General features: G+C 47.6%; 20 protein-coding genes, 1 non-coding gene and 1 pseudogene across 58 annotated transcripts; 14 read left to right on the plus strand and 8 right to left on the minus strand.

Annotated features, from left to right (window-relative positions):
- The first annotated feature begins 7869 nt into the window (after positions 1-7869).
- On the plus strand, positions 7870-11078 carry Fndc10 (fibronectin type III domain containing 10). Its single transcript, XM_036178983.1, has one exon. It carries the CDS (start codon positions 8004-8006, stop codon positions 8670-8672), a length of 669 nt encoding a protein of 222 aa, XP_036034876.1. The 5' UTR covers positions 7870-8003; the 3' UTR covers positions 8673-11078.
- A 10920-nt stretch (positions 11079-21998) lies between these two features.
- Positions 21999-55032, plus strand: Ssu72 (SSU72 homolog, RNA polymerase II CTD phosphatase). Its single transcript, XM_036179289.1, has 5 exons — positions 21999-22352; positions 38162-38305; positions 52738-52877; positions 53376-53494; positions 54724-55032. Exons 1-5 carry the CDS (start codon positions 22273-22275, stop codon positions 54823-54825), a joined length of 585 nt encoding a protein of 194 aa, XP_036035182.1. The 5' UTR covers positions 21999-22272; the 3' UTR covers positions 54826-55032.
- On the plus strand, positions 37954-38060 carry LOC118578945. Its single transcript, XR_004944333.1, has one exon. It is a non-coding gene; the product is annotated as a U6 spliceosomal RNA (small nuclear RNA).
- Positions 55033-56050: 1018 nt separating the features above from the next.
- Tmem240 (transmembrane protein 240) lies at positions 56051-61860 on the plus strand. Its single transcript, XM_036177461.1, has 4 exons — positions 56051-56398; positions 56670-56776; positions 60849-61057; positions 61131-61860. The coding sequence occupies exons 1-4, from the start codon at positions 56342-56344 to the stop codon at positions 61277-61279; spliced, it is 522 nt and encodes a 173-aa protein (XP_036033354.1). The 5' UTR covers positions 56051-56341; the 3' UTR covers positions 61280-61860.
- An 89-nt stretch (positions 61861-61949) lies between these two features.
- On the minus strand, positions 61950-82355 carry Atad3a (ATPase family AAA domain containing 3A). Of its 2 annotated transcripts, XM_036177459.1 has the most exons (16): positions 82073-82355; positions 77883-77959; positions 76622-76723; positions 76218-76277; positions 75315-75384; positions 74078-74243; positions 73767-73836; positions 73147-73302; positions 72547-72603; positions 72155-72280; positions 71805-71929; positions 71008-71059; positions 70574-70644; positions 68837-69004; positions 67568-67676; positions 61950-62646 (listed from the first exon to the last, which is right to left on the minus strand). In XM_036177459.1, exons 1-16 carry the CDS (start codon positions 82275-82277, stop codon positions 62497-62499), a joined length of 1764 nt encoding a protein of 587 aa, XP_036033352.1. In that variant the 5' UTR covers positions 82278-82355; the 3' UTR covers positions 61950-62496. The 2 variants fall into 2 exon arrangements, with proteins under 2 accessions (XP_036033352.1, XP_036033353.1); XM_036177460.1 differs by lacking the exon at positions 61950-62646 and having other exon boundaries at positions 67578-67676; positions 68890-69004.
- Positions 82356-87649: 5294 nt separating this feature from the next.
- Positions 87650-92966, minus strand: Vwa1 (von Willebrand factor A domain containing 1). The gene is made up of 4 exons (XM_036179974.1): positions 92813-92966; positions 91085-91642; positions 89109-89387; positions 87650-89017 (listed from the first exon to the last, which is right to left on the minus strand). Exons 1-4 carry the CDS (start codon positions 92883-92885, stop codon positions 88680-88682), a joined length of 1248 nt encoding a protein of 415 aa, XP_036035867.1. The 5' UTR covers positions 92886-92966; the 3' UTR covers positions 87650-88679.
- An 11352-nt stretch (positions 92967-104318) lies between these two features.
- On the minus strand, positions 104319-106517 carry Tmem88b (transmembrane protein 88B). Of its 2 annotated transcripts, XM_036178505.1 has the most exons (3): positions 106439-106517; positions 105939-106232; positions 104319-105027 (listed from the first exon to the last, which is right to left on the minus strand). In XM_036178505.1, the coding sequence occupies exons 2-3, from the start codon at positions 106215-106217 to the stop codon at positions 104788-104790; spliced, it is 519 nt and encodes a 172-aa protein (XP_036034398.1). In that variant the 5' UTR covers positions 106218-106232; positions 106439-106517; the 3' UTR covers positions 104319-104787. The 2 variants fall into 2 exon arrangements, with proteins under 2 accessions (XP_036034398.1, XP_036034397.1); XM_036178504.1 differs by having other exon boundaries at positions 105939-106517.
- Positions 106518-110824: 4307 nt separating this feature from the next.
- Ankrd65 (ankyrin repeat domain 65) lies at positions 110825-112838 on the plus strand. The gene is made up of 4 exons (XM_036177064.1): positions 110825-110836; positions 110950-111134; positions 111212-111746; positions 112412-112838. Exons 2-4 carry the CDS (start codon positions 110950-110952, stop codon positions 112784-112786), a joined length of 1095 nt encoding a protein of 364 aa, XP_036032957.1. The 5' UTR covers positions 110825-110836; the 3' UTR covers positions 112787-112838.
- A 6849-nt stretch (positions 112839-119687) lies between these two features.
- Positions 119688-127086, plus strand: Mrpl20 (mitochondrial ribosomal protein L20). 2 transcript variants are annotated; one of them, XR_004944189.1, is made up of 5 exons: positions 119688-119850; positions 119932-120042; positions 122438-122515; positions 125372-125607; positions 126933-127086. XR_004944189.1 is itself a non-coding variant. In XM_036177456.1 (4 exons), exons 1-4 carry the CDS (start codon positions 119764-119766, stop codon positions 125543-125545), a joined length of 450 nt encoding a protein of 149 aa, XP_036033349.1. In that variant the 5' UTR covers positions 119688-119763; the 3' UTR covers positions 125546-125715. The 2 variants fall into 2 exon arrangements, 1 of the variants encoding a protein (XP_036033349.1); XM_036177456.1 differs by lacking the exon at positions 126933-127086 and having other exon boundaries at positions 125372-125715.
- On the plus strand, positions 125569-143277 carry Ccnl2 (cyclin L2). 7 transcript variants are annotated; one of them, XM_036177451.1, is made up of 13 exons: positions 125570-125607; positions 130237-130726; positions 131130-131204; positions 131418-131527; positions 135029-135149; positions 137078-137142; positions 137662-137787; positions 139484-139583; positions 139891-139995; positions 140081-140222; positions 141256-141367; positions 141448-141540; positions 142049-143277. In XM_036177451.1, exons 8-13 carry the CDS (start codon positions 139491-139493, stop codon positions 142401-142403), a joined length of 900 nt encoding a protein of 299 aa, XP_036033344.1. In that variant the 5' UTR covers positions 125570-125607; positions 130237-130726; positions 131130-131204; positions 131418-131527; positions 135029-135149; positions 137078-137142; positions 137662-137787; positions 139484-139490; the 3' UTR covers positions 142404-143277. The 7 variants fall into 7 exon arrangements, with proteins under 7 accessions (XP_036033343.1, XP_036033348.1, XP_036033344.1 ...); XM_036177450.1 differs by lacking the exon at positions 137662-137787 and having other exon boundaries at positions 125569-125607; positions 141259-141367; XM_036177449.1 differs by lacking the exon at positions 137662-137787.
- LOC118577393 lies at positions 132123-133788 on the minus strand (annotated as a pseudogene).
- A 4982-nt stretch (positions 143278-148259) lies between the features above and the next one.
- Positions 148260-150020, plus strand: Aurkaip1 (aurora kinase A interacting protein 1). Of its 3 annotated transcripts, none has more exons than XM_036178699.1 (4): positions 148260-148446; positions 148951-149036; positions 149310-149752; positions 149846-150020. In XM_036178699.1, exons 2-4 carry the CDS (start codon positions 148985-148987, stop codon positions 149945-149947), a joined length of 597 nt encoding a protein of 198 aa, XP_036034592.1. In that variant the 5' UTR covers positions 148260-148446; positions 148951-148984; the 3' UTR covers positions 149948-150020. The 3 variants fall into 3 exon arrangements, with proteins under 3 accessions (XP_036034592.1, XP_036034593.1, XP_036034591.1); XM_036178700.1 differs by lacking the exon at positions 148260-148446 and adding an exon at positions 148503-148575; XM_036178698.1 differs by lacking the exon at positions 148260-148446 and adding an exon at positions 148592-148688.
- Positions 150021-150084: 64 nt separating this feature from the next.
- Mxra8 (matrix remodeling associated 8) lies at positions 150085-165112 on the plus strand. Of its 3 annotated transcripts, none has more exons than XM_036178697.1 (10): positions 150085-150241; positions 161827-161850; positions 161965-162264; positions 162457-162558; positions 162671-163141; positions 163543-163710; positions 163790-163829; positions 163902-163978; positions 164051-164131; positions 164326-165112. In XM_036178697.1, exons 1-10 carry the CDS (start codon positions 150130-150132, stop codon positions 164349-164351), a joined length of 1401 nt encoding a protein of 466 aa, XP_036034590.1. In that variant the 5' UTR covers positions 150085-150129; the 3' UTR covers positions 164352-165112. The 3 variants fall into 3 exon arrangements, with proteins under 3 accessions (XP_036034590.1, XP_036034588.1, XP_036034589.1); XM_036178695.1 differs by lacking the exon at positions 150085-150241 and adding an exon at positions 160659-160927; XM_036178696.1 differs by lacking the exon at positions 150085-150241 and adding an exon at positions 160660-160921.
- A 2679-nt stretch (positions 165113-167791) lies between these two features.
- On the plus strand, positions 167792-180305 carry Dvl1 (dishevelled segment polarity protein 1). 6 transcript variants are annotated; one of them, XM_036178194.1, is made up of 16 exons: positions 167792-168979; positions 174296-174365; positions 174507-174628; positions 174851-175011; positions 175200-175338; positions 175471-175564; positions 175635-175704; positions 175791-175930; positions 176009-176085; positions 176175-176242; positions 176376-176528; positions 177098-177229; positions 177328-177495; positions 177578-177784; positions 178508-178546; positions 179000-179062. In XM_036178194.1, exons 1-15 carry the CDS (start codon positions 168810-168812, stop codon positions 178516-178518), a joined length of 1782 nt encoding a protein of 593 aa, XP_036034087.1. In that variant the 5' UTR covers positions 167792-168809; the 3' UTR covers positions 178519-178546; positions 179000-179062. The 6 variants fall into 6 exon arrangements, with proteins under 6 accessions (XP_036034087.1, XP_036034085.1, XP_036034083.1 ...); XM_036178195.1 differs by having other exon boundaries at positions 167796-168979; positions 174851-174954; positions 179000-180305; XM_036178192.1 differs by lacking the exon at positions 178508-178546 and having other exon boundaries at positions 176376-176453; positions 179000-180305.
- Tas1r3 (taste 1 receptor member 3) lies at positions 179778-185240 on the minus strand. Of its 2 annotated transcripts, XM_036178188.1 has the most exons (6): positions 184160-185240; positions 183744-184044; positions 182858-183661; positions 182533-182730; positions 182305-182425; positions 179778-182119 (listed from the first exon to the last, which is right to left on the minus strand). In XM_036178188.1, the coding sequence occupies exons 1-6, from the start codon at positions 184483-184485 to the stop codon at positions 181152-181154; spliced, it is 2718 nt and encodes a 905-aa protein (XP_036034081.1). In that variant the 5' UTR covers positions 184486-185240; the 3' UTR covers positions 179778-181151. The 2 variants fall into 2 exon arrangements, with proteins under 2 accessions (XP_036034081.1, XP_036034082.1); XM_036178189.1 differs by lacking the exon at positions 184160-185240 and having other exon boundaries at positions 182858-183594; positions 183744-183991.
- Positions 185241-186527: 1287 nt separating this feature from the next.
- On the minus strand, positions 186528-190812 carry LOC118578637 (ceramide-1-phosphate transfer protein). 8 transcript variants are annotated; one of them, XM_036179748.1, is made up of 5 exons: positions 190531-190812; positions 189156-189213; positions 188657-188833; positions 188379-188513; positions 186528-188145 (listed from the first exon to the last, which is right to left on the minus strand). In XM_036179748.1, exons 4-5 carry the CDS (start codon positions 188498-188500, stop codon positions 187617-187619), a joined length of 651 nt encoding a protein of 216 aa, XP_036035641.1. In that variant the 5' UTR covers positions 188501-188513; positions 188657-188833; positions 189156-189213; positions 190531-190812; the 3' UTR covers positions 186528-187616. The 8 variants fall into 8 exon arrangements, with proteins under 8 accessions (XP_036035641.1, XP_036035640.1, XP_036035639.1 ...); XM_036179747.1 differs by having other exon boundaries at positions 188657-188829; positions 190134-190812; XM_036179746.1 differs by having other exon boundaries at positions 190134-190812.
- Positions 190813-190926: 114 nt separating this feature from the next.
- Ints11 (integrator complex subunit 11) lies at positions 190927-204399 on the plus strand. The gene is made up of 17 exons (XM_036179636.1): positions 190927-191075; positions 193664-193761; positions 194190-194263; positions 196557-196785; positions 200679-200777; positions 200855-200889; positions 201190-201328; positions 201732-201796; positions 202270-202459; positions 202606-202689; positions 202961-203050; positions 203132-203294; positions 203381-203488; positions 203572-203633; positions 203708-203850; positions 203920-204049; positions 204144-204399. Exons 1-17 carry the CDS (start codon positions 191048-191050, stop codon positions 204207-204209), a joined length of 1803 nt encoding a protein of 600 aa, XP_036035529.1. The 5' UTR covers positions 190927-191047; the 3' UTR covers positions 204210-204399.
- Pusl1 (pseudouridine synthase like 1) lies at positions 204009-208383 on the minus strand. Of its 7 annotated transcripts, XM_036179640.1 has the most exons (8): positions 207439-207598; positions 207251-207308; positions 206924-207111; positions 206589-206774; positions 206341-206511; positions 205215-205269; positions 204981-205143; positions 204011-204728 (listed from the first exon to the last, which is right to left on the minus strand). In XM_036179640.1, exons 1-8 carry the CDS (start codon positions 207531-207533, stop codon positions 204715-204717), a joined length of 930 nt encoding a protein of 309 aa, XP_036035533.1. In that variant the 5' UTR covers positions 207534-207598; the 3' UTR covers positions 204011-204714. The 7 variants fall into 7 exon arrangements, with proteins under 7 accessions (XP_036035530.1, XP_036035538.1, XP_036035532.1 ...); XM_036179637.1 differs by having other exon boundaries at positions 204009-205143; XM_036179645.1 differs by having other exon boundaries at positions 204010-205175; positions 205208-205269; positions 206589-206738; positions 207536-208383.
- Positions 207971-223093, plus strand: Acap3 (ArfGAP with coiled-coil, ankyrin repeat and PH domains 3). 2 transcript variants are annotated; one of them, XM_036179634.1, is made up of 24 exons: positions 207971-208372; positions 212431-212488; positions 213053-213172; positions 213343-213396; positions 214441-214499; positions 214987-215170; positions 215515-215559; positions 215646-215741; positions 215844-215918; positions 216690-216701; positions 217363-217475; positions 217565-217616; positions 217827-217927; positions 218000-218111; positions 218380-218588; positions 218679-218748; positions 218858-218952; positions 219028-219230; positions 219467-219574; positions 220649-220747; positions 220833-221053; positions 221231-221340; positions 221414-221524; positions 221618-223093. In XM_036179634.1, the coding sequence occupies exons 1-24, from the start codon at positions 208326-208328 to the stop codon at positions 221763-221765; spliced, it is 2502 nt and encodes an 833-aa protein (XP_036035527.1). In that variant the 5' UTR covers positions 207971-208325; the 3' UTR covers positions 221766-223093. The 2 variants fall into 2 exon arrangements, with proteins under 2 accessions (XP_036035527.1, XP_036035528.1); XM_036179635.1 differs by lacking the exon at positions 207971-208372 and adding an exon at positions 208414-208608.
- Positions 222729-227471, minus strand: Scnn1d (sodium channel epithelial 1 subunit delta). Its single transcript, XM_036178648.1, is given in 9 exon segments — positions 222729-222808; positions 224528-224637; positions 224791-224874; positions 225236-225355; positions 225744-225889; positions 225961-226141; positions 226298-226453; positions 227249-227375; positions 227378-227471. Coding segments are annotated over 9 exon segments (1098 nt in total).
- Positions 227472-239588: 12117 nt separating this feature from the next.
- Positions 239589-258408, plus strand: Ube2j2 (ubiquitin conjugating enzyme E2 J2). Of its 4 annotated transcripts, none has more exons than XM_036178999.1 (8): positions 239589-239779; positions 241974-242136; positions 245571-245701; positions 246932-246972; positions 253967-254069; positions 254156-254294; positions 255329-255409; positions 256156-258408. In XM_036178999.1, exons 3-8 carry the CDS (start codon positions 245571-245573, stop codon positions 256438-256440), a joined length of 780 nt encoding a protein of 259 aa, XP_036034892.1. In that variant the 5' UTR covers positions 239589-239779; positions 241974-242136; the 3' UTR covers positions 256441-258408. The 4 variants fall into 4 exon arrangements, with proteins under 4 accessions (XP_036034892.1, XP_036034895.1, XP_036034893.1 ...); XM_036179000.1 differs by lacking the exon at positions 239589-239779 and adding an exon at positions 239786-239938; XM_036179002.1 differs by lacking the exon at positions 241974-242136.
- Positions 258409-260225: 1817 nt separating this feature from the next.
- C1qtnf12 (C1q and TNF related 12) lies at positions 260226-266327 on the plus strand. 2 transcript variants are annotated; one of them, XM_036180042.1, is made up of 8 exons: positions 260226-262379; positions 264218-264334; positions 264450-264570; positions 264663-264814; positions 265291-265399; positions 265573-265663; positions 265800-265878; positions 266111-266327. In XM_036180042.1, exons 1-8 carry the CDS (start codon positions 262221-262223, stop codon positions 266207-266209), a joined length of 927 nt encoding a protein of 308 aa, XP_036035935.1. In that variant the 5' UTR covers positions 260226-262220; the 3' UTR covers positions 266210-266327. The 2 variants fall into 2 exon arrangements, with proteins under 2 accessions (XP_036035935.1, XP_036035936.1); XM_036180043.1 differs by having other exon boundaries at positions 264687-264814; positions 266111-266315.
- Positions 266328-274957: the final 8630 nt, after the last annotated feature.

The raw sequence follows: 274957 nt of genomic DNA on the forward strand, positions 1-274957 counted from the left end.
AGCTAGTTGCAGGACAGCCAAGGCTATTACACAGAGAAACCCTGTCTCAAAACAAAACAAACAAACAAAAAAAAACCCTTCTGTTATGTGACAGACTTTTCATGGGAGATGAAACACACACACACACACCCCAATCAGAAATAACCACTTTTGACATTATTATACTAGCTGGCATGTCTGGCCCTGTACTTTCATTGTGAAGTATGCAGGATCCATACTTAGTAGCAACTTCTGGAACTTTAGGAGCTAGCTCACAGGGAGGAGATCCTTCAGGCCCAGACCTAGCTTTATTTCTCCAAGACTTGCAAGCAAAATGTACAATGTCTTCAACAAAAGGGTCTCACTCAGTTCCCTCTCTCTCTCTCTCTCTCTCTCTCTCTCTCTCTCTCTCTCTCTCTCTCTCTCTCTCTCTCTCTCTCTCTTTCTCTCTTTTGGAGCTAAGCATCCAACCCAGGGCCTTGTTCTTGCTAGGTAAGCGCTCTACCACTGAGCTAAATCCCTCACTCAGTTCTTTAATGCAACCAACAACTGTTGCAAAACAAAACAAAACTAAAATCCCTTTATCTTTTGGGGGCCTCCAGGGCTTTCTTGGCCAACAAGCTCTGGAGAGTAACCAACCACTGGTGCTGAGAGTTTCAATAAATAACCTTATGTTTTTTTGCCCTTGTAAGTGAGATACCCTTGTTTACTCTTTGTGAATTAATGCCTCATGCTTGCTCCTTCAGATGCACTCATGTCTCTCCAAATTTGCAAAAACACTCAGAAGTTAGCATTATGTCATCTTCATAACAAAACTTTTTCCATCGGATTGGTAGGACAAGGCAACATCTTGAACCACCATGCCATATCAAATAATTGGGTTACAAAGATAACTCTATTAAATCACTGTGAAAGTCCACTGTCATCTGTTCTGAGCAAGTGTCTGGTCCCAGAAATTCACAATGAAGAAAATAATGAAGTTGAGCATAAGCAAAGTCTGATACAGCATAAAAAATTTGTATCAGTTGTTTCCTCCACAGATCAATGTTAGTACAATTAATAAACGCTCTGTAATCCTCAGTCTTTCCCTCTGAGACATTCCACCTCCACATCTTGGAGTCCTTCCTTATAGTCTGCCTCCCTGTATTTCTCCACCTCTGATGAACTTGGTTGGACTGAATCAACCTGCTCTGCCTAACACCAAAGAGGAACCTGATCCCACATTCCCCTGCTGCATCTGTTGGTCCCCTTGACCCAAGAGGCTTCCTTACAGGCAAATGTTTCATTTTAGAAGGAATGTTGCAATTTGGAGGCACATGCCATATGACACCCATACCACACACAAAAACAAAACAAAACACAGAAATCTTCCATTCTCCACTTGGCTAGAGACCAGGGGGACCTGGGTATGTCTCAGTCCTGGCCTCATGAAAGCTGCTGGCAACAAGGCACCACTCACTGTCCCCTGAGAGACGGTTGGCCACTTGGTTCCAGAACTGAGGCTTCCTAGCTAAGCTTCTAGAGGACAAGCTTGCAGAGTTCCAAGCTACCAAAGATTCAAGAGAGAGTGGAGTAGAAATTCCCATAACAGGAATGACACATGACGCTATGGTATTTTTCTTCCGCACCAGGAATGGAAAAGCTGACATAATCACACACACACACAGCAGAAATGAGAACACTGTGGATGGTTTTTGGCAGTATATTTGAATACGTAAACAAAATGGAAAAATTCCTAGGAAATCTGAGCAGACTGTTAGTGTCCGAGAGAAGCCTCCAAGAAAGACCAACAGTCACGTATGCAATTTAGCAGGAACGTTTATTTCCAGCCTGATGGGGTGGCAAATAACAACCCCAAAGTGGGGTCAAAAGCTCCTTTTAAGCAGAGTTAGGAGAATTCCAGAGAGGAGGGATTAATGTGGTGCTGATTGGTGGAGGAAAGATTAGTGTGGGAGTTGATTGGTGGGAGGCTGTAGTGGTTAGGGCTTGTTGTCGAGAGGGCAGGGAAAGCTATCTTTAGCAGAAGTCTGGGGGGCATCCTCTGAGCCAGCAGAAGGGGCTTGGGGACTTGCTGAGCCAGCAGAAGGGCTTTGGGGACGCCTGCTGAGCCTGCAGGAGGCTGGGCGCACCTGCTGATTGGTTGCCCCTAAGTTGTGGTTTTCCTGAGAATTGCTTGCTCAGCTCCAGCCCATTCAAGTGAACTGAAACTAAGTCCTGGTCCATGCCAGGGCTGCTAGGGGAGCCTGTTAGGGCCCTGGCTTGGCCACCCAGCCCTTTCACAAACTAAATCATTAAAATGGACAGAGATAAAATGGAAAGGGGTCATATTACCCCATTGACTGGAACATTGAAAAAATAGTGACCCTCAGCACTGTTTTTGTGTTTTTGTTTTTGTTTTTTTTTTAATAATGATTTTTATTTTGAAGTGTGTGTGTGTGTGTGTGTGTGTGTGTGTGTGTGTGTGTGTGTAAGGACTGGACATACAGGTAGTGTGAGCTGCCTGACTCGGGTACTGAGAACTGAACTCAGATCCTCTTTAAGAGCAGTATAATCACGTAACCTCTGAGGCATTTTCCAGCCCCTCACTGGTTTTCTTTCTTATTTTCTTATGTTTCATAAAATCTTTATTGACAAATAATTCACATAGTATACAATTTGCCTGTTTGCACAGTTGGATGGACTCCCTGGTTTTCTTGAAGGCAAAAAACAAAGGGCAGTTTACAAATAGTCTAGCATAATCTCACTGCATCAGCAAGTTCTGGGGTGCTAGTCATTGTCACAAGTGAGGCCAGCCTGGCATAGCAGGACCACAGTCCTGGGCTTAGTCAAGACAGTGTCCTCATTGCTCTATCTGATGGCCTTAGAGGGATAGAACTCTTCCTACCCCTTATAGCCTTACACTGGGCCTGAGGTCCATGGGACAGCATCTCCTCAGCTTCACTTGATAACTCAGTAAGCTCACCTGGGTGGACATGGGGGGATTGTGCTGGCTGGTTTTATGTCAACTTGACATAATCTATAGTCATCAGAGAGGAAGAAGCCTCAATTGAGAAAAAGCCTCTATAACATTGGACTGCGGACTGGAGAGATGGCTCAGAGGTTAAGAGCACTGACAGTTCTTCCAGAGGTTCAATTCCCAGCAACCACATGGTGGCTCACAATCACAACCAACTAATGAGATCTGGTGCCCTCTTCTGGTGTGCAGGCACACATGCAGATAGAATACTGTATGTATGTATGTATTTATCTATTTATTTATTAATCATCTATCCATCTACTCATTCATTCATTCATTCATTCATTCATTTATTTATTGGTTTGCCACCACACCCGGATGTTTCAGTTTTAAAAGTTTTCTAGCCCAAGGTTCCAAGATCCTTCCACAGTCATGTTATTTGGCTTACATTTCCACATCACAGTTCATCATCAAAAGAAATCAGGACAAGAAATCAAGCAAGGCAGGCACGTAGAGCTGACAAACAAAGAAGTCGGGCTGAATAAGCTGTGTCATGCACGAGCACACACACAATATATGAAATTAAGAAAACGTAAAAAACAGACAAAACATAAAACTTTAAAAAAACATATAGTCAAAAGTTGAGAACACTTGGGTGGTGGTTGTACTCACCTTTAATGCCAGGCTAGGGAGGCAGAGGCAGGCAGATCTCTGTGAGTTCAAGGCCAGCCTGGTCTACAAAGCTGATGCCAGGACAGCCAGGACTATTACACAGAGAAACCCTGTCTAGAAACACATTACACACACACACACACACACACACACACACACACACACACACACACGGTGAGAATACTTTCTAATTTTTTTAAGTTTATTTTATTTTGTGTACATTGGTGGTTTCCCTGCATGTATGTCTGTGTGAGTGTATTGGATCCTGAGAGTTAGAGTTGTGAGCTGCCATGTGGGTACAGGTCCTCTGGAAGATCAGTAAGTGCTCTTAACTGCTGACCCATCTCTCTAGCCCAAGAAATTTTAATGAAAGTATCAGCATGCTGGCATGTGTGCAGTATTCATCATAAGTAGAGTTCGTGTGTATTCGGAAGTTTTCCTGTGTCCTGCCCAGGTCATATACCCTTCTGGGGTCTTTAATGGAGTTGAAGACAAGATAGTTATAATTACAGTTTTCCTTAGCCATGATAAAAGATAAATTAGATATAAAACTTTAGACTCATAAGAATAGGATCGATGGTAGAATATTTTCTAATTTTGCCAAATACAAATAGACTAGATATTATAATTCTTGCTTGGTAACTGCTTTGTTATATATAATTTTGCTATGCTAAAGTTAAAACCTTCCTTTCTTATATGACAGAAAAGGGGAAGTGTGTGGGATGTCCTTCTACATGCTGTGAATATATGCTGTTCCCATTGGTTAGTAAATAGAGCTGCATTGGCCTATGGCAGGGCAGGATGGAGCCAGGCAGGAAATAATGAGAGGAGAAAGGAGAGCCAGGGAGATGATGAACTGCCATCCAAGGAGCAGCATGTAATGGGACACAGGTAAAGCCATGGAACATGTGTTTATTTTATAAGTTCTACAGGACGGAGGGGCTGGGTGGGATGGAGAAACTGCTCAATTCTTCTGAAAGGATCAACAGGCTGTAGGAGCTAAAGAAAGCTGTCTTCCTTCCAAGACACAATCTCCTCCAGTATCGAATCTTCATTGATAATAGGAGACCTGGGAACAATGAAGAAGCTTCCTCTGCTCCAATGGCAGCCAGTAGATATGGCTTTGTCCTTCTTTATTAGCTACTCATCCCTCACTCATTGCCTCTTACCTAGAATCTTGTACTGGTGTTAAGTCTGCATCCACAGTTCATAACTAGAGGCCCAATGTGAGTTAGGATGGACCAGCTTCTTCTGTAGGGTCTGCAACTGAGAACACCAGGGAAACCCTCAGTCAGAATCCTCATGTTTCAGGGACTGTAAAAAAAAAAAATGACTTTGCTATTTCTCATGACTGTGAAGTCCAGCACATGGGCTTTTTTCATTTGAGGCTAGATCTGGACACTGAGAGGAAGCACAGATGCCAGCCTTCTTGTACTTGCTGTGTTTGATTTCCTTTTTGATCAGCTATTCCCTTGAGATATCTTTAGAGCCACAGAAGCTGACAATAGGGTAATCAACTCCTTTCCATGAGCTTCATCATAAGTTTTAATGGGTAGACCAAGCCTAAGTCACCTGCCAACCCCAGGGCAGGGAAAGGTCCATCCCACCCACGCTGGACTGAGAAAGAGGGTCCCCCAGGGAAATGGAATTACTGCTACAGAAATGGAAATAGCACTAGGGTGTCAGCTTGGACGCCACACCCCACAACAGCTCAGTATCCTGAAGGACCTTTTGTTTTGGCCTCAGCTTGCACACGTTGTGCTAATCCTCCTCTATCTGTCTACCCAACCCATGACGTACTTTCTGGGCACCCTGCCCAGGACAGTTTCCTTTACCTCGAGTTTCCAGCAGCACTACCTAGGAAGTTGGCTGTAGCCCAAGGTGGAACCACCTGTTCCAGCTGCTTCCCCACTGCACCCTCTGCAAGGTGGTGTTTGTGCTGATTAGTAGTCTTGTGAGCAGGGACCTGGAAAGATGTAAGAAGGAAATCTTGTGTAGAGGTATGAATGTAGCTCCTAATAGGGCCCAAGCTCCCAATATTCTTGCAGGTTCCAGTGGGGTAGTTGGGGATACAGTGCTTCAACAGAGCCAAGCCCTAAGACTGTGTTGCCATAGGACCAGGGAATATCCTACTTCAACTGGGGGCAACCTACAGAAATAGCAGTTGGTCAACATGGAATGAGGTGGTGGTGGGGGTTCCTTCTGGTCTCTGGGGACAGCATAGCTCTCCTTTCTTTGCTCTATTGGCTTAGAAATACTGGATGGGAAGTAGGGCCTCCCGTTGTCAGCTTTCTCTGATCCTGCTGTGGCTTGGCAGACATTGCATAGGAATCACCTTGCCCCTGCCTTTGTCCTCTCTTTGTTCCTAGCTGGAAAGATACCATAGATAGAATTATTCAGACGACAGGATATAACAAAATTGTCATCCCCATGGCCAGCCCCTGCCCAGAGGAGAGACAGCAGTTTTCTCTTACACAATTGAAAGCAGATCGAGTGCTGCCCTGACCAGGGAAAGGTCAGTATTGGTGAGTCCCTGGCCCACTGGAAAGACCCTTGTCCTAGGACAAGCTTGAGGCAGTGAAGAAGTCAGACCTAGGCCAGGGCTCTGGGTATTGTTTTTCAACTCTGCTAACTGTGTATTAGAGTGGACAGCTTGTCTTGGTCAGTGTTCCATTGCTGTGAAGAGACACCATGACCACAGCAACTCTTATAAAAGAAAACATTTAATCAGGGCTTGCTTACAGATTCAGAGATTTAGTCCATAATTAGCTTGGTGGGATGCTCTTAATCACCATGCTGTAGGACCCTGGAACTCCCAAGTTGGGTAACTGCAGCCCTGCTTGCTCAACTTAACCAGATGTCCTCCCTATGCTGATTCCCTGCTGGTCTCCACCCTCCTGAATGCTCACCAGAGGTTCTTTGTCTGTGTATCCTGCATTTGGTGTAAACAGCTTAGATGCAAGAATGTAGAACATTTAGTTGCGAACTTCTGCCCTCCAGCGGTTCTTCAATTGTGCTGTAAACCTGTATTTAAGGTTTCCTCCCTTCTTCAATCCTTTGGCACATATGACCTGCTGTCCTTTGTCCGTTTTTTGATCCACAGCCCCTCGCTCGGACTTGGTAAATGGGTGGTGGTAGCGCAACACCACGCCATCTCTCCAGCTCCTAAAATGGCTAATTTTATGTTTGCAAATTTTGTGCCAATTAAAACCAAAGCTGAAAGTATCTCAAAAAGATGCAGGGTTCAACCTAAGGTTTCCCAAGGGCCACACAAAAGCATTTAAGACACAAAGTCAATACTAACCACACGGAACTATAATTCATAAAATAAGTAATGAAATGCCTAGGAGTCTGTAATGACAATGAAAAGAGTCTTTTCTTTCTTTTCTTTTCTTTTTCTTTCTGGTTTTTTGAGACAGGGTTTTTCTGTGTAGCTTTGGATCCTGTCCTGGAACTCACAGAGATCTGCTCTGCCTGTCCCTCCCGAGTGCTGGGATTAAAGGTGTGCACCACCACTGCCTGGCTTGTTTTTGGTTTTTCAAGACAGGATTCTTTGTGTAGCTTTGAAGCCTGACCCTAAGTGTCAAACTGGCCTTGATCTTCCTGATCGATCCTCCCAAGAACCGGGATTACAGATTTATGCCACCATAACCTCTCTGGGGTGCTTGTTTTACTTTTGTATCTTGTTTTCATTGTGAGGTTCTCACTAAATTACTCAGGTTGGCCTTGAACTCATTTGGTAGCCCTCATAGGCTTTCTCTTAAGCAGCATGAATTCTACAGGCTCACATCACCTGACTCAGGGTGGGCTTTTTGTGGGGGCGTTTTCTTTGTCCGATCCTGACCCTCCTTATGAGCCAAAGAAGGGAAGGAAAACTGAAGGGACGGAGAAGGTGGGTCTGGCCTGCAGCTTCTCTTCAGGTGTGCAGTTAATCGAATTTCACCAAGCCAAAGCCTTGCCTCAGACTTCCCTCCCGTGTAGATGCCATCCATTCCAAAGATGGAGGAGCTCAGGGCAATGTTAGATTTCAGTCTTTGTGCCTATCCTCTTAGTCAGAGCTGGCAGGACCCTCTTGCTAGCCACAGGGGTCAGCATCGGATAGAAGGACCATCAGTCTGGGGTCCTCATCATTTGTGGCAGGGGCCTGTCCCAGGGCCTTTGAGCATCACCTGCCCTGTAGGGCGACTCTCGCGTCGTGCGATGCGGCCCAGAGAGGGTTAAGGGGGCGGGGCGTGGGACAGCCCCGCCTCTGCCGCTGGGTCCGAGGGCGCACTGGGCTTGGGCGTGGGGCTGGTTGGAGCGGGTAGCGGATGGGGCCCCTGCGCGGGGCGAGCGCGGCAGCGGCGCAGCCCGCGTGACCCTCCGCCGCGCCCCGTTTCGCCGGGCCAGCTACAGGATGCGCGCTCCGCAGCTGCTGCTGCTGCTGGCCGCCTGCGCGCCGCCCTCCAGCGCCTCTGTGGTCCCGACGCTGCCGGGCTGGGAGCCGGCCTCCGACGCGCCCTGGTGCCCCTACAAGGTGCTGTCCGAGGGCCCCGAGGGCAGTGGGCGCCTATGCTTTCGAAGCCCCGCTCGGGGTTTCCGCTGCCAGGCGCCGGGCTGCGTGACGCTGGTCTCGGCGGGTGGTTCGCTGCGCGCCCACGTCCTGCGCAACCGCAGCGTGCTGCTGCAGTGGCGCCTGGCTCCGGCTGAGGCGCGCCGCGTGCGAGTCTTCGCGCTGAATTGCTCGTGGCGTGGCACCTACACACGCTTCCCGTGCGATCGCGTGCTGTTGGGCGCCTCCTGCCGCGACTACCTGCTGCCGGATGTGCACGATAGCGTGCGTTACCGCTTGTGCCTTCAGCAGCTGCCGCTGCGCGGCGAGCTTGCCGCCGCCCAGCCAGAGCTCGCCGAGTGCGTGGAGTTCACCGCCGAACCGGCAGCTATGCAGGAGATCGTGGTGGCCATGACGGCTGTGGGCGGCTCCATCTGTGTCATGCTGGTGGTCATCTGCCTGCTGGTGGCCTACATCACCGAGAACCTCATGCACCCGACCTTCCGGCGACCCAGTCTGCGCAGGCAATCCTGAAGCGCAAGGCGACCTGCCCACCTGGGTTCCACCTGCCCAAATGTCCTGAGACCGTAGGCCCTTTCCTTGCTTCCCTCTCATTTCTTCTCCCTCTTTACGATGCCCATGGAGAGCCTAATGGAGACAAGCCCATGCAGGGACCTTGTCATCATCCCACGACCTTGCCAGCCCCAGCTGGGTATCTGCCTTTCAGACTCAGGCCTCAGACTGGCCATAGGCGCCAGGCTAGCATGTCAGCCGAATCCAGGGGTCTTCCCCATCTCTAGGGGCCTTTTAGGGCCGGCCAGAATATACAGTCCCTCTGTCAAGAGCCACTGGCATCCAGGATCATCAACCTGAACTTCCGTTCTGTGCCAGGTTGTCAGAGCTTGGCCATGATCATTGCTTGGTCACTTTGTGCTTTGCAGATGGGGAGGAGTGACCTCTGGATCGTGTACCCACCCCCACCTTACCCAGTGGGCTTAGGTTAGCTTTGTGCCTTAGTTTCTCTGGCCCACTGCAGGAGCCACCCATCATCCCTCAGCTGCCCATGGGGATTTGTGGCCCTGTGACTGGCTGGCTTATGCATGCTTCTGGCCAGAGTCCCATTGAGGACACACCATCCTCGAGATTTTCAGGAGCCTGGGGCAGGTGTTCATAGGCCCTGTTTTGTCTTCCTATGTGGGTGTCCAAGAAGCCAAGAGCCATGATGTAGCTCAGCAGGCTGGGCCCAACGTCCAGCTGCTGCATCCTGGGGTGAGTGCCCTCCACCTTAGGAGGCTGGGGATTCACCCTTTCCTTTCGCTGTACTGCCTTGATTAGGACTTTGCCAGTGCCAGTGTGTGTGTGTGTGTGTGTGTGTGTGTGTGTGTGTGTGTGTGTATTGGGGGGTGGGAGGACAGCTGAAGGGATCATGAGGGCTGAAGGAAAGCTGCCAGCCCTGTCCAGCCAGATCCCAAGCTTCAGCCAACTTGAGACCACAGTGGTCACAGAGCCACTTCACCCCCCCCCCCCCCCCCCGTCCTTCTTACACTAGAGGATGGAGAGCCTGAGACCTGACCCCAGGGATGCTGCCCTCCATCTGCATGGGCAGAGGTTGGCTTTCCCCACCTCTTGGCAGACACAGGCACCTGGCTGAGGTCACCCAGCCATCTGGTGATATTGGGTACAGGGAAGAATAAGGCATTGCCCATCTCTGACCCTGGCTCTTTTCCCTCCCACCCTCACCCCAGCAACCATGGTGACCTGAGCCCTGGCTGGCAGCACTTGTGCCCTACCTCTCTGTCTTTGCTCTGCCCGCTCCTTGTGAGGCACCAGTCAGTTGCCAACATCTAAATGTCCATCACTTGGACCAAAACACTGTCTTGTGTGTTTATTTGGGATGTTGGAGGGAAGGTTATGGGTGAGGGAAGGGAAGGTGGATTTAATTTCTCCAAGGGCTTCAAGCATTAGTCCAGTGGCTGGTCTTGAACCTTTTCTCAGTTGGGGTGGAATGGGGATCAGCCCCAGGCAGTGTTCACTGGAATGCTGACTTTAAAGTTCTGGCAGAACAGGCACGGCCTCCAATAGCTTGATTGTCCACCCTCAGAGCCTGGGAAAGCATCTCGAGGCCAGCTGTGTTGGGTGGGGGTGGGGAGTGGCACTGGCAGTGGTTAGAAACAGCTTCAGCATACAAGGTGACCTATTTGAACTGTGACAAGCAACAGTTAGGCAGCTCTAGGCGGGGGTACCCTCTCCAGCATGGGGCTTCCCTCTGCAGTGTTAGAGTTGGGAATAGAATTTGGCAGAAAATGAACCTGGGGCTACTGTGTGAGCCACTCTCCCCACCTGGTATGTCCTTGGGCCTCTTATGCTACCGTGACCCTGAAGAAAGCAAGAGCACAATAGCTCTGATGAGTAACTCATCTAGAGGGGTGGGAGAAAGGTTGGGGGTGTAGTGATGTGCCTAGATTCATCTGAGGGGTGGAGGACAAAGCAGGTTGTCTAGACAGCCAGGGCAGAAATGGGAGGGCTTTGCAGCCCTGCTGCCTCCCACTGCTGGTCTTGGGGGACCTAGGCAGTATATGATATGTGTATTCTGGTGTCTTCAGCCAGCATGGGCAGGAGTTGGCACTCCGGAAGTGCCCTGTCTGAAATACCTTAGTGTCCAACTTCTAGCTCCCTAGGGACAGTCTGATTCTAGAGCTAGGACCCTGTGTCCTCTTCTGGTGCTAAAGTTCTGAGACCTCCTCAGGCCCTCAACAGGATTCAGCTGTAGCTCAGTTGTTAGAATGCTTTCCTAGTATTTAAAAGGTGCTGGGTTCAGTCTCCAGCACCATATGAATCTGGAGCTACCTGTAACTTCAGCACTCAGGACATGGAGAATGGAGGGTAAGTTCAAAGTCTCATGGGCTGTGGTGGCACATGCCTTTGATCCCAGAACTCAGGAGGCAGAGGCATGCAGATCTCTGAGTTTGTGACTAGCCTGGTCTACAAAATGAGTTCCAGGACAGCCAGGGTTGTTACACAGCAAAACCCAGTGGTGGGTGGGCAGGGGGGGAGTTCAAAGTAATTCTCAGCTATATGTTGAATTAAAGACCAAGAAACACACACACCACCAACCACCACCACCAACAACAAAAAAGCCCAACTTTCCAGTCATATGGAAAGAAATAAATTCCATTCAATTAATATCCAAGGTCCCCCACAACTATGCTCCAGACAGAGCTATGTCTCATCCCAGCCCTGTTCAACTGTGTCGCACTTCTTGAAATGTCCAATATGATCCCCCAGCGACATTTTACACTTCTACCCAAAACAAAACCCTCTGCTCCGCCTAAAAATCTAGTCACAGCATATGATTACCTTAGCCTACCAGAATGATCCATAACCATTTTCTTTGCATGAACTGAACCTCCATAAAGGGAGTACCAGGGGGGTGACCACCTTCCTCTAGAACTTCCATGTGCTAAGTTACACAGGAGTTACCAAAAGAGCTCACTCACTGTTACCAGGGCTTAGGACATGTGAGTCCTATTAGTAGTCACTATGGGTCTTGAGCACTTAAATGTGGCTAGTGTGACTGAGGAAAATTCTGCTTTTGAAATAGGGTTTCAGTGTGTATCCTTGACTGCCCTGAAGCTTGCTATGTAGACTAGGCTGGCCTTGAACTCCCAGACATCTACTGCCTGTGCCTCCCTTCTGACTGCTGAGATTAAAGGTATGAGACAGCCTCCTGAGAGCTGGTATTACAGGTATGTACCACCACTCCTGCCTTCCTTTTCAGTCTTCCTCCTCTTCCCTCTTTCCCTCCCTCCCTCCCTGACCTTCCCTTTTTATTTTTTGAGGCAGTCTTTTGTAGAATGAGCTTGAACTTTGACCCTCCCTCCTTGACCTCTCAGGTGCTGAAGTGAATGCCACAGACTCTACAGTGTTGGGTATCAGATCTAATGTTTTGCATGTGCTAGGTAAGCACTCTACCAACTGAGCTTCATGCCCATCCCTATTTTGAAGTTTCTAGTTATACCGTCAGCTTCTCTGACCTCTTCTACAATGTACATTTACCATTAATTCCAGCCAACTCCAGGTGGTGTGTGGCACAAGCCTTTAATTCCTGCACTTGAGAGGCAGAGGAAGGGGATTTCTGTGAGTTTGAGGCTAGCCTGGTCTACAAAGCAAGTTCTAGGACAGCCAAAGCTGTTATGCAGAGAAACCCAGTCTCAAAAACAAAACAAGGGGGCTGGAGAGATGGCTCAGTGGTTAAGAGCACCAACTGCTATTCCAGAGGTCCTGAGTTCAATTCCCAGCAACCACATGGTGGCTCACAACCATCTGTAATGAGATCTGGTGCCCTCTTCTGGCCTGCAGGCACACATGCAGACAGACTACTGTATAGATACTAAACAAAACAAGCTCGAAGGTGGTGCACACTTTCAATCCCACAGTACTCTGGAGGCAGACCAGGTGGATCTCTGTGAATTTGAGGCCAGCCTGGTCTACAGAGTGAGAGCCAGGACATGCACCAAAACTACACAGAGAAACCCTGTGTCCAAAAGAAAACAAACAAACAAAAAAAAACGAAAACAAAACAACAAAAATCATGTTCAGCATCTTTTTTTTCTATTCAACACCATAATGTGTACCATAAAAGATACAAATTGATAAACTTTAAATTTTTTAAGATAGGTATGGTAGTTCAAACCCATAATTCCAGCAACTAGAAGATGGAGGCAGGAGGAATAGAAATCCAAGCCCAGGGTTGGGGATTTAGCTCAGTGGTAGAGTGCTTGCCTAGCAAGCACAAGGCCCTGGGTTCGATCCTCAGCTCAAAAAGAAAAAAAAAAAAAAGAAAGAAAGAAAAGAAATCCAAACCCAAACTTTAAGACTTGAGACTATCTCAAAAATAAAAACACAAGTTGGTGTGATGTCTCACTAGGCAAAGGACCTGTCAAGCCTGATGACCTGAATTTGATTCTTAGAGGACTCACACAGTAGAGGGAGTGTGCCAACTTCTGGAGGTTGTTGTTAGACCTCTATATGTACATGGTCCATGTGCATACATACAAAATAAAGGAATGTAAAAAAACATTATTTTAAATTTCTCCCTATTGCCAAACATGGTGGTATAGTCACATAATTCCATCTCTTAGCCGGCTGAAGCAAGAGGATTGCTTTGACCAGTTGGAATTGTAGAGTAAGACAGAGTTGGCCACGGACTCCTTACTGAAGCTATGCCCCCATCCCTCAGCAGTTCTCTTTCCTTTTTTTTATTTTTTATTTTTTTGAGACAAGGTCTCACTGTGAACTCATAGCTGTGCTAGAACTTGCTATATAGACTAGACTGGCCTAGAACTGACAGAGATTTCCCCTGCTTCTGCTTCCACAATGCTGGGACATTGTGTGCCACAATGCCTGGTCCCTTGATGTTCTCAACTCAACTGTGAAGAATTTGCATCACACACACACACACACACACACACACACACACACACACACACACACACCACACACGCTGGGCATGGTGGTAGCACATGCCTGTAATTCTAGTACTCAGGAGGTTGAGGCAGGAGAATTACAAATTTGAAGCTAGTTTGGGCTGCACAGTGAGACCCTGCCATAAAAATTAAAAAGTCAAGAAGAAAAAAGAAAAACCCCTTTTCTATTCCACCTGTAGGTACTAACTCAGGGGAAATGAAAGTATTTTTACAAATTGTTCACACACATATGAGGTATCTGTAATAGTCTGGAACTAGAAACAGCCCAAATACCCATACATAGGTGATTGAACAAAATATGGTATGTCCAAAAAATGGAAAGCAACATGGCAATAAAACTGGCAATAAGGAAGCTGGGCATCGTAGCACACGCCTTTAATCCCAACACTTGGGAAGCAGAAGCAGTTGGAACACTTGAGTTTGAGACCAGCCTGGTCTACAGAGCAAGTTCAAAGACTTCCAGGGCTACACAGAGAAACCCTGTCTCAAAAAGAAAGAGAGAGAGAGAGAGAGAGAGAGAGAGAGAGAGAGGGAGGGAGGGAGGGAGGGAGGGAGGGAGGGAGGGAGGGTGGGAAGGAAGGAAAAAAAAGGAAAAGGAAAAAAAAAGGATTGGCACTCAGGAGTGGAAGATAATTATCAGGTATATATCGATTTTGATGCTAGCCTGGACTACATAAGACCTTGTAATTCTAAACTATGCAGATTATAGTAACAGGAAGCACTGTTACTGTTGTCTGGCGAGTAGTGGGTTGTCCAGGAAGATGACTGAAGGCAGGAAAGATTACAAAGTGACATGAAGAAAATTTCAAGATTGTAAGTGTTTTTTGTTGATTTCATGGGAATAGAAATATAGGATATAGATATAATAGGACAAAAGGGTAAATTATTAAATCTACTTTTAAAGAGCAACACCTTGTTTAAAATGTTTTACAGGTTGGGGATTTAGCTCAGTGGTAGAGTGCTTGCCTAGCAAGCACAAGGCCCTGGGTTCGATCCTCAGCTCAAAAATAAAATAAAATAAAATGTTTTACATTGCTATAGATTTTAGTTTCTTGATACAAATTTAAAGTTAATTTTTTTATATTGTATGTATATTTCTACTCTTGTTTAGGGTACTATGTTTGTGCAGCTCATTTGAAATTGTAACATAATTAAGGACTACAGAATAATAATTAGTCATCTATGATAATCAAACTTATAGTCATGTTATTTTAGTTTTCTAGGTATACATAGATATATTTCAGATAGATAGGTAATCTTCAAACACTTCAAAGACCTACAGAACATGGCATTTAAAATGTTTTAAAAACAGACTTTCTGGACAGTGAGACACATCTGCCCCTGGCAGCAACGATTTACTTCAAAGAGAAAGATAAGCATTGAAGACACTCCATATGGAGCTTATCTTCTTGGCAGAAATAGCCATTTCGGCAAGAAACTGTTCTTGCCTGGACTGCTTGACAAAATGTTGCATTGACTGGACATGCAGAACCCATAGGAAGGTTACCACTGAACTTTGCAAGGCAAATTGGTTCTTTAAGTTCCTGCTTCACAGAAGAAACTGCCAGACATTCTACAGGACACAGACAGAAGTAACTAAGAGACTCTAGGCCTGTTGGCTGAAGATGGATGCCCTAATGTTACAGAAAAACTTTGGATGACTGCCCAGGCAGCCAGCTATCTCTGTCATTCTAGATTTTTGGAAGTTGCTTACAATGTACTTCCTGTTTACTTAGGTAATATTGTATCCTTCTGAGGTCTTTGATGTAGTTGAAGACTAGATAGTTATAATTTTGCTTAGTTATGATAAAAAATAAATTAGATATGAAACTTTAGACTCACAAATATAGAATATTTTCTTTAATTTTACAAAACACAAATAGACCAAATATTGTAACTGTAATTCTTTCTTGGTAACTGTTTGTTAAATGTAATTTTACTATGTTAAAGTTAAAACCCTTCCTTTTTGATTAGACTGAAAAGGGGAGGTGTTGTGGGATGTTCTGTATGCTGTGAATGTGTTGCTTTGATTGGTTGATAAATAAAACACTGATTGGCCAGTAGCCAGGCAGGAAGTATAGGCAGAATAAGCAGACAAGGAGAATTCTGGGAAGGAAAAACAACTGAGGGGGAGACACCAGACCGCCATCCATGGAGCAGCATGTAATGGCATACAGGTAAAGCCACGGAAAATGTGGTGACATATAGATTAACAGAAACAGTCTGAGTTTATGTGTAACAGATAGTCAGTAGTTAGCCTGAGCTAATGGCCAAGCAGTTTTAATTAATATTAAGCCTCTGTGTGTTCATTTGGGTCTGAGCAGCTGCGAGACTGTGGGGCCTTGGGAGCCAGGTAGGACCAGGAAAACTTCAGCTACAATTCATATATCTAGAAAGATACCAAGTTTTATTACTTAAATACTATATTTATGATTTATTAGGTTAGTTGCGTTATTCTATTAAAAATTGTCCTAGCCAGGCATGGTGGCATTTTAATACCAGCGTTTGGGAGTTTGAGGCCCTCTTAGTCTGCATAGTGAATTCCAGGCCACCCAGAGCCACATAGAGAGACCCTGTTTTAAAAAAATTTGCCCTTGCCGGGTGGTGGTGACACATGCCTTTAATCCCAGCACTCCAGAGGCAGAACCAGGCAGATCTCTGTGAGTTTGAGGCCAGCCTGGTCTACAGAGTGAGATCCAGGATAGGCACCAAAACTACACAGAGAAACTCTTGTCTCAAAAAACAAAACAAAACCAAACAAACAAAAAAAAATGCCCTTAGTGTTGGAGAATTGGCTCAGCATTTAAGAGCACTAGTTGCTGTTCCAGAAGACCTTGGATTTCTAGCACCCACCTGGTGGCTCACAACCCTCTGTAACAATAGTCCCAGGGTATCTGATGCCTTTGTCAGGCCTCCAGGGCACCATGCATACATACATAGACATGCATGCCGGCAAAATACCCATATGCATAAAAAATAAAAGTTTTTCAGCTTAGGTTTCCCACATCATACTTCGAAACAGGTGTCAGTGAGACAGAGTCCAACTCCACAATCTTAGTAGTGAGTACTCTGTGCACCTGGCTGTGTGTCAGTTCAGTCCCTCCCTTTCAGCATGATTGGGAGCACTGGGGTAAAGGCCTGTACAGAGTCAGTAGCTTTTGTTTTAATTTGTTTTAGGGATAGGGATTCATGTAGCCTAGGCTGGCCTCAAGCTCTATGTAGCTGAGATTGATTGTGAAGTAATTCTCTTGTGCCCACAGCCTAAATACTGAGATTATAGTCATGTACCAACCACTCTACCCAGATTGGGACAGCAGGTTTATGCATACTAGAAAGGGGATGCAATGCAGGTAGGTGGTAGAACTATGTTCAGCATGTGTAAGGCCCTAGGTATGTATGTATGTATACATGTCTCTATGAACTATTTTTGGGTTCTGAATTTATAAGCAGGGCATATAGCTCCAGAAAGAACATTCAGAGACATATGGGCAAGTTGAATGTGGTGTAGTGTTGGTAGCAAAGGACAGTGGAGTAAGGAAGCAGGAGGAGAAAGCTTTCTGAAAGAAGGGACATCAGTTTTAGCTCAATTAATGACTAAGTTGACTTAGATATAGCTGAGCAAGCAGGGCAGGTGGAGTGATGTCTACAAAAGAAACAACTGGAGGGAGCAGCATATGCATTAGAGGAAATGGCATGGGATGAGCAGGATGTAGCTGCTCAGCTATTAAATTATTTTTTGTTTTTTTGTTTTTTGAGACAGGGTTTCTCTGTGTACCTTTGTGCCTTTCCTGGAACTCACTTGGTAGCCCAGGCTGGCCTCGAACTCACAGAGATCTGCCTGCCTGGCTCTGCCTCCCAAGTGCTGGGATTAAAGGCATGTGCCACTGCCGGCAACATTAAATTCTTTTTTTTTTTTTTTTTTTTTTTTTTTTTTTTGTATGTGGAGTTGAGGATCGAACCCAGGGCCTTGTGCTTGCTAGGCAAGTGCTCTACCACTGAGCTAAATCCCCAACCCCGACATTAAATTCTTAAGACAGAGTAGAGACAGGAGAGTGTCAAGACAGTGATGCCTTGAAATCCAGGTCTATGTGTTATAAGCACATTGGAGAAAGCGATGGAGGAGTTCATATTCACTATAGAAATAGGTCTGTTTTTCCTTGGGACTGCAAACAGAAAGGGATCTTCATTATTATATAAATAATATTTTAGGTATAAGAGCATCCAGAGCACCTTAATACTTCTAGTCTCAAATGACTGCCCAGTATCATTTTGCCATTTTTAGTTTGGTAAATATTCCTTGGACTTTGGTTACTATTCCTTGGCCCCACATACAGATTTATTTTTTTCACTTTTTTGTTGTTTTTTAGACAGGTTCTCTCTACCAGCCAGGTGTTTTGGCACACACCTTTAATTCCAGCACTTGGGAAGCAGAGACAGGCAGATCTCTTGAATTTGAGGCCAGTCTGATCTACATAGGGAGTTCCAGGGCAGGGCTATATGGTAAGACTCTGTTTCAAAACTATCAAAAACAAAACAACAAATCAACAAGCCAAGCAAAAAATTATGAACTACCACTCCTAACCACAGGATTTTAAAATAACAAGTCCTACAAACACAAACAAATGCATGCTTCTTATTTTTAAAATTATTTTTAGGGTTTCTCTGGCTATTCTGGAACTCATTCTGTAGATCAGGATGGCCTCGAACTCACAGAGATCCTCTTGCCTCTGCTTCCTGAGTGTTGGGGTTAAAGGCGTGCACGATCATCTGGTTCACATGCTTCTTTATACTGTTCCCTTGACCCTGTCAGAGGGACCCTTAAGGAGTGTGTGTGTGTGTGTGTGTGTGTGTAGCTGAGGATCGAACCCCAGACTTTGTGCTTGCTAGGCAAGCGCTCTACCACTGCGCTAAATCCCCAACCCCCCTTAAGGATTTTTAGCACCTGGTTTTTAATAGGCTCCCAGACTTTAGCCCTGACTGATGCCATGTTAGAGACACCATTCTGTCCTTAAAATCCAGCTATAGTCCCCAAAACCTGCCAAAATGGAAACCGATATTGTGCATAGTTCTGGGAAAGTCCCCAAGTAAAAGTCCCTAAGTGGACTAATCTTGCTTTTTGGCTTTTGTAGTTCTGCTTAACTGAGATGTGCCAACCAAGACATGCTTTTTGTACATAAAAGACAAAGAATTGTAAGGCTCAAGGCTACATGATTTGGGAAAGTTCTCTGTGCAGCCACTGGGCAATAATAAAGACTTTCATTTTTGCTCTAAGAGTGTCTGTGTGATGGTCTCTGGTGGGCTTATCTCACAACAGATTCTCAAACTTTTTCTCCTCAGAACACGAGGAACAATGATGGCAGACTTCACTACCAATGAGGATGGTACACGCAACAACTAGGCTTCTGAGTTTCTTAATTTCCTCTCCAACAAAGGGTCTGTTTTTCACCCATGCCTACAGATGTATTGTTACAGATATTCAGACACAGGCAACATCCATGTCCTTGTTTCTATTTCACTCTGGAGACAATTGGTGCATTCTAATTAAATCTACAATTTAGTGATGTGTAGTTCCCTGAAAAAAAAAAGTCACATCTAAGTTGAAGATCCTGCAGACTAATTGGCTGATTAGAACATTGTGATTATAATGGTGGAACACTGAAGATTGAGGATAAAAAATTTCTTATACTATCTTTGCCCCTTCCCCTTTGAATCAGGCTTTTATTCAGTAGTAACCTGGGTTGGATGTGAACTCACTATGTAGCACAAACCATAATCCTATTGCTGTAGTGTCCCAAGTGGTGGGATTACAAGCATAATCCACCACACCTGGGTTTAGCTCCTTTAATAGCCATTAGTTACCAACCTCTGATCTGACCTAACTCCTTCAACTATTAAGTAAAACCTTGGGCATATTACAAACCTAGCAGAAAAATAACTTCCACTAATTCCAAATCTACAAACATAAGATTAATATCTGAAACCCACAGATTTTCCTGCTTTGATGTAACCTGCCTAGCTGATGTTTCTACTAATGTACGGATAAATGCACTAGTTTATGGCTTGTGTAGCACAAATTGTTAGAAGGTCTTATCAATAAAAAACAAACCTGGAGCCAGGTATTGGGGTGAATGCTAGAAGACCAGAGAAGCAGAACAAGCCACAGCTTCCTCACCTTGCCAATTCCTCAGCTGATCCTGTTTCCTCAGACTGGAAGCCTCTGAGTCCTCATCCAGAATGAATCTCAGCTGAACTGCTTCTAAACGCCTAAAAGCTTAACCACCTCTTGTTCCTGGTTTTTATGCCTTATATACCTTTCTTCTTCCTGCCATCACTTCCTGGGATTAAAGGCTTGAGTCACCATGCCTGGCTGTTTCCAGTATGGCTTTTAACTCACAGAGATCCGGATGGATCTCTGCCTTCAGAATGCTCGGATTAAAGGTGTGTGTGCCACCATTTCCTGGCCTCTGTATCTAGTAGCTGTTCTGTTCTCTGACCCCAGATAAGTTTATTAGGGTGCACAATATTTTGGTAAACACAATATCACCACAGGCTTGCTTCCCCCCCCCCCCATATGAGACTTCTCCCATGGTGGAATATGCCTGTTAGGGAACCTGAATCCATGTGCTCAGGCTGTGATTGTAGTTAGAGTTTTCCTGCCTGGCCCAGTCAGGACAAATCTCTCTTACCCACCAGTCCCACAGTCGCTCAGACCCAACCAAGAAAGCACACAGAAACTTACATTGTTTACAAACTGTATGGCTGTGGCAGGCTTCTTGTTATCTACTTTTTCTATCTTAAATTAACCCATTTCTGCTTACCTATACTTTGCCACATGGCTTGTGGCTTACCAGTGTCTTTACATGTTGCTTCTCATGACGGCGGCTGGCAGTGTCTTCCCAGCCTTTTACTTCCCAGAATTCTCTTCTCTCTTCTCCCGCCTATACTTCCTGCCTGGCCACTGGCCAATCAGAACTTTATTTACACAGAGCCATATCCACAGCATGTGATCATTCATATCTGGCTCAGAATAAATTCTTAGTTCCTCTGGAGCAAGAATTACGTTTTGTGTTCACATTTCTCACACCATTCCCCCATCCCCCAGTGGCTGTCAGCCTTCACTGTTCTGATTCTGTGGCGGGCAATTGCCATTCCTAGCTTCTCTTTTGTCCCATTCTGACAGCACAGCAATTCAAAGCCTTCTCCAAGGTGCATTCCTGCAGACCCCTATGAGAAGCAAGGACACTCACTTCACAATAAGAGTTCTGGAGACTCAGAATGGCAAAAGTGAAAATAGTATATTTCACAACCAGTCAAGGTTCAACCTAGAGCAAAAGAAAACTGACTAGCTTGCATATTTGGCACAAAATAGTGCTTTTAAAAATATATATATAAAATATATGCATACATACATATATCCCTAATTTTATTTCTTCACCTCCTTTAGTTCCTTTTGACTGAGTTCTTTAAGGAGTTACAATCTTCCTGGTGTTCAGTGTTGCCTCCTCGGCTTGTTAGTTGAGGACGTAAAGCCTTATCTATCCTGGGGATCCAGATTCTCTTCCCATAACAACTTCTCAATCTTAGGGTAAGCTGAAGACTGCCAGCTAGGGAGAGAAGAGATTGGTGCCTTGTGCTTAGCTGTAATTACTTAATGAGCTTTAAATGCATCTCATACTGAAAATGGACCATAATGATTTTTTTCTTTCTTTTTTATGGATTGTGGGGGCGGTTCGAGACAGGTTTCCTCGTATAGTTGGTGCCTGTCCTGGATCTGGATCTGTAGACCAGGTTGGCCTCGAACTCCCGACTGCTAGGATGAAAGGCGTGCTCCACCGTCACCCGACTATGATATATTTCTTTTAGCTCAAACCTCAAGAGAGTTCTGAGAATCTCCAAATCACCCATCTAAACCATCCCTTCTTGTTCTGACCATTTTTTTTTTTTTTTTTTTTTTTCCGAGATAGAGAAGAAAAGCAAACAGGGCAGGCAGGCTATAAATCTTGTTTACGGAGTTCTGGGATTAAAGGTGTGAGCCACCACACCCAGCCCTATTTCATTATCACTTAAATATTAAAAGGCATTTAAGGGCTCTCCAAGGGAAATCACGTGCTTCTAGAAGTTCTGTGAACCTGAGGAAGAGATACTCCTTATAGAGATGGGGCATAAACAAAGTGCTGGAGTACAAATACATTTCCGAAATTAGCGGAGTGGATTGAGACATCCCACCTAGACCAAAGGAACCCGAGATAAGGTCTCACGAGACTTCCGCCTGGCCGTTTCCAATATTGCGCAAGCTCTGCGCTCAGCGTGTCATCAAAGGCGACGACAATTTAAGACGTCTGGACGCAGGCGCAGCGCACATCACTCTGCCGGCGCAGATGCTGTGACGTCATATGCCGGCATAGGTGGTCCACGAGCACAGACTTTAGCTGCTCTCGCCTCAAACTAACGCAGTGTTGGACAGTCGCTCGATCGCTCTCCCGTGCCAATTGCAGTGCAGCCCCAGGAAAGCAGCGCTGACCTTCCCACGCATTACGTCGCCCTCATTTCCGCGTTCTGATTTCCGGTTACCGCCATCTTCCTTAGGCGGAAGCCGGCTTCTAAGTGGGATCTCCGTAGCAAGTGCAGTGGGTAGTGCGGTCGGTGCCATGCCGTCATCGCCGCTGCGGGTGGCGGTGGTGTGCTCGAGTAACCAGAATCGGAGCATGGAAGCACACAACATCCTCAGGTAGTGCAAGCTCCACCTGCTTTCTGCCCTCCCTCCTTTTCTTCCCACAGATTCTTGTCCAGACCCTTACTCTATATGGACTGGGCCCGGCAGGTCGGGCCACGCCCGGCTTACAGGCTTTTCCACCCCTCAGCGGGATCTGTGCGCGCGACGCCCTCATGTAGGGTAAGCATTACAGCGAAGTCGGTTTCAGAACCGAAACGTTCGTGGTGGTCACAGGAGCGTCAGGCCCAGTAAATCCGAGAGATGGCGTGCTATTCGCGGCCTGTCTGCATGCTTGCCTGTGTCTGACAGCTGGCAGCCTCTGGTACTGGACAGAATCACGGGCGAGGCCAAGGTCTTCCGTGATGCGAATGGTGCCCGACGGTTGTCTTTCTGGTGTATTTCCCGTTTGTGTCGTCGTGCCACATTCACTGGAAAGCTTTCAACACATCATATCAAGATGGATCGAGTCTGGAAGCAACAACAGTGACCTGAGTTGTTAACGTCAGGAATTGAGTTTTTGTCAACGTTTGCAAGTCTCATGCACAAGCCGCCATCCCCCACCCTATAACCCTAGTCAGTAATCTCCGGAACACACAAATTCATTTGGTTCAGTGATACCACCTCATATTTACTTACGAATTCACCTGTGTCAAATAAGGCATTCCTCTTTGATAGAATTTTATCTTCAAAATCTCTTGACAAAATAAGAAACTGATGCGTTGCATTACAGGTAAAATATGGTATAAATGTCAGTTTTGATAGTACAGTGGAAACATTTTTTTCCCTGAGTTAAGTATTTGTAAACTTTTGATATTTTTTTGTAAATTTTATTCTTTGACAATTTCATATCTTCCCCCTCCCCCCAAGACAGGGTCTCTGTGTAGTCCTGGCTGTCCTTGAACTCGATCGATCTGTAGACCAGGCTGGCCTGAATTCAGAGCTTCACTTGCTTGTCTCCCAAGTTCCCAAGTGCTGGTATTAAAGGCATACTGGCTGGCTTAGAGCTCACTCTTCACCCACTTACCTAGTGTTGGGATTACGAATAGGAGTGCACCACCATACCAAACCCTCTTGTTTTCTTAGAGACCCAGAGTTCTAGTTGCCTATCATCTGCAAATTCTAAAATTGCATTCTTCCCAATGTTTAGATCAGCGAGTGGTTCTCAACCTTCCTAATGCCTCGACCCTTTAATACAGTTTCTTATGTTGTGGTGAGCCCCCAACCAAAATTTATATTCATTGCTTCTTCATAACAGTAATTTTGCTACTGTTCTGAATCATAATGTATTTTTGTTTGTTTGTTTGTTTTGTTTTTCAGAACAGGGTTTCTCTGTGTAGCTTTGTGCCTTTCCTGGAACTCACTTGGTAGCCCAGGCTAGCCTCGAACTCACAGAGATCCACCTGGCTCTGCCTGCCGAGCGCTGGGATTAAAGGCGTGCGCCACCACCGCCTGGCTCCTGAATCATAATGTGAATATCTGTGTTTTTCAATGGTCTTAGGTGACCCCTGCAAAAGCAGCATTTGACCTCCAAAGGGGTCAGGAGCCACAAGTTGATAACCACTGACATAGACCATAATATTTACTTGCTAGCTTTGTTTTGCAGATGACAACATGCTTTGAATTTAACCAGCCTGGGTTACAAAGTATAAAGCTAGCCTGGGCTATAAGACCCCATCTTAAAAAAGAAAAAAATGGTATGAGGTATCCTATTTTGTTGTATTCTTCTGGATAGGTTTCTTACCCTTTCTCTTCTTTTGTCTTGGCCAAGGTGGCCTTGAACTAAAATTCATCTTGCCTCAGTGTGCTAAGGTTACAAGGATATGGTACTGCACCTAACCTTCTGAGTTATCATTTGTATACACACGCAAACTTACATAACTCAACAGAGATTTAAAAACCACTCTAGCCAAATGGTAGTGGCACACAGCTTTGGAGGCACAGGCAGGCAGATGTCTTTGAGTTCCAGGCCAGCCTGGTCTACAGCATGAATTTCAGGAAGTAAAACAAAACAGAGAAACCTCACTCTAACCTGCTTTTCTTAAGATACCGTGGACATTAAATATTTTTACACATAAACTTGTGCCTGGAGGTAGAGGCTAGAGGACAGCTTTGGTTGTTTTCATTCTCAGTGACTTGACCAATCTTCTAGTACCTCCCCATTTTTTTTATTCTCTCTTTTTTCCCCCCCATCTCATCTCATACTGTACCCCAGGTTGGACTTGAAGTTTTGGCACTCATGCCTCAGCTTCCTCAAATGCTAGGACTGCAGATGTAACCCCTATGTTCTCTCTCTCTCTCTCTCTCTCTCTTGCATTTTTTCCATACTGAATTTAAAAACATTTATTCATGTTTAATGAACGAGGATGATTACAAAGCTATCAGTAATCAGAGAGATTCTAGGCAGCCATTGATTTTTATTATTCTATTAGTAGACATCAAGTGATTTTAACTTCAGAGATAACTTCTTTGTGCTATGTAAATATCTTTTTTTTTTTTTAAGTCTTTGTGGGTTTGCTCTTTATTTGTTTATTTATTTTTTTTCAGAGCTGAGGACCAAACCCAGGGCCTTGCGATTGCTAGGCAAGTGCTCTACCACTGAGCTAAATCCCCAACCTGTGCTATGTAAATATCTTTGCACAGGTTTTGGTTACTTATTTTAGTATAAATTGCTAGAAATGACATTATTGAGCCAAATGGTTGGCATGTTTCACATTCTTACAGTTTTCAAGGGTGCTTTCCAGAATAGTGCATATTTACGGTTCCCACTGCCTCTAAATCTCAGTATTCTTTCTTAAGACCAAAATAGAAAAACAATTTTTTTTGTTTTTCTTTTTTTTAAAAATATTTATTTATTTATCTATTATGTATACAGCATGTATGACTGCAGGCCAGAAGAGGGCACCAGATCTCATTACAGATGGTTGTGAGCCACCATGTGGTTGCTGGGAATTGAACTCAGGACCTCTGGAAGAGCAGTCAGTGCTCTTAACCTCTGAGCCATCTCTCCAGCCCTTGTTTTGGTTTTTTCAAGAAAGGGTTTCTCTGTGTAACAGCTCTCTTTGTCCTGGAACTTGCTTTGTAGAGCAGGTCATCAGGCTTGGCAGGTCCCTTTACCTAGTGAGCCATTCCACCAGCCTGTGTTTTGTTTTTTAAGATATTCTTGTGTAGCCTTGGTTGTCTTAGAACTAGCTCTGTAGCTCGAGAACTCCCAGAATTGGTGCCTCAGCCTCCTAAATGCTGGAATTAAAGGTGTGAGCCACCACAGCCATGCTTAGCTTTGAACCCCCCAAACACACACATAAACACACACAAGGTTTCTCTGTGTATTTTTGTAGCCTGTTCTGGATCTCGCTCTGTAGACCAGGCTGGCCTCAAACTCACAGATCCACCTGGCTCTGCCTCCCGAGTGCTGGGATTAAAGGTGAGCACCACCACGGCCCAGCTAGTTTGGGATTTCTAATCCTGCCTCCACCTCTAACTGCTGGGATTATGGGTTTGAACCCATAGTTTAAAGTGTATTAATTTGTTTTTTTAGGTTTGTTTGTTTATTTATTTATTTATTTATTTTAGAGACAGGGTTTCTCTGTATAACAACTCTGACTGTCCTGGAACACACTTTGTAGACCAGTCTGGCCTTGAACTCACAGAGATACCCTGCCTCTGCCTCTCGTGTGTGTGTGTGTGTGTGTGTGTGTGTGTGTGTGTGTGTGTGTGTGTGTGTATTAAATACACTTGAAGAGAACAGCAGGCTGGGCCTCGACTTGAGTGCCATCCACTGCCATTTTTCCTTTTTTTCATTTACAGGTTGCTAAGGCAGAAGATCTAACTCTTTAATTTTATTATTAGCCAGGCTCTTGCTTCACATGTAGTCTTAGTCACACTAGGCTACACTCCCAGTCCTGAAATTTATTTATTTATTTTTGCCTGCATGTATGTTTATGTACCATTTGTATGCCTGGTGTCCTCACACTGGAAGAAGGCTTTGGGTCCCCCTGGAACTGGAGTTACAGATGGTTGTGAACCACTGTGTGAGTGATGGGATTAGAACCTGGGTTCCCTGAAAGAGGAACCAGTGTTCTTAACCATTGAGCCATTTCTCCAGCCATTTTCTTCCTTTTTTAGACATGTGTTAGGATCAAAGGTGTGTGTACCATGTGCCTGGCCAATGGAAGCTGCATTTTTAATTATAAAAAACTCAAAATAGGCTGGGAATACAACTGAGAGGTAGAATACTCGATGAGTATGTCCAAGGTAATGTGTTCAATCCTAGCACTTCAAAAACAAAGGAAGAAGAACCTAGGGGACAGCATAGCTCAGTAGCATGCTTATCTATTGTGCACATTGCCCTGTATTTGGTCTTTTAGCATCCCATTAAAAACAACTCAATGTGATGATATATGCCTATAATCTCAGTACTTAGGAGGTATAAATAGTGAAACTAGAAGTTTGTTGTACATATTAACTACATAGAGAGTTGAAAGTTAAAGACCAGCCTGGGCTACATGAGACCTTGTCAAAAAATGAGAGAGACTGAGACAGTCTTGTGATCGCTAGGAGTATGAGGCCTGTCTGAGTATGTTCAAGTCCCAGGGTAGGAGAAACAAGCTTACTTAGGAGAGTTGGTCTGGTGAGTGCCTCTGCCAGGGTACTTTCTCAAAGCCATTTAAATTCATCTTAACAAGTGTGTATGTACATGTAATGTGGGGTCTGTGGAGGTGGATGTCAGATACTTCCATTATTCTCTACCATATATTTTGAGACAGTGAATCTCAGTGATAGCAAATTCCAGGTTACTGCTCTCTCCACCTTTTCCATGCTGCTAAGATTACAACCAACCACCATGACTAGTTTTGTTGATTTGGTTTATTTAAAGATATTTTTCTTTCTCTTTAAGTTTTTTGTGTATCAGGGTTTTGTCTGCATTGTGTGTCTGCATTATGTGCATGTAGTGTCCATGGGAGAAAATAGGAGGCTGAGAAGAATCCAGGGAATTTGAAGAAAAGGAATTAACCATGATCCCATAAGTCCTTGATTTATGGGAGACTCTAGAATGCCAGTGTCGTAGTGAGCATATGTCATGGGCCACCAAAGTTGTGCCATCCAGAAACTGGTAGTAACTGACACATGATTTGAACATAGGCCACTGTGAGGTACCATGAATTTCTCTGTTCTTAGGCCATGTTATCTATCCATAGTCTTTTATGGGGAGGTGGCATAAGCTGTCTCTGCTGTATGTTTTTTGGTTCTTGGTATACTATAAGAAAGTGAAGTAGAAATTGTTTATGTACATGAAGAACATGGAACCAGTATACTTAGAATCCCAGCCCTGCAGGGGCTAAAGCATAAGGATCACAAATTGCAAACCAGCTTGGACTCCTCCATAGTGAGAATTTGTCTTGAGGGCTGGAGAGATGGCTCAGAGGTTAAGAGCATTGGCTGCTCTTCCAGAAGTCATGAGTTCAATTCCCAGCAATCACATGGTGGCTCACAACCATCTGTAATGAGATCTGGTGCCCTCTTCTGGCTTGCAAGAATACATGTAGACGTTGCACTGTATATATAATAAATAAATAAATCTTTAAAAAAAAAAAAGAAAAGAAAGCTGGGTTGTCTCTGGTGTGTTGATGCATACTTACAATTGCCCAGTACTGTAGGTAGGACAAGGTTCTTGAGATTTGAAGCCCATTCAGGCTATATAGAGCCTGTTTCTTTAAGAAAGAAAAAAAGGCTGCAGGTCTTAAAAACATACCTCCATGAGAACATGTGTACCTTCACAGGTTTTAAGGGACTATTGTTAGTTTTCATTTTGTTCCTACAAAACGTAGAATTAAGACCAAGGAATTGCTAAAGAGAATGGCCTTCTCCTTAGCTGTGAAGGTGAGACAAAATTGAGTATATCAAACTTAAAACAGCTTTAACCACTAAAAAGTTGGTTACCTAAGCAGGCCTGGCTGCTCAGGGGGTAAGGTGCTTACAGTCAGCCTGACAACCTGAGTTGAATTTCTAGGACCCACATGGTAGAATGAGGGAACCAACTGCCACATTGTCCTCTGATCTATACATGGGCACATGCTAAATAAATAATAAATGTAATAAGTGATTTAAAAATTTACAGCCAGGTGGTGATGGCATACGCCTTTCATCTCAGCACTCAGGAGGCAGGGTAGAGACAATTGGATCTCTAAGTTTGAGGCCAGCCTGGTCTATGGAATGAATTCCAGGACAGCCAGAAACCCTGTCTCGAAGAAAAAAAAAGAAAGAAAGAAAAGAAAAAGAAGAAAAAAAATATACAAACAAACAAACAAAAATTTACGTGCTTGGCACAGTGGCACACAACTTTAATTCCAACACTCAAGAAGCAGATAGGATCTTTGGGAGTTTGGTCTAGTCCTAGGCCACCCATGGCTACACAGCAAAACAAAACCAAATAAGTTATTGTCCACATTTAGGATTGTCTTCTCAACCTTTTGTAGGTGAGAGAACTGGCAGAGTCCGTACTCTCAAAGTTTTCTAGTGATAACATAATTTTGTCAAGATATGTCCAAAGAGTTTTACTTTCTGTGTTAGTTGATATTTTGTTCCTGTGACAAGTGACTGATTGAAATACCTCAAGGGAGAAAAGATTTGGGCTTAAAATTTCAGTCCATGGTCATTTGGCTCTGCTGTTTTTTGCCCTGTGGTGAAGAAGGGTATTGTGGAGAGGACCTGATGGAATAGAGCTGCTCACCTCTTCACTCATGATGAGGATAAGATACATTATTCATGGTGATTTATTTGGTCCAGCTAGGCTCTGCCTCTTGTTTCTCTCCTCCTCCCCAATAATGTCATCAAATTGTGAATCCCTTATATTAACCCATTGATTAAATTGAAATTTTTGAGCTTTTTTTGTTTTTGTAGACTAGCTGACCTTAAACTCCTGCTAATGCTGAGATCTACCTGCAGATATGGGGATCAAAGGTGTACGCCATCACACTGGGCTGTATGAACCTTTTTGGTGAACACCATAACATCTCATCAGCTTTGAAAACATTGGGAGACTGGTGGCCTTTGAACAATTGATTTGGGTTCTAAAGACATGATGTCATCAGCATTCTACAAATCAGGCTGATAGGCTCTGGCTAATCTGGAGTAAAGATGACAGGATTGTAGTACTTACTGTTTAGAGATGTGCTTGCTTCTAGAAGCAATGGATGCAGGATTTCAGTCCTCCATTAAAATAATAATTTAAAATCTCATTTATCACTGCAGAACATTAAGAGGCAAGAAAAAAAATCAACCTATGCTGACAATTTGGACATTTTCTTTGGTATACATGTTAACATTTTACTTTCAATCTTTGGTACAACACTGAAACAATTTTTTTTTTTCTTAGAGTAACGTTTTCTACAATGAATTCACTGATAGATTTTTTTTTTTCAAGACAGGGTTTCTCTTTGTAGCTTTGCGCATTTCCTGGAACTCACTCTGTAGCCCAGGGTGGCCTCAAACTCAGAGATCCGCCTGGCTCTGCCTCCCAGAGTACTGGGATTAAAGGCATGTGCCACCACCACTCGGCTCACTGATAGATTTTTGATAGGTATGAAAGACATTTATTTTTCTGGAAGATTAGACAGAATAGTTGCCCTTCAGACAAAGCTGTTGGTTGACAGGAGTATTTTTTATAACATTGCCTTTATGTAAGAAGCAGATTGTCACCATACAAGATGGGCTGTTTTGCCAGTTTCAGAATCTTCAGAGAAACAGAGCTTCTGTTGCTAATTAGCCTTTTTGCCACCTGGGAACACCTTTTTTAGGGGAAACAAACTGCATTGCAATTTATTTTTAAAAAGGATGCTTAAAAGTAATAGTTTAGGCTGGAGAGATGGCTCAGAGGTTAAGAGCACTGGCTGTTCTTCCAGAGGTCCTGAGTTCAATTCCCAGCAACCACATGGTGGCTTACAACCATCTGTAATGAGATCTGGCACCCTCTTCTGTATACATAATAAAGAAATAAATCTTTAAAAAGGGGAGGGGGCTGGAGAGTGGCTCAGTGGTTAGAACTGACTGGTCTTCCAGAGGTCCTGAGTTCAATTCCCAGCAACCACTTGTAATGAGATCTGGTGCCCTCTTCTGGCCTGCAGGGACACATGCAGACATAGCACTGTATACATAATAAATAAATAAATCCTATAAAAGAAAAGTAAGTAATAGTTCAGAAAGGGGAGGCACTTCTAATGTGATGACTGACCATGTAGGCAGCTGTTAGACTTGCAGCCACATCAAGACTAGGTCGGTTGTTTTGGAGATGATGTAATTATGGGAATGTAGATAGTTTAAACTGGAGAATGTTTCCTGTGGAAAACCCTGCACCAGCCTTACAACCCTCTGGGGAGTTGTGGTCATGTCTGTCCTGCGCTCTGTCTATGCTCTTGGGGACTTGCTTGGTCTATATAATGATTGTGTTGTGTGCATTTGAAGTACCTCTGACTCCTGCTTTGTTTTGTTTCGTAGGCTGGTCTCAAAATTTTGATTCTCCTGCCTCTCAGCCTTCTGATTACCTGAAACTTCAGCCTTGTGCCAAAGGGCCTTGCTTTTTACCTCACTTTTAGTGCTCCAAAGGAATGACCAAAAAGAAATGAGCCTTATGTGTCCTGCTTTTTGCTTTTTCCATTGTTAAGATGATTCTGGTGATCCCTTTAGAGTGGGTCTTAGGCAGTGGAGGGACCTTTTAGGAAAAGTGGTCTTAGCCCTTTCTTGGTTTGACTCAATTAAGATGACTTCTTGAAGCCCGGTGGTGGTGGTGGTGGTGGTGGTGGTGGTGGTGGTGGTGGTGGTGGTGCATGCCTTTAATCCCAGCACTCGAGAGGCAGAGCCAGATGGATCTCTGAGTTCAAGGCCAGCCTGGTCTATAGAGTGAGATCCAGGACAGGAACCAAAACTACATGGAGAAATCCTGTCTTGGAAAAAAAAAAAAAAAAAAAAGATGACTTCTTGAATACCTGATTTATTCATGTTTGGTCACAAGTAGCTTTGATTGTAAAACAGTGTCTCTGACCTTGTTCGTGCCTATGGAGAACATTCAAGGATTTGGAGAAGAACTGCTCCTGGTCCATATTAAAGAGCCTTATTCAGCTAATGGCATAATAGCTCCTAGTCACTTCAGTCTTATAGATATTATTTACTAGTCTGTAATTCTCAGTGCTGCTACAATGCTTCCAAGGTTTGCCCTTTTCAGAGATGATATTTCCTTCTTGGGTACTGCTACCAGCCATTTCCATAGTATGATCTTCCTTTTACAATTTGTGTATTTTTTATATATACATTTGTTTTTGCTAGTTTTGTTTTTTGAGACAGTGTTTCCCTGTATAGTCTTGGCTACCATGAAACTTGCTATGTAGATCAAGCTGGCTTCAAAATTACAGAGATCTGCCTGCCTCTGCCTCTGCCTCTGGAGTGCTGGGATCAGAGGCATGCACCACCATGCCCTGCTCCTTGCTTGAGTTTGTGTTGCTTTGCTTTTCTTATTTTTTTTTTAAATTTTTTATTTTTTATTTTTTTTTGTTTTTTTTGAGACAGGGTTTCTCTGTGTAGCTAGCTTTGTGCCTTTCCTGGAACTCACTTGGTAGCCCAGGCTGGCCTCGAACTCACAGAGATCCGCCTGGTTCTGCCTCCTGAGTGCTGGGATTAAAGGCATGTGCCAGCACCGCCCTGCCCCTTTCTATTTTAATAAAAAGAAAAAAGGAAAAAAGTTATAACTAATATAAGAAAAACTATATACAAAAGTACAATAATTATATATTATATATACAAGTAATAAATACCTAAACAATGTTGAGTCCATTTGCATTTGACAAATTCAGAGAAAATAATTCCATTATCTATCCTATTTTGGTAAGTCCAAAATGTACCTGATTCACTTTCTATCCTAACTTATATTACTAACAGTACTATCTTATAACGTCTTTCAAATGTATACACTTACTCTTTAGTGAGTTTCTTTTCTAAAATTCTTAAGGAAAACTATAACTATCTAACTTAACAAAAATAAAAACAGGAAGTGCACGCAAGCAGCTGCCAAAAAAAAAAAAAAAAAAAAAAAGGTGAGTTGACGGAAACAGCCAGCTGCCTGGACAGTCACCCAAGGTTTCTCCGCAGTGTTGGGACATCATCTTCAGCCTGTAGACTTCGTGTATCTGACAGATGAGTTAATCCTGTGCTCATGCAGAACATGCCCTGGTGGGTACTGGAGCACCATAATTTGGGTGTGTGAACTATAAAACAAAGGGCTACAGCATCAAAGGATGTGACAGCCAAATATCTAACCTGACAGTGCTTCTCTGGACCCTGGGTGCCTTCCAGGTTTGTGCCACCACACCTCATTTTTATTTAGGGGACCCTCCGCTTTGGCCCTTCTCAGGAAGGCATTATATTCCTGTTTTCCTGCCACCTGCCGTGTCTGGTTGTGTCACCTTTCCGTTCTGACCAACACCTGGCATTTGTTGTTTCCTAGCTCACATTTTGTTGGAACATTGGAATTTTTGTGTTTCCAGTTTTTGGTTTTTCGAGACAGGGTTTCTCTGTGTAGCTTTGGAGCCTTTCCTGGAACTCACTCTGTAGCCCAGGCTGTCCTTGAACTCACAGAGATCCGCCTGTCTCTGCCTCCTGAGTGCTGGGATTAAAGGTGTGGGCCCTATTGCCTAGCCTCCATTTTATTTTAATAGCTCAGGTATATGTGGACTTTGAGTTTTAATAATGATTCTCTGTTTTAGGTTGTGTTCCTATGTGTCATATTCTGGGGACCTGGTTGTATAGCTCAGGACATTCTAGAAACACAGGAACTGACTCAGCTTTTTATCATCCCCAGTGGTTTTAGCTCCCAACTTAAATGTGAACTACTTTTTTCAGAATTTTTATTTATTTATTTGAGTTTTTGAGACAGGATTTCTCTGTGTTGTGGCTGTCCTGGAACTATCTCTGTAGACCAGGCTGGTCTCAAACTCAGGAATCTGCCTGTCTCTGCCTCCAGAGGCCTAGAATTAAAGGCATGCACCACAGCACCCAGCTAGAATTATTTTTTATATGTCTGCCTTTGTGAACTCCTTGTAAATGTAATAGTAAAGGACTGTATTACTTGGCACCAGCTCTCTTTTAGCCAAACCTATCTGATGCTTCTTCAAACAGTTCTTGGACTCTGCACAGACTTACAAGCAAGTGGTTTGTTGGCTTTTGGCTTTGATTACAGGCAGGCAACACTATATGAATTTCTTTTCTGTGACTCTCTGTGTGTGTGTGTGTGTGTGTGTGTGTGTGTGTGTGTGTGTGTGTGTGTCTGTTTCTGGAAGTGAAGTTCTGGGTTGTAGTTATAGGTAGTTTTACTTCGGTGTGGACTCATTACCCACTTTAGATGCTGGCTAAGCAGCCTTGTGTCTAGCTGCAATGAGAAATCTCTTTCCTAATTCATGTTATACTATTTCTGTTTGTTTGAAGTCCACCAGTCATTTATTTACTTTATATTGAAAGACCCCCCGGCACCCCTATAGGAATGTTATGTTTGCAAGGCTTATAAGGGAACAAAAGACAGTTCCAGGAAATAGAATGGCCCCACCGCAGCCCAGATAGCCGATAAGCATTGCCCTGTTGTGCAAACCCCCTAGCTTGTGAGGCACGTAGGGGAACAAAGGAATTCAGCTAGAAGGCAACCAGAGCAGCTGGAATTCTAGATAGGGGTTGAGTCGACACACATATCTGGTTACCAAGGAAACCCACAAACCGCCCTGAGCCTGAATCCACACCCCATTTGATTTATGCTTATATATTCGCGCCTCACTTGAATTGTCCAATCAGAACCATTCGCGCCTTGTTTAAACTATCCAATCAGAACCCTTTGACTATTCGTGCCTCACTTGAATTGTCCAATCAGAGCTTTGTAACCATTCGCGCCTTGTTTAAACTATCCAATCAGAGCCCTTTGACTAATGCTTTCCCTTGCTTCTTGCTATAAAAACCCATCCCACCAACCCAGAGGCGCGCTGGTCTTCCGAGAGGCTTTGTTGCCCCAGGTACCTGTGTTTGAATAAACCTCGTGCTGTTGCATCTGATCGGTGGTCACTGCGTGCTCATTGAGCCGGGGGTCTCTCCTGAAGGGAGACCTCTCCGGGGGTCTTTCAATATCTGCTGCATGCCACCATGTGATACTGTTAGGATATAACAATGTACTAATATGGTTGGTCCTTCCCTGTTTCTGATGCTGTAAGAAGTGACTCAGAGCCAGGTTGTGGTGGTGCACACCTTTAATCCCAGCACTTGGGAGGCAGAGCCAGGAGGATCTCTGTGAGTTCGAGGCCAGCCTGGTCTACAGAGCAAGATCCAGGAAACCAGAAGCTACACAGAGAAACCCTGTCTCAAAAAACCAAAAAAAAAAAAAAAAAAAAGTGGCTCAGAAGCAGATGTGAGCTTTCTGCTTTCTTTCTTTCTTTCTTTCTTTCTTTTTTTTTTAAAGATTTATTTATTTATTATGTTTATAGCATGTATGACTGCAGGTCAGAAGAGGGCACCAGATCTCATTATAGGTAGATGTGAGCCACCATGTGGGTGCTGGGAATTGAACTCAGGACCTCTGGAAGAGCAGCCAGTGCTCTTAACCTCTGAGCCATCTCTCCAGCCCCAAGCTTTCTGCTTTCTTCCTTTCCACCCCTCACCCCTCATCCTCATTCTCTTCATCGTTATCCTCTCTCTCTCTCTTTCTTTCTCTGGTTCTTTGAGACAGGATTTCTCTATAACAGCCCTAGCTGTCCTGGAACTTGCTTCATAGCTCAGGCTGGCCTTTAACTTACAGAGATCCACCTATTTCTGCCTCCTGAGTCCCAGGATTAAAGGTATGTGCCTCCTCATCCAGCCCTGTCATCATTATTATTAATTTTTTTTTAGAGTCTCAATATATATTATAGTCAGGTACAGCCTCAAATTTATGATCTTCCTGCCTTAACTTCAAGCTTTTGTATAATGGGTTTTTATCACTACTTTTGTTTACCAGGAGCTCTTTTATTTGTTTTTTGTTTTGGGGGGTTTTTTTTTGTACCTGAGGACCTTGCGCTTGCTAGGCAAGTGCTCTACCACTGAGCTAAATCCCCAACCCCTTGCAGGAGCTCTTTTAAATCAGATAGTTAGAGGTAGTACCTGTGGCCTGGGGTGGTGGCTCACGCCTTTAATCCCAGCACTCGGGAGACAGAGGCAGGTGGATCTCTGTGAGTTTGAGTCCAGCCTGGTCTACAGAGTGAGTTCTAGGAAAGGCACCAAAGCTACACAGAGAAACCCTGTCTTGAAAAAACTACCCCCCCCCCAAAAAAAAGGAAAACAAGAAAAGAAAGAGAAAGAAGAAAAGTAGTACATGCATGTTTTGTTTTTCTCTTACACATGAAATAGAATATTGTTTGATGTAAGGGTCATTTCTTTCTCAATGATGTTATGTTTATGTTATTGTCCCTTCTGTGGAGTTAATAATCACATTACTTTCATGGTAGCTCTTTTTAGCATTTGGGGCTGGATGAGCAGTTGTCCTCTACATATCAGGATGGTGAGCAGCATCCTTACCCAATTGTGACAGTCACAGATGTTTTAAGTAATTCCAAATGTTCTGAGTTACAATTAAACGAACAACAACAGAAACAGGAACATTGTGTGGTAGGATGACTTCAAGACTAGCCAGATGTACATTCTGAATTACGTGTTGGCTTGGGCTACATAATGAGACCCTGTCTCAAAACAACAGCAAAAAGAAAAGCTTTACATGGTGATGCTTTTTAAAATCACAACTATTGAGCTTGGCATGGTGACACAAGCCTGTAATCCCAGCACTAGGGAATCAGAGGCTGTGGGTTCAAGGCCATCCTGGTCTACAGGAGTTTAAGGCTACATAGTTTTATTCCAGATTAATTTCTGTGCATGTAACGTGTTGTGACAAACTCAAAATTGTTGTTTTCAGTGATGATGGAAAGTCCTCCGATTGCACACATAAAGTTCTATTTTTGAGGTACTTTTCTTCTTGAGGTTCAAATATAGTTTGTGGGGCTGTTCAGGGTTTTTTGAGACAGGGTTTCTCTGTGTAACTTTGTGCCTTTTCTGGAACTCACTTGGTAGCCCAGGCTGGCCTCGAACTCACAGAGATCTGCCAGGCTCTGCCTCCCGAGTGCTGGGATTAAAGGCGTACGCCACTGCCGCCCGGCCAGGTCACATAGTTCTAATTAGATTATCTTGTAGCTCTTCTGCATTTTCTCTGCTTTATCAAAATCTGCAACCTGCTGGGTTCCATGAAAGTCACTACAGCTATTGTGGCTGTTTGTCCCTGCAGGACCCCCTCTGTGTACTTAAGTTTGGATTGCTAGAAAGTTGGTTAGGTTGACTACAGTGTTCTAAATTTCAGGCAATCAGCATTTTTGAGTTCACAGTAGCATCACTAAACAGTTATAGTTCTCACATTTAGCTCTGTAATACTAATTCTCCTCTGAATTTAAAAGTGATTTTAACATTTTGCTAAGAATTTTTTGTTTTTTGGTTTTTTTTGGGTTTTTTTTTTGTTTTTTTTCGAGACAGGGTTTCTCTGTGTAGCTTTGCGCCTTTCCTGGAAGTCACTTGGTAGCCCAGGCTGGCCTTGAACTCACAAGAGATCCGCCTGGCTCTGCCTCCCAAGTGCTGGGATTAAAGGCATGTGCCACCAACACCCGGCTCTTGTTAAGAATTTTTAAATGTAGTTTTAGGTGTGGTGACTCAGGACTCAATCTCAGCACTCTGGAGGCAGAAGCAGGCTTTTGAGTGTAAGGGAAGCCTGATCTACATGGAGAGACCAAGTCTTAAATAATAATGATTAAATAAATAAAAGCAGTCTGTGAAGATGGCTCATTTGTTAAATTGCCTGCTCGGAAACATGAGCAACTGAGTTCAGATTTCCAGCATCCATGTAAACGTCAGATTTGTGTGTATGTTTATGTGTGTGACTCCAGTACTAACTAGGGGCAGGAATGTGGGATGAGAAGGGTGGATCTCTGCAGCTCATTGGCCAGCCAGTCTACAGGAGCTGAACTTCAGGTTCAGTGAGAGACACCCCCCCCCCCAAAAAAAAAGGTGGAGAATAACTAAGGAGAACAGTGTTGTGGCTGTCACATGCACACACCCATGACAACTTATGTCCATGTGCACTAAAAAGCAAAAACCTAAAAGCATATTCTTAAATACTTTAAATTTCACTTTTTATGTTTTAATATTTTAAAATTTTATTTTCTGTGTATGGTAGAATGCATAGCATACATGTGGAGGTCAGAGGAAAACTTGTAAGAGTTGATTCTCTCCTTTTGCCATGTTAATTCCAGGACTGAATTGAAGTCATCAGGCTTATATAGCAAGTGAGTTTTCCCACTGAGCCGTTTGGCTCACCTCAAATAGGGTTGACGAGATGGCACAACTAGGAAGGCACCTGTGCCAAGCGTGGGACTGAGACCAAGTCTCCAGAATCCACGTGGTGGAAGTAGAGAACCAACCCACAAGTTTTTCTCTTGACCCACACACGTATACCATGCTGTGTGGGTGCATGCACACATTCACAAATGAATAATGTAATAACTTTTTTTAAAGAAAAATAGATTGTGTGCTTGCTTTGATAGCCCATAGACTAAACTTGGAATGATACAGAGAAGATTAGCATGGCTGCCGCGCAAGGATGACGAGCAAACTTATGAGGCGTTCCGTGTTTAAACAACAACAAATGGATTGTTAACTTCCGTTTTGTGTCCCTTGGTATGAGAACTTTGTGGTTTAATCCAACTGTGATGTTTTTTCTTCTTTGTGTCTTCCAGCAAGCGGGGTTTCAGTGTCCGGTCCTTTGGAACAGGAACTCATGTGAAGCTCCCAGGACCAGCACCTGACAAGCCCAATGTTTATGACTTCAAAACCACATATGACCAGATGTACAATGATCTCCTCAGGAAAGACAAAGAACTGTATCCCATGGCTGACCCTTAGCGAAGCAGGGTAGTCTTCTGGTGGGTGTGATTTGTGACTGGTAGTCACTCTGACCCCCACCCTGCAGGGTGTGTTTTAGGTGAAACAAGACCAGCAAATGTTTTCTGGTGTATGTGCCTGTGGTGCCTCCATCAATCCTGTTTTATGAGAAGTCAGCTTTGTTTTTCATTCCTTTCCTTTTCTCTTCTCTTCTTTCTTTTTTCTTTTTTTTCCTATAAATTTGAGAGAGGGTCTCACTGTGTAACCCTGTCTAGCCTGGAACTCACTCTGTAGACCAGGCTGACCTTGAATTCACAGAGCATCTCCTACCCCTGCCTCCTGAGTGCTAGGATTAAAGATGTGCAGTGCCAGCCCAGTGAAGAACTCAGTTTCTTTCTTTTTGCCTACTGGAGAGTCTAGAGTCAACTCTTTCACAGGGTTCCCTAAGACAGTCCAAAAACGCAGGTATTTACATTATTATTCGTAACAGTAGCAAAATTGCAGTTATGAAGTAGCAACAAAAGTAAATTTTGGTTGGTGTCACCACAACATAAGGAACTGTATTAAAGGGTCACAGCATCAGGAAGGTTGAGAACCACTGGTCTGGAGGAACACCTGCAGACCCAAATGTAAAACCTACCTTGATGTGATCAACCAGGAGGCTCTGATATGTTATTATGCAGTGGAGCATAGACGAGGAAATAGAAACTACCGAGTTCTGTTGTGTCACACTGTAGGCTGCCCAGCAGCTTCTACCAAGGTGTGTCTGCATGCTAACATGTTGTTGAGGCCATTTGACATTTCTGTGTCTCTTGGAGATACAATAGCTGGGTTAGTGGCTCATGCCTGTGATCTCAGCCTTTGGGAGGCTAAGGCGGGGAGATTGCTGGAAATTTTGAGGCCAACTGGGCTATGTAGTTTGAGGCTATCTTGGGCTGTAGAACAAGACCCTGTTTCAAAATGAAAACACAATAAAAATGCTGTGTTTACCAAACAAAGCATGGAAAAATAAAGTATTCTGAGAGAACTTTACTTCAGGAAGAGCCAAAACAGATTGAATTTTGTACTGTAGAATCATGAGGAAAGAAAAAGGTCTTTTTTTTTTTTAGATTTGTTTGTTTGTTTGTTTTTGTTTCTGCTTTTTTGAGACAGTTCTCTGTCCTGTAACTTGCTCTGTAGACTAGACTGGCCCCAAACTCACAAGGATCTGCCTGCCTTTGCCTCCCAAGTGCTGGGATTAAAGGTGTGTACCACCACTGCCTGGCTAGAAAAAGGTATTTTAAAATAGGTTTTCCATACTATGTTCCATAATGGTAAGCTAATCAGTGCTCCAGGTGTTTGACTGGGCCATTTTATAACCTCCATACTCACTTGAAATTTCCCATGTTCGTATGCTTTAGCATGCACATGAAGCCCTAAGATTGATCCTAAGCACTTCTGAATAAAAATTCTAGATGTTCTTTACTTACAGTAGTGCTCAGAGTGGAATCCAAATGTTCTAAGCAAGTGAATGTGAATGAAATAACTTATTTTTTTTCCTTTGTGGTTTTAGAGATCAAACCTACAGCCTTGTACATTTAGCCTAGGATAGCACTCCTCCACTGAGTAATCCCCAGATCCAAAACTCTTTTTGTTTTTTAATAAGACATGTTTCCACTGTGTATCCCTGGCTTGTAATAATCTGTGTAGACCAGGTTGGCCTCAAACCTAGAGGTCTTCCTGCCTTTGCCTCTCTCTGCCTCTACCGCATGGTCCTGGAATTAAAGATTTTTCCTCCTCATCTTATCTTTTCACTTTTAAAATTTCAGTCAAGGTTTCACTAAATTTCCCAAGCTGGCTTTGAATAAGCTCTAGCCCAGATAGGCATAAATATGTTGCTACTCCTGCCTCAGCTTCCCCAGAGACTGAGATTACAGAGCTGTATCACTCCAGGAAATATTTTTGTCTCCATTTTCTTTTCATATTCATACATTCTTGCAACTTTTTTCATTTTTCAAGACAGGGTTTCTCTGTGTAGTTTTGGTGCCTGTCCTGGATCTCGTTCTGTAGTCCAGGCTGGCCTCGAAATCAGAGATCTGCCTGGCTCTGTCTCCTGAGTGCTGTGATTAAAGGTGTGCACCACTGCCACCTGGCGCATTCTTGCAACTTAATATAAACTAAAATTTAAGCGTCTTAGCTGCTCTGAAAGCTGAAGCAAGAGGATTGCTTGATGGAAGAGTTCAAGGCCAACCTGGGTAATTGGGAGACTTAGCCTCAATAGACAGAAAGAAAGCATGCTCTGGGTGGGTATCACGACACAAGGCTCACTCAGGGATGGTTTAGAGACTTTCTCAAAAGAAAGAATAAAATAAACAAAATAATTTTGTAGGTACAGAGATGAGTTAGGTAGCTTTGAAGGGTCCTAAATGCCTTCTAGGGAAATGTAAATAATTATGGTCCCTACATCTTTGCCACCCCCACTCTGCTTTCCAGTACTCCCTCAGCGACAGTTGAAAGGTGGTCAGTCAGTGGGGACATTGGTTCAGAAATACAGGCATTTGCTGTTAGCCGCACACTTGCTTTGTGAGTACAATTGGTTGTGTTTGGAGCTGTGAAGTGCTTAGGGCCTGGTATACCACAGTGATCCTGAGAGCCTACCCTGTGATCTGAGAGCACATCTGGTACTTCACCCTACTGAGAAATCCAGGAACCTGAATTTGGAGGATGGAGTGTTCTTATCTTTCTGAGTGTAGGGTAGAGCAGACTGTTCTGCTCACATCCTTGTCAAAAAGCTACTAAGTGTGTGTGTAGGGGGGGTCTCAGAAAATCTTCCTGAAGCTGCTCTGGTGAGCGTAGTGTCTCCTTTCCTTCAGAGTCACAGCAAGTATTACATAAAATCAGAGAGGCCCATTGGGAGCTGGGTAGTTTCCTTAGCTCTAGGGAATAGTTGAGGTTTTATTTCTTATTTTAAATGTCTGTGTGCCGTTAAGCTTGTTCTGAAACCTTAGCTGCTTTGAATTTTGTTTGTTTGTTTTTAAGATAGAGTCTGGCCGGGCAGTGTTGGCACATGCCTGTAATCCTAGCACTTGGGAGGCAGAGGCAGGTGGATCTCTGTGAGTTCGAGGCCAGCTTGGTCTACAGAGCTAGTCCAGCTAGTCCAGAGCTACAGAGAAACCCTGTCTCAAAAAACCAAAAAAAAAAAAAAAAAAAAAAAGGGTCTGTATTATGTAGCTGTGCCTATCCTGGAACTTACTAAATAACAGGCTGGCCTCTGTTGGGATTAAAGACATGCACTACCATGTCTAGTTCTTGTCTGCTTTTAAAATTTCTTCATATAGTACTATTTATTTTAGATACTCTTTTTGTTGTTGTTGTTTTTGTTTTTTGAGACAGGGTTTCTCTGTGTAGTTTTGGTGCCTATCCTGGATCTCCCTCAGTAGAACAGGCTGGTCTCAAACTCATAGAGATCCACCTAGCTCTGCCTCCTGAGTGCTGGGATTAAAGGTGTGTGCCAACTCCGCCTGGCTATTTTTGATGCTCTTATATTTTTTAAGAGAAATAAACATGCAGTAATGCACATGTCCATACTCCCTTTATTATAAATTAAATTTTAATATTGATTCCAATTGTCTTTCCTGTTTCTAGATGGGGGATCTCTTAACATGTTTTACAAGAACAAAGTTTAGGCTTCAGCTATTTAGGTAGCTGTGAAAGGAGTGGAGACCAGCATCTAGGAGTGAGGATCTTTATAGAGTGATGGTGTAATGGTCAGTGGCTGCCTCTTAAAAATGTACAAAGTATCCAGAAGGGACTATCTGGATGGGCTCTTAATGTGTTGGGGACGGGTGGCAGGTAGCAGAGCTTGTGGCTACCTTAGTAGTTTGGTGATAAGTCATCAGTATTTGCTTCAAAGTACCCTCTAGGCAGGTTACTTACCTCTTGGTCAGTCCTCAGAAAGCTTGTTAGTTATTTACTGTGTGTGTTAGTAGGAAAAAGATACTTGATTAGAACTGGGGGCCTAGTGGCCTAGAGACCACCTCTGCCATATTTTGTATTTTGTAAATCTCTGACATATTTTAGGCACTTCTCATAATATTAATACTTTTGTGTGTGAGGAAGGAGTGGTCTTATTGTTCATGTAGCTTTGGTGGCTTGGAAGTCATTTTGTAGACCAGGCTGGCCTTGAACTCAGAGTCCACTTGCCTCTACCTCCAGAATGCTGGGATTAAAGACTTTTGCCACCACATCCAACCTTAGACATACTTGTTGATTTAGGTTGGGTTAATAGTTGATGACACCATTGAAAGGATAAGGATGTGGTAAGTCAAAGTGCATTTACCAAGCTGAGTGTTGAACAACTAGAGAAGTACTCTAACTTTTTTTTTTTTTTGTGGTTTTTTCGAGGCAGGGTTTCTCTGGGTAGCTTTGGAGCCTGTCCTGGAACTCACTTTGTAGACCAGGCTGGCCTCGAACTCACAGAGATTCACCTGCCTCTGCCTCTCGAGTGCTGGGATGGCAGGCGTGCACCACCACTGCCCAGCGGTGGCTCACACTTTTAATCCCAGAATTTAAGAGGCAGAGGCAAGCAGATTTCAAGGCCAGTCTGGTCTATAGAGCGAGTTCTAGGACAGCCAAGGCTACACAGAGAAACCTTGTCTCAAAAAGCAAAAGCAAACAAACAAATGCACTGACCTACTCTACTACACTTGGTAACTCCAGCTGTGTCTGTTGTTTCCCATTGTGGCTGTGGAGATGACTGGAAGCTGAGCTGGCCTGGCCCCTGGTGTTGAGAGCATCAAACTGTCTCACCAGCCTAGGAGCAGACCCAAACTTGAAGTACAGTTTCTACTGAATGTATATCACTCTCGTGCCATTGAAAAGCTGATTTGTCCTAAGTCAGAGACTGTATATTTGCTTTCTTAAAGTACTTTGCTATAAATAGTTGCACTTTATTTTTCACAAGCAGAGGTGAGCCTGAAGGATTGAAATTTGCTTCATACTGTTTCTGTGGACCCCACCCGTGGGATTGTTGAGGGCAATGAGGATGAACTGAAACTAAACCATTTTCCCTCACATGTTGATAAAGCTAGTGTAGGTAGCTTCATGGTTTTACCATTTTCCTTTTTGAGAATTACCTATAGTTAAGAAGCACACGTGCACACGCCAAGATCAGTGATAGGAAATCTTCTAAGTTCACCTGATCTCTAGAGAAATAAAAAATATCTTTAAAGTCAGATATGGTGGTTATGTACCACTGTCTAAGCTTCTCTGTAGGCTGAGGCAGGAGGATTATCAGGCGGAGCCTGCCAGTGCAGGGTCTGCCTGGGTAACAGACTTTCTTATCTCAAAAATGAGAGAAAAGCCGGAATTGGTATCACATACCTGTTTTCCCAGTACTTGGGAGACTTTGGTTGAATTTAAGGCTAGCAAAAATAGCAAGACCCTGTTTCAATCTTCATTTAGGAAGGTTTTTTTTTGTTTTGTTTTGTTTTGTTTTCATAAAGATCCCATTAGTTCTGTTTTTATCAGGTGAACCTGTAACACCTTTGGTGGTGACATAAGTTGATTTTGTTTATGAAGAATTGTTGGTTTTACCAATGAACTATCAATAGATTGAGGAAGTTGGTCAAAGCAGAAGATGGATGGTTAACATTCCCTGTTCCTGTCACCCACTGCCTAATGGGCTGCTCCAGAGGCCATGCTGTATTCATAAGAAGGGTGTTTTTTATTTGTTTGGTTTTGTCTTTTTGCTTTTTTGAGACAGGGTTTCTCTGTGTAGCTTTACGCCTTTCCTGGAACTCACTTGGTAGCCCAGGCTGGCCTCGAACTCACAGCGATCCACCTGGCTCTGCCTCCCAAGTGCTGGGATTAAAGGCGTGTGCCACTGCCGCCCTGGCAGAAGGGTGGTTTTTAACTTTTCCTCTTTTTTTTTTTTTTTTTTCTCTCTCTCTCCATTTCTTCATTTGGTTTTTCGAGACAGGGTTTCTTTGTGTAGTCCTGGCTGTCTGTGGACCAGGCTGACCTCAAACCCACAGAGATCCCCTGCCTCTGCCTCCCGAGTGCTGGGATTAAAGGTGTGTGTCACCACTGCCCAGTTTTTTTTTAACTTTCCTGAGTCTTGCATCTATGTTGCAGAGTGAACCAATGAATCTGCTGCTCCTAGCATGCTTCTTGGATTTCTCTTTGAGATCTTGTGATTACCTTTTGAGTTCAGATTATATTTATTGAGTGTTCATCCTTAGTCTTTTATTACTGTCCATATTTCTTTTTATTTTTGGTCTTGGGGTAAAAAGGAAAAATGGTTTCTGAGATAGAAAATTATCAGACTTGGCCATTTGATGATTGATCTTGTCAAATTGATTGGATGAGACACATCTAGCAGATTAGTAAAATATAGTTCTGGGTATGTCTGTGAGAGTGTTTCTTTTTAATTTCTAATTTTATTATTGTGTTTGATGTATAAGCAAGGGTACACATATGCAGTAGAGGACAACTTTGTTTAAACGATTCTCTCTTCACTTCTGTGTGGGTTCCAGGGGTGAACTTGGGGTGCTAAGCCACTGAGCCATCTCAACAGCCAAAAGTGTTAAGACAGATTGTAAGGGCTATGATTGATCCTTTGGTTTCATAGTTATACTGGCAAAATTGAGAGGTGGTGGAGCTATCAGGAGTTAGGTTACAGGGAGCATGTCCTGGGGTTATCCTTTTTTTCTGTGATGTTAATATTTTTTATTTGATGTCCATGAATGTTTGCTGGATTGTATGTCCATGCACCACATATATGCCTGGTGCCTGAGGAGGTTAGAAGAGGGCATGAGATTTCCTGGACCTGGAGTTGATGGGCTGTTGTGAGCCATCACATGGGTGCTACGAGTTAAGTTCAGGTCCTCTAAAAAGTTCTGTTAACTGCTGAGCCATTTCTCCAGCCTGTTGGGATTATATCTTATACTAGTCTCTTCCTGCATGCCCCTTCCCTGCTTTATAATTTGACATCTTATCCTGTTATACCCTGCTCTCCAGGGTTGACTGACATCTCAAACTGAGCCACGTTTCTTTGCCAAGTTGCTTTTTCAGGCACTTTCTCATGATGTAAAAGTGACTATGATTCAATCCCCATGTTGAAGACCATTGATAGATAGAGCATTTGTGAGAGGGTCCTTCCTTTATCTGTAGCCCTGGAAATTTGTTTATTGATGAGGTTTTACTAATCTCAAGTTTCAGGTGAAGCTCATGTTTCTCTTGTTTTTGTTGAGTTTAAAATGGGAATTTCTGCCTCCTGGGAGTGTACCCTGCTCTGCAAACACAGTGGTTCTGGTTTAATCATGCTCTGTCATCACATGTCAAAGCAATGCCTAACAGTGATTTTCACTTGATTGCTGTTTATTTTCATGTGGTTGGTAGCTTTATTTTTTATTTTCATTTAATATTTTAAAGATTTATTTATTATATGAATGCTCTGACTGCATGTACATCTGAATGCCAGTAGAGGGCATCAGATCCCATTAATGGTTTTGAGCCACCATGGGGCTGCTGGGATTGAACTTGGGACCTCTGGAAGAGCAGACAGTATTCTTAACCACTGAGCCATCTCTCTAGCTCCCAATAGATATACTTCTTAAAAAGATTTTTGTTTTGTTTGTTTGAGACTGGGTTTCTCTGTAGCTTTGGAACCTATCTTGGAACTCGCTCTTGTAGACCAGGCCAGCCTCTATATCTATCTATCTATCTATCTATCTATCTATCTATCTATCTAGGGAAAGAGGTTTTAAAAATGGTGTGTATTGTCACAAATGTGTTCCTAAGCCAGGCACCAGTTTTCAATGAAATAACTCATCCAATTTTGCTAAAATGTTAATTACATCTCATGTATGTTCTAGAATAGGTCTGACATGTGGCCCGAAGGATATTTGCCTTACTCATCAGAGGTTTATCAAAGCTGATTGGCCAAGGTAGTTGCCGTGGCCATTCAAATGTCTGGATGTAATAGTACCTGGGTTTTCTCCTTTGGATACAACTCTCACTGTACTAGCAGTGAGATGTTCCTGCTAGCCATTGAGTTCATCACTTTCCTGAGGTCAGCCTTTGAAATAAGAAACTTGCCTGAGTTTCTTAGGGCATATCTTGAAAGCCTAGAAAAGCACCCTTCTCAGGAAGGGCTTAGTTGTGAGTTGAGCAGCCAGTATCCCATTCTGGAAATGCAAGTTGGAGCTGAACACTTGACCCCTAAAAATGAACAGTCTCTCCTGGTACAGTACTGAGGAATGGTGGTATACACAGGATGGCAGAGAGACTCAGCAATCTAGATACGGGTAGCCATACCCTGGACTGACTTTGATACCCTGTCCTGACTTTTTATTATACTCTAGGCTTACCATTACCTAAAGAAAGAAAAATGTTGTCACACAAAAATAAAGTAAATTAAAAAGAAAGAAAAGAAGCTGTGTTTTTGGTGGTCCTGTGGGTTCTAAGGGGCCCCAATAGGTACTTTATGGGCAGGCTTACTGGGGATACAGGTTGCCCCATACTCTGTCCCTTGCAGTGCCTGAATTCAGCCTTGTCCACTGAAATAAATCTCAGTCCAACATTGCTTCTCTAATTGCATTTGTCTCTGCTCTCGTGGTCATCACAGGTCTTCAGTGCCCAATATAGGCAAGCACTCTGAACATCTCAGGCCTCTAGACTTGGTACCTCTTTTCCATTTAATGGCCTAGTTGTGGTTTGGAGACCTTGCAATAAACAGTTCAACAGGCATTGATTATCTTAGGAGTTTAGTTCAGGAGGTAGGCTTTGGAAGACTGCATTTGTGAGAAGTGTTTTGATGTAATAGTGTATAGAATACTTTCAAGCATTTCTGCTTTCTGTTCAATGTGCTGGCTTTGCCATCACTTGGAATTTTGTGATAAGTTGTTAACAACGCCTCTGATTTGGTCTGTGTTCTGCCATCTTTGGTGCCTGTGAGACCTTCAACTCCCAGACCATGTCCTAGGATACCTGACAGCTTCTAAGACTGAGGACCATGTGCTTGGAATGAACATCCTTCCTAAAAGTTGTATTTATCTAAGTGTTTTCCTTTTCTTACTAACCCTTTTATCTAACAGTAATGCTGTTCATATTTCCTTCAGCCATTAGTCCCTGTACCCACTGTTCTCTGAGAGGCATTGTTTATAGAATGCTATGTGTGGGACATTGAACTTGGTATCAGCCTTGCAGTGAGCACACATGAATCTGGGGTCCATTGGGTGCTTTAGTCTTTGTTGGAGGGAGATCTGGGCATTTAACTAGCCTGAAATTGTGTGCATAACAGCAAAATTACAGTTTTTTTTATATTCATTTATTATATATACAGTGTTTTGCCTGCATGTGTGCCTGCACACCAGAAAAGGACACCAGATCTCATTATAGATAGTTGTGAGTCACCATGTGGTTGCTGGGAATTGAACTCAGGACCTCTGGAGGAGCAGCCAGTGTTCTTAACCTTTGAGCCATCTCTCCAGCCCCCCTAAAATTACAGTTTGGAAGTAGCAATGACATAATTCCATGTTGAGGATCACCACAACATGAGGAACCTGTATTAAAGGGTTACAACCTTAAGAAGATTGAGAACCACTGGGCTAGGTTTGTTAAAACTTAGTGAGGCAGCCAGATAGTGTAACAGGAAAGACAGTTGCTGCCAAGCCTGACAACTGTGTTCAATGCCCCCAATCTGTATCCTGAAGGAAAGAACTGACTCATACAAGTTGTCCTCTGACCTTTACATGTATAATGTGACATGTGCACCAGTGTGTGCAAGTAGGCACACACACACACACACACACACACACACACACACACACACACAATTTTTAGTGTGTTCAGTGATAGTTAATAGCCATTTCTGAGTGACACCTTTGGGACTCTCTCCGAATTGAGACTTTAGTTTTCTCTTCAGAATTGTGCTTTAGCAGGGCCTTTGTACTCCTAGCACCCAGGAGGCAGGAGGTAGGAAGTCTCTGAGGTCGAGGCCAGCCTGGTCTGGTCTACTGCAGAGAAACCTCATCTCAAAAACAAAACAAAACAAAATTGTGCTTTGTACCTTATTTTTAAACCACATTTAACTTGAGGTTAGGAGTAAAATAATTCCAGGTGGTGGTGGAATGAGCCTTTAATTCCAGCCAGAAGGATGGGTGAAACCTGTGTTTGGTGGTCTATTGCAGATTTATCCATAGCAGGAGCATGGGCCTGACTCAGGAAGTCTAAAGGCAGCTTCTTGAGAGGCAGTTGAGAGGCCCATGACTTTGGGGTGCTGATGGTATATATCTCCTAACAACAGATACAAGCATTTCATGGAGTCAGCCGAGTAGATGGTAGCAGAGCTGAGTGCACCAGTGAGCCCTAAGACCAGTAAATAACTGGCTGTTGTGCAGTTCCTGCCCTAGGCACACTTGCCCTTTCTCCAGAAGGCTGCTCATTCTGCCGTGGGTGGCTGGGCACAGATAAGAACTCAAGCCTTGTCCTGTGTTGAATTTGATGCTGAGAGCCTGCCTGTGAGTCTCATTGGTCTAGTCTTTCCTTTTTTTTTTTTTTTTTTTAATTTATTTATTTATTATGTATACAGTGTGTTCTGCCTGCATGTACGCCTGCAGGCCAGAAGAGGGCATCATATCTCATTGTGAAAGGTTGTGAGCCACCATATGGTTGCTGGGAATTGAACTCAGGACCTCTAGAAAAGCAGTCAGTGCTCTTAACCTCTAACAGTCTTGGCTGTCCTGGAACTCTATTTATAAACCAGGCTGGTCTTGAACTCTCAGAGATCCGCCTGCCTCTGCCTCCTGAGTGCTGAGATTAAAGGTACGAACCACCACCACATGGTGCTCTGGCCTTTCTTCATAGGGTGTTCTGTCAAAAGCCCTGTGCTCCGGGGAGGACAAAGACAGCCATTCCTTTGTGAGCGGCTAAGGATGCCTGGTTCTGTTCCTACTTGACAGGAAAGGTATCAGATGCTACTGTTATTTGAAGAGCCCATAGTTAGTGTCCATGAAGTCAGTTGTGGAAATAGCTTCTCTTTGGGAAACTGCTTAACTAGTAAAGACATGATTAGTACTACACCTGTAAAATCTTAAATTACAAGTGGATGAATGTGCATCCACTCCCAAGAGCAACTACTCAGAGGAATATGCTGTGTGATCCTGGAAGCAGGCCCCTAAGGTGTCAGCCCTCAGCTTCATGGCCCAGAGGTGGCCAGGAGATGACAGCATGTCAGCAGGTTCTGTGCATGTGGGACTAAAGTGCCTCTTAAGACTCTCATTTTCTTTTTCTGTAGCCCAGGCTGGCCTCGAACTCACAAAGATCCGCCTGCCTCTGCCTCTCAGGTGCTGGGATTAAAGGCCTGTGCCACCATGCCCAGCTTTCATTTTGGTTTTCGAGACTGGGTCTCACTCTATACCTACCTGGTTTAGAACTCACTGTGTAGCCCAGACTGCCTTTGACTTACTGTCAGTTCTGCTAAGTACTAGGATAACAAGCATAATCCACCATGCCTAGCTTATAGTTAAGACTTTCTTTTTTTATGGATGTGGATGCCTGGAAAGACCAGGAAAAGGGCATTGGGCCAGGCGTTGGTGGCACACACCTTGGATCCCAGCACTCGGGACAGGCAGATCTCTGAGTTTGAGGCCTGCCTGGTCCACAGAGCGAGTTCTAAGACAGCCAAGGCTGCACAGAGAAACCCTGCCTGGAAAAAAAAAAAAAAAAAAAAAAAAGTGAGGGAGGCATCAGCTCCCTGAAGCTGGTGTTAGTGGAGGGCTGTAAACTGTCTGTGTAGGAACTGAACTTGAGTCCGGAAGGTCAGGAAGCACCCTTAACTGCCGTGCCATCTCTCCAGCCTCTTCTTCTTTGAGACAAGGTCTCATGTGACCTAGGTTTCCCTCAGACTTGTGTAGCTTGAGTTGACCTCCTAGTCCTCCTCCCTTTATCTCTTGAGTGCTAGGATTACAGGTGTCCGCCAGGAATCCCAGCTCCAATGTTCCTCCTCTCCTGTATCCAGCCAGTTATATCACTGGGTATTAAGAAATTGAATATTCTATAAGGAGAACAGCTTGAATTATTTTGTCTGATGGTAAATCTAGAAGTTTTTTTAAATGATACTGAATTGTACTTCAGTTGTGAGACAACATCCCAGGTCCTGGGGCTCTTAGTGTGAACCCTGTCCCCAGAAAGCTAGCAGGGACAGGTGTGGGACTCCTGGGTCTGGTGGCAGTGGCTCTGCACTCAAGAGGAAGCCAGCACTTGGCCACTGTTGGCTCACTGCAAGTAGATTAAATCCATCCACACTTGGCCATAGCACAGCCCTCGGTTTTCAGGAATCTCACTCGAGGCACTGGCTAATTAGAACCAGAGGGCATAATCAACTTGACACTTTTACCCCTGGTTCCTCTGAAGCTTTGCTGGCAGCCCTGGGCTTGGCCAAGTGAGCATCAGCCTAAGCCTTGCTTAAGCTTGGGGCTCTTGGATGTTTTCCAGCTAACTGGCTGTTCAATGAGGTTGTCAAGAACAGAGCAACAAGGATAGAGCATTCTGGAAGAGTGGGCCTGTCTACTGTGTCCACCCATATGTCCTAGCCTAGCCTCTGAGCTAGTTTTTGGCTGGTTTTTGGAGTTTGTTGGAAGTGTCAAAATTGCTGTATGGTGGTGGCAGTGGTACACACCTTTAATCCCAGCAATCAGGAGGCAGAATTTGAGGCCAGCCTGGTCTACAGAACAAGTTCCAGGACAGCCAGAGCTACACAGAAAAACCCTGTTTCAATGCCCCTTCCCCCTCCCCCCACAACCTCAATTGTCAAGTTCAGGTGAGGTTCTGGCATAATTAATGTTTCCCAGCCTTCATTAAACAGCTAGGTCTTCACTTAAAAGTGTCTTTCCAAGCAAGACATGCATGTAAGTGTTGGAGATAATAACAAGACCTTTCCAGGCAGGGCCATCCTGTGACTACAGTTCTTGGAGTACTTTTGGGCCTGGCTCTGGTAGTGGAGAATGCAAAGTGGTGTTTCCCACTACCCCTAGCACTCTCCATGTGGCTTTCTCCAGCTCTTCCTTGGGGTCAGTGCTAAATTTAAGTACCTGGATCCTAACTAATTCCTGCCCAAAATGTCTACTCCTCCTCGTCCTCTGTCCCAGAAGTTGTACCAGCCACTGGGTACATTCTTTCCCCCAGGGCCTTTGAAGGACTCTGTAAGCCTGGATGCAGCTCTTCTTGCAGCCAGCAGGGAAACAGGAAGGGTACCATGCTTCAGGACCTAGCCCAAGCAGCAGCTAATGATGTAGGGAATGGAACTGCCTAGCAGCTCTTGGCCAGGTGTCTTCAAGTAGATTGGCCACTTAAATGTGTTACTGTCCAGAATGTAGGCAGCATTTTTAAAGCACCATGAACTTATTTAAATAAGTTGACACGTTGGTAAAATGTCTCAGCAGGTAGGAGCACTTGTGCTCAAGCCTGAGGTCGGCCCCTAGGCCCCACGTGATAGCAGAGAACTGAATCTGAATAGCCTTTCTGTTTCCCTAAAACAGGTGCTTGTTTTCTAAGTGTCCAGAGCAGCTCAGAGGAAACCTCTGACTATGGGTGCTCCAGGAATAGGATAGGGTGGCACAGTCTTGAAAGCCCCAAAGGCAGTGGTTCTCCTATCTTTTGTCAGGGTTGGGTTGATGGGCCTGAACATGGAGGTATCCTCTGGATTATCCCTTTGGGTTCAGCTGGCAGTCTCCCTGCGTTTAGTTGAACCAGAGCTTATCCCTTCTAAACCATCAGTGTGTCCCCAGTCCTTTCTATTGCTGAGGTTTGAGAGTTTTGGTGGAATCCGAGTATGGTGGTGCATGCCTTTACTCCTAGTACTCAGGAGGATCTCTGATTGGTGGATCTCTGAGTGCAAGGTCTAAGAGCAAGTGCCAGGACTACACAGAGAAACCCTGTTTCTTGGGGGGTGGGGGGTGGGAGGAGATTCAGTGGATTTTTCCAGATTTTCTTCCTGCTGTAGCTTAGCTTGGTTTCCTGGCAGCATTGTCTTTGCAGTAAGACTCCAGTTTGAGAGGAAACAAATGCTTTACCCTGTGCTTAGATGAGACAGTAAAACAGACAGGCACAGATAGTCAGAGCTGTGGTCAGATGATAGAGGAAAAGGCCACTGTCCTGAGAGGGGGAGGCCAGTGCTGTGCTTCTGCTTTCTGTCCAGTCAGAATGGCCAAGGCTATCTGGAGCCACTTGGCAGGTTTGGGTATAATAAAAATCATGACACTCCCAAGAAATCAGCACCTTCCTATTGTGGGGCAGTGGTGACCAAGCCTATGCTAAGGCCTAGAACTATGATGCCCCTGTTGACAAGGACCAACTTGGAACTCTGATAGGCAGGGAGACCATTTGTTTACAGGCAGGACTAGGTTAGTGAACAATTATTTATCCAAAGCTCCTTGACTCTGGTGTTCAGCTATACACAGAATGGAATTTTACATATGTTGGACAGAAATAAAAGGATCAAGCCCCGGCCAGAAAGGTTCCAGAACTGCAAGGACCTGTTTGACCTGATCCTCACTTGTGAAGAGCGAGTCTATGACCAGGTTGTAGAAGGTGAGTGCACAGAGCCTGGTCTGCCATTCAGGCTGTGCCACCAACAGTAGGCTGGAAGATTATGGTCTCAGGGATAAGGGTAGGCAGGTTAGGCATCAGGATACCCCCTCTCATCCTTTAACCTGTATGGACGTCTGGAGGATGGCCTGTGAGGTGTAAGCCAAGGACTGATGTCCAGCCAAACTACCTGTATGTCTCTATAAGCCTTGTGGCCTTCAGTGTTTGCTTTTCATTTTATAGAAATGGCCAGCATTTTATAGAAAGCGCTGTTGGTGACAGCACTGGCTGGCATAGTGTAGCCTTGAGTTGAGTGTACTGTTTACCAAGGTTTCTTCACTTAGCCTGTGTTGTGGGGCTGTTCCTCATGTTAGTTCCTTGGACTTGGATGCTCAGTCCTCGAGTTATAGTCCACAGAGTTCAGGGGCAGGTGTGGTGAGAGCTGGACTTGCACTCTGTTACCCAGTGTCTAGTAATACTTGTGCCTCTTTTTCCAATCAGATCTGAATTCCAGAGAACAGGAGACCTGCCAGCCAGTGCATGTGGTCAATGTGGACATTCAGGACAACCATGAAGAGGCCACCCTGGGGGCATTCCTTATCTGCGAGCTCTGCCAGTGTGTGAGTCTGAGCACCTGGGTCCTTACCAGAGGAAGTAGCTGCGATTGACTTCCTCTTGGGGCAAGAGGAGAGCTTCTCATCACTAGCAACTTATTTTTACATCCTGGTTAAATACTAAATTTTAAATAAAGACCAAGAAGTGCACACTCTAGAAAGTTATCCAATGGCTTTGGCTTGAAAACCTACCCCATTGCTTCTATTCATGGTAGAAGTGATGTGTGACATCTCCCAGATCATAGGCCTCTCTTCTGGAAGAACTGAATGATATTTCACTTTTTCCCCTGGTGGACAGCTAGAAGAGCTCACTTGGTATTGTCAAAGACAGGTCTGGGGACTCCCAGAGATACTTTTGTGTCCCTTTGCCTGATATTTTTTAATCTAGATATTTATCCTTCTCTACAGGCCCCTGGTCAATCTTGCAGCTTCCTAAGGGCTTGTGTACCTTCTGTGTGGAGGTGTCACACTGTTAAGATGCTATGGAGGGACTTTGTGGGAAGAGCCATGTGCCTTGTCCTGCCTTTTGCCCTTTTGTTTAGGTTGGCTGGCTGTGACAAAATTGATGTTCTCTTGGCTTACCAGGTAGAGGCTGATGTGGGGATCCATATTCCTGCTCAATTTAGCACACTTTCTACTTTCAGTGTTATTGCCGAGCTTGTGGTTTCGCTGATGATCTGGAGAAAGGGCTGTGTGGTCAGCAGCCAGCCCCCTCACTTAAAATGTTCAAAGACTGCTGGCAATGTCTGGCCACCTTACAGGTTTTCACAACCAGTAGAAGCTATTGGTGTCTGAGGGATCTAAGCTAGATGTGCTGTTAACATGCTGCAGTGCACAGGCTGCCCCACTACAAAGCATGTCAGCCTCTGTGCTGGACAATTCTAGGAAAATGCCTGTATCTTTGTGTGCCTTGCTTCACTCATTACAAGGTTCGGGTGGCACTGGTTGGTGAGGCTTTCGTGTACCTGTGATGCCTAAGAGTAGAGCCTGAGTTCCAGCCTTGAGGTCCAGTTCTTCCTAGCTCTGTCACTCTCAATATGGGGTGCTATGTGCTCATTGTGTAGGTCTGGAGCCCACCATCATCCATAGCAGGGACTGCCAGGAAGGGGCCATTGGGACAACCCTGAGGAAACGATCCTGAAGCTGGCCCCACTGCAGGAAGATGCAGCACAGTGCAGGGGTATGGAAGGCATGTCATAATGCCTGGGTGTCACTCAAGGCTTTGCTTTTCCCAGATCCAGCACACTGAGGACATGGAGAATGAGATCGATGAGCTGCTGCAGGAGTTTGAGGAGAAGAGTGGCCGGGCCTTTCTGCACACTGTCTGCTTCTACTGAGCCACCCATGGTCAGTGCATGACCTGTCCTGCACAGTCACCTTTGGAGCCACTTTTTCAATGTGTTTTCCCTTCTGATATTTGTTTCTAATGCTAGGTGTACATCACCAATGTACTGTACATATGGAATGAGAAGTACACAGAAATGCCAGATTGAAATCCATTGTTTTTAACCAAAAGAAATAAAGACGGTTTATTGTACAGCCTATAGAAAGTGTCTGTTGTTGGCCTGCCTGCCCCTTTTCTCTTCCTTGCTGGATTGTACAAAAACCTAAATAAAACAATAGGTTGCCTTATGGGGGCATGAGGGACTTGGAATCACCACAAAATAGGTGCTGCTGAAGACCTTTGATTTGGCCTGAATTTCTGGCCTGAACCCCTGCAGGGGGAGAGGCTACCCAGGGCCCTTAAGTCCAGCCCTGTGACATACCTGAGACCACCCTCTGAGAGACAGGGCCAGAATCCTACAGCCCAGGGCCTATGTGATCTAACACGTGATGGTTCCAGTCGGAACCTTTGGACACAGTGCACAGTGGGGTCTAGACTTGGGGCCAAGGTCAGCCCTCTCACACAGGGCAGGGTTGGTTCTTACACTATCAGCCCTGTGGACAGGGCAAGCAAGGGCCTGGAACCCCACTCGGTTCCCAGTATCAGAGGCGGCCACAAGACCATAGACACTGAGCTGCTAGGTTCAGGCTACTGTCCAGCACCCCTCCCTTCCCAGAAGCCTGCTAGCCATTCCCACCACCGCCAGGGTGCTCAGTGACATCCTTGTTTGGCTCACTCTATCTCTTGCCTTCCTACCTCTGGTCATGTAGTCATAGTTCCTGGCTCCTCTGACCTTGCAGGCCCCCCCCCCCCCCCCATCGATGGCATTTTCTTGCTGGAGAAGGCTGGGTGCTGACCTTGCTGCCCCTCTCTGGAACCAGGGGACTCAGGAGGAGGGGCCTTACTTGGAGAAGTAGAGCAGAAACGACCACCCGATCCAGGCTAGAAAAATTCCAGCGTGGCACTGGGCAAGGAGACCAGAGCCAAAACTGACGAGATGGGCCAGAATGTGGAGCCGAGACCCGAAGGGGAGGGGTCTCGGTCTGCGTCCCAGGGATAGGAGTGGAGAACCTCGATCCTGGATGCTGGCGCGGGGCGGCGAAGTCCCTCCCCAAAGGCGGAGGCAGGAGGAGGAGGGAGGAGATAGTGAGGAAGAAAAGGAGGGAGGGAGAAGCCTGGAGGAGGGAAAGGGGAGGAGGGAGGGGGCCGCCGAGCCGACCGCAGGGAGCCGGGCACAGGGAGCACCGGAGGGCGGAGCGGAGCGCGGCCAGCAGCGGGCGGCGGGCGAGCGACCCCACAGCAGCCCCTACATCTCTGCTGCCTGTGACCGCGCCTGCCCCCGGGGCCCACGGCGGCCTGGCGCACGAGCGCTGACCTCTGCGGAGGCGGCGCGGGCTCAGCATCGGGCCGGGGCCGGGAGGGGCACCGGGGCCGGGGGGAGGCGCTCCGGCCCGGCCCGGCCCCGCCCGATGTCCATGAGTGCGAACACCATGATCTTCATGATTCTGGGGGCGTCGATCGTGATGGTGAGCGGAGGGGCTTCCCGCGCGCGCCCCCTGCTTCTGCCGCCCGCGCGCGCGTCCACCCCACCTCGCTTCCTTGTTTACCGGCCCGTGCGGCCTGCGCTGCCCTCCGCAGCTTGCCCTGCGCTACCCTCGCTGCTACCTTGCGCGGCCCTCGCCCCGGCTGCCCTGCGCTTCCCCACCCACCCACCCACACCGGCAGCCCAACGCTCCCACTCGGCACCCCCTTCGGCCCGGCCCACTCCTCGCCCTGACCGGTCATGGGCTCTTCCAGGCCATCGCGTGCTTGATGGACATGAACGCGCTGCTGGACCGATTCCATAACTACATCCTCCCGCACCTGCGGGGCGAGGACCGCGTCTGCCACTGCAACTGTGGCCGGTGAGTGCGCCCCGGCTCTAGGCACTACACACGCGATCACACTTGTGCAGCGGGCCCTACTTTGCCGGTGCGCCCAGAGCAGGCTGGGCCGCAGAGCCTAGCTGAATGATGGGGCCCGCTTCTGCCCGCCAGGTCCTGGGGGAGGGGTTGCCAGCGGGAACCCCAGATCAGCCAGCTGCCTCCCTGGGAAAGGAAGCATGACTGAGTCTAATGTTAGGAACCCCTTCCTCCAGTTCCCTTAGAGAAACGGCTGCCACGGAGCCTCCTGGTTCAAGGCCTGGAGGCTTGAGAGCACCAGCCCTGAGTAGTGCCCACAGTGGAAGCAAGGAAGCTGGTTAAGCCTGGGACAGTAGTCTTGCCTATGGCCCAAGTCCCTCCTGGGTCTCCTGTGTCCATGGCAGGCAAGTGCAGGAGGTCAAGATAGAAAGGGCCTACCTTGAGGAACACCCGCCACAACTGATCATTGTGCAGAGGAGGAGCTGAAGTAGGCTGAGGTTTGTTCAAGGTCACAATGAGACCCACCACACCCTTCAGGGACCTCCCCTTCTGTGCATGTGTAGTGATGAAGTCTTCTGGCCTTGCATGTTTGTATGTCCATGTATGAAATAAACATCTTCTCATGAGCCGCGCATGTGTGTACTGTCTGTGCATATACATGTGCGTACACAGCGCACTCACACATCCGCATGCACTCATTCCAGAGATGCCCTCATGCGATAACCGTTGTCCCTACTGGACAGTCTAGGAGGAAGTGGAGATTTTAGAGGGTAGATTTGCTCAAGGTTTCACAACTAGAATTGAGCTAGAATCACAGACCCTCGGTTCCCAGCCCCACCCTCTGCTTCTGCTCCAGAGGTCTGCAAACACACAGTAGGTCCAGACAGCTGCATGTCTCCTAAGTGCATATATGGCTATGGGTACAGTCAAGTGTGTTGCAAATCATGGGCATTACAGCAAGTAGAAAGGGGATGCACATGCCCGCATATGCGTTGGACATAGTAGGGAAATTTGCTTTGTGGCCACACATTCCCAGAGAGCCCTGTGCTCCATCTTGGTGCATACCATCTGTGCCTCTGGTACATCAGAGGGCTCAGAAAATACATGAGATCAGCTCTGCTGTTCTCAGACCATGTCTGTAGGTGTGTTCTGAAGCCTTCCCAAGACAGAATCCACATCCTAGGCCCAGTCATTGGGCCCATGAGCACTGGGAATGGACACTACATATGGGGGCTGTTATAATGTGGTTGGTTCAGCACTGTCCATGACAGCACACTGAATGGTTTACCTGAGCACAGAGGGTGTATTCTTAGAGTCCATTTATACAGGTTATATATGTGCATCTCATGTAGCATCCAGAGTACTTGTGGACTCATGTAAACAGACACCTGTAGAGTGGAGCCTGAAGAAAGGCTTGTGTGCACAAAAATGTGGAGAGCCACATCCTCCTGTAGACAGTGTTTCTGCGTGTGTCTCTCTACATGTATGTGCTTTGTACACAACTCTACATACAGGGTATGTAAATTCGTTGTACAAAGCACTTTTGTATATTGATTACATATATATGTATTCAAAGTACATGTATATAAAACAATATACAGTTCAGTGTGCTCAGGGAAAATGTCAGAACATCTCAGTGTGGGTGCAGTGACTGCAGATTAGTTTGCAAATGGGATATCTGTGCACATACCATGTACACATGTGGTGTCAAGTTTGCCTATGTGTACATACTTTGCAGAATAATTGTACACATGTGTCTGCCTTATACATGGCTATTTTCAGAATTATAGACAGAACATGAATGTAAACTAATGTTCTGAACAAAGCACATCAGCAGGCAACATTTGTGTGTACACAAAGACCCATGCACATGACACAGAGGGGGTGGCTGTTTAAAAGCTGAGTGAATGTGCATCTATGTGTGACGCACCATGCTCATACCCAAAGTGTGCACAATGCATGGGTGTGGGGCTTGTGGGACCCATGTCCATAGTATACACAACTGTCCTGTGCATGCGGACAATGTGTATACCAGATACACATTGACCTCAAATGGACACAAGGCAGCATGTGTCATGAAGGTAGAACACATGTATGTACATATCAGGCATTCATTTGTACACAGCACATCCTGCTTTCTTTCAGAAGACCTAAGCCCCTACCTTCAGGGGCTTGGCGTGGGGTTAGGAGTCAGGCCAGGGGAAGAATTGTAGATACCCAAGTTAACTGTAAGGGCACAGGTCATAACCTCTAACCCCTGGATTCCTGAGGCCTCAGGTTGGCTGGCGCCTTACCTTGGCCTACTTATAGGCTACCTAGGGTCCTTCTTGCTTCCTTGATAGGTTCTTTGTGTATCCTTTCCTGGAAGTATATGTTAGGGACAGTCTAGAGGAAAGATGTGGGGGCCCAGGCTGACCCAATCCCACCAGAGCCTGTGACAATCCCTGGTGGTCTGGAAGCACTACTTCTCCATGGCCTGGAGCAGCCATACTTCTGTGCCAGGATTGGTAGCATCCATCCATCATCATCATGGACAGTGGCTGCACATGAGCAGATGAGTGATAGCTGCTAGGTGTCTCAGCCATGGTAGCTCCAGGAACCAACTAAGGGTAGGCAGCCTAAGCTTGGCCTGCTGGATTGGCCAAACTATAGACCACAGAGTTAGCCCTTGGGGTTCCTAGGAAGATCAGAAGAGGATTTGAGGAGTGTCACTGCTGCCCCTTCCTCTCCCTGCTCACCTGGGTTTGGGTTTAAAGATACCAACCCCACTATGAGGAAGCATCCATGTGGCCCCTACTGGGGCCAGGGACATCAGCAAATGGGCACAAGGGAGGAAGAGTTTGTATCTGGGGAAAGGCTGAGGGTCTACTATAGGCAGACACAGGTTCCAGCCTCTCACTGAGGAGGAAGCAGTGCAGGGCTAGGAATCGAGAAGCTATTTTCAGCAAGCATTTGAGGTGTCTTTAGATCCCACGTGGAGACTCAAAGGCAGCTGGAGCTCCTTGCAGACATGGTGGGCAGTGGAAAGAAGGCCCACCCACTAGTGGCTCTGGAAGTGGGTGGGCCAGGAAAGGCAGCCTCATAGCAAAAGCCCAGGCAGCCCTTATACTGTCAGCAAGATGAAAGGTGCTAAGAGTGTGGTCCCAATGGAGCTCTTGGTATCCCGACATCCAGACTGCTGGCTTTGTGGACCATCAGTTGGCCAACTCTACCTAGAAGGACAGGATAGAAGGACTTCCTGGAAGTGGTGTTGAGACATCTCTGAAAGGGGGGTGAGCAGCCAGTGGGAACCATACTGGAACTCCAGGGTAAGCTGAGATGATCTTAGAGCATGAAAGCAATGGACAATTCTAAGAAGCCTAGGACAGGAAGACAAACAGGCACAGTGTGGCTGAGGCACAAAGAGACCAGGGCCACAGTGGGTGCCTATACTCAGAAGGCTCTGAAACCTGTCCAGTGTGGACCTGAACAGCTGAAAACGGCCCATTATAAGAACAGTAAGTGGATGATAGACATATGGGTCTGTGGTGGACATGAGTGAGAGGAGAGACTCCCCAAACCTCCAGCAAAATGGGTAGGAGGTAGATATCGAAAGCCTTAGGCCCGAGGCAGGGATTGTGGAAGAAAAAGAACAAATTCCTGTGGGTGGCCTCCTGAGAGCAGTATGTAAAGGCCAAGAGGCATGTCTGGTGGGCCTGGGTCATTTGGGTGTGCTTGGCAGACCCTCAGGGCCAGTAGGTGAATGTGAACCCTGCTACAGGACTTTTGGAAGGATGGCGTATTGGGTGGAGCGTTTATCCCAGCCATTCCTACTCTCCTTGAACCTGACTCCTTATCTCCAGGGCTACAGTCTCCACCTGTCCCAGCAGTTCCGCCAGGTGACCTTATCTGTGCCTGGGGGTGCTTGTTTCCCCTCCCAACCCAGCACACACAGGGATTGCTTCAGAGAACTTCCCAGGGTGGCCCATAGGAGTCAAGCCATCCACTTTGGGTCCCCTAAACAGCCCAGCACGGACCTGGGGAAGGCTGGGCCAGGGTTGGCAGGAGAGGTGCCAGCCCACCCTGCCGCCCCCAGGCACCATATCCACTACGTGATCCCATACGATGGGGACCAGTCGGTGGTGGACGCATCTGAGAACTACTTTGTGACAGACAATGTGACCAAGCAGGAGATCGACCTAATGCTGGGGCTGCTTCTGGGCTTCTGCATCAGCTGGTTCCTGGTGTGGATGGACGGTGTCCTGCACTGTGCTGTGCGTGCCTGGAGGGCTGGTCGGCGCTATGGTGAGTGCCACGCGCTGCTGCGGGCACCACTTCTGGCCCAGCCTGGCCACCTGACTGCCCTGTCCCCCTGCAGATGGCTCGTGGACCTGGCTGCCCAAGCTGTGCAGCCTGCGGGAGCTGGGCCGGCGGCCACACAGGCCCTTCGAGGAGCCTACAGGGAACATGGTGCACGTGAAGCAGAAGCTCTACCACAACGGCCACCCCAGCCCACGGCACCTGTGAGTGCACAGGACTCGGGGCTGGCGTGCACATGTAAAGGGACCTCGTGGACGCTCAGCTGGCAAGACGGGACTGCGGCCTCAGGCCCAGGGTATGCTGGGCTGTGGCCAGCTGGGCTGTGGCCAGCAGGCAAATCCAGTGGAAGGTGCTGTCTCTTCTTTTTATAAAGGGGGTCGGGTGGGGGCTGGGGTCGGGATGGCCACTGGGCTTCAGGGACAGCAACCTGGTTTCCACAGTGAGGACACAAAGGCAGGCTTTTAGAGGTGCTGGGGCCAAGGGTGGTGGGTTCACAATAGGGACAGACATGGCCTGGATCACGCTATCCTAAGGCCACATCTCATTGAAAGCCACTGTTTCCTGTGCACCTGTTGTCCATCCGTCCGTCTGGAGGGGAGGGATGTTGTCAGGGCCTGCGCCCATCTGCACACGGGAGCATGTGCATGGGGCGTGTGCGACTGGAGGACTGGAGGGTGGGACTGGAAGGGCGGGCCCCCAGCAGCAATAAAGATGTGGTGGCCCCAGGTGTCCCAGCCCTCACTGTGAAGCCCACCCTGCCTGGCCAGTAAATTCTCCAGAAAGCTCCAGCCTCTGCTTCTTCCATCATCTTTGATACTAGGGGCTACTGAGGGCTCCATCTAGACCCCCCACCTCAGCCAAGAGACAAAAACAGCAAATCAGTCACAGTTTTATTAGATTCTGGATTTGAAAGGTCCAGTCAAGGGGAAGGTGGCAGCTCTGAATCCTGGATGCCACCGGCAGGGGCTGTCTAGCACCAGATCCACTCTATCAAGTAAGGACTGGGCCAATTCTTGGCACAGATGTATATAGGGCAGGAGCAATGTCCAGGAAGCAGAGGCCCTTCCTGCCTTTCGTCTGGTCCCTGCGGGCCCCAGTCCTGCTGGCACAAGCCATAGCCACTGGCCTGTGACACAGCACTCTTCTTCCTCTCTTCTTTGATCTGGGCTTGTAGACAAGTCTCACCAGTGTACTGGGGTGCAGGAAGGCAATATGCCTTCCTCTGCCAGCACTCACGCAGAGAGAAACAGACTAGGAGAAACACCACCAGCATCCCACAGCTGGGCAAAGGCGTTCCGGACAGTGTTGGCCTCTTACATAGACCAAAGAAGACAGGGAAGAAGGGAGGAATAGTGTGGTCACAGACACTGTCTGTCCCCGGTCAGGTGTACAAGATGTCCAGGTCCAGCTCAGCAGCTGAGGAGTCAAGGACATGGTGACTTGCTCGCCTCAAGACTGGGTCTCTCTACTTTAAGCCACTGCATCTTCTGCTGGTGCTGCTGAACAGCATCCTTGACACGGGCGTCCATCATGGCCTCCGTGAGGACCCCATCCTCAGAGGCATATGCCATGGCCTGGTAGGAAAGAGGGCACAGAAGGAGAGGCTGGCTGCTTGCACAGGGAAGCCCAAGGCCCTCAGTCTGGACGCAGAGGGCTTAGGCACTGGCACAGTGGACATACCTGAGCTTTTTAGTGAACTCATAGCCCCAGTGCCACTTGTGTTGAATTTGCCAATGATGTTCTAAACTAGAAAGCCTGAACAGAGATGTTCCTCCTCCATACACATACAGCTAACTCCCTCTGAGAAGGACACAAATGTAGAACCCTCATGAGCCCCTAAGTGATTCTGGCTCCATTTCCCAGCTCAGGGAGGTAACCAGGACACACAGCAACTACTCAGGCTAGCTGTATACTTTACAGGCCACCAGAACAGGCCTCCTGCTGTTACCAGGCCCCTACCCTCAGGGCATATGATGTTTGTGTAAGGTTTCTCGATTAGAGCTAAGTTACTTTCTGATTAGGCTGCTCCTCTTCACATCTATTCAGCATGCCCCCTCCCACTTCCTTATCCTTTCTGAGGATGGCATTCCAGGACCAACCAGTAGGAGTTTGAGCTGGTCAAGCTGTACCCTGTAGACACTATCTCATAGACATTGCATAGGAGGGAACTAGGAGCTAGGATGCCTGAATGCAATGAAGAGAACACTCAGGGTAGAGAATTTTCATCCTTAAGCACTAGGACATATTTTCAAGGAATAGGAGTGCAGAGTCATATATAAGAGTGCTGCCAAGACACTGTCACCTGTGAGGAGATGACCATAATATAATAGTGCTCAGTCCCCTCTGGATAAGCAGGACCACCAGGAACAGATGTACCTAGGGTCCACTGTCCTGTTATGATTCACTGGGGAGGGAGACGTGGCCTTAGAGCCAGACCATCAACTTTAAGAGGTAGTTGGAAGCCATGGATACTCTTTCCCAGCTTGAGCTCACCCAAGGCTAAAAGCAAGGTAGGTAGCTGCACTGGAGCCCTGGTTGGATGGACAGGGTGGCAGCCCCCTCTAAGTGGCCCAGCAGAGGAGAGGTAGAATCACTTGGGCTCATCCACCAGCCAGCCTAGTAACTGAGGTCAGGTGAAGCACAGTGGAGTATTCATTAGGGTTCATGCTGTGGGTATCCTGGGCTTGACCCTGGGCTACAACCAAGCCAAGGTGAGGGTAAACAATGCTGTGAAACAGAGCCAACATTCACAACCTAGTAGTGACAAGGGCATGGGTGCCTCTGCTCTATCTTGCAACTTTTCTGTAAAATCGAAACTATTCAAATGTTTTAAGTTTAATTAGGTGTTGTGGTGCAACTACAGTCCTAGCTACTCAGAAAGCTAAGGCAGGGTTGCTTGATTGTGAGGTTCAAGACCAGGCTGAGCAATGTAGCAAGACCCCAGCTCAAAAATGAGTAAATAGGGGCTCAGCAATTAAGAGCATTTAGTGCTTTTGCAGAAGTTCTAGGTTCACTCCCCAGCACCAACACTGGGTGGCTTACAACCACCTCTACCTCCAGCTCTAGGGGAACCAATATACTCTCTTTTGTTTTGAGTCAGGGTCTCTATATAACTCTGGCTGGCTTGGAACTATGTAGACTAGGCTAGCTGCAGACTAGCTGCCTACATCTGCCTCTGCTGGAATTAAAGGTGTGTGCCACTACTCCCAGCCTCATGTCCTCTTCTAGCCTTCGTAGGCACCAGGCATGCATGTAGTGCACATAAATATATGTAGGGACTCACACATACAGGAAAAAAGATAAAAATAAATCTTAAAACATTTCAAGAATTAGTCTTGATCCTTCTTAAATCCTCAACATATTGAAGGGGAAGGGAAGAAAAAGGAACATTTCCTAGCAGCCTCCATACAATCATCACCACACTGACATCGAAGCCAGATGCAGGCAGCATTGGAAATATAGATCAGCAGTCCTGATGAGCAGGGCTGCAAAGTTCTAGAACCTGAGGCAGAGGTAGTGAGAGATGCAGGCCAGTCCAGTCAAACAGTGAAGCCTATCTCAAACACAACAAAAAAGCCTAAACCCAGCCTGATGGGTCACATTGTAATCTCAATACTTAGGAGGCTGAGGCAGGAGAATTGTAAGAGCATTTAAGGCTAGCTTGGGCTACAGAGTGAGACCATGTCTCAAGAAACAAAAGGACTCCCACAATTGCATAACAATAAACTACTTTAGCCTACTCACTTGTAAGGACACCAACACTACCACTGAGCTACATCCCCAGCTTTCATTTCATTTTTAAATTTTAAGATAGGCTCTCATTGTGCTGCCCAGGCTGATCTTGAACTTGCAATCCTCCTGGTTTAGCTTTCAAAGTGCTGGGATTACAGGTATGTGTTAGCATATATTCTATTTGGCAATGATTTCTTTCTTTTCTTTTTTTGGTTTTTCGAGACAGGGTTTCTCTGTCTAGTTTTGGTGCCTGCCCTGGATCTCACTCTGTACACCAGGCTGGCCTCGAACTCCCAGAGATCCACCTAGCTCTGCCTCCCGAGTGCTAGGATATAAGGCATGCGTGCTCTGCCACCGCCACCCGGTGGCAATGGTTTTTAAAACATGACCTTATAGACAACAAAATGAAAAAAAGAGATAATCAGACTCCACCAAAATTAAAAAATTTTGTACACTAAGACAGAGGCAGATGCTTCTCTGTGAATTTGTGGCCAATCTGGTTGGTCTACATAGCAAGTTCCAGGCCAACAACCAAAAAAGAATATTACTAACAGATTAAAAAAAAAACTCACAATACCCAATGGAAGAAATCACATATCTGGTAAGAGGTTAATATCTACATTATGTAAGGTGAGGAGCTCCTATAATTCAAGAAGAAAAACTCCACAACTTCAAGACTGAAGGAGAAGGCAGGGTTAAAAGCACTGGATACTCTTCCAAAGGACCCAGGGTTAAGTCCCAGCAACTGCATGGTGACCCACAACCTTATCTGTAACTCCAAATCCTTTCCTGACTTCTGTAGGCACTAGACTCTCACATGGTATGCAGATGTACATTCAAGCAAGCACACACACACACACACACACACACACACACACACACACACACACACAAATAAAGAAACCAGGCATGGTGCAAGGGCAGGGCTTGTGTTATCCTGACATGCATGGAGGATAGAGGCTGCAGAGCAAGGAAGGATCTTTGTAATGTGCAATTGCCCAGAAGTCCCATGGGGGTTAGGGTAGAAACAACAGCAGCATCCAGGTCTGTGTGCTGTACCACAGTTGGCAGCACCTTGGATAGTCCTCCTGTATCTCCTGTTCCTCGCCTGAGAACAGGTTAGACGGACCTGCCTTAGCCAGTCTGACCAACTACCTAGATAAGACCCTCAGGGAGCATCTCCAGCTCTCCCCATTAAGGTCTTTATTTGAACTGCTGCTACTCTCTCTGACAATACATTAAGCGAGAAAGGTGAGCTGTCCTGGTGGAAGCGTTGTGAGCCAGATAACCTGCTGGGATGAGCTCAGTGTATCACCCTATAATAATTCATATGCCAAAGGTCTGACATCCTCATAGGAAATATATTAGAGATCATCCTTTAGAGGAAGTAATTTCATTGAAATGAGGGCACAGAAAGGTCCCTGGTTCCTTGGAATTCATGCATGAAACACAAAAAAAAGCTCACTCATGCTGTCTGCTACATGAAGACTCAACAAGACCTTGACCTCTATTAACAGGAAAGAGCCCTCTTCAAGATCTGACTGTGCTGACACTAACCTCTAGAACTGGGGAAGACAATTTCTTGTTTTTTAAGCAATCCACCTGTACTGTGCTAACCTCCCTGTTCACCATCACCAGTGTGGAAACAGACCCTAAGCAAGGACAGACCAGAGTCTTTGACTGGCCACAGAAGGCTGCAGTCTTCAATGTGAGATGGATGTTGTAGCAGCTAAACTAGCTTGTTTAGACTAATCTATCCCTAGTGGACCTAGACTACAAAATCCAAACCTAAGTAGGACTGTCCCATGCACAACCAGAAAAGCACTGTCTAAATGATTAGACTGTCACTTGGTTATAGACAGTTGGCTAAAAGGAGACGGTGAAGTTGGCACAAAGATTGAGGTGGTCATAGCACTCTCCATTCCATCAACATGGCTTTTCTTGACAACACCAGGGGCTGAAATTCCTAAATTGCTCATGGCCCTGCTGTAGGAGTTCCCTGTTGCAGGACCATGGAGCTGTTGCTAGGCAGGTTCAAGGGAAAAAACAAGGTTTTAGGGAATGACAACATGCCACCGTGGCCTATGTGCCTTCACCAACAACATCCTTGTCTAGTCTCAGAATATATCTGCTCCCTTACTCAACTTCATCATGAACTTGTCCTAAAAAGTCAGATACCCATGTCAGGCAGCGGTGGTGCTCACCTTTAATCCCAGCACTTGGGAGGCAGAGGCAGGTGAATGGATCTCTTTGAGTTTGAAAGCAAGTTCTGGTCTACAGAACAAGTGCCAGGACAGCCAAAGCCACATAAAGAAACCCTATTTTCAAAAAACAAAAACAAAAACAAAAACAAAAAAAACCCAACTCAAAACAAAACAAAAAAGCCAGATACTCAAGAGTACCCATACATAAAGCACATATCTTTTGATCTGGAGCAAGAACTCAGCTGTCTGCAACTGCCTTAACAGACAACCCAAAAAAGCAGCCCTTCTAGACTTGCCTAGAGACTCTTGCATATCGATTGTAGTACTCTGACATTCCCTAAGACTGTGTGACACTGCCCCAGATTTGGGCCAGAACATGCAGAGCCAGTGACAGTATCCCACCATCCTCCCTGAGTAACTCCTCTGCCCTTCAGGTGGTCTTAGTAGAACCAAGGGCCACATGCCTATCCATTCTTAGAACATCCTTCAACATAAAACTCGCTGTGGGGAGATTGGAACAAAGTTTCAGAGTGGGTTTATTTCCAGGATCCTAACTCACCTGCCATGCCACAGCAAGCTGAGCAATCTCCCGGCCTGACATCCCCTCCGTCAGCTGGGCGACCTCTGAGCACTTCTTTCCATAGTCAAACTGGGCCACCTTCAAGCGTCTGGAGGAAAAGTTCCCAAGTGGGTCTGGGCTGCCACGGCTCTATATAGAGGGGGTTGGGGAGATGGGAGCAAGGCTGCCCAACATCACACTCCAGCAAATGCTTCCACCTGATCTGGGTAACACTGGTGGACTTTTTTGCACAGCCCTAGTTGGATGAGGTGAACTTAGCCTTCCTTCCTGACTACAGGAGAGGCCTAGGTTGGAGCCAGGCAGAGTTGGCAGCTGGAGCTATACTCTCCTAATCTGCCTTCACTCCTACTCACTAGACCCAGTCTACAACTACATATTCAGCACCCAAACAGCAGAAATGGTTAATGCTCAGCCAATGATCAAATGCTAACAGAGCAGGTAGATCTCTAATTAAGAAAAGAACAGTTAAGTAAAGGGTCCTGCCTGCAATCTGAGTTTCCAGCAATAACATCTGACCAAAAGCCACAGAAATCACACATTAAACATGAATATAGGTTGCATGTAAGAGCGGAGGCTGGGGTTATGAGGTTAGCAGGAAGCAGGGGACCCGTCCAGTGTGGATGGGGGATGGGCCCATAGGAAACAGCAGAGCCAAGCCATGTTTTCTCCAGAACAGTGAAAGGCAACAGGCAGCAGGAAAAATTCAGGATTCAGGTCAGGACGTGAAGCCTGAATGCCATGGAGCCTGGGGCCCAGGAGACAGCTGAAAGCAGAGCAGTCTCTGCTGAGGGGAGGCATGGGAGGTATGCTAAACACATCAGTGAGGGCTTCCTCAGAGAAGCATCTAGTGGCTTCTCCCCATGGCTGCAGAGCAGCTTCCAGGAGTGGCAGGGCGGGTATGCAGCTAGACAGAAGAAAGCCATGTCACTCAAGTCAACAGCTGAGGATAGTAACTGACTACTTTAAAACCTGGTAAAAGAGACTCAGCAAACTTAGAGGATGCTACCCAGGGGTCACTGACAAAGGCACATAAAATTAGCTCATGAGAGTGGGCTGTTGGGACAGGCTTGCAGCTGTTCCCAGGTAAAGAGCAGTGGGAGGAAGGGTGGAGGGTCCCATGACAGAACTGTCTTTGATGGACACATACACAGAATGTGATCTCATACAGATGGCCTAAACCCCAGGAAAATAAAGTACCCAGATAGGTTCTAGGTCAATAAGGGGAACCCCATGGGGCTGTACACTTACTGCTTTCCTTCTGTGGCCGGCTTAAGGACATACTTGTCAAAATACATTCTCACCAGGCGCTCTCGCTCCTCCCGCTGTGGCAGGGCAAAGCAGACCATCTCGTCAATGCGGTCATTGATGGCCCAGTCAAACTGCTCAGGTTGGTTACTGGCCAGGACCAGCATGAACCTACAGCACAAAGTGCATGCTGAGGGCTTGTCCAATCACAGGTCACTCAGGGGCAGAAGGGTCTTTAAAGCCTCCTCAGGTAAACTTTATAGATGGATGTAACTTGGCAGCTCCCTTTCTCTTCCTTCTTCCCTTCTCGTCCAGGATTTTGTTTGTTTGTTTGTTTGTTTTGTTTTGTTTCTTTTTTTTGACATGGGGTTTGAATGCTAGGTAACTGTTCAATCACTGAGATGTACTTCTAGCCCTGAGCAGTTCTTAACTCAGGAAACCCCAGGAAGACCCAGTGCTGTGGAATAATGCTTTTGTACATTGGTTAAATAAAACGCTGATTGGCCAGTAGCCAAGCAGGAAGTATAGGCGGGATAGGCAAATGAGAATTCTGAGAAGAGGAAGGCTGAGTCAGTAGACGTCATCCATCCATCCAGGGAGCAGCATGTAACAGGCACACAGGTAAAGCCACGGAAAACGTGGCGACATATAGATTAACAGAAATTGGGCTGAGTTTAAGTGTAAAAGCTAGTCAGTAATAAGCCTGAGCTAATGGCCAAGCAGCTACAAATAATATTAAGCCTCTGAATGATTATTTTACCTTTTTTTTTTTCCCGAGATAGGGTTTCTCTGTAGCTTTGGAGGCTGTCCTGGAACTCACTTTGTAGACCAGGCTGGCCTCAAACTCACAGAGATGTACCTGCTTCTGCCTCCCAAGTGCTGGGATTACCACCCGGCTCTGAATGATTATTTTATAAGCGGCTGCAGGACCACGGGTGAGAGAGATTTGTCTGGACCGTGAGGGGCGGGTGGGACACTGGGAAACTTTCAGGTACAACCCAGGCCCACAAGCCCATTTGTACAACCTATGATCAAGGTTGCCTAGTATGCTAAGGTTCTGTTGTTACCCTCAAATCATTTTTTCCCCCGATGACCCTGGGCTAAACCATAGCCACAGCAAGTAAGGGGATATTTATGACTGATAAGATGGCCACATACTTACTAGAAGGCTGGGTCCTACACTGGTGATGAGGTAGCTAAGAACAGGATTAGAGGATTTGGAAAAGAGGAGCCTGTTTGATCATAGGCACCTACCCTGCTAATGGCTTCTGGGAAATAGTTCAAACTAGGGTCTCTCTCAAGGTCTAGATGCTACTCTAGACCCAGTAGCCTGGATAAGGACCAAGGCTCCATTCTTTCTATACATGACACTTGGGATCTGCTCCCAGGAAAAGCAAACATTCTAGGCTCATGCCCAGGTGCCAGTGCCCTGAAAGCAGTCTTCAGGCATATTAACAGTTAACAGGAAAGTTCCAGCTGCATACGGACAGCTGAATGTCAAGAGGCATGAGATGATGTTCAAACTGGGATGGCCATATGGACAGGAACTGACCCAGCAGACTTTCTTCATGTTTTATATTGCCTTTCTAAAATGGGCCCTCAAGAGCCCTTCCCAGGTAGGAACATGAAGACACCCCAGACAGTTGCACACATACTATGTCCTGGATCCTTGTGAGGATCAAGGACATAACAATGCCCAGAAATACTCTGTACGTGAGCTAGGGGCATGGCTGCACTTACTTACTGCTGTGCTGTCCCGTCCTGTGTAGGAATGCATTCAGAGTAGCCCTGAGGTCTTCGCTTATCTTTTCCTACAGAAAGGAATTCTGTCATCAGTCTCCAGCCTGAGGAGCAGTTTTGTACATGGCCAAGGAAAAGTGTACATGGGAGACACTGTTGGCAGGGTAAGGCAGGGGTTAGAAACACAAGCCTACTCTGACAACCAGAACTTGGATTCCTGCTGTTCAGCATCTCCAAGACTGTTGTTCAATGCCAAACTCCCCAAATTTAGAAGGAAAAACAACTGAGCAGCAGCCTCAGCTGGCACAGCATGGAGACTTAGACCTTCTGTGCTCTAGGGCGCAGCAACCTTTAGGCTGGTCCCCTGCGAGACTGGTTTAGTGGCCCCAGCTCTGACCAACTTCCACCAACAGACAGGGTTCCAAAACACTTACAGTTGCTCGCTTCCTGAGGAAGGCATCTGCTTCATCCACAAAGAGCAGGAGGCTGTGAACCAGAGGGTGGTCGGATAAGAGGATGCTTGAACCCTACAAGCCAACATCTGGAAACTCCCAGAAGTAACAAGGAAGTATAGTGTATGTCCCTGGGAGAAGATGCCCCATCGAACACATCCTGACCCAGGAAAAACAGAGCTCACAGCTTCAAGAACCCCAATACTAAGAACCCAACTGCAGCTCTGATGGTATATGCTAGGCAAAAGAATGCTCCTCCTACCCACAGGTCTCACTCAAGGCCTCCCTCCAGTCTAGGTCAGAATAAGGGCTGAGATGCATGTGTTCAGCATCAGGAAGAAGTGTCCAGGGTAAAATGGCAAAGACCAAAGAAAAGGACCTAACAAGGCATAGTGGCAATGCCAAGGACAATTATAACTGGCTGTGCCATACTGCATGAGTTGATGTGATATCCTCAGCCAACTTTTGGAGGGTTCAACACAGTAAAGGAGGCCTAGATCTATTCTTCTCCCCATTTGAGCTAGCCATTCACTCCTGACAGTAATTGTATCTGGCAGTATCCTTATACTGGAAACCTTGTGACCAGATGTCCACCCTCAGCATGACTTTTATTTCTAATGGATCCTTCAGAATAAACACCCACCTCTAGCTGTCTTCAGAATCTAGAGGCTACCCATGGACTCCCACACAATATCAAGGACAGGACAATGGGAAGACAGCAGAGCTCTTGCTGGGTCACTATGAGTGAGAATTAGTGTATGTGGGAGTTGTATGCTCACCCTCGTCGGCTGGTGCTTGCCCAGTCGAAGACCTTGTGCATGGCGGTCACACCCTCCCGCCCCATGGGGGCCACGTCCCCGCCTGTCATGATGGCGTAGTCCATGCCTGAATGCAGTGCGAGTTTCTGGGCAAGGAGGGGTGGGGAAACAGAGCAGATGTTCCCTCCCAGACTCCCAAGTCCACAGCTCTACTAGCCAACCCTGCCCAACATGGATAGTCCCCCCACCATCAGAGCTGAGGTGGCCTCTGAATGTACCGCAATGCCCTGAGGGACAGTGACAAAAAATGCCCCAGGGTGAGATGATGCCCAGTAGCACCCAGTCCCACCTTCACAGCCAGGTATTTTTACCTTGGCAAACAGTGTCTTGCCAGTCCCCGGTGGTCCATACATTAGAACATTTCTATACAGGCTTTTGTTCTTCTTGGTATTTCTTGTTGCGATGGCAATATCTCGTACCCGTGACTCCAGGGTAGGCTGCCAGAGCAAGATGAGGTTTGGGGAACCTGATCTCCCAGCCTACAGATAGGCTTAGGGAGTGGAAGGACCATAGGTATTCTAGTGCAGCCTAGTTAGTGTGGATACTGGACTGGCCTATGGAGTATCTGAATATAGTACAGTAACATACATTTCAGGACCCCAAAGCCACAAACATAAGGATCACATAAACACAATAGTTAAGCTTTCCTGTCCTTTTCCTGGGGCCCACAGGGCTTTCCAAACCACAGTTGCCAGTTACTTACACTGAGGATGACACCCTCCAGTGCATCTTGGGGTCTGCTGAACAGTCGTCTGCTGACCTATAGGGGAAACCATCACAGTTGGCAGGACACAAAGCCACCGTGAAATACTGTCCCACAGAGCCCAAGACCAGTACCCCAGTGTCAAAGCTGGAGAAACAGTGTCTGTTGTGGGGCCTCGGTGATTCATCAGCTCTTTATTATAGATTTTTATCTTCCTAATCACTTGTACTGAGTATCTGAAGAGACCCAGGTGCAGCCATCAGAGAACAGGCTTGTCACAGAGAGCAGAGTAGCTTAGCCCAAGGGAGGTAGCTAGACACCAATCTACTCTCATACTTTCTATGCCAAGACAGACCCTGAGCTCAAGTCATGAAGAGCTAAAGCTTACCTAGGAGCAGTTATATAATTAGATAATACTGATTCAACAGGCCCCATTAGTATAGCACAGTCATGAGAAAACACTCATGCCAGCATGAAAGAGAAAGCAGAGCTGTTGATTGGGCACAAGAGGGAGGATAGAGAAAATGAACACCATTTGTTTGTGATATGGGAAGAAACCTGGCAGGGATGTGGAACCCTGATCCCTTACTGTGGCCGTACCTGGATGGGATGCCTCAGTGCCTCCAGCACTGAGATGCGGGAGGTCTCCCTCACCAGGGAGGGCTTTCCCAAGCGTGCCTCAATATACCGACCAGCAACAGCAGTAGCATTCTTGGCAGAATAGACTCCAACAGCCAGTAGTGTCAATCCAGTCACCTGGGACAGAAAAACAGCAGTCTATGTATGATGCATCTCTGCCCCACAGTTCATCTTGTGCCCCAAGAACAGCTAAGGTCTCATGGTAGCCTCTACTGGACCCTGGTTGGATCCCTAACCCCATACTACAGTCAGCCAATGCTCATTGGCACTCTCCATCAGGGCATTTCTCTTTGTGTCTTATCACATGGATGCTCAAAAGTAGAGGCTGTAAGAATGTGGAATATGGCTATACAGGGCTGGATATTCACTAAGAGTCTTTTTTACTCTATCATGCCTCATTATAATTCTTAAAAACAGTTGTTGCAGCCCATGTGCCTGATTTGTGCTGGATACATATGCAAAGTACCAGGTGTCCTCATAGCCAACAGGTAACAGGGCTGAATCTTATAGGGAAGTCCCCAGAGACTGTGCCCCAGAGCTGCCCACTGGGCTCACCCATAGGAACATATGGTAGTACATACCGTGGCTGTCACTTTGTCCCAGTCTGTCACAAAGGCACGGAATCCTTCACCAAACAAGGTGCCAGCCGTCCTGCATGGGGGAAAGAGACACATGGCTGGAGAAGGTCAAAGAAAAGAAACTAAGGAAGCTCTTCAAGGCTCTCAGATCAGTCTTAAAAGAAAAGTCTACCAAGATGGGAGTGTTAAAGAGCTGACCCAGAGCAACAGGATGAAGAGGCTAGAGGACTTTGATGACCAGTAACTTACTAGCTTTTGAACTGGGAACCACAGACAGATGGGCAGCAGTCACTGGGCTCTAGATGCACCCTTACTTGATAGACTCCAAGATGGTCTGGCGGTGTTCAGCAGCCTTGAGGCGAATCTGTTCCCGGATTATGTCTGCATTCTCTCGATCAGCCTTGGCCCGTGCTCGGGCCTCAGCTTCTACCCGCAACATCTCATTCTTATGCCTCAACTCCATCTCTCGCTCCACAGTGGCTGCCCCAAGGAAAGGCAAAGACAGTGGTCTTCAGCCCATGTTGTGCCTGTCTCTGCCCACATTGCTGACATGCACACATAGACCTAGATATTGCATGGACCAGGAACAGCACAGTGGCACAGTATACAACCCACATTGAAGAGCAAGCCCTTCTACCAGATGGAGGACCCTGAAATAGCCTGGACTACCTTTAGGATGACATATTTTAAAAACAAACAAAAATGTGGATAATCACAAGAAAAACCTGCTTATATTGACACCTAACTATCAAAATACCAAAGTCATGAGATGCGTAACATGTGCCTGTTCATCAGCAATAAGAACCAAACACCAAATAGTATGCTATTGTCACTGCACAGTGCCACCAACAAATTGCCTCAGATCCTTCCTGACAGACTCCTGGAGACAGGATATGTTCTTCCTGCTGGGACACATGGGTATAAACTAGCAAGTTGGCTCCAATGACAATTGAAGGTCTACCACAGGAGCTAAGGCCAGGCGATGTTCCTACCCAAATCAACTAGTCCCACAACTTCCTGCTCAAGGGCCAGGCTACAGAGGAAACTTCTGGGGTTGGGGATTTAGCTCAGTGGAAGGGCACTTGCCTAGCAAGCCCAAGGCCCTGGGTTTGATCCCCAGCTTAAAAAAAAAAAAAAAAAAGAGAAAGAAAGAAAGAAAGAAAAGAAACTTCTGCTAAGAGTTAGCTCTTTGAAACCAAGGCATCCAGCTGTGTCTGGTGTCAAAGCACATACTATAAATAAATACAGTCCTTAGTTGAGGGCACAGTGAGCCTCTGTGCAGGCATTTCTTTCCTTCCTTCCTTCCTTCCTTCCTTCCTTCCTTCCTTCCTTCCTTCCTTCCTCCCCCCTCCCTCCTTCTTTTTTAACTTAAATAACATTTTTTAAAAATTTATTTTACATACCAACTATAGTTTGCCCTCCCTCCTCTCCTCCCAGTACCCACACCCCCACCCATGAACCCCAACACCCTTCCACCCCACCCCCCGCTTTGCAGGCATTTCTTAAGGACTAAGATACCCAACAAAGCTGTCCATCCTTGGAGACCCCTACCTCGACGCATGGCCTCCTGCTTCTGCACAGACTCCTCTTGTTTCCTTAAATTCTCTTCATTCAGAAGTTGCTAAGAGAGAAGTAACAGGAAAGGTAAAAGCTTTTGAAAATCAGAAAGACAACCAAAGCCAAGCCAACAGGTTGTAGCTGCTCTGAGTCAGGAATGCTTCTGCCCACCTGAGGAGTCCCAACTTTCCTGGGGCTCCAGCTTATACACTCCAGTGCAGGCACATCTGATGTTGACCCAGGACATGCACACATTAAGGGACTGGCTTCAGAGCTGCCCCACCTGCTGGGGCAGAAGCAGCCTTTATAGCGGCTTCATTAATGTGGTTCCAAGACCCCCAGGGCCTATATCTCTGCTCTATGGTTCTTATAGAATTCTGATCTTTGCCTACTGAGATTAACAGCTATAAGGCCCTAGCAAACAAAACATGAACATAAGCCTGAGGCCGATGAGCCCCTATAACAGGGAGCCAGCATGGATCAATGGAGGCCTAATCAGGTCTTGGATTATCCAGGGACCCTGTCCTCCACCATTCACTGACTTTGCTAATTAGACAGGTGTTCATCTAGCAAGAGAACCCTTAAGAGTGACTGAAAAACCCATCTCTGTTGTGGAAGCATCATAAGAAATTATGTGCATAGACTTGTGTAAGTGCTTGGACATGTCTGTATACATGTCTGCATGTACAGTATGTTTGCATTTAGGTGTGTGTCTGGGCATGTTCATTATGTACACAGGCCCATAAGTATGTATACACATGCCAGGGCCTACCAATGCCTGAGGAAATTCACCCAGAACCAGCAAAACACTTGTATTCCTGCCCATGAACTCAGCTGTATAATCTCCTATGTTATTGTAAGGACAGCACATCTCTCTCAGAGGTATGTCTTGCTTACCTGCTGTTTCAGCTGGTCCTCATAGCGTTGTCGAGCTAGCTTATCCTGGTATTGGGCCCTCTAGGGAAGAAGACAAAATAAAGACACACCTTGGCCAAAGAAGCTACTAGAAGGATCAGAGAACATGATCTGGACCTACCCTGGAGTGGCTGTTGAGGTATGCTACAGATGACCTGCCACCTTCCAAATCATGCAGGTACAGAACGGCTCTGTACCCAGGAATCTATGTGTTCTGGGCTTACAGTTTTTGTTTATTTTTACAATAGTGGTCCAGGTCCTTGTACAATAACTACCACCCTCATCTGGTCAGTAACTAAAAGATCCAGCATGGCATCTCAATGTCCCACCCCCACTCCTGTTACCCCAGGCCTCCTGGCATAAGTGGCGGCTGCCAGTACACTTACAGCCTGGTGCTGTCGGGTCTCTTCACTCAGCGTTTTCCTTCTTTCCTCAGCTTGTACCCGGATCTGTTCGCTCTTCAGCTGCTCTACAGCAGCTTCATACTCCTGCAGACACAGGAGTACCTGTGTAAGACTCACACCCTCTACAGCCCATGCCATGGTGCTGGGGACTACAGAATGGCAGCATCAAAGACCATGCCTACCGGTCTATGCAACAGGCTGGAGTAAGTCAGAAAACACTTTTAAAAACAGTCTGGCCGGGCAGTGGTGGCACACACCTTTAATCCCAGCACTTGGGAGGCAGAGCCAGGTGGATCTCTGTGAGTTCGAAGCCAACCTGGTCTACAAAGCTAGTTCCAGGAAAGATGCAAAGCTACACAGAGAAACCCTGTCCCGAAAAACAAATACAACAACAACAACAACAAAAAAAACCAAAACAGTCTGTACAGATACCCATATACTCCTAAGTAGGCTCACAGCTCTAGGCAGATGGACAAGACCAGTCCCAGAGATCAGGATGTTATTCATTCCTTTACCCTGAGCTCATGTTACAACTGTATTGTATAACAGACAAGGACTAAGGACAGAGCCTGCTCCATGCTCACTGAAAACTGACATCAGGGTTCTTCTTTTAGGTTTTTCAAGACAGGGTTTCTTTGTATCCCAGGCTGTCCTGGAACTCAGCTATATACCTGCCTTTGTCTCCCAAGTGCTAGAATTAAAGGGTTTACCACACCTACCTTCAATGGTCTTTCTGAATACACAAAAATAAACTAAAAATTAGGTGTGGTGCCACATACCTGTAATATTAGCAATTAAGAGGCTGAGACAGAGAAGTATTGCTGAGAATTTTAGATCAGCTTGGAATACACAGAAAAATCCTGTCTTAGCCACGTAGTGGTAGCACATGTCCTTAATCCCAGCACTTGGGAGGCAGAGGCAGGAAGATCTCTGAGTTCAAGGTCAGCCTGGTCTATAGAATGAGTTCCAGGACAGCCAGGGCTGTTACACAGAGAAACCCTGTCTTGAAAATCCAAAAAACAAAACAAAACAAAAAAATCAAACAAACAACAAAACCATAAAACAAAAGAATTTCAAGAAAGATCCCTACCTTCAAGTCCAGACATTCCTCACCTATACCTTCCCTCTCAGGTACCTCTACTACAGAATCATAGCCATATACTCAGCGTCCTGACCTTACGTCCCCCAGTTCCTTCATCCTCAGAGGTCTTTTGCACCCTCCTGGTGCCACCCCACAGCTCACCTTGAGTTTGGACTGCTGTTCCAACTGCAGTGTCTGCTCCTGCATCTGTGCAAGGCTCAGCGCCTCCTTCGCATGGCCTGTGGTGTGCAGAAGAGCAGAAGAGAGGGCATTAGAATACTGACAACAGACATCTGTGTGGCCCAAAACAGAACCTCTCCCTCACACCAAGGGGCTTTCTGAGAAACACTCAATCTTGAATTATTTGTGCTCCCTTCTCAGCCTACCTCACTTGCCTACCCATTCCAGACTCCTACACTGACCTCTCTTCAAAGCTGCTGCCCTATCTCCAACAGAGAGCCTGGTGAGTTTGGGTATGCAGCTTAGAATTGTTACAGAGCTTGCCCAGCATGCAAAAGACCCTAGATTAGATCCCTAACACTACACAAAATCAGGCACAGCATGTGTACTGGGCATCCTAATATTCTGAAGGTGGAAGCCAGAGGATCAGGAGCCCAAAATCATCCTCAGCTGCATTATGGGTTTGAGTCTAGCCTAGAATCCATGAAACTTTGTAGGCAGGGGAATGAAGGGGAGGAGACAGGTCATAAGAGCTTGGTAAGAGCTCCAGGTCTCATTCCCAAGGGATCATATCGCCAAGAACTCCATCAGAAAGACCACCACACAAACATCCAGGATGGGGCTGTGGAACAATGACATGTCAGGCATTTTCCAATTAGGAAAGCAGAGTTCTGGCTGGTGTTTATATCTGTATCCGTTAATGATATTAAAAAATATACAGGCGGGGTTGGGGATTTAGCTCAGTGGTAGAGAGCTTGCCTAGCAAGCACAAGGCCCTGGGTTTGGTCCTCAGCTCTGGAAAACAAAAACAAAAAACCTAAAACAAACAAAAAATACACAGGCAGAAAAGGATGACTAAGGATCAAATACCAGACAATGATCAATGATGCACCTAGGTTATAAATAACTTGTGTGTTTTGTGTGTCAGATGGCACTGATGTTTGTCAATACTTAGATATAGTGGGAAAACTTTACTTCTAGTACACTCTAAAGAGGTCTAAGCATTGGATCTCCAAATTTTCCATAATTTCCTTACCAATACCTTATTGTAAAACTTTTCTACCACAGGAACCATGGGAGTGAAGATCGCTAGGTAACACACACTTAACCCCTACATTCTAGCCCCATGACTTTTCTTACACTTTTAAGTCTTCTAGCTCAGATGCAACCTCTCTAAGTTAATTTTAAGTTCAACAGGCATGTCATTAATGGGAGCTTAACATCTGTTAATAGTATGAGTATCTATGGGAAAATGGCCTAAGACAGGAGGTACCATGTCGAGAACATTTCACAGGTTTAGATGGCCATGGGAAATGTCTTGGCATTTGGGGTCAATTTACACAGAGCACACAGTTTGGCATGAACTCCACCAATGGGTAGCAATATCAGAGCTTGGGAAGGACCTTCCAAGACAATCTCCTCCTAGCCTCTCTGGTCTTCAGTGACCAGAATGGAAGACAAAAGAACTCACACCTGAAGAGAGACAGCAGGAAGGCACAGCCAAGAGTTAAGAGGCCATGGAAACGACTGACACTTTTCCCTGACAGGAAAGGGCCAGGGAGAGTGATATCCCTGAAGGCCTCATTTCAGCACAGTAGACAGGAATGGGGGTGTCACAGTCTAACAAACTTGGGACCAAATCCCAGCTGTTTATCCTTCATGTGACTTTGGCAAGCTCAGCTAAACTCCTCTATTTTCTCGTGAATTGAGACAAAAGGTAAATTTCAGTACAAGTTTAGCACCCCCGAGACTATCCTACAAGGAAAGGACACTGATGGGGCATGTAGAACCCACAAGGAGTGTTGCTGGCTCAGAAAAAAGAGTTATGTTAAAGCAGAGGCCAAGGCACTGGACCTAGAGGGAGAATGTTCTGGGCAAGAGCTTCAGGACTGCCAGTGCAGGCACCTGGAGGGCAATTTATAAGCAAGAGCAGTCAGGATGTAGCAAAGGGCTGGAACTGCTCCCCATAGACTGTAACAGACTGTAGTACTGGGACTAAATAGCTAAGATTCAATTCTGAAATTCTAGATGTGGCTAAAGAATACCCCACCTCCTGCCCGCCAGGAGTCACCAAGAAAAGTGTCCCCTACATAACCCAGTAATAAACAGGGCATTGGGTCACCTGTCACGACTGCTAACATTGGAAATGCCCTGAAAACCAGTCACTTTTCCTCATTTCAGCTTAATCACAGATAATTTCTAGCAAACACAATAGATAAAATTTTTAGCTCTGCTAGGTCAAAAGAGACAGGTGATCCTGGTCCCAAAACTGAACACTTTGAATGTCTCTATGGGGATTTGAGTCAGCAGGGCTCACAGACCATTGCCCAAGACTTAAGATCTCACTGTGTATCCTGGCTGGCCTGGAGTTCATTATGTAGACCAGGCCAGCTTCAAACTCAGAATTCTGTCTGCCTCTGCCTCTCAAGTGTTGGAACTAAAGGCATGAGCCACCACTCCCAGCTCAAGACATCTTTGTGGCCCTACAAGAACAGAGAATTGACTCACCAAGTTCCAGACCCTCTCTGAGAGGCTCTGAATATTGTACCTATTTAAATTAGGGCTTCCCTATAGGATCTTTTGGAAAACAGAACCCACGCATAAACACACAATTGAGAACCACAACATTATTCCTCCAATCAGTATTTATTCAACTCCTCCTACATTTCAGGGTTTTTTGTTAGTTTTTTTGAGACAGGGTTTCCCTGTGTAGCTTTGCGCCTTTCCTGGAACTCACTTGGTAGCCCAGGCTGGCCTCGAACTCAGAGATCCGCTTGGCTCTGCCTTCCAAGTGCTGGGATTAAAGGCATGTGCCACCACCTCCTGGCATTTGTGTGTGTGTGTGTGTGTGTGTGTTTAAGTGCTTGCCTGAGTGTAATGTATGTACACTACATACATGCCTGGTACCCTCAGAAGCCAGAAGCACCTGGAACCAGGTTACAAAAGATTGTGAGCAGCCATATGGGTGTTCAGAATTGAACACAGGCTCTTAGTAATTGAACCATCACTCCAGGCCTCTATTTCAGGCTCTTAAAAAGATTTCAACTAGCTGGGAGGTGGGGTGGGGTGGGGTGGGGCGGGGCGGGGTGGGGGGGGGCGGGGCGAGGCAGAGAGGCAAGTGGATCTCTGAGTTCGAGGCCAGCTTGGTCTACAGAGCTCGAGTTCCGGGACAGCTACAGCGGTTACACAGAAAAGTCCTGTCTTGGAAAAAATCAACTAGCTAGGCTGTGGTAGCACACGCCTTTGATCCCAGCAATCGGGATGCAGATGCAGGTGGATCTCTGTGAGTTTGAGGCCAGCCCGGTCTATAGAACGAGTCCCAGGACAGGCTCCAAAGCTACAGAGAGAAACCCTATCTCGAAAACAAAACAAAATAAAACAAAACAAAAAAAAAAACCCACTTATGAGGCGGGCGGTGGTGGCGTATGCCTGTAATCGCAGCACTCGGGAGGCAGAGGCAGGTGGATCTCTGTGAGTTCGAGGCCAGCCTGGTCTACAAAGCGAGTTTCAGGGCAGCCTCCAAAGCTACAGAGAAACTCTGTCTCGAAAAACAAAACAAAACAAAAAAAAAAACACTTATATTACATGTTGGCACAAACTGTCAACATCAAAGCAGACAGGACATTTGTGGGGAAAGACTGGCTCCCAGAGTATCAACTTTTACATTCCACAGTGAAGTGCTGTTATCCATTAATAAAGGCAAATCTACTGTCTTTTTGCTAAAACCAAACGCCTTTCAAAAATGCTCCCCTTATTAAGTGGGTGATTACAATCAACCACAACACGGATCACCTGATCTGGCCATGCCTTTTGGCCTGCACCACGCGGAGGCATTAAGAGCGCCCAGTGGTAACTAAGGCCAGCATTGGCACACGCAACCCGCGCCTCTAAAATCCTCTCTAAAACGGCCTCTTCTGCCGCGATGACAGTTGCCAAGTGTTAGAGGGTGGCAGCACCTGGGTCTCCCAAAAGCATATCCCATAGCAGGATAGCTATGGCCAAATGACTACCGTCTGTTCAGGTCACCTGAAAAGCAGGGCTGCAGACAGCCAATTGAACACTCTGCTGCTAAGACACCAAGAGGACCAAACTTGCAAAAGCAACTGGCGTCTCTGAGAGGAACCTGCCCTTTCCCTGGACCTCGGCCCGCAAAGCCCAGCCCGCGCACTCACGCGAGTGCTCCAACTCGCGCGCCGCTTTGGCCGCTCGCTCCAGGCCTGTCGGGTCAAAGTTGCTCCATTTGTCCTTGGGCGACTGCCGGTCTCCGGCAACACGGTCGCCGCCACCTTCCGCGCCAGGCTGCGCGGGCGGCAAGGGCAACGGAGGCCCTGTGCCTTCGCCCTTGGGGCCCTTGTTGATGCCAAAGAGCCACGACATGGTCCACAAGAGAAAGGTACCCTGGATGGTCCGGACTCAAGTGTGACTACCGGGGCACTGGCAGTCACCACGCGCCGCGGGTCGATTAACTGCGCAGGCGCGACACACACCTCTTCCTGCTAGACGACGGAACCTTGCGAGGGCCAAGGCGCTCTCAGCCAGTGGATTGGCCACTGGGACAGGGACGCAACTGGCGTCAGTGGCGCTATTTGCCCAGATTTCTAAAGAGGCGGAACTGGACGGAGCTCCTGGACCAAGCAAATAGGAACAAAGTTTTCGGGGTGGGTGTGCCTTCCTCCTAGAAAACTCCCTCTTTTCTTTTCTTTTCTTTTCTTTTTTTTTTTTTAGCAGTGGTTCTATTGTTACGGGCCGGGGGATCATTCAGAGGTCTATATCCGTTGTTATATGCATTTATGGAGACACTCCAGCCATAGTGGCTACAGAAGATATAAGAAACACTGGACCCACACCACGCAGGGTCGGAACTCCTGCTGCAGTGAGTCCACACCCAGAGAACAGAAGAGGAAAGGAACACCTGAAGGAGATGGAGTTGCCGGAGTTCCCGGAGCTGATTTCTTCCGGACTTGAGATGCCTCAGGCTATGGTAACCACGAGCGAGGTAACTGGCGTGAGATCACAGGCCCGAAGGTTGAGAGAAGAGGTGTCCTCCGCGCCTCCGGCGCCCCTAGACCAACAGACCGCCCCTGCTGAAACCCTACACTATATCGAAGCCGGAGTCATGCAGGTCTGTGGATGCTTTGAGCGTCCCCAAGCCGGTAGCTCTTAGAGCCAAGCGTAAATAGGAATAAGAGATGGCCTGGCGGTGGTGGCGCACGCCTGTAATCCCAGCACTCGGGAGGCAGAGGCAGGTGGATCTCTGTGAGTTCGAGGCCAGCCTGGTCTACAGAGCTAGTCCAGGACAGACTTCAAAGCTACAGAGAAACCCTGTCTCGAAAAAAAAAAATTGTTTTAAGCCTGGCATGGTGGCATACACCTTTAATCCCAGCTCTAGGGAGGCAGAAGCAGGCTGATGTCTGAGTTTGACGTCAGCCTGATCTACAGAGATTTCCAGGATAGCCAAGGCTATACAGAGAAACTTGTCTCAAAAAACAAAAACAAGGGCTGGAGAGATGGCTCAGCAGTTAAGAGCACTGGCTGTTCTTCCAGAGGTCCTGAGTTCAATTCCCAGCAACCACATGGTGGCTCACAACCATCTGTAATGAGATCTGGCGCCCTCTTCTGGCCTGCAGGCAGTACAATGTATACATAATAAATAAATCTTTAAAAACAAACAAACAAACAAAATGGTCTTAAGCTAGTCTTGGTGGCACTCCCCTTTAATCCCAGCACTGACAGAGGCAAGTGGATCTCTAAGTTCCAGGTCAGGCTGGTCAACGTTTTGAGCTCCACGACAGCCAGGACTACATAGAGAGACCCTGTCTCAAAAATAAATAAATTTTAAAAACAAAATAAAGTATTTGTTTTATTTTTATGTTGCACATTTAATGTGTATGTGGGTGTTTGTATGTACTATGTGCATACAGGTATCAAGGAGGCCAGAAGAAAATGTCATATCTCATGTAATGGGAGCCACAGGTAGTTGTGAGCTGAACTGAACCCAGGTACTTGGCAAGAGCAGCAAGTGATTTTAACTGTTCAGCCGTTTCTCCAGCCCCACATTTATTTTATTTCTATTTACGTGTATGTGTGTATATCTGTATGTGAGTATGTCCAGATGAGTGCAGGGGCCCTAGCGGGAAGAGAGTTACAGGTGATTGTGAGCTGCCCGGTGTGGGTGCTGGAAACTATTCTTGGTACTCTTAACCATCTATGAACTCTGAGCTATCTCTCCAGCCCCTTCTTTTTTTGTGTGTCATGCTAATCTTCTCCACATTGTTCCAATTTTAGGATCTGTGTTGCCAAAGCAAGAACCTTTTCCCTCCCCTTTGGATTTTTTTTTTTAAGTGAAATATTCTCTTCTTTTAATGATTTATTTTTATTTTATGTGCGTTGGTGTTTTGCCTGCATGTGTGTCTGTTGGATCCCCTGGAACTGGAATTACAGACAGCTGTGAGCCACCATGTGCTCACAGTGCTGGGAATTGAACCCAGGTCCTCTGGAAGAGCAGCCAGCCTCTTAACCACTGAGTCATCTCTCCAGACACTCCCCCCCACACCTTTGTTTTCAGACAGGGTTTCTCTGTGTAGCCTCAGCTGTCTTGGAACTCTCTGTAGACCAGGCTGGCCTGGAACTCACAGAGGTCCTCCTGTCTCTGTCTCCCGAGTGCTGGGATTACAGGTGTGTGCCGCCACTGTCCAGCCAGAACTTTTTTTTTTCTTCAATGAAAGGAGCACTTCCATCTCAGGAAAAAGCAGGAGACACACAAGAGACACAGTTACTGCATCTGAGCTTCAGGTTTCCTGTACTGTCCTAGGTTCCCCAGCAGGAGGCTATCCTCATGGCTACATTTCTGGACCTTAACAGCCTTTTATTTCTGATACTGTAGAACTGGCCCAGCTCCAAGGGGGTAGTGGCTATACTGAGTAGTCTTTAACTGCACAGCCACTCTTGAACAACTCACTTCCTGGGGACCTAGACTCCAGGCTGCCCCACCATCTGGCCTTCTCACAACAGCTTGATTCAAAGAACTTTAAAAGCTAGAGAGCCAAGACCCTCATCAAGAACAGCATGCAGGTTTTAGCACACTACCCTCTGCAGTGTGAAGTGACCACAAGTACGTGGGGGCTAGCGCTTACAGCAGCCCCCCCTGAGGTCTCCTCATCATATCCAGGATATTCTCAGTCCTGCCCACCAGTGCCCTAGGTGCTTCATTTCACATGGATCTCAACCAGGAGCAACCACAGAATAGCCCTTTCTGGTGTTCTGGTACATACTGAGAAATAGAATGGCCATATGGCCCATATGTTAAGTTTTGGGAGAAATCTGCCACTGCTCATCATCCTAGACACTGAGAGAATAGAGTTGGAGTCAGAGGAAGCAGAGGGTAGTGTGTGTGTGTAGCAAACAGCTCGTAGGAAAATCTCATCCCACTAAATTGTTTCCTGGGGCCGGCAAGATGGCTCATCAGATAAAGACGTTTGTCAAACAGCCTGGCAACTGGAGTTTAAACTCTGGAATCCATGTAAAATTGGAATGAGAGAACCAACTCCATAAAGTTGTCTCTGACCTCCATATGTGGACTGTGGCAGGTGTGCACCCCCACATACACATACATCATATACATGCACAATAATAATAAAATTTAAAATCTATTTCCTGTAGACTTCCTCAGGGCCTGCAGTATATACTAAATATATACTAAACTCTGTAATAGTGAAATGTATACTAAATTCAGAGACTTAAGACATGCCTAGGACAATGGAAGGGCAGATCCTCTGAGATGAGAACTGTAGTGGAGACATTCCATTGTATGTAAGTGGAGTGCAGGCTTTCACCTCTACCACCTGAAAATAGATGGTGCTGGCATTAGGTCCAGATGAGCTTATACCAAGGATTTGTGGATCTGTGGCTATCAGTTATGTCGCTCCTGCCCATTCTACTCTCTCAGGATAGTCGGTATATTTTGAGTGAGCTCTGTCACTCAGCGTCTCATAAATTTTAGCTGTCAGCGGAAGCTACCATAACTGCTAGGAAATGGCCCTCTGGTACTCTTCTGCCATCTATTTAGTGTTCTGTAGACCAGGCCCGGAGACTCAGTAAGGAAGGGAAACTGCCTCTCTTCAGTGGCCAACAGACGCTGACCCACAATCATCTTAGAGAACAGAACGGGAAACACATGGCTTGGAGGAACTTTTGTGTTTTAGGAGAGTGTGGGGTAATAATTGTGGTGGTATTGTGTTCCCCAAAATATTGTACACCCTAATAAACTTATCTGGGGTCAGAGAACAGAACAGCCATTAGATACAGAGGCCAGAAAATGGTGGTACTCTACCTTTAATCCTAGCATTCCAGAGGCAGAAATTCCTCTGGATCTCTGTGAGTTCAAGGCCACATTGGAAACAGCCAAGCATGGTGACACACACCTTTAATCCCAAGAAGTGAGTGAGCCTTTAATCCTAGAGAGTGATGGCAGAAAGCAGAAAGATATATAAGGTGTGAAGACCAGAAACTAGAAGCTTTTAGCTGGTTAAGCTTTCAGGCTTTCGAGCAGCAGTTCAGCTGAGATTCATTCGCATAAGGACACCGAGGCTTCCAGTCTGAAGAAACAGGATCAACTGAGGAATTGGCAAGGTGAGGTAGCTGTGGCTTGTTCTGCTTCTCTGATCTTCCAGCATTCACCCCAATACCTGGCTCCAGGTTTGATTTTATTAATAAGACTCTTTAATATTCATTCTACAAATAATGCCAAACGTGAATTTTTGTCCTGAATGCAGATAGCCTCAGACCCTGGACTGGTAACTGAGGTCAGAGGAAATGGATCAATAAGTAAGGATGTGGTCAGGAAGCCTGTAGGTGCATACACAGGCTTCCTGGGCCTAACAAGGGGGCATGGAGAGGTAATCCATCTCCACCACCACCACCACCACCACCACCACCACCACCACCAGAGGTTTCTGTTCCACCAGCAGACTACGGCCCTGTATCTAGAAGCAGCTACCTCCCACAAATGCACAACACATTCAGTGCATGGGCAGTGTTCCTTTGGATGTCAGAGTGAGCCTTACAATGCTCTCAGGTTCTTGGGAAATGGAGGTAAGCAAATTCTCAAGAAACACACCACTGCTTGACTCAATCACAGTGTAGGGCCCCAAAGTGCACCCCACATCTTTCAGTGCTTTTAGCTCCTAGGACGCACTGGAGCAGCCAAAGCAGTGCAAGGAGCATATGTAAGTAGAAGGCTGGGCAGTGGACTGCAGACCACAGGTTGTGATGGGGACTAGTCTGCAAAGCCAGGCCTCCTGTCCTCTGAGTTGTAACAGCAGCAACTTGAGCTACTTCAAACTCCTCCAAAAGTAGATCCTGGGCTGCAGAAGTGAGGCCCTGGTACACAGATGACAAGGAACACAGAGGGCGGCAGGATGAATGGTCAGAGTACAGATGCTGCAGACCTGCCTCCCTTCCGCCCCAGACACAGCAAACACCGTACAGCCAAATTCTCATGCTGCCCACACATGTACACAGTTGGGGAGAGTTTGGGGCATTGTTTATTTATTTATTTATTTATTTGTTTTTCTTTTGCAAGACAGGGTTTCTCTGTGAAGCCTTGGCTGTCCTGGAACTCACTCTGTAGACCAGGCTGGCCTTGAACTCACAGAGATCCACCTGCCTCTGCCTCCTGAGTGCTGAGACTAAAGGTGTGCACCACCACCACCCGGCTCGGAAAATGAAGCATTTTAATGAGACTGCAGGCATAGTTTATAACTGACTTGACTGTATTTTAGAGTCTGGGTCGTTAGTGGGGAAAAAAGATGAAGTAAGCTTGGGTTGGGTGATTTTGGGAGGAGAGGCTCTGTCTACATAGGGAAGCCTGTTTCTGACTGCCTATCTGTCAGAAGCCCCAGGGTAGGAGGTCATGACAAGGTAACCCACCAGCATGACCTGTTGGGGTTAGATGTTGCAGAGTCCTTGGAGTGAGCCCGTCCTGGGGAGTGTTGTTTGCTCCTGTCCCTTATGAAGGTCCTACACTAGCCTCCCTTAGAGCCTGTAATAGCAGGGGGTCTCCTATCCCCAAAGTCTTAAATGCCAAGGTCTTATCCCATTCCTGGGAAGAAAAGACTGCATCCCAGGCACTGACAACAGGGCCTAGTGCAGGTCCCGGGCAGGAAGGCAGGGCCAGTGTCCCTGACAGGTCCTGGCCTCCAGGCTGGTAGAGGATCCTGATAGAAACTACTTGGCAACATCATCAGCCTCCCAATACTCCTCCCTAACCTTCCTTTCCTCAGGAAGCCTTTGGGAATCCTTCCTGCTCCAGTCTCTCCTCCCTTTCTTCCACCTCTTTCTACCACAGACAGGACCTGCGTGGTCCTGGGCACTTCCTCCAAGCCATGTGGAGTCCTCGCCACCAGAGGGCCCGGTCTTTGGCACAGGTATAAGATCCTGCGGCCTCCTCTCCTGAATGTCCTCAACCTGCCCTCAGACACTGTCCATCAACCCGCCAAATGCTGCCTAGAGACCACTGTGTGCAATTCCACTGGCAACAGGAGAGGACTGCCATTGCGCGTGTTCCTACTGGGTTCCCGGGAGTCAATCGAGGAAGGTGCCCAGCATGACCAGTAGGAAAACGACTGGAGGAGTCACGCGGGTCAAAGGCAGGACCTGCACCCTATCTCCCCACCCCCTCCACCCCATCCCACCCCCGAGAAAAACCTCGGTTTCAGCATCGGCGGCGCCTCCCTCACTGGGCTAGGGAAGAGGGACTTTCGGGTGGGTGGAGCAGGCAATTCATGGCTCTGGCGGTCTGGCCTCCGGCCGCACAGACGGCGGGACACGGGTCCGCTCGCCGGAGGACGTACAGGCCTTAGCCGATAGCGCCCTCTCGCGGCCAGAGCGGAAGGCGGCAGTCACAGTCACCAGGTAAGCAGTGCCGGGTGTCAGGCCCTGGATGGTGGTACTGTTGTGGCCAGGGGGCACCTCCACGCGCTGCAGGAAGCCGCCCCGCAGAGGCCCGAGCTGTATATGGTAGCCGAGAGTGGAGTCCGGGCCAAGCGCGGGGGCCCAACTTATGCGGAGGCTTCGCGGCCTGGTATGCGAGATGATGATGCACTCCGGCCCGGCCTCCTCTGCGGAGGAAGAGGGTGGTTGATTGAAGGGGCGCCCCTGCATGCGCCCCTGCATGCCACCCTGCCCTCCCATGAGGTACCCCTGCTTCACCTTGCAGCGTGTGTACTCGCACGTGCTGGGGGCTCAGGAGGCGCACGTTGGACTCAGGCAGCAGTGCTACTTCATAATCTGTGTCCGGGTTGAGATCGGTCCAGACCCAGCTGGTGGCATTCCCTGGCAGCTGTTGGCGTCTTGTGGCTGCCAGTTTGTCACTGGGCACCAGCTCCAGCACGTAGTAACCAGAGTCTGCTGTCAGCAGAGGCGGCCAGGACAGGCGGAAGCCATTGGACATAATCTCCGAGACACGAAGCTGCTGTGGCTGCATCGCATCTAAGAATGGTATAGTGCTGGGGTCAGGCAACAGAAGTGGCCTTCTCTGTGTGTCACCAAGTAGGGCTCTCACTGATCTGGAGAGGACCCGAAGATTGGAGCCCTGGTAAGACCGGTGAGACCTTCTGCCAAGAAGAGGTAGGAGCCAGGTGGTTATTCACTAGCAGCAGGTGCCAATGACTACAAGACTCTGGGCTAGTGGAGGAAAAGAGTACAGTCCCCAACTCCAGGCCCCATCATAAACTTTCCTGCCTATTTATCTCATCTTCAACCCCAAACCTGTAAGATATAGTGGCTACTCCTCACAGAAAAACAACTTGAATGAGGGTCTCTCCAAGGTTGCAAGGCCCACAATTATCGAAGAACAGAGAACCAGCCCCCCCACCCAAGACTGAGTGGTCAGCACAAAAATCTGTTGTGAGCCATATTCTGAACAGTTGTGAAGGAGGAAAACAGTCCAGAGGCTGCAGCCAGGAGATGTAAGACTACATGTTAGTGGAACAATCAATGCAAGTGTGGTAACCCCAGGAGCTGCTGGACCTAAGATTAAAGAGAGGGTGGGACCTTCCTATACAAGAGAGTAGAGAGGTGGATGCCAGAATGGGCTCCTGGGCTTATGACAACAAACATATGGTCAGCCATCTGATCAACATTCACATTAGGCTGGGTAGGCCCATCCAGATCTTGGCTTTCTTCCTTGATGAGACAATGCTAAGTTTGGTCAGCTGGGCACTCACTTTCCTGCCCAGCCTCCCATTCAGATTCTGACCTTAGCTACAGGTGTCCCACCCTGGTATTTACTTCTGATGACAGCCTTTTCTCCTGCCATTCTAGGTTCATCTGGGCCTCTTGGCCCAGGGCCTACCAGGTGATGTCCCTGAGGAATCTCCCAAGGCAGACCTTTCACCCTTTGCAACCAACAGACTAACCCCTTCCTGTTTAGTGTAGATGATTAACCCACAGTAAGAGACTTGGTAAGAACGCTATCCTGGAGTAAAAACATTTTTCAGTGCCTACCACAGGCTAAGCCAACCAACAGGCCCTTAGTCTCTAGCCCTTTCTCTTTGGGAGATCAGCTTTGGAGGTCCAGAAGAAAGCTGGTGCTAAGCTCCTACAGTGCTTTCCCTGTTCCGTCTTCCCCAGCAGTCCCCACAATGGACCAGTGTGGAAGAAAACCAGCTCAAACCCCTTCCTGACGATGGATGGCTCTCTACCATGGAATAGGTAGAGCCTGAAGTCTGTAGGAGAGAATCCCTGACCTACTTAGCTCTCCTTTTTCCAAAAAACGGTGGGCCTGGCAAACCATTTGGCCCCTGGACACACACAAAGGCACATGATGCCACAGACAGAGACCCCTGGGGGAACCTTGGACTTCCTTTATCTGTACTAAGCCCCTTCACACACACTCCACCCAAAGTAGCCCTCAGTTCATTGGCCTATACACGCCAGGGAGTCCCATCTTGAAGTGGTCACTCAGACCTGCCATAGTCCCTTTATAGCCCAGATGTCAGGGTGCATGAAGGCACCCAGAAGGAGTGTGTTCCTGGACAGTATGAAGAGAACATGTGGATCACCTCCCCACTGCTGCATCCACAAGGGCATCAGGCTCATGAGTTTCCCCTGATGTCTTAACCCAGATCCTCCCCCGCAGCTGGCTGTCAACTAGGGATTCACAGGCCCTAGCTCTTCCCACCTACCAGTAATGGAGTCCTGAAGTTCTGGGGCAATGATGTGAAGATCATCCACATCCACAAAGTGTAGGTGCTTCTCAGCGGGAGCTGAGGCAGCTGCCAACAGCTCCAACAGGTTGCCCCGGCCAGTGCTGACAATGAAGATGGTGACACCCAGGTCCTTGAGCTCCTGCATAGGAGGGCCCACGGGGTCACTGGAGCCGCCATCTGTCACCCACACCAGTACCTTTGGAACCCCTAGCCGGGCACCGGCTACTTCAGCAAACAATTGCTCTTTGGCATAAGCCAGTGCCAAGCCTGTATTGGTGTCACCCATACGTTGGGATGCAACACGTATGGCATCCTGTACAGCCTGGCCTGAACTGTATTGGTCAAAAGTAAACTCTGTGTATGGCTGACTCCCCACATGCACCAGGCTAGCACGCACAGCCTCAGGGCCAAAAGGCATTGCAGACACCAGCCGCCCTACAAATTCCCGAACTCTTGAGAATTCATAGTGTGACACACTGGCTGAGCTGTCCAGCAGGAACAACAGGTCCCCCTGTGGGGCTGATGCAGTGGCACCTGGAGGAAAAGACAAGGGTTCAGTCCAGGTGGTAGCTCCCCAGACAGCCCCATGCCCAGGGCAGAACCACTCCCAAAGGCCTGAACTTGCCTTAAGTATATGCTTGCCTTTGCCCAAAGATACTGTAGTAGAATACCCAGAATGGGGTTATTAGCCAACAAAAGGCCCACACTCTCCAGTGGTTCCCAACTGTACAATGGCCATGTATGTACTCAGGGCACCCTGGGCTGCCCTCATGTTCCTTATGTGAGTGCGGACACTGTCCTCAATAGATACTGCATGCAGGTGGAGCCAAGGGTTCAGGCCTGGGTCTTGTGAAGGGATCTGAGCCACATGTATTACTCTCCTTAGACTTAATTTTCAGAAGGGCCACCTCCAGGATGGAGTTAAGTTAGGTAGCTCAGTTTCCAGGTGAAGCCATGGGCTCTGAGCGTGCACAGCAACGGAGACAACGGGGGAGGATGGGAGAGCAAAAGTGAAGGGAAGACAAAATACTGTACAGCCCTTCCCACCCATCATATGGCCAGGCTGGAATCCTGACCCCAGTTACAGATGACATCACCCCTCCCCGCCTCTATCCTTCATTCTCTGCTTCATTTGTACCAAGAAAGCAGGATATATCCACCCGAAACAGCCTGAGGGCCCAACCATTGTCTAGTGAGCCTCCCCTTTTATCGCCATTTCTTCCAGCCTCCGATACTGACCAGTACTCAAGGTACGGATGAGACCTTCCATCCCTAAGTCTCAAGTAGGTAGGCAGGGGCTCTCAGGGTGCTCGGATTCTAATCCTGGCTTTGGGGCTTCCCGCTCATTGTGGGACCATTCCAATCTTCTTACCTCCTTTCTACTGAGGGACCTTTCAAAGGTAAGGAAACTGAGGCAGGGAGGCCTCGCAAACATCGTTCTTCACTATCCAGGCCTGAGGGGCGGGGCGGGACGGGGCGGGGCAGGCCGTGGCCTCTGCGCTGTAAGTCCAGTGCTGGCTCAGTTGAGTTACCCAGTGCCTGGGAGCGCCCACCGCAGGTGGCTAAGGGTACTGTGGTGTGCCCCACCCGCTCCCCCTGGCCTTCCCGCCCACTCATCCCGCAGCTGCACCTGGACAGTCATGACTGCGTGGGCAGCAGCCGATGGGCTGTCAGGAATTGGAATCCGGGTTCCACCATACTTACTGCGCTCTACGCTGCTCCGCGCCAGTGCCAACCGCAAACTCAAAGCCAGGCTGAGCGCAGTCCAGAACAGCATCGTGCAAGGAGTGGCGGGCTCTTGACCGCAGCTGGCAGCTAACTTGCCCTCCTACCGTAAGGCAGGCCCACCCACCTCTGAGAAGCCACGCCTACTTTTGTGGTCACGCCCCTGCTTGGGAGGTGCTTGCACTTGGTCGCGCGCTCAAAGGCCAATCTGCAAAGACTGCACAGCGAAGCGAGCCTCCGCCGTCCCAGACTTGCGATGACACGCAACAACCACAAAAGCACATACATGTGGGCATGCGCTGACATTCTCATCTCTCTTTTGCAGCCTGTGATAATATGTCGTCCACGTTCTTCACCTCTTTCTTCTCCCCTTAGAGCTCCTCACAGTTCCTGATGTGCAAAATGCCTGAAGTCAGGGCCAAGAGAGCCCTAGAAGTGGGGCTATACAAAGAAGCAACCTCCCTTCAACAAGGACCCAGCTTGACTACATACAAGCTGGAAGAGCAGCAGGTTTTCTCTGAAGACTGACTAGTAAGGACACTGTCTTAAGAGGAGACAAGATCATATAAGAAGCTTCTTACAGAATGGAAAACCCCGCCTTTCCAGCACTCTCACCCGAATTCTTGGAAGAAAAGACATAAGGGGAAGCCAGGCAGTCAGAAGCTATCCTGTGTGACCATGATGGCCTATTGCTTTCCTATACACTACCCAAATGGGGGCCCAGGGCTACGCCCAGGTCAGACAGACCCCAGCAGGACCAGAGACCCACTGATGATCCGGAGCTGGCTCCTGCAGTCAAAGCTAAACCCAGAGCAAAGGACACTGGAGCCCTTCAAGAGGGCTGCAAGACTGATGCTCTCCCAAGACGCTTTCCTGTGGAAAAACTATAGTGTTCAGGGTGGAGGCACACATTGGGGAGGGGGGGTTGTCTGGCAGGATGTCCCCTCCCTTCCCATTCTTGGCAAGAGGATGCTCAGCAGGGAGGACGGATGGGACTCAATGGTTTTCCTTCCTCCATTTCTGGCAGGTGAGACACTATGGGGCCTTGAGGACTGTGCCTGAGTTTGACTTTGCCTAAAAAAGGAAGCAGTGCGGCTGAGCCTGAGAAGCTTGCTGCAGGAACAAGTAAGAGCTATGTACTGCTGCCCGTCCCCCACCCCCTTGCCGGGAATCTTGGCAGTGGGTGTTGGCTTCAGTCCACAGACCTCAGGCCTCTGAATGGACTAGAAAGTGCTTGATGCTTCTGCCTGAGTCTTGAGGATGGGAACAGTGTGTGTGTGAGCCGCTCAAAGAGTGTGCCTCCCAGGGGGCACCAACTAACCTCCAGTTCCCAATACACAAGGTTGCTGTGGAGACAGCATTGTGAACAAGCAGAAGACAGGGGGCTGGGGGCTGGGGGCTGGGGGGTGGGCATCCAGAAGAACCATTTTATCTCAGGCTTGCTCTGCCAGGGAGCTAGGTCTTGTAGGAAGCAGAAGTTCGTAGCCCTCAGGCCTATAGTCACACCTCAGCCTGTCCTGTTTCCATCCCTTCTGGAAAAAGTGAGCAGATCTTCTTGGCTGTGACTCAGGCACTTGAGGAAGCAGCTGCCCTCCTTCCTCTGGACTCATCATCAGACGGAGAGGGCACAGGAGACCCAGTCTCCACCCAGCCCTGTCCAAGTTGGGCTACCTGCCTGAATTGAGCTCAGGCCGAATTGCTCCTGCTGCCAAATTCCTTGGGACACCCGTCCCATCACCCCTACCCCTGATCAGCCACCAGAAAAATCTTATCCTTTTGTCTTGCAGTGCCTTCCCACTTCCAAAAGACACACAGACATCCTAGGGGGATGGGGTAGACATGGATGCAATGGTCGGGTTCAGGGCTGGGCTTGAGGCAGACACCAAAAGAAGAACAAACGGAATAGCCCAGAAGCCTTTTCTCTAGAGGGAAATAGGTTTAGGGAAGGAGAAAGGGCAGAAATGTGGTCACAGGCAAAGATAGCCCAGGCCAGGGTAACCTTGACCCCTCAGTCTTCAGTCTCCAGGGACTGCCCCTGACTGTTCCTGTCAACCTAGGAACCCCAAAGGAAAGACAGCCCTTGATGCTAAGTCTATCCTGCCACAATGGCTTTGGCTCAGAACAGGCAGTCCCAGTGTCTTACTTCCTGGAGCCGCTGGCCTGCCCTGTCTGTCTACAGGCAGGTGGAGGGGTTTCCTGAAACCCAGAGGTACTGCTCTTAGCAGAGTGCCCCTGCTTTCAACCAAGGACCCTAGGAATGTTCCTTTCCTCCCACAGTCAGGCTTCTGCAGAGAAGAAGGGCCTTTTGTCCACAGATGGCTGTGGTCATGTTCAACCCCAGAGAAAGGGCAGCTCCTGGGGCCTCTGACCTGACCCTTGACTCCACACAAGGACGGAGATGCCTGCCCTGCCTCTCAAACTCAAACTCAAACTGAGCTGCTGCTGTTTGTCATGTTGTTTTTTTCATGGAGAAATGCTGCTGGCTTGCTTACTGACTCATGCTTAGCTGGCTTTCTTAGAGCCTAGGATCACTTGCTCAGGTAATGGTACAGCCCATAGTACTCTGGGTCCTCCTCCTACAACAGTTCACACACACACACACACACACACACACACACACACACACATCCCCCACAGACCAATTTGATCTGAGGATCCCTCTATTGAAATTTCCTTTTCAGATGACTCTGGGCTGTGCCAAGGGGGAGACTTCTCCCACTTCCACCAGGCTGAAATGCTCTAAAATGTCATTTTTCTTCTTTCTTTCTTTCTTTCTTTCTTTTTTTTTTTTTTGTGGGATTTTTCAAGACAGGGTTTCTTTGTGTAGCTTTGACTGTCCTGGAACTGGCTTTGTAGACCAGGCTGGCCTGGAACTCAGAGATCCACCTGCCTCTGCCTCCTGAGTGCTGGGGTTAAAGTTTTGCTCCACCATTGCCCCACTTGTCATGTAATTTGTATCTAACATGAAAACCCAAGACACACCGTAACACAGAAACAGGAAACGGTGGGAGCAGCTGTTGAAGGCCTGGGGCAGTGAAATGGGGTGAGCCTGGACCCCATGACCATCTCACAGCAGCAGTCAAGGAGCAGCCAAGAGCATCATGGCTCTCAGTTCCTTCCTGCTGTCTATTATACTTTCTTCTAGACCAGCTTTGGTGGAACAAGTTCTAGAGCCTGAGGATTAGGTCTGAAGTTTCACCCTCAATCTGCTTTCCTTGCAGCTAGAGTGGCAGGGAAAATAAATGGCTTGGTGAGTGGCCTGAGCATAGGGTGAATGCAACCACCCCCTTTATTTATCCAGTCCATCACCCCAATCTCTGCACTGAGGACACAAGGCACTGGGCCAATCCCTATCCTCCCAGCACTGCCAAATGAGGACTGAGCAGGAAAGCTCCATGCTAGCAGAGATGCTAGGTGTTATGATTTGAATCTGAAATGATCCCCAGACTCATGCTTTCAACACTCGTTCCTTAGTTAGTGGTATTTTGTTGTGAGTCCATAAAACTTTAGGAGGGTGTGCCTAGGTTTTTGAGGGTTAAAGACCAGCTACTGGCTCATGTTGCTGCTCACTGCTTCCTAGTCTGCTGTGATTTGAAGAACCTTCCATTGTTATGGTCTGAGCTACTCAGACCTTCCCTACCATGAGCTAAAGCAAATCTTAAGTTGTTCCTATCAGCTGTACTATTGTGGTCACAGCTACACAAAAGTAACTAATACACAGGGCTACTTGTTTCCACTGAAAAAGGTGTAATTGTGTGAGATCAGGGAATCAATGGGGACCCTGTGGCAGGAGCTACAAGAAGAATAAGCTTAACAAGCAGAAGCAACAGCAAGTGCCAAGACCTAGATGGCAGTGGGGAAGAGTACCTGTCCATGGCAGGATGCTCAGGCTAGGACAAAGGAAGCAAGTCAGGCCATGTAGCCTTCAGACCCTGGGGAGGATGATGGGGTTCTGAGTATTAGGAGAAGCTTGGAGGGTGTAGGGGTGAGGCAAGGACAGCTGCCTCCATGTTTCTAGAAAAACAGCCATCAGAGACAGACTGCAAGCCCCACACATGCCATTAGCTGAACAGTAGTGCTCCATCTTGACATGGGACCCCTAGCTTTGGGTCCTGGCTGGAATGCTTCTGTAAGAAGTCACCCAAGTTTCCTGTCCCATCCCAAGGAAGGCCCAAGTAGTCTTGAAAGGGAGTCTTCCAGCGGTGGGGACCTGAGAGAAGCAGGAGGAGTAGCCTCAGCTCTCAGGGCCAGCACCAGTTCTGCCTGTTCCTATTCGGCAACCCCCAACTCCCGGCTCAGTTCCTGCCTCTACCAAAGCCCAACCCACATGCCTGGGAGGGGAACAAGGCTAGAGCTTAAGCCCAGACCTGAAACTGGATGGACAAAACTGGCTAAACCCAGGGCCCCTCCTGGCTGGCACTGTCTGAGGGTGTGTCTGCAAATACTTTGTGAATGAATACATAGTTGAGCCCAGTCTCTTCACCTGTGGTGATGCCCCCACCCAAAGCATAAGAGGAGTATAGACAAGACACAGCCTTACATGTGTGCATACACTAGCCAGGCTCCCTTTTATAAGGCAGGCCCTCAGTTATGGGAAAGGAGCATCCCCTACGTGGAGATCTTGGCTAGCCCACCTTAAAGTTCAACTCTGTAGCCCCGAGGAAGTGGAGGGCAGGTGGGAGATAGAGGCCCTTAGAAGAACGAGGCTGCTCTAGACTTTCAAGCTAGAGTCTAGACATGAGGCTCCTAGTTCCTAAGTGAGGTTTCTGTCTTGAGCTCATGCTAGGCAAGAGTTAGGAGACAGACACTTGTGGGGCCCAGATAGAGTACTGCCAAGGCAGGAGACAGTAGGCTAGGCAAAGGCCAGTGATTACCTCAGGGAATGGGAAGCAGACATTATGACTGAAGAACCAGCCTCACTCTTGCCTTTAATCCAAAACCCCCTTTCCAGGACCTGTCCATACGGTGGTGGAGACAGAAGGTGCCCTTAGGACCTCTGAAGAGGGCCAGGAAGGAGCAATGACCCCAGATCTGTACCTGATTGTGGTGAACTAGCTCATTTCCTCAGTACCCAGGCTCTACTTCTCTACCAGCTGGCACAGCTCTGTTCTTCACAGCTAAATACAGACCCTAGACCTCTTCTACAGACCTCCTACAGTCTCCACAGTAATTTTTTTTTTTAATATGTGATCCTCTAAATAGAATCTAGGTCAACTCTCTGCCTCACACAAACACCAGGCTATAACCTGCTATTCCCAGCTCCGTTCACAGCACAATGGTGTTTTGTTTTTTGACAGAGTCTTATTTTATAGCTGGCCTCAAACTCACAGCAATTCTTCTGCCTCAGCCTCCCTAGTGCTGAGATTGCAATCATAAACCATCATGCCCTGCAATGGAGTTCTTTTGGAAACATGCCAAGAAAAATAAAATATAATAAATAAGAAGAAAATCTGAAAGATTGGGCTAAAGTAGGTCATCCCACTACCCTCCTTTGGACTTTCCCAGGGCCACCTGGAGGACACCCAAGGCTTCAAGATGGGCTTGGGAAGCTGGGAAACACCTTTCAGAAACAGAATGTCTCAGACAGCTGCTATGACAGAGTTCCTCACCCAGCTAGCAGCCACTTAAGCTTAGGAGTTGATCTCTACAGCCACCTCCCAACCCCCACCAGGCCCAGCTGTTGTTTTGATGACTTTGGGGCCAGGCAGATCCAATCCTCAGCCAAGGGCTTCCCAGGAGAGTCTTCATCTTCAACCTCTGGGGGTGACCAGACTAGCTCCTGGCAGAAGGAGAAGGAAGGCGCCTCATTCCGGAGGAAGCACTCCTGGGCAGCTTGGAAACCAGCTGACTCGGTCACTCTGTCTCATCAAGAAAGAAATCAAAGCTGGACACAGATGAAGGTTGGAAAACCCCAAGACACATAAGACACCCAATAGACCTGAGCCAACTGCACACTGGGCTACACTTGAGGCCACAACATTGCTCAATCCTGGTCATAGGCTGAGCTCTGACCCTGCTGGTTACAGGCTGAGCCACACTGGCAAAACAGTGTGTTAAATCCTTTAAAGATCTGGGCATTGGGTTGGGGATTTAGCTCAGTGGTAGAGCGCTTGCCTAGTAAGCGCAAGGCTCTGGGTTCGGTCCTCAGCTTAAAAAAAAAAAAAAAAAAAATCTGGGCACGGTAGCATATTCCTGTAATTCCAGTCCATGGGAGGCTAAGGCAGGAGGATCATGAGTTCTAGACCAACCTGGATTACATAGATTCATAAAAGTTTAAAACAATATTTTAAAGTCTGTTACAACTAGATTCCGGGTGAATTATAATGAATATATTTTTAATATATTGCTGGGCTTACAAGAACATACATATCTCAAAAGCCACCTCCCAAAATTAAACATTACAAAAACCCAAACCAACGTACCAGCGAGATGGCTCAGGGGGTTAAAGCACTTGCTACCAACTTTGACAACCTGAGCTCCTTCCTTGGAACCCACAACTCCTAAGAGTTGTCCTCTGATTTACATAGACACTCCCACTGATGTACGTACACACACACACACACACACACACACACACACACACACACGCGCGCGCGTAATAAGCTGGCCAGTGGTGGCACACACCTTTAATCCTAGTACTCAGGAGGCAGAGGCCGGCAGATCTCTGAGTTCAAGACCAGCCTGGTTTACAAAGTGAGTTTCTGGACAGCCAGGGCTACACAGAGAAACCGTGTCTTCAAAAACAAAATCAAAAACAAAACAAAACCAAAAAATCAGTAACACAAACAGTAAGAAGCAACCGGGATATTGAAGGGAACAGATAGAAAAGTGAATTTTCTGAACACAGAGACAGACAGAAATCCTGAGGTCTAGGGGGAAAGGTGAGTGAGTATATCAAAGATCATGAAACTAGAGGTTGGGGATTTAGCTCAGTGGTAGCGTGCTTGCCTAGCAATCGCAAGGCCCTGGGTTTGATCCTCAGCTCCGGCCAAAAAAAACAAAAACAAAAACAAAAGATGAATGCTGACAAAGATCATGAAACTAGTAAACTAAACTAGTAAACTAAACTAGTAAACTAGCAAACTAAACTAGTAAACTAATAAACTAAACTAGTAAACTAGTAAGCTAAACTAGTAAGCTAGTAAACTAAACTAGTAAACTAGTAAACTAAACTAGTAAACTAAACTAGTAAACTAGTACCCTAAAAGGGGCCTAGGCTAATTGTTTCCTTTGTCTCTGGTAGAAACTATCCTAAGACAGTGTCTGTCTTAGGTTTCTATTGCCATGATAAAACATCACAACCAAAAGCAACTTGGGGGAAAAGGGTTTATTCCATTTTATAATTCTCAGGTCACACTTCATCAATGAATGAAATCAAGGCAGGAACCTGGAGGCAGGAACTGAAGCAAAGGCCATAGAAGAGTACTGCTTATTGGATTATTCCTCATGACTTGCTTAGACTGCTTCCTTCCTTCCTTCCTTCCTTCCTTCCTTTCTTTTTTTTTTTATTTTTGAGACAGAGTTTCTCTGTGTAGCCTTGGCTGTCCTGGAACTTTATACTTGTAGACCAGGCTGGACTTGAACACACAGAGATCTGTCTGCCTCTGCCTCCTGAGTGTTGGGATTAAAGTTGTGCGCCATCACTGCCCAGCTCAGTCTGTTTTCTTATACTACTCATAACCACATGCCTAGGGTGGCAGGCACCACTCTAAATGATCCTGACCCTCCTACATCAATTATTTTTATTTATTTATTTTGTTGTTGTTTGGTTGGTTGGTTGGTTTTTCGAGACAGGGTTTCTCTGTGTAGTTTTGGTGCCTGTCCTGGATCTTGCTCTGTAGACCAGGCTGGCCTGGAACTCACAGAGATCTGCCTGGCTCTGCCTCCCAAGTGCTGGGGTTAAAGGCATGCACCACCACTGCCTGGTCTACATCAATTATTAATCAAGAAAATGTCCCACAGTCTTGCCCACAGTCCAATCTGGTAGCATTTTCTCAGTTGAGATTCATTCTTCTCAAAAGACTCTGGCTTGTATCAAATTAACAAAAAAATAACCAGGACAGTTCCTTACAATCATCACAGATATGGGGTGGCATTATAAATGACCAGGACTTTGGGGAAGGGGTCTGGGAGGACTCATTCTGTGGTATAATAAATGACAGAATTCCTGTTTAAAATGCTCAAGGCTTAGCCTGGTATGGTGGCACACATCTTTAATCCCAGCACTTGGGAGGCAGATCCCTGAATTCAAGGCCAGCCTGGTCCACATGTAAAATTTAAAAAATAAATCTGTGGGCTAAAGTCAGCCATGCCACCTAGGCACTCTGGGAAGCACAAAGACAACACCACAGCCCTGAGCCCAGCTAGGAGCTATGGGAAGTGATAAGCAGGTAATGGAGTGATGGGAGAGAAAGAAACAAGAAATATGTGGTGGAGAAATGGAAGACAAGCAGTTTGTGCTCTATGAAGTGAGGCAAAACTGGAGACACAAAGGTGCTTGTTCTTTATTGGTGAAATTATTAAGGCTACTCCACGTAGTTAAAGGGGAAGTTTATTTTGTGGGGTAACTTACAAATGAAGGGATAGGTTGTAGGGTCTGGCAAAGGTATGGCGCAGTCTGGCGGTGTTTTCTGGAGAACTCTGCTCAGTCTACCTCCTGCATCCAGTGTCCCAGAACCAAGAGAGAGAGACCTCCTCTCTATCTTGGGTCTTCTGCTTCCTCCTCCACCCTGCCTTGTGGGCGTGACCATTACCAAAGCCTCAATGGGGGTTGGAACTTCCAGGCCAATGCTGGGATGGCTATCCACTACAGTTCTTGCTTCTTGAGAAAGGTGAATTGCACTGCCCACCAATTGAGCCAGTAACAAACCCAGGTGCTAGTGGACCTATGCCTTCTTCCTTTGAGAAAACTGACCACTGTACGTACAAGTTGCTGTGATTCCCAGAGCTGCATCCTAGCCCAGGAAGAAGAGCAGTGCCTGCAGAATGGAGACCCCCAACTGACTGGATACATCCTGCTGTGTTTACTTCTCATCATTGGCCTATTTGTTAATCTCTCTAGTTGTTTGTGGTGGTGGTTCAGCCACGAGATTGCACAACTCTATGTTGAACTAAAGTTTTACCGGGCTGTGTCTAACTGGCCAGAAATTTATTTCCTTTGGAAGCTTTGGGTTGGACAAACACTTGAAGACACCCAGAGGCCCTGCCTGCTGCCATGCAGTGGGCAAAAAGAAGACACCTAGAGACCCTGTCCAACACATGGCACGCCCACAGCACAAGCCACTATGATGTGCATGTATAGGGCAGAGAGACGGGAAAGAAAGAGAGGAATGGTTTGAATACTATGTACTATGATGAGAGGTGGCTCTGAAGAAAGTGGAGAAATAGCCTGATGTGAGTAGCCTGTGAAGCCACCTGAGACCATGGTGAAATCCCAGCTCATGCTGCCACTGAGGGCCGTGTCTGGGTCCATGACACAGGGGTCTGTGTCGATGTCCATGGCCCATGTCACTACCAAAGGCCATGTGTATGTCCCTGGTCTGGACTGCCCCCTGGGATCATGTTAATATCCAAAAGCTGCATAGAGTTGGCCTTGCCCCTCACTGGCAGCAGCACTAGGGAGTATGGTCCCTGAATCTCACCTTGGCAGCACAGTAGAGCTGACCCTGATGGCGGGCTGCAAGGGCGTGAGAGTAGGAGAGCCATTTGGTGGCATGGGCAAGAGAGAGGTGTCCCTCAACCCTCACTGCCTGTGGCAGGTGGGAGAGCTGCCACTGCCCCACACTAGGGAGAGTGAGTGGGCTCTGCACCTTGCCTGGGCACCACAGTAAAGCTGACACTGGGGGCTGGGGATTTAGCTCAGTGGTAGAGCCAAGTACAAGGCCCTGGGTTTGGTCCTCAGTTCCAGGGGAAAAAAAAAAGCTGACACTGTTGTTGGGGGAGGGAGGACAGGTGAGCCAGCCCTGAGGGCATGAAAGTGAGAGAGCTGGTCCCATCATCTGCCATGTGGTGTGGGTGTGAGTAGGCCAGCCCTGGAGGCCTGAGAGCAAGAGAACTGGCCCTGCCCCTTGCTGCCGGAAGTATTGGGTGAGCTGGCTAGGGCAGTACTGAAGAGGGTGGCCTGGTGGTGAGAATGACAGCTGACCAATCCAGCTACCACCCAGGTCCAGAACCAGGGCTGTGAATTGGCCCACCCCCACATCCACCCCTTCTATGAACTGCTAGAGCATGTGAAGGAGCTAGTCCTGCAAATCCAAAGCTGCAGGATCTCCATGACACAGGGCAACAACAGGATATCCAAGAGGAGTCCCAGTGTGGACCCAGTATTAACAGTGTAGCAGAAGTCAGAGGCTTGGAACTAGACCAGTGACTCATTGCAATGAACACTTGCAGGCAAAGATGTATGGACTTAAAGGGCACACTGTGTGACTCACTACACACTGTGACACACTACAGCTTCCATGATGAGTTGGGTTTTTTTCTTTTATATTTTATTTTATTGGGGGGTTTGCAAGGGTAGGAGGTGGATATAAAAGGATGGGGAAATGAATGCAATTGGGTTGCATGATGTGAAATCCACAAAGAATAAAAAGTTAAAAAATAATAATAGTAAATCTTTGCTGAGTAGTGGTGGCTCACATCTTTAATCCCAGCACTTGGGAGTCAGAGGCAGGTGGATCTCTGAGTTTGAGGACAACCTGGTCTACAGAGCTAGTTCCAGGACAGCCAGGGCTACATAAAGAAACCCTGTCTGGAAAACAAAATAAAAACAAAAAAAAAATATTATCTGGGTGTGGTGGTGCATGCCTTTAATTGTAGCACTCAGGAGGCAGAGGCAGGCAGATCTCTCAGTTAGAGGCCAGCCTGGTCTACAGAGTGAGTTCCAGGACAGTCAGGGCTGCACAGAAAAACCCTGTCTCAAACAAACAAAAATTTAAAAACATATCCAGAGCTGAGTATATAGCTCAGTGGTAGAGTGCTTGCCTAACATGTATAAGGCTTGGAATTCCATCCCAGGACTACTAAAAAAATTAAAATAAATAAGATATTCTAGTTCTAGTATGATGAGAACCTGGAAGGAGGAGGAAGAAGAAGAGGAGGAGATAGGAAACAGGGAGGAGGATAGTTTGTCCATACATAGGAACTTGTTAGTAAAGCTGTAGCAGGACAAACGCAAAGACAAATCTTAAAATTACCCACACTATAAAACTGAGCTTTTACCCTGCTGCCTGTCTTAAAAGAAAGAACCTTGGTCATAGGTTGAGCTCCAGTTCTGGATACACATTGGTACCTGACCCCGAAAACAAACTGAGTTGGGGCGCGCGCGGGGGGGGGGGGGGGGTGGGGATGGGGGAGTTAGAGCAATGTCTGTTCTTCCAGAGGACCCATGTTCAATTTCCAGTACCCACATTGCAGCTCACACCTGTTCAGTTCCAGGGCTTGGGGACACACCCTTACACAGATATACTTGCAGTCAAAACACCAATCAACATAAAATAAAGTATATATTAAAAAACAAACAAAAGCAAGCAGAGTGCTGACCTTGGGCTTATGCTGAGCCATTAATCCTAGATCCTAGTCTCACCTGAAACCTGACCTGGTAATATTTTGACCATAGACCCAATTGAGCCTTTTCCTCAAGCTGAATCTCGTTAAGTCATGAAGTCTGGTTGCTACTGGTCACACTGGAGCTTCGAGAACTAACGCTGTTTTGGGGGACACAGATATTCGCCAAGCCGGCTGCTGACCACAGGAGGGAATGGGGGGGCATTCGCTTTGTGAGGGAGCAGAGCCCAGGGCACCTTCTCAGAGGACCACCTCCCTCCTCCGAGAAGCGCCAACCTGGTCTAAGGGGCCCGGTTGCCATCTCCTGGCGACTTGGAGCACTGCGCTCAGAGCCCAGAGGCAGGCGGGGCTCTCTACACCGAGACGCCTCTGAAGCATCAGACCCAAGCTCAGAGTTGTTTCTCTTCGTCAGGGCGGTCGCCCGCCAGACCCTCTTCGCTGCATCTCGGCGGTTCAGGGGCCCTCGCGTGGGTAGGCAGCACAGGGCGTAGTTGCTGGACCAGGAGGGAGCGGGCGGCCGAGGCGAGCACCAGAAGCGGCGGCAGGGAGAGGAATCCGAGCACAATGAGCGCTGCAGAGCCGCGGTCTGAGAGCAGCGCTCGGCATCGTGGCCCCGGGGCTGGATGAACCTGTGGACGGCAGAAACGTGTGGCCGCACCGAGAAGCACTAGCGTGGTGCAGTCGTGAGGAAGGACCTGGGCCGAGGCCTGGAGAACCAAGCCGTGCCTAGAAGCTAGGGCAGAGTCCCGAGAAAAAAGGGGCGGGACTGGAAGGCCTTGAGGTGGGGCCTGGAGAGCGAAGTGGAGCCCTGTGGAACAGAAAGTGTGAGGACACAACCAAGAGAGTTAGCTTGAGTTGTGGCTGTTCTGGGCCAAGCAGTGTTGAAGCTTGTTTGGGAGATCTGGTACTCGGATTATAAATGGCCCTGGTAGGGGTTCTTGAAAGGAAAGGCTCAGAGGATTTCCCTGGCTCTCCCAACCCGGGTTTTCCCATCTGTGCTCTTTCCCATGGCCTTACCTGTGCTGACAGCTGATAATGAGCTCCAGCTGTACTGTCACCAGCTAGCATCATTTCTCTCCGCACCAGAAGCCACAGAAAGGCATATAGGGACCATCCATGTATTATAGATCAAGCCATAGCCCCCTCCACAGGTGGGGAAGCCCAGCCCAGGTCGAGAGGGTTTGGGGAAAGGCTGTATGTGTATGGGTGTGAGGAGTGGAGAGCACTGAGCACAGGTGAAATCTGACAGTTTATTTTCGTATCTCCACTTCGACCTCACTGACCAGGCCCTGGTGCCTCCTGGTACAAAGCTAAGAGGCCTCGGGGAGGCAAGACAGCTGTTCCCCGAGTAACAAACAAAAGCTTTTCTTTGCCTGCAGCTGGTAGGGATGTTGGCAGAACAGGGGGTTACAGAAGAGGCCACACATAAGTCTCTGCATACCAAGGGGCAGGGCTAGAAGGGGACAGATTCACCTTTAATCCCAGGGACTTGAATCTCCACAGGACTCCCACTCCCCAAGGACCTACCAATGCTGCTCACCCGTGAGTGGCACAGGAATCCCAGGTAGACAATGGCAGCTGCTGGCAGCAACACCAGCAGGAAGACTATCCCAGGTAGCAGCAGACGGAACAGGAACACAACCAGAGCCCGGCCAGGCAGCAACAGGGTCCTGAGGCCTTGGGTGGCCAGGATAGGCCACCCTGGGCATACCAGGACTGAGATATGGTAGTCAGTAGATCTTCTTCGGGGTAGCATGGGTGCTGTGTCTGAAGTGCCTCCTTCATCCTCTTCTGTCTCCCTTTCCTGCTGCTCACTCATGTCCTAGCAGTAAGCCTTGAAGAATGTTTTCCTTAAGATAGGTAGGTAGTAGGCAGTAGGACTAGCCCCCACCCCCAGGCCCAGACTAGAGATCCTTTACCCTCCCCAGGTTCAGCTCATATCTAGATCCTAGTCACCAGATAGTAGACTGTTGTCCAGTTTAGTCTAACACTGAATATCAGTCTCCAGGGCTACACCCCTCCCACAGTTTCCCCCACTACCTCGTTGGACCTCTTTGCCAGGCAAATGCAGGCAGCTCCTATGTGCTCTGGTTAGGTCTTACACAGCTATCCCTATCTGAGCACTACGACCCTCCTTCCTCCCAGCCCTCCCTTTCCCAGCTTCCAGTTCTCCCAAACAATAGCTTCATTTCACAGATCTTGGCTATGGCAGATACCCCATCAATAGCTGCCATCTAGGGCAAACAATCAACTCATGTCCCAGCCCTTGCGTTTATCGAATAACTAGACCCCGCTTTGGTGTCAGCATAAGATGGAGATACCAGGTGACTTTGTGTTGTGGAGCAGTTAAGAGAAGGGCATAGAGTTGTACAGTTAGTGCTTACTGTAGTACCTGGCAGAGAGCAGATACCTAATAAACAGAGGCTGCAATTGCTCTGTACCAAATCTAATCCATCATGGAAGTATACAAAAGGCTTTTCAGATGATAGGAGCATATAATCCACTGAAAACGCCAGCCATTTACCCCCAATATTACTAAAATGCCTTCATACTGGAACTATACAATGTACAGCATTTAAACCTTATTTACATTACAAGCTATTGACACTTAATGAGTAGATTATGAGCTAATGTTTTCCCTTCTGTGCCATTTCTTCCAGAGGACTTTGTCATTTCCAACTTTCCTTTTAATATCTTCCAATCCTGGACAGCTTTCCAGGTGGCATGTGATATGCTCCATGAAAGACAACTTGCTTTCACTGGCATGCCTGGCAAAGCCAGATGTGATGTTGGGTGGTGGTGGCACACGCCTTTAATCCTAGCACTAGGGAGGCAAAGACAGGCAGATCTCTGTGAGTTCAAGGCCAGTCTGGTCTACAGAGAGAGATCCAGGACAGCTAGGACTGTTACACAGAGAAACCCTGTCTCAAAAAACAAAACAAAACAAGTCAGGCTCTGATAGCTCAGAGGTTCAGAGAGTGCATACTGTCCTTGCAGAAAGACCTATGTTCTGTCCCTGCTCTCACTTCAGGTCACAGTCACCTATAACTCCAGCTCTATGAGGATCTGATGCCTCTGATTTCCACAGGCACCTGCCCACATATTCGTATGTACACACACACACACACACACACACACACACACACACACACACACACAACTAAAATAATAAAAATAAAATTTTTAAGTGTTGCAGGGGTTGGAGAGTTGGCTTAGTGGTTAAGTGTACTTGCTCTTCTTGCAGATGACCCAGGTTCCAGCTCAGCTAGCTCAGTTGGTAGAGCATGGGACTCTTAATCCCAGGATTGTGGGTTTGTGCCCCACATGGGCGCCATTTGTAGTTAGAGTTTTCCTGCCTGACCCAGAGTCAGGACAAATCTCTCTCACCTGCCAGGCCCATAGACGCACAGACCCAACCAAGTAAATACACAGAAACTTATATTATTTACAAACTGTATGGCCTTGGCAGGCTTCTTGTTATCTAGTTCTTCTATCTTAAATTAACCCATTTCTATTAGTCTATAAGTTGCCAAGTGGCTCATGGCTTACCAGTACCTTATTTCTTTCTTATCATGGTGGTGGCTGGCTGTGTCTCTTGCTCCGCCTTCCACTTCCCAGAATTCTCTTTTCTGCTTGTTCTGCCTATACTTCCTGCCTGGCTACTGGCCAATCAGCATTTTATTTATACAGAGTGATATCCACAGCACCAGGGTTCACATGTTGACTCACAAATTTCTATTAACTGCAGTTCCAGAGGGTCTGGTGCCCTTTTCTGGCCTCCATAGGCACCAGGCATATATATAGTACACATACATACATTTGGGCAAAATGTTCATACTCATAAAGTAAAATAAATACGTCCAAAAAATGTTAAGTGTTGTAAATCATCTCCTTACTGAGCCCACACTCTTGTAATTTAAAAATATATATATTTATTTTATTATATTTTTGTTTATTTATTTCAGCCTAGGCCTCACTATATAGCCCTGGCTGGCTAGCCAAGAACTCAATATGTGGACCAGGATAGCTTTGAATTCACATAGATACACCCACCTCTGCCCTCCTGAGTGCTGAGATTAAAAGTAGATGGGCATAGTGGTGCACATCTTTAATCCCAGCACTCAGGAGCCAGAGGCAGGAGGATGTCTGAGTTTGAGGCCAACTTGGTCTACAAAGCAAGTTCTATGGCTAGGGATACACAGAGAATTCTGTACTGAAAACAACAACCAAAAAAGTATGCATCATCATGTCTGATTGATATTTTATTTTCAATGTTTTAATGACTTATTTATTTTATACATGTGAGTATTTTGGCTCCATGGATGTATGTACATCATGTACATGCCTGGTGCTCACAGAAGAGGGTATCAGATCCCCAGGAACTGAAGTTATGAATGGGTTCTGAGCTACAATGTAGGTTCTAGGAATCTAACCTGGTCCTCTATAAGAGCAACAGTGTTCTTAACTGCTGAGCCATTTCTCTAGCACCTGATATTTTAATTTTTTGATTATGTGTATGTGTCTATATGTGGTTATATCCACATGAATGCAGGTGTCCTCAGAGGCCAGGGAGTCAGATTTGGACCTGGTGGTGCACACCTTTAATCCCAGTGCTTGGGAGACAGAGTCAGGCAGATCTTTATGAATTCAATGTCAGTTTGGTTTACATAGTGAGTTTTAGGCTAGCTAAGGCTATGTAGTAAGATACATACTGTAGTAAGATACATACTGCTGTGGATATGTATAAATAAAGTGCTGATTGGCTAGTAGCCAGGCAGGAAGGATAGGGTAGGCAGGACAAGGAAGAGGAAAAGGCTGAAAACAGGAAGGCGGAGAGGAGACACTGCCAGCTGCTGCCATGAGAAGCAACATGTAAAGATACTGGTAAGCCACAAGCCATGTGGCAAAGTATAGACTAACAGAAATGGGTTAATTTAAGATAGAAGAAGTAGATAACAAGAAGCCTGCCACAGCCATACAGTTTCTAAATAATGTAAGTTTCTGTGTGTTTTCTTGGTAGGGTCTGAGCGACTGTGGGCCTGGCGGGTAAGAGAGATTTGTCCTGACTGGGCCAGGCAGGAAAACTCTAACTACAACATATATACCCTCTGTTGCAGTAGCGCCCACGCTACTACCACCACCCGTTTACCATATCCAAGCGAGGGGCTGTGGATTGAAAAACAGAGACAAAAGACAGCAGGTCATTTGTGCCAGAGGATGCTGAATGCCGTTTATCGAAGAAGGGAGGAAATCTTAAATACAGGCTTACAGCACAATGGAGGAACCCTGGAGGGCAGAAGTTTGATACTGAAAGTTCTACACTCTTGCATCTAAGCTGTTTACACCAAATGCAGGATACACAGACAAAGAACCTCTGGTGAGCATTCAGGAGGGTGAAGACCAGCAGGGAATCAGCATAGGGAGGACATCAAGGTCAAGATCTGCAAGCAGGGTGGCAGTTACCCAACTTGGGAGTTCCAGGGCACTACTCTCTGATCCAGGCTCAGAGTCAAGTATCCACATGAAGGCCTTGTTCCTGCAGGGCCCCCTTTCTAGCTCTAAACATAAGTACTTAACATCTCCTGTTCCAGAAATATCCTTACTTGCTTACATCCCTTCCCACCCACATCCCTTCCCACCCAGACGTCTCTTCCCTCTCATGGTCTGCACTAGCTTTGTCTTATCCTGTTCTCCAGGAGCTTCCAATCCCACTGTTCAGATATCCATGGTGAACCTTTTTCTCTTTCAAAGCATCTTATATTAGAAAAAAGGATAGAGCCGGCGGTGGTGGCACATGCCTTTAATCCCAGCATTCGGGAGGCAGAGCCAGGTGGATCTCTGTGAGTTCAAGGCCAGCCTGGGCTACAGAGTGAGTCCCAGGAAAAGTGCAGAGCTACGTGCGAAAAACCAAAAAAAAAAAAAAGAAAAAAAAAAAAAGAAAAAGAAAAAAGGATAGAACCTTACTGTGTCCACTCCCCAACCTGAAACTAGGAGAGGTGGTTCCTAGGGTGGGGGCAGGTAGGTCTCAGGGTGCCTGGGGGCAAGTCAGAACATATTGAAGTTTGTGTTGCTTGGAGGAAGGTAGGAAGGAGGTGCTGTCATCCAGGGCATGTTCCTGCTTGTCCTTTCCAACCTGTCCTAGCCTTTGCTCCTGGGAGTGTGGCCAAGAGCTTTAGTGGCCTGCTAGGCGCAAGGGCAGGCAGAGACTCCTTTCAAATTACTGGATAAACAGTGTCAGGTGACCTCAGCACAGCCCATAAGGAAGCAGCAGCCCTTTGCCCACCCTCAACTTCCAATACAGCCTCCCAGGAGTCGCACCCACCTCTCAAACTGCAGGAAAAAAAATTGAGGAGGGTCACCAGATTGAGGCTAGCTTAGAAATAGGATAGAGAGAACCCTCAGCCAGAAGACAAGCTCCTGTGCCAGTTCCCTCTGGAGGTAAGGCGCTTCAGAAGGATAAGTGATATCTGAGTTCCTCTGGTGGGGTGGTGATATGGTGACATGGGACAGGTAGGATGATGAATCAGCCTCAGGGTAGATGCTCTCCCCAGATGGATTCCAGCAGGCTGGAGCAGGAACTGCAGTGGATGGAGCTGGTCTGGGAAGAGACTCCAGCAGACAAGACAGAGGGCCCTCTTACCTCCCAGGTCTGGAGTACTCTGTTCCAGGCAGTGTGGTGGGGTTCTCCCAGCCTGGTGATGCAACTGCTGAGGCAAGGTGCCAGTGTGGAGGAGAGGTAAGTCTCATGACTAGCTCTTTCTCAGGCGGGGCTGAACATCTAGGCAGCACTCTGACTTCTTTTGCATCCCAAAGGGATCACACGGGTCGGACTCCGCTCCATCTGGCTGTGATGCGAGGCCACGCACCTCTTGTACGCCTACTGTTGCAGCGTGGGTCCCTGGCAGGCGCAGTTGACCACACAGGGCGCACACCGCTGCACGAGGCTGCCTGGCACGGGCACTCAAAAGTGGCGGAACTATTGCTGCAGCGTGGAGCCTCAGCAGTGGCATGCTCTCAAACGGGCCTCACGCCCCTGCACTGGGCAGCTGCGCTGGGCCGCACACTACTGGTTACCTGCCTTATGGCTGCACCAGGTTCAGGTTCTGCTGTGAAAGACTTAAGAGGTTGGACAGCCACACACTGGGCAGCGGTGTGCGGGCAACTGCCAGTACTAGAGCTGCTGACTGTTGGAGGCAGCGTAGACCTGGACAGTGCCCTGCTGGTGTCGGCGATAGCTGGAAGTGCATCTGCCTTGCAGCTTCTCCTGGCACTGGGAGCAAAGGTGGATGCCCTGGACAGCACAGGAACCACTGCACTTGGCCTGGCGGCTGGCCTAGGCCATCACCAAGTAGGTCCAGCCTTCACCTGCAATGACTGTGCCAGAAGCCCAAGGGCTTCGTCCACTACACTTTCTTCCATGAGCTCTGTGGGAGGAGATGAATAAGGTAGAAAGATGCTGAAGCATGGGTGTGCAGGGTGGAGGGGTTGGGAGCTGAGCAGGTTTCCAGTTGGGCCCTCCTTATAAAACTTCCCTACTGAATGGTACCTGGGGAGGTCCCTTACACCTGGCAATCCCACTTTTTTTCTGGTGGCCCATAGCAATGGATTGGGTGAATATTTAGTTTTTCTGTGACAGCAACTCACTATGTAGCCTTGGCTGGCCTGAAGCTCTCTAGGTAGACCATCTTGGTCTTGAACTCACATAGATCCTCCAGCCTCTGCTGGAGGTGCTGGAATTAAAGGTGTGGGCCACCATGCCTGGCAACAGGTATTTATTTAATCATTTGGCTGGAGTTCAAGATCAGTTGGGTCCAGGAGACACCAGGGGCAACAGCCTTTGCATGGTGTTGAATTTGATCCAAGAATTTGGGGCTGCCTCAGATTCTATCCCATTCATTCCTAACTGAAAAAGGGGGATGTAGGGATTTTGATCAGGGAAACGCCAGGCCCAGCTCCTCACTCCTCTGAACCAGGATAACAGACTCTTTCTCTCTTCTTTCCTTCCTTTTTCAGGACGTTGAAATGCTACTGGACCATGGGGCAGACCCAAATATCAGGGACAGGAACAACCTCTCTGCACTCCACAGGGCTGCCACTGGTGGATACCTGCCTGTTATACAGCTGCTGGTGGCCAAGGGCATTGAGGTAGATTCTCGAGACTCGCTGGGCCTCACACCCCTGCACTATGCTGCTCGGGGAGGCCATGTAGAAGTTGTCAGTTATCTCCTGGACAGGGGTGCACAGGTCAATGCTGCTGGCTGGCTTCACAAGACCCCTCTGCACCTTGCTGTGGAGTGTGGCCACAGTACCACCATAGAGCTTTTGCTGAGCCAAGGAGCCAACTCTACCTTGAGGACACAGTGGGGTGAAATGGCCCAGACCCTATAGGGTGTCTTCCCCAGGCACTGTATGATTTCCTTAACTAACCAAACTTCTTAGAAACTGCAGAATGAAAAGAAGAGTTGTACTTCTAACAAAATTAAGAGTTTAGAGGGGTTGGGGATTTAGCTCAGTGGTAGAGCACTTGCCTAGCAAGCACAAGGCCCCCTGGGTTTGATCCTCAGCTCTGGCCAAAAAAAAAAAAAAGAGTTTAGAGTTATGGAGGATATCTTTTTGTTAAGATTTGTTCACAGAGCAGGGCGGTGGTGGTGCATACCTTTAAGGCAGAGACAGGTGGATCTCTGTGAGTTCAAGGCCAGCCTAGTCTACAGATCAAGTTCTAAGATGGCCAGAGCTGTTGCACAGAGAAACCCTGTCTCAAACAAAATGAAACAAAATCACAACAACAACAAAAGATTTGTTCACCAAGACTGCTACCCATTAGGTTACATATCAGAAGGATTGTAATTCTGTCAGGCAGGTAAGACATTCCTGGTTAACAACTACATAAAATAGAACAACACTGGCTTATTTCAAAATAACTGGTAACAGTTTTGCTATGTAAATCCCCCATTTGTTCAAAATGGACACACTTGCAGTTTCTGGTTCTGTAAAACAAGTTTAAAGCTCAAAGTATATCTTAATGCTGGAACCTAAATGAGATTTACAGATGATAGTGTATGTGAAACATTAAAGCTCAAAATCTACATAAACTGCAAAGAATTTCTTCTGTTCTGTTCTTCTGGTTTCTCTTTGGGTGTTAGCCAGAAATAATTATTAAAGGATTTTCTTCTTTTTATTATTCTCTGAATGTCTGGAGTAAATTCATGGTTGTTGTTGGTAGTGTAGTTAACCTGCTGCTTCCCTAGGAGCCACAGCCTCACTGTCCTTGTGCTTCCTTCTGTGAGGATGAGCCTTTTTGGCCAAAACAAGACAAGAAGACTCCTGAATCCTCCTTCTAGGCAGAGACCACCTGTCTAGTCAGAGAGAAATTACCTGAGAATTCTTGGAGAAAGAAGATGCTGAGGTGATGGCCTGATCTCTGTCCTCAGGAATATAACTTCTCAGCTCTAGCTTCCTCCACATGCTGGTGAGGGTCGAGTCTTGGCAACAGATTTGATTAAATCCTCATGGTTTCTCTTTTGTCTGTTCAACATGTGGGCTCCCCTATTGGTGAGTATAGGGGTCCAGCCCCTCTTCCCTGGGTCCGGGAAGAATCTACAGCTAGCTGACAATTAATCTTTGATGAAAAGAAATGAATCTATATACACGAAACTCTTTAGTCCATACACTTTATTCTTCTGAGTCAGTTCTCTCTCTACACAGCTTCTATTCTGCTCTCATGTCTAGCTCCTTTCTTGCCTGATTTCTCCCTACATTAATCTGCTGTCTAAATCTAAATTCTACCTTAATTCTCTCATCTTAATTCTGCCTCATCTAGGTCCTTTTCATCTCATTCTTACCCAGCTTTTACTTCCCCATCCGACTCTTCCTCATCTTCCATCTCGTCCACACATTCTCTCTAGTCAAAATCCTCCTTATCCCTCTCCATTCTCTGTCTCTCAGTTCTCAAAGTTCCTCCTAAGTCTCCTAGGAATCCAGGTATAAACCCAAGCAATAGCAATCCCCTGGCTTGAATTCTATGGGGTCATAAAGGCAGGTAAGAATTTTCCTCAGGCAGTGACCACCAGGATTTCTTTTACAATCCAAAATGGGAGTGGTAAAAGAGGAGGTCAACTGAGTGCTAATGAGGGGTTAGTATATCAAAAGGGGGATCTATGTGCTCAGTCCACATTCCTAAAAGTGGTTAGGTAAGAAGTTAGGGGTCAGGGGCTAGAGATGGCTCAGCAGTTAAGAGCATTGGCTGCTCTTCCAGAGATCCTGAGTTCAATTCCCAGCACCCACATGGTGGCTCACAGTCATCTGTAATGAAATATGGTGCCCTCTTCTGGCCTGCAGGCATACACAAAGGCAGAACACTGTATACATAATAATAAAATTATCTTTTAAAAAAAGTTAGGGATCTATTAGTAAAGTTATATAAGAAAGGAGATGGCTCAGAGGTTAAGAGCACTGACTGCTCTTCCAGAGGTCCTGAGTTCAGTTCCCAGCAACCACATGGTAGCTCACAACCATCGGTGATGAGATCTGGTGCCCTCTTCTGGCCTACAGACATATATGCAGACAGAACACTGTATACATAATAAATAAATAAATCTTAAAAAAAAAAAAAGAAAAAGAAAGGAGTGTCTCACCCTAAATTGCACAAGAAATACAGCTATCCTACTGACCTAGGAGATAGGTGTAATTTTGTTTGGTCTTGGATGCTTGCTAGGCATTTTAGATAAATACACTGTTAGGAGTTCTTTTGAAGCATGCAAGAAAATAATTTTAGGAACTAGCTAATATATATAAGCTAAAATATCACCAAGACTTCTTAAGCCATGTCTTGACCTTTGGAGAAGTCCTTGACTTTTCCAAGTAGTAGCTTTTGTCATAGTAGCTGAATTCCATTACGTTTTCCTGCGGCTTGTAACACTCCCCCTTACCTGCACTGTATGTGGGGGTTGTTCTGTTCGTATTTTTCTTCATAGTAGTTTCTTTTCTCATCTCTGTGATAAAATCCTTAAAAGAAGAGGTGTCTGCTGTGGAAATAAGTATGGCAGTTTCTCAGAAAATTGGGAATCGATCTACCTCAAGACCCAGCTATACCACTCTTGGGCATATACCCAAGGAATGCTCAATCATACCACAAAGATACATGCTCAACTATGTTCATAACAGCATTATTCGTAATAGCCAGAACCTGGAAACAACCTAGATGCCCATCAACTGAAGAATAGATTAAGAAAATGTGGTACATATACACAGTGGTGTACTACTCAGCAGAGAAAAACAATGACATCATGAAATTTGCAGGTAAATGGGTGGAACTAGAAAATATCATCCTGAGTGAGATAACCCAGACTCAGAAGGACAAACATGGTATGTACTCACTCATAAGTGGATATTAGATATAAAGCAAAGGACAATCAGACTGCAACCCTACAGATCCAGGGAGACTACCTAGCAGGGGAAACCCTAGGATGACTGTGGCTTTTAAGTTTTGGTTTTGTCCAATCACTGGGCAAACTTTAGTGAAACATTTCACTATTAAGATAAGAATTTGTACCATATCAAACCGATTAAAGAATCTGCTGGCTGTACTTCCAGGAGGGAGGCTAAAATCTTTTTAGATTATAGATTATTAGCCTATGGAAAATGTCTGCCGTAAATCAGTGAAGAGGAAGATGAATAGGAATCTCATTTACACAACTTAAGTAAAACATAGCTCTCTGAACAGATGAAGATAGGTTTCTTATGTATCCCAGAATCTAATCAATATTTATATTATAATTCAGCTATTATTTGGCTTAGAAGGGCTCATTGGGAAATTTTTTTGTTTTTGTTTTTTTTTAGTTTTTCGAGACAGGGTTTCTCTGTGTAGCTTGCGCCTTTCCTGGAACTCACTCGGTAGCCCAGGCTAGCCTCGAACTCACAGAGATCTGTCTGGCTCAGCCTCCGAGTGCTGGGATTAAAGGCGTGTGCCACCACCGCCCGGCAGAAATGTTATCATTTTTTATTAACTTCTACAGGGAAAATATTTTCCAGTTTCAAATAACTCTGGACTTTTGAATTATAACCAGTTTTTATGTTCATGCTATCTGTATATTATTTCTCCTGCACTTGTACATACAATGTTTTTACACTTAAGAAAAAGGACAAATACTATAGAATTGTATTACATGAAATATATAGACTATAGAAATTCATAGAGACCGAAAGGTTAAATGTTATCCCAAGATGGAAAAGAAAGGAATATAGAGCAATGATTTCCTAAGTACAGAATCTCTGTTTTATGTGATGGAAAAGCCCCACAAACTGACAGTAGTATCAGGACATAATATCATGAATGTAATAAATCAATACAATTAATGTAATTAATGAATATTGCACAGTTATTGAATAAATACTGTGAATGTAATCAATGAATACCACAAATGTAATTAATATCATGAGTGTAATTAATATCTTGAATATAATTCATGCCACTGAATTGTGAACTTATAATTACAAATATTATGTTCATTTTAAAAAGTAAGGTGGAATGTAATCACCATACATTATATGTGTGTATGAAATTGAAGACAGTGATGTTCTAAAATTGAAAGTGGTGATGGTGTCACGGGCCTATGAGGATGCTGGACTAACATCTATCAAATTGTGCAAACAGGCAAATTTTATACTATGTGGATTATTTGTCAATAAAGATTTCATAAAATGTAAAAAAAAAAAAAAACCCAAATAAAACAATATGACACACAAAAAAATCTCCCAAAATACGTTTGAATTTATTTTCTGTTGGCCATCTACTGCTGGGTATAGGGGCCTGCCCTTAAAGTGTGGTTTGTATAGAAATAAAATTCCCTTGAAAAAAATTAATTTTTCCATTGGAAGCAATTGTTAATTGGAGATGGCTTCCTGGTTGTGATGGGAGCTCATGTCTACTTCCCCATCTCAGCACTGGGATCTGACAGACATTTACTTTTATTCATGCATTTATTTTGGTTTTTTTGAGAAAAGCTCCCTCTATGTAGCCCTAGATATCCTAGATCTTGATCTACAGACCAGGCTACAGATCTCTTACTCACAGAGATGTGAGTATTTCTGCCTCCCAAGAACTGGGATTAAAGGAGTATGCCACCATGCCTTTCATTATTTTTTAATTATTTATTTTGTATGTATTTTGCCTACATGTATGTGTTGTACCCAGAGTCCCTCAAAGACCACCAGATGCACTAATAGTATGTATGTGAACCACTTGTGTGTCTGGTACCCAGGAAGTTAGGAGAGTGTGTTGAAGGACCTAGAACTGAAGTTACAGATGCTTGTAGGCTGACATGTGAGTGCTGGTAACTGAACATGAGTCCTTTGCAGTAGCAACAAGTACCTTTAACCACTGAGCCCTCTCTCCAGCCCTCAGACATTTATTTTAGGAACCAGTGAGATGGCTCACTGGGTAAAGGCACTTGATGCCAAGCCTGACAACCTGTATAAACCCCAGAATCCACTTGGTGGGAGAGAACCCCTAACAAGTTGTCCTCTGATCTCTGCATGCTGTGGCATGCTCACATGTGCTCATTTACACGAAATATGTGTGTGTGTGTGTGTGTGTGTGAGAGAGAGAGAGAGAGAGAGAGAGAGAGAGAGAGAGAGGAAGAGAGAGAGAGAGAGGAAGAGAGAGAGAGAAAGTGGGGAGAGAGAGACTGAATTAAGGGCTGGAGAGATGCCTAGCAGGTCAAGAACCTGAGAAATGAACTTGTTCCCTAGGACCCTCATGGTAGGAAAGAACCAACTCCTTCTGGGAAGTTGTACAATGAGAGAATTTTATTTTTTCAAGCATAGCTAGCCTAACAAGAGCCCATATTCCTGAACCTCCCTCTTTCCCTTTTGGGTAGATTAACCAATGTTGTTAGATTGTGAAGCTGAGCTCCCACCAACAGGATGAAAAGCAATCACCACCTACATCAGGGATAAAAGAGGCCATTTTGGCAAGGATTAAGTGTTTTCACTAGCTAGGTTCAGATTCTAGTGCATCGGTTTTGTAAAAGGAAACCATGTTGCCAAATTACTTTCCCTTTGCTTGTTCCTTTCTGCTACACTTGAGATAATTTTTTTCCCACTCTGACCTCCACATGCTCCCTCCAAACAAATAAATACGTACTTTAATTTTTTGTTTGTTTTAATTTTTTGAGGCTTGGTTTTCCTGCTTCTGCCTCTTGAGTACTTGGGACACCATCACATGAGGCTAGCAGTCAGTTTCTTGAGTCATACAGACCCTGTCTCACAATTGAAAAGAATGGGAAGCAAGGACTGTGAAGGGCAAGCAAGCAAAGTTTATTTCGAAATAGAGAAGCAGCTCCCAGTAGCAGTGTGGAAGTGTCTCAAAAATGAGCTGCCTTAATTTGAATGTGTATATGGAATTTTGATTGGTTGACGGGATCAGGTGAAAGGGTGCATGTTCAAATAAGACCCTGAAAAGTTCCAAGAGAATCAGAGAATCCAGAAGTAAAAAGAACAAAACTGGTAGTCAACTTCTTGGTAAGTCAGTTAGAGCTTTACTCAGTAAAGCTGATGAGTAAACTCAACGCTACTGTTTAAGAACTGTTGACTAATGTTGACTCTAAATCTCACCCCACCTGGATCCCCAGCTTGGCCTTCATCTCCCTAGAGCTTGGTTCTTTTCTCTACTACACCCGGCTTTGGGAGCTCAACCCTCCATCCCCCGGAACTTGGCTTTCCATGCCCACAGGAGGTTAGTCTTCAACCCCTGGGCAAATCTTCTTCAGGACATCTGGGCTGGCGACTCAGACGAGCTGCTTTAGCAGGGCGTGGTAGTCCATGCTTTTAATCTCAGCACTCTGGAGGCAGAGACAGACGAATCTCTGCGAGCTCGAGGTCAACCTGTTCTACAGAGAGCTCCAGGTCAAACAGTTACACAGAGAAACCCTGTCTCGAAAGAACAAAAACAAAACAAAACAAAACAAAACCAACAAAATCAGACTAGCTGCATTTAGAATGGCGCTGCCTTGATTTAATTTCTGACATTTTCATTTAGGGACAACTAACTGATGCCTACACAAGAGCAGACCACCGAGGTTCTTTAGTCGTTTCTGGAAGTCTGACTTCGGTCCGCAACTGCCCTCTCTGTCTACTTGATCATCAGCCAAGCAGTCTTAGTCCTTTCAATCCATGGCATCAGCTCTAACCATCTGGTCTCTTCCGCCTGCACCATCTGCTTGCGGATGGTCACGCACAACGGAACTCAGGGAGCGAGCCCAGAGGCGTCCCGGAAGACTGTGTGCGCACACACCCGGCCTGGCCGGCCTCTCTGACCGTTGACCCGGAAGTGCTTATGGCAGCCCCTGGGTTCTCTGGAGCACACGATGGTATTCCTTACAACGCGGCTCTGGCTGCGGAACCGCCTCACCGACCGCATTTGTCGGGTTCAGGAGGTGTTGAAACATGCTCAGGTGAGTGCGCGTGCCGGGATCGGGGCAGGGCAAGGTGGTGCGCTATCATCCAGACACCCTTCTTCCTTTTTCTTCGTCCAGCATTTTAGGGGAAGGAAGAATCGCTGCTACCGGCTGGCAGTCAGGGCGGTGACCAGAGCTTTCGTTAAGTGTTCGCAGGCCCGCAGACTGAAGAAGAGGAACCTGAGGACCGTAAGCACCGCCCCTGGGAGCCCCATCCAGACAAGGCCCAAGCTTGTCCTTCATCTCCCCTAGAGCTCGGCCCTCCTCCACACCCGGCTTCGGGAGCTCAGCCTTCCAGCTCCCCGGAGCTTGGCCTTCATCCCCTGGGTGTTGTCCTCACCTCCTTGGACAGAAGCTGTGTGAAGGGTGAAAGGACCGGTATCAGCACAAGGCACCCCTAGACCAAATTTTCAGCACAAAGGAGATTTATTTGTCCCATGGGGACAAAGAGACAAAGACAGGAGTTAGAGGACGGGAGAAGCGGAAAGGGGCACTGGAGAGTGGGGAGGGATAGTTATCCTGTAGGGACGAAGGACTGACTCTGGATAGAGAGGAAACAGACTTACCCCATAGGCAAATGGAAGTTTATAAAGGTAAAAGAGGAAGCCTCGTGTTAGGATGGGGTGTTTAATTTTAATTGTATAAGAACAGACACACACACCAGGTATTATGAAGTTATACTATTATTGCTCTTCTCTTTGATTCATACTTACAGATTCTTGTGTCTTTCCAGATAGATGTTAAGGTGTTTGCCTGTGCCTGGCATAGACCCTACTAATCCAGTCAGCCAGATCCTTCAAGGATCCTCTTTCCCTTCATAGATTTGCTGTGTTCCTATGTCTGCCACAGTATCTCAATCTTTGTTTTGGTACATACACGTAGTTTGCAGTGGGTGACTTCCTTGCTTGTCTTTTTTTTTTTTTTTTGAGGGGGAGAAAGGGAAGGCAGTACTTGGGATTGAATGAACCTATGGCTTTGAGCATGCTCGGCATGGGTTTTCTGTGTACACATGTACTCATGCTTATGTACAGATGAAGGTTAGAGAGTAATGTCAGGAGTCAGTTCTTGCCTTCCACCTCGTTGTAGCAAGATCTGCTTCACTGTTCCTGCTATACCCTGTACTCTAAGCTAGCTGGCCTATGAATTTATGGCTTAACCATACGAGTGTTAGGATTATAGATGTATGCTACTACATATAGCTTTTTTACTTGAGTTCCAAGGATTGAGCTCTGGCCATCAGGATTGCACAGTAATATGAACCATCTCTATGGCCTATGAACTTCTGAGCTATATCCCCAGCCAATGTCATGTGTGGTGTGTAGAGGTCAGCTTCCAGTGCCATTCCTCAGAAGCCATCCACCTGGTTGTCTTTGAGGTGAGCTCTCTAATTGGGACCTGAACATGATAAGGTGCCTGGCCTGCGAGCTCCATAGAAGGCATGTATTACAGAGCACTAACTTCCCAGGCTGGACTAGAACTCGTTCTATGACCCAGGTTTGCAATCGTGCCCTAGGAATACCGGGAGCTGGGGTTACAGGCCTATGCTACCAGGCCTACCCTTGCCTGTCTGCCTGTCTTTATTGTTTTTTGTTTGCTTTATTTTGTTTGTAAGATAGAATCTTGCCATATAGCCCTGCTTACCCTGAAATTCACTGTATAGACCAGGCTGGCCTCAAACTTGAGTTGTTCTCCTGGCTTTTTAAAGGAAAATTTTGCTTTCCTTTTTTTTTTCTTTCAAAACAAGGTTTCTCTATGTAAAACAGACTGTCCTGGAATTTGATATGTAGACCAACTAGGCTGGCTTCTAACTTGTACGCCTGCCTCTGCCTCCTGAGTGCTGGGATTAAAGGCTTGTACCACCCGCACCATCTATGTGCATTCCTTTTTGTGACAGTGTCTCAAAATGTAACCGAGGCTGGCTGTATCTCTTGATCATCTTGCTTTTTCCTACGGATTGCAGCCTGCTTGTGATTCAGAGTAGGGCTTGTCTGTATGAAATACATCAACCTTTGCTGTTGTTTGTTCTAAAAGCCTGTTTGCCTGAGAAGAAAACATCTTTTCTATTTTTTTTTTTTTTTTTTTTTTTAGTTTTTCCAGACAGGGTTTCTCTTTGTAGCTTTGTGCATTTCCTGGACCTTGCTCTGTAGACCAGGCTGCCCTCAAACTCAAAGAATCTGCCTGTCTCTGACTCCCGAGTGCTGGGATTAAAGGTCTGTACTGCCACACCTTGCTTTAGGATATTGCTTGATATTGATTTCTAAATGTTGTATCCATATCTTGTTTCTAGCATAGGTTCTGACTGAATTAAAAATTGCTTGTAAAAAGAAGTAGAAAAGCTGGGCGGTGGTGACATACGCCTTTAATCCCAGCACTTGGGAGGTAGAGCTAGGCGGATCTGGGTGAGTTCAAAGCCAGCCTGATCTACAGAGCGAGATCCAGGAAATGGGCAAAGCTACACAGAGAAACCCTGTCTCGAAAAAACAAAAAACAAAAAACAAAAGTAGAAAAGATGTTTCATAGTGAGACCCTGTTTCAGAAAGAAGAAAGAAAGAAAAAGAAATTCAAACATTTATTTTAATTCTAGCTCTGGACTAATCGAATTACAGCTGCCTCCCAGGAACATGGCTTACAGTATCCATCATTCATTGTCAACTTAATTAAGGTAAGCTGAGGGCCTTATTGAGGTGTTGAGTATCTAAAGGAATCATGCCATCAGATGTAAGCCAGCCTGGTAGTAGTCCATGGGGTAGATATGAGTGTTGCTAGGGCTGCACCCTAGACCACTTTTTGATGTCTATGTGGAGTTCTGGAAACCTACTTGCTTTTCCTTTGCCTTGCTGATAGTTCAGCACATTGTAAATACAGCTTGTCATACAGTTGCCTGTTTTGGGATATTCGATCACACTGTGAATCCCGAGTTTGCATTTTCATTAATTAAATAAAATCAACCTTGGGTCAGGAGGCAGAGCCAGCAACTAGTTGACAGAAAGTAATCATAGAGAGTCAGAGGGAGTCTGGAAGACCAATAGAGATGTACTGGGAGTAGTAGGGAGGGACTTTGAGTGTGGCTGTCTTTTTTGGTTTGGTGGAGCTCTATTTCTGAGATGCCAGGAAGGTCAGCTAGTTGCTTCTCAACCTCTTTGAGCTAGGAGGATTTCACCCCAGCTTCTGACTCCCAACTCTTATTGATAAATAGAACGATAGAGATTTAGTTAAAAACTGCATTTGGTGGCATCAGCAGGAGGTGGAAACAGCAGAACATAAAAGTCCCACCAGGCTGCTGCCTGAGAAGTGGACCTGTAACTGTGGAACCACAATCACTGGCTGAAACAGCAGCAGATTCAGGTGTAGCCATTGTGCTAATGGGACCCAGTGTGGGGTGTCAAATATAACAGGTCTTTCTTTGGACTGCTAGCTCCCAAATAAAGAGACTTTTTAATTTTGAAAGCTTGGCCTTAGCTTAGACTTATTCCCAACTAGCTCTTAAAACTTAAATTAAGCCAGGTGGTGGTGGCACATGCCTTTAATCCCAGCACTTGGGAGGCAGAGGCATGCAGATCTCTGTGAGTTCAAGGCCAGTCTGGTCTACAAAGTGAGATCCAGGAAAGGTGCAAAGCTACACAGAGAAACCCTGTTTCGAAAAACCACCACCACCACCACCAACAAAAAACTAAAAACAAATTTAAATTAACCTGTTTATATTCATCAACATTCTGCCACATAGCTTGTTACCTCTCCTCCATATAGTACATTCTACTTCCTCCATGTCTCTTCTCAGAGTTCCTATCTCTGCCTGGAAGTCCCACCTATTCTCTCCTGCCTAGCTATTGGCCATTCAGCTCTTCATTAAATCAGTCAGAAGGTATCTTAGGCAGGCAAGGAAGAACAGACACATCTTCACGCAATGTGATCAAGTATCCTGAAACAGTTGCCAATTTGGATGTTTTTGTATGAAATGAAAAAGATAGAAAACTAATTTTAACTTTAGGTTTGAGGGTTTTTATTTTGTTTTGTTTTTTGTTTTAATGTTATGTAAAGTTATTTTGCCTGCATGTACATCTATGTACTACGTCTGCGCCTGGTGTCTTTTGAAGCCGGAAGAGGGCATTGGATCCCTGAGTTATAGATGATTATAAATTGCCCTGTAGGTTCTGGGAATTAAATCCAGGTCCTCTGGAAGAGGAGTAAGTGCTCTTAACTCCTGAGCCGTTTCTCTAGCATCCCACATTTTTCCTTTTAAAGAGTCCATGGTAGGCATTCTGCTTCCACCTTATCACATACATTGTCCTAGTGCTTTTTAAGGGTCCTCTGGGTGAGCTGAGGAGGTGTTATATCCCCCATTTTATTGATGTGGGCCTGAAGCTCAGAAAGCAGATCTAAAGTCATAGGTCTGCAAGTTGTGGTGGTACACATCTTTAGTCCAAACACTTGTGATAGGGGAAGGGGGGATGACAGGTGGATCTCTGTTGAGTTTGAGGCCAGCCCTCATTTACATAGTAAGTTCCAGGACAACCAGAGCTACATAAGATACTTTTGTATTAAAAAAATAATAATAAAATAAATAAAAAGAGCCAGGCTGTGGTGATGCAACACCTTTAATTCTCACACTTAGGAGGCAGAGACAGGTGGATCTCTGTGAGTTTGAGGCCATCCTGGTATACAGAGCAAGATCCAAGAGCAAAACTACACAGAGAAACCCTCTCTCAAAAAACCAAAAGAAATAAAGAAAAAAGGAAAGAAAGTCACTTCCAGGTCATACAGTAGGGTCCACTTAGTGCTTGATTGCAGTATTTACTATATGTAGCCTATCCTCTTTTCTTCTTTTCTTGTCCCACTGGTGAAAGTTACCTGCTTTCTGAAATCACCTATTATTGATCATCATTGCTGGGGATGGAATCCAGGGCTTGTGCATAAGCACTCACCACTCAGTTACACTCCCAGCACTATGGCCTCTCTCTTTTGAGGTAGTCTCACCTTGAACTCAATGCTTCTGTCAGCCCTGTATCCTTAATGAGCTTATATGTCTTTGAATTACAGTAAAGGATTAGCCCATGCCAGAAGTCGTAGTGTCCAAGTGACCACTGACCCTAACCATGGGTCCTGGGCCTTAGCTGGCTCTTCATGTTGTAGCCTCTACAGGTACCTTTCCTTGTCGTTGTCCCCCCCCCAAATTTATCCTACAGTATCTTCCTACATTTTACAGGCAAGATGTTCCTGCTTTACCTATCCCACCGTTCCTAGCTGTTGATCACCAGTAGGGTGGTGTTGGCTACTCTAGACTCATGAAGTCTTGTGGTTGCATCCTCCTGTCTGTTCCCACATAGAATATCCTGTAGTCTACTGAAGTAATTTCTGTTGTTTTTGGATAGGGTCTCACTAGTCTTTGGCTGGCCTGGAATGCAGAGATCTGCCTGCCTCTGCCTCCACAGTGCTGGAATTAAAGGTGTGCACCACCACACTTCGATTTTTCAAGTGGTTTCTGATGCTTACTACTGGTTGTGGTTCTTTGTCTTCCCAGTGCCAGGTGGAGCTCAACAGGAAAGTACTTGTGGACCTGGCCATCTATGAACCAAAGACTTTTAAATCTTTGGCAGCTTTGGCTAAGAGGAGGCAGCAGGAAGGATTTGCTGCAGCTTTGGGGGATGGAAAGGAGCCTGAAGGCATCTTTTCCAGAGTGGTGCAGTACCATTGAAGGCTGCAGAGCTATGGAAATTCTTATAAACAAGATAGTTGCAAAAGGATTGTCTATCACCAGTAAGTCTGATTTGTATTTGTTTATATTTTAGCAACAGGCTTGAGAGAAAAGGTTTTTTACTCAGTGCCCTGTAAAGATTGTACAAATAAACCTTTTGCAGTGTTCAACTTGTGAGTTATTTTCTAGCATCAGGCAAACACACCTTTAAATGCATAAAGCCTCTGAAGTGCCCATATACTTGTTATCATTGACTGCCCGTTAAATGGCAGTAGTAGGATTTGCATGCTGCTTTTCCCTATAAAGTAGGAGTTCCACACCAGGCTTCTGAAATACCCCTGCTTTGCTGTGGAACAACCCTTTTCTACACTGTGAATATGTATTACTCTCATTTGCTAATAAAAAGCTGGTCAGTAGCTGGGCAGTAAGAGTTTGAGGGCAAGAGCCATACCAGGAGAATTCTGGGAAGAGAAGGGCAAATTCAGAGAAGCAAGATGATAATTTGTACTGAGAAAAGGTACCAAGCCACGTGACCAAACATAGATAAGAATTATGAGTTAATGGCCGGGTGGTGGTGGCACACACCTTTAATCCCAGCACTCGGGAGGCAGAGCCAGGCGGATCTCTGTGAGTTCGAGGCCAGCCTGGGCTGCCAAGTAAGTTCCAGGAAAGGCGCAAAGCTACACAGGGAAACCCTGTCTCGAAAAACAAACAACAAAACAAACAAACAAAAAGAATTATGAGTTAATTTAAGGGTAAGAGCTAGTTAGTAATAAGCCTGAGCTATTGGCTGAGCATGTATAATTAATATAAGCCTCTGTGTGGTAATTTGGGAAGTGGCTGCTGGGTATTTGGGAACAGACTCTGCTCTGTTCCCAATCTGTAAGCTTATAAAAAAGGACTGCTATTAACCTCTTTTGGTCTTTTCCATATGTATATCATACCCAGTGGTTCAGCTTTTGGGCCACTAGCCTGTTTCCTGTCTCTTTCCATGTTCCCAGTTGGGTACAGCTTAGGTGACTATGTCCTCATATCAAGAATGTGATACTCTTGGTCTCAGTATGAAAAGTTGGCTCAGTTTTAAAGTGAGACTTTGAAACTTACATTATCTAGCTAGATTTTTTTTTTTTTTTTTTCTGAAACAGGTTTTCTATGTGTAATAGTCCTGGCTGTCCTGGAACTCACTGAAATCCGCCTGCCTCTGCCTCCTAAGTATTGGGATCAAAGGCATGTGCCACCACCATCAGGCTCTAGCTAGGTCTTTTAACACGCCTGCTCTGTGAGGCTCAGGAATACATTCTGGACAAACGCAGCAGCAGCAGCAGCAGCACCTCAGCAGGTCTATTCATGTTGTGTAATGTAGTCTCTCTCATTCTTCCTCCTGCAGTGGATAATGTATTCAGGTCAGGCCATCTTGGGATCCTGGCTCACTCAAAGACTGCCATCCCTCCGAAAACACCTATTTCCATGCCTCTATCAAGTTCTGTAGCTTGCTTTGTTGTTGTTTTGTTTTTGTTTTTCAACACAGATATGCATATAAGCAAAACACCAATGCACATAAAATTTTTAAAAAGCTGTAACTTAGAGGTTAAGAGCACCTTCACTTTGTAGACCATGAATGCAGACAAAACAACAATGTACATAAAATAAAATTAAATAAAATCTATATTTTAAAAAAAAGACCACTTGGATCTGTCCTCTATTCTTTATCATCACTGTAGGCCAGGTTAATTTTGTCTTCTATTACTGAAGATTCCTACAAGGCCCCTTTGGGTTTTGTTGTTGTTGTTGTTGTTGTTGTTATCAGCCTAAAGGTCACTGCACTAAGTATTTGTGTCTTGTTTATGATACTGTCACCACTTTGCTTGAGTGTTCATTGGCTCATCAGCCAATGGTTATTGAACCAATGGGGTAGAAGATATAGACCCTTTTGGCCCCATCACTGAGCTTTGTTGTGTACTTAATAAAGACAAGAGATGCTGCAAGCCACTAAGTTGTACCCAGCATCCCTATCTAGACTAGGTTTCTCTTCCTGTTGGGTGTTAACAGACATCTCCAGTACCAGAGTCTGGCTTGAGTAACTAGAGCCAACAGTCTCTTCTATCTTTTGGCCAGCTTCAGTTTAGGGAATGGGCAAGCAGCCAGGCAGTGACAGCCTTGGATCCTTGGACCCACCTTGGAGTTGCAGCCTAGGGATAGAGATGGGTAGACAGTAACTGTAGTTGGAGTTTTCCTGCCTGGCCTACAGTCAGGACAAATCTCTCTCACCCGCCAGGCCCATAGACGCTCGGAACCAACCAAGTAAACACACAAAAACTTACATTGTTTACAAACTGTATGGCCATGACAGGCTTCTTGTTATCTACTTCTTCTATCTTAAATTAACCCATTTCTATTAATCTATACTTTGCCATGTGGCTCGTGGCTTACCATTACCTTACATCTTCCTTGTCATGGCGGTGGCTGGCAGTATCTCTCTCCAGTCTTCACTTCCCAGAATTCTCCTCCTCCTTGTCCTGCCTACGCTATCCTTCCTGCCTGGCTACTGGCCAATCAGCACTTCATTATTTTAACCCATCAGAGCAACACGTAACATACAGAACATCCCACAGCACTTCTCCTTTTCTTTTTTTCAAAAAGCAAGGTTTTAACTTTTCTATAGTAAAATTTTAGATAACAAAACCATTATCAATCAAGAATTACAGTTATAATATTAATGAAGATATCCTATCTATATTTGTGAGTCTAAGGTTTTATATCAAACTTATCTTTTATCATAACTGAGAAAATTATAACTATCTAGTCTTCAACCACATCAAAGACCTCAGAAGGATATAATATTACCTGAGAACCAGGAGAAGGATGCAAGCAACTTTTGGGAGTCTTGTAGGGTAGACAGAGACAGCTGGCAGCCTGGACAATCACCTAATGTTCCTTTGTAAAGTTGGGGCATCTGTCTTCAGCCCACAGGGCTAGAGTCTCTTGTTCACTTCTTTTCAGTCCTGTAGAATGTCTGGCAGTTTCTTCTGAGAAGCAGGAACCTGAAGGACCATTTTGTCAAGCAAAGTTCAGTGGTCACCTTTCTATGGTTCCTGCATGTCCAGTTGATCAAGCAGTCCAGGCAAGAACAGTTTCTTGCCCAAATGGCTATTTTTGCCAAGGTGAAGATAAACTCCATATGAAGTGTCTTTAATGTCCATCCTCCTCTCTGAAGTAAATAGGTGCTGCCAGGAGCAGACATGAAAGGCTAGCTCAGTTGGTAGAGCATGAGACTCTTAATCTCAGGGTCGTGGGTTTGTGCCCCACGTTGGGCGCCAGATATTGGTGAAACTATTAAGGCCACTCCACGTAGTTAAAGGGAGGTTTATTTTGTGGGGTAACTTATAAATGAAGGGATAGGTTGTAGGGTCTGGCAAAAGTATGGCGCAGTCTGGCGGTGTTCTCTGGAGAACTCTGCTCGGTCCACCTCCAGTGTCCAGGGTCCCAAACCAAGCGAGATCTCTCTGGATCCTGGGTCTTCAGCTTCCTCAGCCCTGCCTTGTGGGCATGACCATTACCGAAGCCTCAATGGGAGTTGGAACTTCCAGGCCAATGCTGGGGTGGCTACCCACAAGTAACAATATGGCCAGCATGGGTAGAGGACAGGAGATGTGGTCTTAGTTGGATCTGCTTAGGCAATGGAATCAAACCAACCCCCTAGAGCTGGGCTATATGCTGACTATTGGCAGCCTTGTTTGAAGCTCAAAATACCTGAATTGGACCTATCCAGGAGTCTCCTTACCTTCAGTGTCCTCTCAATTTTCCCTCCCTCCAAAGCTGCAATATTGCTGAAAGCTTAAGATAACAGCAGTGGGGGCTGGAGAGATGGCTCAGCAGTTAAGAGCACTGCCTGCTCTTCCTGAGGGCCTGAGTTCAATTACCACACCACATAGTGGCTCACAACCATCTGTAATGAGATCTGGTGCCATCTACTGGCCTACAGATAGAACGCTGTATGTATAATAAACCTTTAAAAAAAAAAAAGATAACAGCAGTGACAGGTAATAGCCACATCTACTGCATAGTTTTGGGTGAAACTTGGCAGGTCAGGAATGGAGTTAGGAATATTCATAAATACTGTCTGTAGGGTCAACTCCAAGTCTTTTCCACCGACCTTCAAAATCTCTGGTACCTGCCATGAGAGATTGGTAGAGTCATTATATTTTCCAGTTCTCTTTAATCTGCCCTTAAAAAATATTTACTTACGTATATGAGTGCTCGGTTTGCATGTATGCCTGCATGACAGAAAAGGGCATCAGATCCCTATAATAGATGGTTGTGAGCCACTATGTGGTTTCTGGGAATTGAACTCAGGACCTCTGGAAGGGCAGCCAGTGCTCTTAACCGCTGAGCCATCTCTCTAGTTCCTTAACCTGCACGGTTTTTGTTGTTGTTGTTGTTTTTTGTTTTTGGTTGTTGTTGTTTGGACAGGGTTTCTCTGTGTAGTTCTGGGGCCTGTCCTGGATCTCTGTAGACCAGGCTGGAAGGGTTGGGAACTGGAGACCCTGGACTAAATCGCGCTGTAATGCTGTGCGTGTGAGATAGTGGGGAAGAAGTCCCAATACCCAAGCAAAGACTCCCTTCTAGAGCCCCAGTTTGTGAGGCAGGAGCGCTGTAATCCCCGCCGACTGACCGCTTCCGATTTTGTCCAGGCCCCGGAGCCCAGTGGGTAACGAGCAGCCCCTCCCGTGGCCACTTCCGGCGTCAGCGGCTGACGCAAACAGAAGAACAGGTCGTACGGCCAACGGGGTCGAGGCGGCGGTGACGTGCAGCCAATGGGCGGAGGTGGGGCGGGACGGCTGTGATCGTCGCGAGGAGCCGCCCTCCGGGAAGGGCCCGAAAAAGAATCGGCGGCACAAAATGGCGGCGTCGGCGGCCGGGGCTTCGGTGTTGGCGGCTCCTGCGCTGGCGGCCGGCTCTTCCGGCTCGGGGGGAGCCGCCCCAGGGTCTCAGGGGGTACTGATCGGTGACAGGCTATACTCAGGCGTGCTCATCACTTTGGAGAACTGCTTGCTGCCCGACGACAAGCTTCGCTTCACGCCATCCATGTCGAGCGGTCTCGATATCGACACAGAGACCGGCCTCCGCGTGGTGGGCTGCGAGCTCATCCAGGCAGCCGGCATCCTGCTTCGCCTGCCGCAGGTAAGGGCGCGGCCGCGAGCTTTATAGATAACCGTCCGCCGGCGGCCGAGAGTGCCAGGCCTTTGTTATTGGCTTGGCCCACGTCCCGGAACCAACCGGACCTAGACCGTGACTGAGTTCGGAGCCAGGCCCGCACCACAGCCTCGACACAATCCCCCTGAGTCCATGCTTCACACTTGACCGCTGACCGGCTTGGAGTGGGGCCCGCGCCCGGACATCACCTCCCCCTCCCCCTCGGGCAAAGGCCCTCTCACAAACCCCAGGACAACCTCGCGAGACAGAAATTCTTTGGGGAAATGGAAACGTAGTGGGTATTTGTTCTAGGGGGAACTACACATGACATTTCAGCTGGGACAGGTTTGAGTTTGGCGTTCAAAAGTGATGGAATCTTCTCCGTCCCTAGGTGGCCATGGCTACAGGGCAGGTGTTGTTCCAGCGATTCTTTTACACTAAGTCCTTCGTGAAACATTCCATGGAGGTAGGCTTCTTTGTTTTATCAGAGAGATGAATTGGGAGGAAACCTGGCTTGTTCTGCGCACTTCTTAGTGAACTGAATTCTGTCCTGTAATGTCTATACAGTTCTCTCCCTGGAGGCCTGTCTCTGTACTTTCTTTTTGCTCCTAATAGTTTTTAACGCCCTGGAAGGTCCTCAGGTTGGGGAAAAACACCTGTATCCCAATGTACATTTCAGCATGTGTCCATGGCTTGTGTTCACCTGGCTTCCAAAATAGAAGAGGCTCCAAGACGAATCAGGGATGTCATCAATGTATTCCATCGCCTTCGGCATCTAAGAGAGAAAAAGTGAGTCCTTTCCAGAGCTGTTGTATGTCTGGTAATATAATACCAACCTGTGGATTTACAGTAGCTTGTTCCCGAGTGCCAGATGATGTCTAGAGGGGTAGGGGAGCACAATAAGCAGGATAGTTGGCTGTTCTAGCTCTGCTGGAACAGTTCCTGTATGACCACATCAGCTCACCACCCTAGTCTCCTGTTTTCTCCATGTTTCTGGGCTGGTGAGTCTTCATTAAGGGAGTTGTCCCAGCATTGTATTGTGTTGACCAGCATTCCTGGCCTCTCCTTGCTAGGAAGCATTTGTATCCTTCCAAAGTTATTAACAGAAATAGCCCTAGAAATTGTCTGTTTTGATATCTGATCTTGCTGTGTAGCCATAAGTGGCCTGAAATGTAAGTGAGGCTGATCTCAATCTCTCAGCAGTCCCTCTCAATCTCCCCTTATGTTCAGATTACATGTGTGAGCATGCTTGTCTCCAAACACTGTTTTGTTTTGTTTTTTAATTTTTTTAGTTAATTACTTTTATTGGACATATCTATAAATAATTATTAAATACAATTCATAGTGAGAAACACAATTCACATCTGTACCAATTGAAACTGGAATGCATGATTGAGACAGATAACGCCAGTAGCGGTGGGGTCTGCAAAACAGGTTCTATGTGCACACCAAAGTTCAGCTCCTGATGAGCGTGAGGAACTCTTCCCGAGTCTTTGGGTCTTCCTGGAATACCCCCAGCATGGTGCTGGTGACAGTCTTGCTGTTCATTTTCTGCACGCCTCACATTACCATACACACATGTGTGTTGCTTCAATCACTATCCCAACACTTGCAGGCTGCAAGGCTTCTGTGATGGCTACTGCAATTTGTTTGGTGAGGTGCTCTTGAACTTGTAGTCTTCTACTATAGATTTCTACAATCCTGGCAAGTTTGCTGAGGCCAAGAACTTGCTTGTTGGGAAGGTAACCAATGTGGACCCTTCCCACAAATGGAACAAGGTGATGTTCACACATGGGGAACATATCTATGTCCTTCACAATCACCATCTCATCGTGATCCTCATCAAATATCTCGTCATTCAGGACATCTGAGATAGTCTCCTGGTGTCCCTTGGTGAAGAATTGTATGGGGGGTGGCCGCTCTCCAGGGTGTCTTGAGCAGCCCCGGCCGCTGGGGGTCCTCGCCCAGCGAGCGCAGGAAGGACGAGTAGGCAGCCTCCAGGTTGGAGAGGTTCAGCTCGTTATCCTAGCTGCGGGGCCACCCTGCCTTCCAGGTATCGGTGGCCTGTGGTCCCTTGGTCTCGGGTGGCTGGGACTTCTCGGCAGGCCAGCTGGCCCCAGGCCTTGGCAGCTCCCACTTGGGGAACCTGGCTCTTCTCCATGGATCTGGCACGACTGCTCCCAAGAGACACCCAAGGGTGCTGCAAGCACTGCAGCTCCGCTTCACCAGCAGCTGGGACCTGTGGCCGACACCGGGGCTGGGGGATCAGCCTGGAGAGAGACACTTGGAGTGAAGGGCAGCTACCAGCTCCAAACACTGCTTTTTAAAACACTCATGGAGAGCTGGGCATGGTGGCACAAGCCTTTAATCCTAGCACTTGGGAGGCAGAGACAGGAGATTCTTTTGAGTTTGAGGTCAGCTTGGTCTACAGAGCTAAGTTGCAAAACAGATGGGCTACACAGAGGAACCCTGTCTAGCCAAACAACAACAATAAATGAATAAAAGCCAACCCATCCTTGGAGCAAGTCAGAAGTGAAGATATACAATTGAAATCTTGGTGATTGAGAGGTGGAAATAAGATCAAGAGTTCAAGGTCATCCATCCTCAGTTACATAATGAATTTAAAGCCAGCCTGGAGTACATAAGACCCTGTCACAAAAGAACATAAAACATAGGAAGATGTTTTCTTTTCTTTTTTTTTTTTTTTTTTTTTTTTGAGCTGAGGATTAAACCCAGGGCCTTGTGCTTGCTAGGCAAGCGCTCTACCACTGAGCTAAATCCCCAACCCAGGAAGATCCTTTTTCAAAAACAGGTAAAACCCAAAAGCAATAGTGAGGGTCTCAACAGGTAAAGGACCATGAATTCAACTCTAGAATCAACATGGCAGGAGAGAATTGACTCCCACAGTTGTCCTTTGTCCTCCACAGGTACAACCCATAAAACAAACAAATGTAATACAAGTTTTAAAGAATATATACACAGATGGTTTAATGGGTAAAAGAGCCTGCTGTCAAGCCGGAGGACCTGGATTTGATGCCCAGGTTCCACATGGTAGAAGGAGGCAACTGATTTCAGTAGTCCCCCATACAAAATTAAAAGAAGAAAGAAAGAAAAAGAAAGTATCCACACAAAAAAACCAGACAACTGTTGTTCCTAGAAGTGCCCTAGACCTTATCCCAGACTTCCTGTTCTTTTTCACAGAAGCCCTTTAGTTTTTATTTTGTTCTGCTTTTTTTTTTTTTTTTTTTTTAAAAGAACCAGAGTCTTATTATGTAGCCTTAGTTGGCCTGAAACTTTATGTAGACCAGGCTGGCCTCACTCAGATTGACTGTCTCTGCCCCTACAGTGCTGGGGTTAGGGGAATGTGCCACTATGCCCAACTTAACAGAAACCCTTCCCTTTAAAACACAACCTGGTCTCTTTTGTTTTGTTGTTTTTGTATTGTTGTTGGTTTGGTTTGGTTTTTTAATACAGAGTTTCTTTGTAGACCTCTGGCTGTTTTGGAATTCACTCTGTAGACCAGACTGGCCTCAAAACACACAGATAGCCACCTTCCTCTTTTTCCTGAGTGCTGCAATCAAAGGCATGTGCCACCATGCCAGACTAAACCTGGTCTCTTTTTTGATAGTCTATATCTATAGCTTTCTCATTCAAGAGTTCAACCAACCTTGGATTGGAAATATTGGGGTGCAGGGAGTGGAATCAGTGTCTGTGCTGAACATGTGTAGACTTTCTTGTCACTATTCCTTAAACAACAGTACCTTGACTATATGTGTGTAGCATTTACATTGTACTAGGTATCATAAAGTACCTAAATATGATTTGAAATGTGTGGAGGCTGTATGTAAGTGCTTTGGGGGATATTCCACCATTTTGTATAAGAAACTTGAGCATTCATAGATACTAGTGTTAGGTGAAAGTTGTCATGGAACCAGCTCCAGTGTATACTGACGGATGTCTTTATTGATTCTGTAGTTTCCCATTCAACCAGAAAGGTTGATCGCTGTCTTGAATCTGACATGGTGTTATATAACACTTGTGCAGAGATCCAGAGACCTACCTCCATATTCAAGAGGTGTATTGATATGCTAAATGCTCTTTTATGTGTAGAAACAAGGGGCAGGTTAGTAATAAAGTGTACATAGGTTAGAATTGAGGTTTGAGGGCTGTTTCATAATTTTGTTGAAGTGATTTTGTAGCTTTCTGGTACTGTAGTGTAATCACTTGGTGGAATCTGAAAGACTTTTGCTTGATTGATGCTGATACAGAGCATTTGCTTTGTCTTTGCAGGAAACCTGTGCCTCTAGTGCTGGATCAAGAGTATGTTAATTTAAAGAACCAGATTATAAAGGCAGAAAGACGTGTTCTCAAGGAGCTGGGCTTTTGTGTCCATGTGAAGCACCCTCATAAGGTGGGTTTGGTTTGGTGCCTGCAGCCAGCTAAGCCATACTTCAGCTGACTTCTACTATGTGCTGAAGTGAAGACCTTGAAGAGTACTGAATGTTCCCTTTATTTGGTTTTCTTGTTTATGTCTAAAATGTAAAATTAATCCTTTATTTATCAATCTTTTAGTAATTACTTTTATAAGAGTTTTTGAAGTGATGTCCTTTAGATCTGGGCTTTCAAAAGCAGTGGTAAAGTTAGATGTTGAATCCATTAACATACATTTTTCTTGCCTGACTTGGCAGCAAGCAGGTTAGGATTTCAAAGACATCTCTAGCTACATTTCAAGTAGGAGGCCAGTCTCCCCTACATGAGACCTTATTTCAAAAATAAGCAGGACTTATCCTGGTGTGGTTGCATACAGCTTTAATCTGTGCAGTTGGGAGGCAGAGACAGGTAGATCTCTGTGAGTTCAAGGGCAGCAAGTTCCAGGACAGGCTCGAAAGCTACACAGAGAAACCTTGTCTTGAAATACAAAAAAAAAAAGAAAGAAAGAAAGAAAGTTTTATTTGTTCATACAGTTTATGTATATGATTGCTCTGTCTTCATTCATACCAGAAGAGGGAATCTGATCCCATTATAGATGGTTGTAAGCCACATGTGGTTGCTGGGAATTAAACTCAGGACCTCTGAAAGAGCAGTCAAGTACTCTTAACCAGCCCCATGTACATTTTTCTTAACAGTAATTTTTTTTTAAAGTGCATGTGTGTGTGTGTGAGTACATTTGGAGTCCAGATAAAATTGCCAGGAATACTTCTTCCTCAGATGCATGGTCTTAGTGGCCTGGACCTTACCAAGTAGGTTAGACTGGCTGGCCAGTGAGTCCCAGGAATCCTTCTGTCTCTACCTCCCAATAGTGAGCTACCACACCCAGCATTCTTACGTGCATTCTAGGGATTGTGAGGCAAGCACTTTACTGACTGAGCTTTCTCCTTAGCCCTTAAGGACTAACTTTGTTTGTTTGTTTTGGTCTTTCGAGACAGGGCTTCTCTGTGTAGTTTTGGTGCCTGTCCTGGGTCTCGCTCTGTAGACCAGGCTGGCCTCAAACTCAGAGATTCACCTGGCTCTGCCTCCTGAGAGCCGAGATTAAAGGCGTGCGCCTCTGCCGCCGCTGCCGCCACTACCACCTGGCAAGAACTAACTTTTAAAAGTTAGCTTTAATATCTCCAGTAGAAGAACATGAAGAATTCTGAATCCTTTCATTTCAAAATGAACCAAAATAGTTTATATCATGTGCTGATTAGAAATGAGTTGAGTGTCTTATCTGGTTTAGGTAAACTAAAACTTTAAAGCTTCAGGCTTAGCTGGGCATAGTAGTGCACACTTTTGATCCTAGCACTTGGGTAGCAAAAGGCAGGCAAATCTCTGAGTTTGAGGCCAACCTGGTCTGCATATCAAGCTCCAGGCCAGCCAGATCTACATAGTGAGACCCTGCCTTAATAAACCAAAGTTCATGTTTACTTCTGTGGCCTTGTCATCTTCTATTGCTTATTTGAGTTTCTGACATTAAATTCTTGGTAAATCATCCACAAAATATTTTAAGTACTTAATTTGTTTAATGTATTTTCATGTTTTGTGCAAGTTGGCTACTGGGGTACAGGGATGTGTAGGGCAGGCTAATCTCATTGGTGGAAAAGATGGTGTCAACAAGAATGAAAATGAGCCGCATGGAAAACAAGGCCTTCAATCCCATGGGTGCAGCATGGTCTTCACATGCGCACTCTGCCCAACTATAAAAGCAGGTAGCAAGCACATCATAAAAGTTGAGCTGTCTGCCGGACGTCACCAGGAGCTCCCTGGGGTATAGCTTGAGGTTCTTTTGCTGCATGGACACCAAGATCTGAGTTCCCTGCTCTCCAAGTTTTTGGTAATAACTGCCTGACCCATATCTTCCAGATAATCGTTATGTACCTTCAGGTGTTAGAGTGTGAGCGTAATCAACACCTGGTCCAGACTGCATGGTGAGTTGATTTCCCGTTCTATGAGACCAGCCAGGGCAGTTCAGGAATGTATTACTTGAGGCACTTGGGCAGTGGGTTGTCATCCCATGACTTGGTTATGGTCTGGAATTGTCCCAGTGCCTCCCCCAAAATGACAGGGACAGGCTTAACGGTAGGTGGCCCATCCACCCCTGCCCCTGTATTCCCAATGCTTCTACCCTGGGAGAGTAGTCAATGGGCTTCCCTCTGGGGTTTGGTAGCTGGGTACAGGAATGTACAGGTGATAGTCCCAACCACATAATCAGTGGTATTGTTTTCAGAGAATTTAGGGAAGGGGAGGGGTTTTGATGCAGTCCTGGGTTGGTTTTAGCAGGCATATGCTAGAATGAAGGCTGAAGTAACAATTTGCTGTTGGGGTATATTTCCCCCACAGAGTTAAGCCTGTAGGGGTCATAATTGCTGACTGAATTGTCTGGTGCTATGACATGCTTTATAGAGAACCTGTTTTGACTTTTCTTTTCTGTACTCTTTCAATCAAAGGGTAGCCTCTGAGGGTAAGTGACTAAGACTTCTCCTCTGCTGTCCAAGCGCTTTGGTGCAGGGACAGCGGCCGTCTTCAGCCAATCCAGTGCAGGCTCTCCACCGAAGGCTGGCTCTAGACTGGTGGTATGCGTACCTGATAGTATAGTCATGGCCGACTGCTGCTTGTGGTTCTCTGATGATTGTGCTTCTTGTTAATCCTGTCGTGCTTGGTAATTGTATCAATCAATTAGAGTTGATAACTGTCTTAACTTGAATTTTGTCCTTTTAAAACTGTTGTACCTATGCAATAAAGATGCAATACCTTGTTTTTTTGTTTTTTTGTTTTTTCAAATGTATAGAAAGCTGTAAGAACTGAAGTGACAAATTGGCGTGGTGGAAATTCAGGCTGTTACTAGATCTTGTTATTATTCCTCCCAAGTCCTACAGTTGCTCTTTTCAGCAGCTTAAATGGCACGCTTTCCAGTAAAGGTGTGCATCTTTAAGTTAAACTATTGTAATTTATTTCAAATGTAGCATAAAGTTTAAATACACCTTTAAAGGATTTCACTTGTTTTTAGAACCTAAACTTAATGAGTTAGTATATTTGAATACTAAAAATTCCTTATTAGTAATAAAATTATTGATGGTTGTATTTGTGAATGTTTATACTGTTTAGCCACAGAATGGCTCCTGAGAGATGGATAGTGCAGTTGTCATTCTGGCTTCCCTTCTGATGTGTAGAGTTAATGCTTCCAGGGCCAACTGCCTCTTATAGACAGCTGTAGAATTTACTGTTTAGAATGTCAAATTGGGTTTGAATGTTACTTTCTCTAAGGTTTTAGGGCAAAGATACTGGGTGGGGGTAGTTAAATCTTATGAGGTACAGCCAGACATTAGGGTGTGTGTGTTATACCATTATGGATATGTTGGGCAGTGTATAATATAACCTCTTCACATGTTTTCTCATGAATTGTTTTTGTAATGTTGATAAAGCTAGTTTACCATTTGGTTTTAGACTATCAATTTAAAAGAAATATATAAAGAAAATGTTAAAGATGTAGCCAATTTTAAAGACCTTTAACTTTTCTAAAAATGTGAAGTTTTGTACTTACCTATATCTTCTAAAGTATTATAGTATTTTTAAGTGTACTTAGCTTGTTGCCACTTTTAGTGTTTTGTTGCTTTTGTCTGATTTTTATGAATGTTCATTTTAAGACTCCTTGTTGAAATGGGACAGTTTGGAAACGTTCTTTGATAAGCCCGAGAAGAGGATTCCCTTGGGTGTTGACCTCCTCTGCATGATGTGCCCATGCATCTGAACTGCACCCAAGGGCCTTTCCCTTTTCCAAGTGGACTCCCTCACTGGAGCTGCGGCCCAGTCATCTGGAGAAGGACCGGGCCACAAGTGCTGCCTGAAGAAAAGGAACACAGGACAGCTTGTCTCACAGTTTCAAGGCTTCATGCTCAGCCTGCTCATTTGAGTTTGCATGTTTCTCTGCACTATGGATTTTGAACATTTAGATTTCTTTAATCAACTTCATTTTAACTACTAAGTAGCATTTTCTTTCTAAGCATTGTGCTTTGCATGATAGCAGGCCAAATATAGAAGGAAAAGTAAAGTTAAAGTCGGTTCTCGTTCATAGCAACATGTATTTGACATTCAGCCAGCTTTTTTCCCCAGTGATTTCTTTCATGTATTCAGAATGTCCCCTGGTATCTCTGGAGATTCCCAGAATTCCCAGCCCAGTCCTAGTGTAGAACCCTTAGGAATAACAACCTTTGATGACAGGTAGTGGCATAGTTGCCCATATCATTACAGTCTTCCTGGTCTTGTTTTTAGGAACTACATGAATGACAGCCTTCGCACCGATGTTTTTGTGCGGTTCCAACCTGAGAGCATTGCTTGTGCCTGTATCTACCTCGCTGCCCGGACACTGGAGGTAAGTGCATTTACCTACATTTTAGACTCTAGACCTTTCTCCACCCTCTAGTAATGTTAGTGTATTTGTCAAACTAGGTTCATTAGCAACAGAGTTTCTTGGTAACTGTCAGGCCATTTTCAGGTGTTGCCCTAAGAATCTTGTTGGGCTTGAAATGTTTTGGTGGTAGTGGTGGTGGTTTTTTGAGAATCCTCAGATTCACAAAGATACAGCCTCTGCTGCTGAGCGCTAGGATTAACGGTGTGCACCACCATACCTGGCCTTGGAGTTCTTAAGGAAAGTGACATGATAACATTTGTATTCACAGATCCCTTTACCCAATCGTCCACATTGGTTTCTTTTGTTTGGAGCAACTGAAGAAGAAATTCAAGAAATTTGCTTTAAAATCCTGCAGCTTTATACACGGAAAAAGGTTCCTCTGTGTGTTTTTGTGTGGATTATATGCTTGTGTTTGGCCAGAAGCATTTGGTTCTGAATGGATGATTATGGCTTTTCAGGTTGATTTGACACACCTAGAAAGTGAGGTGGAAAAGAGAAAGCATGCCATTGAAGAGGCCAAAGCACGAGCTAGGGGGCTGCTACCAGGGAGTGCTCCAGTTCTGGACAGTGCTGCAGGGTTCTCACCTGCTCCCAAGCTGGGTAAGTGTTCAGACTTTATTCTTCACAAGGGAGCAATTTGGAACCTGAATTTTGGTTTAGGGATATGTGCTACTACCTCCCAGTTCTATCTTGGAGTTGAGCCTGCAACTTATCTCAATAGTACTCTGGTACTGGAATCCCTAGCCCCAGGAATTGTTGTCATACTAAGAAATGTGGACAGCCTTTCTAAAATGCTGTTTTTTCCTTCCTTCCTTCCTTCCTTCCTTCCTTCCTTCCTTCCTTCCTATCTATTCGGGCGGTGGTGGCGCACGCCTTTAATCCCAGCACTTGGGAGGCAGAGGCAGGCAGATCTCTGTGAGTTCGAGGCCAGCCTGGTCTACAGAGCGAGATCCAGGACTGGCTCCAAACTACATAGAGAAACCCTGTCTCAAAAAAAAAAAGTTATTTATTATGTGTACAATATTCTGCCTGCATGTATGCCTGCAGGCCAGAAGAGGGCACCAGATCTCATTATAGATGGTTGTGAGCCACCATGCCACCATGTATGTGGTTGCTGGGAATTGAACTCAGAACCTTTGGAAGACTAGCCAGTGCTCTTAACGTCTGAGCCATCTCTCCAGCCCTCTTTCTTTTCTTTTCTTTTTTTATTTTTTTAAACAGTATCTACCAAGTTGGCTTGTTACCTGGTTTTTGGCTTGTGTTTTGTTTGTTTGTTTGAGACAGGGTTTCTCTGTGCAACAGCTCTGGATGTCCTGAAACTAACTTTGTGGATCAAGCTGCCCTCTAACTCACAGAGATCTGTCTGCTGAGTACTGGGATTAAAGGCGTGCAACACCACCACCAAGCTAGAATTTTAAGCTTAGAGTCTATGACTATATTGTTAGAACATAGAATATGATACTCTTTCCCTGGTCCCTGGGCAAAATAGGTCTGAACAAATAGGCCTATCTGTGTCTTGTGTGTATTTTCATTCTGTGTTCCAGGGTAGTACAGGTGGTCTTGTCTTTCTTTGCTAGTGTATTTCCTTTTGAAGAGGTTTCTGATTATGGTTTTAATTTCTTATTTGATTCAGTAGAATCTCCCAAAGAAGGTAAAGGAAACAAGTCTTCTCCACTCTCTGTGAAGAATGCCAAACGGAAAGTGGAGGGCCCAAAGAAAGCCAAGGCAGACAGCCCTGTGAATGGGTAAGATGCTCATGTGTGCCTACATAGACATTGAAGGCTAAGGTATCACAGGTCTAAAACTACTGTGCTCCTGTTTGCAGCTTGCCAAAAGGGCACGAGAGTCGAAGTCAAAGCACGAGCCGTGAACAGAGCTACTCACGATCCCCGTCACGGTCTGCTTCTCCAAAGAGAAGGTGTGTGCTGGGGCATTTTCTTAGGGGAGTAGGAGGGGACATAGATGTCACTTGCAATAATGCGGACATTGGTGCCTTTTTATTTTATTTGAGACAGGGTTTCTTTTCTGTGTAGTTCTGGCAGTCCTGGAACTCATTCTGTAGTGCAGACTGCTTCCCAAGTGCTTGAAGTGGATTGAAGGTGTGTGCCACCATGCCCAGTGGGACAGTGGCTCTTAACCTGATGTGGTTTTTCTTTCTCTGAATTTAAGAGTCCCTTTGCAGCCAACTGGTGGTGGTACATACCTTTAATCCGAGCACTTGGAAGAAAGAGGCAGGCAGATCTGAGTTAGAGGCCAGCCTGGTCTATAGAGTGAGTTCCAGGACAGCGAGGGCTGCACAGAGAAACCCTGTCTTGAAAAATGAAACAAAACAAAACGAAGCCCTTTGCCAACTCCTCTGCTTTGTTAGGGCTTGCCTAGGACAGGTGGCCACACTTGTGGTGACAAGTATGTTTTTCTCTCCACAGGAAAAGTGATAGTGCCTCTACCTCAGGTGGGTCCAAGTCACAGAGTCGTTCTCGGAGCCGCAGTGATTCTCCTCCAAGGCAGGTACACCGTGGTGCTCCCTACAAAGGCTCAGAAGTGAGGACCTCCCGGAAATCAAAGGACTGCAAGTACCTCACCCAGAAGTCACACAAGTCTCGTAGCCGGAGCTCCTCTCGTTCTCGAAGCCGGTCACGAGAGCGGACAGACAATTCTGGAAAATACAAGAAGAAAAGTCATTACTATAGAGATCAAAGACGAGAACGTTCAAGGTCATATGAGCGCACAGGCCATCGCTATGAGCGGGACCACCCTGGACACAGCAGACATCGGAGGTGAGATGGGTTCCTTGGTGGCTGCCCTTGGTTCCTCCCTGTTGGACACACCTTGGCTTCAGTGGCCTTGTAGCATGATATTTTTTTGGAAGTTTTCAATTGGATGGACCTTGAGGTGAATTTAACTGATGGGACAGTGAGCAAGGTACCCTTCAGGCTGGCCTGGGGAGTGCTTCACATCTGTCCCAGTTGAAGGTCCACCTCAACTACAGACCTTCAGGTAGCTGGATGGAACAGCAAAGGCACTCGTCCCCATTGGTGTGGCTTGGTGCTATTGATAAGCTGTCTCTTCACTCCTAAACTTATATTCAATTACGTTAAGCCAAGAAAGATGATTTTTCAAATGTCCACCTATATTAGGTTATACTTGTGTACATATTTTCCAGTGTTTCACAAAGAGAAAATGGCCTTAATACCCCCCCCCCCCCCCCCCCCCCCCCCCCGTTCTCTATTCATGTTGTAAATAAACATGTGTTTAATACAAGTGAAAGCTATATGTAAAAACTCAGAATTTGAATTCTGTTAGCTTAACACTTGTATAGAGAATTCTGATTTTTAAATTGTGAAGGTATTTAGGTCTGTGTTGAAAGTCATATATTTTTATCTGCAATGCTGAGTGCAGGCCACCAGCTCTAGAGAAATTTTACGAGGTTGAATAAACAAAATTCTCAGGACACTTGGGGTGTAAGACTTTGTGAGCTGTCCTTCTGCTAGTTTTCTTATGTGCATGCCTGGGGCTTGGCTGTGGGACTCAGGCATAGTGGGAGTGTTTGTGTGCAACTGTGCACTGCCAGCTTAGCTATTCTAGGGGAAATAAGAGCTGTATATTCCCTGATCTTTGCTCCCAGTTCTCATTAAAGTGTTGGATTTTGTATTAAGCTCTGTGCGTTACTGAAACCATCTGCCCTTAGAGATGAAAGGCTGTTTTCTGGAGTGCAACAGGAGGGAAGATATGACATCAATGTACAGCTCAAGGGCTTCAAACTAAGGGTCATGGTTTTATAATAACTTAAATTTTGTGTTTAGGTACAGGGACAGCCAAGAATAGGGCTCCTGGGTTCAGACTGCGATCTGAACCACTATGGACAGACAGTAAGACAGGTAAGATGAGCAGGCCTATTCTTTGGATGAGTATTGCCTGTAAAAATGTACGGGCTCTTTTGCCAGGGATCACTTCCTTAAACTAGGTCCTAGAGACAAGTATGGGCATTGTTCCCCATATCTTATCCCACCCTTGATAGCCAGAGCATCAGTGCCTCCAGGTAGCCTGCATATACTTTGTCTGAGTAGCATTGCTAGGGCTAGTCAAATCCTACTCAGGTCAGCTTCATGGTTCCCTGTCCCTACACAAAGAAGTAGCAGGTGGGTCAAGCCCCTATTTCAGTGGGGCTCCCAGGTCATAGTGACCATTGAGACCAATACAGGTTCAACAAGATATTTGCGGGCCCTGGGCAGAAAAATCAGTTCATCCTGGCATCCCCTGTCTGAGGGTGATATGATCAACCTTTCCCTCCCTCTAAGGCAATGGCTCTCAACCTCTGGGTTGCAACTCCTTTGGAGTGCAACAACCCTTCCACAGGGGTCACCCAAGACCATTGGAAAACAGATGTTTACATTACAATTCAGAACAGTAGCAAAATTACAGTTATGAGGCCTGGCAGTTGTGACAAATGCCCTTAATCCCAGCACTCAGGAGGCAGAGCCAGGTGGATCTCTTAGTTTGAGGCCAGCCTGGTCCACAGAGTTCAAAACAGCCACGTGGCCATGGCGGGTGGTGGTGGTGCACACCTTTAATCCCAGCACTCGGGAGGCAGAGGGAGGTGGATCTTTGTGAGTTCTAGGCCAGCCTGGTCTAGAGATCCAGGAAAGGCACAAAGCTATACAGAGAAACTCTGTCTCGAAAAAACAAACAAACAAAAAACAGAGTGAGATCCAGGACAGGCACCAAAACTACTTAGAGAAACCCTATCTTGAAACAAACACAAAAAAACCAACAACAAAAAATTATAGTTATGAATTCTCAATGAAAATAATTTTATGGTTGGGTGTCACCATAACATGAGGAATTGTATTAAAGGGTCACAGTATTAGGAAGGTTGAGAACCACTGCTCTAAGGGAATCCATGTAACAAAGGGTATAGAAGTCACTGTTTGCTTTGCCTTGTTCATATACTCTGCATCAAGAACTCTGTGGTTCAGGCACAGTGATACTGTTGTGCACTTATCAGTTTGATGCAGGAGGTAATACAGCTTTTTCATCATCATGTATAATACTCCAGTAACGTTTAGATTTTAGATAAAAGTTTAAAAAAAAAACACAAACAGTATGTTTTGTGTTAGAATATTTTCCTTAACTATTCAGTTTAATTAAGAAGGGGTTTCCAGGGTTGGGGATTTAGCTCAGTGGTAGAGCGCTTGCCTAGCAAGTGCAAGGCCCTGGGTTCAGTCCTCAGCTCTGGCAAAAAAAAAAAAAGAAGGGGTTTCCAACTGTGATAGCACATTAGCACATGCCTTTAATTTGAGCGCTTGGGAGACAAAGACAGATTGATTTCTATGAGTTCAAGGCCAACCTGGTCTCTTTAATAAGTTCCAGGACAGTACATAGTGAAACCATGTCTCAAATAAAAAGTGGAGTTGAGGAATGTAGCTCAATTGAATGCTCGCTTAGCATGCCCAAAGCCCTGGGTTTGATCCCCGCACTATATAAACTAGGTGTGGTAGAACATGGAGGCAGACTTGGGAATATCAATAGTTTTAAGATCACCCCAAGTTATGTATTGAGTTTGAGGCCTCTTTCAGAGGACCCAGGTTTAGTTCCCATCACCTATACTAGGAGGGTCACAACCATCTATAACTCTTGTTCCAGTGGATCTGATGTCCTTTTCAGGCCTCCATTGAAAACACCAAGCTTGAACATGGCGCACATACATACATGTAGGCAAAACGATTACAATGAATAAATACATCTAGTAAATTTAATACTAATAAAATTTTAAGCCGGGCGGTGGTGGCGCACGCCTTTAATCCCAGCACTCAGGAGGCAGAGCCAGGCGGATCTCTGAGTTCGAGGTCAGCCTGGGCTACCAAGTGAGTTCCAGGAATGGCGCAAATCTACACAGAGAAACCCTGTCTCAAAAAACAAAACAAAACAAAATTTTTTTAAATAGACAATGTTCAACAAGCATCATAACTAACTGTTGTGTTAGGATAAGACATGAACTGGCGCCCGGAGGTGGTGATGGTGGTGGTGCACACCTTTAATCCCACCACTTGGGAGGCAGAGGCAGACTGATCTCTGTGAGTTCAAGTCCAGCCTAGTCTACAGAGCAAGTTCCAGGACAGCCAAAGCTACACGAAGAAACCTTATCTCGAACTGCGCCTCCCCGTCGCCTCCAAAAAAAACAAAAATAAATAAAGACATACATACGTTGGCTCTGGCACTCCACCATTGAGCAGTTACCCTGACTGGTACAAGCCAGCTAGTATTGGGCTTCTGTGGCCCAATGTTAGGGCTCCTCAACACAGGCTGTAGTGCCTTAGGCCACTCAGGCACTTAAATGCTCCTCTATCCTCTGAAGAAAACACACACACACCTTCCCCTCAAATCTACCAATGATTTTTCTTTTTTCTTTTAAAAAGGGTTTTGCTTTGTAGACCCAGCTAACCTAGATCATTTTCCTCTGCTTGCTGAATGCTGGCATTGAAGGCACACTATGATCTATCTGATCAGGGTGTTGGGAACAAACTAAAATCCTCTGCAACAGTAGGAAGTGCTCTTAATTGCTGAGCCAGCTCTTCAACCCCACCAGTGCATTTTCTTTGGGTTTTTATGAAGAATTGATCTTTGTAGTTTCAGTTCTGCCTTGCCAAGATTGGCTCATACCAGTAGTACGTTGTCACAGTGTCACACATATGTACCCATGTTTCATTGCCACCATGGCCAAGCAGCTGTTCTATGCTGGTTGGGCCCCTTCTGTTTTGGCCTGTTGAGGTATAGGGATCTCAACAAGCTTGGCATTTCATACCTCCCTAAAGATCAGAAACTGACTAATTCTGGGATTGGGGAAGGAGGATGCTGATTGATCTGTTTCCAAGACGTGGGTTTCCACTTGCCTGTTCCCCTATTGGTCCCTGACTCTCCTTATCTGAATTGTTCTCAACATCATCATCTCTCTGATGGATTTATTTATCTCTTTGGATCCTTGGTTTAAGTCTTCCATTTTAATCTGACTGAGTAGAGTGCAGGAAGATAAACAGATCATCAAGTAACAGGTGATCATGTGGAGTGAGGACTGGAAGCACCAAGATGAAGGCTGCAGTCTAGAAGGCACCATTTTGCACTTTGTGGCTAAACCCAGGGGAAGAGACTGTGTATAAACCTTCCTGTTTGGGTTAGTGCAGTGTATGCCTCAGTGGGTTAAGTGCTTGCCACACTAGCCTGACAACCTGAATCAGATCCATGTAATCCACATAAAGGTGGAAGCCGAGAACTGACTCTACAAAGTCATCCTCTGACCTCGACATGTATGTTATGGCATGTTCATGTGCACGATGTGCCTCCTCTCTCGAAACACCATTAGAAAAGACAGGTGGGCTGTGGTGGCTCACGCCTTTAATCCCAGCACTCTCGAGGCAAAGGCAGGCGGATCTCTTAAGTTCAAGGACCGCCTGGGCTACAGAGTGAGTCCCAGGAAAGGCACAAAGCTACACAGAGAAACCCTGTCTGGAAAAGCAAACAAAACATAAACCTTTGTGTTTAAAAATCTCAGGGGGGTGGGTTGGGGATTTAGCTCAGTGGTAGAGCGCTTGCCTAGCAAGCACAAGGCCCTGGGTTCGATCCTCAGCTTAAAAAAACAAAAAAACAAACAAAAAAGTCAGGGGCCTCGAGAGATGGCTCAGAGGTTAAGAGCACTGACTGCTCTTCCAGAAGTCCTGAGTTCAATTCCTAGCACCCACATGGTGGCTCACAACCATCTGTAACCAGGTCTGGTGCCCTCTTCTAGCCTGTAGTCATACATGCTGTATACATATCTTAAAATAAAATAAAAATCTCAGGCATCACCTCTGGAAGGTAGGGTGTATACAACATCACTTTGTGACCTCAGTTATAGAGCCAGGACTAGAGACTGCAGTTTCTGATCTCATTACTGATTTATGCTCCTACTACTAACTGTCAAATAAAAGAGACCCTGAGTCTTGGACCTTTCTTAAAGCTGGTGCCCCTGTCCATCAGGGCTGACCGGCCTTTCTGAGTGAGAGAGGTATAGTTTGAAATGCTAGGCTCTTGGTGTGGGAAGCAGCACAAAGGCTGCTTTAGGTTTTGGGGTAAAAACGTGTGAACAAACAACAGGCAGAGGCAGGCCGAGCTCCGTGAGTTCGAGACCAGCCTGGTCTAGAAAGGGAGTTCCAGGATAACCAAGGCTCTGTTACACAGAGGGACCCTGTCTGGAAAAAAACACAAAAATTAACGTTGCAGGGTTTCTTCCCCCATCCCTCCCAAGGTACACGATTAGAACTTGTTTGCTTTAGAAACGGTCCATGGGGATTTAGCTCAGTGGTAGAGCGCCAAGCGCTCGTGCCTGGGTTCGGTCCTCAGCTCCCGGTCCATATAGGATTTAGGACTTCTCACTTGAGATTGGCGGGAAGAGGTGGCTGTCAGGTTAAACAGGGCCACAGGAGCAGTATGTTCAGGAACACCACGGAGTTCCTGAGAAACAAAGAAGCCCTGCGAGTTCTACTTTGCCCCCATCATAAGCCCAGGCCTATTCCTAAACCATCTCCTGTCCCAAGAGGAGGAGCTCCAAATTCTTTCGTCGCGGCACCGCGTCATTTCCGCAGTCATACGGGCGCTGTGGAGAGACGAAACAACAAAAATACTGCTACAGTCCACGCGTGCGCACAGAGCACTATCGGGCATTGTGGACTGATGTAGGGTTTTGGTTGTTTTTTGTCTGGAACCGACGAGCTGCTGGAGAACTGGGGCGGAGAAATTGCTAGCGGGTGCCGAAGAGATGGACTGACGCAAGACGGGCGCCAGAGGGCGCTGGGTAGGGTCAGGGTGGGGCAGAACCCTTCCTCCACCTTACAGACCGGAAGTAGAGGGCGTTGGGTAGGCTCAGGGTGGGGCGGAACTGTTTACAGACCGGAAGTTCTCAAGGTCAGAGGCACAATGAATGGTCAGTTCTAACTTCCGGGGTTGGGTCTGTGGGTCGGAAGCTTGAAAGCTATAGGCTGTAGGGGAGCTGGAAAAATGAGAGGCCACCGGCCGCTGTCGGTCTGGTTCTGTTTGGTGCGTTCGAGCGTTGATACTACCCCGCGCTGTGGGTCGGGTGCCTGAGCAGAAAAAGTGGGTGGGTGGCTTGCGGGAGTCGCGTTGGTGGAGATAAGTAGAGGCAGGATTTAAGCCAAGAGGACGTTTGAAGATGCCTCATTGCTGGTCAGGGGAGTCCTGGGTGGTGGGGGTATGTGAGGCATGCGGCCTGGCCTGCCGGTGACAACTAATAACACTGTCCACTGCTTCTCCATGACCTCAACTGGTACCTGTATTTTAGCTTTGAGCACCTGTGGCCTGGCTGTCAACTCACCATGTTCCTGGCGCGCCTGACTTCACAGCTGGTCAGGGCTGTTCCCTGGGCAGGTAAGAGGCCCCGTGGACGCGGAAGCCACGCCAGGGTTGGGGATGATCGGCCCAGCTTGCCTTCAGCAGTCTTAACTTGATACTGGAATTTTGGGCCTGTCCACAAACTTTTCCCTGCGAACTTCGATGTATGAAGGGGTACATCACAACTTTAGGCTAAAGAAGAAGGTCCAGGTTTTCCCGTTTTGGGTGTACGTGTTGCCCACGTCTGAGTAGTAGTAGTGTTCTGATCTGGTGTGGTCTTACCAGTAGCGACTCTGTTGTTTCCCCTAGGTTTCAGTCGTTCCTGGCCTGGCTCCGGGGTGATCGGCAGCCATGCTTTTCAACCCCTTTACAGTTTGCAGCCTGCAAGCCTAAGTCGGGCTGCCTCCCTCCCTGGTAAGGGGTCCCAGTTGGAGCTTGAGGAGTTCCTAGTCCCCAGGAAGATGTCCATCAGTCCACTAGAGACCTGGTTGACTGCTCGATACCTATTGCCCAGACTGAATGTTGGGGTTCCAATGACTGTGGTTCCCTCCCACTACTACAAGTGTCCGCCCAGCCAGGAGGAGGAAGCCAAGCAGGGAGTCAGGGACGTCTGGGATGCCAATCCAGTGCAGTGCAAAAATGTGCTGAAGATCCGAAGACGGAAGATGAACCACCACAAATACCGTAAACTGATCAAGAGGACACGGTTTCAACGGCGTAAAGTCCAGGAAGGACGTCTGAAGAGGAAGCAGGTGAATATGGGCTCTCCCTTGGGCCTTGATTGGTAATGGTTGAGAGTGCTTGGCTTGCTGAGAATGAGTTGATTGCCTCCTCTGCCCTTGCAGATCAAGTTTGAGAAAGATTTGAAGCGCATCTGGCTGAAGGCAGGCCTGAAGGAAGCTCCTGAGAGCTGGCAGGCCCCAAAGATCTACATGAAGAACAAATGAACCTGGGGTCTCATCCCTTTGGTCCTCTTCCTGCTGCAGACCCATTATAATAAACGTTGGAAAGACTGAGTTATTCTGGGCTGGCATAGAGCTTCTTTGGTCTGGTGGGAACTCTCTCGAATAAGAACAGACTTCCATCTAGGAACCCAGACACCCAATCTGACTAATTTGTGCCTTCTGAAATGACAGCCTTGTGTAGAGATATGTGCTTTGGGATCACTGTGAACACTTCCAGGGAGGTGGGCTTCAGTGTGAATACTGGTGGCATTGGAGCTGAGGGGTATCTGTACTGGGGTGAGTGGTGATTTGATTATGAAGTGAGGGATGGTTTGAGAGTGCAAGGTAGGGAAGCAGAAAAGGTCAGGTTTCCCGAAAGATGCACATGGTCCCTTTAGGTGATAAGCCCTTTAAGTTGCTTGTCCTGTTGGCTGGGATGGTGTCATCTGGCCACAGGACAGGGTATTACCATTGGTGCCAGCCTTCCCAGATGCTCCAGCCACTTTTTGGCTCCTCAGCCTCTCCTGTGTTCTGAATTCTTCAGTGTGGGTGGGGGCACTAATCAGGAAGGTTACCTGAACAGTGTGTTGGTAAGTTCAGTGTTGAGGGCTTACCAAGGAAGATGCTGTTTAGAGTTTTAGCTTGAGGTAGAGACTCTTATGATTCCAGTGTCCCTACATTGAGAGGAATGTATACTCTGAACAGTTGGAGGCCTGGAAGGCCCCTAGCCTTGTATACCAAGGTATGAGGGAGCTAGGTATAAGCAGGGGAACCTGGATAGTGCATCTGTTGTGCCTTCGCATTTACTCTGCTCTCTGATAACTATCTCCAGAGTTAACAAATCTAGGGTAGACTGGATGATATTGATAAGCAAATGTCCCTTGGTATCCAGATGGGCCCCTGCTCAACACATGTGAATCAGTGAACGGGTTTCCAAAAGGCATGTTCCCAAAAGGGCATTGTGGTCTCTGCTTTAAAGACTGAAGCTAATTGGGTGGAATGCTAAAAACCTCTAATATTTTACTAGCTGTGTGTTTACTAGTGACCAGAAGGGGGCAGTAATGAGAGATTCTTGGCATCCCATGGACCTCTTGGCTGAGGACCAGAGCAGCTGGCTGAAAGCTCCTTTCAGGACCCCCCAGCTGTGATACTCTCCCTGGGCCTGGGATGAGTGGAACAGGGTCCTAGGGCCTGAGGGTCTAAGACTAAACCTTGGTGAAGGGTAGCCTGCCCTCTCTGAGCTAGTTCTGGCCTAGTCTGACTCTGCAGCCCCCTGCCTTCTGCTGGCACTTTTGGCTGTCTATAGCTGCTCCTGGTATTTCCTTTCAGCCCTGCCCAAGAGCTGCCCTGTGGCTCACCCCACACTTCCTTCTAGAGGAGAAATGAGGTTTCAATTCTACTGTTTGGAGTTAAGCTTCCAGATCATCGAGAGGCCTATAGGGCAGGAGACCCAAGTGGTTCAGCTACCACACACAGTGTGTCAGCTAGAAAAGAAGAGGCCCTAAGCTACTTCACCTTGTGGTTCCGACACAGTAATACCTTTTTTGGGTGTGTATGTGTGTGAGAGAAAGAGACACAGGGTCTCTGTACTCAAGGCTGTCTCAGGACTCACTGTGTAGACCAGGCTGGCCTTTTAAATTCAGAGATCCATCTGACTCTGCCTATTGAGTGCTGGGATTAAAGCCATGCACCACCATGCTTGGCCCAAGGGTAGTGGTTCTTAACATTGCCTAAATTGTATCTGGAGACGTTTTGGTTGCTAGAATGGGGATTAGAGATGGCAGATATTACTGGGCTCCAAGACAGGAATACACTACCACACAATTCCACACATACCATCAGTGCTGAGAATGAGATTGTTTTCTTTGTCACATATCATGGGTCACTGCGTGAGTTATCCCTGTCCAGTCTCACCCCCCACACCCCTAGTGCTTATGGCTTGGAAAACTTTACCCAGCCAGGATCTCAGCAATTTGGGGATTATATTTTTATCTTTGCAGCTCTTTCCAGGCCACAAGTGGCTATCCTTTCTTTCCTGTAGGGCCTCCACCCTGCCTTCTACCTTGTGGGATGCATAGCCCCTTGGTATATCCCTGTTCTGGGAAGATGCTATGAAGGAAGGCCTATGATTTGGTTCTGCTCCTAACTGATCAACCTGGCCCCTCCTAGCATAGTCATGGTTTAGATTCCTGCCAGGCCATGGTTGCTAAAAGTAGTCTTCAACCCATGATGGGTACCCCATCTTTTTTACCAAGACTAAAAGCTGATAGCTACCTTAGTGTGTCCTTTTGTGAGCTTATGTCCACCACATGCCTGCACAGCCAGCAGCATATTTGAGTACCTAGTGTGTTTCCTAACCAGTAAATGTGCAGGGTCTCCACATACACAAATCCTAGCTCTGCTGAGGAACTTTGGTCAGGGCACTGCCAACTCAGAAACCCCTGCGTGGTATACAGTACAGCTGTTAGATGCAAGCCTGACTGACCTTCCAATGAGTTTTACTTCCCACTGTCAGGGAAGTATGTGGCTGGCAAGGACAATATGTTCTAGATAGAGCAGAGCCTAGGAGGAGGATGGTCTTATTGCCATTGTGTTAGTCCATGGCTTGGGCTGTCCTGGCAAGGGCATGGGTTAGGGTTGGAAGGTGGGAAAACATCCCTGTGTCTAGGGCTCATGTTGATGCCATAGCAGGCTTTCTTGGACTGCCAGTCCCCAAATCATGAGATATAGAGAATTCTTAGTAGTTTTGAATGCTCAACCTTGTCTTATGCTTGTCCATCTAGCTCTTAATTTAACCTGTTTTTCTTCATCTATGTTTTGCATTGAGGATTTTACCTTTCTTTCGTTCTGTATGTCCTATTTCCCTGCTTCCTCCATGTTTGGCTGGCTGGCCCCTTGCTTCTCCCCACCTCTCCTAAGATTCCTCTTCCTTATTCTTTTTGCCTGGCAGCCCCACCTATCCCTCTATTGCCTAGTTATTGGCTGGTAAGCTTTTTGTTGTTGTTGTTTTGAGACAGGATCTCTGTGTAGCTTTGGAGCCTTTCCTGGAACTCTGTATCCCAGGCTGGCCTGGAACTCACAGAGATCCTTCTGCCTCTGCCTCCCGAGTGCTGGGATTAAAGGTGTGTGCCACCACCACTCACCTAGAAAAGCTTTTTTAACATGATGAGCAGGAATCAATGAATGAAGGGCCTGGAGCCATTTATGCTTTTCAAAGACATGTATTTATTACCTATTTCCTTCAACTGTACCTTCCTAACCTTCCGAAACACATGATTTTTGTGGCAGAACATTTTATTTTCAAGCTACAATACACCTGGACAGTATGATTCTTTTGTCCTCTGATGTCCAGGTATGCACCATGATACCTTGCATGCACAATTATAAACCTAGAACCAAAGAGGAGAACTCTGAAGTCTGACTTTATATACTCACTCAAACCATGAAATCCCAAATAAAGTAATTCTGGGCATTAAATCTCGAGGGAGCTTCCTAGTTGGTAAAGTGCTTGAGATACTTACATTTTCTCCATGAGGATTAAGGATCTTGTCCTTGAGACTATTCCATACTTTGCCCTATGTTGTACTTTGCCATTATTCAGCTGTATCCTTTACAATACAACTAGTGAAAGAAAAAAAAGGGGTGTGCGGCAACTTCTATAGGTAGGTAGGAGAGAACCTACCCTGAGTTACTGCAGGATAGAAGACCACAAGATAAAAGGTAGCCGGAGGGTGTTATGCAGACAAAGGGTGACCGTGTAGACAAGGGGACTGTATAGACCAATAGTGCTGCATAGATGGCTAGAGGCACTGTGGCTGGAAGAAGCATCAAGATCCTCCAGCCTTGGTTATGCTGTCTAGTTAACACCATATTTAGCACATACAAGCCATTTCTGCCAAGTCTTGCCAGAATTCCTTTTTGGCAGATCACAAACAATAAAATGTAGACAGTAGAAAACCTGGAGAGATGGTCAGCAATTAAGAGCACTGTTCTTGCAGATAACTTGAATTCAGTTTGAAGACATTGCCTTTTGGGTTACTTTTGCTTTGCTCATTTCTACAGAGCAATGAGAATATTTTTCAGCAACTTCAGCATGGATCCAATAATACTTTGGGTTATAACCCAATAGTACTTTTTGGTTTTTCGAGACAGGGTTTCTCTGTGTAGCTTTGCGCCTTTCCTGGAACTCGCTTTGGAGACCAGGCTGGCCTCGAACTCACAGAGATCCACCTGCCTCTGCCTCTGAGTGCTGAGATTAAAGGCATGTGCCACCATTGCCCAGGGACACACTCTAATTTTATTATTGTTATCAAGAGAACTTGCTTCCTGTTTGAAGATATGAAACACTGTAGATTTATTATTTATTTTTTCCTTCTGGTCCTACAATAAGCTGCTTCTAAGGAGCCATTATTTGTTTTTCAGAGAAACCAGGGTCTGAGCACTGGGTGAGTTGCTGCTCTGGGACTGCTGCATGGTTCTTTTTGGTTCTGTTAGTTGACAGAGATAGAAAATACATGTTATAATGACCAACTTAAATGCACAATATGAATTCCATGCATCTATGTAATTGATAATTGAGCTAACAAGGTCTTATCAAGGTCTCTGTAGCTAGCTAGATAACTCCATATAAGTTGTTCAGACCCATCCTGTTTATCTGTAATTTCTCATTCCAACTAGCAAGGATCTGGGTTCCCCATCTACTACCCCTTGGCTTTTCAGGTTCCATGTGCATGCATGTACAACAATATCAGAATGGCTGACAATTAAGATACAGTCCATGAGTGCAGTTCTCTGCCTTCAGCAGCCTGGCAGACATGTTCCTCAGATACCATGCCAGCATTCTCCCTTCAATGCTCTTATACCATTTGTAACACATTAAGATACTTTTGGCTGGGCGGTGGTGGCGCACGCCTTTAATCCCAGCACTCGGGAGGCAGAGGCAGGCCGATCTCTGTGAGTTTGAGGCCAGCCTGGTCTCCAAATCGAAAGGCACAAAGCTACACAGAGAAACCCTGTCTTGAAAATCAAAAAAAAAAAAAAAAAAAAAAAAGGTTACAGGCAGATCTCTGTGAGTTTGAGGCCAGCCTGGTCTACAGAATGAGTTCCAGGACAGCCAGGACTGTTTCACAGAGAAATTCTGTCTTGAGAAAAAAGAAAGAAAAAAAGATACTTTTGTGGGGCTGGGTGGTGGTGGTGGTGTACACTTTTAGTCCCAGTACTTGGGAGAAAGAGTCAGGTGAATCTGAGTTCAAAACCAGCCTGGACAACATAGTGAGTTCCAGGACAGCCAGAGCTTCATAGGTAAACCCTGTCTCAAAAACAAACAAACAAACAATAAAAAGATACTTTTGTCACATTTGGCTTTATGTCTTAGCAATTCCTCTCCAGCCTCCTAAGCAAGTTTCATTTTTAATTTACATATTTAAGATTCATAGCTGGTAGCCACAGTGGGGAGGCAAAGGCAGGCAAATGTCTGTGAATTTGAGGCCAGCTTGGTCTACATCAGTGGTTCTTAAACTTCCTAACGCTGCAACATTTTAATACAGGTCCTCATGTTGTGGTGACCCTCAACCGTTGCTACTTCATAACTGTAATTTTGCTACTGTCATGAATCATAATGTAAATATTTTTGGAGATCGAGGTTTGCCAAAGGGTTTGCAACTCACAGGTTGAGAACCTCTGGTCTATATAATGAGATTACATAGAGAGACTGTCTCAACAACAACAACAAAGATTTGGGCCTGAGCATTGTGGCACATACTTGTAATTCCAGCACTTGGTAGGTCGGGGCAGGAGAATCACGTGAAATTCCAGGCTATCCTGGTCTACATAGTAAAGTCCAGGCCAGCCAGTGTTATATAACATAGCAAGACCCTATCTGATAGAGGGTGGGTGGCAGTGAGATGGCTTAGTGGGTAAAAATGCTTACCCTACAAGCCTGATAATTTGAGTTTGATCCCTGGAACATGGTGGATAAAGAACCAGTTCCCAAAAGTTGTCCTCTATTTTAAAATTGATGGATTGTGGCCAACAAGACAGTTCACCAGGTAAAGGTGCTTGCCACCAAATCTGAAAACCTGAGTTCCATTCTCAGATGCCACAGTTCTTTGTACATTTTGACATGTACGCTGTGACATAGATGCCACAGCATACACACAAATGGATTGGTGGGGTGTCAGTGGTCAAGTGCTTTGAGGACATGTGTAAAGCCTGGTGTTCAATCTATAATGCCAAGAAAATAACTTGCTGTGTAAACCAGGCTGCCCTCCAGCTCACAGAGATCTCTTTGCCTCAGGCTCCCAAATGCTGGGATGTTAGGTTTGTGCCGTCATGCCTGGATTTTTGCTTTTTGTTTTAGATGATGTCTCACTATGCAGCTTTGGCTGATTTGGTACCCACTATGCATACCAAGAAGCTTTGCCTCCTGAGTGCTGGGATTAAAGGTGTGTGCTACCATACCTGACACAATAACAAGAAAACTGACGAGGTCCAGGAAGGTGGCACACTCCTTTAATCCCAGCACTCTGGACCCCAGTAGAACCAACAGACATTCAAGTGACTATTTCTAGGAAGTGGGTTAGAACTCATAGAGAACATTCTGGGGGTGCAGTTTAGTGGTGGAGTGCCTGCTATGATGTACAAGGGCTTGGTTTCAACTCCTTCATGAAAATCTCCCTAACCAGATTGAGGGTAGAATGGTGAACGTTATGGTCTAGAGTGTATGTGAACCATCTATCCTCCACTTCTTGGACATGAAGGGTCCAAACAGATCCTAGCACAATCCAGATGGACTTTTGGCCCAGCAGTTTGTCCATATTGGCCCCTATCATACCCAAACCTTACTGAGAAACCAGGGGCTATCCTTACAAAATGAATGCTTGTTTCTGCTCCCATGGAATTGTATTGGTCCCCCACTGCTGTACAAGAAGTCGCATTTGTTACCTCACAGTCCCATGGTCTAGCCCTGCTCAAAGTCTCAAAAGCCTGATGTCAGAGTATCTCCAAAGACTGGTGGCCCACTTCTAGGCCACCTGCAGAATCTGATTCCTCCAAGTTGTAGGGATGAAGACTTGGCTGGGGTCTAGGACTTTCTCAGCTCTCAAAGGTCACCCTCAGACCTTGTTGCCCACCCAGTGGGATTCTTAACTCTAGGGAACTGCTCCCCCTGGATTGGAGGGAATAGCTCTTTGCATCTGCTCTGGTAGAAGCTTTACCACCAAAGCAGGGACATTTTCTCACTTTTAAATGTTATGTAGCCTGATCAAGTGTGTATATGACTGTGCTGTCTGCTCACACTCACACAGGGGACTCCATGGTGCAGACACCAATGGCCATAGTCTTGTGGATTCTTAGAAATCTACTCACCATGAGGACTTGATAGGGACCATTTTCTTGTCTGTCCATGGTAGCTCTAAACCACTTCAGTATTTCTGTGTGCCATCAGGCCAACCTCTAGCCAGATGGCTATTCTTGTTTTATTTTAAAACAGGTTCTTACTGATGGTGATCCTCCTGCTTCAAACTCTTGAATGCTGTGGTAACAGGCATGTGCCACTATGCCCATCCATTTCTGTCATTTAGAAATGATCATAAGGGGCTGGAGAGATGGCCTAGTAGTTTAGAGCACTTGCTCTTACAGAGGACCCAGGTTTGATTCCCAGCGGCTAAAGGAGGCTAAAGGATCTGATGCCCTCTTCTGGCCTCTGAGTGCACTACAGGTAGTACACAGCCATTTACAGGTGAGACACCCATACACAAAAAAATATATTAAATATTTTTTAAATGATCACAAGCCAGATGTAGTGGTGCATTCTTTTAATCCTAGCACTTAGTATGTAGAGGCAGGTGGATCTCTGTAAATTGGAGCCCAGTCTGGTCTATATAGTGAGTTCCATGACAGCCAGAGCTATGTAGAGAGACCTTGTCTCAAAAAAAAAAAAAAAAAAAAACAAAAACAAAAACAAAATAAAAAAAAAAAAAGCAAAATAAAGGCTGGAGAGATGGCTCAGAAGTTAAGATCACTGACTGCTCTTTCAGAGGTCCTGTGTTCAATTCCCAGCACCCACATAGTGGCTCACAACCATCTGTAATGAGATCTGGCATCCTCTTCTGTATACATAATAAATAAATCTTAAAAAAAAAATAAGGGGGCTGGAGAGATGGCTCAGTGGTTAAGAACACTGGCTGCTCTTCCAGAGGGCCTGGGTTCAATTTTCAACACCCACATGGCAGCTCACAACTGTCTATAATTCCAGTTCTGGGTGATCCAACATCCTCACACACAGACATACATGTAAGCAAAAAACCAATGCACATAAAAAAAAAAACCAGTTGATTAAAATAAAATAAAATAATGAATAGATGATAAAAAATAAGTATTCTGGTCTATCAACAGGGCAAGGGCTGGTGCATCCATCTAATTTGAGTGCTTGGTGGGTGCTCAGTAAGTGCTGGCTAAATGAAGACCAATGTGGGTCTCTATGGATGAGTAACAGTGGGTGCAGAAGCTGCTCTCAGTTTGTGCCTGTATCTGGTCTGACTATAGTCCTTGGGACCATAAGAAGCCTGTGGTGGGGCAGTTGGGCCTGACTGAATCTCTGGTCCTGTGGTTTTTCTTCCCAATGAGCTGGGCTGCCTGGAATGTCCAAGTCACCAGGAATAGCAGCCAACATCAGATTCTTAGTTTTTGTGCCTAGTGGGCTGGCTGATACCTCTTGTCTGGCCACACCCCTAAAAGAAGGAGATAGGTCTAGGGCTCTGGGTTGGCTGAGGCTTTGCCAAAGTACCACGAGGTCAGTGGTTTTGCTTTGCCCTGGTCTGTTCTTTTCCTACAGGGACAAAGATTCTAGATGGGGCTGGGAAGCAAGGGATAGGGAGCTGGGGGCTCCACAGTAGACTGAGGAGCTGGAATGGCCCAGGCCCTTGACTGTGGGAGGGGCAGGTGGCTTGGTTAGCAGCCCAGGCTGCCTGCTTGGCTCCAGTTCTTGTCTGTGGCTATTTCCTGCTTAAGGATGTGGGGGGGGGGGGTTGGGAGGAGGGCAAACAGACCTCTGCTGTCCATCTTGACTCCTCTGGCCTAAAGTAGAGGATAGGATAGGGGAAGAAGGTGTTGGCCAAGGGCCATCTGTTTCCATGTGTGTCTCTAGGGAGTCAAGGCTCCCATAGATATCAGCATCTGGCCTGTGACCTGGAAATAAATTATTGGGATTTGCAGTTTGAGAATTCCCCAAGTCTGCAATCCCTGAGTCTGCAAAGGGAAGACCTGGGCAGAGGTATGGAACAGGTGTCCCAGACTCCTAATATACTCTTCCTCTGTCTTCTACCTTGAACCTGGTCACCACTCATATTTAGGATCAGGCCTGGGTCACCTCTGTGACCTTCTAACACCTCTGTGTTTTTCCTGAACACTCTCCTTCCATGGAAAGAAACAGGATAGAGGATAGCTTAGGACAACCATGGGAGAGTGGAGAGGAGAGACAGATATAGCAGCAGTGAACCTCCTGAGTGTGGGGTAGAGACACACACTGTGGCAAGTGAGGCATCCACACCACTTAGAAAAGCAGAAGGTAAGGCCAGAACAGGGGAATTGGGGGATGGCCTGCTGGGTGGGACTTGTTTTTCCAGAATAAAAGGCCCAGAGAAGAGCTGGGGGCCAAGTTCATGCTCTGCCTGGCACAGATCCTGGATGGCTGGCTCCCTTAGGTACTGAGGGACTTCTTATAGCCTCATAGCTGGTCCTCCCTGTTTCCCCCTCCCCTTTAATAGCCAGCTAGGCTGAGGTCCTGGCTTGTCTGAGGACTTGGGGACCCCACCCCAGCCTCCAGGGATAGGGCCTGTACCTATTACTATCCAAAGAAGTGGCCTAGACTGCTTAAGGGCTTCTGAGGTTTTTTGGATTCTTTTCCTTTCTTGTTCTGTGGTTTGCTTAACTAGCAGGAGTGGGCTGGTACACAGTGCTGCTCTGTTATTTTCCATTTGTTTATATGATTTTGTTTTCCCAGAGCTTCAAATTTGTGCTTTCTGTTGGGAGAGCTCCACTCCCCTTTCCTCCAAGTAGAGGTTCCCAGATCATAGCACTTCAGTCCTGGTTTCAGGACTCTGGGTTTGCCTTATGAATGTGGACAACTCTAGTTGTGTCCTCAGTGCCCAGAGGTCCTACCACTCGCCTCCCTGATTGGCTGTTCTTTGTTTTGTTTGAGACAGGGTCTCACTATATGTAGCCATGGCTGCTCTGGAATTCACTATGAGGACCATCTTAGCCTCAAACTCATAGAGCTCTGCCTCTGCCTCTCAAGTGCTAGAATTAAAGGAGTGGGCCACTGTGCCTGCCTTTCTTGATCCTAGAGATAAGTGGACCATAGTGCCATCATGTGGTCCTCAGGTAGCCCACTATGGTCCCAGAGAAGGGCATAGTAAAGTCACCCTTATCTAAATTGGAACTGGAAGAGCCACCTGATCTGGCAAGGAGAATACAAGAATAGAGAAAGCAGCCCAGGTTTTCTGGTCTGGCTGACCACATGGGAGAATGTCAAAGCCAGGGATGCAGATCATTCACCTTCAAACACCAGTTCTGCTGCAGCTCAGAAAGTTTACCAGATGCTTGGCACTCATATGGCCTCAGGAATCCTCACATTCAGGCCTCTTCATCTGTCCTAGGACTGAGCTACTGCCCCACCCCAGGGATGACCGGTGACTGGCTGAGCATTTACTCAGACCCTCCCACCTTCTAGGCCTGGACCGGGTGGCTGCAACACAACAGGCCAGCCAAGGATGGGGGAGGCCAACAGTAGAGCTGCACAGTGGGCGGGGCACAGACCCGGCCCACAGCTCCGTGATGTCAGCGGGTGCTGGCAGGGAGAGGGGGTCGGCTGTTTTTCTGGAGAGTTAGAGCTGAGTAAGACAAAGCACAGCCCGGTCCCTTCCGGCGCCATGGAACTGCTGTCCTGTGTCTTGCTGTGGAAACTGGTGCTTCTTCAGAGTGAGTGTGAGAGATGGGACTGGGTGTGGGACAGTGAGTTGATGAACTCTCTGTGTTTAGGCTGGGAGGGGTAGGGAGCACTCATCAAAGAAAAGGACCAGGCTGGTGCCTCAAAACAGCAATTCACTTTCAATCATGAAGCCTTAAGGTACTCTAACAAAAATCCCAGGGGCCCTAACTAGGGAGGATGTAGCCAAGGATGCCTCCCGTACCCATTCTTTGTGTGCTCAGGGTGCAGTCCTCCCAGATGTGGGGAGGGAAGTCAGTGTGGCCGACAACTAAGGGCTAATAGAGTCTGTTCCAACGCCTTCTTCAGGGGCCCCAGGCCTGCCTACTATGGCCTGCTGACCAGGCACATTTTTCCTAGAAGCCTAGGCCCTAAGCCACTTCTCCACAGCACTGTCTTGGGCCAGTGGTGGCAGATCAGGACTTACTCCCCCTGTCACCTGTTGAGACTGTAGCAAAGGGCTTGCTGCACCCAGGGTGGGGTGTGTAGGACAGGGCTATGAATGCCTGAGGTGGGAAGGTTCCTAAAGGTTCAGCACAGATGCATATACTACTGCTGGTTGCCTCAGTGTCCTGCTGGAGCAGTTCGGAAGGACTTGTTGCTATAATGTGGCAATGGTTACTTCAAGTTCACAGTCAGAACAAGACTGCATAGAGTCACATCCTTCCCTACTACTCATGACCAGATTTCTTGGTTTCCCATTTACCAGAGCCGTTTGTACAGCCAGGAAGGTGATACTAAGGGTGTTGCTGGCAGCTTCCCTACCAGAACTAGTTAAGCGGGCATGATGGCAACAAACTGCCAAGACTGCGGGAGGCCCCAAGGGGTCTTCCGGCTGGTGGGTCCTGGAAAGCAAAGGTGAAAAATGCCTACAGCTTTACTCTTTCTCTCCTTACAGGCCTTGAAGTCCTTCTGTACTCAGGTTAGTGTCCCATACCCATCTGTGGGCCAGGCCCCTTTAGGGTCGGTCCACTTCTCTCCTAACCCATCCTGCCTCCATCTTGACTTTTGCCGTTGACTCCCTCTTCCTGACAAGGACCCTCAGGGACCGCAACAGCCAGCAGCTCTGTGGTGTCTGAGTCCGTAGTGAGCTGGGCAGCCGGAACCCAGGCGGTGCTGCGCTGCCAGAGCCCGCGCATGGTGTGGACCCAAGACCGACTGCATGACCGTCAGCGCGTGGTCCACTGGGACCTCAGCGGAGTCCCGGGCAGCCAAGGACGCCGACTCGTGGATATGTACTCGGCGGGTGAACAGCGAGTGTACGAGCCGCGCGACGACCGCCTCCTACTGTCGCCTTCTGCCTTCCACGACGGCAACTTCTCACTGCTCATCCGTGGTACGCAGTAGAACCGTGGTGGGGCTGAAACTTTGGCAGGAGTAGAAACATTGGCAGGGGGCGGACACACACCTTTGAGGAGACTAGGCCTATGAAAGGGTGGAGCCTTGGAAAGGCGGGGTCAGAACCATTTAAGGGAGGGCCTATGGAGGAAGATGGGTCCCAACGCTGAGGTTGTCTTCTGCGAAGCAGCTGTGGAGGAGGGAGACGAAGGGGTGTACACCTGCAACCTCCACCACCACTACTGTCATCTCTACGAGAGCCTGGCCGTGCGCCTCGAGGTCACCGATGATCGTGAGTGTGCCCCTCACTCTCCTTTGCTACTGCCATCCCTGCCCCACCCAGTCTTCCCCTTCCTCACCTCTGCGGGGCAGTGATCTGGCTGCCTCTCTCAATGCATCCGCAGCCCTGTTAGCTCGCACGTACTGGGACGGTGAGAAGGAAGTGAAGGTGGTGGTCCGCGGTGCGCCGGCTCTAATGACTTGCGTGAACCGTGCGCACTTGTGGACTGACCGTCACTTAGAGGAGGCGCAGCAGGTGGTCCACTGGGACCGACAGCTACCTGGGGTGCCACACGACCGTGCTGACCGTCTGCTTGACTTGTACGCATCTGGCGAGCGCCGCGCCTATGGGCCGTCCTTCCTGCGTGATCGTGTGGCAGTGAACGCCGACGCTTTTGCACGCGGCGACTTCTCCCTACGCATAGATGCTCTGGAACCGGCTGATGAAGGAATCTATTCCTGCCACCTGCACCACCACTACTGCGGCCTGCATGAGCGCCGGGTCTTCCACCTACAGGTCACGGAACCCGTCTTGAAGCCACCTGCTCCTGCCTCTCCCGGTAATGGGTCTGGCCACAACAGCACTCCTGGCCCAGGTGTGTGCAAGTGTGCAGCCTGCAGGCACCGAGAAGGGGTATTGCTGAGAGTATCTTCCTTCCTTCCTTTCCTTTTTTCTTCCTTCCTTTTCTTTCTTTCTCTCCTTTTTTTTTTTTTTTTTTTTGAGATGAGGATTGAACCCAGGGCCTTGTGCTTGCTAGGCAATCGCTCTACCACTGAGCTAAATCCCCAACCTCCCCCCCTTTTTTTGTATTGGTTTTTGTTTTTCGAGACAGGGTTTCCTTGTGTAACCTCAGCTGTCCTAGAACTAGCTTTGTATACCAGGCTGGACTTAAATTCAGAGATCCACCTGTCTCTGTTTCCTGAGTGCTGGGATTAAAGGCATGCTCCACCACACCTAGCTTATGGAGGGTTTCTGATGCTTGCTACTTCCCTGTAGATCCCACGCTGGTAAGTAGATCCCGAAGCCACAGTGTCATCAACGTCATTGTCCCAGAGAACCATGCACATTTCTTCCAGCAACTGGGCTATGTGTTGGCCACGCTACTGCTATTCATTGTGCTGCTCATCACTGTAGTCTTGGCTACACGCCATCGTCACCATGGAGGTAAGTCAGGGCCCTTAGAACAGAGGGGCCCAGATTGGCTGAGGACAGTGAGACCGACTTGATCCTCCTGTCTTCACAGGATGCGAGACCTCAGACAAAAAAGCTGGGAAACTGAAGGGGTGAGTTTGCCTGCCCAACCCTCCTCCCAGACCTGCCCTGCCCTGCCCTCCTACACTGCCATCTCCCTTTAGGAAGGATGTGAACATGATGGAGTTTGCTGTGACCACAGGGGACCAGGCTCCTTATAGGACTGAGGACATCCAGCTAGGTAGGAGTGAGGACCACAAGGGTCCAGGGGAAGTGCATTTTTGGGTGGGACTTATTCTTTTCTTCTAACCAGATTACAAAAACAACATCTTGAAGGAGAGGGCTGAAATGGCCCACAGTCCCCTGCCTGCCAAGAATGTGGATCTGGATAAAGGTGAGCAGTGGAGGGAGACCCCAACATTCCCCCATCCCATGTGTGACTCTACCCATTCCCAGGACCCTTTGGATAGGAGACTTCTGCCATCTTTTCTGAGAAGGCCTTGGGAAGTCATGCCAAATGTCTTCCCTGACTTTCCCACTGGAACTAAGGGACAGAAAGTAGACACTAGCCATTTTCTTGGCTTCCAGAGTTCAGAAAGGAGTACTGCAAATAAGTGGATCCTGAGCTTCTGGCTGGGCCAGTAGCTCTGTATCAAAGGATGTCTCCATGACCCTCCTGTGGCACTCCTGGATTCTTCTCAGTGGCTGGTCCCGCTTTCCTATAAACTTGGCCTGAACTTGGCAGAGCAGCTGCCTTCACTTTGTTCTTCTAAGAATCACCCTCATCTTGGTGAGCAACTGTGGGTTCCCTAGGGACTCTGATATAGTATAGTTGCTGCCCACTGGTTGGGAGTACAGCCTGTGCCCACTGGTGGCTGTACTCCCAACTTTGACACAACAGACATAGATCCCTTGTTAATGTCCACCAAATGGACAATCTCTCGTGGCTTCTTCCTGCTAGGGCCAGAAAGACACTTAACGATAGTTAAGTCACCAGTTCAACACGTTAGCCATTGTCTTGGGGAGCTTGTCTTCCTGGATGCACTATGCCTATGCATTACTCAGAGCCCTGCTGTCATATGTTCTGACTTGTGGGCCCATCTTGCTGCTTTGGGCCACTTGGAGCTGGCCCATTGCCCCTTTTCTGCTTCTGATCCCTTTCTGCTGAATACCTTCTAAGAGTTGCTGGGTATCATGTGACTCTTGGCCTTGACATCCCTCCCTTTCTGTGGTCCGGGATTGGAGCTCCATTTGTCCTCTATTTTGGCTGAAGATGGAGGAAGAGGGTTCTGAGTGGCCTATGCTGCCACATCAAACAGCTCCTACTGGGGAAGTTTTCATGTCATAATAAAAACACATCTGATTTTTAGCCTTGGCCCTGCTATTCCTCTTCTGTTCAGGGAGGACATATCTCCCAGGTGCTCTCATAGCCTTCATTTGAGTTCCATTGTCCTTCCCTACCCCCTCCAGTGGAAGATCTATGTCTAGGTCCTTCTAGGCTCAGATGTACTATGACACAGGAGCCCATTTCTCATGGTGAAGGACTTCCGGTCCCTTTTCCAAGTGTGTGTGTGGACAGGAAGGAGGGGGGAGTATACAATGACAGAGAGGGAGATAGAACATAGAAGGAAATGGTGCTGGCCCAGTTCTTTTTTTTTTTTTTTTTTTTTTTTTTGATTTTTTGAGACAGGGTTTCTCTGTAGCTTTGGAGCCTGTCCTGTACTGTACTAGCTCTGTAGACCAGGCTGGCCTCAAACTCACAGAGCTCCACCTGCCTCTGCCTCCCGAGTGCTGGGATTACAGACGTGTGCCACCACCACCTGGCCACTGGCCCAGTTCTTTGAGAAGCAGATGCCAAGATGGAGTAAAAAGAAGCAAAGACAGGCAGGAAGGCTCTCCAAGGATACAGGTCTGAGGAGATTCCATCAGAAAGAGCCCCAAGAGGCAGGGCTTGGCCAACAGGATCAGGTATTGGTTTTCAGGTTCCCCTAGGAGCTAGTCATGACTGGGCTGTGTGACCTCAGCAGACTCAGAGGTGAAAAAGCAGCTAAGAAAGGGCACAGACTTCTATCCCCCACTCCCCTTATAAAGATTTATTTATCATGTATACAGTGTTTGGCCTGCATGTATGCCTGCAGGCCAGAAGAGGGCACCAGATCTCATTATAGATGGTTGTGAGCCACCATGTGGTTGCTGGGAATTGAACTCAGGACCATCTGGAAGAGCAGTCAGTGTTCTTAACCTCTGAGCCATCTCTCCAACCCCCTCCCACTCTCTTTTAAAAAATTTAAAAATTTGGGATTGAAGAGATGGCTCAACAGTTAGGAGCACTGGCTGCTCATCTGGAGGACCCAGGTTCAATTCCCAGCAGGCACATGGCAGCTCACAACTTTCTGTAACTCCAGTTCCAGGGTAGCCAACACCCTCACACAGACATACATGCAGGCAAAATACCAATGCACATAAAATAAAAATAAATTATATATATATATATATATATATATATATATATATATATATATATATCTTAATTTTTATCATTTTATATATGAGTGTTTTGCCTGCATTATGTCTGTGTACCACATGTGTGCAGTGCTCATGGAGGCCCAGATGTTTGTTTATTTGTTTGTCTTGAGACAAGGTCTCACTATATAGCCTGGTCTGGAACTCAGAGATGCACCTGCCGCTGCTTTCCTAGTGCTAGGATTGAATTAAAGGCACATGCCATCACATCCTGTTTTGTTTTTTTTTCATTTATATTATGTGAATGTTTGTAGATAAGTGAATGGCATGAATGTAGAGGTCAGAGGATAAGTTGCAGGAATCTATTCTCTCCTTCCTCAGGTGGGCTTCAGCCTGCACTATGTGGGTCCTGGGGTTCAAACTCAAGTCATCAGACTTAGCAGCAGGCACCTTAAATAGATGAGGCATCTTATTGGTCCCATTTCTTCACTCTTGCCCCCCTCCAGTGCTCTTCCAAGAATAGTGAGGATAGGAAAGGATGACAATCACCCACAAGGACCTCAGTGACCTGTTGAAGCATAGTCTGAGGATGTACCCCTCACACTAGTGGCCTCTGAACCCATCAGTGCTAGATAAGACCACTCCTAAAAAGGCACAAGTTCTGGCCTCATATCCACCTCTTTTACAGTGATCCAACCTGCCCCTGTCAGCATCAGCATTAGTACCAAGACTCCTACCAGGCCTCTGGCTTCTAGTTCCTATTATTTGTGGTGTCAGATGGGAACTAAGGGTGTCTGGGCTGTGAGGACCCTTGAATATGAGTGCTTCTGATCAATAGATCAGTAGCATCTTTTTTTTTTTTTTTTTTTAATAGCTGAGGATTGAACCCTAGCAAGTGCTCTATCACTGAGCTAAAACCCCAACCCCGATCAGTAGCATCTTGTGTCTGGCCAGAAGGCACTCAGAAAAAGGACTGTCTTCTTTTTCCCCCTTGAGCTGACCCTTTGAAGCCATCTTGCCTGGCTTCTTCAGGTTACTTCTGTAAAGATTCAAAGAAGAGGGCCAGCTGCTAGCAAAGGTAGTATGGGTTCCTAGGATAGCAGGCCTCTTTTGGGAGTAAGGGATTAAAGGGAAGAACTCTGCTTAGGCTGACTTCAGTGGCTTTTAGTATACATTCAATGCCTTCTGTCTAACTTCTGGGTCCTCCAGGAAGTTGTGGGGTCTTTGTGCTGGCATAGTGTCTGGGGATGGTTTGAGATCACAATAGGCACCCCTTGTCTCTATCACTGACCAGTATCCTATGCATTACCCTACTCTTATTACTGGCCAGCAAAGGGCCTTTGGCCATCCTGGAGTAGGGGAGGCCTTCAGTAAGGCTACTGGGTTAACTCTACAGGTTAAGTAAGGGGCATCCTGGTCTTCCTTGGCCTCGGGACGACACCTGGCTTTTGTTTTGTTTTGTTTTGTTTTGTTTTTCGAGACAGGGTTTCTCTGTGTAGTTTTGGTGCCTGTCCTGGATCTCACTCTGTAGACCAGGCTGGCCTTGAACTCCGCTGGCCTCCAACTCATAGAGATCTGCCGTGCTGGGATTAAGGGCAGAAGCCACCGCCGCCCAGCGACACCTGGCTGTTTTGATCTACAATGCCCAAGGCAAAATCCCTCTGGCTTCACTCGCAGCTTGGGCCTTGCCTGGACACCGTACGCACACCTGCGTCACCACTCATATTCACTCATTTGAGTTTCTTGGGAGATCCGATGGGACAAGGCAGTAGGCATAAGAACTGAGCTCTTGATTAGCGTGGGGCACAGTAAGACTCTCGCTGTCTTGAGCTAGACATAGGTATTTTTAAATTCTTGGGGAGAGCCTGAAGCACCCCAGAGTAGCCAGTGCCTCCAGATTCCGGGCACTGGGATTGGGTCGGAGAACCGGACTGATCTAGCCCGCTGATGCTCCTCTACCCCAAGGCAGATTTTATTGGCTCAAAGGGCTCATCCTCTTCAGGATCCCTCTTGCCTTCTGGGGCCGAGCGTGGCCATTTGCCCACAAACCCCTGACCTAGACGCAGCACGGTTTCCTGCCTATTAGGAATCTAGGCGAGCGCAGGGTAAGGCTCCTGGATAGGGGAACTCAGAGCCCCGCCCCACGCTATTGAACAGAGACCTAACTAGCTGCTAGGCTTCCAGAACCCGCCTGGTCCCTTCTTGTGCAAACCTAGTCCGACCCCGAACCCTCACTGCGCGTGCGTAGCCCCGCCCCACCTGCGCTACGGGCGTCTAGTGACGTCACCAGCTCTGGAGCGCCCTCTGGTGGCCTCGGGCTCAACCCCACCAGGCTGTTCTTGGAAAAGCCCGAGGGGGCGGTGGGCGGCAATAACCCTCTGAGCTGCTTCCCTGGCGCCCGCTCCGGGGCTGGCAGTGGATGGGCGGCCGCGGGCCGCGGGGCAACAGGCGGGGAACGGGTGCGAGCTGGGACCGGGCGGGGCGGGCGCGCAGAGGGGCCGCGGGGCGGCCGGGCGGGGCGCGGGCCGGCGGTTTGGGAGGACGCCCCGCGTCCAAGAGGTGAGCCGGGCCCTGACGCTGCGCGGGTTCCGCGTCCCTGTTGGCGCGCCATGGCGGAGACCAAGATCATCTACCACATGGACGAGGAGGAGACGCCGTACCTGGTCAAGCTGCCCGTAGCTCCCGAGCGCGTCACGCTGGCGGACTTCAAGAACGTGCTCAGCAACCGGCCGGTGCACGCCTACAAATTCTTCTTCAAGTCTATGGACCAGGACTTCGGGTCAGTGGGCCGCGCGGCCTGGGCGGGAGTGCTGGCCCTTTCCCGCGCGTGTGCGGTGGCTGCCGGGTCTCTGCACAGGCACTAGCTGGCACCTGTCTGCGTGGGCAGGGCTTTCGGGTTTGGGGACGTCAGAGAGCGTCCCCGGCGCCGGCAACCCTGCCGCGCATCTACAGCAGGTGTAGGTTGAGCCTCTGTGCCTTGGTGACCCTTGTTGTATGTACTCACCTGTCTGTGACAAGCTAGGGATCCGAGTCCTTGACTACCCTCTAGGTAGGCCAGAGAGTTCTGTTTGATGGACAGGCAAGGGCCCAGGCTTCCTGACCGCCATCCAGTGGAGCCCCTGTGTCCAGCTGGCCCAGGTTGGGTGTCAAGGCCACCCTCAAAGCCACACACACCCCCTTTCTCTAGTCAAGCACAGGGCCTGTTGCATTCCTTTTCTATGGGTGGAAACCCGGGGCTCATGGCTGCCCTGGAGGATGTGCAGTTTATGGGGGCTGGGATCAAGGAGAAGGGTTGGGGGTTTGTGTCTCCCAGCACCCACTGGATCTTCCAGTTGAGATGGGGCAGTATGGAACGGGTGGGTCATAGGCACTCATCTGTTTTCTGGAGCTTAGGAAAGTTTCTGAAGCCTGAAGAAAAACCTACTTGTAGAATCCCTGTGGCAAGGCCTCAGAGATCAAGGGTCACTGGAGACTAAGAAGCTTCACTCAGTATAGCCTGCCCTCTTGGTTCCTGGCTCCTGTGCCTCTGCCCTTTCTGAATCACATAGCATTTGCATTCCTGGGATGTGCTCAGGTTATCTTCTGACTTGAGCCAGATTCTAAGGTAGTGTGTTTCCTAGCTGCACTCCTGTGGTGGCTGTTCAGGAGAAGGGACTTCCTACTTGAGCTAAGCTGGGCCTCTGGGACAGTGAGCCAGGGACTGGCAGGGCAACAGAGGCCTGACAGGGCATAGCCACAGAAACCTGAGTCCATGGCTTGGCAGTGCCCGAGGTGGGGGCATACTCAGGCCCTGTGGGTGGAGCAGGTGTGCTTGGCGCCCTTGTGTGGCTGCATCTCAGGGCTTTGACATTGAGACTGTTTCCTGGATTCTATGGTTGCAGGGTCCTTGGGCAGCCCATGGGTTAGGTCAAGCTTGGACCTCTCTCTGGCCCTGGATATCTAGGCAGGGCTGAATCTGGTTTGGACAACTAAACTCTCTTGCCTACTCATTCCCTGTGCCCCAACTGCCAGGAAAAAGCAAAGGAGAGCATGTCCCCCCACAGTTTGAAGGCTGGTGCTTCCTGTCTGCCTGGAGGCTGGAGGGCTGTGCTCTGGAGATTGGTCTTCTCCAACTCTTCTGGCTGGGCCACCTCTGTGGTCTCTTCTGTCAGGGACAGGGCATCTCTGGATTAAATTTACTATTTTAGCTAAAAATCATCAGTCACAAATGTTCTCACAAACTTGTACCCCTAGGGTGTGAGTGGTGAGGAGTAGACCCAGACCTGGGCTGCTTTCTACTATATATTCTGGGTATCTACTGAAGGTACTTGTCCCTCTGCTTTGATATCCATGTTGGGTAGGGTGGGCTAAGAATAGGAACCCAGTATCAGCTCACATGGGTCCCCACTAAGCTGTGTTTGTGGGCAGGAGGTCCTGCAGGTGCCTTGACTAAGGAGATGGGGTGGTAGATCTGGATATTGATCTGGGTATTGGGTGGGTTGGGAATGGCTGGGGCATGAGGTATGGAGTTAGCAGAGAGCTCAGAGGTACAAGTTAGGTATCCTAGGTGTGTAGAAGAACTAGGAGGCAGAGCAGTTAAGAGGTAGAGTCTGAGCTAGGATGACACAGAAAGACACAAGCAACATGTCAGTAGGCCTCACCCTGACTGTGACCTGGTATTCTGATGGCACAGTGGCCTTGGGAGCCTGGAAAAGCAGCCCCTCTCCCCACATAACTGCATCCCTCATTTCCTTGCCTGAGTTCCACCTACAGAGCTCCAAGGATACCAGGATAAAGTAGCTTAATGTTGGGAGAGGGAAGCTCAGCAGGGTGGGCTGAGCTGGGCAAGTAGCCTCAGAATAGAGTCCGTGAGGAATATCCTAGTGAGTCTAGGTTTCCTGCCCCACTCCAAACCAAAGTTGGCTACTTTGTAAGGAGCAGAGTCTGCCCTGGTCTGGGCTCAATTCCCAACATGAATCTCTAGCCAATAAGGCAAAGGTCTTTGTTCCATGCCCACTTATGTGCAGCTTTTGTTCTGACCCTAGACCCCCAAGACTTAGTAACAAGGTGTCCAGGCTTCTGGTGGGCCCCAGGCAAGTGTCTGATGTTTGATCGGGTGACAATGGAGGGTCTAGTCTATGGTAGTGGAATGAGTACATTTGGTCCCTGCTACTAGGAGTAGCATGGCAGCTTGAAGGCGGGTGCTTCCTGTCTGCCTGGAGGCTGCTGCTTGCCTGATATAATACTGAGCTCATCTGCCTGACAGTTGCCCCAGCCTTTCAATCTCTGAGATAGAGGTACTTGAGCTGGAGAGAGGTAGGCAAGGGTAAGGGCTGGGAGCCTATGGGCTCTGGGATCCTCTGCCTATTGACAATGTTCTGAGGGCTCCCTTTGCCTGCTGGTAGCGCTGCCTGGGGTCATTGATTTAGACTTTGTGTTCCATGTGCTTCCCTAGTATTTATTGCGAGAGTCTAGGTAATTATAATACATTCCTTGAGCTGTGAGGAGGGACTCCATGTTCTGGGGCTCAGTGTCACATAGGATGGGTTATTAGCATTAGTCTCTGTGTTACTGTGACCTCCAAGAACCCTGGGTCCTTTTTGGCCAAGCTGTGCTGGGCTCCAAAGATCCTACCTTAGAGCAGATTTCCTCCTTGGGGTAGATCACTGGGGTAACAGGCAGAGCCCAGGGGCCATAAGGGTCTCTCTAGGAATTTTGAGGTTGGGACAAAATGCCCACAGGGTTGCCCTGAGTAGCTGTGCAGAGAGTCAGTGAAGACACACTGAGGTCAGCTTATCTCCTGAGAGGCTAGGCACACAAAACGCAGAGTGGTGCAGAGGTCTGGCTATGTTTCATTCTGTTCTTGTTATAGAGTGCCCAGGAGGCTAGACCATAGCTGTGGGCAGCATCACATACCTGTAGTGCCTACTTCTGTCTCTGCCATGGGCATTGTGATGTTTACCTCTTGCCTAGTCAAGGGTGGGGAAGGGCCAGGGTTATCTCTGGGGTCTGGGGCAAGTGCCACCCTCTCATTACTGTTCTGGCCCCCTGGCCTTCATTATTGCCCTGACACCTAGGTTTAGAAAGCAGGACTTGGGTTGCTCAGGCTGGGAAGGCTAAGGAGAAGGGTGTCTTGGTAGGGGTTGGAAGTCACAAAGTCCTCAAATTAGCCATATCTCTTGGTGAGTAGGCTCTAGCTGCTCTGGATGGGACACAGTGCCTGCTGGGGATCCAGGCAGGCCCTATTGTGGGTGCTAGGAGTTACTCATATGTCTCTCTATGGGTGAGTCAGAGAGGGTTGGAGCTTGGGTGTGGCAGGGAAAAGGCTGTTTGTGAGTCCACTTGGGGCTGAGGTTGGGGGGTAAGGTGAAGATTCCTGTCTGGGTTTCTCTTGCTGTTAGGTTTACTCAGAGACAGCTGGCCTTTTGCAGGCCCTGGTCTACCAGCTGCCACAGGCAGAGCCCTGTCATCCTCAAGAGAAACTTCACCTTATCCTGGGCAGCCCCAGGTATTCCTGTGATGGCAGCCTCTCTTGTGACTGCTTGGCCCAGGCTTCTAAGTGGAGCAAGCCACAGAGCTGTGATTTGTGATTGGGGGCAGCAGATATTAGGGGTTCTGAGAAGTGATTCTATTTGCTGTTGGGGTCCTGCTTCCTTGGATCAGGGCCCTCCCTCCTGGCACATGGGAGCAGTGGTGAGATCAGAAAAGTGGTTGGGATATACCTTCAGGCTACCCCTCTCCTGCTGCCACCTCAGCCCTGGGTCTCTACCCAAGCAAGTGGGTGGACAAGGGCCTCATTCCTTAGATAGGATGGGATGCTGCCCTGCTTGTGCTCCCTGAAATCTGCTGCTGCCCAATAGGCCTGGAGCAGTAGGCAGAGGTGGCCCTGCCCCTGGCATTGGGCCCATTAAGCCACAAGCTTGTTTCCTGCCAGGTGCACTTCCAGGACCAGTCTGTTTTCCCATCTCCATTGAACTCAAGTTTTGGGTGTGGAAAATCCCACTATGCTAGGTGGAGCTGAGTACTGGGATGAGGGGGTGGGGATTCTAGGGCCTGAGGAGATAGGTGGAGGCCTGCTCCTTACAGCTGCCCCTTCTGACCTGTCCTGGCCACTGTCCATGCCTTTTGAACACTGACCTCAGGCTTTCTGGCTTCCTTCCCAGGTCTCATTCCCTAACCCTTTGTATCCTGCTTAGGTGAGCTTGGGTCGTTTTTAACCAATCTGACCAGGGAAGCAGCATTAAGACAAGCAGGGGTGGGTGTGGTCAGATACAGCCAGGGCCTGGTTAGTTCTTTCCCTGAATGTCCTTCTAGGTCCTCAGATAGAAACCAACCATTTCCTCTTAGAGTTGGGACTGACCTTGTGCATGAGGTCCACTGTGTCTTTCTAGTTGGGCAGATGGCTTAAAGGGCAGCAGAAGCTGATATCCTTCTGGCTCTCTCACATCTATACAAGGAGTTGGTAGTCCTTGTACCTTGCTGTGGTCTAGGCCCTGCTCTGGGCTGGGGGAATATGGAAGGAACTTTAGGGTCCCAAGGGCATGGAGCACCATGAGATGCATATCATATTGACTAGGGCATATGAGTGCTCCAGAAAGGTACAGAGGGTATGTGCTGGGAAGATGAACACAGGAGCCAGTGGGCCATAGGCTGTCCCAGGCACCTGGATCATAGAGCTACTCCCCAAAATAAGGAAGTACCCCAGAGGAGCCTCAAGTGTCATATGTTTTGGTGAGGCAGCTGTTGGGTTCACAGGCATATATAGCTAGAGACAGGTCTGAGGTAAATCCTGGGGCTAAGGAAGCTGAAGAATTGGGGTCTTTCCCAGAAACTCTTAGCCTTGTCTAGGGCTAGATGCTGACTCTGGAAGTGAACAGGAGTCCTAGGCTGCCGTTCCATGAACTCTCTACATTTTTTACCCCAGTGCTGAGGGTTAGGGGCCTGAGGCCAGTGGAGAGCAGCAGAGTTCCTAAGAAGTGAATGCATTAGGTAAACCCTCAGTGATAACATATGTGGCCTGGGCGGTACCCCATTGCTAGCTCCAAGGATGGGTTATGTCTCTTAGTGTCCTTGGTGGACCAAGGTAAGGTGACCTCAGGGCCTTGTTTGCTCACAGGGTGGTGAAGGAGGAGATCTTCGATGACAATGCCAAGTTGCCCTGCTTCAATGGCCGGGTGGTGTCCTGGGTGAGTCTGGGTGGCCCTACCAGAATGATGCAGGTGGGTCTTCCTGGGAGAAGTAACTGGACAAACTGTCATCTGCCCTGGGTGTCTGTAGGGGTGGTCTTGGAGCAGATGGACATCCAGGGCCTCATTCTCCCTCCACAGCTGGTCCTGGCTGAGGGCGCTCACTCGGATGCAGGGTCCCAGGGCACTGACAGCCACACAGACCTGCCCCCACCCCTTGAGAGGACAGGCGGCATTGGGGACTCCAGGCCCCCCTCCTTCCAGTAAGGCCCCTAGCAGGGGCAGAGACCTGCCACTGCTGGGTACTTGCTACCCAAGACCTACCTGGGAAGAGTGAAGCTGACAACAGAGGGGGCCTACAGCTGGGTGGGAGGCATCTTCTAGAACTGGGGTCCTATCTGGTGGGTTGGGAACTAAGAAGCATTTGAGATACTGGCTGCCAGCAAACTGGTCTGCCCAATTCTATCTACTTCTCATCTGTGCAGTCCAAATGTTGCCAGTAGCCGTGATGGAATGGACAATGAGACAGGCACAGAGTCCATGGTCAGTCACCGGCGGGAGCGAGCCCGACGTCGAAACCGTGATGAGGGTACTATGGCTGTGCCTGCCCAGATCTGGATCCCAGACTTCCCTTGGAATCCCTTTGGTATACTGCAAGCCCTTGCAAATGCTCCACACATTCTTTCAATCAGTGGTCCTAGGGTAGAGGTCCCAACTTGGTACTACTACCTCCTGTGGCCTCAGAGTCATTGCATAAGCTTGGAATGCACAGGCCACCCTCATTCTGTGACTGCTGAAGTCCCACAGTCAGCTCCTACCCTACTATCCCTGCAGCTGCCCGGACCAATGGGCACCTGAGGGGGGACCGGCGACGGGACCTGGGACTGCCTCCAGACAGTGCATCCACTGTACTGAGCAGTGAGCTGGAATCTAGCAGCTTTATTGACTCAGATGAGGAGGACAACACAAGCCGGTAGGTGGCATGTGCATATGTCTGTGTGTGCTAGAGATTCATGCTTATGAGTGCTGGCTGGCTATACATATTTGTGCCCTGTGCTTATCTGACATCTGGCCTCTTGTTCCTGCCTCTGGTCTCCTGCTCCAGGCTGAGCAGCTCTACAGAGCAGAGCACCTCCTCTCGGCTAATTCGCAAGCACAAATGTCGTCGGCGAAAGCAGCGTTTGAGGCAGACAGACCGGGTAGGCAGCAGGTGGGTGGGGTATCTGCTCTGAATGGTGCCACACAGCCCCTCATTGGGTCCCTCCACAGGCATCCTCCTTCAGCAGCATCACCGACTCCACCATGTCCCTGAACATCATCACCGTCACTCTCAACATGGGTGAGGCCTTATGGGCTGGTGGGTGCTTGGTGGGGGTAGGTACAAGCCTAGGAGCCTTTGGGGCCTGCTCATGGCCCCTCCTGCAGAGAGGCACCACTTCCTGGGCATCAGCATCGTGGGCCAGAGCAACGACCGGGGTGATGGCGGCATCTACATTGGATCCATCATGAAGGGCGGGGCTGTGGCTGCTGATGGCCGCATTGAGCCAGGCGACATGCTGCTGCAGGTGGGAGCCATGTGGGGACTATGGGGACAAGATGCACCCCCATCCCACCACCAATCCCTGACCCCACAAACCCCATAGGTAAATGACATCAACTTTGAGAACATGAGCAACGATGACGCTGTGCGGGTGCTTCGGGAGATCGTATCCCAAACGGGGTGAGGGGGGATCCATGTGGGGGATGGGAAGGGTATGAGATAGGAGGGGTTGTGTAGGCCTCACCCATGTGATCTGCTGAACTCTACAGGCCCATCAGCCTCACAGTGGCCAAGTGCTGGGACCCAACCCCTCGGAGCTACTTCACCATCCCAAGGGGTGAGTGACCCCATGGAGGGGTGGGGTAGGGTAGGGCTCCTAGGCCCAGTCTGAAGGGTCTTTCTTCTTTGCCTCTGTGCTGTCCCCCTACTTTCTATTACCTGTCATCTGTTGCCATGTGGTAACTGTCCAGCTGACCCAGTGCGACCCATCGACCCGGCCGCCTGGCTGTCCCACACAGCAGCATTGACGGGTGCTCTGCCCCGCTATGGTACGAGTCCCTGCTCCAGCGCCATCACACGCACCAGCTCTTCCTCACTAACCAGCTCAGTGCCTGGCGCCCCACGTAAGTGGCAGCTTACAATAGCCCCAGCAGGAAACTGAGGCTGAAGGACAAGGGTCCGCCCTAGCTTTTAGCCTTGGTGCTCACCAGAGCTGTTCTTGGGATCCATCACATATGATGTGCCTGTCACCAACACTTTCACAAATATGTACACAAAGATACATGTACCCATCTCTGATAGCCCAGCCATACTGGCCATCTGGATACATTGAAGGGTTCTGTCAAGCCTGTGTTGAGGATTGGGAGGACATGGTAGCCTCTGCTTTGCTTTCCTGCTGCTTAACATAACTAACAGCTTGAGCTCTCCAGGGAGGTGTCCATGGGGGAAGGGAAGGGGACTGGCTTGCCTGTATGTACTTGGACTGTGGGGCTGGGGAGAATATCCCAGTTTCAGCTCAAGATTTTGATGAAAGATACCTCTCAAGGGTGGGAGATAGAGGTTTGATCCTATCCTCTGCTCCCAACTCCATGGAGGTCCATGCTGTGAGCCTGGGCTCCCAGCTTCAGGCAGCCCAGAACTCAGTCCCTGCATGTTGGTTGCTTGCCTGGGCTCAGAGAACTGTGCCTTGCAGAGCTTGAGGAGGCACCACTGACTGTGAAGAGTGACATGAGCGCCATTGTCCGGGTCATGCAGTTGCCAGACTCAGGACTGGAGATCCGGGACCGCATGTGGCTTAAGATCACCATTGCCAATGCTGTCATTGGTGAGTCCTTGGCTGTGTGGGAAGGGCCCAGTCTGTTCTTCATTCTGCTGTAGCTTCCCAGGGCTCAGCTACCCTGACTTTCATGGGCCTGTGGCCAGGGGCGGATGTGGTGGACTGGCTGTACACACACGTGGAGGGCTTCAAAGAACGAAGGGAGGCGAGGAAGTATGCCAGCAGTATGCTGAAGCACGGCTTCTTGAGGCACACAGTCAACAAGATCACCTTCTCTGAGCAATGCTACTATGTCTTTGGGGACCTGTGCAGTAGTGAGTAGGGGTTCTTTTGGTGGGGGTTATTGTGGGGCTCATCCATTTGCCCTAACTTACGCATCCCCTCCCTCCCTGCCAGACCTTGCATCCCTGAACCTCAACAGTGGCTCCAGTGGAGCCTCAGATCAGGACACACTGGCCCCACTGCCCCACCCATCTGTACCCTGGCCCTTGGGTCAAGGCTACCCCTACCAGTACCCAGGACCCCCGCCCTGCTTCCCACCTGCTTACCAGGACCCTGGCTTCAGTTATGGCAGTGGCAGTGCTGGGAGTCAGCAAAGTGAAGGTGAGTGTCATGCCAACCCCTCCTCCACTCCCACTCCCTGGCTCTGCCTGGCCTTGCTGCTGTCCTCTGTGCTCCTGCTGTGTGTTTGGGTCCTGGTGGGTCCCACTTCAAGAGGCAGTGTGGGGCAGGGAGGGGGCTTATGTGGGGATTCACTTTGGTTCTATGGGTAGAGGCCTTTGGGAATAGGAAGACTGCCTGATGTGAACAGGCCTGGTGTTCCAGGTAGCAGAGGCAAGAGGCCAGGAGATGATGTGGCAAGAATGAGGGTGAGAATAGCCAAGGGCATCAACTAGGGTTACTCTCTAGGCCCTAAGCTAAGAGGATGGGCTTTATCAATTAAGGTACTTGTAGCCCAACAGAGTGCCAGACAGGAACAGCAAACAGTGCCATTAGAGTATATCTCAGGGATAGTGAAGATCTTCGAGGGTGGGTGTCCTGAAGAGGAGAGGGGCTGAAGCAGAGGTCTTAGGCAGAGTGGGGCACAGTAGCCATGCTATAGGGTCTGGAGAAAGACAGTCAACTTTGAGGATATAAGATGGGAGAAAGGATAGGTTGGGCCACAGGGTGGCAATGCCCAAGGGGAAGCTGTTGAGTGACTATTGACCTTGGACAGGCCCTTGCATGCACCCAAGCTCAGTTTGGCCCACAGTAGTCCTAGTTGGCCTTTGGTGAGCACTGGACTGGTGTGTGACTTGTGCTATCCCTTGCTTTGTGCTGAGCAAGCCTTAGACTGAAGGACTAGCAGAGTGGACCCTCGGGCCGGTAAGCCAGGTCCCCCTGTGTCCCTCTCAGCATGTCCCCAGCCAGCACGTGTTTTCAGGTTCTCACCACTTTCAGGACAGAAGCTAAGAAAATGAGCTGACCAGGGCCCTTGGGTTGGGTGGACAGTGGGTCTTTGGGTGGTGAACCCAGGATGGCTAATGGGAATGCTGGGCATACAGGGCCTTCACTGGTATCTTAGTTTCTCAGCTGTAACATCAGCCCTTGGTTCAAGCATTGGGGTTAGGTGTGGGGTGCCAAGCTGGCCCCCATTATCCCTCCTGTCTGCAGCTGCCCCTAGCTCCTTGCCTCTCATCTGCTCCTGGTATCTGCATGGCTGCCGTTCCCTACCACCCCCAAGCTCACCAGGTTCTGCCCTGGCTGTCTGGGAACAACTGGTGGTTCTGGAAGTGGCCAGGCCTGGTGCTGACTCTGTTGTCCCTCCCCTTCTCCCAGGCAGCAAGAGCAGTGGGTCCACAAGGAGCAGCCATCGGACCCCAGGCCGAGAGGAGTGCCGGGCAGCTGGAGCTGGGGGCAGTGGCAGTGAATCAGATCACACGGCACCAAGTGGGTCTGGTAGCACTGGCTGGTGGGAGCGTCCTGTCAGCCAGCTTAGTCGTGGCAGCAGCCCTCGAAGTCAGACCTCGGCTGTTGCCCCAGGGCTCCCCCCACTGCACTCCCTGACAAAGGCCTATGCAGTAGTGGGTGGGCCACCTGGAGGGCCACCTGTCCGGGAGCTGGCTGCTGTTCCTCCAGAACTTACAGGTAGCCGCCAATCCTTCCAAAAGGCCATGGGAAACCCTTGTGAGTTCTTTGTGGACATTATGTGACCATCAACCACTGTTTTTTTCAGTGCTGCCTGTGGCAAGAGTCTGTGGTCCTGCTGTGCCAGGATCTCTGTGGGCTTGCCTTAGTGGTGGCTAGCCAGGATAGGATGAACTGTGGGGTATGGGCCATGGCAGAGGGAGCAGGCTACGGAAGAAGGGCTGAGGGTGGCAGCCTTTCTACTAAGATATGGGCGTGGCACTCTGCCTGTTCTGTTCTGTAGCTCAAGTACATGTAGAGTCTTGTGAGGAGACATATCTGTCTTCAGGTCCTCAGCACAAGTCTCAGGGTCCACCTTCTGGTTCCTTTTTTGGAAGTGACCTCCATTTAGCACAAGAAAGACTCGTGGGCCCTGTGCCCCACCTCACCCCCAAACTCTCTCAGAACTGTGCACAGGGGCCCAGGCTGATTCTCATTGAGTTCATGGGCCTCACCTGTCAGGCCAAGGTGGGGTTCTTCAGGAGTTAGAAAGAGCCCTTAAACTTCTCTGGTTGCCCACATGGGATCTAACTTATTTATTTATTGCTAGCATGCCTGCTCTGAAGGTGGCAGCTGGTTACCTGATGGGGGCAGGTGCATGTCCCTTTCCCCACTTGGTACTCAGCACATAACAACACAATTTGTACGGAAAGTATGTGGAGGATGGCTAGTACTGGAGACAAGAGGCCAGGCACCTGTATACTGTCTCAGCCTCAGTGGAGGGGTGATAGTGCACATAATAGCTGCAGAGATGGGATCCTGCCCTGTCATTGCTATCCTGATAGCTGCCCACCAGCTTGTGCCATGGCATCCTGGCATGGCAGCCCCACACATCTGCACTGTAGATACTATGTCAAAGTCTGAGCAACTGGGTAGTTCAAATAGAGCTGCTTCTGTGTAAATGCTGCTTCTGTGTAAATGCTATTTTAAACACTAAAAGGCGTTTAATTTTATGGGACTGATGTGTGACTTGTTTCTCTTTTCTCCAGCTAAGCTGTTTCTGGATTCAGGTGTGGGGGCCAGCCCAGAACTGACCCAGGTCTGATCCTGCCTGGAATTGGAAGATACTCTTGTCCACTTAGTCATGTGGCTCTGTCCCTGGTGCTGGCCAGTAACAGGGGTCTTGTAGGCAACTTTTCTGTCCGTGGTACTAGGAGCTGACTCTAGGGGTCCTGGGTGGGGCGGTGCTGGCCACGGTGCTGACCCTTACCCTTGCTTATGCTCTGTCCAAGGTGCTAGCAGTGGCTTGGTTTTCTCCTATGGGCTAGGGCTGGGCCAGGAAGGGAGGAGGCGGCTGGAAGATGCTTACCTCTTGAGTGCCCTCTGCCTGCTAACTTTATTACTTTGTCCCAGTACATGTATATGCCCAGCCTTCTATTTCTGGGATGCCTGGTCAGAGTGCTGAGGGCCCAGACTGGGCATGTTCAGCCAGATAGTACTGTCTACTCTCCCAGGGTCTGCCTAGGGCATTCCTGAATTCAAGATATGTCTATGGAGTCCCAAAGAACACTTTGTGGTCCACTTTCTAAGATAGTGGATCCCAGCCACCTGGGAAGGCCTTAGGTAGGGCATAATAGGATCAAGGATGATCTTGCCTTTGAAGGATAGGTGAGATAATAGGATCCATCTTGCATATTATAGGCATGGGGGTCACTGTGGGGCTAAGGTCAATGGATAACTTGGAGTCAGTCTATAGTTAAGTGTCTCAAGTCTCGGGTTGAAGTACTTTCTGGGGGTTGTTGACTTGGAAGGTCTCTACTAGGGTTGGGATCACTAAAGGTAAGATCAATGGGTCAGGGGTCATTCATTGTGTTCCTGAGTTGTTACCACCACCACCACCACCACTGTTGTTCTCATCTGCTGCTTCCTTGGGGCTCCCTCCCAGGAAGAACTCCTGAGTGTTGAGCTTTGGCAGCCACAGAAGCACATAGCACTTGGGCAGGTGGAAGGTGGCCAGAATGCCCAGGGCACAGAGTAGAATGGCACCCATCTGCACAGCTGGCTGGTAAGCCACATGTACATTGGCCAGGAGGGGCACAAAGGAGACCCAGGTGATGAAATAAGCTAGCATTGCGAAGGTGAGACCGCGGGCACGGTTGTAGCGACCAGGCTGGCTCTGTACTAGGAAAGTGCCCAGGAAGCAGAGGAAGGCCAATGTTGCATTGGTGATGTGTACCAAGCCTAGGCTGACCCAGGAACGCATACGGCAGTGCTCCAGTACTTCTGTGGGCAGCACCCACCAGTCTGTCACCACCTCTGGTGGGAAAGCTGTCAAGTACCAGGCGCATAGTGCTGCCTCCACAAGAGTGGCCAGCAGTACCGCCAGCCAAGCCCAGGATCCCTGAAGGCAGCTACAAAGCCAGTTTGCCCAGTTCAGTGGCAACTCAGACGCCACAAAGATTTCAGCTGCTTGCAGGAAGAGTGTGCTCAGGCAGCCTGTGAGAGGAAGGTGAGCCAATGGCTGTTGAGCAAGGCAGCTGGCAGAGCTTGGCCGTCCTGGGAACAGAAGGACACTGAGGCAGAAGAGGCCTAAGCAGACCAGGCCAAAGCAGAACAGTGACCCACCTGAGGCCTGAACAAGAGGGCTGTCCCAGTGATGGACAAAGAGCCCCAGGGAGGCCAATGTCAGGCCTAACACCAGGCAAAGCAGCAGGAGTAGTGACAGCACAACTGGCTCTCCCCAAGCCAGGAACTTAGGTCTGCGAGGCAAGCAGCTTGTGCTTTTCTCTGGGGACCACTGATCATGGTTACATGGAGTACAGGTGAAATCATCTGTAGTAAAAGAAAATAAAGCAAAGTGGGGGGGGGGTGCTGGTGATGGGAGACAGAATTTCCCAGCCCAGTCCCCCTCCCCAGGCTCTTGCCTCAGCGTTAGCCTTGGGAGAGGGGCACTTGCCAGGCTTGTATGCTTCTGCCCCCAACTCAGCTCTGTAGACTATCTAGGGAAGGTGGTTCACCTGGATGCTTCCGGTAGCTGCCTGCCTTGCAGTCCACGCAGTCATAGCAGCAGGAATGGAAGCCCTTTACTCTGCGTACCTGGCCATCTTTGCACTGCCGAGAGCACTGGGACACTGGCACCTGGACATGAAGCCTTGGGTTATGCTCCCCTTGGCTAGAACTGGCCCAGGACCCACAGGCAATCCCAAGCCTGTACCTACCATGGCTTTTGCCTATCTTGTCCTTACCTGGTTCCCTGGCCAGTACATCTTGGAGTGCTGCAACTGAAGAGTGCCGTTGAAAGTGCCCACAGTATGTAATGCAGGTGTAGAGCTCTGCCACACCCACATCTTCAGGTCATACTCCATATCTACATTCCCTTTAGCATCAAACTGCAGTGTCAAGTCTCGAGCATGGAAACTCATGTTGTACATGTTCTCCAGGAGCTGTGGGGTGGAGTGGGGGGTAAGGCTGACCCATGATCCTTTCCAGTCAAGACCGGATTTAGCTGTGTCTGGTAGTTCAGTATTCCTAAATGAGCAGGCATACACCCAGCAAAAACCCTACCCTTACCTTCCAAGGTTGAACAGGCTCTGCTGTGGGGCAACTTGAGATATTGCACTGTAGGGTGTTGTGAAGAGCCTGGGCCACACTGTACACAGCTGCATAGGTTGCAAAAATCTGGTGGTGCAACTGCCCAGCTGATAGGTTTTGCATCAGTCCAGATGACAGATTCTGCAGCATGATGTGGTCACACTGTGGACAGCGTTGCCCCATCACTTGCTCTTCCAGGTCCAACTCAGCATTCAGTGAAGCACAGAACGTTGGGTCAGCAGCCAGGGCAAGGCGGGTCTCTACATAATGGGAGAATTCAGGCAGCAGGGCACCTCGCTGCAGAAACCCAAGCACAGTGCCTACACGGGCAACATTGGGTAGTGTCATGACCAGGTCAGAGGTCAGCCAGGATTCACTAGCCACCCATACCTTGGGTGAGAGGCCATGATGGATGCTATAGTTAAAAAGGGAGTAGACGGCACGGGAGGAGGCAAACAGCACCACCACTTGCACTTTGCTTTGGTTCACTTGGTGTAACACATCCACCACCTTGCCAAGCTGTTGGCTACTGGTGCCATGCAGTGGGACCAGGCCCTCATGTGCAATGCAGATACCTCGTGCATTGGCCAGGCCAGAAAAGATGCTCAGACCTTCCCGGCCATAGTTATCATCACTACCTAGAGCAGCTACCCAGTTCCAGCTGAAATTCTGCAACAGAGTCACAACAGCCTCCAGCTGCACCCGGTCACTGGGCACTGTGCGGAAGAAGGATGGAAATGTTTCCCGGTCACTTAGCCGATCCATGCTGGCGCTATAGCTGACCTATGGTGATCAAGAAGCACCTCCTGATATGAGAGCCCAATGGACACATTTGGTTGAGGGAACACAAAGGAGGTGAGCTCACCTGTGGCATGAGGAAGAAGCTGAAGAACTTGCCTGTAATTAGGGCAAGCTCTGATGAGTGGGGCCCAATGACAGCCAGCACACGGGGCTGATATTGTGTATAGTTGCAGTAGGCAGCAATACTTTGACTGCCCACCTTTGCCAGGAACATGAGACTGGGCTTCATGGTGATCACCGGCTCTGAGCATGTGTCAAATAAGTCATAGCCCAGGCGCAGCCCAGGGAGCAAGGCAGATCCATTGTTGATCTCCTCCACAGCCATCTTCATAGCCATGACCAGGAACAGACCAAGGGGTGAGAACCTGAGGCCACATGGAATTGCAGGTGGTCACCACCTCATCCCCAGCTTGGGAGTACTGCAGACCCAAGGCTACCAAGCTTCAAGCCCACCCCCACTCCAGCTACTAGGGTCCATACCTGGTGCACAGGATGCCATTGGGTCGTGTTCTCTGGTAGAGAGTGTCCTGCTCAGTTGAGCCCAGGGGAAATAGCCCACCTAGTATGTAGTCCCCTTGTGCCTTGAATTGCTGTGACAGGCACAAGGAGGCTCCCATCCCAAGGCCTAGGAGAGCAGCCAGGCTGAGGCTCAGAACAGCCAGGCTTGGCATGGTAGGTAGAAACTTCCAGCAGAGACAGTAGGTAGATGTGCTGGGCTGGAGCCCCAGATATACTGGTGAGTCCAGGGGGAGGGAGCAGATAATTTGTTTAGTAAAACTCTGCTGTGTTTGGCTGCCAAGCCCCATGGAACTCCGGTGATATGCTCAATAACTCAGACCTGATGGTTTGTGTATACTGGACTCATCTTTATACCATTAATATGCTCTCTGTCCAAGAGACCCAGCAAACCAACTGTGACCACTGACTGGTGTTGTCACCTGCCTATGCCCAAGGGCCCAAGCCCTTCAGAGCCCTTCATTTCTAGAGCAGCCTGGAAGACTGTAAAGAAGATGGAGAAGCATTCAGAGTCCCAGAGTTACCCTTGAGCGTGGAATAAGGGGGACACCAGGGCTATACTTGTAAGCACAGAGACACCTTTTACCTTCTGGCTTCTGATCTGAGGCAGTACTGTCAATAAGCAGGGGCTACAGAGGTGGTTCCTCAACAGTGACAGCAGACAGCTGGCTAGCCAGGGCTCTAACCTTCAGGTGAGGTAGAGAGATCTGGGGCTGAGTTCCTGAGTGTCCCAACCTGCCTGGATCCTGGAGCACACTCATTGAGGGTCTCCTAGCTTTTCTGCTGGGGTTCTGGAAGCTGTGGAGACCCTTGCCCATTCTGCTGATCCTTGATGTAAACACTCTGGCTTTGGCAGGAATGCAGGTACCTCCTTCAGCAGAATGCTCACAGCTGGTCCATGAAAATGAGAAAAGGCCATAAACAAATAGGTTCCTGCAGCTCTTGGGGCCAGGTGTGTGCCTGTGTGCAGTCAACAATTCCTTCTTAGCCTCTTCCCTTGTTCTGGCTAGTTTATGTCAACTTGGCACAAACTCGAGTTATCTGAAAGGAGGCCGACTCAATTGAGAAAATGCCTCCATATTATCTGGCCAGAGGGCATTTTCTTTTTTTCTTTTTTTGGAGCTGAGAATTGAACCCAGGGCCTTGCTCTTGCTAGGCAAGCACTCTACCATTGAGCTAAATCCCCAACCCCAGAGGGCATTTTCTTAGTGATTGATTGGGGAGGGCCAGCTCATTGTAGGGGGTACCTACCATCCTTGGGCTGGTGGGCCTGGATTCTGTAAGAAAGCAGGCTGAGCAAGCCAGTAAGCAGCACCCCTCCATGGACTTTGCATCAGCTTCTGCCTCCAGGTTCCTACCTTGTTTTTCTGTTCTGACTTCCTTCAATGATGAACAGTGAAATAGAAGTGTAAGCCAAATAAACCCTTTACTTCCCAAGTTGCTTTGGTCATAGTGTCTCATCACAGCAATAGTAACCCCAGCTAAGACATTTCCACTTAGTCTGGATGTGAGGGAGCTATTGTTAACATAGCAGGTTTCTGGCACCCAAACATGAGGAAGGCTGTTAACTCTTGTTGGACTAGGTGCCTGGGTAATTTTGGGAGCCTGGGTAATCTCAATGTCATATGACATCCAGCAGATGTTATGGAAATAATCTTTGCATTTCCCTGCTGCCCTGTGAGGATGTCTACAAAGCCCGTGCACATGCTTATTAACATGTGTACATCATGAATCTGTATGTGGCACATCTATCTGCTATTACATCCTTATTTTCTGGCCAGTCTCTTGAAATCATCAGCCTTGGCTAGCACTAGGTGGCCTTAGGTCTTAGCTGGGTATAGACATGGCTGGATAAATACAGCCTAAGCAGATCAGGTGGGTATGGTGGAGTACCAGGAAGACACCACTCATTATGTAACCTATGGTCTAGGTTGATGTTATGTAGAAAGTAGCTCTAGTTTCTCCCCAGTTTTGTCAGTGTTTGATTATCTTCAGACCTTTTTCCAACCTAGCCCTTCAAGGTAGGTGGCCCAGGTGTTTCTTTTCTTACCTGTAAAATGGAGATAATGCAGATCTCAGTATGTGTGTGATCAAGTTAAGATACATTAGGGACAAGTGCATGGCAACTTCTTCAGTTCTGGCTGCTGGCTAGACATGTTTCATGCTTTCATGGTTCATATTGCCCTTTGAGCTTCAGGATTGGGGACACATGCTTCAGTCTTATCCCTAGGGTTAACTTCCTCCCTACCCATATGGGTTGGTACTTTTATGTTTTTCCCCCCATCATCAGGCACCTGACACATCTGTGACCCATCCTAGACTGCCATACCAATCATGTAGGTGTAATTTATTTATGTTGGAAATATAGTTCTTGAGGAAAGAGATATGTCCCAAAGTATGCATTTATACATATCACTTACACTGGGGACACTGTCCAGGGTTTAACATTAAGACCCAGTGGGAGAGGTTAGGGTCTTATACACTGGGTGTCAACCATTCTGGGTATGGTCACCTGTCAGCTAGACAAGGGGGCCCAGCCCCCTTCCACAAGTTCTGTTCTATCTATGTCACTTGAGTACCATGGTGACAGGAGCAGCAAGGGTAGCTAGAGAGAGGCCAAACAATGGTTTGGCCAATTAGTATTGACATCTTAGAATCTTGGGGGTGCATGTACAGCAAGAGCACCACCACAGGAGGCCACCTTCTGAAGGCTGATGCTGCAGAAGCTATGAAACAGGCTGCACTGACCAGAGCAGGTTTTCCTAAGGAAGTCTCAGCTAGCAGTTTCAGATGGTTTTCATTTCCAAGGAGACAAGGGCTGTTTCATATGCAGAGAGGCTAACAAGGAGGCAGGTGAAGGGCAGGGAAAAGTCTTCAGTGCTTGTGCCACTGCCAAAGGAACTCCATCTTACCCAAGGACAGCTTTTGGAATATGAGACCCAGGCATGTAAGCCCAGGGCTATTTGCCTGGCACTAGTGCCATGTCTCAGGCTCAAGATGGGCACAGGAAGGATACATATTGGCTGGGCATGTTGACTATGAGGGAGACAGAACCTCAGCTCCAGGGTCCTGTGCCCTTATACCATTTCGGATTACACACATGGGAGGTAGATCATAACCCTTCTCCCCCATCTTCTCTATTTGCCATCTGGATTTCAATAAGGCCCGACTGAACACACACATAACTAAAGTAAAGGGCAAAATTGGAGTTCAATTTTCTCATCCTGGACCAAGAGCATGACTAGCAGCCACCTCACTTGGTTCAGCTGCCTGTCACCTTTCTTTTCACAGCTTGTGGTTTTCAGCAAGTTCACCTCTCAGGGATGACAGTAGCATCCAGAAAGCACTGCTGTGGGGGTAGTCCCAGGTTGCCCAAGCCCAGTTCTGAGCAGGAGAAGCCCACACAGTATGGGTACCACCACTAAGGCAGGTCTAGCAGGGAGTGCTCAGCATAGAGCTTCTGGGAGATGTCATACACATGCTCAATGAAGGGTAGGGCCTCCCCCAGCATCTCCACTGCTTGCTCAGAAGACCCTACATTCATGGCCTCGAGGAAGACCTTGCGCGTGGGCAGGGCACAGAAAGCCACACTGACAGCTTGACGTATGATCCAGGAGTGATAGGCAGCCAGTGTGGCATTATAGGCATCACTGCAGAGTGTGGAGGTACGAGCATCTTCAGGGCTGGTGCGCAGGCCTTCCAGGAACAGCTGTAGCCAGTGCAGAGCACGATGTAGGCGCAGCACAGTCCGGCAGCCTGAGTTAGGGTATCGGGAACGGGAGCTTCTATCTATATCCACCAGCTTGTTGCCCACTTCATAGGCTACCATGGACTGCAAGCTAGTGTAGTGTTCATACTGTGGGCTGTTCCTCAGACGCTCCATTATCTGCAGCTTTGAGACCACATCCTTGGAAATGAATGAGAAGACGGCACCCAGGCTGTTCAGAAACCTGTGCAAGGAAGTATAAATTTGACGCCCTACCTAGACTGGCAGCTATCCTGTAATGCAGGAGACATTACCTTCAATCTGCTAGAGCACTTGTTTGTCTGGAGGTAAGGGCAGGAAGGCTGAATGGAAACTCTGCTAGCTGCTCCCATGCCCCCTGTGCCATGTGGGATGCCAGTGTCCCATGTGGACTCTTACTGGCAAAGCCACTATCTTCAGCAGCCCCAATAAACGCACCTGACTAGTCCCTTCCAGCTGGCGATATAGTGGTCCAACAGCACCTCTCCCTCCTCAGTGAGACACTGCTTGAAGCTGACCAAGACGACTTTAAGGTTGAAATCTGTCTCTGGGCCATCCATCTTCCAACATGGGCTGAAATAGTTTTACACAGAACTTGTAGTCATCATGCTGGATTAGCTCACTATGTGGTTCATTTTCTCAAGAAGGGGTTGAAAAGAAGATTTGAAAGAAAAAGTGGGGGTGCTGAAACTACCTGCTGAGAATCATCCCTTTACCTGAGTGCCTTCCTCAGGAGCTGCAAGCTCTCTCACAAGCCAATTTGACCTTGCTGTGCCCTTGACGGATCCTGTACCCACAGATCTGGACATGGCTGCTCCTTGCCCTTCAGGCTAGTATCTGGTCAGTTCCTGCACTGTTTGCATCTGCTTCTTGCTTTTCTGTTTCTTTTCTTCCTAGAGCATGTTTCACACATTAGGGGAAGGCATAGTTTCTAAAAGGCAGGCATAGTCCTGGACCCTGGCCACACCTGGACCCCACTGTATCAGGGCAGCATTCTGATGGGAAGTTGTGCCACAACAAAAATCAGGACTCTAAAAAAGCAAGCGATTCTCACACGGGGAGTGGAAAGGGTGGCTAGACAGGCTTTCCCTTCCTTGATCAGGGCAAATTAAAGCAGAGGCTGTGGGCTGGCATCTGCTAGACAGAGATGGACACTCCTGTTGTTAAAATGGTATGCATTCCCAAACAACAGGGTAGCTGGGCCAAAGGTCTTACCACACACGAAGGATTGTTAAGTCCTCCCACTGGCTCCAGAGAACATTCTGGAAGTGATCTAGGATAGAGGCCTTAAGGTAAGGTGGAGCTCTGGATTCTGTAGGCATTTTTTTTTTCCCCCCAGAGCTGAGGATGGAACCCAGAGCCTTGTGCTTGCTAGGCAAGCACTCTACCACTGAGCTAAATCCCCAACCTCTGTAGGCATTTTTACAGTCATTCCACAAACATTCTAGTTCCCATATTTATTTATTTATCTTCAGTTGTGGGGACTGAGCTTAAGAGCCTCTTGTATGCTGGGCAGAGAATAGCCTAGGCAGGCCTTTAACTTTTTTTTTTTTTTTTTAAATTTGTTTGTTTGTTTTTGTTTTTTTTGAGACAGGGTTTCTCTGTGTAGCTTTGGAGCCTGTTCTGGAACTCACTCTGCAGGCTGGCCTTGAACTCACAGAGATCCGCCTGCCTCTGCCTCCTGAGTTACCACACCTGACTAGGCCTTTAACTTTCAATCTTACAGCTTCCTGAGTAGCTAGAACTACAAGCTTGTGCCCCATGCTCCTTCTGTGCTCACACCTTGAATAGATAACTCCAAGATTCCAGCTCCCACCTTCCCTGGTACCCTAAGTGCCTTGTCTTGGTGTTCAGGGCCAACCCTGTGGAATGTGGCTGCATCTCACCTATGTCCAGCATGAACACTCACCACCAGTTCTGGAGGTTCCTCTGTCCCTTAGTGCTGGATCTCTGCCCTAACTGCTACCATCAGGGCCCCCAAAACCCGTCCTCGTCCAGAGTACCTGGATCTGTGTGCAAGTTCTTTTTTTTTTTTGCCTTCACATGGTCCTATGACTCAGTCCTTCAGCTCTGGGAATGTGGTCTGCATGTCTCCTGCCCTTGAGTGAGGCTGTCAAAGTGGTGATATGGCCCCATGGGTTGGACTGGATGCCCGTTATAAGTTCCAGACCCTGACCCTGGAGATGGGCTCACCTTGTGTTCACGCGTCAGGGACAGTCTCAGAAAGATGGCGACGGCCAGAATCTTGACACACAACCCTCTCTTAGGGCCTGTGTACTGAGCAGATAGCCTCTGAGGCCCCCTACAGTTCATTTTTTGGCCACCTAACAATCCTGTAGCCAGGCCTTCCTGCCCAGAGCCTAAGCCAGAAGCCAAGTAGCCTCTTAGAGCGGTCCGTGGTAAACAGGAAAGAACAGGAAGGGAGGGCGACTCATCAGCTCCCGGAAGGTGATGCAGGGCACATTTAAGCCTCCTACAGAAGATCAAGCTAGACAGGGTGGACAGCTGGCAGTAGGCCCACAAGCTAGCACACAGCAGATACACCCAGGTGTAGTGTAGCAGGGAGTTCAGGGAGGTCCGCGAATCTCACCTGGGACGGATTCCTGTGGCAGGTGACTGGCTGGTCTCCACTCCGGGAAGGGTGCGGCAGAGGCCAGTGATGGGGAGGGTTCACCAAAGCTACAATTAGGCTGCTGTGAGAGCCGAATCTTTGCCTGTCCGTTCCGGCTGTCTACGCATCTTCGCGGCCTGGATCACGTCAGGTAGGCGCCCCCATGCTGCTCTCAGGCCCGGAGCTTGTTAAGAGACCGCTTCAGTTTGCGGTTGGGCAGAAGTCTTAAATTGCAGCCCAAGGGTCAGCCCCTGCCCCGCCCTTCGCAGCCACGCCATCCCAATTGGTTGCTGGTCATCCAATTAGAACTCGACATATCGGCCCGCGTTTCCGGCGCGACTACAGGAAGCAGGTCTCTTGGCCGTTGCGCCTGCGCAGTGTGTGGGAGACGCGGTGGCTGAGTGTAGGGCCCAAACTGCTTCCGCGAGGTCTGAGCCTTTGCTGCGGGCGGTGCACGCGGGCTGTGGAAACGCAGTTCGAGACTGCCCCCCAGAAGATGCCTGAAATAAGAGTCACTCCCTTGGGTGAGTCCGAGTCTGAAGCATCTTTTGCGGCTTTGTGGGCCGGTCCCTTCATAGCAGTCTAGCAATACAGCCCCCATCAGCCCTCCATCAGCTGCGAGCCCCAAGGAGCGGAAGCCATGGTAGAGCGTTTCGGAGCTGGTACTTCCTCATCTCTGTCTGGCATTGGGGTTGATTCCTGGTCCTCGATGTGAGTTATGGAGGCCCAGCTTCTGTACCTAGGCTGCCTAACAGCGAGACGAGAATAAGACCCTGAAGTTCTAAGTGGCTGTGAGGTTAAATGGGTCTTAGGCAGGCGCTACCACTGTTGGTAGCCTGTCAGTGGTGTTGAATTCAGCCACAGAACTCGTTCTGGCGACTTCTCTGTCCTGTACATGGTTTGTTGCTTCAGGACCCTTCTGCCTGGGCTTCTAACTCAATTTTGGTTTTCTTTCCACCTCTTCTGCCTCTTTATCTTGCCCAGGTTGCTTGTTATCATCCCTCAATTCAGTTTTTGTGTCTGGTCTGTCCCGAATTTTAAAAAGTATATCTGTTCATCGTAGAAAATATAAATCTAGACGTCTAAAAGTTCTAACAGCATAGTATGGTATATAGGAAGAAACAACCATTTGAAATCTGGGGTTCGCCAGGCAGTGTGGCACACGCCTTTAATCCCAGCGCTCAGGAGGCAGAGCCAGGCGGATCTCTGTGAGTTCAAGGCCAGCCTAGTTTACAAAGCGAGATCCAGGACAGGCACCAAAACTGCACAGAGAAACCCTGTGTTGAAAAACATCAAAAAGAAATCTGGGGTTCCAGAACCTCCCTGAATGTCCCTGGTCTTTTCTTCATGCATGTGTTGCCAAGGTGCTGGAAGTACCTTCTCATATGATTCAGAGCGCTAGGTCATCTTAGTTAGAACTGAATCTTCTCAACTCATTGCATTATAGGACCTTAGCAGAACCAACCTCTCATCTGACTACCCTCATCCCATCTAAGTATTAATTAGACTACAGGATCAAACATCAAGCATGTTCTTACACCCAGCTCCCTGACTCCTACTCCCACTGGGAAAATTTTGTTTTGTCTTCTGCCACAGTTCTGAAATTTTTTTGCACAGTTGTTTAATCTCCACCTGATGTACTCAGTATCTAGTTGCCTTGTTCCCCTAGGGTGTAAATCTGCACTGTGCAGAGATGTATGGATAAGGTAGTGTCTGGTGCTTTCTTCTCGTTTTGTCTCCTCCCATGTCCAGTGTCTCTGCACTGTAGGTTCTGTTCTTTCCTGGGACTTGTAACTCTCTTAGCACCATTTTTAAAAACACAGTGCTCTGTCTGCATGTGTGCCTGCAGGCCAGAAGAGGGCGCCAGATCTCATTGCAGATGGTTGTGAGCCACCATGTGGGTGTTGGGAACTGAACTCAGGTTCTCTGGAAGAACAGCCAGTGCTCTTAATCACTGAGCCATCTCTCCAGCCCTAGCACCATTCTTGATAGTGTGTGATTGTGGATGCCTGTGATATGGGGACCTTCCCTGTAAGGTGCAGCCATCCCCTTCTATAAATGTTTCAAGGTCCTCAGGGCCTAGCACAGCTTCAGGGCTAGAGGTACTGTGTGGAGTGACACTGAGACCTTTCCCTCAGGGAGCACCCATCTTGGGGAGGTAGGAATAGGCCTGCAGAAGAACCTGAGACCAACTCCTCCCCAACCTCATTGTGGCTGGCTACATAAGGAAAGCAGACTGGGCCATGGATGACATTGGGTACTGATACTGATAGTGCTTGTTGCCTGAAGTTGGTAGATGGAGACTACAGGATCCAAGATGGGAACAAGGCTGTTTGTTGTTCTCAGATCCCTGTTGAGGCTTGGACCATATCTCTCTCCTTATGAACCCAGATTCCAGGGAGATAACAGCTAAATGGATGAGATAGTTGTGTCCAGTGTGGACAATATCATGGGCTGAACTGCTGGGAGGGTTGGGTTAACTTAGTCATCAAGCCTAGGGGAGGAACTCTCATTGAGGCTGAGGTAGGGTTTGGTGATGTGGGGCCTGTGCTGCCCACTGACTAAAGTGGGCCATCTGTGCTATAGCCAGTTATTGGTCAGTCATGATTCTTTATGGCTGGGCTGAGGCCACATGATATGGCATCACTCAACACTAAAACTCAGGGTCCAGGCCTCAGCCTCTTTAGGAAGAAAGCCTTATTGATTTGCAATCCCATTGAAGGTCAGGAGTAATTGGACTAAGGTCTGGGGAAGCAGCAGTAATATTCCACAGAGTAGTGGCTTGCATTTGTTCAGTGTTGGGAACCACAGCCAGTGCTTAATGCTCTGCCAGCAGTTCATTACAGCTTTGAGATGTACAGGAAAGCATGGTGAAGGAAGGGCATGTGACCCTAACATAGTGCTATGTCTTTTCATTGTGCATTCCCTTAACCTGCATTTGATGATACCTGTTTCCTAGCCCATGTGTCTGTCCACCCAACAGTCTTAGGACCTACAGAGCCAAAGGTAATAAGTAGTTCAGTGGAGGTCAGCCCTTCCAATAGTGAGGGAAGGAAACTTGGAAAAGAGGGAGGAGCTATGGCCTTGTCTCTCACCTGCCCTTCTTGAGCAGGGGCTGGCCAGGATGTGGGCCGCAGCTGCATTTTGGTCTCCATTTCGGGAAAGAATGTCATGTTGGACTGTGGGATGCACATGGGCTACAATGATGACGTGAGTACTTTGGGTAGGTGGTCCAGAGGGCAGCAAGGGCCACAGTCTACTTTCTAGTCATTTTCTATCTAGCCATGTGAATCCTGGGGCCTTAGGGAGGGGACAAATGGGGCAAGTGGGCAGCAGGGGCTTTCCTAGACAGTTATACCCATGATGGGTGGGGACAGGTGGCCTTGTCACATGGTGCTTAAAAAGTAGGGCCCAGATGAGTTGAGCCTCTTGAGGATCCTTGAGGCTAGTCATGATTGGACCCTTTGGGCTTAGCTACTTGCTACTTGTTCATGAGGTCAGCTAGTAGCTTATGAATAGCCACTAGCAAACCCACTTAAGTAAGGGTTTACTGGGGTCATTCTCTGGGGTGCATCACTCTTGTTTCTTGGAGACTCTGGGTAGCTTGCAGTGTTCCAACTTTTCTCTTGTGTCCTCAGAGGCGCTTTCCAGACTTTTCCTACATCACCCAGAGTGGCCGGCTGACTGACTTTCTGGACTGTGTAATCATCAGGTAAGTTTGTCAGGATTTTGATGTCCTTTCTTATACCCTATTTTAGAGGCTGTGCTAACCAAGCTACATTGTGGCTCATTCTTCAGAGTGGCCATTAAATCCCTCAGAGCCAGAAAGATGAATGTGCCTGTTGACTGTGCCCTTGAGCGTCATGAATTAAAGCCTAGAAGGTGACCCAGGACATAGAGACCTAACCAGGGTAGCTAGTGCCAAGATGTGTCCTTCACCTGCCAAGTGTGGGGCCTTTCCAAACTAGATTACCGGTGAGGCCTTTACCCACCAGCACCTGGCCACAGTGGTTGCGCGCTCTCCAGTTCCTCTCCGTTTTACCAGCTCAGTTCATCTGGCGTCTCCTGCTTGTACTTCCTCTTCCAGCCCTAACTCTGGTTCCCCAGGCCTTGTTTACTCTTGTCCCTTTGCTTTCTCAAGAGTGCTAAGCCCTGTTGCTCACTGGCTGTTATTGATGTCCTAGACAGTTCATGGTCTAGCCTCCATTTGCCACCACCTCAGCCAGGTAAAGCTGAGCAAAGGGAGACATCTTTCTTTATTCCTGGGCTCCCATTTTCATGTTCTGTCCAGATAGGCTGCCAGCTGTGCCCCGGCCCATACCCTTCACAGTCCCTGTTGTCACTGCCTAGTCTAGTTGGCCCCAGTCTGACCGTAGCACTTCCTTCTCAAAACCCGCACTGTCCCCATTAGCCAGAGTGGTCCTTTAGGCCTAAAGCAGCCCATCTTGGTAAGCTGTGTCCTCAGGCTCTGGTGTTGGTCCCTTCTAGACATGAATCACTCACTACCTGCCTGCTTTGGGTTGACTGGCCCCACTCTTTCTGGGAAGGGTATTCCCAGGCCTTGCCCTGAGCTGTCTCAATTCTCTCTTGCCTCCATCAGGAAGACTTCCTGACAGATAGTGGCTCTTTTCCTAGTATGGTATTTGCTGGCCTGCCTTTTACTTCCTCACCAACTTGTCACCTTCTGATTCAGATGGGGTGTGTGTATATGTATTTGTAGGAGGCCAGAGACAACCTCAGGTGTTATTCCCTGTGGGTTTTGTTGTTGTTGTTGTTTTGTTTTGTTTTTTTGAGACAAGGTTTCTCTGTGTAGTTTTGGGGCCTGTCCTGGATCTTGCTCTATAGACCAGGCTGGCTTTGAACTCACAGATATCTGCCTGGCTCTGCCTCCTGATTGCTGGGATAAAAGGCGCCGCCGCCACCACCACCACCACCACCACCACCACCACCACCACCACCACCACCACCCGGCTGCTCTTGTATTTTTTTAGTCAAGATCTCTCCCTAGGTTTGCTGGCAGGCAAGCCCCGTCTGCCTGTCTTCACCTCCCCAGCCCTGGGAGTATAAGCACATTTGTACCACCATGCCCAGCTTTTTATGTGGGTGCCAGGAATCAAACTCAGACCCTTGTGTTTATGAGGCAGGCACTTTACCAACTGAGCTGTCTCCCCACCCTTGGTTATTGTTTGTTTTAATTGCCAACACCTGATTTGTTTGTTTTCAAGATGGGGGTCTCGCTAGCTCTGGCTGTCCCAGAACTCACTATGTAGATCAGGTTGGTCTCAAACTCAGAAATCTCCCGAGTGCTGGGATTAAAGGCATGCACCACCACTGCCCTGCTGCTTTTTGTTTTTATTTTTATTTTTGAGACGGTTTCTCTTTTTTTTTTTTTTTTTAATTTACTTATTATGTACACAGAAGAGGGTGCCAGATCTCATTACAGATGGTTGTGAGCTACCATGTGGGTGCTGGGAATTGAATTCAGGACCTCTGGAAGAATAGTTGTTGCTCTTAATCTCTGAGCCATCTTTCCAGCCCCGAGACAGTTTCTCTGTATAGCGTTGGTTGTCCTGGAACTTCCTCTGTAGACCAGGCTGGCCTCGAACTCACTGAGGTTCGCCTGCCTCTGCCTCTTGATTGCTGGGATTAAAGGTATGCACCACTACTGCTGGCTGCTTTTACTGTTTTAAGACAGTCTTGTGTAGCACAGGCTGGATTGAACTCCTAATCCTGCCTATACTTCCCAAATGCTCAGATTACATGTATGTGCCACCATGCCCTATTCTGATTCAGGTTTAATTACTAATTTTCATATTGTTTTTCTGGGTATCTAGACTGCTCATTTGGGACAATTGTGAATTTTGTGTTTTGCTCATTTTTGACTCTTACCTTTGATAGTGATATACATTAGGTCTCAGTAAATGAGTGGACCATGAGCACAGGTCTGAGAAGTGGGATGGCTGGGAGAGAGTGGTCCCAGGCTGACAAGTGTCACATTCCCCCAGCCATTTCCACCTGGACCACTGTGGGGCACTCCCTTACTTCAGTGAAATGGTGGGCTACGATGGGCCTATCTATATGACCCACCCCACTCAGGCCATCTGCCCCATCCTGTTGGAAGACTACCGCAAGATCGCAGTGGACAAGAAGGGCGAGGCAAATTTCTTCACTTCTCAGATGATCAAAGACTGTATGAAGAAGGTGGTGGCCGTTCACCTGCACCAGACAGTTCAGGTCAGGATCCCTGACCCATTCTACACGTTGTCTTAGGGTTTGGTCCCAGGCCACCCCATCTCACTCTTTTCTCTGTGGAGTCACCAAGAAACAGTAGTGGACGAGTGTCCAGTCACATTTGGCATTTAGGTTGGGAGAATATATGTGTGGTATGTCTGTGTGTTTGTGCATATACCTATATAATCAAGGCTTTTTCTTACCTGGCTCTGCCCAAGCTACATCCCATAAGGCAGCCTGTCTTTTCCCCTCCTAAGGGAGAGATCTGAGGTATATGCAACTTGTTGGATATCTTGGTCTGTCATTTGGTAAGGAGGCAGAGCCAAGACAGCAAGATGAACCAGTCTGGTCAAGTACCCAATACCAGGCTATGGTAATAGATAGGTCAAGGAAGGAAGGAATGAAAGATATGAAAGATATTAAATAGACAAGTGACTGGTTAAATTTAGCAAATTCTCCAGAAATTGTGGATTTGTCTGCTTTTTTTTTTTTTTTAGCCTTTCTAGAGCTTTATTGGGAGAGAGAGGAAGTGGGGGAGAGAATTTTTTATTTTATTTATTTTTTTTAGCTGAGGATCAAACCTAGGCCCTTGCGCTTGCTAGGTAAATGCTCTACCACTGAGCTAAATCCCTAACCCTTGTCTGCTTCTTATTAGAATTTTTATTTTGCTTTATATGTTGCTACCACCCATCCTTTTAGTTTTTAAATTTTTTCTTTTTTGAGACAGGGGGAGTTTCTCTGTGTAACTGCCCTGGCTGTCCTGGAACTCGCTTGGTAGACCAGGCTGGCCTCGAACTCACAGAGTCCACCTGCTTCTGCCTCCCGCCGAGTGCATGTTTCTATGTGTATGTATGTTGAGTATGTATATATGTTGATTCTGTTGAGAGGAAGAGGGAGGTAGGGAGGGAGTATGTGTGTATGTTTATTGCTGTGATAAAACACCATGACCAAAAGCAACATGTGAAGGAAAGGGTTTATTTCAAACTTGCCATGCCCCTTCCCACATTAGTCTCTTGGGTATTAGTACTATATGTGTCTGTCATACCAGGGTGACCTCCTTATTCTAATCTGAGTTACTCCTTCCAGTCTTGGCCTCCTGTGATGCCCAGTTGTCCCTACTGCTGACCTTATGGGAGCCAAGCCAGCCTGGGGTTAAGCTAGCTACATGCTGCTGAGGATTGGGGAGTTTCACCTTTGAAAGGGCTGGCCAATTGGAATTTTAGAAACTGGATTCTGTTCCTTCATCCATCTGTGATTTTTCTCTTCCCTCCTTCCCTCCCTCCCTCCCTTCCTTTCTTTCTTTTTCTTCAAGACAGGGTTTCTCTGTGTAGTCCTATCTGTTCTGGAACTCTTTGTAGACCTGGCTAGCCTGGAACTCAGAGATTCCCTCCCTCTGCCTTCCAAGTACTGGAATTTCTTTTTTTGAGTCTTGGTGTGAAAGGCCTATATGTTGAAGGGCCCATTTTAAATAAGAAAAGTCAGTGAGGTCTTGCCCAGCATTCCAGAGGCAGGTGCATCTCTGTAAGTTCAAGGCCAGCCTGGTCTACAGAGTGAATTCCAGGACAGGCTCCAAAGCTACACAGAGAAACCCTGTGTCGAGAAAAAAAAAAAAGAAAGAAAGAAAAAAAAGTGAGTTCTGGTCAGCTGTTGGGGAACATCCGTGTGCTCTGGCCTATGGAAGACTACATATTACAGAGTACAGGAATCTTACATGCTCTGGGAGACATTCCTCTTACCACCCTGGTGTGGCAGACTTTCCTGGGGAGATACAATACACACATCTACTCAACCCTAGAATGGGAGCCATAACAAAACAATTTGCACCAAAGTCCAATTCATTGGTCCAGTGCGTTGTTTTGTTTTGTTTTGTTTTTTTAATTGCGGTTACTAACAGGAGTATGGTGAGGGGTTACTTGAAAGGAGCAGGGATAACTAAAAAACAGTTACATCACAATAACATGTGTGACAACTCCTTGGAGGTTTCTATATAGCTTAGTGGCAGCTCCACTGACCTGGACCAGCAAACCAAGGTCCCAAGAGAATCAGGAAATCAGAAGATAAGGAGATAGGAAAGTTTGGCATCAGGAGGTCTTCCATAAGCTGCCTTGTCCCAAGCAAGCTTATTCAGAAGTACAGAATCATATATACTGTTTCCAGGAGAGAAATGGGATGGGCTCAGCAGAAACTATCATACAATTGGAGGAAGTTAGCAGGAAGCTCATCAAGCAGTGTTGCCCTAAGGGAACACAGGTTATCTCAAGAGCCTTATAGACTAAGCACCCAGCATCCTTGGAACTGTATCTCTTCAGGGGGAAAAGCTAAGTTCCCAGGAGTGGAAACCTTAACTTCTTCGAGGCCCAGGTCCCTGCCCCAGACTGGGTCTTACTGAGTCTGTCCCTAGGCAAGGACACAGAACTAGTTCCTTTTGTCCTTTTATCAGGGCATCTGAGAAAGCCTTGGATCTGTCTGGCTCTCAACACACTCCACAGTCAGATCCTTTCTCATCTGTTTTCTTTCCACATTTTGGCTGGTCAGAGTCTCTAATCCCAGCAACTATTTACTCTCTTTTATACTGAATCTTCCAAGCTTGTGTTTCTTCCAGAATGTGACCTTTTGTTTATCTACTGTTTACTATCCATGGCTGGTTCTGAGCTCCCCATCTTTGCTGGGACAAATGTTTCAATTTGGGGGGAATGTTCCAATTCCAAAGAACATGCCATACAACGTAGCCCCTCTCCTGTGTGTCCTGTGGTCTTGTCTTCCTTGAAGCTCTTCCATGATCATTTTTTATGAGATGCAGAGTTCCAGGACGATAATTATCTTACCCATATCATTTGGAATACTATCTGCTTCTTTTGTTTAGGCTGCTTTCCCTTTGGCCTTGGCAGGCTGTGCTGTGGTGGACCTTAATCAGTCCCTGGTACTGGAGCTTGATGTCTTTAATTCTTGCTGCCTATGTTCCTGTGGTTCTGAGTAGCTTAACATTAGATCTTTCTACTGTAGATGGCCTTCCATCTCCCCCTTTGAGTTATTCTTCATACTAGATTTAAAAAAAGTTTTCTGAAGCAGTCTCACTGCACAGCCCAGGCTGGCTTCAAACTCTCCATTTTCCTGCTTTATTATCCTTCCATGAACTCAAGAACTGAGATAACAGTTGTATGTCACCATGTGCAGTTCCTCAACATTTTAGTCATTCATTCTCTTGACTTTATGCATTGTTCTAAATCCTACTCAGGCTCTTTTCTTTTTTTGAGGTAGGACTTCATTATGTAGCTCAGACTGGCCTTGAACTCATAATGATCCTCCTGCCCATCTTTCAGAGTACTGGGATTATAGGTTTGTACCACAATACCCAACTCTACCTATTTAATATTTATTTATAAGGGTTGGGGATTTAGCTCAGTGTTAGAGTGCCTGCCTAGCAAGTGCAAGGCCCTGGGTTTGATCCTCAGCTCAAAAAAAAAAAAAAAAAAATTTATTTTTTCAAGACAAGGTTTCTCTGTGTAGCACTGGCTGTCCTGGAATTCACTCTGTAGATCAGGTTGGCCTTGCACTCACAGAGATCTACCCGCCTCTGCCTCCCAAGTGCTGGGATTAAAGGCTTGCATCACCATGCCTGGCATATTTATTGAATTCTTAATTTGGGTTACTGTCATGCCTAGTTTTAGGATTTTTTTTGTGTATGTGTTTGTGGTTTATTTGTACTCTCTGTCTAGTCTAGCAGTGGCTTCTAGAGTCTTACTTATCTGGTTTTGTTTGTTTTTACTGTGCTACAACACCTAGGTGTAGTTGCTTTTGGTTAAGCCCCAGACTTCTGTGAGAAACAGGAATGGACTGGATAGACTTAAGGTAATCATTTACTTCCTGCAGGCCTGAGAACATTCTTTCTTCTGCAGGTGGATGATGAACTGGAAATCAAGGCATATTATGCAGGCCATGTGCTGGGGGCAGCCATGTTCCAGATTAAAGTGGGGTCAGAGTCTGTGGTCTACACGGTCAGTAGAAGTACTGGACTTGAGTGAAATTGCTGGGGGTAGAAAGACACTTGACTTCTTACCATTTTCTTCGCCAGGGTGATTATAACATGACCCCAGACCGGCATTTGGGGTGAGTAGGCCTGTGTTTCACCCTGTGGGAACTTCCTGGGAATTAGTAGATCTAAGAGACATCATGGTGGGTATCTAAATGCTCAGCACCCACCATGGTCCTCCCATGCAGTGTGGAAGTACCTTTGGAAGTCTGGGCTCCCCTGTTGTTTCCTCCAGAGTATGCTGCCATGATGTTTGATAGGCCATATAGAGGAGCTCATGTTGGGGTGACCTAAAAGTGTGCTGTGATGGAGCTATAGTCCACTTTGCTCCCAATTCTGTAGCCATGAACAATCCACCATGACCATTCCTGTTTTAGGGCTGCATGGATTGACAAGTGTCGCCCCAACTTGCTCATCACAGAATCCACGTATGCAACAACCATCCGAGACTCCAAACGCTGCAGAGAGCGAGATTTCCTTAAGAAAGTTCATGAGACTGTGGAACGTGGTGGGAAGGTATTGACTATAGGCAGGCTCTGGGTGCGTGCCTACTCTGGCCATACAGTATAGGTCTCCCAGCAGGCTTCACTGTCCTACATGTGGTCAGGGTCTCTGGGTTGGGGGTTACTGTTTATTTGGCACTGAGATGATAGATTCCAGAGAGTCTTCCATTCCCTGATGCTTGCATCCCATGAAGAGCTGTTCAAGAGCCTCCCACAATTCCTACTGTCTCTACATGTGGCTGGGGGATATATATATATATATAGATAGTCTGGCTATTCCTTTGCAGTAATGCTATCTTTGAATGCTATCATTCAACCTGCCAGCAAGGGTATAGTGAGCATATGGTACCTGCTGTGTTCAGGGAAGAGTAGTGTGGCCAATGGCTCCCATCTGAATCAGCCTCACCTACCCTCAGGTGTTGATCCCTGTGTTTGCACTGGGCCGGGCACAAGAGCTCTGCATCCTGCTGGAGACCTTCTGGTAAGTAAAAACAGAAATATTCCATAGATGGGTGAGAAAAGATGGAACAGCCTCTGCATAGGAGAATAAGTTCCTTATACTGCCAGGCACAGGGGAACTGTTGAGAAGTCAAGGCAGCAATGACTACCAAGGCAGCAGGGTACTATATGCTCTGCTGTTTTGGATGGAGCTGTGCATGTGTTGGGTCATCACATTTGAACCATTATCTGCAGGCTGTATTGGTCACTGCATGAATACTGAGTCTCCTCACATGAGCTCTGAGGACCCCTACCACTCCTATGTTTGTTTTGTAGGACACAAGCTGAGGGGTCTAGCCTGGTGGTCATCAGAGTAAAGACAGCATGGGGTTCAGTTCAAGGGACATTGAACTCAGCCCTGGCCATAGCTACTAAACAGTGCAGTAGAGGGCACAGGGACACATGTTGCAGGCTAACTCTGGCCTCCTTGTACTGACTGGGCTGGTGGACATGCAGGGAACGCATGAACCTGAAGGTGCCCATCTACTTCTCTACGGGCCTGACAGAGAAGGCCAACCACTACTACAAGCTCTTCATCACCTGGACCAACCAGAAAATACGTAAGACATTTGTCCAGAGGAACATGTTTGAGTTCAAGCACATCAAAGCCTTTGACCGGACATTTGCTGACAACCCAGGGCCCATGGTAAGGCCCTGGAAATGTAGCTTCTCCACATCTGGCTTTAAAGGATCTTTGCCCGTGGGGTTCCAGGAAGGACTACTGGCCAAAGGCCTAGTGTTTATTGCAGCCCTGGGTAAGGTCTACTCTCCTGACCCTTGTTAACCCTGCAGGTTGTGTTTGCCACACCTGGGATGCTGCATGCTGGCCAATCTCTGCAGATCTTTCGAAAGTGGGCAGGAAACGAGAAGAACATGGTGAGGGTTTGGGCCCAATTCCCAAGTTGGCTACAGGGGTTTGTTATGGACTTAGGGAACTGGAATACAGAAAGACTAGCCCTTGAACTTTGTGTCTTGACCCCATGATGACTCTACTGCTGTGTTGTGCTACCAGCAGCCCAGACTGAGCAACTGGCCTGCTAACAGGTCCTTATCCTCCTGAGCATGGTTGGCTCCAGGCCAGGGGTTGTCCCAAGAGGAAGTGTCTATGCTGGGAAGCCATGCAGCTGAGCCTCACCTCTGCTCTCAGGTCATCATGCCTGGTTACTGTGTGCAAGGCACTGTGGGCCACAAGATCCTTAGTGGGCAACGAAAACTGGAGATGGAGGGGCGTCAGATGGTGAGTACCTCCCTGTTCTGGGCTCAGCAGGGCTCCAGGCTTTTGCTGCTGCTAACTCTGCTGCATCTTGTGATGCCACAGCTGGAGGTAAAGATGCAAGTGGAATACATGTCATTCAGTGCCCATGCTGATGCCAAGGGCATCATGCAACTGGTGGGACAAGCAGAGCCGGAGAGTGTGCTGCTGGTGCATGGCGAGGCCAAGAAGATGGAGTTCTTGAGGCAGAAGATTGAGCAAGAATTCCGTAGGCAGCTGGTGGGCAGGGTTGGCCTGTGGGATGGTACCAGCAGGCTGGAAGCCTAGACTGAGGCTCTGTATCACTTTGCTCAGGGGTCAGCTGCTACATGCCGGCCAATGGTGAGACAGTGACGCTGCCCACAAGCCCCAGCATTCCTGTGGGCATCTCCCTGGGGCTGCTGAAGCGGGAGATGGTGCAGGGTATGAAGGGCAGACTGGGACATGGGCCAAGGGAGGCAGGTAATTTGATGGCTTGTGTTGACTGCAATTTCCTTTCCTCACAGGACTGCTCCCTGAGGCTAAAAAGTCTCGGCTCTTGCATGGCACACTAATTATGAAAGACAGTGTAAGTGTGTAAAAAGTGATGGAGTAGGGATAGCATTCATTACTTCCCCTGACCTGCTTGCTCTTGCCCCACAGAGTTTCCGGCTGGTATCCTCAGAGCAAGCCCTCAAGGAGTTGGGCCTGGCTGAGCACCAACTGCGCTTCACCTGTCGTGTGCACCTGCAGGACACACGCAAGGAGCAAGAAACAGCCCTACGTGTGTATAGCCACCTCAAGAGGTACGCCCTAGCCTTGCCCCTACCCCTACAGGCAGGGTGAGGCAGAAATCTTACAATACTTCTCCACAGCACCCTCAAAGACCACTGTGTACAGCACCTCCCTGATGGCTCTGTGACTGTGGAGTCCATTCTTATCCAGGCTGCTGCCCATTCAGAGGACCCTGGTACTAAGGTACTACTGGTCTCCTGGACCTACCAGGTAAGGAGGATGTGCATCAACGGTATGCCTGTAGACCTCATTTTCTTGGTATTGTGTTGTCTGTGGGAAACTGTGCTTCCCTCATCCCTTCTAGGATGAAGAGCTGGGAAGCTTTCTCACAGCACTGCTCAAAAATGGCCTCCCCCAGGCACCCAGCTGACATATAACCACCAGCAACCGATCACTCCGTCTCTTGCTGTTTGCCCAGCAGAAGGACCAGGGATTTGGCTTTGGGAGGTGGGTGCCCTGAGTAAATGGAAACCATAATTGGGCCACAGACTCTGTCCTAGGGACAAGACCAGAGTCACAGGCTGGCTAAAGAAATAAACAGGCCTTTTTGTTCGCTATGACTTTTATTCCTACTCTCTTGCCCCAAGAAGATGGGGCTCCCAGAAAAGCAGAACCAGAGGCTACTAGGGTGCTTACAGCTGTTTCTTGCCTGGTACCCCATCCTTTAGTGACAAAGGGATGTCCACAGTGGAAAGATTGGGGATGTGGGAGCTGCTGGAAGGTAGGTAGGACTACCAGAGCCCCACATAGCTGTGGATTAATCTCTGCTGAGTGTAGTAAATGGACAAGGCTGACAGCCAGACTTAGTATGCTGTATGGCTCTTCACTTCCAGAGTGTACAGTCAGCTGGGTTTCCACATTGGACCTTACAGGGCTCAGGATGTAGGACCTATGGATAGACCCTAGGTCAGAGTAGAATTCCTACAGTTTCATCCAGAACCCCACTTACCCCCTAAAATCTGACCCTGTGGACCACTCAATCCATGCCACCATGCTTTTTGATCACTGATCCCTAATTGAAGTCCTTTTCCCCACTGATAGTGCTTGGATTCTCACCTAGTACAATGGGGGGTTTGACTGTCTCCAAAAGCTCCCTCCCCTCAGTGAGAACCCAGCTCTTTCCAATCCCATCCCCTCTTACCAAAGTCATCATATAACACTGACTTCAAGAACAGGCCATGGGCCGGCGCAACTCGAGCCTGATACTTGCCCAGGGGATCTTGACTCTCCAGAATTGCTTTCACCTGTGTGGGTGTCAGAGTCCCTTGCCCCACAGCTACCAGCACAGCTGTCATCCTCCGTACCTGCATCAGAGAGCTGAGATGGTCACAGGTATCTACCCGAGTGCACCCTGGGAGGGTCTAGTACAGCCTACCTGTCGATATAGGAAAGACTGGCTTTCAAACTCCAGTGTCCAGAACTGCAGCCTCCTGGGAACACAGACAGCTTTGATGTCCAAGCTACAAGTCAGCTCCAGCCACCCTAGCCCACCATGTGGCCTCAGACAAGACAAAGATTTAAGTGCTGGTTTAAAGGCTCATCCATCCAGGGTGGGTTATTGCCTAGTTTACCACCCGTTCCAGAGAGTAAGTGGGTATGGCATGACTTTTCCTGGAGTCTATATACACCATATAAGAAAACAACTATGTAACAGAGTCGTCAGCCTGTGCACAGGAGATAGCAATTGCTTTGAGCCTTCCTTCATGTAGAGGGGCCACAGTAAGGTTGCCAGACATAGCTAGCCCACCTATCAAGATGGAACCTTGGGGGCTGGAGAGATGACTCAGTGGTTAAGAGCACTGACTGCTCATCCAGAGGAGGGTTCAGTTTCCAGCATCCAGCTTACAGCTGTCTGGAACTCCAAGATCCGACACCCTTACATAGACTTACCTGCAGACAAAACACCAATGCACATAAAATTTAAAAAAAAAATGGAACCTTGGTCACATACTCGTGTACTGGCCACACTGAAGTCCCTCCTCTCCTGGAGGCTGGTATCAGCTGCAATGTTCTCAAGGTCAGCAGCTGGCACCCCAGTGGGAAGTCCAGTAGGCAGTGCTTGAGACAGAGAACTTCAACAGTCTATCTGCTACAAAGAGCTATGGGCATGGCAGTGCCCTCAGAAAGGCAACATTCTCTACCCTGTGCTCCCCAGCCTGGCAGGGACCCCAGCCAGACAGGAAGAAGGCTGGTAGCTCATCCCTTCCATCCTCCAGGACTTATGGATGACCAGTATACAGTTTAGCATCATCCCACTTTTTTTTTTTTTTGCCCCAAGACAGGGTTTCTCTGTTTTTTCTGTGTAGCCCTGGCTGTCCTGGAACTAGCTCTGTAAATGAGGCTGGCCTCAAACCCAAAGAGATCTGCCTGCTTCTGCCTCCCAAGTGCTGAGATCAAAGGTGTGCACCACCACCACCTGGGGCATCATCCCACTTTTATGGGGTATTATGAGAACTAATTTAACCCTGGTAGCCTCTAAGGTTCAAAGTCACTCTTCTCACCTGTTCTCCTGGGGGAGGACAAATGGGCTGGCTGGACCAGAAGACACGGAGATTCTTTGTAGAGTGCGCACAGTATTTGTGGCTGGGCTGCCAGCAGACTGGAAAGCACTGAAATCATGTGTCCCCAGGAGGTGCTGGGCAGCCTCCTGCATGGCAGCCACATCCAGGCACCTGCAGACCCAGATAAGCATTGGGGAGGGCCCAGCCAGATGGATGGTGAGCCTTTCCCTCCCTATTAGTTCACTCACTTTGTCTGAAGAGCCCAGCATACATTTTGTTCAAACACAGGCAGCTGATCAGGCCAGGGGCAGCCTGTGGCCAGACGGTATAGGTAGGTTCTGGAGGTGGCTGCATGGCGAGCATGGAAGTCATTGGGCACTCGGAAGGCCTTCAGTACGCTGTGGCAAGCAGATCCCAGGAATGAGTCTGCCCACCTGTCCACAAAGCACCAGGGAAATCTCCCACTCACCTCCAAGTTGCCCAGAACACAATGTCTTTCTGGACCTCAGCCTTCCTTCATAGTCGGGTGTGGGATATATTAATAAAAAACAACAAACAGAACTACACTCAATCCCAGGCTCACCGAATGGCCCGGTGCTTCAGATGGGTGTTGAGGGCCTGGGTCACGACCTCTGGGGAGTAAGGCGGCAGGCCTGAGCGGCGATGGATGTCCAGGTGTGCCGCGTTGCTCATGGCGTGCACTCCGGCATCAGTGCGGCTGGAGATAGTAAACCTGACAGGTTCCACCGAGTTCAGCCTCTTGGCGGCCTCCTGCAGGAGCAGGGTGCAAGGCAGGCAGTCACAGGGAGGCCAGAGCCCAGGGAACAGGAGTGCTGGCAGGGTTTGGGGCTGCCTGCTGCTTCTCCACAGCCAACCAGTCATCGCTCTGAGAGATGAGGTAACAGCTCACCTCCAGGAAGTTCTGCACCCCAATAGCGCGATGGTTACCCCTCACGGCCGCGACCCCACTGAGGAGAGATACAAGAGACAGTTATCGGCAGCGTCTATGGGAGCTGTCCCGCCTGGGGTCTAGGTCCCCACAGGCGTTCGTACCCCCCAGGCCAGTGTTGCTAGGCTCTTAAAATTGTGCATCCCGACCAGACGTCCAGGCTGCAGATCGCGCCCCTCGTGGTCGTCTCGCAGACCTCCCGCGAGCCCGAGTGGAGGAACTGCAGGTGATGGCGGGGAAACATACTTGAAGTCAGTGCCCAAGTACTGGAAGAACACAAGGTATCGCGCACGCACAGAACCCACAGCTCCGCAGGAACTCATGGTGGAGTAGCTGGAGGGCGGGGCGGTTGCACGTGGCCCGCGGTCCGCCCTGTCCAGCTGCAACGGCGCCTGCGCACTCACTCGGCTCACCCCGCCCGGCCGCCGGGACCGAGAAACGGAGGCGGGACCAAGTTTAGGGAGCGGGTGCGAAGTGCTGTCCTCTGGGCCCGACGGGGCTCACAGTCCTCTGCCTCACAAGGGCGCGGTGACGGGTTGATTCCGCACCAGTGTCCTCCTTAATTTGTTCACTCCTTCACTCCCGATCTTCCCACCGCCGTCCCTTTCTTCCAGAATGTGTCTGTTTACGCGTTCTGACCTAGTGCTCGCAAATGTTTTTCGTAAATTCCCTGAGTTTAACCATTGCAAGGATGCCTTAAGTGGGTGAACAGCGCCCTTCCCTTTATCGCAGCAACTGCCGCGGCCGGCCCAGCTCCCTGACCCTGGTGGCTGAGGACAGAGGGCAGTGACAGGCAACTGAGTGCAGCGGCGCATTTAGCGACGCTCCCCGAAAGTGACAGCGGGTGGTGCTAGCGGCAGCAGACTTTGGCGACGCTCCCCAGCGGTGACAGGCGGGGCGGGGCAGCGGCGAGCCGGCCTCATTCCGAGGCGGGCGGGCGCGGAGCGCTGCGCGGGTGCGACGGACCATCTACCGGCCGGGGATGCCGCTCGACGCGTCGTGGTCCTCGGTCCAGTGAGCGCCGCTCGCCGCAGCCATGACGGTAGAGTTCGAGGAATGCATCAAGGACTCGCCGCGCTTCAGGTGTGCTGCGGGCCTGGGGTAGGGCACCAGCAGGGATGGGAAGCCGCCTTTGTGCCGGGGGCGGGGAAGGGATGCCCAGCGTCGTGACCGTAGCGAGTCCACCTGGACCGTGCAGAAGACCTGGTCTGGATAAACCGGCAGGAGCCGGAGTCGCGGTCCCCAAGCCGCACAGCTCCGCCTCCGGCCTCGGGGGACCGGAACAAAAGACGCCCCTGTACTGATCACCTCGCGCTGGGGTGAGTGCTTGGACTGCCTTGGGCAACCGTGTACTACTGGGCATTTGCGTTCAGTGCCACCTCTAGTACTGTCCACTTTCCTTTGTGCTTTTGTATGCCACAAGTACTGAGCTCCCCCTGGGCCCTGTAGTCCAGTTCTGGCTAGGATTGCCTAGCACCCTGCTTCGTCTGTCCCTGGCTTCTATCTTAGCCCATATGTCCAGAGCAGTGTATAGGTGCAGCCATCTGGAGCCATCAGACCCTGAGATGGGCACCTTGGTGAGAGGGAAGGGTGGTATGAGTGACTAGGAGCCTGGAGGAGAGGGGGCTGTAGGGATGAGGAAGTCAGGTTTAGTTGAGAGGGTACTGGCCTTCTTCACCTATGAGTTTCTTTCTTTTATTGTTCCTGGATATACAGTCGTGCACATCTGTGTGAACCACATGGCCCCACACCGATATGTATCTGTTTCATTGGGTGACATTTGGCCATCAGTAATGGAGTACCTCCTTTGTGTCATTTGAAATTGCACACCTTCATAAGGTCTCCTATCTCTGTATGTGCATAGACGTAGGGGAACATGTTCTGCTACTCTGCCCCTCCTTTGAGGAGGTGCCAGACCATGCACATGAATGTGTAGGTGAGCGTGATACTGAGTTGGTGTGTTTGATGCATGCCTGTAGCCTAGTGAGGGTGCACACATGTATGGGCATGTGCCACCTCTCTGTGGTTTCATGAACCATGTTTGCCATGCTACTAGACACATGTTGATGTATGCAGGTATGTGTTTTAACATGTACATATGAATGGACATGTCCATTCATATGTGTGTACCATGTCCCTGGAACACATGTCTGTGTGCCCAGTGCTACTACATGCATGCATTCATGTTTATGTATAAGCTTATATCTTGCCTTTGCACATGTGTGCTTAACCACCTATGCATGCTGGGTCCCTGGGGGCCTACCCCAGTCCAGCTCTTTTCAAACCACCTTGCAAGAGAGTCAGCAAGAAACATCTTAGGAGCCTTGGAGCATTAGAGTTAGCCAAGAGTGTCTACTGATTGTAGTTAGGGGACTTGAGGCAGTCATCTATGCTTTCCTCTTTTTTTGGTTTTTCGAGACAGGGTTTCTCTGTAGCTTTGGAGGCTGTCCTGGAACTTGCTTTGTAGACCAGGCTGGCCTCGAACTCACAGAGATCCACCTGCCTCTGCCTCCTGAGTGCTGGGATTACAGGCGTGCGCCACCACTGCCCAGTGGTGCTTTCCTATTTTCTATTGCTGAATGATTGAGTGCTCTGAGAGACTTTGATATCCCACAATTCTGCATCCAGGCTTAATAGGAAGCACGGCCAAGGCCTCTGTGCTGGGGACTTGGCCCCAGCTGAAGCACTCTTATCTTTGCCCTGATCCCTTTCTGAGAAGCTCTGGCTCCATTCTGCCTTGTGGAGAGGTTTGGTCCTAAGCATAAATCCATTCACTTCAGGGCCTTCTTTGCTACAGCCAGCCAGTTGGACTTGTGGGCTGTAGTAGGTGTGGCAGCTGCTTAGGCTTAACACTGCTTCTTTTGGTGGGGGGAGGGAGGATGTTGGAGTTGGGGGTGACTCTCTGGACTTTGGTTCTGGGGTCATGGAAACCTGGCTCAGTGTGTTGGGATGGGCTGTGATTTGATGGATTTGAAGAGTACCTTGTCTCTAAGGTGTTACTGAGGTTATATCTTGAACTTTCTGGCCAAGAACCTTTAGGTGGGGCAGCATGGGCCTGGCAGAAGGATGTGGAAGTGAGGTGGAGCCTAGACCCTAACCTGGAAATGGTGGGAGTTTTGCTTTGGGGCTCTGGCCTAGGATAAGGGCTTGTGACAGCCTTAGGAATGTCTCATAGTCCCTGAAGCTGTGGGTGGGGGTATAGGGGAGCCCCGGAAGAGAAGCCGCCCAGCCTTGGCTGCAAGCCCTGCCCTGGGTGGGGCTTTAAGCGCTGAGTCATGGCTTTGGTGAGGGGGCTCCTCCCCAACCTCCAAGCTGCTGAGGAAGTCCCTAGCTGGCAAGACAAGCTTAGGGCAGGAGGGGGATGCCTCAGGTCCTTGGCTGAAGAAGGGAGTGCTGAGAGACTTCTAGGACAGAGTGCTGGCTCCCTGAGCCTCTACTAAGTGCCCACCATGTTCCCACATCCCTGTGAGTACACATGTCAGCTCCTGGTGCAACCCCTCCCAGTTCCTGGCTCCCTGGCCAGCTGCAGCTCTGCTTGCAGCTGTCTGGGCTGTCAGGCCTGCTTGGGGAATCCCTGAATAGTGCTCTCCTAGGCAGATAGTTACATCTGTGTTCTGGGAACTTCTGGCTCTCATAGTGGCCAGAGTTCTGGACCAGAGCCTCCTGTTGTGGCCTGTGTTGGGCTCATAGCTAAAGGACATTTTTCCCAAGCATGGCTGCCAATGGTCCAGTCAGATGCTGCTGTTCTATTGCTGCCTCTTCTCTGCTTTAGGATTCATGGTGCCTTAGCCCTCAGGAAGGGATGAGGCTGATGGCCAGGACCTTTGCGGGTCCTGGTTAGGACAGCCTGGCCATTTCAGCCCCAGGTCATAATTTAGGACACACTAAACTATGTCTGTCCCATGTGTTTCTCAAGCCCTTTACTCAGGAGAAACCCTAGAACAGATCTTTCTCCTTGTCCTTCTAGAGAGTAGGGCAGGAAGGGGTGAGGAGCTGCCAGGACTTCCCCTCTGATACCCCACCCCCAGCCAGTGTAAGACTTGTTCCTAGAGGTTTGCCTAAACCCTTGGCCTATTATGTTCCCAAGATGCCTCTTCCCATGCAAGCCAGATGGGCGTAGCTCACTAGCTGAACTGATTGTGTGAGGTGGGGGACTGCTGGGAGCCTGCCCTTATTTCCTTATTTCCTGTTCCCAAGTTGGAGTTGGGGGGGGGGGGTCACGTGCCTGGTCCATCTGCCTTTGGCTTCCGGGATTTTCCCTGGCTTCTCCTAGTGATGTCATCATTAACTCCTCCCTCCCCAGGGCATCTTCTTTATCAGGCTGGATTGGTAAGGATGGTCTCTAAAGAGACCTGACCCATCCATCTCTCCTGTCTGAACTGAGCTAGAGGGAGTCTTGAGGTCAAGGGAGATGGAGGTCCTTTTCTCACTGGTTTGAGGCATTGTCCCTTAGCTGTTGGTTCATAACAAGCCTTCTTTAGTGTAGGCCAAAGTGGCCTGAAGTTGGGGCAAAGAAGTGAAGGACAGACTCTTTTCAGTTGAGGAGGGGCTGTCCAAATGGGGGTCCAAGTTCAACTCTGAGCCTCAAAGAAGACTGTCATGGGCACCAACATCATATCATGAGACTTCAGCGTTATTATGCTTGGGTTCTAAGGTCTTGCTTAAACTTGTGTTCATAGGGCATAGCTACACTATGTGTGTGTGTGTGTGAGTGTGTGAGTGTGTGTGTGCGCGTGTGTGTGTGTGTGTGTGTGTGTGTGTGTGAGAGAGAGAGAGAGAGAGAGAGAGAGAGAGAGAGAGAGAGAGAGCTCATATGATATAGCTAGGTGGCTTCAGCCTGTCTGGGGGGCTCTGAGTAGCTCCAAAGTATTGAGCCTGGGTCCTAGTTATGTCCAGGGTACTTGCCTCTCTCAGCCTCAGTTTCCTGGATCCCCCATCTAGCAGCAAAAGTCCTGGGGAGATGCAACAGGAGATGAAACTCCAGCTGATCTAACAGCTCAATTTTTTTTTCCTTTTTTTTTTTTTTGGTTTTTCGAGACAGGGTTTCTCTGTAGCTTTGCGCCTTTCCTGGAACTCACTTGGAAGCCCAGGCTGGCCTCAAACTCACAGAGATCCACCTGACAGCCCAATTCTTGTTGTAGGGCAACCATTGATGAGGTAGAAACTGATGTGGTTGAGATCGAGGCTAAACTTGACAAGGTAAGAGACAGACCTGGTGGTACATAAAAGGCCCAGCATTTCTTAGCCCGGTCTGGAACTATGGGATGATTCTAACTATGTCTGCCTATGTCAGAGACACCTATTGGATGGGAAACAGCCACTGCACTTGCTGTGCCTGTTGTGACTGGGTAGGGGCTGAGGATACGGGTATGGAAGGGGAGAGGGAGCAGGATTCAGAGCCAGGGGAGCAGGGAATATGTGCTGTCTGGCCCTCTGACCCTGTGGGGCCATACTCACACTCCAGCCCTGTGTCCTGTGCTTGAGGTTTCTCTGTCCTGCCAGCCCTTCAGTCCAGAGCTAAGGCTACGATGGCACTAACTTCTCCTTCCAGATGGCCCTCTGAATACAGGCAGATGTTATAGTCTGTCCCTAGTCCTGAACTGAAGGGAGGCAACTATGTCTGAATGCTAATGGGCCTGAGTTGAATTCTGGCTGCCCCTGGCTGGAAGTATATCTAATATGGCCTGGCCTTGTGGCAGATCTAAGTTACCAGCTTGGAGAAACCGTCAAGCCCTCATTTTGCCCACTCTGTCCCACTTTCAGCTGGTCAAACTGTGCAGTGGCATGATTGAAGCTGGCAAAGCCTATGTCACCACCAACAGGCTCTTTGTGAGTGGCGTCCGAGATCTGTCCCAGCAGTGCCAGGGTGACACTGTCATTTCGGTGAGGGGCCAATGTGGTGGTAGGGGAAGGGAGAAAGCCCCCTAAAGGGTGTCTAGATCATGAACATTGGGCATCTGCACTCTGCTTCTGTACACCTAACCCTAACCTGCGGGCAGGGAGGAGTCTTTATGGACTCATCCCAGTGTGGTCTTCCCCATGCTTTTCTTCAGGAATGCCTGCAGAGGTTTGGAGACAGCCTGCAGGAGATGGTCAACTATCACACGGTGAGCCCCATGGGGCATGTGGGGTCTCTACTTCCATCTGATTCCATACCATGTCTCCTAAAAGTCCTACCTAGACCAGAGCAAAGCTGACTGGTTCTTAGGTAGCTGAACTGGTAGCCATGAGTGAGAAAGGCCATGTTCTGCTTCTTTAATCTATGGTAGCCGCTCCAAATCTATGAGTTAGTTCAATGTGAGGGATGTTTCCGGGGGAGCTGGCTATGGCCAGACTAAATCCTAGAGCAGAGGAGGCAGCACACAGCTCACACCTGAGGGCAGCAGTGCCTTGAAGCGAGGAAACCTTGGAAGTTTCTTCTCTACCCAAAAGCTGGGCAGAGCTTTGCCCTCTAGGCCAACTTATTTCTGTGTGACAGCCTCACTGCCTTTTGGGCAGGACTTGGTAGCCTCATAAGGTCCCAGCACTGATGTGCATAGACACAAAGTACAGGCTAAGTCTCAGTGGAGTGGGGGAGACCATTGCCTGGGAATCAGAGTCCCAGACTAAACAAGGGGCCCCTACTTGGCCAGACCAGGGGAAGCTCAGAAATAAACTAGCTTGAGATGGCTCATCCTGGCAGCTGCCATTCTGTCTATCTACCCCTGCTTGGCCTCCTTCATGTGTTACTGTGGGTCAGGAGTATGTGTGGAAGGTGATGTGAAACCAGTTTCCAGTAATCACCTTCCACCTTCCCCAGGCCAGGCCCTCCCAGAGCTCTCTACTCTGAATTCTTCTTGTTGATGGTAATCAGCCTTAGACAGCCCATGTAGATGTTAAGGGTAGAGTTTAGAGGTCTGCCTGCCATCATATTGACCTCCAGACTGGCTAAGAGCCAATTGGGAAGATGAGCAGGTGGCTACAGCTGTTACCCCTGGCCCCCAAGAGGCACCCTTGGTACATGACAGGCTCTGTAGTTAATGTTCTTTGTAGAGAGCTGGGGCCCAGGAAGAGATGGGTGGGGATCCCAGCTCTCACCTGGTAGGGGATTGGACTTTGTTGTTGACCTGTCAGTAGTGACCCTAATATACTCCACCCTGCCTCTGTCCCAGATTCTGTTTGACCAGGCCCAGAGATCGGTGCGGCAGCAGCTCCACAACTTTGTCAAAGAGTGAGTGACCAGAGCCCCAGCCCTATAGCCAAATGCTGTGGTAGAAGCTGAATTCCATGTTCCATCTTCAGGATAAAAGGGGCAGCAGGTCCTTGGCCAAGGCTTCAGGCTGTGAGAGGTCTTTGCCCTCTGAGGTTAAACCAATGGGGCAAAGGCTAGGAGGTGGGATAGTCAGGGCAGGGTGGAGGAAGCAGGAGTTATAGTTTATCCTCATACCCTAGAGGAAATGCAGGCTGACATTTGGCCCTGGAGTCAGGGATAAGTCTGGGGTCTAGGCTGGTCAGAAGTAGAGTGTGCTGGTGAAGGGTTGGGAAGTCCTAGAACAGAGAAGAGGGAGGGAAAAGTTAGGTAGAGCCCAGGATTCTCAGGAGCCAGTGGGGGATATGTGGCAATAGAGAAGGTGAGACATCCCAGGCTGTCTGGAACCCTGCGTGCTCACTATTTGCTGACCTCTGACTCTTGGCACCTTCCATTGGCTGGCACTCAGGGATGTGCGCAAGTTCAAAGAGACAAAGAAGCAGTTTGACAAAGTGCGGGAGGACATGGAGTTGTCCTTGGTGAGGAATGCCCAAGCCCCAAGGCACCGACCCCACGAAGTAGAGGAGGCCACAGGTGCCCTCACTCTCACCCGGAAGTGCTTCCGCCACTTGGCACTGGACTATGTGCTCCAGGTTAGTTGTGGGGCAATAGAGATGTGTCCTCTCCAATGGGTAGGGGTGATACTCTGCAAAGGCCTGGAGGTAGGGTAAGCAGTAGGGGGTGGATGTCTTGATCTTATACAGGAAGCCTCTAGGGATATGGGCAAGAATGAGAATTATTGGTTTCATCCAGACATGACCTCGTATTTAGACAAGGGGAAAGACTGGATCCAGGGGAGGATAAAGCTAATACCATACAGATACCTGAAAACTACCTGGGGTTTTAGTATTATAAGCAGTCCAAGTGGATTCTGGAAAAGTTTAGGCCATGGGCTTCTGGGCTCTGACACCCCATCTGTTTGCTCTTCCTCTGGCAGATCAATGTCCTCCAGGCCAAGAAGAAGTTTGAGATCTTAGATTCTGTGAGTGCTTGTGTTGGAAGCTCCCTATGGGTATAGTTTGAACAATGGGATCTGAGCCTCACTTGGGCTCTACTCTTCACCTACAGATGCTGTCCTTCATGCATGCCCAGTACAGCTTCTTCCAGCAGGGATATAGCCTTCTACACCAGCTGGACCCCTACATGAAGAAGCTGGCAGCTGAGGTGAGTCTACAGGAGTGGCTCGATGGTTGAGCCTTCAGTGGGGGCTCCTGGTTAAGGTCTTGGGAAGGGGTCTACTGCCTTCCTGTGATACCCTCCCCACAGTTGGACCAGCTTGTGATTGACTCTGCAGTGGAAAAGCGTGAGATGGAACGCAAGCATGCTGCCATCCAGCAACGGGTGAGGTCCTGCAGCCCCATCTTCTGGAATATTCGAGAATATCATTAAAGGCCCTTACTCCCTCATCACCACTCCCCAACTCTGGGGCTCCAGGAGACACATCCACAAATGTAGCATGATCTCTGCCCTTCTTCTCAAGACTGTCCACTTATTACCCATCAGGCCTTGCAACTGTTGTTATTTGAATCTGCCCCCAAGGGAGGGCCTCATCTTTAAGTTGAGGAAAGCCCTGCTTATCCAGGCTGCCCAGCCCCTCACCACAGAAGCTGTATGCTGCAGGCTGACTCTGATACAGTGAGCCTAATATGTGGAAGGGCTGGAGCTGGGACCTGGAACCTCATTCCTTTAGAACAGTGGTTCTCAACCTTCCTAATACTGTGACCCTTTAATACAGTTAGTTCCTCATGTTTACAGTTGACCCTCAACCATAAAATTATTTTGTTGCTACTTCATAACTAATTTTGCTACTGTTATAAATTGTAATGTAAATATTGGATATGCAGGATATCTAATCTACAACCTCCAAAGGGGTAATGATCCACAGGTTGAGAACCATTTTCTTAGAGGCTGTGGGTGCCTCTATGACTAGTCATGGGATCCTTCTGGAGCCTTTGCTCAACTGCTGGACAGTGGTCCCATCCACTCCCCGCTCCCCCACCCAGGGCAGAAATTGGCTGCAAGTAGGATAAAAGAATTGGGCAGTGTTTGGGAGCAGAGTCATCACTTGCTGGCTCTCTCTTTCTCTTTCCCTCCCTCCTGCTTGGGCCTCAGACACTGCTACAGGTAAGAGAGCTGCACTCTGGGGTATACATATGGGGCTATTCAGATGCTCTTTTTCTGGGGTGTTTCAGCACTGAGGACACCTCCCTACTTCAGTGCTCCTGCTGCCCTTTGGGAGGAATCTGTAGGCCAGCTAGTTGGTAGCACCAGCAAGATGAATCTGACCAGTCCCCCTACAGGAGTGGTGGCAGCTGTGTCTTCCTTCCCCTGCTCAGGCTGAGAGCAGGTGGTAAGGCCTTCTTCCCTCTACTGGCCTGGCCTGTCAGACAACAGGACACACAAGACACCCAAGGCTCTCTGGCTTCTGAATGGAGCTCTGTCAGGCAGCTGGGAAAGGCCCAGCTGGCGAAGTGCATGAAACACTCAGGATGGGGCAGTGGTGGTGGTGGTGGGGCAGACAGGGAGTGCAGCTTCCTTCCTGATCATAGCCTGCTTATTCCTGCAAGCCTAGTAGTGGGGGCTGGAGTACTCAGGACCAGCTGTGAACACAAGGGATCTTCCCATAGGGTCTTTAGACAAAGGGCCTTGCTTGGTTAGGAAATAGTTGTGATGGGCAGAGGTTCCCTGAGCATGTGCCTCACCTTAGCTTTTGTTTGGGGTGAGCCTGAGAAGGGATGGGATCCTTCAAGGATGGGCACTCCCCGAGGGCCAGCTCTATTCTCAGGACTTCTCCTATGATGAACCAAAAGTGGAGTTTGATGTGGATGCACCAAGTGGTGTGGTAATGGAGGGCTACCTTTTTAAGAGAGCCAGCAATGCTTTCAAGACATGGAACCGGTAAGGGCCTTCCTTAGGTAGGGCTGAGGGAAGAGTGGATGTGGAGCTAGCCCTGCCTGACCTCTTGTCTCCCATTTTTCCTCACCCAGACGATGGTTCTCCATTCAGAACAGCCAGCTGGTCTACCAGAAGAAACTCAAGGTGTGCTGGGGGGCAGGGTCACCTTTGGCCAGACTCCTCCCCATCTAGACTATGGGTCGGGCTGCTTAGTGGATGTTGGCACAGGGCTGAGGACACAGACAGGCACCAAAGTGCAAAAGGTCAGGGGAGCAGGGAGTTAGAAACACATTGCTTGAGTCTAAGATAAAGGAGAAAATGGGTATGAGAGTGGTAAGCTTGTACCTCCAACAGGATGCACTGACTGTGGTGGTAGATGACCTACGTCTATGCTCTGTGAAGCCATGTGAGGACATTGAACGGAGGTTCTGCTTTGAAGTTGTGTCACCTACCAAGTGAGGAGGCCCAGCCCCAGGAAGGGTTGGGGAAAGCCCTGCTTACCCAGTCTGACCAGCCCCTTCTTACAGGAGCTGTATGCTGCAGGCTGACTCTGAGAAGCTGAGGCAGGCTTGGGTTCAAGCTGTTCAGGCTAGCATTGCCTCTGCCTACCGGGAAAGTCCAGACAGCTGCTATAGTGAGGTGTGCTGCTTTCACATAAGTGTAGCTATGTACTCCTGAAACAGCTCCTCTAGGCCACATTCATGCTTGTGTAGCTCGTGTGTGCATGTGTGTGTGTGTGTGTGTGTGTGTGTGTGTGTGTGTGTGTGTGTGCTGTGTTTGCATGTGTACATGCATGCAGATTTGTATTTAAGGGGCCCAGTCTATGCTGACTCTTTTAACTGGGGATCTCCTGGGGAGTTGAGACAAGCTCCTAAAGGGCTGAGTGCCTCCTCACACCATTCACCAGAGGCTGGACCGCACAGCATCACCGTCAACAAGTAGCATTGATTCCACCACGGACTCTCGGGAACGTGGAGTCAAGGGCGAGAGCGTGCTGCAGCGTGTGCAGAGTGTGGCTGGCAATAGCCAGTGTGGCGACTGTGGCCAGCCAGATCCTCGCTGGGCCAGCATCAACCTGGGTGTGCTGCTCTGTATTGAGTGCTCAGGCATCCACAGGTAGTCCTTCTTAGACTCTGGCTAGACAGGGCTGGCTGAGGTTCTGGATAGAGTCCTACCTTTGCCCATCTCTGTCCCCTTTCTGTCCAGGAGCTTGGGTGTTCACTGCTCCAAGGTACGGTCCCTGACACTGGATTCCTGGGAACCAGAGCTGCTAAAGGTATGTGAAAGGACTCTTGAAGATGAAGCCCACTGGAGCCCTGAGGAGGCAAGGGTGGGATTTAGGTCTTCGAACTTGGACTAACATCCACATACACTGCACCCCACAGCTGATGTGTGAGCTTGGAAATAGCACCATGAACCAGATCTATGAGGCCCAGTGTGAGGGCCCAGGCATTAGAAAACCCACAGCCAGTAGTTCCAGGTGAGGTGGGGACAGCCAGCTTGGCCATGGGGGCTCTAGCCTATGGATGTAGTCTCATGTTCACCTCTGGTCCAGGCAGGACAAAGAAGCATGGATCAAGGACAAATACGTTGAAAAGAAGTTTCTGAGGAAGTTGACCTCGGCACCAATCCGGGAAGCTCCAAGACGCTGGAGGGCACAGAAGTGCCAGCGCCCTCTCAGCTCCCCCCATGCCCCTACTACCCGCCGCAAGGTCCGGCTTGAGCCTGTCCTGCCCTCCATCGCTGCTTTGTCCTCAGGTGGGAGGGCTGCCAGCAGCTGCACCTGTGCTCACGTACTTGGGCAGGTTTGGGGACAGGCTCAATGCAGCCCTGGGAGGAGCCACCAAACCCTCAATGTTATAGTGGGGTTGGGTGAACTGGAGGCGGGGCTTTACAGGATCATCTTGGAGCTCTGACTGTCTCTAAATGACCTGAGGCATTCCCCATCCCAAGTCTCAGTTTCATCATCTGAACATGTGTCTTATCCCTTGCAGCTGGCACTGTGGAGCGCAAGTTCCGCCGAGACTCCCTCTTCTGCCCTGATGAGCTGGACTCCCTCTTCTCTTACTTTGATGCAGGGGCTGCTGGGGCTGGTCCACGCAGTGAGTGCTGGGACAGATTCCCTTCCCATGCTCTCTGTGTCCCTCAAGAGCCATACCCCATCCTCAGCCAAAGTAACATAAGAGGAACAGTTGAGGCTGCTCTGGAGAGTGGACAAGGTGGATGACACCTGTTCAAGAACTTGAAGAAGAGACTGGGACAGAGTGGTGATACCACAAAAGGGTTAAGACTGGAAAAACATCCAGAGGGGCTAGAGCAGCAGTTCTCAACCTGTGGGTCTTGACCGCTTTGGGGGTCGCATATCAGATATCCTACATATCAGATATTTACATTACGATTCATAACAGTAGCAAAATTATAGCTATGAAATAAAACGAAAATGATTCTGTGGTTGGGGATCACCACAATATGAGAAACTGTATTAAAGGGCCGCAGTATTAGAAAGGTTGAGAACCACTGGGCTAGAGTTATCTTGACCACCAACTTGAGGCTGAGCACACAACTGTCAAGAGTAATATGTAGAAGCCAGGGTATGGTGGTTTACACCTATAACCTCAGCACTCACAGGCAGAGGCAGAATTGTAATGCATTCAAGGCCATCCTGTGTCACATAGTGAATTCAAGGTCAGCCTGGGTACATTTGTAAGACTCTCTGGAAAAAAAAGGTGTATGAAGTGTGGATTGTGTACACACACAGGTGTTGATGTAGGTGGGGAGCAATTGGGAGTAACCCTGAACTAATGAGATTGAATGGTGACAGCAGAGGGCGCTGTAGTACCGACCCTAAGCCAGGCTCTGCAGCTCCTTCCCTTGCTGCCTGGCCTGTGACTTCAGGGTGAAGAACCCTAAAGCCTAGAGGGCTTGGGAGGGGCACTCTGGGTTGTACTGGGCAGGAGGGCTGCCTCCACCCCCCACCCCCCGCGTCTCTCTGAGCTATTGTTTGATTTTCTCTCCTTTCCTTTTAGCCTGGGCAGCACTCCTCCATGGTGTTCCCTAATAAGGGCTAATCCTGCTCCTGAAGGGGAGAATCCGCTAAAGGGTGGGTCGGGCTCCAGCTTTCCTCCAGTGTTCTGGAACCCCCAGCGCTAAAGATTCCCTTTCCTGTGGTCCTACAGGTCTAAGCAGTGACAGTGGTCTTGGAGGTAGCTCTGATGGCAGTTCAGATGTTCTGGCCTTCGGCACAGGCTCCGTGGTGGACAGTGTCACTGAGGAAGGTGGGTGTGTGCCTCTCTGCCTCCATGTAGCCTGTCATCTCAACACCCTTGAGTATTTCAGCTCCTTATCCTTACCCTCCTACAGAGGGTGCTGAGTCCGAGGAGTCCAGCAGTGAGGTAGATGGAGAAGCTGAGGCCTGGAGCCTGGCAGATGTACGCGAGCTGCATCCTGGGCTCCTGGCACACCAAGCAGCACGTACTCGTGATCTCCCTGCACTGGCTGCAGCACTGGCCCATGGAGCTGAAGTCAACTGGGCTGATGCGGCAGATGAGGGCAAGACTCCACTGGTGCAGGCTGTGCTAGGGGTGAGCATAGGTGGGACACCTGACTTCTACACACAAGACTGCATACTTGTGTGCACATTCTATTGTTCTAGATAGGGACAGGCTTGATCCTGTTTGGGGGGTGCTCATAGCAGGGTCAGGGTGCACAGGCCTGCCAGTGTCCTTTCCTGGTTCATTCTGATTTCCTTGGATCTGTAGGGTTCCTTGATTGTCTGTGAGTTCCTTCTGCAAAATGGAGCTGATGTGAACCAAAGAGATAGCCTTGGCCGGGCACCCTTGCACCATGCTACACTCTTGGGCCACACTGGGTGAGTTCTATGGTATCTCTTTTGCTACCATCCCTCACCTTGGAGCCATCTCAATAAGCTCCTCCACCCACAGCCAGGTCTGTCTATTCCTGAAGCGGGGGGCTGACCAGCATGCCCTGGACCAGGAGCAGCAGGATCCATTGACCATCGCCATTCAAGCAGCGAATGCTGACATTGTCACGTTGTGAGTCAGGCAGGGCCCTGGGGACATAGTCACTGTAAAAGGGACAGGGACTGAGTGGGCGCAGAGTCACCTCACACTGTTCCCCACCCCCAGGCTCCGCCTGGCCCGCATGGCTGAGGAGATGAGAGAAGCTGAGGCATCCCCTGGCCAGCCAGGCCCACTGCCGGGAAGCAGTCCTACAGAGCTGCAGTACCGCAGGTGCATCCAGGAGTTCATTGGCCTCCACCTGGAGGAAAGCTAGGGCCTGGCAGGCCGGGCAGCTGAGGGACCCCTGCCCTGACCCCAGCCTACCCGGCCCAGAAATCCTGCATGTCCCTGAAGATCCTAGCCCCTCATCTAGCCACAGCCCTGCCTGTGACAGCTGTGGGCCCATCCCGACAGCCCAGGACCTTATCATTTCTGGAGCCCCCACTCTCCTGCTCTTCCCTCCTTCTGGCTACTTTAATGCTCAGCCAGAGGACAGGGACCCAAGCACTAAATCTCTTGAAGCCCCACATTTGGGGGGCGGGAGGTGCTGCATCACCTGTTACCCCTCATTTTACCTAGGGAACCTCTGTCTTCAGGTGGTCCTTTCTTCAGGGGCCTGGGCTGTCCATGGCACAAACCATTCTCGAGGTCCATGTCACCTTGTACCCCTCTGCCCTCAGGGCCTGTTTCACCTTGTGCCCCTATGTTTACTGCCCCAGAACACTGACCTGCTAGTTAGGTCCTTCCTACATCCCCCCAGAGCCCCTCCTCCAGCCTGGGGCTGGTGGCTGGCCACCAGCACCTTCCCTGGCAGGAGTGGCAGCCCACCCAGGGAATCAACCTGAGTACCTCGCTCAGTGACCCCAGCATCCAGGTTGGGCTTTGATGGTGCTGGGAGGTGGAACTTTGGCCCAGGCCTTCCACCTAGGCTGGACGCAGGCGTCCCAAGGCCATGTGGCTGGCCACTTGGGTCCTGGTGCCTGAGGGCCTAAATCCATCCTTGCCTTCTCCAGAAGCACTGTCTGGTTTACCCGGGCCAGAGCCCATGCCTAAAGCAACTGGCACTTTCCATCCTGTGCCTAGTGTTCTTTGTTACTGACTGAGAGGATTTTCTACAATGACCTCATTCTGACTTTGTCTGCGTTTTTTTCTGTGGACTCTCAAGGACCATCCTGATCCCAGCTCTTCCTGCTGCTGGGGAGGCCCATATAGATCTCCCCTGCCCTGCCCCCAAGCTTCACTCCTTGGGCTGGGCCTCTGATAGGTCCAGTGGTCCCTTATTTGGGGGGCCCACCAATGCCTTCAACTTCCCTTTTTCTGGAGGAGTTCCAGGATAGAGGCTGGGCCCCTCTGCATACTATGGAGCCCTTGGTTAGGTCACTATGCAAATACTGCCCTGGGAGCATCCATGGGCAGTAAGGTAGGCATTGGATCAGGGCCTCTGACTCCCTTGCTTGATGGCTGCGGCCCTAAAGAGCAGAATCGGCTTTTTCCTCCTGCTTGAGCTCTGCCCACCACCTACTCTGTGCCACCTTTGGGCTGGCAGGACCCCACTCCTTCCTGCTCTGATCACTCTCACTTAATAAACCTCTGCCGCTTGCATCCACTGCCTGCTCATTGCTGTATCAAGCCTTGCTTGGCTCTGTCTCAGCTGAAGGTTTGGGAGCAGCCTGAAGCAGAGTCCCAACATTGTCCCTTCCCAAGAGGATATAACCCAGCCACCAGGGGCCTGATGCTTTCAGAAAAACTGACACCTGACACCCTTAGCCCCTGTTCCCTGGCCTCTCCTCTCTGCCTTTCTCTGAATTAGACTGTATCCCTTGATAGTAATAAGGAGGAACACAGTGAGAAGAGCTGAGGCTGGCGTCCCTGATCTGTACCCAGTGTCCCTTACCTACAGTGTGTTTGCTGTGTTCTGTTTCAAGGTGGCATTGAGGTACATTCTGAGGTTTGCAAATCACCCTGATGTGCAAGACAGCAGATGGAATGACTGATGTTATTGTAGAGCAGCCCAATGTCAGTAGATGTCTTGGCTTGGATTTACTTTTATTCCTGCTTACCTAGAGGCTGCTTTAAAGCCAGTATAGGCTCTGTCTGATATGCATATATGTATCAGATATATATGTATATATATACACACACATATGCATATATGTGTGTGTGTGTATGTATGTATAGACATGTGTCAGAAACATGCACAGACAAATGTGATAACCAAACAGATTATAGTTCAGGAGTCTAGAGAGTCCCAGGATACTTCTCAGCCATGTCTTGGGGTCCCCCTCAACCCAAGAGGGCACCACCTGGTGGGATAGGTGGGTAGAGATTCTCTGGTGTGTTGGATATACTTGGTTTCTGCATGGGTCAGATGGTTGGTACTGCTTTCTGGGCCCTCAAATAGCTAGTCTGGCACACTGTAGGCAACTAGGGAGCCCACTGCTACTACAGCTCCCAACATTAGGCTGAGGGATCTGTTGGGGTTACTTCAGTTGTCAAGATCTCAAGGGAATCCCAGGGATGGCAGCACATGCCTTTAATCCCAGTACTTTGGAGGCAGAGGCAGGAGAATCTCTGAGTTTGAGGCCAGTCTGGGCTATATAGCAAGCTCCAGGACTACACAGGGAAACCCTGTCTCAACAACAACAACAAAACCAAACAGCCAGTCAATGGCGGCACACACCTTTAATCCTAGCACTTAGGAGGCAGAGGCCGAAGGATCATTGAGTTCAAGGCCAGTGAACTTGTCTATATAGAGTAAGTACCAGGATAGCCAGGGCTACAGAGAAACCCTCTCTTGAAAAACAAACAAGCAAACAAAATCTTAAGGGTCTGGAGTTTAGCCCAATTCTTACACTGAAACTATCTCCAAAGACCCTGGGAGTACCTGTGTGGAGTTACTTCCTGCTGGACCTCTGGCATCATCCCCTGAAGCTTGGGGTGGAGGGCTCTGGCTGGCCTCTGATATTGTATGGGACTGCCATGAAGCAGTATTGACTCCCAGCCAGGACACCTTCCCCCAGCAGAGCCAGTGAAAACCCAGCAGCAGCAGGGCAAGGATAGTGACATCCAATAGCAGCTCTAGCACAGACAGGATAGATGAACGGACCAGTCTCCAGAGGCTGCCCATGGCACAACAGCTGTGGAACCTGTGGGTAGACAGGCAATAAGTCTAGTAGGGCCTCTTGTACCCCACCTGTGAGTAGGACTGTGGGGGTCTGCCTTTATCCAGCCATCTCAGAAAAGGCCAGAGTGGTTAGCTATAGGCTCTGTTTCCAACACTAGCTCAGCATCTCTCTAACCACTCCTCAGAGTATACTGTTGCCTCATTCACAATGTGGTAGTTAAGCTCCTGGATTAGAATTTTCACCTTGGCCATATTGCTTCTAGGGTAGGGACAGAAGTATAAAGGGGTTGGCATAGGAGAGACAGGATGTGTCCCTACCTCTGGCTCCTGCTCTAGCTTGAGCTTCATGGGTTTTACACTTTCTAAGCATAGCCACAATCCAGTCTTGTACATGGGCTTGCATGGCCACATTTTCCTTACCCCAATAGTACAGTGGGTTGTGAGGAGCACCAGAGACATTGACTGGTCCACTTCCACCTGCTCTGTGAGACTCACAGTAGACTTGGCTGAAGGCTACCTGGAGGTCCCTGCAAAGAATTTGTACAAAGACACCCTGGGAGAGACAGGACCTCCAGTCATCCTGTAGTGCTCTTTGGGGGAACTGATGCCTGACTCCCAACCCCATTGTCCCGTCTTGCTTGCAAAGTCTGGGGCAGTGGGAAAGACAAGAAAGCTGGCAGGTTTCCAGGTCCTGGTAGCATCGGTAGAAGCCGTGACCCGAGGAGTTGTGGAGAAGGCACATTCAGAGTGACTGACTTAGAGACCCCCAACAATCCCAAAGGAGATGACAGGCTCACCCACAGGCTGGGTGTCATTTGTGACTGCAGAACTGGGCTCTGGCTGGAGCAGATTTCCACCATAAGCTGCTGGAAGCAGGACACCAGGCATGCCTGAAGTGACAGCAAGGACGTAAGCTGAGAGTCCTGCCTACACATGGTTGGTGTTTAAGGTGTTATACATCAGTCCTGTATCCATGCCCTTAGCTCCATCAATGAAGAGGCCATAGGGACTTTCAAGCAAAGGCACTTTATCTTGGGGAAAAGAAATTTCAATTCTGCTCACTGCATCTTGAGGCCCTGCCCTACCTCAAGGCCTGGGTTGGACAAGAAGCCCAATAACCCTGCTTACTTGTAGAATTCCAATGGTATTCTGAGTCCTTGGTCAGAAGCTAAAGCCACTGCTTTCCAGAAGGGTGTGTGGTTGTATCTATGAATCATGACGTTGAGTTCAGCCTCCAAGGACAAAAGAGGGAGATGATCTTGCCTTTTTGATCCCTGGGGAAGCCAAGGAAGAGATGTTGAGGCTACCTGCCCAACCCACTTTATATTCATGTCCAGATGCCTGCTGAGGATTAGCCCTCACCATTGGTGATGCCAGGACTCTGTGCAATCCAGACACCCTTAAAGGTATAGCAGTTACCATAGGTCCTGTGGTGGAACTTCTGGAAGTGCCAGAAACCCAAGGCCATGCTTAGATGCTTATCACCTTCTACCCTGTCATGTATGCCTTGAGGGGCCACAGCCTGTCTATTGTGCAGGGAGCTGTTTGTAGCCAGTCTTGGGCAGCTAACTCCTGGCTTTTTACCAGATGAACCCCAGGATAAAACCACTTTGCTGTTGGGATAGAGGGGAGCGGCCCACCAGTCCTGCCCTGCTTACCCCTCACTATCTTATTGACGGGACAAGACAAAGTGGTCACCAGGACTTTGGTGACTGTCCTCCCAGGCAGTGAGGAGTAGGGCCAAGATGTCCATGTAGGGGAAGTGATATCATTCCTGAGCAGCTGGCACACCTGAGGAGTAGGCACAATAGAAGCAGTTGCTGCCAATACTATTATGCCTAGAGAACACAGGGTTGGGTCAGGCACAGCCCATTATCTCTCTCAAGAAGCCTTTTGAAGCACAGCAGCTCACAAGTACCCTCACCTCCTTGAGTCCCAGAACTCGCCAGTCTAAAGCCCATTTTGTGCTGGATGTCCAGATGACTTAAATGGTGCAAATGAATCCCATGATCCAGCTAGAAGTGGAGTTTATGGCTGGGAATTTCATAAAAGGGGGTGTCCCAGCCTTCAATAAATTTGAACTTGTAGAGACCATAGATGCTCTCCCAGGAAAATGCATCAAGTGCTTCCAGATGTTGGTGCATGACATTTGGCCTGGAGGCAGGGCTAGTATTCCTGGGTAGATCGTTGTAAGGTTCCCTATGACACAGAACAGGGTGATCCAGCACTATGTGACTTCAGCATCCCTGTGTGACCAATGACAACAGTAGTCCATCCCCCTTCTCAACCCCAGAGAGAAGCTTTTTTAGGAGCTGGGCCTGTGCACTCTCATAACTTCAGAGTTGAGGTCAAGTCCCTAGCCTGGCCATTTCCAGGACTGCATGCCCTACTGGCAGGCTCATACCCACTCCTTACCTGAAATTCTACTTGATCCTTCCTCCTGAGGTGCCCTGTCATTGCAACCCAGCTCAGACTGACCTATAAAGTTCCCTTTCACCTCAACCATGGGCTCCTAGTAGTGTCTGGTTGTTCCTTTAGCAGTGACACTGAGATCTGAGAAGTCCTGACTAGGTATGGGGATTAGGAGAAATGAAATCATGAGGTATCATCTGAGACTAAACCCAGACCCTCACCTATGTGCATTCATGTCACATAGAGTGACAGATGGGAAGAGTTTGCACTCATGCATGGACACTGCCATGGTGACTGGGTAGTTCCAATACTGCTTTAATAGAAGTACAAGCTGCCAGGAGAGCACCCCAGGGCACTCAGAAGCAGCATCCCCCAGGATGCTGTCTTAATTAGGTTCTGTCAGGAACAGACAAGGCAGATAGATAGTACTGTGGGTGGTGCCATTGGCACAGAAGAAAATGAAGAAGTACAGATCTTGAGAGCCATGGGGCAGACCTAAATGCAGATTTCAGAGGCCCTATCCATGGCAGGGGCTGCAATGCCAGCACTTAGAATGCATGTGAAGTCATGTACATCTGTGCATATACCTATGTGTGCTCATACACATTGGGAGGCATGCCCAGTGTATACCAAGCTCTCAGTCAACAAGTGCCATAGAACAGAAAGAAGCCAGAACCCTGTTCCATGTTAGCTGTATGTTTGTGTGTAAAAGATTTGACCTTGCTGGCTGGCCTCTTTCTTGCCTGGTTCCGTGTATTTATGGTGTGGTCAATATGCATAATTTACTTCGTGGTATGTTGCACCTGAACACAGTGATGTCAAATGCTCTGGGGGCTACCCTACACGCTGTCTGGAATGTTTTTCTGAGGTTCAATCCAACATGTACTACATCCCAGCAGAAGAGACTAGTTCCCTTCTCAGTCTAGCAGATCTAAGAAATGACCTGCTCTGATTGTCATGAATGATCACCATTCAACCTCAGGGGCCAGCACAGAGAGCAGAGCCCATAGAAAGCACCCCTTAGTATCTTGAGGGTGGGCTCTCATTCAGATGCCTCCGTTCTTTCTCTGAGAGTGTGGTGGACAGCTGAAATGGTGACAGCTCCAGCAAGTCATAGCACAGGAGGTGGCCTGTGGCTGGCTGTAAAGCTTCCCTTTATTAGCAGGCCACTAGAAGTGTGCAGGGTGGCAGGGGAGTGGCTCAGTTGAGGTGTTGGTAGCCACATTTGCTCTGAGAATGGATGGGGAATTCTTGGGGAGACAGAGATGTAGGGTCCCTTTGCCAATTGAGCCTTTCTCAGCCTGAGCATGGTAGAAGAGACTTGGGCTCCTTACCCTAATTGTGGTGATAGGGTAGCAGGTTTTGGAGGGGAAAGGGATCTGTTTTGGGCCAGGGCCCACTTGGCTACCTCATGAGCCACATTGACTCCTGGAGCTCAGAGTTGGGCTCCCACCAGGCTAGAAGGGATTTCTGTTTGCTACCATCTCCTTGGCTCTTATCTCCAACACTGATCTCAAGTGTTTGTGGCTAAGAGACATTGGGTGGGGTCCTCCACTCTCAGAAACACAGGTGTTCCTTGAGACCAGCCACATAGCTGTTGGGATGGGCATTAATTGTTGTAGCAACCTGTGGCTTGGGTGTGCAGATGGTAACAGTGGTGGGGATTCACCTTCTCTACAGCATCAACCATACTACCTACTGGAACATGCTAAAACACACATGAAAGCCACACATACACTAAGACTCTACTCCACACTCAGAGACCAAATCACATAGTAGGCATGTGAAACTAAAGGCAGGCTAGCCAGATGCCACAACCCTAAGAGCTTTACTGTTCCTGTCTCTTCTGGGGCACCTTGCATGTCTCAGGATGACCCAATGGTCATACCATACCCCTCAGCCTGGTTTGTGGGGTGAGCACAAGCCTTAACATTCCTTACCTAGAACAGATTCTGCCTTCCTGACCAATCAATTCTAAAGACTTGGGTTAAACTGAAGGAGAAAGTGCCCCCATTGCATCCAACTGAATTTTGACTGCCAAAAGGGGTGAGGTAATGAGCCTTTTGGTTCTGGAAGAAGGCAGCAGCCACTGATGACATCCCAGGAAATCATGCTGAGGAAAAGTAACCCAGGACTTAGCTGGTCAGTTGGGAACCACGGCTTGTCACTCTCCAGTTTTGTAGTCTTGCTCAAATTATTCAACTTCTTTGAGCCCATTTTCTTAAGTGTAAAATATGGCTAAGGCATTTCTTTTAGCTCAAGGTTCAGAAGTGGTACTAGTTAAGAAGGCTGGTGAGGGACTCCCAGACTCAGCATAAGCCCTGCATTGTCTTTCCACATCTAAGTAGTGTTTCTTTGAGGGGGGAATGTGAATAGACTTGCTACATGACGTTCAGCAGCAGAAGAGGAAGAGCCTGGGCTATGTTGTCTGAACTAGAGCAACTCATATCTCCCAGTATTGCTGGAGCTGGAAAAAGGAAGAAAGGAAGGTAGACAGAGAGGGAGGGAGGGAGGAAGGGAGAAAGGAAGGGAGAAAGAAGGAACACTTCTAATTCAGCCCTTTTCACTTCTTCCTAGGAAAGCCTGAAGGGACAACTAAGGTTCAGGGAAGGCATAATGAGGGTCAGCTTCATGTTTTACATTTGATTTGGGCCTCAGAGTATGTGTCTTCCCCTTCTTCCTAGCCTGTCCTACACTTGCTTCCCCAGGTGCTCCTGGTTCTGTGAAGGGGAGGCAGGCTGGGATAGCATAAGGATGTCCTCTATTATTGATCTACAAGAGACCCCCGTGGTCACTATTCACTAACTACATATTGAAAGATATGGAAAGGGGTTGGAGAGATGATTCAGGTGATTAAGAGCACTAGCTACTCTTTCAGAGGACTCAGCACCCACACAGTGGCTTATAACCATTTGTAGCTCTAGTTCTAGGGTGATCCAATGCCTTTTTCTGGACTCTGTGGGCACAAGGCATGCACATGGTGCACAGACATTCAAATATATGGGTGTTTCAGGTAAAACATACATTTTTGAAAAAAATGTGGTGAATAGGTGAGGGAGGGAGAGAAAAGAGAGATAGAGGGACACACACACACACACACACACACACACACAGAGAGAGAGAGAGAGAGAGAGAGAGAGAGAGAGAGAGAGAGAGAACAAATAGATGTTCCTGGACCTTCCTAGAGTAGGCCTTCTGCCCTCCCAGAAAGGACACTGGAGCACTTACTTCCACTCTGAGCCTTATAGGTATCTATTCCCAAGAGTAACCAGGAACCAGGAGCAGGTACTGTCCACTCCCAGGACCTTAGGGACCACAGGTACTTGGAGTCTCAAAGGACTCCAGGCTCAGTTCTTCTCCTGGGGTTCTTCATACTTGGGTGCAACTCAGAGTGTACCTTGTGAGAGTCTTATGTGACTCATTTGAAACACACAAGATACTTAAAAAAAGAAAAAAAGATTTATTTATTTATACACTGTTCTGTCTGCATGCATGCCTGCAGGCCAGAAGAGGGGACCAGATTTCTTTACAGATGGTTGTGAGCCTCCATGTGGTTACCAGGACCTCCGGAAGAGCAGCTCTTAACCTCTGAGCCATCTCTCCAGCCCACAAAATTCTTAGTATGGGGAGACTGGAGCATCCTCTCTGGGCTAAGGGCTGGCTTATCTGAGGTTTCTGGACCTAGACTGGTGAGGGGTCTCTTTGGTGTTTCTGTGGAGATGTGGTGTCATTGGGTTCCCCAAAATATCGTGCACTCTAATAAAATTATCTGGGGTCAGAGACAGAACAGCCACAATATTATACATAGAGGTTAGGCAGTGGTAGCACACGCCTTTAATCCTAGCATTCCAGAGGCAGAAATCCCTGAAAGCAGAAAGGTATATAAGGTGTGAGGACTAGAAACTAGCAGCATTTAGCTGGTTAAGCTTTTAATCTTTGAGCAGCAGTTCAGCTGAGTGCCATTCGGATAAGGACATAGAGGCTTCCAGTCTGAGGAAACAGGATCATCTGAGAAGTTGGTCAGGTGAGGTAGTGTGCCTTGTCCTGCTTCTCTGATCTTCCATCATTCACCCCAATACCTGGCTTCAGGTTTTTTTTTTTTTTGTTAATAAGCCTATTTAAGATTCATGCTACACAGAGAGGACATGCATTGACTGCACTAGCCAGGCAGGATCTTGGGTCACCACAGAACAGGTACCAAGGTGCCTCATACTCTGACATGGGGATACATCTGCTAGTATGGTACTTCCTCATGGGAGTCAGGGAGATAGGTGAGGATGTTTTTCCTGAGTCACCTCTAGCTCTGGCCAGACTGACTCTACTGGTGGCCTTGTGGTCTATCCTGTAGGAAGCTTTTTGTTTCTCTTATAATTTATTTTTAAGTTTATGAGTCAGGTATGGCAGAGTGTAGCAGGCTTTCTTGGACCGCCAGCCTCCAAATCATGACAGGGAGACTTATTAATAATGAAAGCTCAGCCTTAGTTTAGACTTGTTCTACTAGCTCTTTATTTATTTATTTTTAATTTTTCTCTGTGTAGCTTTCTGCCTTTCCAGGAACTCACTTGGTAGCCCAGGCTGCGGTAGGGGATTTGGCACGGGTGCAACTTGGATTGGTTTATTTTTATTTTTGGAGGCCTCTGTTTTCTTTTTCATCCTTATTTGTCTTGCTTTGTTTTGTCTGAAGTTATACAGTCCACCCTATGAGTCAGGTCACACTGTCCCTAAATCAGGACATCTTACGGTTTATCAATCACCACCAGATGGTCAGTCATTTTGACTCTGCTTTGGAATTTTCCCAGAAGGGGGTTTGGACCACCATCAGCTCTGGGAACATGAAACTGGCCTGAGTTTTACTGTCAAAGAGTCCCCTTATAAACAAATGTGGTGGCTGGAGAGATGGCTCAGAGGTTAAGAGCACCGACTTCTTCCAGAGGTCCTGAGTTCAATTCCCAGCAACCACATGGTGGCTCACAACCATCTGTAATGAGATCTGGTGCCCTCTTCTGGCCTGCAGGCATACATGCAGGCAGAATACTGTATACTTAATAAATAAAATAAAATTAAAAATTAAAAAAAACAAATATGGGGAGGGGTGGTGAGGGTCTCACACTACATGTGTGTTGATACCCACAGAGACCAGAAGAGTGTGTCAGACCCCCTAGAGCTGGGGTTCCAGTTCAGCACTTTTACATGTATGTGGTTGATATATTGTGCACCCCAATAAACTTATCTGGGGTCAGAGAACAGAACAGCCACTAGATACAGAGGCCAGAAAATGGTGGCACACATACCTTTAATCCTAGCATTCTGAAAGGTAGAGATCCGTCTGCATCTCTGTGAGTTCAAGGCTACACTGGAAACAGCCAGGCATGGTGACTCATGCATTTAATCCCAGGAAGTGATGGCAGAAAGCAGAAAGTTACATAAGGCACGAGGACCAGGAACTAGGGCTGGTTAAGCTTTCAGGCTTTTGAGCAACAGTTCAGCTGAGATCCATTTGGATGAGAACCCAGAGGCTTCTAGTCTGAGGAAACAGGATCAGCTGAGGAACTAGCAAGGTGAGGTAGCTGTGGCTTGTTCTACTCTGATCTTCCAGCATTCACCCCAATACCTGGCTTCAGGTTTGATTTTACTAATAAGTATCTTAAGATTCATGCTACATTTGGCACCCAATGTTCGTGGTACGAATTCATGAAAAAGCCGTTTGCTGTGGCCTTATAGGCCCCAGGTCTGCCCCTAGCTACACTTGGGCGGTTGTGGTGGTGCATTCCCATAGGATTTGCTGAAGGAGGCAGAGGCAGGAGCATCCCGAGTTTGAGGCCGGCCTAGGAGGCTTGCTAAGGAGAAGCTTCGGCCCGGGCCCAGCCACAAACGGTGGCAGCAGGACCATGGAGGCAGAGGCTGCTGCTCCGAGTTGCTGGCTCCTTCTCATTATATTGGTGACTGCAGTGATGCTGCTACCTGGGACAAAGGGCTTACTGCTGCTTGTCCAGAGAAGAATTGCCTGGACCATTGTGTTACAAGAAGCATCGGCAAAGGTCAGTTTGGAAAAGTTTGGCAAGACAAATGGTGGGGAGAAATTGCTGTGAAGATTTTTCTCTTCTAGGTAAGAACACTCATGGTTCCAAGAGACAGACATTTATCAGACTGTGATTGCTCTAAACCACAGAGGAGGCACAAAAATCAATCAATCAATCAATCAATCAATCAATCAATCAATCAATCTGCAGGAAACCATGACCACGCCTAACAGCAACTTTGAAATCTTCAAAAGGATGATGGGATCCCACAACGATGATTCCACGTGGACTATGGTAAAGCCATTAAGCTGATTAACACCACTCAAAGTTCGGCTTTGGAATACAAACTACTAAGGACAATTTTGAGATGGCTAGCTGAGAGGATCCAGCCTGACAGACTACTTGAACAAGGACTTGAAACAAGCCCTGCACTTTCTCATTATGCAGTGACTGGACAAATGATATAGGACTTGACAATTAACCCCCAAATTTTCTTTTCAGGATTCCCTAAAGATGTCTTCAGCCCCAGAAAGCAGGAAGTAATTTTAAGAAAATGATGCCCACATTCCCAAGAAGTGGGGTGGATGGTTTTTGGGTCATTTAATGAGTTATGGATATTGTCATTTTTTATGATGGTTGGTTACAAGTTGTTAATTGTTAGTGGTCAGGAAAAAAGCTGAACAAGGATATTAGATTCAGAGGTTTTTTTTTTTTAAAAGAAAAATAAAAAAGAGAATATAGATATGAGGTAGATCATTGAATCTACTCTGAGGAAAATAATAAAGAAATAATAGGATAAACGGATAGATCATTGAATCTACTCTAAAAAGAAAAAGGGGAAGATATAAAAATGACAAGAGGTAGATTATTGAATCTATTATGTAAAGAAAAAAGAGATGGATATAAGATAAAAAAGGGAGATTATTGACTCTAAAAGAAACTACTTGTTTTAAATAGGATAAGTAATGAAAAATTTTTGTCTGAATCTGTCAAATGTTACTGGACTGGACATTGTTATATATTAATGGAGTTTTTTGTCTGAATCTGTCAAATGTTAATGGACTAGACATCATTAATTTGATTCTTGACTGTATATATTGTATATACTTATTGGATATAGTTTTTCTTATATTAGATAAGCTTTTTAAAATTTTAGACAAAAAAGGGGAAATGTGGTTGATATATTGTGCACACCAATAAACTTATCTGGGGTCAGAGAACAGCCACCAGATACAGAGACCAGAAAGTGGTGGCATGTACACCTTTAATCCTAGCATTCTGAAGGCAGAGATCCTTCCAGATCTCTGTGAGTTCAAGGCTACACTGGAAACAGCCAGGCATGGTGACTCATGCCTGTAATCCCAGAAGAGAGCTTTTAATCCCAGAAGAGAGCCTTTAATCCCAGGAAGTGATGGCAGAAAGCAGAAAGGTATATAAGACATGAGGACCAGGAAGTAGGGCTGGTTAAGCTTTTAGGCTTTTGAGCAACAAGCAGTTCAGCTGAGATTCATTCTGGATGAGGACTCAGAGGCTTCCAGTCTGAGGAAACAGGATCAGTTAAGCTATTGATGAGGTGAGGAAGCTGTGGCATGTTCTGCTTCTCTGATCTTCCAGCATTCACCCCAATATCTGGCTTCAGGTTTGATTTTATATTAAGACCTTTTAAGATTTGTGCTATACACATAATTTTTAAAAATTACATTTATCAGGACTGCAGCAATGGCTCAGTGATGCATTTCCAGAGTGCCCAGGTTTTGGTCTTAGCACTACAAAAGGTAGCTTGCAACCTTTTGTAATTCCAGCTCCAAGGAATCTAATGCCTCTGGTCTGAGTGGGTGCCTACACTCATGTGCACATACCCACACGAGAACAGACACACAATTAAAAATAAATATTTGGTAAAATTTACATGTATTACTGTGTGTGTGTAGGCATGTGTGCCACAGTATGTTGCAATCAGAGGACAACTTGCAGCAGTCAAAGTTCTTCTTCTATGTGTGTCCTGGCACTTGAACTTGGGCCATCAGGTTTGGTGGCATGTGCTTTTATCCAGTAAGCCATCTTGCTGGCTCTTGGAGAGTGCTGTTTTGTTTTTTTGAGACACAGTTCTCTGTGTAACAGCCCTACTTGTCCTGGAATTCACTTTGTAGACCAGGCTGGCCTCGAACTCACAGAGATCTGTCTGTCTCTACCTCCCAAGTATTGGGATTAAAGGTGTTTGCCACCATGCTGGTTTTTTGTTTTGTTTTGAATTCCAGACTTTCTTGGTCTTCTGGAAGCTGTTACAACATTAAGGAGAGTACCCAAAATGCTGAGTAGTGATCAGCTAAAACTCAGCTTCCCCCCTCCATAAAACTGGAGGTATATCCTGGAGGCAAACCCTAGACTCTCCTATTGCAGAAAGATGGCTCCTATCCTTAGGAGTTTGGTTCTGGAGTTCAAGAAGGTTCTAGCCACCCTCTCCTGCTAATGGGTCATTCACCAGCTTTATAGAGAGAGACCTGAGTCCTATTGCCCAGAAAGTTGAAGGTGTGTCTGGTGAGGTGAGGTCTCTGCTTCTGGCAGAACCTGCTGGCTACTTCTGTTCCCGTATATCCCAATATCATGTCCCTTCAGGTATAAGCTAGGTGTGCTCAGGATTTGGGGGGCTCTGAGTTGGGCACTCTCTGCAGCCTCGCCACCATGATAGTTCAGGTATTCATGCTACCCTGGGAGGTATGTTAGTGCTTCATTTTATACAAGGACAAGCAGGTCGGAGGATGGCTATGGCCCAAGCTCTGGCTGTTGTTTGCATTCATATTGTCTTAGGGTTACTATTACTGTCATGAAACACCATGAAAAAAGGCAATTTGGTGAGGAGAAGGTGTCTTAGTTAGGGTTTCTATTGCTGTGATGAGACACCGTGACCATGTACAGGCAGACATGGTACTGGAGAAGGAGCCAAGAGTTTTATATCTGGATTGGCAGGCAGCATGGAGAGAGAGAAACACTGGGCCTGGCTTGAACATTTGAAAACCCAAAGTCCACCCTCAGTGACACATTTCCTTCAACAAAGCCACATCTACCCCAACAAAGACATACCAATTAGTGCTACTCCCTAATGACCAATCATTCAAATATATGAGCCCATGGGGTCATTCCTATTCAAACCACCACAAAAGGATTTATTTGGCATACACTTCTGTAGCAGAATCTTAAATGGTCTTATTAATAAAAACAAACCTGGAGCCAGGTATTGAGGTGAACACTGGAAGATCAGAGAAGCAGATCCAGCCACAGCCACCTCACCTTGCCAATTCCTCAGCTGATCCTGTTTCCTCAGACTGGAAGCTTCTGAGTCCTCATCCAGATGTATCTCAGCTGAACTGCTGCTCAAAAGCCTAAAAGCTTAACAAGCCAAATGCTTCTAGTTCCTGGTTTTCACGCCTTATATACCTTTCTGCTTTCTGCCATCACTTCCTGGGATTAAAGGCTCTCTTCTGGGATTAAAGGTATGAGTCACCATGCCTGGCTTTTTCCAGTGTGGCTTTAAACTCAAAGAGATCCATGCCTCCAGAAGGTAGGATTAAAGGTGTGAGTGCCACACATTTTCTAGCCTCTGTATCTAGTGGCTGTTCTGTTCTCTGACTGCAGATAAATTTATTAGGGTGCACAATATTTTGGGGAACACAATACCACAACACAGTTCTACATCACTGTTCATCACTGAAGGAAGTCAGAGCAGGAACTCAAGCAGGACAGGAACCTGGAGGCACGAGCTGATGCAGAGGCCATGGAGGAGTGCTGCTTACTGATTTGCTCCTATGGTTTGTTTAGCCTGCTTTGTTTGTTGAGACAAGGTTTCTCTGTGTAACCCTGGCTGTCTTGAACCTTACTCTGTAGACCAGGCTGGCCTGGAACTCAGATCTACCTGCCTCTGCCTGCTGAGTGCCTGGGATTAAAGGCAAACATCACCCTGCCCAGCATTAGCCTGCTTTCTTATAGAACCCAGGACCACCAGCCCAGGGCAACCCCACCCACAATGGCCTAGGCCCTCCTGCTTCAGTCACAAATTAAGAAACTGCCCTACAGCCCAATCTTATGGATGCATTTTCTTAATTGAGGTTCTTTCCTCTCAGATGATTCTAGCTTGTGTCAAATTGACATAAAACTAGCCAGCCAGGTATGTTCCAGAGAGCCCATGATTATTTTTCTATGCAGAATGGCCTCTTTTCTAACTTTACTTCCTTTAAAAGTGGTTTAATTTGGGTTGGGGATTTAGCTCAGTGGTAGAGCGCTTGCCAGCAAGAACAAGGCCCTGGGTTTGGTCCTTAGCTCTGGAACAACAACAACAAAAATGCAAAATAACAAAGACGACTTAATTTATCTTGATTAGGGACCATAGAGCTCTGGAGAAGGAGGAGGCAAAGGGTCTCTCTGATGTGTTTTCTGAGTTTGTCAGTGGGAGAAGCCACTGGTCTCCCAGGGCTAACTTGCCATGGTGGGCTGACAGACAGGACACTCCCCAGGGCTCAGGGGCTAGCCCTGCTGCAGCAGGCCAGATCATAACTAAGGTGAGTGCGCTCATCCACCACCTGTCCTGTGAATCAATGGCCACTGCTAGACTCACAGTGTTGTGTAACACAAATTGCTAAACGGTCTTATTACTAAAAAACCTAGAGCCAGATATTGGGGTGAAAGCTGAAAGATCAGAGGAATAGAACAAGCCAGCCACAAGCTCTTACTGTTATGAAAAACCCTCAGCCCAAGAGAGCTACTTTCTGTATATTCAGGCTTTATATACCTTTCTGTACCCTGCTATCTTACTTCCTCTCTCTGCCCAGCTACATCAATTCCTGTATGTCTGTATAGACCTCCAGACCTCTATGGTAAACTAGTGTTAGGATTAAAGGCATGTGCTACTAAAGCCTGACCTCTATGTCTAATCTAGTGGTTGGCTCTGTCCTCTGATCCATATATATATACACACACACACACACATATATGCTTATATTATATATTGTACCCCAATATATTAATACACAATATATTGGGGTACACATATCACCACAGTGCTGAGTCTCAGCCATCAATTGTCAATGATCAGTTAGTGAGCCCACTGCTGATGAGGCAGTCAGGGTCATGGTGAAGGATGAGAACTTTAAGTTGAACAGCAATTCTGCCCTACATATCTGGCCAGGCACTGCCAATGACTGCCTCTGCTTTGTAGCCCAAACTTGCATCCCTGGAGCAGCCTGAGGACATCCTGAGGACCAAGCATCACTTGGTCTAGTCTTCAGCTGCTTCTCACGTGACCAAAAGAGGATGTGAGACCATCCAGGTCCTTTTGTCCAGATCCCAGCCCTACTTTGCCCTGCAAGGTGGAATCCCAACACTCACCCTATCCAGCTTGGTTTCCTGGAACCTACATACACTGAGTTCACAAACAAATGAAAGGGGAAGATGCTGGGTCAAGGGCATGGGATGTATGTGTGACATATATGTCACCAACTTGAGAAAAAACTTGAGCATCCCAGGAATGCAAAGGTGAGACAGGAATGTGAGCATGAGGGGCTGGGGAAGTCTAGACATCTATCAGCCTCTCTGCCCAGCTTCTCCAGCTGTCAGGGCCCAAACTAGTACCCAGAATATCCCCACTAGCAGCCAGATGGCCTGGCCAAGTGACCAAGTTGTGACACTTCCCCTCTCCAAGGCCAGGAAGGAGACCATGGAAGAGGAAAAGCCGTCTTAGAGAAATGTCCTCGAGCATAATGACAGTATTAATGAACTGGATCGAAAGCTTGGTACAAAAACACAGAAACTTTTTTTTTTTTTAAATTTACTTATTTATTATGTATACAGTGCTGTGTCTGCATGCCAGAAGAGGGCATCAGATCTCATTACAGATGGTTGTGAACCACTATGTGGTTGCTGGGAATTGAACTCAGAACCTCTGGAAGAACAGCCAGTGCTCTTAACCTCTGAGCCATCTCTCCAGCTCCCAGAAACTATTTTTATGAGGACATCTGTCCTCAAGGCTAGGAGGCTGTCGCAGGGTTGGCTATGCCTATGCCTATCAGTTGCGCTGGACACAGGGGTCTTCATGGCTAGAGGGACAGCGCGGGCAGGCTAGATGACCTCTAGGCCCGGAATCCTCGCGTTAAGAGCAGAAGAATGGATGCTGGGTCAGAAGGTGGTCGGTGGCAGGTCAGATCGTGGTGAACTCACGGGTCATCTTTTCTCTGGACCTGGCGTCCCAGACTGGCCCGAGATTTGGGGGACGGGGGCACTGAGGGATGCCTGCAGCCACTTATTGTTCCTGGGGTGCCGGTCAGACACTTTCCTGTTCCGCGAGCCTCCTGGAGGAGTCAAGCAACTCAACTCGCTCCCCCCCCCCCAGCTCTTCTCCAGTGCACACGCGCCAGCAACCCTTTACGCAGCGGCGGGACGTAATTATTCCAAGACAGTTGCGATACCCCGGACACCCAGGAACGGATAGTAGAGCCCTCCACCAAGCTGCCTAGAGAAGTGCTTCCACTCGCAAACAGTGCACCGGAAGCGGAAGCGGTGCCTAGGCCACCCCTCGAGCGGCCATCTTGGAAGCTGAGCGGCGGTAGCAGCGAAGACGCTGCGGCGGGTGCGGTGGGCTAAGTCCCAGCGCGGGTGCGGCTTACAGAACGGGCCTCACTCTTTCGCACCCTGCTCTGGCCTCGACCACGGCGAACCTGAACGCGGCGGCGGCCTCAGGGAGAGGTGAGCGCTCGCGGGCTGCGCGGGGCCTCCGGCCGCTCGTTCGCCCCGCCGGAGCCGGCCAGAGCGGCGGGCGGGGACTCGGGGGACTCCGCACGTCCAGTCCTGTTCTTTACGTCGCCTGCTGTGCCCCGACCCGGAGCATCCCTTTGCGGACCCGAGGTCGGTTGCCGAGGGCGCTTGGGGTTCCTGGCTGGGGTTGGTCCTTTGGGCAGGTTAGAGATTTGGTTTGCCACGCGGCAGAATCTCTCACGAAGAGGCCTGTTGGTTGGTGCACTTGAAATACTTCCAGGAGTAGCCAGGGTTGATCTTTATAAACGTATCCGGTGAGTTTGTTTTGTGGGGTGGCAGCCGTTGAGTGCCCCCTCTTATCTTGGACAGTTAGAACTTCAAACTACTTAATAAACCCCAACAGAAACGAGCGTGTCCACCGTTATGCCCTTGGAGGTAACAGAACACTTGAAAGTAAGAGTGGGATCTGGACCCTGAACTAGACCCTGCCCTATGGGGGTGGGTTGGGGGATGAATACGGTGGAGACTTCCTCTCTACTTTTTACTAACTACAAATCCTCAACCAATGACTTCACTTCCTTTTCAGTGTACAGAACTTAGTAGGTAACACAGCTCAAATTCCCAACGTTTTGTCAGATCCAGATAGACAACTTTGAAGAGATAAAGCCATGGCCCATTGTAAGCTAACAAGTGCATAAAAACAGCCTTTTTGTAAGCAGTGGTACAAGGCTTTATTTATTCATTCCAGGTGTGTGAAATGATAATTTAGCTTGGGTGGGGGGAGGAATTTTAGGATTTTACTTAATTGGAAAGTTCTGTGTGTGATCTTCAGCCAGAGCTAGGTCTAGGTGCTGGAACTTGGACTCATTAGTCTGCACATCATGGTGTTTCTAAACTCAGTGTCAGCTCCATTCTCAGGTGTGTGTGAGAAAGTGGCGGTTGGGTTGCTTCTATGAGTCCCTGGCTTTCATCCAGCCAGTGAAGTAATCCTGGAGAAGGTAAAACTCCCGAAAATCCTGGCCTTGGGTGTGTCATGTACCCTTCTGATCACTCAGGCCAAGGTTTTATTCCACATCATCACCTGACTGTACTGGTGTGGGAAAGAGATGTCCAGAAGAAAAGGAACCTGCCACCTTGGCACAGTAATGTGGGACAGAAAAGACTTACCCTGTTAGTGACTGGCTGCTGCTTATCACCTGCAGTCCCCCAGGAGAATCATGGAAGAAAGTGCTGTTCTGAGTGAGGTAAAGGGGGATCAGTTAGGGCAACTGAGTAGTTGAATCTTAAGTATGGTTTTTACGTCTAAAAGTAAGTTTGAGGTTGGGCATTCGCTTAGTGATAGAATACTTGCCTACCATGTGTGAGGCTCTGGGTTCAGTTTCCAGTGCTGAAAGGAAAAAAAAAGTTAAAGCTGGTCATAGTGGCACATTCCATTAATTAGCACTTATGTGGCAAAGGCAGGAGGATCTTTGAGTTTGAGGCCAGCCTAGTCTACATGGTGAATTCCAGGACAACCAAAGCTACGAAGTGAGACCTTGTCTCAAAAGAAAAAAAAAAAAAAGTTAAAAGCAAATAGGAGAGGGACCTTTGACTAGACAAGATTGGTTTTATTTTTGTTTTTTGAGACAGGGCATCTCTTTGTAGCCCTGGCTATCCTGGACCTCACTCTATAGATCAGGCAGGCCTGAACTCGCAGAGATCTGCCTCTCTGTGTCTCCCAAGTGCCAGGATTAAAGATGTGTGCCACCATACCTGTCCGTCCGTCTATTCCCCCCCCCCTCCCCCCCCCCAAGACATGTATTCCAAGCTATATAGCCTAGGATGATTTTGAACTTATGATTTTCGGCCTCTACCTATTTAGTTTTGGGAGGACAGGTATGCACCACCATGCTCTGTTTATGTAGTACCAGGAATCAAAGGACTTCCTGCATGCTAGGCAAGCACTAACCAACTGAGTTACATTTATAGCCTGGCAAAACTACCTTGCTAGTTTCCTGTGTGTATCCACTAACTTTGATTTTGCATCCTATCTGGTCACTTAGCTGAATCCAAATACAGTTGTGTTGGGATTACCCACTGAAATTATTTTGTACATGTTGGAGTGTTAACTTCAAGGGTGAACATAAGAGAAAGAATCCTGTGGTTCTGCTTGTGGATCATTGGTTATTGCTTTGTTTCTTACTAGGTGCTGGGCAAGTTGAGCTCTCTGGCCCACATGGCTTCTGAAGCCAAGAACTTGGGGACAATGCTTTCTGGAAGCATTTCTTGGCCATGCTGGACTGTAACCTTGTTCCTGGTGTGAACATTCTTGGAAGCATCAGGCAAAAGCCCTTGATTCTGCCAGAAAGGTTCTTGTGCACTATATCTTAGACCATGGGGGGTGGTGGTGGTGGTGGTGGTTGGTGGTGATGGTGATGGTGATGATGGTGATGATGATGATGGTGATGATGATGATGGTGATGGTGTGGTTGTGAAGAACAGAAAAGGAAGCATTGGATTAGGAAAGTCAGGGAGGACCCTGATGGATGTAGCTCAGCCTAGCTAGGGAAGGATGTAGGTGTATTTTCTACCAGTCCAAACTGAGCTGGGAAGATTGGGCTTTATTAGGTGTTGTGAGAACTAAGTCTAGATGGGTTGTTTGAAGGGTTTGACAGATAAAGAAGTTGTTGCCATTTATCTGCTATCTTTGGTGGGGAGTGGATGGTTAAACTGCATTGATTTTAGTGCACAAGATGAAGTGTGAAGAGATTTGAGTTCTTGTAGTTGACAGGAAAGTAATGTGTATTGATGAAATTATTAAGGCCACTCCACGTAGTTAAAAGAGAGGTTTATTTTGTGGCATAACTTACAAATGAAGGGATAGGTATGTTGTAGGGTCTGGCAAAGTGAACTCTGCTTGGTCTACCTCCAGTGTCCAGGGTCCAGGCACCAAGAGATCCTTCTCATTTGGATCCTGGGTCTTCAGCATCCTCTCTAGGCCCCACCTTGTAGGCGTGACCGTTACAGAAGCCTGAATGGGGGTTGGAACTTCCAGGCCAAGGCTGGAATGGCTACCCACTACAAATGTGTTCCTGCGTATGGTTATTGGGATTAGAAGGAAGTGAACAAGTAATGCACGGATTAGGGTTCATCCCCCATTTCCCCAGTTGAGAAGCCACATGGCCACTTTGACTGATACTGTGTACATAATGAGGATTGTGGTGGATATCCTGGCTGAGCTCTCTCCTCTGTAGGCCCTGAGGGTACAGACTAAGTACATACCACACCCTGGTTGTCATGAGGTATCAATATCCTGGTAGAGGAGGCAGATGCAGAGGTCTGTGGTGGTGATGTCTACCAAGAAATTAGGCCAAATGGTTAAAAGTTGTTGACTCTCAAATAATATGTATAAGCAAATATTGAAGAGTGAAAAAATGTGGCTATCTGCTGGGAATAATTCATACAAAGGATAGGATAGGGTTGACTTTAGGTTTATCTAGTTTGGGAAGTCAAGATGGGGGAATCACAGCTATTATTGATGTTCGATGTTATCTAGAATCATGGTTAAAGTGACCAGATAGCACTGTGTGAGACAGGTTAGGAATGGAGTGGCCAAGTGATAGTGGTGGGAAGAAAAAGAGGAGGCTGCAGTGGGCAAATCTGGGTTTTCAGTATCACAAGATATGGCCATCTGTAACTGCCCATGTCCAGCCTGCTCTGTTATAGTCAAGTTCATCTGCTTTTTACATTTAAACTTAAAATAAACATTTATTTATTTTTGGTGCTGGGGAGGTGTGTGCCATAGCATGTGTGTAGAGGTCAGAGAACAGCTTGTGATAGTATTTTCTGTCATATAGGTCCTGGGAATTGAATTCAGGTCATCAGACTTGGCAACAAGTATCTTTATCCACTGAACCATCTCACCAGCCTACTATCTCCTCTAATTTGTATATCTCAAAGTGGCCCCTCAATTGTATTTTAGACTAGTAGTAGTCACACTTTTTTTTAGTTGTAGGATTTTTTTTTTTTTGTGTGTGTGTGGTTCTGTCTTAAGTCATGAGAAAAGAGAATAAGTAGGAGCTCTTCTGACATATGTGCCAGAGGGAACCCTATTCCCTCCATCACTGCCTCCTCCTTCTGGAGTATAGCTAAGGGGTCTGAGTTCCTGATGCAGTCCTTTCTCTTTTTTGGACAGAGTCTCACTATGTAGACTGGGCTGGCCTCTCAGCTCAGAGATTTGACTGCCTCTGCCTTCCAAGTGCTGTGATTAAAGATGTGTACCACCACATCCACCTGGTCTCTTTTTAAAAGTTTTTTTAAAAAAATTACTTCTTTATTTTTTTACATGCTTTGGTGTGAAGATGTCAGATCCCCTGGAACTGGAGTTACAGACAGTTGTGAGCTGCCATGTGGGTTCTGGGAATTGAACCCGGGTCCTCTGGTAGAGCAGCCAGTGCTCTTCACCACTGAGCTATCTCTCCAGCCCTCTTTAAAAGTTTTTATATATATTTATTGATTGTTTGTGGATGCATGCATGTTTGTGCATGAGTGTGTATGTCTGTGGGCTTGTTTGTGAATATCGGAGGACAAGTAGATAGTCCTTTCCCTTCCACTGTTTGGATTCTGAGGGTCAAATTCCTTTTATCAGTCTTGTCTGGCAAGCACTTTTACCTGCTCACCAAGACATCTCAAAAGCCCTAGTTCCTTCTCTTTAGCATTGTCATGGTCTCACTCCCTATATGTATCCTTCACTGTTGCCTTACGTTGAGGCCCCAGAGTGACCTTCCTAATAGAAGGTCCTGATGTACTGTCTTAGTTAGGGTTTCTATTGCTGTGAAGAGACACTATAACCATGGCAACTCTTATAAAGGGGAACATTTAATTGGGGCTGGGTTACAGTTTCAGAAGTTTAGTCATCGTCATGGCGGGAAGCATGGCATCATGTGAGCAGATGTGCTGGAAAAGGAGCTGAGAGTTCTACATCTTGATCCACAGGCAGCAGAAGTGAATGCCTCTCTAGGCCTAGCTTGAGCATCTGAGACTACAGCCTGCCCCTACAATGATCCACTTCCTCCAGCAAGGCCATACTTGCTAATAGTGCCACTTGCAGTGGGCCTATGTGGGCCATTCTAACTTAGACCACCCCATGTACCTTAAGAACTGGGGCCTAAAACTCTTGGGATTCTGGAAGTTTGGCTTTGTCTCTCTGGCTAGTCTTGTACTTTGTCCTTCACTGTGTTTGAGCTCCTGCCTGACGAGGTGACCAATGTGCTCCCCTAAACATGCCTTCTCCTCTGCCTAGTACATGCATCTAGATCTCTGAAAGTATCACATCATTTCTTTGCCCTTACTGCTGCTACTTGTGATTAGTATTAAATGTATAACAGTCTTCCAAGCCAGGAGAAGGCCTGTGGTACTCACTAGTTTCCTGTTGTGAAATGTCCATTACCTAGGTGTTGCTGAACAGAGTTAAAGGACATGTAGAGCTGGTGCAGGCTGGCTTCAGCATACCTACCAGATCCCACTTGAATGAACGAATCTGTAACTTCTTTGAGGATAGGAATACAGCTTTATGGTTCTTTCTACCTTATATCTGTGTTAGACACTTGGTATCATTTTGCTTAACTGAAAGTGGTGATGGTAGTAGGACTTACAGAGAAAGAACTGAGGGACGGGCTTGATGGTTGGTGGGCTGCAGAAAGGAAAGCAGAGGTAGTCATCTGCTGAAGTTGTCTATAGTAAGGAATGCATGTGTATGTTCCGATGTTCTCTGTAAGTAGAGATGCTTTTTCTTTTTAAATAGATGAGCAATAACAGCAATAAGAGAGCTCCAACAACAGCAACACAAAGGTTGAAACAGGACTACCTTCGAATTAAGAAAGATCCGGTGCCTTACATCTGTGCGGAGCCCCTCCCTTCAAATATTCTTGAATGGTAAGATTCTGTCCTCTTGCTCACTCTGCATCATAGTAACTCTCTTGCAGGTTCTGTAGTGGTCTAGCTGGTGGGTAGAGGCAGTAGTTAATTCCTCAGCTATGGATGGACACTTGAGATGCCTGTCAATATTCCAGTTTTTGCAATGAATGCCATGTCAAGAATATTAGGGGGTTCTGCTTGGCTTAGGCTAGGACTGAAAGGAGAAATCTTGGGTAGTCCTCATTGCAGGCTTTGGGTATACAGAGCTCTCAGACGTTGTTCATGTAAATCAGGGTTAGGCTGCATTTTGCTTCCTAATACTGGGAATCAGTTGTCTAGCCTGGGAGCATTGGTAGCAAAGTCTTGACACTAACCCCTGACTCTGGCCTAGGCCAAGTGCTCATAAATCTCAAGCTGACAGAACTTGTGGAAAATATTTGTTTCTTGGTAGCTCTTTTGCTGTGTTAAAAATGTAGAGTCCTGAAATTACATGTTCTCTGTAGAAATGCTCATTGCCAGCTTTGGTGAGCATTTCTCACTGGGTGTGGTACACACCTTTAATCCCAGCATTCAGGAGGCAGAGGCAGGTGGATCTCTTGAGTTCCAGGCTAGCCTGTATAGTGTGGCCCAGTTTTTGTTTTGTTTTTTTAAAACATTTATCTTGCTTTGGTGAATTTGATCTTTAAAAAAAAACACTTTAATGCCTAATGTCAGGTGTGGTGGCACATGCCTTTGATCCCAGCACTCGGGAGGCAGAGACAGGCCTGGGCTACAGAGCGAGTTCTAGGAAAGGCTCCAAAGCTACACAGAGAAAACCTGTCTCAAACAAACAAACAAACAAACAAACAAACAAAAAAAAGGGAAAAGGTAGGTGGGGTGAAGTCCGCAGGAATGCAGAAAGAAGCATCTAGATTCCTGGCCTTGGGCATTTGCTCAAAGCACATTTAGCTCCCCAACAATGAGCTTGGACAGCACATGTGACATGTCACTGAAGAAACTTACCAGACACTTGATGCCCAGGTTCTGTTTGAGTGGCCATTAGGCACCTGTGCCTGCCACCCACTAAAATACCAATTTCCTAGGAGAGAAGAATTTAGCATGAGCCATGATGTTTATGTATATCCCTTTTTTGCTTAGAGTGATGAGTATGGCACCCAAACATCAGTGCCAGGCCTTTTGTGAAAACTTTATAGTTTTAGAGAATTCATGGTCTACAGGTCAAGTAAATTGCTTCTCCCTTTCTCTAAGGCATTATGTTGTCCGAGGCCCTGAGATGACGCCTTATGAAGGTGAGTAGGAAAAAAAAAAAGAATCATTCCTATCAATGTAAATAACAGTCTTTCTGTTTTGGATATGTAGTAGTTAAATCAGATTTACCTGAATCTCATCCTAGTATTTTTCTAGATCCAGAAATGTTTGTTCATTTTGGTATTTCTGGACTGTTTGTAATTACCATCTGCATTTCCCTGGTATCTTATGTTGGCTAGAGGAGGGGAAAAGATTTTATTTTATATGTATACATATTTTATATGTATTGCCTATATGTCTGTGTACCATGTGTGTGCCTGGTGCCCACAGAAGAGGGGGGTCAGATCCTGGAGTTACAGATGATTGTGCTCTACCATGTGGTTGCTGGATCCTCTTGCAAGAACAGCAAGTACTCTTAACTGCCGAGCCATCTTTCCAGTCCAGGGGAAAACAGATTGGAATAAATAGTAAAACATTCTTCTGTTTCTAAGGCTGAAGGGAATGTTGTCAAAAATAGTGCAAGGTATTTTATAATGTCCTCAGAATAGTTTCCAAGCTAAGTGGAGGCATGTGAGGGTTAGGAAGGAAAAGACCTAACATGTTCTTCTCTCTTTCTATTGCTTGCTAATGTTGACCTGGTGTCCTGATCCCTCAGGTAATCAGATGTTACTAGGGTCCTATGGCAAGATTGACACCATCTTGGGGCTGGAGAGATGGCTCAGAGGTTAAGAGCACTGACTGCTTTTCCAGAGGTCCTGAGTTCAATTCCCAGCACCCACATGGTGGCTCACAACCATCTGTAATGAGATTTGGCGCCCTCTTCTGTATACATAATAGATAAATAAATCTTAAAAAAAAAAAAAAAAAAAAAAGATTGATACCATCTCACAGGCAAGCCCAGGGTAGAGCACTGGCCAGGTGGGCAGTGCCTCTGCTTCCAGCCATCAGGCCTAACTTAAGACGGCAAAAACAAAGTCGTCTTTGCCTATAGGTGGAAACCTTGTGGAACACTTCAGAGAGGAGGTTTTAGTGATTCTGTGAGGCTCTGGGTTCCATCCTCAGCATAAACAAAAAGTAAAGTATTGTTTGGGACATTTGTTTGAGAGCTTGGGTGGTTGAGAATAAAAAGGGCGAATTCTTTTGTAGGTAGTTTGGCTGATACTTCTTTAACAGGTTCTCCTTTGGCCCTGGAGTCCTAAGTTTTGGGGTAATTCATTCTGGATAATGAGTCTGCAGGGGCTGTGTGGGGAGGTAAATGTGTGTGCATGTCATGATGATGGTGTTTACAGTGCTGGACACCAAAAACATGCCTGAGCCCTACAGTGGCAGGATGTGGGTAAAATGAGGGAGGCATACAGGCCATGTGTCTTGAGGAGCCCTTGAAATTTCTTTTTGTCAGTGCCTAATAGATGTGAAAGATGGGCTTCCAAACAGTTGGTGAAAACACTTTGTGTGTTTGACATGCTTAAAAAACTATTTTGAGTTTTGAAATTATTTTGGTTCTTGGTATTTCTTGAGTTTTGTTTTTAAATTTTATATGTGTTTTTGAATCATACTGGCCTTAAACTCACAGAAATCTGCCTGCCTCTGCCTCTCGAGTGCTGGAATTAAAGGCATGTGCTATCACTGCCTGGCTATTGTTTTTAATTTTTAAATACTTGTACACACACACACACACACACACACACACACACATATGTGGCACCATGTATATATACAGGAGCTCATAGAGGTCAGTAGAGGTGTTGAATCCTCTGTAACTACAGATATAGACAGTTTTGAGCAGCCATATGTGCTGTGAAATAATCCTCTTGTACACTGTAAAGATTGAATTGGTTTAATAAAATGCTGATTGGCCAGTAGCCAGGCAGGAAGTATAGGTGGGGTGACCACACTAAGAATGCTGGAAAGGGGAAGAGCAGAATGAGGAGTCACCAGCCAGAGGAAGCAAGATGAAAATGTTGTACTGAGAAAGGTACCAAGCCACATGACTAAACATATATAAGAATTATGGGTTAATTTAAGTGTAAGGACTAGTTAGTAATAAGCCTGAGCTACTGGCTGAGCATTTATAAGTAATATTAAGCCTCTGAGTCAATTATTTGGGAAGCAGGTGCTGGTGGATATTTGGGAATTGCTGGTGGGACAGAAACTTCAGCCTATGTGTCACACTCAAATGTTCGGCAAGAATTTACACATAAAACTTGAGAAGGCTTAAAAAAAGGATTCTAAACACACAAAAGAACATTGTCAAGCACGGCTTCTTGCTAGCAACATTTCCTTGGGTAGGCTGTATTTGCTAGTGGCAAGCAGAGGCACGCACGGCTCCTTTAAGACATGGCTTCCTGGTTTGTGCTGGCAGATAGCCAGCTCTTTGGGAGGTCCTGCAATGGAGCTCTTGAATGGTGTTTGTGTGTGACTGATTGCATGCTGCTTAGTGGCAGCTTGGACCCAATAGCTTCCTAGAGTTGGAACATTAAGCTTGACTCTTGCTGGTACTTCCACCATGAAACTAGACTCTTAGGAAACCTACTGGGGCGGAGCTTACCTCCAAAGCTATCGGCTTTGGGCCTAATCATGCCCACTGGGCAGTTTAAAAACTTATGTGGTCAGAAAATGATTACAGATACATGGTAAAGACAATTCAGTCAGGGAAAAAAAAAAAACCTCTATAAGTGGGTTACAGTGTGTTTAAAAGATGTGTGTAGGCTTGAGAGAGAGAAGAAAAAGAATATACACAGCTTTAGATTAAAAATACAGATTTAAAAATAAAGTCCTTAGAAAGGGGAGTAAAGTAATATCAAGAAAATGAGCCACGTAATGATGGAAAATATACAATCTGGATACTGTATGTTATTGTGTTGTCTTTGAATTGTTTGACTCCTGAAGAAGGAGCAACAGCTGCCAAGAGACATTTGATTATAAATGCTGCTGGATTAATCCAACCAATATATTTTAAAAATATTTTGACTTCAAAATTTAAGTTAAAAGATAATGTTACTTTGGGAAAGAGATTTGTTTCCTCTGAATTCTGCATCCAGAAAGGCTTCAAGGCTGCTACAGGCTGAGATGATCTAGCCTCACAGAGTCAGGTCTTGACCATAATCCTAAATTTCCTCAGGGTCTCCCAAAGATTACCAGTGCCCACAGTCAGCAAGAAGTAGTCTAGAGAGCTATGCCCAAATTCCCAAAAATAAATTATGGATATTTGTCATTGTTTAGGGAGTTGGTTACAAGTTGTTATTGGTAGTGGTTAGAAAAACTGAACAAAGGAGATTAGATTCAGGGATCTCATTGTAAAAAGAAAAGGGGTGTATGGAAATGATAGGATAAAAGGGTAGATTGTTGAATCTATTTAATCCAAAAAACAACTATTAATCTTACATATTTTACATTAGTATGGATCTTGGTTAATTGATACAAATTTAAAGTTAATTTTGTTATACTGTATGTATATTTCCACTCTTGTTTAGGGTATTATGTTTATGTGGCTCATTAAAAAATGTAATATATAATTAAGAAATACAGATAGAAATTAAATAGTCATCTATAATAGCAAATGAATAGTCATGTTAGGTATGTTTTCAAGGTCATACAGAGATATATTTTAGATAGATAGGCAATCTTCAAACACTTCAAAGACCTAACAGAATATGGCATTTAAAATGTTTTAAGAACTTAGACTTTTCTTGACAGTGAGACACATCTGGTCCTGGCAGCACCAATCTACTTCAGAGAAGATGATGGCTATTGAAGAAACTCCATATGGAGTTTACTTTCTTTGTGACAAAAGTTAGCTAAGAGGCAAGAAACTGCCCTTGCCTTGACCTTTGACAGTATACTGTCCAAACTAGACAAGCAGGACACAAAAGAAAGTGACTGTAGAACTTTGCCAAGATAGGTGGGACAGTCCTTCAAAAATCCTGCTTCTCAGAAAAGTCTGTCAGATATGCTAGGCCTGTAGGCCAGAATTAGATGCTCCACCATTGCAGAAGAACTTTGGGTGACTGTACAGACAGCCTGATGCCCCTATCATTAAGTAACATTTTACACTTCTGGGGTCTTTGATGGAGTTGAGGACTAAATAGTTACAATTTTCCTTAGCTATAATAGAAAGTAAATTAGATACAAAACTTTAGACTCACCAAGATAAGATAGATAATTATTTGCCAAGTGCAAATGGATTAATGTTACTGTAATTCTTACTTAACTGTTTTTGTTGTATATAATATTATGTTAAAGTTAAAACCTTCCTTTTTTAATTAGAAATAAAGGGAGGGGGAGAAATGCTGTGGACTAATCCTCTTGTACACTGTAAAGATTTGTCACTTGAATTGGTTTAATAAAATGCTGATTGACCAGTAGCCAGGCAGGAAGTATAGGTGGGTTGACCAAACTAAGAGTGCTGGGAAGAAAGAGGAAGGGCTGAATCAGGAGTTACCAGCCAGATGCAGAGGAAGCAAGATGAGAATGTTGTACTGAGAAAAGGTACCAAGCCACATGACTAAACATAGATAAGAATTATGGGTTAATTTAAGTGTAAGAGCTAGTTAGTAATAAGCCTGAGATACTGGCCAAGCATTTATAAGTAATATTAAGCCTCTGAGTCAATTATTTGGGAAGTGGCTGCTGGGTATTTGAGAGTTGCTGGTGGGACAGAAACTTCGGCCTACACATAGATTCTTAAAAAGAAACCCCAGGGTCTTTACAAAAGCAACAGGTAGGTGCTCTTAACTGCTGAACCTCTCCATCCTCTTTTTAAAATTTAAAGTAAATAGTAAGCATTTAAACCCTGTGTGACAAGACCTCTCCTAGTGCTAGACCAGCTAATGTTTGTTGATGTTGGGTGGGCTGGACACAGGGAGAAAAGAGTGTGGCCCTGAAGTGAAGGATGCATGAACAGAGTCTTGGAGATTACCTAGTTTTGCCAACTCAACCCTGACTTTGTCACTGTGCTTCCACCTGGTCCTATTTCCTGACCCTTTTCTCTACTGTCCTAGCCATTAGTGCTGGTATCCTTACTCTTCCATCTCCTTTTCCTCTTCTGTGTGGTTCTGTGGGTGCCAGTTTACTGAACTCTTGTCATCCCCTTTACTGCCTCCTCAGCTGTCCCTACTCAGTGGGACTACTAGCTCAGATAACATTCTCTGGAGTCTATAAGGAATCCTCTAAATTGTTTTGGCCAAGGGCTTTCCTCGATTTTTTTATCCTCTAGTATATGATGCTGTTGATGGCCACATTCCTGGTGTGTTCTTTCTCCTTTGTGTTTGAGGTATTCTAGCCCTTCCTCCTTGCCTTCCTAATGGCTCCTCTGTAACTGCAGACATCTTTGACTGGAGCTCTATGATAATCTAATCCTATTCCTAGTGCTCTTGGGCACACCCATCCTAAAAGTACAAAATTGGCTTCCTAAGGAAAGTTTGCTAATAATTTACCACTAATTGTGGATTTAATGTAATCTTATTTGTGTTTTAGTAATGTTAAGGCTTACTCTAAAATTTACATGAAAGGACAAAGGACCTAAAGTAGATTCCAAAAATAATGCTTTGAAAGGAGAATTAAATCAGTAGAGCCACTGTTTCCCATATATTATGTGGCTCTTGCAGTGAGGAACAAGCAATGGTGCAGGGATACAGATTGTGGAGCATAATCTATAACCTAGAAACAGTGTCTATTACCGGCCAGTTGATATTGACAAAGCACAAACCAGTAGGGAAGCATACCCTGACAAAGTGGTTTCGGGCATCTAGGGTTCTGTGTTCTCTGGGTTTCTGTCCCTAGACTTTGGCCAAGGGTGTACTTGTGGCTCATCCCTCATAGACTTCTCTGTGTTCTTGGGTAGGTGTGTAGAAGAGCTTTTGCTGATTGTGTTCCATGGCAAGAACTGACTTTGATTGTAGGGGAGAGAGTCTGTCTTGCTGTGGTCATTTTTGTAAAAGTAATCCCCTGGCGCACATCTTCATGTTTTGAGGTTGAGACCCATGACTACCCACAAACATTGATTATTCTTTGTAATTTAACCTGTGTCTTGGAATTTGGGATAGGGATCAGTGATAGAGTGCTTGCTTAAGAAAATGCAAGGCCCTAGGTCTAGTCCCCAGTACAACCAATCAATAAATAATGTGTATTTACACACAAAGAATCACATTTTAGTGTGGGTGGGGGGTTTGGGAATAGAGGTGTGCACATTTATGTGCTGGTCCACACTTATGTGTGTCAGGTCTCCCTGTTCCATTGAGACAGTCTCCCTGAACTCGTTATTTTTCTGCTAGAATAGCAGCCAACAAGCCCCAGATGTCTGTCTCCATCACTCTCACTGTTAAGAGTTGTAGGCATGTGTGGGACCATCTTGTTATGTGGGTTCTAGAATCCAAACTCTGATCTTCATGCATGGGAGGAGGCTCTTAACTGTTGCTCTTTCTTCAGCCTTCATTTATGTGTTCTTTAGTGCAAGTTGTTAACTGATGTCCAATAGCTTGTTGTTTTCTTATCTAATTTGTGTATGTCATATAGATTCCTCTTTCACCCAGCTCATACCTGATATCCATTCATGTGACTCTTTTCTTTGAAATGCAAGTGGGTGTTTCCTAATTTTTCTCCCTGCAGACAAATGCTGGTGCTAGGAATGTATTTCCTAGGAGCCAAATGAAGTGTGTAGGAGGCTGGGACCCCTTGCAAGTTTTCTTCTGACCACTCAGTTCTCAGTAAGGGAGGAACATGAGTCTGGAGAGAGAAGGGGTGTTCTGTAGCTGTAGTAGGGCAAGTGATAGTTATAGACTCCTGTGGGCACGGTTGTAATAGATGGAGAGTCAGAAGCTGGGGGACAGGCTGAGGGTGTTGGCATAGCATGAGCCCTGGTGAATAAAGTCAGTAGTGGATTGAGCCTGTGAGCCAGTTTAGAGAGAGGGTAGTGGGATACCATGTGCTTGGGAAGCCAGCTGGGAACTGGAAAGGTTGATGAGAGTTGACAAGCAGTAACCCTGGATGTTAACAAGGGTAATAATAGTTAATAAGACTGTTTTTCTTTTGATATAGGTGGCTATTATCATGGAAAACTAATTTTTCCCAGAGAATTTCCATTTAAGCCTCCTAGTATTTACATGATAACCCCCAATGGAAGGTTTAAGTGCAATACAAGGTAAGCTTTCAGGTGATACAATGCTTTGAGCTGTCTGTGGTCATGGGGAATGTACATTCTTACTCACAAAAATCACTTTCTTTCAGGCTGTGTCTCTCCATCACAGATTTCCACCCAGACACATGGAATCCAGCATGGTCTGTCTCCACCATTCTAACAGGGCTTCTGAGCTTCATGGTGGAAAAGGGCCCCACCCTGGGCAGCATAGAGACATCAGACTTCACGGTGAGGTGTGGCAGCGCCTCGCCTGGGGCCTTGTGGCACTGTGGCCTCCAACCTCTCATCCTGGGCTGATTCTGCCCTGTTCCTGGCCACATTGTAGAAATCTCTGCTATGGCTGCTTCAGAACATGGCCCTTGGCCTCACTGCCCATCTGTCTCCAACTCTGCTTTTGTCCTTGCTAAGCATCACTGACACTCCTGTATTCCTCAGGAGACTTTGTAAGGCTTGAGAAGGGCTGCACAACATCTGTTCCCTGCTTGTTTTAGTTCTCTAATGTTTAAATGATAGGAATAATGTGTAATGTTAATTGATAACAGAAATATAATTAAGCCTTCATAAAACTGATTTGAGAAGAGAAAGCATTTTAGGTGCTTTCTATAATCCTTGACTCTACAGAGGTCTGTTTTGAGGTTTTTGTTTTGCCGTTGGGGTTTCATTAGTGTAGGGTGGTCTGGAACTCACTGTGTAGGGCAGGCTGGCATTGAATCTGTAGTGATCCTCTTACCTCAGCCTCCTGAATACTGGGATTGTAGGTGTGCACCACCACATCTATCTTTTTAAAGAATTTTTTTTTTCTTCCAGGGCTGAGGACCGAACCCAGGGCCTTGCGCTTGCTAGGCAAGTGCTCTACCACTGAGCTAAATTCCCAACCCCTTAAAGGATTTTTTTCCCCCCCGAGACAAAGTTTCTCTGTGTAATGCTGTGGCTGTCCTGGGACTCCCTTTGTAGACCAGGCTGGCCTCGAACTCACAGAGATCCATCTGCCTCTGTCTCCCTAGTGCTAGGATTAAATGTATGTACTGCCTGGCAAGAATTTAAAAAAAATTTTTTTTATTTAAATTAGCTGGGCAGTAGTGGTGCACACCTTTAATCCCAGCTCTTAAGAGGCAGAGGCAGGTGGATCTCTTTGAGTTTGAGGACAGCTTAGTCTACAAAGTGAGTTCCATGACAGCCAGGGTTACATAGAGAATCCCTGCCTTAAAAAAAAAAAATCAAATTAGCTTTCTGGCTGATATTTCCCTTTTCTTTCTTCCTAGAAAAGACAGCTGGCAGCACAAAGTTTAGTGTTTAATTTAAAAGATAAAGTCTTTTGTGAATTATTTCCTGAAGTTGTGGAGGTAAGAAAGCCAAAGTTGGAACTCAGTTTTATCTTCCCCTATGTTGAAAACACTTTCAGATTTGTTTCCAAAGAGAATCTGTATGTGTGTGTGCCTACTGCTGTTTTCCTGTAGATGTTCAGAGGGATTGCAGGTCCTCCATGTTGCTGCAGGACTTAGAAGGGTCTGTGCTGGCTATGCCTCCAGGTCTATACATTTTTGGGTGACAGAGCTGGCTCTTGTCCAGGACCCTACAGTGCAGGAAAGACAGAGCCCAGGGATGGGGGAGACCCTGAGGGACATGTACAAGTGTTGGGGGCTGAGTCTGTCCCCACAGAGGCATGAAACTTGCCAATCAGTGGCCATCCCTCAAGTGATCCACCAGCAATGGCTAGGAGGTATATCAGTTGCTTCTTACAGCAAGGGCTGGGTATACTATGCCATGTGGAGTTCAGTGTTCCCTGGTTTGGGCTGGAGTTGAGACCATGACAATGAGCAGAAGCACCAGCTGGACAGCGGTGTAATTGCTTGATGGCTCATTGTTACCCGGCATTGCTGCCACCTGGCTCAGGCACAAAATAGTCATGTTGATACCTTGCTTGGTTTCTTCACCTGTAAAGTGGGACCAAGAGCTATTCTCTCTTGGGTGAGGATCTACTGCAGGGGAATGAAGAACTGTGTTCTGGGTGGTATATAAACACTCAAGTGCTGCTCCCAAAGGAACAGGTTTGTTAAGACAACTGAGGGTTCTTGTGTTTTTCTCTCAGGAAATTAAACAGAAACAGAAAGCACAAGATGAACTAAGTAGCAGGCCCCAGAACCTTCCCTTGCCAGACGTGGTTCCTGATGGGGAGATGCACCGTGGCCAGAATGGGATCCAGCTCCTCAATGGGCATGCACCTGCTGCCGGCCCAAACCTCGCTGGGCTCCCACAGGCCAACAGGCATCATGGACTCCTGGGCGGCGCTTTGGCGAACTTGTTTGTTATAGTTGGGTTTGCAGCCTTTGCCTACACGGTCAAGTATGTGCTGAGAAGCATAGCACAGGAATGAGGCTCAAGAGCCGCAATCTACAGTTGCTGCTGAGGGACGCAGGGGCCAGAGCTTGATGCAGGCGGGATGGACATGCTCCTGAGCACAGGATGGCCTGCTGGACTCCTGGGCTTCACTTTTTAAAAACCTTAAAACGAAAGCAAAAACCAAAATGTGTGATTTGGAGGAGATTGGAGCTTCCTAACTCCCTCTTGAGGCTGATGTGGACAAGGGCCACTCACGCTTTGGTTTCATTGCTTATCTCCTGTGTTGTCTTTTGGACCTGTTTAGTAAACCTGTTTTTTTTGTTTTTGTTTTTCCATTTTATTAGATTTGATCACTTAAAAATATAAAACTTAAATGCCTATCAAATAAATACTCTGTGTGTGTTCTTAGTAAAGAGCTGTAGGCTTCATGGTGGGGCCAGTGCTGCACACCTCCAGTGGTGGCTAAGTGGGCTGACTGGTAACAGCTGTAGTTGGGGGTCTAGGAGAGGAGTGATTTGGCCTCATTATCAAACTGTGCTTATGAATGAGAAGGAAATATGTATAGAAAGTGCTTATTCTGTTCTTGTTAAGATAGAAGAGTCAACTTGCTATCTGACCACAAACAGTGGCTGAGGACTATAGTGAAGGCTTGGAGGATAGGGGTGGCCCTGGCATTGCTGTCAACCTTAATATCTGTCCCTTCTTTCAGCTCTTTTGAGTGATGAAGAAGCAGGGTCCCTGAGAGCCTATTGAGCCTTTTCTCTGAATTCCTTATGTCTAGTTGGCCAGAAGCCTGTATTCTTCCTATGTTGATGGACAGTGGAAAATTCAAGTCCCCATGGACCTGGCTTACGTATTTTGAGGCTCTCCAAGTTCTCTCAACATCCTTTTTAGGTGACCTGTATTAGATGTTGATTTCTACAGATCGTGGAAAGGCAAACTGCCCAGAAAACATATTTAAGTGTTTAAGCTGGCAAGTTCTCAGTTTTTAGGCATTTGACTCCATCATAGCCAACATCTTACCCTCTTAGTGTTTGTGTTTAATATATCTGCAGTAAGGTACCAGGTGGAGGCAGTGACATTGTCTGTGTTGGACTTCAGTCATTACTAGGGGACCCAAAGAGTCTCCTAAACCAACTTCATTTCAGAGACCAGTGGTAAAGCTGAAATGCAACCTTCACGATCATTTTGGTTTAGTTCTGTAATTTACAATTAGTATATACCTTCTCCTGAAAAGGTTTTAGTTATACCTTCGTTCTTAAATGCTATGCTGTCTATGCTAATGTCCTTCCCTAGTACACTGTGAGCAAGAGTCATGCCTGGCTTGAGAGGAGGGTATGATGCTGTTGCCAAAAGGTGGATTGACAACCCTTGGCCTGCAAAGCTTGCAGCTGTGGGCTGAGATGTGTCTGTGTATGACATGGTGGCAGTGGGTGAGACTTGAACTTCCTTTTAGCACTAGACATTAGTTCTTCCCTGGTCCTGGAGTACTCCATTGCACTTAGGTAACTGTTTAGCATCAATTCCAAAGTCTCCTTATTTCCTAAAGTTTTTTTTTTTTAACTTTTACTATTTCATTAATGTCACAAGAGAAACTGGATGGTTAGTAATCCAAGTCATGGAGGAGTCATGTAGACAGAAATCCCTTTGGCTCCTTCTTCCCTAGGTGGAAGAGATTTTGAGTTCTTCCAGAGTTTTGCTTAGGTTAGTGGTTTCTGAATTGAGTGGACTCTCTAGGTAGGTGGTTCCCTGTGATTGGGTTGATAACTCTTCCGACTCTGAAAATGATCTCAGCCAGTTCATGCTTCACATGCTTTGATCTTGCATCGGGCAAAGCTCTGAGGAGCATGATGTCCCTGATGCAGCATTGCTGAAGGGCATCGTGAGCAAAGTAAGTTTTCCACTTGTTGAAGTACTTTGGCAAGCAGGGATCCAAAACAAGCCTGGTTGCTCTTACTTTAGCAGTTTTTTTTTGCTTTTTTTTTTTGAGCTGAGGATTGAACCCAGGGCCTTGTGCTTGTTAGGCATGTGCTCTACCACTGAGCTAAATCCCCAACCCCACTTTAGCAGTTTTTACCATTGCTATACCAGTCACCTTCACCACAACCCATTTGGCATGGATGGATGAATGGACTATTGACATTATGGGTCTCTGAGCACCTCCGGATTCTACCACTCGGACCCAGGCCAATGAAGCATGGGGCACTGTAACACGAATCTTAAAAGGTCTTATTAATAAAAACAAACCCAGGGCCAGGTATTGGGGTAAACGCTGAAAGATCAGAGAAACACAACCAGCCACAGCTTCCTCACCTTGCCAGTTCCTCAGCTGATCCTGTTTCCTCAGTCTGGAAGCTTCTGAGTCCTCATCTGAATGGATCTCAGCTGAAACTGCTGCTGAAAGTCTAAAAGCTTAACCAGGCCAAAAGCTTCTAGTTTCTGGTCCTCACACCTTATATACCTTTCTGCTTCCTGCCATCACTTCCTGGGATTAAAGGCATGTGTCACCATGCCTGGCTGTTTGCAGTGTGGCTTTGAACTCACAGAGATCCAGAGGGATTTCTGCCTTTGGAATGCTAGGATTAAAGGTGTGTGTGCCACCATTTTCTGGCCTCTATCTAGTGGCTGTTCTGTTGTTCTCTGACCCCAGATAAGTTTATTGGGGGACACAATATCACCACAGGGTGCAGCATCCCTGAAGTTCTTATAAGACAGAATGTTAGTTTACTTAACATGTAGTGTTCTCTGAATTTGAAAACTCAAACCACCCCCCATGTTTTTTTTTTTTTTTTTTTTTTAATAGTGCTAGCTGTCCTCACTCTGTAGACCAAGCTGTTCTCAAGCTCAGAGATCCATCTGCCTATACCTCCCAAGAGCTGGGATTTAAGGTGTATTCCGCTACTGTTTGACTGAAATCTCAATTGGCAGCCCAGAATGAGAGAAAATCTTAGGAAATGGTTGTTCTTAAAATAGAAGTAAAAACTCAGCCTGCTGTCTGACCACAAGGTGTCGCACTTAGTGTAGCAACTGAAGACTGCTGAGGAGTCCTGGTTAACCCTCAGACTACACTCCTCTTCCTGTTTCTTCGGGTGCTACAGTACCCTGTATCCAGTGTGTTGCCTGCACTGACCCCAAATAAAAGATAACCTTTGTTCCATTGGCTCAAGCATGTCTAACCTTGTTTGTGTGTTCCCCTTCTTTGGAGAAGTCACTGGTGGGGCCAATTGACACCCTGGACTGCCCTCCATTAGATCTTCCTTATATAGTGAAAAGCCTCTCCCAAAGCTCACATCCTGTTGATATTTAGGGAAAGATACCTTCGAAGAAAACATCTCAGCTTTGCCACCTCTTGTTCTTCTCCTTAGGGGAAAAACTCTCAGGCAGCCTTTGGGAATTTCTTTTTTTCTGGTTTTTTCAAGACAGGGTTTCTCTGTAGCTTTGGAGGCTGTCCTGGAACTCGCTTTGTAGACCAGGCTGGCCTCGAATTCACAGAGATCCACCTGGCTTTGCCTCCCGAGTGCTGGGATTACAGGCGTGCGCCACCACCGCCCAGCAGGAATTTCTTTTTTTTTTTAAATTATTATTTTTGTTTGTTTTTTTTTCAAGGCAGGGTTTCTCTGTGTAGCTTTGCACCTTTCCTGGATCTCACTCTAGCCCAGGCTAGCCTCCAACTCAGAGAGATCCACCTGCCTCTGCCTCTGCCTCCTGAGTGCTGGGATTAAAGGTGTGTGCCACCACTGCCCGGAAGGGAATTTCTTTTTTAATAGAGCCTCATATAGTTCAGACTGGCCTGAACTTACTATGTAGCAGAGAGGCTGGCCTTGAATTCTCTTGTCTGCTTCCTAGATGCTGGGATTATAGGCCTGACTGGCCTTTGGGAATTTCATTATAGAGTGGTTAAGAGGGAGTACCCTCCTTGTATAGTAGGTTCCTGTCAAGCTGTTTTCTAAGGACTTGGGGGGGTGAGAGACGTTGGACCTGATCCTCCTAGGGGTTGCTTTGGTCTTCTTGGTCAGGGTTCTTATAAACCAAAGTAGAATCCTTTTGGTTATTTTCTAAGTTATTTGTGGCAGGGAGATGTTGAAGCTGAAAAACTGATAACTTGAGTCCATCCCCAAGTCATAAAATGAGGTCCTTACTGTGATATCCCTGTTACAGGCCAATCCTAACCACCTAGCCTTCCTGCTTACAAACTGCCTGCAAGGCAGAGCTGGGGAGTCCCATTACCAGTCACACTAAAAAAGGCCGCCAGGACATAAGTAGACCCAGGAGAGCAGGATGCTGCGTGTGTAAGGAGGAGGTCTTTGGGCTGAGGTACTTGCCCTCCCCAGCCCTGAGCTTTGAACTCCATGCATAGAGGCCACTGCCAGGGAATCAAATGCTGGTACTTCCTCCTCGTTCACAGTAGCCTCACCAGTAAACATAAGGCCAAGTTAACTTTTGAGGGCTTGAGGCATTTACAATATGTGTGGAACACTTAAAGATTAACCAACCCCTGCTGTTCATTTCCCTAGGAGCTGGGAACATGAGGGATGGACACTTCCTTTACATTCTCCTGCACCCCAGTGTGTTCGTTAGGCTTCTCTGACTGGGTGTGGCTTGGAGTTGGGTTTGCTTGCTTGACCACCTTTTCTTTGGTGTGGGACTTGAAGAGGCTCTATTCTAGAGCATTCTGTTCTGTTTACCAAGACCCAATACCACTGGAACCAGTGTGTTTTGGGGCATGCAGCTCCTGTTTCTTTATAGAGCAGTTAGAACCATTGGCTGGCTGTTTTAGCTTTTACCAGTTGGAGGTCATCTAGCTATCGGGAATCCTGGCCTACTCTCACAGGACCACTACCTCAGTCATGAGGCCAAGGTACTCATTGGCTTGATCTCAGCCAACCAACTTGTAGCCTCGTTCTCTGGGGACCTGTGTCACAAGTAATGGAGATTGAGCAGCTCCCCCTTGCAGTGTGGCCTGAGTCTGTGCTAACTTCTTAGGAGACAGGCCTAGGGGACTGCCAGTGGAGGAGGGCAGGTAGAACTTGGCCCTGTGCCTGGTGTAGAGTCAAGATAGACTGCCACCGCCAGCCTCTCCTTGCTGTGCCTTTTCACAGAGGTCAGCCTGGTAGGCCTTATGTAAGTAGAGGAGGATCACTGGGTGGGAGGAGCAAGTAGCCAGGTGATGGAGATGTTCTACTTTTCCAGTGCCCTGTGTTGGGGGTTTAAAGTAGGGGAGCTGCATCTGGGCTTGAGTGAGGTGTGTGTGGGAAGGTCTGGGAGATTCGTAGACAGCTTCCTAAAGTGAATAAATCACTTGGGATTCACTGCCCTGAAGGTGTGGGTATGAATGATGCCACAGAGTTGATGTTAACAGCATCCCTACTCCCACCCCCAGCCTAACTAAATAGGAATCCCGCTGAGAAGAGGCAAGGGACTACTTGTGCAGGAGAGATGCAGTTCTGCTCCTCCCTACTTCTTAAAAAGGAGTGACGGAATCACTGGTCATGGGGTGCCACCCCTGCCCTGCCCCACTCCGCCTTCCAGGCAGTGAAAGACCTGTGTGAACCCTCCCCTTGGAGCCTGAGAGGCTTAGGAAAGAGGGAGGGCTCATTTGGTGGCGGGGCACCAGCAAGGGCACTATGCAGGAGACAAAGCTGGTGGAGACAGTAGCTCTCTGCTCTGCTCTGGCTCATCCTGCAGACATGTACCAACGGCAGCTGGGCTTGTTTCTGGTCCTCGCCCCCGCCCAGGGGCTTTGAATGTGGCTGCCCCCATGAGAACACTGGCCTGGGCTCCTATCACTAAGCCTCTGCCTTCGGAGACTGAGCCATGTGGGCCTGGGCCTGGGCCACAGCAGCCCTCCTCTGGCTGCAGACTGCAGGAGTTGGAGCATGGCAGGAACCCAAGAGGCTTCAGCAGTTGGCCTTTCGTGCAGAGTCCCCTAATATTACCACACCCAACCACGAGGGATTGCCAGGCTTCTTCAAGGTAGGTATGGGCTGGGGCACATGTGGGTGTGCAGATCTAAGTACAGCTTCAAAGCTCAGATTGTCCCCCTAACTCAACAGCTCTGCTCCCTTTCTTCTTGGGGAAGGGCCTGAGCACTGCCTAAAATCTTGACCGCTGGTCCTGGCTTGAGTTTGCTGCAGCCAGGACAAGGGCTGGGCTGTAGGGAGCCTCCCTCTGCCATGCCTGGTGGGTTTGAGAAGAGGCATTCTTGGTGGACCACAGGTGACTGAAGCTCTAGTGTGCTTCTCAGCAATCTGATGTTATTAGGTATAATTGCTATTTCAGGTGAGGGTAGGGAAGGACTTCAGGAAGACTGGTAAATGGGGTACCTTATGAACATAACTCCTGAAGTAGGCAGTAGCCTGACTAACCTGTCCCCTGTGCTTTCCAGGGATCCTGTGGTAGTCTTATCTGTTGTGGCTTCTTGCATGCAAAGTGCCCTGTTCTTAGAGTCTTCTAGGGAAAGGAATTTCTCCTGAGTGTTAGTGTCAAAGCCTCTACTGCTGCCATCCTAGGGACCCCCAGGACAGGAAGGGAAACAGCTGTTACCCAAGCAGGACTCCCCTGGCTCTGAATCTTTGACCCTTACATCTCTCTTTTCTAGAGTGTCTCTATTAGCCAGCTTGGCTGCCTCTCAGCCCACATCAGCCCACCTCAAGCATGAGGCCCCATTTTCCTGATAAGTCTGGCTGAGCAGAACTGAGGGAGTGTAAGCCGTGGGCTGGTTCTTGGGCAGGCAGAAGGGAGATTATGACTCCTTATAGTGGGAGCTCCTGCAGGTGTTGGGTCCTAAGTAATTCTCATTAGATACTAGAGAAGAGAGGTGGTGCCCACCCAATTGAGTGGTGGCAGTTTTTTTTCTGCCCTGCCCAGGCTTGTCCTAGAGATAGGGCATTTGACAGTTTGGGAAGATGTTGGCAGAGGTGGAGCCTCTGTGAACTCCCTCTCCAGGTATCCCTCCTTTTGTGCTGGGAGTGGGCTTATTCTACATCTACCTGCAGCCTTTGCCTTTGGCTCAGCTGTGTTTGATGCCCTTAGTTCCAAGGGGTCAAACACATCTGGATAGAGAATTTTGGTGTATTCAGATGTCCTTGCATCTTTCTCTGGGTGGGGCCCAAGGGGGAAACAGTGCTTGCCTGTCCTTCCTAGCCCACTAACCTCTTTGAAGGAGAACATCTTATTTCTGATGAGGACCTTCAGGTCTCACCTTTGTTCAGGACTGACCTTGTACTGGGCCAGGATCCTTGGCTTACTCTGGTCAATGAAGGCAGGAGCATCTTGAAGCAACCAGATTATCATACCTAGGCTAATGGTGGTTACTATCCTGTCCATTCCACATAGTGCCAGCCTGGCATACAGACTTCCCCCTCATTCCAATTGTCCCTAGAGATGGGCTCGGCCCCTGGCCATATCTATATCTATAGCCCCCTTGTCTTACTTAAGGCCAAGTCTCTTGTCAGAGATATATCAGACTTGCCCCATGTGAGTCCATTGTGCCCTCATGGGAGCAGGGCCAGAGGAGTCATGGTCATTTTTGCAAAGGCCCAAGGTGATTTAGCATCAGGTTTTTGCTTTCTCAGAGGCCCTAGACCTCACCTTGCTTACCCCCATCCTCTGCCCATGGTGACATCTAGGTTTTAGTCACCAGGTCTGTGGTCACCTTTTGGGCTGTGGCCTGAGTTATCCCTGTGACATCTTCCTGTACACCTGAATCCCCCCCCCCCCCCTAACCTGCAGTTCATAGTATATATATATATCAGGACAGAAACCAAGGCCCTGGTGGTCAATACACTAGCCTTGCTTTTCTGGCTTTTCAGCCACCAGAGGCCTCTGGATCTGAGCTCTCAGATGCCCACGTGACATGGCTGAACTTTGTCCGCCGGCCAGATGATGGGGCCTCTAGGAAACGGTGCCGTGGTCGGGATAAGAAGTCGGTAAGCCCCTGAGCTGCTGTGGAACCAGCCCCTATGGGTTCCTTTCAGATTCTAAGCCCAGGGAAGGGGGTGGCTGGGGGTCCTGCTTAGATTTACTTACTTTTACCTCTTCTAGCGAGTCCTCTCCAGTCTCCCAGGGCCCCCGGGACCCCCTGGCCCTCCTGGTCCCCCTGGTCCCCCTGGTATGGAAGTCACCGCAGAGGCCTTGCTACAGGAATTTCAGGAGATGCTGACAGGTCAGACTGTGCCCTGCACCCAACCTCTTTCAGAAGCCCAAGAGCTCTTTCAGGGCTAGAAGGGGCCTGACCCAAAGTGGCCCTCCCCACAGAGGCTGCGAAACTTCGATTCTCAGGGCTACCAGATACATTGTTACCCCGGGAACCCAGCCAGCAGCTGGTGGTTGAGGCCTTTCACTGCCGCTTGAAAGGCCCTGTGCTAGTGGACAAGAAGACACTGGTGGAACTGCGAGGATTCCAGGCCGTGAGTGGGGACCTGAACTAAGATATTCTTTTTCATCTTTTGGGCTTATATACCAAGGGGAAAGGATTCAGGGGTGGGCACCTACTGGCAAGATGGGCCCATAGATACCACTGGATAGTTGCTGGACACATGCCTCTATTGGTTCCTAGTGATACTATTGTGGAGAATAAGGGCCAGCCTTTGTGAAATTTAGGAGTTCCAGTGTGTGCCTCAACTTATACTAAGACAAAAGTTGGGCCTAGAGTTGCCATTCTGTATGTTAGCTTTTCTGGTCCTGTCCACCTACTGGAGCCTAGAACCTTTGCTCTAAGGCCCACGTGAGTGTAGGCACATAAATCAGCCCTATCCTTTCCACAAAGAGAATGAGGCGCAGGAAAGACCTGTTTGGGGTTGGGCTATAGTGATTTCCCTTGGCTAGAGTATACAGTGAGGGTCCATACCTTGAAATCCAGCCAGTCACCTCCTAATTCCTACAGCCTACTGCCGAGGGTACCTTCCTGCGGGGATCTGGCCTGAGCCTGGCCTTGGGCCGATTCACAGCCCCAGTCTCTGCCATCTTCCAGTTTTCTGCCAGCCTGCACGTGGGTGAGTCAGCCTGTTTATACATTATGGATGGTAGGTAGGTTATCCCATGATGGTGGGTACCTCAGAGATGCCACCTACTCTGCTTGGGGCCAACCACCCTCCACCCTGGCAGACACTTGAGCCTGTTCTCGGCAGTGTACAGAAGCCCCCCCAACCTTGTGCTGTCTCCATAGACCACAGTGAGCTACAGGGCAGAGGTCGGCTGCGTACCCGGGACACTATCCGTGTCCTCATCTGTATTGAGTCCCTGTGTCATCACCACACGTAAGTGAGTCCTGCTGCCCACCACAGTCCTCTGGGGGCTGACCTTGGACTGAGATCACAAGTAGCCACCTTGAGGGGTGTCTGGGCACCATGGGCCAGTGGCCTCTACACTGTTGCCCTGTGGTGCTATGCCCAGGTCCCTGGAGGCTGTGTCAGGCCTGGAGAGCAACAGCAGGATCTTCACGGTGCAGGTTCAGGGGCTGCTGCAGCTACAGGTAAGGGTAGAGGCTCAGGAACAGGCAGGCGGGCTTCTAGCCTGGGAGGGCAAGTAGTTGCTCAGGACCTCTGAACCCTTGTGCCTAGGAGGATCCTGCTTGGTCAGGTTAGATCTGTGTGGATGGTGTTTCAAATGTTAGGGAGTATTGGCTCCAAATGCTATCTCTATGGGTGGGTAGGCTTCTGGGCTGGTATCACCCACTAGTAATCTGCCCACTGTAATGTCTTCAGTCTGGACAGTATGTCTCCGTGTTTGTGGACAACAGTTCTGGGGCAGTCCTCACCATCCAGAACAGCTCCAGTTTCTCCGGACTGCTTCTGAGTACATAGGGAGCTGAAGAGATGATGATTGAGGAGCCAACGCCTTGTTTCTTAGAGGAGCGGCAAAGGACTGCTCCCCAGTTAACAGTTGTCAAAGCAATAAAGAGCTCCATGTTTCTCCATCACTCTTGGGTGCTATCTGGTTATTGTGTTGGTAGACATGGCAACTGAGTGGTCAAGGTATAAACAGGAGATGTACAGCAAGCAGAAGATTGTCCACATGCAGTCCCAAAGCAGAGTGTAGCCACGAAGAGGGACCAGAGTGAAATCCCCTCACAAGGTCTCCAGACAGACTTCCAGTGAGGGGAGGAGGGGGGAAGCCAGCAAAGCTGCTCTATGGGCTGGGGACTAAGTTGACCCTGAGGCAGAGATGGGTGAATCACTGAGTTTAAGGCCAACCTGGTCTACAGAGTGAGTTCTAGGACAGCCAGGGATACATAGAGAAACCTTGTCTTGAAAAACAAAACAAAATCCAAAGTCTCTTAAGTTTGTAATTTCTCTAAAATATCCAAGACCTCATAATTGTGGGTTTCTATAAAATCAAAAAACGTTAAGTACTTTATTATTGCAAGAGAAAAGAACTAGGGTACAGTCACAATCAAAGCAAAAGCAAAGTCCCAAGAGTAAAACATCTAGTGCTTCATGTCTGGGATCCACTCACAGTGTTTTCCAAAGGGTGTTGGCAGGTGGTGCTCCTTTGGTTTTGCCATCCACAACACACTCAGCTTGTTTCATAGGCTCAGACTGGCTCTCACACCTGTTACTATCCTTAGTGATCATCCTATGGTACTGGCATCTCATAAATTCTGGGTTCTCTGCTGTAGCTGGACTGTACCTCCATTAACAGCCTTCAAAACCAGTATCACCTGAGGAAACTTACATATTATCAAGTTCAGCTGCTAGCCTTTGGCTGCTTCTGGATCATAGCTTTTGTGTGCTGACCCTGAGGAAGTGCTTTCCAAAAGATTTTCCCTCAATAATGGTGGTCTCTTAATCACAACTGATTCTTTAGCCCCAGCTGACCTGCATCAATTATCCCAGGAAACAAAGATTTCAATTTAGTGGTTCTAGTAACTTGTTAATAACAGCCAATTCTTCAGCTCCAGATGATTCTTAATTCAAAATAGCAAATAGCTCTGATAATAGACTTTAAGGGACGCTCAAACTTCCCTCTGAAACTTTTTTTTTTTTAAAGATTTATTTATTTATTATGTATACAGTGTTCTGCCTGACAGAAGAGGGCACCAGATCTCAGTTTAGATGGTTGTGAGCCACCGTGTGGTTGCTGGGAATTGAACTCAGGACCTTTGGAAGAACAGCCAGTGCTCTTAACCGCTGACCCGTCTCTCCAGCCCCCTCTGAAACTTTATAAACCATGCTTCCATTATCTGTACTGCTCTCAGCATTATCTTATATAAGTTATCATGATCTCTCACTAAACTCAGAGCACTCAATGGCTTTTCTAGTTCCAAGTACTTTCACAGTCCTCCCCAAAATACATGTCAAGTCTGTCACAATAACACCCCACTCCTGGTACCAATTTCTGTCTTAGGGCTTCTGTTGCTGTGATAAAACACTATAACCAAAAGAAAATTGAGGAGAGGGTTTATTTCAGTTTATAAGTCTCAGATCACACTCGATCACTTCCAAGGGAAGTCAGGGCAGGAACTCAAGGCAGGAGCCTGGAGGCAGGAAATTAATTAAGCAGAGGCCTTGGAGGAATGGTGCTGGTTGACTTGCTTCTTGTGGCTTGCTCAGCTGGCTTTTCCTTCTTTTTTTTTTAGGCAGGGTCTCTATGTAGCCGTGGCTGTCCTAGAACTCTGTTTAGAACAAGCTGGCCTCAAACTCGGAGAGAGATCTGCCTGCCTCTGCCTCCAGAGTGCTGGAATTAAAGGTGTGTGCCACTACGCCCAGTTCAGCCCACTCTCTTAGGCAGCCCAGAACCACTTTCCCAGGGATGGCACTGCCTTCTGACCTCAATCATTAATCAAGAGAGTATTCCACAGATTTGTCTACAGGCCTTTTTGTTTGTTTGTTTGGTTTGTTTTTTTGGTTGTTTGAGCTAGGGTCTTGCTATACATATATATATAGCTATCTTGGAACTCACTATGTAGACCAGGTTGGCTTTGAACTCACAGAGATCATGTAGTGATATATTGTATATCAAATAAAGCTTGTCTGAAGATCAGAGGACAGAACAAGCCACTAGATTAAACATAGAAGCCAGGCAGTGGTGGCACACACTTTTAATCCTAGCACTCAGGAAGCAGAGATCTGTTTAGATCTCTGTGAGTTCAAAGCTACCCTGGACTACATGAGATTCACTCAGTCTAGGAGAGAAACAGATCCAGGCAGTGGTGGCACACACCTTTAATACCAGTACTTGGGAATCACACACACTCCAAGGAAGTGGTGGCTGGGCGGAAAAAGGTATATAAGGTGTGAGGAGACAGGAACTAGAGGCTTTTTCAGGCTGAAGAGTCCTAGAGGTAAGATGTGGCAGTGGCTTGTTCCTTTTTCTCTCTGATCTTTAAGCATTTTTGCCAATATCTGGCTCAGGGTTTTTATTAAAAGACCAAATTACATTTTGCGTTACAAGATCCACCTGATTCTGCCTCCCAAATGTTGGCATTAAAGATATATGCCACCTTATGTGGCCAGGCCAATCTTATGGAGGCATTTTCGCAATTGAGATTCTCTTCTCTCTGATAACTCTAGCTTTTTTTTTAAATTTATTTTTTAATTAATTTATTTATCATGTGTACAATGTTCTGCCTGCATGTATGCCTGCATGCCAGAAGAGGGCACCAGATCTCATTATTGATGGTTGTTAGCCACCATGTGGTTGCTGGGAATTGAACTCAGGGCCTCTGTAAGAGCAGTCAGTAACTCTTAACCTCTGAGCCATTTCTCTAGCCCAATAACTCTAGCTTTTGTCAAGTTCACAAAAATAAGAAAACAATCCAAAAACTAGTTAGCACAGGGGCCCTGTGAGGCCTGCATCCTATGAGGAGGTGTCCACACACTAGTGGGGTTGCTGAAGGGAGTTCAAGGATGTATAAGTAACACAAGACTTCTTAGGTCACTATATGCTAAGTTGGGAGAGCACCTGCAGGCCCAAGTGTGGTAAGACAAAGTTTGGGCTAGTGAAGCCTGTCCAGGCTAAGGCAGGAGTTCCCCTTCTTGCCGCCCTCCCCAGTGATAGCCACCACTCCCCAGAATCAGAGGCCCATAGAGAATGTGTGAGGCAAACTTCGCAGCCCCTCCACTGCAGTCTTCAGGGTAGCAGCTGGTAACTAATGTGAGGATCCTCTGCCCTGTGCTACTTTGGCTCTGGCAAACTCCTGTCCAAGAATACAAATTAGCTTCAGGATGTTCCAGCCTGCTGAGCTCCCAAGATACCATCTCTAGTTGGCACTTGGGCCATCCAAAGGTGGTGTTAAGCTTTCAGCCTCTGGCTTCTCTCAAGACAAAGCCATGGCAAGCCATCAGAATTCTTTAAGACTGAGCAGGAGAGAGTTCCCCTTGCCCTGGAATGATCTCCCAAAGGTATAATACAGCTAAGAGGTGAGGAGTCTGCTCAGGTCTGTGGGCAGTGTATGAGGTGAGGCAGTAGAAACTGGGAGAGGCTAAAGTGTGTGGACTGTCATCTCTCACCCAAGACTTTGACCCTCCTTGAGGTGCTATAGGAGGGCCCCTCCTTGGGGTCTTGCTGGGCAGTGAGGCAGATCAAGCCAGGCACTGGGGGTGGTGTGAATGGCGCCAGTCTGTGTAGTAGTAGGCTTGGCCACTGACCCATCTCCACCTTTCTTCTGGACATTCACTCCCAACTCCCATTGTGGCGTCGGCTGGAGGCTGTCTGGAGAGGTTTGTGTTTCACTTGACTGCAGCTTCTATGCCAGCTACTTTGATGGGGGATGGTGTAATGCATACTAGGGCCCATATGGCACATACCCAGGGTCCCTATTGAGTAAATAGAAGGAGGCCCAAATATGGAAGAAGTGACTGTTCTCCCACTTGCCAATTACTGAGGTCCTGACAGGCCTGGGAGTCTAGGCCAGTTTTAAAAAAAAAATCTAGGCTGAGGGAGCCCTCTTTCTTTTCTGCTCTCTATAACCTTGTTGCCTGCTGGACCAAGGACTGGACCTCTCTGGTTTCCTTTCCTGAGCCCCAGCCCATCAATGAATTCTCATCCCAGGAGGAGCAAGGCCTCCATCCACTATAGCAGGGAAAATAGTTTGCACACAGAGTGACTATTCAGGGCATATCAGTGGAGATACTGATACTAAAGGTCAAGGTTCTTTGAGAAGGCAAAGGAGGGACTAGGAAGGAGGTGGCAGTAATAGAAGTATGGTTTGAATATCTACACCTGCAGATTCATAAACATCTCATTTACGTTATTAGGATTTTCAGGAGCTGCTTCTCTGCATGGCTAGGCCTGTAATCTCTCTACTCCACTAATAGCAGCCATTAACCTGTGCAGATCAGCTGAGGCTCAAAGCCAACCACCCAGTATGGTGGACAGTACCAGCCAGACTCCTGAGCCACATATAGAGCCTCCCTGCCCAGGGTAAGGGTCTCACAGCTTTGTTCTTTGGTCTTGTTGGCTGCTGTAGGGGCTGTGGTGATCAAGATGGAGACTCAAAGAATGGAACTTAGGGCCCCTCAAAGAGACAGATGGAAATGAGGAGATGAGAGATGAGGAGACACTGATTGGGGGCCAGCTCTGCAGAGAAATGCCTGGGCAGGTGGCCAGGATCAGGGTGGGCCTTGTCTCTGCGCCTGATTCCACCTGCGTCTGACTGTCTGCTTTTTCTCCAAATTCCTGCCCCTAATCAGAGGTCATTAGCTACTTACCTGTAATTTCTTTGGAATGTGCTGTCTCCTGATGAGCCCCAGTGGCTGGGGGCCCAAGAGCAAGTGAGTGGGTGTCTAGGGTGTAATGAAAGGCTCCAACCAAGGTTCCAGGTCACAGACACAGAAAAACCCATAGAACCTGCCCAAAAGACAAGCAGCCAGGCTTTTTGCTTGAACCTAGCTGTACCATATGGTTTTCTCAAGTCCCACATGGAAGATAACCTGGTATGGCTATCCAGCCTGAGCATGGAATGCTATGGAAGGCAGACAGGCTGGAGCTGCTAATATTCAAGTGAGGTCTACCTTGAGGGTCCCAAGAGTGGGAAGAGCTCAGGGGAAGGTAATTTTTTTCCTACATTCTTCCATTTTGGAACTGGTTTATAAAATGATCCAAGTGTCTAGATACTTCCCATCCTTGGCTGGGGACAAAGAAAGAATGGCCATTGCTGTGCTGGACAGCCTTGGTTTAGCTCCTGATCCCAAGCCAGTGTTTTAGAAGAGCTAGAGGTGCTGGCTGGCCTTGCTAACCCCTTTGCTAGACTGACTTCCCACAACTTCAGTTCTGCCTGCCAGGCTGGGGCTTAGAGCTGGGGTATAAACCACTGCCAAGGGTTTCTGACTGTCCTGGGAGGCCATATCCAAAATGGAAATACTTGATCCGAAACTCTTCCTGAGTCTGGTCTTGTACCATATAGCCTGGTTAGATCTGGCCAGCCCTTCCTAGGAGCAATGTCCACCCTTGTGTTGGAGTTATGCTGTAGTGTTTAGTCAAAGCCTGATCCCTTGGTATCCTTGGTACCCTGCCCCGGGCTTGAGCACCAATAAGAATGTGGTCCTCATGCCCAGGATAACTGGATAGTCCTCTTAGGGTGCATCTTAAGCTAGGAGTTGGAAGGGGTAGACAGGGATGGGCTTCTGGCCATGAGCAAGGTTAAGCCTCTAAGACCTATATTTTAGGTGTTATATAGCTTTGACAATGCCAGTCCCCACATATACCCACCCTGTGCTCCCCTTTGGGGGTTCAATATATAGAAGAGGCTTCCTCATACTGACCTGTATATGGGGCCTTAGAATATATAGCCAGGCAGTCTTGGCTTTTGAGTGTCTCTGCTCTAAGGGCCCCTTGGGTTACTTGCCACCTGCTGGGTCCCCTGAATTTGGAAGCAGTGTATCATCCTTAGGCTCATACCTAGTCTACATATTCTATAAAGAACCAAGAGTACCTGGCTGTTAGATGGGAAGTCTCCCTGGAGGTTCTCCTCTCCCACATCTGTGTATAGGCAACTTAATGTTTATATAGGTGATGTCAAGAGCCTGTGGGTGTGTCCTGCTGTGTTCCCACAGAGGCATCCTGGATGTGCATGTTTGTTTATAGTGGAGGGAAAGGGGTTTCTGTGTCTCCAGAGATCTCTGCTCTGGATTCAGGAAGAGCTAGAACTGCTAGACCTCTGCCAAGTAGGCCTGGGCAGGTGTGCAGCTGACTGGAGCTCTCCACAGGCAAATGGTCAAACTTAGGAATTCCAAGATGGGATGTATGGCTGCTCAGGGCCTCACACTAGCTTACTGTGAGCAAATCCCTGGCATTTGAGGCTCCCTGGATGGGAAAAGAGGTAAAGGAAGAGAGGTTTCCCACCTCAAAAGGAGCTCCTGGCCTGGGGAGAGGGTCCTTGGGTAGCAGTGGGTGCCTTGTGTGGACACTGTCTTGCCTCCAGAGCACTAGTCTCAGACAAACTGAAGAATCCTTGGCAGACTGCAAGTTAGAACAGAACACAGCATTTTGGATCCTGGGGCCATTGCTCACTGATTGGGCTTGGCCAGTCTGCTTATGGGCTCCCAGATGAGGCCGCTATGGGCTTTGAGACCTCATGGCCCTACTTTCTCCAGGACCTTGTTGCCTAGGGCCTCCTACAGCCAGCCCCAGATCTCCCATAGCCTAGTTCTGAGAGCTGAGGCAGGTGGGATGAGAAGTGCACTCAGGTGTGGGAAACAGCCTTGCTTCTACCTGTGCTGGCTGCTTCCATTGGCACATCTGTCTGCCTGTGTGTCTGGTAAGGTTGTTCATGTGTGCCTGGGTGGGAGGGTTTAGTGACAAAGGGTCTTTGTTTGGGAGGATTTGGGGCACAGCCCCTTGCTCTGGGGCAGTGACTCATAGGTTCTTCCAGGAGATAGTATCAGTTTTGAAAGAGTCAGCATGCATACATGTAGCCCAGGCCCAGCACCATATCCCTGAGCCAACCCTGCTGAGACCTGGTGATATGAGGTGGCAGGCAGAACTGTAGTAAACAGGAAGTCAAGTGTTGGAGCCAAGTAAACTCCATTTCTAACACTTAAGTATCTCTCCAAAGCAGCTCTTCAATTTCCCAAAGCTCCAATGACTCCCTGGCCTTTCCAGATACCTCCCTAGTAGCCCAGAGGTCATAGTAGTGTCATTCCCTAGGTCTGTGCTGGCCACAGGAACATCTCTCAGAAAGCAGGACATGCTGATGCCTGACTCTCCAAAGCATTTACAGGGGATTCAGGATTCTTCCTCTAGTTCAGGGCTGACAGGACTGGAGTAGGGCCCACTCCGTATGCTTGAGGGCAAGACTGAGCTGCCACCACCACAGGGACCTGAGCTGTCACTGACCATCCATCATTTCCTTTCAGGATTAGAAGTGGGAGGCTGCAGGAATGGCCCACAGTAAAGACTGGGCCAGCTTGAGACCCTCAGATGCCACAGGAGGGAGTGGCTGGGTCTTAGGTTTCTTTCTCCTTGGGTCACTGAGCATGGTCAGGTCCTGGCTTAGTGGAAAGGCAGAGCTTGATGTAGGCTCATCACACCAGGCCTAGCCTCAGAGAGGTAGTTACTACCTAGGGTATTTATTCTACAGTATGAAGCTGACTGATAGGGCCACACACTGCAACCCCTGGCTTCTCCCCAACCTGGAACAGCATTCATTACCAAAGCCAGTTTGCTGAAATGAGCTACACAGTGTTGTTGGAAAGTCCCAAAACAGTATTTTCCTTTGTAACCCTATCAGAGAAGGGTGCTATAGTCCATGGGAATACTGCTAAGGCTACACTCCAAGCCTTGTTGGTGGTCACACCTTGTTCAGGGGCCTGAGGTAACTAGGAGATGAGACATGGATGGGGCTCAGATGAGCCAGGTCTTCCAGGTGCTTTGGCACTTGCCACCTTGCCCTTGTCTCCCCTAAGGACTTTTGGTTCTAGCCACCCATTTTCATGCCTCCCTCACCTGCCATGGAGAATCTCAAGGGGTTAGCGGGTGGAAGCTATGGAAGCAACCCCAGAGTATGGCAGGAGATAAATATGCCTGTGATGTGATAGTATGCTGGCTATTTTTATGTCAGCTTCATACAAGTTAGAATCATTGGAAAGGAGGGAACCTCAATTGAGAAAATGTCTCCATAAGATCAGGCTGTAAGGCATTTTCTTAATTAATGATTGATGGAGGAGGGCCCAGCTCATTGTGGGTGGTACCATCCATGGGCTGGTGGTCTTGGATTCTATAAGAAAGCAGGCTGAGCAGGCCACAGGGAGCAAGTCAGTAAGCAGCACCCTTCCATGGCCTCCACACCAGCTCCTGCCTCCAGGTTCCTGCCTTGTTTGAGTTCCTGTCCTAACTTCCTTTGAAGATGAACAGTGATATGGAAGTGTGACCCAAATAAGCCCTCTCCTCCCTGCCTTAGGGTTTCTATTGCTGTGAAGAGACATCATGACCATAGCAATTCTCAAAAAGGAAAACATTTAATTGTGGTTGGCTGACAGTTCAGAGGTTTAGTTCATTGTTGTCATGATGGGAAACATGGTGGCATGTAGGCATGCATGGTGCTGGAGAGGTAGCTGAGAGTTCTACATCTGGATCCCAAGGCAGCAGGAAGAGACTGAGAAACACCAGGC

Source organism: Onychomys torridus, chromosome 2, assembly GCF_903995425.1.
Source record: "Onychomys torridus chromosome 2, mOncTor1.1, whole genome shotgun sequence".
In the NCBI taxonomy this organism is placed as follows: Eukaryota; Metazoa; Chordata; class Mammalia; order Rodentia; family Cricetidae; genus Onychomys; species Onychomys torridus.

What these genes read in the sequence shown, in the direction of transcription:
- Fndc10 (XM_036178983.1), top strand. Translation starts at nt 8,004, where the DNA reads ATGCGCGCTCCGCAGCTGCTGCTGCTGCTGGCCGCCTGCGCGCCGCCC.
- Ssu72 (XM_036179289.1), top strand. Translation starts at nt 22,273, where the DNA reads ATGCCGTCATCGCCGCTGCGGGTGGCGGTGGTGTGCTCGAGTAACCAG. An exon ending in GAAGCACACAACATCCTCAG is followed by an intron (nt 22,353 to 38,161) that starts GTAGTGCAAGCT and finishes TGTGTCTTCCAG; the next exon opens with CAAGCGGGGTTTCAGTGTCC. An exon ending in CTCAGGAAAGACAAAGAACT is followed by an intron (nt 38,306 to 52,737) that starts GTATCCCATGGC and finishes TCTGGTGTTCAG; the next exon opens with CTATACACAGAATGGAATTT.
- Tmem240 (XM_036177461.1), top strand. Translation starts at nt 56,342, where the DNA reads ATGTCCATGAGTGCGAACACCATGATCTTCATGATTCTGGGGGCGTCG. An exon ending in TGGGGGCGTCGATCGTGATG is followed by an intron (nt 56,399 to 56,669) that starts GTGAGCGGAGGG and finishes GGGCTCTTCCAG; the next exon opens with GCCATCGCGTGCTTGATGGA. An exon ending in GAGGGCTGGTCGGCGCTATG is followed by an intron (nt 61,058 to 61,130) that starts GTGAGTGCCACG and finishes GTCCCCCTGCAG; the next exon opens with ATGGCTCGTGGACCTGGCTG.
- Atad3a (XM_036177459.1), bottom strand. Translation starts at nt 82,277, where the DNA reads ATGTCGTGGCTCTTTGGCATCAACAAGGGCCCCAAGGGCGAAGGCACA. An exon ending in GGGACAAAGTGACAGCCACG is followed by an intron (nt 73,303 to 73,766) that starts GTATGTACTACC and finishes TTTCTGTCCCAG; the next exon opens with GTGACTGGATTGACACTACT. An exon ending in GCAAGCACCAGCCGACGAGG is followed by an intron (nt 71,060 to 71,804) that starts GTGAGCATACAA and finishes TCTGGTTCACAG; the next exon opens with CCTCCTGCTCTTTGTGGATG.
- Vwa1 (XM_036179974.1), bottom strand. Translation starts at nt 92,885, where the DNA reads ATGCTGTTCTGGACTGCGCTCAGCCTGGCTTTGAGTTTGCGGTTGGCA. An exon ending in GCGGAGCAGCGTAGAGCGCA is followed by an intron (nt 91,643 to 92,812) that starts GTAAGTATGGTG and finishes CTTTTCCTCCAG; the next exon opens with GTGCCACTGCATCAGCCCCA. An exon ending in GCGAGTACACACGCTGCAAG is followed by an intron (nt 89,018 to 89,108) that starts GTGAAGCAGGGG and finishes CTTCCTCCGCAG; the next exon opens with AGGAGGCCGGGCCGGAGTGC.
- Tmem88b (XM_036178505.1), bottom strand. Translation starts at nt 106,217, where the DNA reads ATGAGTGAGCAGCAGGAAAGGGAGACAGAAGAGGATGAAGGAGGCACT. An exon ending in GATTCCTGTGCCACTCACGG is followed by an intron (nt 105,028 to 105,938) that starts GTGAGCAGCATT and finishes TGCCGTCCACAG; the next exon opens with GTTCATCCAGCCCCGGGGCC.
- Ankrd65 (XM_036177064.1), top strand. Translation starts at nt 110,950, where the DNA reads ATGGATTCCAGCAGGCTGGAGCAGGAACTGCAGTGGATGGAGCTGGTC. An exon ending in GGTGCCAGTGTGGAGGAGAG is followed by an intron (nt 111,135 to 111,211) that starts GTAAGTCTCATG and finishes TGCATCCCAAAG; the next exon opens with GGATCACACGGGTCGGACTC. An exon ending in CTGGCCTAGGCCATCACCAA is followed by an intron (nt 111,747 to 112,411) that starts GTAGGTCCAGCC and finishes TTCCTTTTTCAG; the next exon opens with GACGTTGAAATGCTACTGGA.
- Mrpl20 (XM_036177456.1), top strand. Translation starts at nt 119,764, where the DNA reads ATGGTATTCCTTACAACGCGGCTCTGGCTGCGGAACCGCCTCACCGAC. An exon ending in AGGTGTTGAAACATGCTCAG is followed by an intron (nt 119,851 to 119,931) that starts GTGAGTGCGCGT and finishes TTCTTCGTCCAG; the next exon opens with CATTTTAGGGGAAGGAAGAA. An exon ending in AGAAGAGGAACCTGAGGACC is followed by an intron (nt 120,043 to 122,437) that starts GTAAGCACCGCC and finishes TTTTAATTCTAG; the next exon opens with CTCTGGACTAATCGAATTAC.
- Ccnl2 (XM_036177449.1), top strand. Translation starts at nt 130,445, where the DNA reads ATGGCGGCGTCGGCGGCCGGGGCTTCGGTGTTGGCGGCTCCTGCGCTG. An exon ending in CACCTGGTCCAGACTGCATG is followed by an intron (nt 137,143 to 139,483) that starts GTGAGTTGATTT and finishes TCTTGTTTTTAG; the next exon opens with GAACTACATGAATGACAGCC. An exon ending in TCTGCTTCTCCAAAGAGAAG is followed by an intron (nt 141,541 to 142,048) that starts GTGTGTGCTGGG and finishes TTCTCTCCACAG; the next exon opens with GAAAAGTGATAGTGCCTCTA.
- Aurkaip1 (XM_036178699.1), top strand. Translation starts at nt 148,985, where the DNA reads ATGTTCCTGGCGCGCCTGACTTCACAGCTGGTCAGGGCTGTTCCCTGG. An exon ending in CAGGGCTGTTCCCTGGGCAG is followed by an intron (nt 149,037 to 149,309) that starts GTAAGAGGCCCC and finishes TGTTTCCCCTAG; the next exon opens with GTTTCAGTCGTTCCTGGCCT. An exon ending in GACGTCTGAAGAGGAAGCAG is followed by an intron (nt 149,753 to 149,845) that starts GTGAATATGGGC and finishes CTGCCCTTGCAG; the next exon opens with ATCAAGTTTGAGAAAGATTT.
- Mxra8 (XM_036178695.1), top strand. Translation starts at nt 160,714, where the DNA reads ATGGGGGAGGCCAACAGTAGAGCTGCACAGTGGGCGGGGCACAGACCC. An exon ending in GGTGCTTCTTCAGAGTGAGT is followed by an intron (nt 160,928 to 161,826) that starts GTGAGAGATGGG and finishes CTCTCCTTACAG; the next exon opens with GCCTTGAAGTCCTTCTGTAC. An exon ending in ACGCCATCGTCACCATGGAG is followed by an intron (nt 163,711 to 163,789) that starts GTAAGTCAGGGC and finishes CTGTCTTCACAG; the next exon opens with GATGCGAGACCTCAGACAAA.
- Dvl1 (XM_036178190.1), top strand. Translation starts at nt 168,810, where the DNA reads ATGGCGGAGACCAAGATCATCTACCACATGGACGAGGAGGAGACGCCG. An exon ending in TCTATGGACCAGGACTTCGG is followed by an intron (nt 168,980 to 174,295) that starts GTCAGTGGGCCG and finishes GTTTGCTCACAG; the next exon opens with GGTGGTGAAGGAGGAGATCT. An exon ending in CAGGCGACATGCTGCTGCAG is followed by an intron (nt 175,931 to 176,008) that starts GTGGGAGCCATG and finishes CAAACCCCATAG; the next exon opens with GTAAATGACATCAACTTTGA.
- Tas1r3 (XM_036178188.1), bottom strand. Translation starts at nt 184,485, where the DNA reads ATGGGGCTTGGCAGCCAAACACAGCAGAGTTTTACTAAACAAATTATC. An exon ending in AATGGCATCCTGTGCACCAG is followed by an intron (nt 184,045 to 184,159) that starts GTATGGACCCTA and finishes ATGTGGCCTCAG; the next exon opens with GTTCTCACCCCTTGGTCTGT. An exon ending in CAGCTACCGGAAGCATCCAG is followed by an intron (nt 182,120 to 182,304) that starts GTGAACCACCTT and finishes CTTTTACTACAG; the next exon opens with ATGATTTCACCTGTACTCCA.
- LOC118578637 (XM_036179753.1), bottom strand. Translation starts at nt 188,500, where the DNA reads ATGGATGGCCCAGAGACAGATTTCAACCTTAAAGTCGTCTTGGTCAGC. An exon ending in AGCTGGAAGGGACTAGTCAG is followed by an intron (nt 188,146 to 188,378) that starts GTGCGTTTATTG and finishes TTCCTTGCACAG; the next exon opens with GTTTCTGAACAGCCTGGGTG.
- Ints11 (XM_036179636.1), top strand. Translation starts at nt 191,048, where the DNA reads ATGCCTGAAATAAGAGTCACTCCCTTGG. An exon ending in AATAAGAGTCACTCCCTTGG is followed by an intron (nt 191,076 to 193,663) that starts GTGAGTCCGAGT and finishes CTTCTTGAGCAG; the next exon opens with GGGCTGGCCAGGATGTGGGC. An exon ending in ACATGGGCTACAATGATGAC is followed by an intron (nt 193,762 to 194,189) that starts GTGAGTACTTTG and finishes TTGTGTCCTCAG; the next exon opens with AGGCGCTTTCCAGACTTTTC.
- Pusl1 (XM_036179637.1), bottom strand. Translation starts at nt 207,533, where the DNA reads ATGTTTCCCCGCCATCACCTGCAGTTCCTCCACTCGGGCTCGCGGGAG. An exon ending in ATCTGCAGCCTGGACGTCTG is followed by an intron (nt 207,309 to 207,438) that starts GTCGGGATGCAC and finishes ATCTCTCCTCAG; the next exon opens with TGGGGTCGCGGCCGTGAGGG. An exon ending in GTCCTCCCCCAGGAGAACAG is followed by an intron (nt 205,270 to 206,340) that starts GTGAGAAGAGTG and finishes CTGTGTTCCCAG; the next exon opens with GAGGCTGCAGTTCTGGACAC.
- Acap3 (XM_036179634.1), top strand. Translation starts at nt 208,326, where the DNA reads ATGACGGTAGAGTTCGAGGAATGCATCAAGGACTCGCCGCGCTTCAG. An exon ending in CAGACAGCTGCTATAGTGAG is followed by an intron (nt 218,112 to 218,379) that starts GTGTGCTGCTTT and finishes ACCATTCACCAG; the next exon opens with AGGCTGGACCGCACAGCATC. An exon ending in CCCACAGCCAGTAGTTCCAG is followed by an intron (nt 218,953 to 219,027) that starts GTGAGGTGGGGA and finishes CCTCTGGTCCAG; the next exon opens with GCAGGACAAAGAAGCATGGA.
- Ube2j2 (XM_036178999.1), top strand. Translation starts at nt 245,571, where the DNA reads ATGAGCAATAACAGCAATAAGAGAGCTCCAACAACAGCAACACAAAGG. An exon ending in CCTTCAAATATTCTTGAATG is followed by an intron (nt 245,702 to 246,931) that starts GTAAGATTCTGT and finishes CCTTTCTCTAAG; the next exon opens with GCATTATGTTGTCCGAGGCC. An exon ending in TAGAGACATCAGACTTCACG is followed by an intron (nt 254,295 to 255,328) that starts GTGAGGTGTGGC and finishes CTTTCTTCCTAG; the next exon opens with AAAAGACAGCTGGCAGCACA.
- C1qtnf12 (XM_036180042.1), top strand. Translation starts at nt 262,221, where the DNA reads ATGTGGGCCTGGGCCTGGGCCACAGCAGCCCTCCTCTGGCTGCAGACT. An exon ending in TTCTGCCAGCCTGCACGTGG is followed by an intron (nt 265,400 to 265,572) that starts GTGAGTCAGCCT and finishes CTGTCTCCATAG; the next exon opens with ACCACAGTGAGCTACAGGGC. An exon ending in AGGGGCTGCTGCAGCTACAG is followed by an intron (nt 265,879 to 266,110) that starts GTAAGGGTAGAG and finishes TAATGTCTTCAG; the next exon opens with TCTGGACAGTATGTCTCCGT.